Source organism: Myxocyprinus asiaticus, chromosome 43 (genome assembly GCF_019703515.2).
Source record: "Myxocyprinus asiaticus isolate MX2 ecotype Aquarium Trade chromosome 43, UBuf_Myxa_2, whole genome shotgun sequence".
Taxonomy (NCBI): Eukaryota; Metazoa; Chordata; class Actinopteri; order Cypriniformes; family Catostomidae; genus Myxocyprinus; species Myxocyprinus asiaticus.
In genome coordinates, this window is record NC_059386.1 from 30,200,851 (window position 1) to 30,489,208 (window position 288,358).

General features: G+C 37.6%; 12 protein-coding genes and 3 pseudogenes across 18 annotated transcripts in view; 11 read left to right on the forward strand and 4 right to left on the reverse strand.

Annotated features, from left to right (window-relative positions):
- The first annotated feature begins 9,821 nt into the window (after window positions 1-9,821).
- On the forward strand, window positions 9,822-10,856 carry LOC127433441 (trace amine-associated receptor 13c-like). The gene has a single exon (XM_051685352.1). It carries the CDS (start codon window positions 9,846-9,848, stop codon window positions 10,854-10,856), a length of 1,011 nt encoding a protein of 336 aa, XP_051541312.1. The 5' UTR covers window positions 9,822-9,845.
- Window positions 10,857-15,615: 4,759 nt separating this feature from the next.
- On the forward strand, window positions 15,616-16,662 carry LOC127433429 (trace amine-associated receptor 13c-like). The gene has a single exon (XM_051685339.1). It carries the CDS (start codon window positions 15,616-15,618, stop codon window positions 16,660-16,662), a length of 1,047 nt encoding a protein of 348 aa, XP_051541299.1.
- Window positions 16,663-19,321: 2,659 nt separating this feature from the next.
- LOC127433430 (trace amine-associated receptor 13c-like) lies at window positions 19,322-20,368 on the forward strand. Its single transcript, XM_051685340.1, has one exon. It carries the CDS (start codon window positions 19,322-19,324, stop codon window positions 20,366-20,368), a length of 1,047 nt encoding a protein of 348 aa, XP_051541300.1.
- A 15,205-nt stretch (window positions 20,369-35,573) lies between these two features.
- On the forward strand, window positions 35,574-36,635 carry LOC127433578 (trace amine-associated receptor 13c-like). Its single transcript, XM_051685616.1, has one exon. The coding sequence runs from the start codon at window positions 35,574-35,576 to the stop codon at window positions 36,633-36,635; it is 1,062 nt and encodes a 353-aa protein (XP_051541576.1).
- Window positions 36,636-42,436: 5,801 nt separating this feature from the next.
- LOC127433579 (trace amine-associated receptor 9-like) lies at window positions 42,437-48,109 on the forward strand (annotated as a pseudogene).
- Window positions 48,110-56,863: 8,754 nt separating this feature from the next.
- LOC127433431 (trace amine-associated receptor 13c-like) lies at window positions 56,864-57,897 on the forward strand (annotated as a pseudogene).
- Window positions 57,898-85,973: 28,076 nt separating this feature from the next.
- Window positions 85,974-88,696, reverse strand: LOC127433437 (proliferating cell nuclear antigen-like). The gene is made up of 6 exons (XM_051685347.1): window positions 88,265-88,696; window positions 87,520-87,617; window positions 87,217-87,284; window positions 86,840-87,034; window positions 86,608-86,731; window positions 85,974-86,492 (listed from the first exon to the last, which is right to left on the reverse strand). The coding sequence occupies exons 1-6, from the start codon at window positions 88,483-88,485 to the stop codon at window positions 86,416-86,418; spliced, it is 783 nt and encodes a 260-aa protein (XP_051541307.1). The 5' UTR covers window positions 88,486-88,696; the 3' UTR covers window positions 85,974-86,415.
- Window positions 88,697-91,728: 3,032 nt separating this feature from the next.
- Window positions 91,729-97,777, forward strand: LOC127433414 (zinc-binding protein A33-like). 2 transcript variants are annotated; one of them, XM_051685310.1, is made up of 6 exons: window positions 91,729-92,681; window positions 92,798-92,893; window positions 94,678-94,911; window positions 95,414-95,436; window positions 95,531-95,649; window positions 96,731-97,777. In XM_051685310.1, exons 1-6 carry the CDS (start codon window positions 92,154-92,156, stop codon window positions 97,273-97,275), a joined length of 1,545 nt encoding a protein of 514 aa, XP_051541270.1. In that variant the 5' UTR covers window positions 91,729-92,153; the 3' UTR covers window positions 97,276-97,777. The 2 variants fall into 2 exon arrangements, with proteins under 2 accessions (XP_051541270.1, XP_051541271.1); XM_051685311.1 differs by having other exon boundaries at window positions 91,732-92,681; window positions 95,534-95,649.
- Window positions 97,778-99,605: 1,828 nt separating this feature from the next.
- Window positions 99,606-146,755, reverse strand: LOC127433580 (bone morphogenetic protein 1-like; annotated as a pseudogene).
- Window positions 146,756-152,924: 6,169 nt separating this feature from the next.
- On the reverse strand, window positions 152,925-164,218 carry LOC127433420 (neuropeptide FF receptor 1-like). Its single transcript, XM_051685326.1, has 4 exons — window positions 164,080-164,218; window positions 163,148-163,440; window positions 159,734-159,833; window positions 152,925-157,964 (listed from the first exon to the last, which is right to left on the reverse strand). Exons 1-4 carry the CDS (start codon window positions 164,109-164,111, stop codon window positions 157,154-157,156), a joined length of 1,236 nt encoding a protein of 411 aa, XP_051541286.1. The 5' UTR covers window positions 164,112-164,218; the 3' UTR covers window positions 152,925-157,153.
- Window positions 164,219-164,873: 655 nt separating this feature from the next.
- On the forward strand, window positions 164,874-195,126 carry LOC127433409 (anthrax toxin receptor 1-like). Of its 2 annotated transcripts, none has more exons than XM_051685301.1 (18): window positions 164,874-165,433; window positions 172,544-172,615; window positions 173,027-173,098; window positions 173,436-173,517; window positions 173,615-173,648; window positions 174,481-174,560; window positions 175,045-175,113; window positions 175,281-175,361; window positions 175,537-175,597; window positions 176,710-176,808; window positions 179,892-179,961; window positions 180,809-181,022; window positions 183,323-183,418; window positions 183,889-183,933; window positions 187,751-187,843; window positions 187,932-188,099; window positions 188,995-189,075; window positions 190,932-195,126. In XM_051685301.1, exons 1-18 carry the CDS (start codon window positions 165,279-165,281, stop codon window positions 191,352-191,354), a joined length of 1,995 nt encoding a protein of 664 aa, XP_051541261.1. In that variant the 5' UTR covers window positions 164,874-165,278; the 3' UTR covers window positions 191,355-195,126. The 2 variants fall into 2 exon arrangements, with proteins under 2 accessions (XP_051541261.1, XP_051541262.1); XM_051685302.1 differs by having other exon boundaries at window positions 180,809-180,887.
- Window positions 195,127-200,946: 5,820 nt separating this feature from the next.
- On the reverse strand, window positions 200,947-237,590 carry LOC127433406 (AP2-associated protein kinase 1-like). Of its 4 annotated transcripts, XM_051685288.1 has the most exons (22): window positions 236,584-237,590; window positions 232,300-232,418; window positions 230,911-231,019; window positions 227,851-227,993; window positions 227,453-227,574; window positions 226,531-226,612; window positions 225,637-225,769; window positions 224,850-224,953; window positions 224,611-224,696; window positions 223,927-224,093; window positions 223,154-223,236; window positions 221,984-222,286; window positions 218,758-218,933; window positions 218,342-218,559; window positions 218,138-218,218; window positions 217,015-217,074; window positions 215,428-215,532; window positions 214,871-214,972; window positions 214,519-214,629; window positions 213,933-214,037; window positions 202,573-203,177; window positions 200,947-202,441 (listed from the first exon to the last, which is right to left on the reverse strand). In XM_051685288.1, exons 1-22 carry the CDS (start codon window positions 236,747-236,749, stop codon window positions 202,283-202,285), a joined length of 3,339 nt encoding a protein of 1,112 aa, XP_051541248.1. In that variant the 5' UTR covers window positions 236,750-237,590; the 3' UTR covers window positions 200,947-202,282. The 4 variants fall into 4 exon arrangements, with proteins under 4 accessions (XP_051541248.1, XP_051541250.1, XP_051541249.1 ...); XM_051685290.1 differs by lacking the exon at window positions 221,984-222,286; XM_051685289.1 differs by lacking the exon at window positions 215,428-215,532.
- A 4,382-nt stretch (window positions 237,591-241,972) lies between these two features.
- On the forward strand, window positions 241,973-255,752 carry LOC127433435 (annexin A4-like). Its single transcript, XM_051685344.1, has 13 exons — window positions 241,973-242,137; window positions 245,214-245,274; window positions 245,731-245,818; window positions 248,101-248,195; window positions 249,842-249,955; window positions 250,203-250,293; window positions 251,544-251,623; window positions 251,773-251,829; window positions 252,956-253,049; window positions 253,657-253,752; window positions 254,277-254,335; window positions 254,448-254,570; window positions 255,452-255,752. The coding sequence occupies exons 2-13, from the start codon at window positions 245,266-245,268 to the stop codon at window positions 255,509-255,511; spliced, it is 966 nt and encodes a 321-aa protein (XP_051541304.1). The 5' UTR covers window positions 241,973-242,137; window positions 245,214-245,265; the 3' UTR covers window positions 255,512-255,752.
- A 7,867-nt stretch (window positions 255,753-263,619) lies between these two features.
- LOC127433419 (beta-2 adrenergic receptor-like) lies at window positions 263,620-272,061 on the forward strand. The gene is made up of 3 exons (XM_051685325.1): window positions 263,620-263,758; window positions 266,282-267,644; window positions 268,898-272,061. Exon 2 carries the CDS (start codon window positions 266,392-266,394, stop codon window positions 267,640-267,642), a length of 1,251 nt encoding a protein of 416 aa, XP_051541285.1. The 5' UTR covers window positions 263,620-263,758; window positions 266,282-266,391; the 3' UTR covers window positions 267,643-267,644; window positions 268,898-272,061.
- Window positions 272,062-285,711: 13,650 nt separating this feature from the next.
- LOC127433425 (prolactin-releasing peptide receptor-like) overlaps window positions 285,712-288,358 on the forward strand; it is a 6,767-nt gene continuing 4,120 nt past the window's right edge. Inside the window, exon 1 of one of the 2 annotated variants that reach the window (XM_051685333.1) lies at window positions 285,712-285,866. The gene's annotated coding sequence lies outside the window, so the exon portion shown is untranslated. Of the gene's footprint in view, window positions 285,867-287,220 lie in introns of those variants that run through there. The other variant, XM_051685332.1, reaches the window with a different exon arrangement.

Genomic DNA, 288,358 nt, shown 5'->3' on the forward strand with positions numbered 1-288,358 from the left:
TGTCGATGTAGTGACACTAGGGGTCACTCTTGGGTGCCCCAAACACCTCTGCTTTTTTGAAAAAAGGCCAATGAATTGGCGAGTGGAATTTGCATGCCACATACGAGTATAAAAGGAGCTGGTATGCAACCATTCATTCAGGTTTTGTGCTGAGGAGCCGAGACCAGGTCCCGGCCATTTCAGCGGGTAGTTCAGCGTTGTGGCAAGAGGGACACAATGTCTCATTCCCTCCATCAGGGAACGGAGGTTACGAAAGTAACCAGGACATTCCCTATCTGTCACTCACTCGACGTTGTGTCGATGTAGTGACACTAGGGGTCCCTATACAAAACGCCACAACTAGCTTAACTGTGTTACGTGAACTAGTGGTGTATGATGGGCAGACTGCTGTGTGCCTCGTAGCCAGCGCACCAGGCCATCGCGTAACCTCCCCCAATGCTCTTATGGGCGTCGAACAGTCCATCAGGAACAAGTCGACTGCCCAACTACAGTGACAGGCTAGCCCAGCTGAGGCCTCTTTTCCCTCTCTTTTCTCCCCAAAAAGAGTGGAATTTGTTAACCGACTGGGAGCCATAAGTGTCTGCGTCGGGGGGGTGTCCATCCCAAGGGGAAGACACCATGGAGACCACACCCCGCCAAAAAAGAGGGGAGGGGGTATTTTGAGTGGAATACATCACATGGTCTTACGGAGTCTTGTCGGAAGTATGTCATTTGGAGAGGTCCCATGGTTGGTCCTACCCGAAGGGGGAGGAGTTTCTACAGACCATGGCAACTAGGAGCAGAGGGGCCTCTGCCCAAGGAAGATGTAGTTTGCCGTCAGGGAAACAATTTTGCAGAAGATATCACATGGGGTCGCCTTCGGGGAACCAGCACATGTGGAGCACCTACCTCAGTAGAGGGGCTCATTAGCGCACGTACTGGGTCGGTCAGCGAGTTTCTCTGCAAACTCAGCTGCCAGAGGGCTAAGGAGGAAAGTCATCCAGGGATCACAGTCTGTGAACACGACTGGGAGTCAAGAGTTCACGTCTTCACCTCAAGGGAAAGATGCTATGTGCAAGCAGTACACCTGGCCAGTTGTCCCAGAACTTAAATCAAATCAAAATCAAATCACTTTATTGTCACACAGCCATATACACAAGTGCAATGGTGTGTGAAATTCTTGGGTGCAGTTCCGATCAACATAGCAGTCGTGACAGTGATGAGACATATACCAATTTACAATAGCATCAAATTAACAACACAATTTAAACATCTGTTATACATAATTACACTCAACTTAAAACATCAAATTAACACAACACAATTTAAACATCTGTTATACATAATTACACAACTTAAAACATCAAATTAACACAACACAATTTAAACATCTGTTATACACAATTACACTCAACAATATACAAATAATAACATACACTGTACAGTATACAATATGCTGTTTTTGTTTTTTGTTTTGTTTTTTACTATATAGATACTATATAGATACACATTATTCAATAAAAATTAAAATATATATGAAAAAAGTATATATATAGAATGTACAGTATTGTACTGTATTGACATTCAGGCTGTCGGTTGATAGTCAGTTGTTAAGAGAGACATAATATAATGACAGTAATATAATTTATGACAGTCCGGTGTGAGATAAAAGAGTAATAAAGTGCAGGGCTGATGTATTTTGATCGTGGGAGATCAAGAGTTCAGAAGTCTGATTGCTTGGGGGAAGAAGCTATCATGGAGTCGGCTGGTGCGGGTCCTGATGCTGCGATACCGCCTACCTGATGGTAGCAGTGAGAACAGCCCATGGCTCGGGTGGCTGGAGTCTCTGATGATCCTCCGAGCTTTTTTCACACACCGCCTTGTATATATTTCCTGGAGGGAGGGAAGCTCACCTCCGATGATGTGTTTGGCAGTTCGCACCACCCTTTGCAGTGCTTTGCGGTTGTGGGCAGTGCTATTGCCGTACCAGGCGGAGATACAGCCAGTCAGGATGCTCTCCACAGTGCAGGTGTAGAACCGTGTGAGGATGTGGCGGTTCATTCCAAACTTCCTCAGCCGTCTCAGGAAGAAAAGGCGCTGATGAGCCTTCTTCACAACGACTTCAGTGTGGACGGACCATGTGAGTTCCTCAGTGATGTGGACACCCAGGAACTTGAAGCTGCTGACTCTCTCCACTGGTGCTCCATTGATGGTGATTGGACTGTGTTCTCTGTCTTTTCTCCTGAAGTCCACCACAAGCTCCTTTGTCTTACTGACGTTGAGGGAGAGGTTGTGCTCCTGACACCAGTGTGTCAGAGTGTGCACCTCCTCTCTGTAGGCTGTTTCATCATTGTCAGTGATCAGACCTACCACCGTCGTGTCATCAGCAAACTTAATGATGGCATTGGAGTTATGTGTTGCCACACAGTCATGTGTGTACAGGGAATACAGTAGTGGGCTGAGAACACAGCCCTGTGGGGCTCCAGTGTTGAGGGTCAGTGATGAGGAGATGTTGCTGCCTATTCTAACCACCTGGCGTCTGCTTGACAGGAAGTCCAGGATCCAGCTGCACAGCGAGCTGTTTAAGCCCAGAGCCCGGAGTTTCTCATCTAGCTTGGAGGGCACTATGGTGTTGAATGCTGAGCTGTTACCTGCTCGTACCTGCCAATACACGGGATGAGACCGGCTCAACCCAGAGATTGTAGAATCTCACAAAGGTGTTGGGTGTTGCCCAGATGTCTGCCAAAGAGGCACCACTGGCCAGGGCCCAGGAGGCCACAACACTCCTGGTGGAGTGGGCTCGTAACCCCGCAGGGGGTGGCATGTCCAGAGCCTGATATGCCATCGTGATGGTGTCGATGACCCAGTGGGTGATCCTCTGTTTGGAGAGAGCGCTTCCTTTCCGCTGACCACCAAAGCAAACAAAGAGCTGCTCGGAACTTCTAAGGCTCTGCGTGCAATCCAAATAGATGCGTAAAGCTCGCACCGGACACAGCAACGCCAAGGCTGGGTCTGCCTCCTCCTGGGGCAGCGCTTGCAGGTTCACCACCTGAACCCTAAAAGGAGTAGTGGGAACCTTGGGCACATAGCCCAGTCAGGGTCTAAGGATCACGTGAGACTAACCTGGACCGAACTCCAGGCATGATTCGCTGACAGAGAATGCCTGCAGGTCCCCTACCCTTTTGATGGAAGTGAGCACAGTCAGGCGGCAGTCTTTAAAGAGAGTGCCTTAAGCTCAGCTGACTCCAAGGGCTCAAAGGGAGCTCCCTGTAGACCCCGAAGGACTACGGAGAAGTCCCATGAGGGGACGAGGCACGGTCTGGAGGAATTCAACCTCCTAGCACCTCTCAGGAACCTGATGATCAAGTCGTGCTTCCCCGAATACTTACCATATACTGCATCGTATCTAACAGAAAATACAGAAATGGCTTCTACCACAACAATTCTATTCTGGCTTGTTTATGTTAACTCTGGTCTAAATCCTCTATCTATGCTTTATTTTACCCCTGTTTTAAAATGTCAGTTAAACACATCCTAATTCTTAAAATATTTCAACCAGCATCTTCTCTGTTGGACTTTTTTACAGATTGTAATTCTTGATTCTTGTGTGGAAGGGGAATCTTGTGTTGATTCATTTTGTTGATTTTTCTTTCAACTAATGAGGCAAAAACAATTTAATACTATACAACTGACAATGTACTGTAACACATGTCAAATGTGAGACAACATTAATCTGTTTAACTGTTTAGCAATTGTGTTGCTAAATTAATTGTTATTTGCTCCACTGTGTTTGTATTTAACAAAGTGTTTTTGTAATTGAGATCCATTTTAACATATTGATGCTGTAAAGACTGTATACTGTTTCCTGTTGAGGTCAATGACCTCAGACAAGCCTGATATTAAACATCACAGCTGCCTTGATTTAAATTGCCACTGCAAACAGAGAAATATCTTATTAAATGTACAATTAATAAGCATTTCTACAACTTGTTCATAAATACAACATTTGTCATATTCCAGACAATTCAAGCTAAAACCTAATGCTCGGGAAATGCTTTTTTAATCATTATGAGATGTTTCAAATCTAGATCCAATACTGCAAAGGCATTTAATTATTATTTGCTCCACTGTGTTTGTATTTAACAAAGTCCCCAAGGATGTCACTCGAAGCAATAAAGATAAAGAGACGTATGATAACAGAAGTTTTATACTCTAACTGAATTTTCAGAATTTTGCATTTAATCTGTTTCTTGGTGTTCATTTTCTTGACTAACTTTGAGTTCTTAAATTTTTATGTTTGAAATTAATTATGGGTAGAAAAACGCTTATTCTGTGTCTTCTCTTTATAACACCATGGTCAGGTTTGATGACAAGCATAATGACATAAACTGCAAAACTGACACTTCAAATTAATTTTGAAATGCTAAACTTATAATAGACAAATAATAGTTTGTTAATCTCTAAATATACAGTATATTCAAATTCATGTATGTGATAAAATATAAAATAAAAAAATATAAAACAAGCTATCAGATTACACAGTAGGTGATTACAGCTATCTACTGGCTGTTACTGGCATGATATGTTTTTCAAGACATATTATTTATATTTTGTTCACCAGCTGGCAGCAATCTGCCTCCAATTTATGTCACATTCTCATATTTTCTTCATGTTTCAATTTACGGAAGTGTAGGTTTGGATTTGTGTTTAATTTATTATTTGTATATGCAAATTAATGGTAAAATTGAGAATTTTACATGTAAATAAGATCAAAATAGCATAAAATCCCAAAAGAAATTCATAATAGTATTGTTCTTACTTCAGGGAAGAAAAAATGGTATCATTATCATCATTAAAAAAAGGGGTTACACATCTAAACCCTCTGGTTAAAATTGACTGCATATACCAAAGGAAGGTGCCATTTTTTAATATCATAGGAGGGTTAACTACTGTATCTAAAACAAAATCAAATGAGCTTTACACCATATCCTAACCAAATGTGCCACCACTACATGCAATTAAAGGTGTCCTTTCCATGTTGATTAGGAGGCAATTCATGGAGTAACTTTGCTCTGTGAATGTGTGTGATTTCTTTTGTATTCCTTCGGGGATAGCCGAAGAAAGTGAATGTCCATTAGCAGCTTCATTAAGAAAAAGATTTACGTTCAATAAACAGACTGTTCCACCTGACTGTCTGATTTCTATTTTTGTTTTTTGTTTTTGTCATTTAAGTTTAGGAGGAGATCTCCACCATGTCCCATCCAGTGTGACCAGACAGATGGCTAGCGGAGTCATAAATTGAAAGAAATGAAAACTAGACATTTATAAACTATTGTACAGCTTTTTGATGCAATTTTAATTCTTAATACTACCACCGAACTGCAAACTCAGGAATGCAGGATATCATACCTAGGCTACCTTTGGAAACTGACTAGATGAAGTCATCTCAATACACAGTATTTTACGAAAACATTGGATTCACACTGGCTTTTATGAATTTGGGGGATAAAAAAAAAAAAAAAAAAGCAGGGGTGGGAATGAATGGTTGGTGTAAGCATCTCAGTCCCCCTGAAAATCAGATTATTGATTACTCCGTGTTTGCAGCATTAAGTAATTTTAGGTTAACTCTGAATCCTCCCCTTACTAAATGTTAAAAAAAAAAAAAAAAACTTTTCAGCATGGACTGCTACCCTGCAATCAGCTGTCACACATGTACGCTCATTTTCTTTCTCTCATCAATTGCTCTCCGTTCACAGCATGCAACCAAATACCAACTAACAGATACCAAATACCGGTACCTAAATACCTATAACTACTCACAAATAGATGCGATTGTATTTCAAAAATAGTAAGTCAATTAATTTCAACATTCAAACTTATGACCTCTTACACTTAAGGCAAAAAATGTCTCTATGCCACAAAATCTCATGTTACCCCTCGTAGGTTGTTCAGTCTTTGTCGACACTTTGGCTGTTTGTGGTCATTTTTGACCGGAAACAGTACAGGTGTAATTTTATTTATTTTTTTAAATGAATTACAAAATGTCTTCTTCCCTGAAATAATAATACAAATAAAATAAAAAATAAAAAAATAAAAAATTATACACTTATTATTATCTTTTGGGATTTTTTAATATTTAGATATTATTTTCCTGTACATTTCTCAATTACATCATTCATTTTCATATGCAAATTCACAAATTTATGTTAACTTCACTTCAGTAAAAACCTATCCTTCTATAAGTTGAAACAAAGAAAATATGAGTGTCATGTATTGGGGCAGATTGCTGACATCTGGTGAAAAAAAAGAACAATTACAAGACTTGAAAATCATGTCAAAACAATAATAACCAGTAGAAGGCAGCAGAATGTGGTCTGACTGCTTGATTTAGATTCGATTATCACATTTGGATATATATTTAGACCAATTTTTCAACTATTACTTTTCAAATTTTCGATTTTTTTTTTATGTCTGTTTTTGCAATAATGTGACATTACTGTATGTTTAATGTAAAACCTGACCATGGTGATACAAAGAGAGGACATAATAAGCATTTTGTTACCAATAATTTATTTTCAACAACTCAATAACTAAAAATTCTTTGTTTCCATAACATAAATATGCAGTGTTTTGTCTAGCATATGTATATTGGGGTTAGACTAAGACTTTGCTTTTTGTTCTGTGTGTGTATGTGTGTGTGTGTGTGTGTGTGTGCATGCGTGCGTGCGCACATTCTGTGTTCTGCGGGTGTTATTCTCACCCATTCATTTGTGTGTGCATGTGTGTGTTCTGCATTTTGACTGATTTATTGATTTTATTTAACAAATTTTAAAAATTTGCTCTGTGTTATAGTCTCACCAGTTCATTTATGTGTGTCTGTGTATGTAAGTGTGTGTGAGATTTTTTTGATTTTATTTAAAAAATTGCTCTGTATTAGGGTCACTTACACTCATTTCTTATGGTCAATTTTGACCGTGAACAGCAAAGGTGTATTCTTTTTATTTATGACCACTTAGACTCATCGAATCAAATCCAATTTATTTTTGTATGTTCAGATTGCAAGTCTACGGAAAGTCACATTCTTGTACAACTCAGATTAAGGAACCTATTTTTATAAAAAAAAAAAAAAAGAATAAAAAAACCTAGGAAGGTTAAACTAGAAGTTGAGCCCCCACTAAACTTCAAATCCTATGGTCACCCCCTGCAAAAAGAACATTAGTAATTGTTTTTTTTATTTTATTTTGTATTCCACGAAAGAAAGAAAGAAAGAAAAAGTCATAAATAAATTAATATTGGCTGTGAGGTTTGGGGCAATTGTAACACTAGTTCTAAATTCTAAAGAAATGTGTAACTAAATGGAAAGATTGAACTGTTTTAATATGTAATTAATATTATTTCTTTAAGTTTCTTGTTGAAGACTGTTCTTGACTCAATTGCTAATTAAAATATTGTAGTAAAATTATTTAACCAATTTCAAAAGATTACAGTGTAGCACATATCACTACCACTGTTACTTCAAATACACATTGTTATTAACAGCTAAAAGAATGAATACCATATAAAGGCAAAAACTATTCCGTAATAAGTATTAAAGCATTTTTTTTTTTTTTACTAGTTCCACATTTATTTGTTTCTTATAAAAGATAGCAGTCAAATTTACAGATATTCTGTGCAAGTTTCAATTGCCCCGGATTCCCAATATTTGTTTGGCCAAATAAAATTAATATATATATATATATATATATATATATATATATATATATATATATATATATATATATAGTTTTAGGCACTTGTGAAAAACTTTCAAAGAGAGGAATTCTTAAAAAAAATAATGACTTAAATAGCTTTCATTGATCAGTTAACGTCATGCAAATTCCAGTAAACAGAAAAAGAGCTAAATCAATATTTGGTGTGACAACTTTTGCCTTCAAAACAGCACCAATTCTCCTACTTACACCTGGACACAGTTTTTCTTGGTTGTTGGCAGATAGGATGTTCCAAGCTTCTTGGAGAATTCACCACAGTTCTTTTATTTATTTAGGCTGTCTCTTCGTGTAATTCCAGACTGACCCGATGTTCAGTGGGGTGCTCTGTGAGGGCCATGCCATCTGTTGCAGGGCTCCCTGTTCTTCTATTCTATTCTATTCTATTTGCAAAAGGAAAGTTTATGAGTATAAAATGTATATTTCCTATTGACACACTAAAGTAGCAGATATAAATAACCATCTGAAGACAAATGTTTTTGTGAAACATCTTATGTGCCCAAGACTTTTGCACAGTACTGTATATATATATATATATATATATATATATATATATATATATACAGTTGTGATCAAAAGTTTGCATACCCTGGCAGAAATTGTGAAATTTTGGCATTGATTTTGAAAATTTGACTGACCATGTAAAAAAGCTGTCTTTTATTAAAGGGTAGTGATCATATGAACCATTTATTATCACATAGTTGTTTGGCTCCTTTTTAAATCATAATGATAACAGAAATCACCCAAATAGCCCTGATCAAAAGTTTACATACCCTTGAATGTTTGGCCTTGTTACAGACACACAAGGTGACACACACAGGTTTAAATGGCAATTAAAGGTTAATTTCCCACACCTGTGGCTTTTTAAATTGCAGTTAGTGTCTGTGTATAAATAGTCAATGAGTGTGTTAGCTCTCACGTGGATGCACTGAGCAGGCTAGATACTGAGCCATGGGGAGCAGAAAAGAACTGTCAAAAGACCTGATTAAAAAGGTAATGGACTTTATAAAGATGGAAAAGCATATAAAAGATATCCAAAGCCTTGAAAATGCCAGTCAGTACTGTTCAATCACTTATTAAGAAGTGGAAAATTCAGGGATCTCTTGATACCAAGCCAAGGTCAGGTAGATCAAGAAAGATTTCATCCACAACTGCCAGAAGAATTGTTCGGGATACAAAGAAAAACCCACAGGTATCCTCAGGAGAAATACAGGCTGCTGAAATATGACAATACTTGAACAAAAATGAGCTGCATGGTCGAGTTGCCAGAAAGAAGCCTTTACTGCGCCAATTCCACAAATAAGCTCGGTTACAATATGCCCGACAACACCTTGACACGCCTCACAGCTTCTGGCAAACTGTAATTTGGAGTGACGAGACCAAAATAGAGCTTTATGGTCACAACCATAAGCATTATGTTTGGAGAGGCAAGTTGACCCTCCAGTGGTTACAGCAGAAAAAGGTGAAGGTTCTGGAGTGGCTATCACAGTCTCCTGACCTTAATATCATCGAGCCACTCTGGGGAGATCTCAAACGTGCGGTTCATGCAAGTCGACCAAAGACTTTGCATGACCTGGAGGCATTTTGCCAAGACAAATGGGAAGCTATAACACCTGCAAGAATTTGGGGCCTCATAGACAACTATTACAAAAGACTGCACGCTGTCATTGATGCTAAAGGGGGCAATACACAGTATTAATAACTAAGGGTATGCAGACTTTTGAACAGGGGTCATTTCATTTTTTTCTTTGTTGCCATGTTTTGTTTTATGATTGTGCCATTCTGTTATAACCTACAGTTGAATATGAATCCCATAAGAAATAAAATAAATGTGTTTTGCCTGCTCACTTATTTTTTCTTTAAAAATGGTACATATATTACCAATTCTCCATGGGTATGCAAACTTTTGAGAACAACTGTATTCATATATATATATATATATATATATATATATATATATATATATATATATATATATATATATTGCAGCATGTTGCATCAGAAAGGGCGGTAGATGGGTTGGCAAGCCTGACTGAGACACTGTATAAATAAAACCACAGGAAAGAGTAGAACAAACACCTAAAAGGAAGAGACTTATTCATGGCCTATGAGACAGAGGATCACAAGACTCAGTACTGCTTTCCTGCCATTAACTCATCATGTATCAAGGGAAGGCGCTCTAGATATGAATACAATTTCATGTACTTGTTTTTTTCAGTGCTGTCAGCATGTACTGTGTTTCTGAACCTGCTAGTGATCATCTCCATCTCTCACTTCAAAAACCTCCACACTCCAACCAACCTGCTCATTCTTTCTCTGGCTGTGGCCGACCTGCTTATTGGACTTATTGTCATGCCTATAGAGGCGATCAACCTGACTGAGACATGCTGGTACTTTGGAGACATTTTCTGTAGACTGTTTTTATTGATCTTGGGACTGCTCCTTTCAGCATCTCTCAGTAATTTAGTTTTAATTGCTGTTGATCGTTATGTGGCTGTGTGTCACCCTTTACTGTACCCACAGAAAATAACAACAGCTAAAATTTTAGCGAGTATCTGTATCTGCTGGTTTTGCTCTTCAGTTTACAATACTGCTTTTGCAGGCAGCATGAGATATTCTGATTCACACAGAACAGATGTGTGTTATGGAGAGTGCATATTTATGATTACTTTTGCTTGGAAAGTTTCTGATCTGTTGATTTGCTTGCTGTTCCCGTGCACTGTGATAATAACATTATATTTGAGGATATTCTATGTTGCACACAAGCAGGTCAAAATCATAAACTCTCTAGTGAAGAGTCGAAAATGTATAACGGAAGGCTCTGTGAGGAGGAAATCTGAAAGCAAGGCTACTCTAACATTAGGAATCATTGTGACAGTTTATCTGCTTTGTTATATTCCATACTTTATTTTGTCTCTAATAGAATATATAGAAATGACATCAGCCACAACCATTATATTATGGCTTTTTTATATTAATTCAGGTCTGAATCCTCTTATCTATGCTTTTTTTTATCCCTGGTTTAAAAAGTCAGTTAAACACATCCTAACTCTTAAAATATTTCAACCAGCATCTTCTCTGGTGAACCTTTTTACAGTTTATCATTCATGATTTGCCTTTTTCCAACAAAAAAGACATTAAAACTATTTTATGTCATCTGCATTTCTCATGTAATTTATTACTGCTGATATAACCACATATGAGAGACAACATCTTTCTATGAAATTGTTGCTATGAAACTGGCATCTTTTATTGTAATTCATTTTCATTTTTAACATAGAACTTATTCAGACTAGTACGGTATTTAATATTTGTTGGGAATAAAAACAAGGCTGTGAGGTACAGACTTGCAGTCCCTTCTCTTCAGTGGCATACACTGTATAAAGGTCCTTCATCTAATTTTCACAATTTGTGTTTTCTTCACATTTCTGTCGACTGAAATTTTGGAAAGATGTATTTTAAATTTTACACCAGCTGAACTATCAACAACAAAACTAAACAATGGTGCAACCCTTTAAAGAGACTGTATGTCTATCTCACACAGCCTCAATTTAATTCCTGTCAAAATATGGTACTATCAAAGGACTATTGATGCTTTGTTGTCTGTCTACCGATTCCCGTTGATGTCAGTTACATCAGAAAATCTGATATTAAACATCACAGCTGATTTAAATATCTGCCACAGAGAAATATCTAAATTATATTATAATCTTAAAAAAAAATAAATAAATAAATAAAAAAAAAAGTACAAATTTATAGTAAGTAAGAAGCATTTCTGATAAATTTGATACAAAATTTCAGGCACAATGTGAAGCGAAACATTCAAAACAATTAATAATTTCCCCAGCATTATTACTTAAGTTTTATGACATTCATTAAAACTAGACCCGCAACAACAAGGGTGCTTAATTAATATTTACTCCACTCTGTTCATTTATGTTTTTGAACTTAAAGCATGCCTTCAAGGATGTCAGACTTAGTAATAAATAGAAAGAGTAGTTTCTTAAAAAAAAAAAAAGTTGTTTTAAACATTTTTTTAACTAATTAATAAATTACTCTGTGACTTCAAAACATGGATGTGATTCATAAATACAACCAAATTATTTATTAAACCTTTTTCATGATTGCATTCATGTGCTGGCAGAACAGATTATTTAGTTTTCAGATTCCAATTTCTCTGCAAGAGTTTCAGGAATTCCCAGAGATGATAAGAAAAATAATGCACATCGTTTCAAAGCACCTTTACAGATAATCATATGCAGTATCTGTAATGTCTTAAATGTCTTTTACCATTTCATTAAAAAATCTCATTGAAATAATGCCTTAATGTTTTTTGTCTTTAGGCCCCCAGTTAGCAAGCCAAAGGCGACAACATAACGTTGTTCACAAGCTTCATGGGTTTTGCTTTCATTTGAACATGCCAAGGTGCTTGCCATGTGAGATGCTGCGTGAACATGGTCCTCTCATGAACGCGCATTGGAGGGCGACCAGAAGAAAACAATATTAGTGAAAAGGACTTAAATATTGATCTTTTTCTCACCCCAAGTGATCATATCTCTTTATAGGACATTAATTTAACTACAGGAGTCATATGGATTACTTTTACTATGACTGTCTGTGCTTTTTGGAGCTTTATTATATTATATTTTGAAGAACATACGAAAAAAAAGCTGTCAATATGCATCTCTGTTTAAAAGTTTGCAAACAGTCTGAAGTTCGAAAAATGGCAAACACACTAGGGGTTGCACGACTACTGATATTTAATAGTCGACTAGTCGAGCCCATTAGTCAAGTCAAATTCAACTAGTAGCAGGGCTGGATTGGTAATATGGCATACCGGGCATTTTCCCGGTGGGCCGATGCACTTTGGGGCCAATCAGGGGTGGACTGGCCATCGGGAGAACCGGGCCAGCCACGAAACGGGCCGAATGAAATAAGCTGAAATGAGCTGCGGCTTTATGCAGAAGGGGCCACAAAACGGCGCCGCGATATGCCAAAGGGGGCAGCGATATGCAGAAAAGGACAGCGAATTATCTGGCCCTCCATCAAATTTTTATAAAATCACAGTCTGAGCATCTGAGCTTTGCACAGCGATGAATTTAACAATAATCGGTGGCACACAACGGCATTCTACATTGAGTTTAACAGCTCCCAGTGGCGTGTGCAACAGCATTCTGCTGTCTGAAGAGCATAGATTCGGACCATAGTGCGCTTGTTTACATTTTTCTGGCCATCCTTCAGTGACACTGCTTACCAAAACATGAACCAGTACAGGTGAGAATATTTGATTGTGTCTTATTCAATCAAATGTATTTATGCAAATTGTTAATTGCAGTATGTTGTCAAATCATCAAATTAAATGGTCAAATCAATAAACTTAAAAATATCACAGCAGTTGTTACAAGTTGTCAACTCATATGCACAATCATTTTCAACAAAAGGGAAATCGATTATGAAAAGCGAACTGTAAGGCTGGCACCGGAATATCTACACCCAAAAGGCTCTGTGAGAACCAACGTCATAAAACTCTCACACAGATGAGCATCCCCACCTAAGACAACACTCCCTACTTTTTAAGGACCATAAAACGTAAATCTCTCATTTGCCCTCTCTCTCACCTCAGGTCACTTTAAGGACACCAAAAACTAAGTTATGACTTATCCTGTACTGTAATGTAAAAGGTTTTCTGATCATACATGTTTGGTATCATTCAAGAGGTCTCAGTGCAACTGGTAAAATGGTCTCATTCCCTTTCAGCAAAGTCAAATCACAAGTAAGATTTAAGAACTTAGTAAAATACTGTATTCTATCAGGGGCACGACCCCTCCCAGATCTCTCACAGAGACCAGATGCTGTATGCAGATTAGGTGCATTATTTGTAAACATCAAATGACCTACTCAATCAAGTTTCAAAGGTCCACTTACAACTCCCTAAATTGTAAACCAAATCCTAAATAACATCAAACATACACATCTGAAATAACAATAGAATCGTTTGGTACTTAAGGAAGGATGGCAGAGGAGCTCTTGGAATCTGTAAGCAGATCTCCCATGCTGTACCGCTGCATGTAGTTTATATTTGTCAGGAATCTGTAAGCCAGATCTCCCATGCTTATCGCTGCGTGTCACTTTCTATTGCCAGGTATGATATTTTGACTCGTCTTTTATTTTTAGAAATGTTTGTTTATTCTGATCATGTGTGAAATTGGCTTTGATTGATTTTGTAACTTATGTTTTATATCCTACCTGGCAAATAAATTGTTATTATTTGATTTATTCTGAATTTCTCTGAAATAATTTGTGACTGGTAGATTGTGTTAAGATACTGTTTGTTACCGCAAGTATGAGACCAGGATAAGACCATTACTGAAGCTTAATGATAGGAGAATCCATGTAAGACTTCAGTCACTTCTTATCGTCCGTCATAGCAAGTTGTGTGTACATGTCTAAGCGATGGTATACTCTGATTATGAGAGAAGCCAAATCAGATGATATTTAGATTACCCTACAACCTCTGACTATGAACTGAACTGGCTCGCTTGTGACGTGAGATCCTCGTAAATGAAATAACGGCCGGCGAGAGACTCTAAGCGACATTCAAGTATTGATCGAAAGGACAAATGAAAATGAAGATGATTCAGAGTAATCAATAACTTAAAAAGATCAAATTAAAAGAATGATCAGAAATTAATTAGAGCTTAAGTATAAATTAGAGGTCAATTTAAAATTGGAGTCAGATAAAATTAATAACAGAATCAATTTGTAAAGTGTAAATTAACAATAATTGCTTTACTTCATCGCTCAGAAAAGACAGAACAACGCAGAGACCTTCAAAGGGCAATTTATTGAAATTCCACTCTGGAACAGATAGAAAATTATCCCTTTTTACAGAATCTTCAAAGAAAATGCACAGAAAAGTAGGGTGAAGGGTCGCTGCAAGCTCTCAGTCCCCCTAAAAATTGGATTATTCGATCACTCTTCTTGTTTGCAGCAGTAAGCTATTTTAGTTTATTTAACTCTGAATCCTCCCTGCTCATCTTCTTTCTCTCATCCAAAAGTTATCCGTTCCAGTGAAATCACAATATGCAACCACATACCAACTGACAGATACTAAATACCGGTACTTAAAATACCTATAAATACACACAAATAAATGCAATTATATATAAAATCAAATAAATTAACTTATGACCTTATCACAATTAAAGCAAGAAATTTCGCTAAGTCACATCATCTCATGTTAAACTAGTTGAGCCCCCACTAAACCTCAAATCCTACAATGGCCCCTGCAACAAGTATATTTTTATTCTTTTGTGTTTCACGGAAGAAAGAGTCACACACAATTTAATCTTGGCTGTAAGGATGGGGGAAACTGTAACACTGGTTCTAAATTTTTAAAAATTGTGTGTGACTGATTGGAAAGATTGAACTGTTTCAATATGTAATGAATATTATTTCATTCAAGTTTCTAGTTGAAGACTAATTTTGACTCATTTGCTAATCAAAACATTAGTGATTAATGACTTAACCTAAAGATAACAATGTACATATCACCTACACTATTGCTTTAATATGCATTGTCACTGACAGCTAAAAGAATGAATACCATATAAAGGCAAAAACTATTCAGAAAAAGTATTAAAGCAAAAAAAAAAAAAAAAAAAAAAAAAAAAAAATCCCACATTTATTTGTTTCTTATACCAAAAGATAGCAGTGCGATTTACAGACATTATGTGCAAGTTTAATTGTCCCCCGGTTTCCCAATAGTTGTTTGGCCAAATAACAAAATAAAAATGTATTATATGTTGCAGCATATTGCATCAGAAAGGGCGGTAGATGGGCTGGTGAACCTGACTGAGACACTGTATAAATGAAAGCACAGAAAAAAGAGCAGAACAAACTCCAAAGAGGAGGAGATTTATTCATGGCCTATGAGACAGAGGATCAGACTCAATACTGCTTTCCCGCCATAAACTCATCGTGTATCAAGAGAAGACGTTCTAGATATGAATATGATTTCATGTACTTGTTTTTTTCATTGCTCTCAGCATGCACTGTGTTTCTGAACCTGCTGGTGATCATCTCCATCTCTCACTTCAAGAAGCTCCACACTCCAACCAACCTGCTCATCCTCTCTCTGGCTGTGGCCGACCTGCTTATTGGACTTATTGTCGTGCCCATAGAGGCCATCAGGCTGATTGAGACCTGTTGGTACTTTGGAGACACTTACTGTGGACTGTTTCAAATTACTCTTGCACTGCTTCTCTCAACATCTCTTAGCACTTTAACTTTCATTGCTGCTGATCGTTATATGGCTGTGTGTCACCCTTTACTGTACCCACAGAAAATAACCACAACTAAAACTGTAATGATAATCTGTCTCTGCTGGTTTTGCTCTTCAGTTTACAACACTGCCCTTGTAAGCACTAATAGAGGTTTCAACATTATAAACAGAACAGATAAGTGTTATGGAGAGTGCACCTTTATGATTAATTTTATCTGGAGAGTTACTGACATGTTGCTGTCTTTTCTGTTACCTTGTACTCTGATCATAACTTTATATTTGAGGATATTCTATGTTGCACACAAGCAAGTCAAAATCATTAACTCTCAACTGAAGGGTGGAAAATGTGTGAAGGAAGGCTCTGTGAGGAGGAAATCTGAAAGCAAGGCTACTCTAACATTAGGAATCATTGTGACAGTTTATCTGCTTTGTTATATTCCATTCTTTATTTTGTCTCTATTAGGAAATACAGAAATGGCATCAACCTCAACCATTATATTATGGATTTTGTATGTTAACTCAGGTCTGAATCCTCTTATCTATGCTTTATTTTACCCCTGGTTTAAAATGTCAGTGAAACACATCCTTACTCTTAAAATATTTCAACCAGCATCTTCTCTGGTGTATGTTTAGCACTGATAAACTACAAAGACATTAAAACTATTTTATATCGGTTGCATTTCTCATGTAATATACTACTGCTGATATGACACATGCCAAAGGTGAGAGACAACATTTTTCTATGAAACTGACTGTATGAAATGTGCATTTTTTATTTAAATTCATATCTATTTTAAACAATTTAAATAGACCTTATTTAGACTAGCACCATATTTAATTTTTGACGGGAAAGAAAACAAGGTTGTGAGGAGCAGACTTACAGTTTCTTCGATGGCATGCACTGTATGATGTTCCTATATCTTATTTTCACAACTCGTGTTTTCTGGAGTTTTCTGTCTACTGAAATCCTTTGGAAAGATGTATTTTCAATTTTTCATCAGCTTAACTATCAACAACAAAACTAAACAACAATAGCCTTCAACAATTTTAAGAGACTAAACGTCTATCTCTCACAGCCTCGAATTCAGGCTGTCAATTACCTCAGAAAACCTGATATTAAACATCACAGCTGCCCTGATTTAAATATAGTTACCACAGATATCTCTGAGAGTTAGTAAAACTAGAATCTAATCTAATAAATTTTTTTTTTGTTTGTTTTTTTTTTTTTTTTTTTTTTTTTAATAAACAAGAAGTATTTCTAAAATGTATTTATACATGTAATGCAAAATTTCAGGCACAATATGAAGTGAGATATTCAAAACAATTAAAACTAAAATGATAATTCTGGGGAAAATATTATGACATTTATTAAAACTAGACCCGCAACTGCAAAGGCACTTCCACTGTGTTCATTTAAGTTAATGAACTTAAAGCCCTCAAATATGTCGCTCTAAGTAATAAAGAGAAAGATTAGGCCTACAGAGAAGTTTTCTCAAACAAATTGTTTTAATCACATTGTTTAAAATAATAAATTACTTCATGACTTTAAAACATAGATTCATAAACACAGAGATGAATAAAAAAAAAATTATACTTGACAGTAATAAAGAATGTAATCAAATCATTTTTATTTGCATAACACTTTTCACAATACACATTGTTTCAAATCACCTTTATGGAAAAAACCTATTGCATTTTCTGTAATATCACAAAACTTGTGCAGTTTCTGTCACTTTTTGGGGAGAGCTAAGGACCCAAAGGCAGAGTAAAAACAAATAAATAAATAATAATAATAATAAAAACAAAACTTTATTAATAAATAAACACAAAATCCCACGAGGGGGAAAAGTAACCAAAACAACCCCGAAGGGGACTAAGGGGAAACCAGACTGGGGCAGAGGGAAACAGGGCCAACCGGACAGGAATCAGGTGGGGATCAGGATTGACAGAAGCACTAGAAGACATACAGGACTGACTAGAGCACAAGACAAACTGGTACTGGACAGCAAACACGAGGAGACTGAAATAGGGAGAGGAATCAAGCGGATTAATAAAGGGAAGGTGTTACTAATGAATAGTAATGACTCCTTGTTTGCAATAACGAGCAAACAAGGAGGTAGGGTGTGACGTAAGGCCGAGAAGCAAGTGGCGATACAGAAACAATAACAAAGCCACGTGTTCTCGCAAGAAGGCAAAAATATGATTGGCATGAGCGCACGTCGCCAAAACAATGAGGCGATATACACTCAATCCAATCGACAAACAAGACGAGAGAAGACACTTGTGTGAGAGTTCGACCACACACACACTCGACACCTTACTGAAGTGATCGAACCTCAGCACAAACATGAAGACAACTGGCGACCTCGGCGTGCAAAGCGAGCGCAAGGCATGTCCACGGACGCGAGAGTCAGACACAAAGACCGACATAGATTATCGACGCGAGTGCATGCAGCCATGATGTCACAAGCACGATGCACCTACGTCAATAACAGACAGACAAGGAGTATGAATGTCTGGGTCCCAACACAGACCGGAACCAAACTAGACAGGAAGTCAGGACCCAGACACCATACTCCAGACATGAAACACAACAGACAGAAGAGCGCACCGCCGGGAATAAAACAGGAACCAAGCGCTCACACAATGACAGACATGGTCACATCATCTCATGTTAAACTAGTTGAGCCCCCACTAAACCTCAAATCCTACAATGGCCCCTGCAACAAGTATATTTTTATTCTTTTGTGTTTCACGGAAGAAAGAGTCACACACAATTTAATCTTGGCTGTAAGGATGGGGGAAACTGTAACACTGGTTCTAAATTTTTAAAAATTGTGTGTGACTGATTGGAAAGATTGAACTGTTTCAATATGTAATGAATATTATTTCATTCAAGTTTCTAGTTGAAGACTAATTTTGACTCATTTGCTAATCAAAACATTAGTGATTAATGACTTAACCTAAAGATAACAATGTACATATCACCTACACTATTGCTTTAATATGCATTGTCACTGACAGCTAAAAGAATGAATACCATATAAAGGCAAAAACTATTCAGAAAAAGTATTAAAGCAAAAAAAAAAAAAAAAAAATCCCACATTTATTTGTTTCTTATACCAAAAGATAGCAGTGCGATTTACAGACATTATGTGCAAGTTTAATTGTCCCCCGGTTTCCCAATAGTTGTTTGGCCAAATAACAAAATAAAAATGTATTATATGTTGCAGCTTGTTGCATCAGAAAGGGCGGTAGATGGGCTGGTGAACCTGACTGAGACACTGTATAAATGAAAGCACAGAAAAAAGAGCAGAACAAACTCCAAAGAGGAGGAGATTTATTCATGGCCTATGAGACAGAGGATCAGACTCAATACTGCTTTCCCGCCATAAACTCATCGTGTATCAAGAGAAGACGTTCTAGATATGAATATGATTTCATGTACTTGTTTTTTTCATTGCTCTCAGCATGTACTGTGTTTCTGAACCTGCTGGTGATCATCTCCATCTCTCACTTCAAGAAGCTCCACACTCCAACCAACCTGCTCATCCTCTCTCTGGCTGTGGCCGACCTGCTTATTGGACTTATTGTCGTGCCTATAGAGGCGATCAGGCTGATTGAGACCTGTTGGTACTTTGGAGACACTTACTGTGGACTGTTTCAAATTACTCTTGCACTGCTTCTCTCAACATCTCTTAGCACTTTAACTTTCATTGCTGCTGATCGTTATATGGCTGTGTGTCACCCTTTACTGTACCCACAGAAAATAACCACAACTAAAACTGTAATGATAATCTGTCTCTGCTGGTTTTGCTCTTCAGTTTACAACACTGCCCTTGTAAGCACTAATAGAGGTTTCAACATTATAAACAGAACAGATAAGTGTTATGGAGAGTGCACCTTTATGATTAATTTTATCTGGAGAGTTACTGACATGTTGCTGTCTTTTCTGTTACCTTGTACTCTGATCATAACTTTATATTTGAGGATATTCTATGTTGCACACAAGCAAGTCAAAATCATTAACTCTCAACTGAAGGGTGGAAAATGTGTGAAGGAAGGCTCTGTGAGGAGGAAATCTGAAAGCAAGGCTACTCTAACATTAGGAATCATTGTGACAGTTTATCTGCTTTGTTATATTCCATTCTTTATTTTGTCTCTATTAGGAAATACAGAAATGGCATCAACCTCAACCATTATATTATGGATTTTGTATGTTAACTCAGGTCTGAATCCTCTTATCTATGCTTTATTTTACCCCTGGTTTAAAATGTCAGTGAAACACATCCTTACTCTTAAAATATTTCAACCAGCATCTTCTCTGGTGTATGTTTAGCACTGATAAACTACAAAGACATTAAAACTATTTTATATCGGTTGCATTTCTCATGTAATATACTACTGCTGATATGACACATGCCAAAGGTGAGAGACAACATTTTTCTATGAAACTGACTGTATGAAATGTGCATTTTTTATTTAAATTCATATCTATTTTAAACAATTTAAATAGACCTTATTTAGACTAGCACCATATTTAATTTTTGACGGGAAAGAAAACAAGGTTGTGAGGAGCAGACTTACAGTTTCTTCGATGGCATGCACTGTATGATGTTCCTATATCTTATTTTCACAACTCGTGTTTTCTGGAGTTTTCTGTCTACTGAAATTCTTTGGAAAGATGTATTTTCAATTTTTCATCAGCTGAACTATCAACAACAAAACTAAACAACAATAGCCTTCAACAATTTTAAGAGACTAAACGTCTATCTCTCACAGCCTCGAATTCAGGCTGTCAATTACCTCAGAAAACCTGATATTAAACATCACAGCTGCCCTGATTTAAATATAGTTACCACAGATATCTCTCTGAGAGTTAGTAAAACTAGAATCTAATCTAATAAATTTTTTTTTTGTTTGTTTTTTTTTTTTTTTTTTTTTTTTTTTTTTTTTTTAATAAACAAGAAGTATTTCTAAAATGTATTTATACATGTAATGCAAAATTTCAGGCAAAAATATGAAGTGAGACATTCAAAACAATTAAAACTAAAATGATAATTCTGGGGAAAATATTATGACATTTATTAAAACTAGACCCGCAACTGCAAAGGCACTTCCACTGTGTTCATTTAAGTTAATGAACTTAAAGCCCTCAAATATGTCGCTCTAATTAATAAAGAGAAAGATTAGGCCTACAGAGAAGTTTTCTCAAACAAGTTGTTTTAATCACATTGTTTAAAATAATAAATTACTTCATGACTTTAAAACATAGATTCATAAACACAGAGATGATATAAAAAAAAATTATACTTGACAGTAATAAAGAATGTAATCAAATCATTTTTATTTGCATAACACTTTTCACAATACACATTGTTTCAAATCACCTTTACGGAAAAAACCTATTGCATTTTCTGTAATATCACAAAACTTGTGCAGTTTCTGTCACTTTTTGGGGAGAGCTAAGGACCCAAAGGCAGAGTAAAAACAAATAAATAAATAATAATAATAATAAAAACAAAACTTTATTAATAAATAAACACAAAATCCCACGAGGGGGAAAAGTAACCAAAACAACCCCGAAGGGGACTAAGGGGAAACCAGACTGGGGCAGAGGGAAACAGGGCCAACCGGACAGGAATCAGGTGGGGATCAGGATTGACAGAAGCACTAGAAGACATACAGGACTGACTAGAGCACAAGACAAACTGGTACTGGACAGCAAACACGAGGAGACTGAAATAGGGAGAGGAATCAAGCGGATTAATAAAGGGAAGGTGTTACTAATGAATAGTAATGACTCCTTGTTTGCAATAACGAGCAAACAAGGAGGTAGGGTGTGATGTAAGGCCGAGAAGCAAGTGGCGATACAGAAACAATAACAAAGCCACGTGTTCTCGCAAGAAGGCAAAAATATGATTGGCATGAGCGCACGTCGCCAAAACAATGAGGCGATATACACTCAATCCAATCGACAAACAAGACGAGAGAAGACACTTGTGTGAGAGTTCGACCACACACACACCCGACACCTTACTGAAGTGATCGAACCTCAGCACAAACATGAAGACAACTGGCGACCTCGGCGCGCAAAGCGAGCGCAAGGCGTGTCCACGGACGCGAGAGTCAGACACAAAGACCGACATAGATTATCGACGCGAGTGCATGCAGCCATGATGTCACAAGCGCGATGCACCTACGTCAATAACAGACAGACAAGGAGTATGAATGTCTGGGTCCCAACACAGACCGGAACCAAACTAGACAGGAAGTCAGGACCCAGACACCATACTCCAGACATGAAACACAACAGACAGAAGAGCGCACGGCCGGGAATAAAACAGGAACCAAGCGCTCACACAATGACAGATATGGGCGGATAATGTCACAGCCCTGTCAGACCAAATACCAGACTGACAGAGAGATGGGACCGTGACAATTTCATTAAAAACCTTAGTGAAATAATACCTTAATTTTTTGTCTTTAGGACACCAAAGACAACAAATGAAAACTCCTTAACATGCTATTTATAAAGAAACTGATATATATATATATATATATATATACACACACACACACACACACACACACACAACAGTTAGTTCCGGCCCTCGAATCTGATTGGACGAGAGACATTCCATGAGCACTGATGGTCTGACACCATCAGCACTCAGACGCTTCACTGTGTGTATCACTGTGCTTGTGTTCATGCAATTCTAAACTAAAGTGTAAGAGCAGTGCAGATGTGTTAAAAGCTACTGTTTGTCTTTTTTTACATGTATTTATTTTTTTGACATTATATATGTTAGCCAACAGGTGGTGGCAAAAGATCATTTTTATGTGTAATATGAGCCAGTTAGGTGACCTGAAGTGAATCTGTGTCAGTCAGTGTTTACATACAGCACTCTGTGATCGCTTGTATTACCACTACACTACTAAAGCTAGGAAATAGCTTTAAACGGCTTAAACGAACAACTTCAGCATTACAGCTCATCACAGCTGGGAGACCCAACAGACTGATTAATTACTCAAACTGAAGGCGCTTACCTGTTATTGGACTTTCCACATTGGAGTGGACACACTGTTTAAAATGGCAGAGAACATTGCAGTTTCTATAGTGAAAGACTCTTGCGCACCGGCTACCGTGAAATAGGGAGGAATACCCCCGCTTGGATGGCTATTTTTCCACTGAGAAAGCTGATCTTCAGAAAGCTGAGAGCCACACACTCCATCTCTCTCTCTCTCTCTCTCTCTCTCTCTCACTCAAACACACACACACACACACACACACACACATCCATCCATCCTTGTTTATCCAATAACTTGTTAGAAACAGCACAAGCCGTGATACTATTTCTGAAGTGAAATTTTTGAATTACTAAGGAAGGCTTGGACGCATCATTTGGTTTGAACCAGCAACAGCAGATTCTGATCCGTGCAATAAAGTAGTTCCATGCACAAATGCGTTTTTATGACCTTACTCGGTTTTTTCTAATTTTTTTACATTTACTTGTTCATTGAACTGTTGTATATAAGCAATATCACACTCGCAATTGTGTTATATGGTCCTAAATCAGCACTGCTGTGATTACCTACTGCGGCTGAATCACAGCAGTGCTGATGTAGGGCCATATCGCACTTTTGCTCGTGTTATATTGCTTAAATATATATTATCCTTTTGTGTTCCACAAAAAAAGAGGTTTGACAGAGTTTTCATTTGTGTGAACTAATCCTTTACTCCTTATTGGTGAAACCCTAAATCAGAAATAAACTCGAGTGATGGCACTTAGGCCCTTAAGACAGGATAGGATACTACTTTATTCATCCCCAGGGGGAAATTTAAGTGTTAAAGCAGAGAAACAAATACAAGATGGAGAGTAACAATATAATACAATTCATATACAATTAAGAAATATAAGAGAAGACAAATAGAAATAGATAAGCTATATTGTAGATATAAACAAAAGTACAAAAGATGTTTTGCAAACATGGGCAGGTGCTTGTGCAAGTACTCACTGTGACAATTATTATTAATTTTTACCAATACGTTTTACATTTTTTCCCTGTATTTCAAAATGACAGGACATTTAAAATTGTATTAAAATTACAAGTATAAACTGTTTATCGAAATGTGTCACGTGATTTAACAAAAATATTCTGAATAAATGGAATACATTAAATATCTGTTTTTTTTAACAGCTTTTAAATGACAATTTTAAAAACTAATCGTGAAAATAAAGTAATCTGGATTGACAAAGTAGCATAATTTTATCTAATTTTACAAAAAATTGCTTTTATTATGGCAATATATCACTGTCAAATGCATAAAAATGCTGTTAATAATATATTAAAAAATGTATAATTGCAAGAAAATATATGACTAAAGAAAGAAATATTTTGTCATTTTGCATAACATAACCACTACTTTACATACATAAACTGAAAAAACAAAGGTATTGACTATATTATGAGACAATTAAAAACTACATTTGATCAGATTTTGACTCACTTTATCACTACATTTGTATTAATTTAAATATTTTATTGTTAAATAAGTGCATTTCATGTTATAAAAACCTGTGTAAAACCATAGAGTTAAATAAAAAAAGTTAATAACTGTGTTTTACACTTCCTTACATTTATATGACATGTAAATCAAGCATAAATTACCCATCACTACATTCCCCTGTCACTATCATTCCAAAATACAACGTATGATGCCAATTAAAAAGGATCTGGCCTGAATGAACAAAATGAACTTACTGCGTACTGAAAGAATAAATTAAACTTTTTATGTGATGTGCAAAGCAAGTACATTAAAAACGTTAAAATATTGAGCTGGAACAGACACCTTTATTGTCGTGCATATTAATTTGGACATAATGGCTACTTATTTATTGAACCATATGTGGGGAAAAAATCGGTTTGCATGTATTTAAGGTTTACATGCATGTATAGCTTCTAATTAGAAGAGTTTTATTTTGGAGAAGGAATGTACTTCTGTTCAAACACATGCTTGTGATTGGATGCGGTCTCTGAGCACGCACTTTTCCTTCATCAAGATGTTCCCTGCTGTCCCAGTGGATTCGAAAGTCATTTCAATTTCAGTTATAACTTCTGTTATAATTTTTGTAATACGGGAACTACACAAATATTAAATTTAGACATACAGCAAGTTGCTGGTTTAGGTAACTGAAGTAACCTCTTAGTTTAACTTCAGTTTGATGATGATATTTTAGGATATGCAGAATACAAAACAAACAGCAACAGTTATCTAAAGAGTGTTTTGTCCGTGTACAGGATATTACAGTGTGGATGTATTCTGTTGTTCGCATGGTACAAGTTTCCGAAGTAAGTGTGTGTGTGTTTGTGTGTGTGGGCAGGTTTAAGTGGTTTAAGAGGACTTTTTTTTTTAGGTTACAAACTGGTAATTACAAGGGTATTATGCTATAAATGTGCTTTATGAGGACATTTCTAGTGTCCCCATAATTCAAATCGCTTATAAAAATATATATATATATATATATATATATATATATATATATATATATATATATATATATATATATAATTTTTTTTAAAAAAACCATACTAAACCATGTTTTATTGAAAATGTAAAAATTCAGAAAGTTTTTTTGTGAGGGTTTAGGTTTAGGGGTAGGGTTAGGGGATAGAATCTATAGTTCGTACAGTATAAAAATCATTATGTCTGTGGAGAGTCCTCATAATGATAGCTGCACCAACATGTGTGTGTGTGTGTGTGTTTACTGTAAAATAGCCATATTTCTTTATTTGATCTAAACGGCAACATTGGAAATAATTGGTTTTCCCCATTTTTATGACTTTGATATTGTCTGACCGCCAAGCAAGTTGAAGAGAAATAAAAATGTCCAGGCAAAACTGTTGTGTAAATGCACAAGTTTGATGTAGGTGTCTTTCAATCCATTGTGAATGTAACTAGCTTTTCTTATCTCTCTGTTTCAGGTGTTTGCTGAGTAACGCTTTACAAACCAGAATCTACCAAACACACGTATGCAGAAACTGATCCGCACAGTCTTCACTGATGACTTTATATCTTGTCAGAAGGCATTGGAGTCAGTAAAGACTTATGATGAACTTGCTGAGATTCCCTTGATTCATTACTTAAAGGTATTATGGTCTTAGTTGTATAATATTGTTCTGTGGCTCAACAGACCTTGATTTTACACAGAATAATTTGAGCCTGTCCCAAACTTACAGGGATAGTTCACTCAAAAATCCCAGAAGTGTATGACTTTTTTGTCCTGTACACAAGATTTTTAAAAGAATATCTCAGCTTTGTCGGTCCATACAATGCAAGTGAAAGGATACCAAAAGTTTAAAACTCCAAAAAGCCCATAAAGGCAGCATAAAAGTAATCCATAAGACTCCAGTGGTTAAATCCATGTCTTCAGAAGTGATATGATGGGTGTGGGTGAGAAACAGATCAATATTTAAGTCCTTTTTTTAACTATCACTTCAGAAGATATATATTTAACCACTGGAGTTGTATAGATTAGTTCACCCAAAAATGAAAATTCTCTCATCATTTGCTCACCCTCATGCCATCACAGATGTGTATGACTTTTTTTTAATGAACACAAATGAAGATTTTTAAAAGAATATTTAAGCTCTGTTGGTCCATTCAATTCAAGTGAATGATAGTTGATAAAAATAATCAATTCGACTCGAGTGGTTTAATCAATGTCTTCTGAGGTGATCCAGTTGGTTTTGGTAAGAACAGACCAAAATAAAAGCACCTTTTCACTGTACATCTTGCCTTTGCAATCTCTAAGCACAATCATGATTTCAAGCTCGATTACACTTCCTGGTGCTTAATGCATTTGTACAGCGCTAGAAGGTGCTATAGGAAGTGAAATCGAGCTTGAAATCATGATCGCCAAGGAGATTTATAGTGAAAAATTCATTATATTTTTGTCTTTTCTCACCTACAATAAAACCAACTGGATCACTTCAAAGGATATAGATTTAACTACTGGAGTCATATGGATTACTTTTATATGCCTTTATGTGCTTTTTGGAGCTTAGGTTTTGGTCCCCATTCGTCCTGTTCTCTTCGTTCTTGCGATGGTGGTTCGGGTTGATCTTCCGATGTATCACTATCGGACTCGGGTTCAAATTGGTAAGGTAAAACGGACATTTTTTCAGACGGAGCTGAAACTAGGATATGGTAGTGGGCGTTTCCTTTCCGACATGCGCTGAAAGCGGTAGACCAATCACAACAGACTGGGACATCTGACCAATAAGAGCAGAGTAGGCTCTCTGAAAGGAGGAGTTTAGAATTAATCCTTTAGAATGGATCATTGAACGAGTCCTGTTTGACACTGGGAAAAAAAGGTAATGCTGCAATTTAAATTATGAGCAAATTAAAGTGTTTTTTGACCTTGGATGCATGTAAATCTATTGTACGAGACCTTTAAAACAAAATTAGGCACGTTAAAAAACAATAATAGGTGCTCTTTAAGAGTACAGTACTCTCAAGTTCACTTGACATTTTACCATGTTTAAATCCCATCCACAAAATTCTGCAGATTTTCCCAAAAAATCTGCTTGGAAAAAGACAAAAATGTCTACAGATTACGTCTGGGCCTTAGCTTTCCTATCTTTAGACTATTGTGAAGGTTACAAAAGCTATGAATTTGAGTTGGGGAATGAAGGCTTTTAGATAATTCACAATGTTTAGGCTGAATAACACATTAAACATGTTCAACATTTAAAACTAGATTAAAAATTTACTTTCAGGATCAACATAGTGTCCACAGAAGTGAAACCACTTCGTGCACTTCCTGTGCTGCTGAGAGAAGACGCCTCAAGATTCTTCAAAACATGCGGGGTAAATTAATTTATTCATGCATTTCTAAATCATTTAACCATTTTTGAAACTTAAAGGAATACCTCATCCAAAAATGGAAATTCTTTCATTATTTACTTACCCTCATGCCATCCCAGATGTGTATGACTTTCATCTGCAGATCACAAACAAATATTTATGAGAGTATTTCAGCTCTGTAAGGCCATACAATGCAAGTGAATGGGTGCCAAAACTTTGAAGCTCCAAAAAGTAGTTAAAAACAACATAAAAGTAATCCATACGACTCCAGTTGTTAAACTCATGTATTCTGAATTGTTATAATTAGTATGGGTGAGAAATCTTTCAATATTTAAGTCCTTTATTACTATAAATCTCCACTTTCACGTTTACATCTGAAAGCCTGTTTAGTTTCACTTTCATATCTGAAAGTGAAAGTGGAGATTTGTAATAAAAAATAATCAGAATCAGAATCAGAATGAGCTTCATTGTCAAGTATGCTTACACATACAAGGAATCTGTCTTGGTGACAGGAGCTTCCAGTACACAACAATACAAAACAGCAACAAGACTTTAAAAAAATCATATATATTATATATATATAATACACACACACACACACACACACACACACACACATATACATACATCCACACACATATACTATATATATACATATATACAGTTGTGCTAAAAAGTTTGCATACCCTTGGAGAATTGGTAATATATGTACCATTTTTAAAGAAAACATGAGTGAGCAGGCAAAACACATTTCTTTTATTTCTTATGGGATTCATATTCAACTGTAGGTTATAACAGAATGGCACAATCATAAAACAAAACATGGCAACAAAGAAAATATAGTTGTCTATGAGTCCCCAAATTCTTGCAGGTGGTATAGCTGCCCATTCGTCTTGGCAAAATGCCTCCAGGTCATGCAAAGTCTTTGGTCATCTTGCATGAACCGCACGTTTGAGATCTCCCCAGAGTGTCTCGATGATATTAAGGTCAGGAGACTGTGATGGCCACTCCAGAACCTTCAATTTTTTCTGCTGTAACCACTGGAGGGTCAACTTGGCCTTGTGCTTAGGGTCATTGTCATGCTGGAAAGTCCAAGAGCATCCCATGCGCAGCTTTCGTGCAGAAGAATGCAAATTGTCTGCCAGTATTTTCTGATAACATGCTGCATTCATCTTGCCATCAATTTTCATAAGATTCCCCATGCCTTTAGAGCTCACACACCCCCAAAACATAAGTGAGCCACCACTATGCTTCACAGTGGGGATGGTATTCTTTTCACTATAGGCCTTGTTGACCCCTCTCCAAACATAGCGCTTATGGTTGTGACCATAAAGCTTAATTTTGGTCTCGTCACTCCAAATTACAGTGTGCCAGAAGCTGTGAAGTGTGTCAAGGTGTTGTCAGGAATATTGTAACCGGGCTTATTTGTGCTTTGGCGTGGTAAAGGCTTCTTTCTGGCAACTCGACCATGCAGCTCATTTTTGTTCAAGTATTGTCGTATTGTGGTCCTTGAAACAACCACACTGTCTTTTTCCAGAGGTTACCTGTGGGTTTTTCTTTGTATCCTGAAAATTTTTTCTGGCAGTTGTGGCTGAAATCTTTCTTGGTCTACCTGACCTTGGCTTGGCATCAAGAGATCCCCAAATTTCCACTTCTTAATAAGTGATTGAACAGTACTGACTGGCATTTTCAAGGCTTTGGATATCTTTTTATATCTTTTTCCATCTTTATAAAGTTCCATTACCTTGTTAATCAGGTCTTTTGACAGTTCTTTTCTGCTCCCCATGGCTCAGTATCTAGCCTGTTCAGTGCATCCACATGAGAGCTAACAAACTCATTGACTATTTATACACAGGCACCAATTTCAATTTAAAAAGCCACAGGTGTGGGAAATTAAACTTTAATTGCCATTTAAACCTGTGTGTGTCACCTTGTGTGTCTGTAACAAGGCCAAATGTTCAAGGGTATGTAAACTTTTGATCAGGGCCATTTGGGTGCTTTCTGTTATCATTATGATTTAAAATAGAGCCAAACAACTATGTGATGATAAATAGCTTCATATGATCACTATCCTTAAATAAAAGACTGTTTTTTTTGTTTTGTTTTTTCATGATCAGTCATATTTTCAAAAATCAATGCCAAAATTTCACAATTTCTGCCAGGGTATGCAAACTTTTGAGCACAACTGTATATATATACACATACATACATACATACACACTTACATACATACACACATGCACATACATAGTGCAAATCTAAATACAAATCGGTTACATACAATGCAAGGTAATGTAATGGCAGAAGAGGTTGGATGTGTTGGATAATATAAAAAGACTAAGCTGCATTAATTTTTGCTCAATGGGGCAGTTTTAACTGTTCATGAGATGGATAGCCTGAGAGAAAAAAACTGTTCCTGTGCCTGACGGTTCTGGTGCTCAGTGCTCTGAAGCATCGGCCAGAAGTCAACAGTTCAAAAAGGTAGTGGGCAGGGTGAGTGGGGTCCAGAGTGATTTTTCCAGCCTTTTTCCTCACTCTGAAAGTGTATAGTTCTTGAAGAGAGGGCAGGGGGCAACCAATAATCTTCTCAGCAGTCCGAACTATCCTTTGTAGTCTTCTGATATCCGATTTTATAGCTGAACCAAACCAGACAGATATTGAAGTGCAGAGGACAGACTCAGTGACTGCTGAGTAGAACTGTATCAGCAGCACCTCTGGCAGGTTGAACTTCCTCAACTGGTGAAGGAAGTACAACCTCTGCTGGGCCTTTTTCACAATGGAGTCAATGTGGGTCTCCCACTTCAGGTCCTGTGAGATGGTAGTGTCCAGGAACCTGAATGACTCCACTGCTGCCACAGTGCTGTTTAGAATGGTGAGGGGGTACAGTGTTGGGGTGTTCCTCCTAAAGTCCACAATCATCTCCACCGTTTTGAGCGTGTTCAGCTCAAGGTAGTTTTGACTACACCAGACAGCCAGCTGTTTAACCTCCCTTCTGTATGCAGACTCATCATCATCTCAGATGAGGCCGATGACAGTGGTGTCGTCTGCAAACTTCAGGAGCTTGACAGAGGGGTCCTTGGCGATGCAGTCGTTGGTGTAGAGGGAGAAGAGTAGTGGGGAGAGTACACATCCCTGGGAGGCACCAGTGCTGATTGTACAGGTGCTGGATGTGAATTTCCCCTGTCTCACAAGCTGCTACCTGTCTGTCAGAAAGCTGGTAATCCACTGACAGATAGACATGGGAATAGAGAGTTGGTGTAATTTAGTCCGGAGAATAGCTGGGATGATGGTGTTGAAAGCCGAACTGAAGTCCACAAAAAGGATCCTTGCATATGCCCCTGGTCTGTCCAGATGTTGCAGGATATGATGCAATCCCATGTTGACTGCATCATCCACAGATCTGTTTGCTCGATAAGCAAATTGAAGGGGATCTAGAAAGGGTCCAGTGATGTCCTTCAGGTGGGTCAACACCAGTCTCTCAAATGCTTCATGACCACAGACATCAGGGCGACAGGTCTGTAGTCATTAAGTCCTGTGATTTTTGGTTTCTTTGAGCTGGGGATGATAGTGGAGCATTTGAAGCAACATGGGACTTCACACTGCTCCAGTGATCTATTGAAGATCTGTGTGAAGATGGGGGCCAGCTGGTTAGCACAGGATCTAAGACATGCAGGTGAATTGCCATTTGGTCCCTGTGCTTTCCTTATCCGTTGTTTTCGAAAGACACAGCACACATCATCTTCACAGATCTAAAGTGCAGGTTGAGTAGCAGGAGGGGGGAGGAGGGGGGTTGCAGGAGGTGTTGGTGTTTGTGTGAAGTGAAGGTCTGAGCGGGTGTGGGGTGTGAAATTGGGCCTTTCAAATCTACAGTAGAACACATTCAGGTCATCAGCCAGTTGTTGGTCCACCACAGGGTTGGGGGTAGGAGTCCTGTAATTCGTAAATTGTTTCATGCCACTTCACACTGATGCAGGGTCGTTAGCTGAAAACTTATTTTTCAGTTTCTCAAAGTATCTTCTTTTAGCCACTCTGATTTCCTTATTCAGTGTGTTCCTGGCCTGATTGTACAAGACTTTATCCCCACCCCTGTAAGCATCCTCTTTGGCCTGACGAAGCTGCCTGAGTTCTGCTGTAAACCATGGTTTGTCATTGTTAAATGTTAAATAAGTCCAAGTAGGGATGCACATATCCTCACAGAAACTGATATATGATGTAACAGTATCTGTGAGCTCATCCAGATTGGTGTCTGCAGCCTCAAAAACACTCCAATCAGTGCAGTCAAAGCAGGCTTGTAGTTCCAGCTCTGCTTCATTGGTCCATCCCTCTACAGTCCTTACTACAGGCTTAGCAGATTTTAGTTTCTGTCTGTAGTTTGGAAGAAGATGAACCAGACAGTGATCAGAGAGTCCCAAAGCTGCTCGAGGGACAGATCGATATGCATCCTTTAATGTAGTGTAGCAGTGATCAGTATATTTCTGTCTCTGGTCGGGCATGTAATGTCTGTTTGTATTTGGGCAGTTCACGTGTGAGGTTTGCTTTGTTAAAATCCCCAAGAATAATAATAATTGAGTCCGGGTATTGTTGTTCCGTGTCTGTGATCTGATGTTGCAGCGCATTCAAACACGCGTTTAGCACGATGTAAACACTCACCAGAATAAACGAGGAAAACTCCCGCGGTGAGTAGTAAAGGCTTACAGTTAATAAAGAGCTCTTCCAAATTAGGACAGCACATCTTCTTTAATGTTGTTACATCTGTACACCAACTTTCATTGATGTAATAATAATTTATATAATTATATAATTTATAATTTAATTATATTTATTTATCACACATTATACATTTGCACATATACAGTGAAATTCTTTTTTTTCACATATCCCAGCTAAGCTGGGGTCAGAGTGCAGGGTCAGCCATGATACAGCACCCCTGGAGCAGATAGGGTCAAGGGCCTTGCTCAAGGGCCCAACAGTGGCATCTTGGCAGTGCTGGGGCTTGAACCCCTGACCTCCTGATCAGTAACCCAGAGCCTTAACCACTGAGCCACCACTGCCCCACAAAATGTAAAAGCATGTTCCACCACATCCTGCGATCCGCTCTGAACAGCTGAAAGCCCGGCAGATGTAACGTGCTGTCCGGAATGGCTTCACTCAGCCAGGTTTCTGTGAAGCACAAGGCAGCAGTGGTTGAAAAGTCTTTGTTTGTGCGGGTGAGGAGATGTAGTTCATCCATTTTGTTAGGAAGAGAGGGGAGATTCGCTAGATGAATGCTCGGCAGTGCTGTTCGAAAGCTGCGCCGAAGGAGCTTGACCAGCGTGCCTGCTCGTCTCCCTCGCCTGCGTCTCCCGAATAACATAGCCGCACCTCCAACCAAAATGTCCAGCAAAATGTCTGAATATTCAAAAACCGGGAAAAGATTGACTGGTACATGCTGTCGAATGTTCAGCAGTTCGTCTCTGGTAAAACTGACTGGAAAAAGATTACTAAACACAGGACAAACAAACAAAAACAACAAAACAAAAGGAGTGCTACACACGAGGCGGCCATCCGTGGCGCCATCATAATGTATACTCATAAAAGGACTTAAATATTGATCTGTTGATCTGCTTGTTGTATCTGAAGATATGAATGTAACCACTAGAGTCTTATGGATTACTTTTATTCTGCTTTTTGTGCTTTTTGGAGCTTCAAAGTTCTGGTCACCATTCACTTGCATTGTATGGACCTACAGAGCTGAAATATTCTTCTAAAAATCTTTGTTTGTGTTCGGCTAAATAAATAAGTCATACACATCTGGGATGGCATGAGGGTGAGTAAATGATGAGAGAATTTTCATTTGGGGGTAACTATCCTTTTAAAGAAGATGATTTGTAAAAAAATAGTTTTTGTCTTCCATGGAAGAAATAAAGTTATACAGGTCTGGAACATGTGAGTAAATAATGACAGTTTTTGTGTGAACTATTCTTTTATGTAGGTGTGTATTTTGAAACAGATTTTAATAAATTGTTCTTTAATTATGCCACTTTATTCTATTTCTGCATTTCAGGGCTGAAGATTCAGAAGAGCCAAATGTTGGATATTCACCAGCTGCCCAGTTAACAGTGGTCAGAGAACTCACAGATGCTGCAATTCACTACAATCTGGTCAGAAATTGAATTGTTCTTGAAAGTGAAGTCACCACCCACCTGCCCAAGCTTTTCATATTTCTTTTTACATTTGGACTGATTTATGCTTTGGATCTGAGTTACCCAAAAGAGTTTTAAAGATAGGTGGCTTTATAAGGTTTTAACGTTGAAGGATGTGGAACACTAATGCAGCTGCAGATAATTTATCCTGTCGCAGTCAAATGTGTTTGTTTTTTTTCTTCAGTGTTGTGCCTCATGTTTTGTCAATAATTGTCCCTTGTTTTTTTATATTAAATATGTTTACTACATGCAGTTTGCTTTTTTTATGTTTAAGCTGCAAAATGTTCACACTTAGGTTAAGGAAACATACGGGTTTACAGTGTTTTTAAACCCTCCAAAAATCGGCCCATTTTCTTCCATAGTAAGTGCCTCACTTAAAGAAAAGGAAGGACGAGTCAAAATAATTTTGTGGTAATCAACACTGACACAAAAGTTTTTGATTGAGCTTAACTTGTATAGAACCTGTATTCCCTTAAGCTTTGAATGTGGTATGTACAACAGAATTCAGAACTTGTTTCCAATAAATGGATTAGTTTCATTCCATTTGCTGCCTCTGTAGTCTTGTTTGACAGTCACTGAAGAATGAGAAAATAGAATTTACATTTATAACTAGCATTATACCTAGTTCTTGTAACTTGACCTAATTGACTTTGTCTAACGTGATATAAACATGTAGGCTAAACAAGACAAGGCATAAATATAGGAGAACATAACCGATTCAAGTTAAATGAAAACCATTCATTCATAATAAATGAACACCATTCAAGTTAAACGAACACCATTCATTCAAGTTAAACCAACACCATTCATTCATGTTAAACTAACACCATACATTCATGTTAAACTAACACCATTCATTCAAGTTAAATGAACAACATTCATTCAAGTTAGTTTTACATGGACCATTTTATTGGGTTTAAATTGATTCTGTTTTGTTAAGAGAACTTGTTTCAATCACGTGGAACCACTGTCCATGATTGAATCATGTTCAGCCAAAGTGCTATTTGTTTGAGTGTGGTTCTAAATTCAGAAACATAGTGTGACTGAATGGAAAGATTGAACTGTTTCAATATGTAATGAATATTATTTCATTCAAGTTTCTAGTTGAAGACTAATCTTGACTCATTTGCTACGCAAAATATTAGTGATTAATGATTTAACCTAAAGATAACAATGTACATATCACTTACACTGTTGCTTTAATATGCATTGTCACTGACAGCTAAAAGAATGAATACCATATAAAGACAAAAACTATTCAGAAAAAGTATTAAAGCAAAAAAAAAAAAAAAAAAATCCCACATTTATTTGTTTCTTATACCAAAAGATAGCAGTGCGATTTACAGACATTATGTGCAATTTTAATTGTCCCCCGGTTTCCCAATAGTTGTTTGGCCAAATAACAAAATAAAAATGTATTATATGTTGCAGCATATTGCATCAGAAAGGGCGGTAGATGGGTTGGTGAACCTGACTGAGACACTGTATAAATGAAAGCACAGGAAAAACAGCAGAACAAACTCCAAAGAGGAAAAGACTTATTCATGGCCTATGAGACAGAGGATCAGACTCAATACTGCTTTCCCGCCATAAACTCATCATGTATCAAGAGAAGACATTCTAGATATGAATATGATTTCATGTACTTGTTTTTTTCAGTGCTGTCAGCATGTACTGTGTTTCTGAACCTGCTGGTGATCATCTCCATCTCTCACTTCAAGAAGCTCCACACTCCAACCAACCTGCTCATCCTCTCTCTGGCTGTGGCCGACCTGCTTATTGGACTTATTGTCGTGCCCATAGAGGCCATCAGGCTGATTGAGACCTGTTGGTACTTTGGAGACACTTACTGTGGACTGTTTCAAATTACTCTTGCACTGCTTCTCTCAACATCTCTTAGCACTTTAACTTTCATTGCTGCTGATCGTTATATGGCTGTGTGTCACCCTTTACTGTACCCACAGAAAATAACCACAACTAAAACTATAATGATAATCTGTCTCTGCTGGTTTTGCTCTTCAGTTTATAACACTGCCCTTGTAAGCACTAATAGAGGTTTCAACATTATAAACAGAACAGATAAGTGTTATGGAAAGTGCACCATTATGATTAATTTTATCTGGAGAGTTATTGACATGTTGCTGTCTTTTCTGTTACCTTGTACTCTGATCATAACTTTATATTTGAGGATATTCTATGTTGCATACAAGCAAGTCAAAATCATTAACTCTCAACTGAAGGGTGGAAAATGTATAAAGGAAGGCTCTGTGAGGAGGAAATCTGAAAGCAAGGCTACTCTAACATTAGGAATCATTGTGACAGTTTATCTGCTTTGTTATATTCCATACTTTATTTTGTCTCCGTCAGAAAATACAGAAATGGCATCAACCTCAACCACTCTATTATGGCTTGTATATGTTAACTCAGGTCTGAATCCTCTTATCTATGCTTTATTTTACCCCTGGTTTAAAATGTCAGTGAAACACATCCTTACTCTTAAAATATTTCAACCAGCATCTTCTCTGGTGGATGTTTTTACAGTTTATCATTGATAAACTACAAATACTTTAAAACGATTTTATATCAGTTGCATTTCTCATGTAATATACTACTGCTGATATGACACATGCCAAAGGTGAGAGACAAAATTTTTCTATGAAACTGACTGTATGAAATGCACATTTTTTTTATTTGAATTCATATCTATTTTAAATAATGTAAACAGACCATATTTAGACTAGCACCATATTTAATTTCTGACGGGAAAGAAAACAAGGTTGTGAGGAGCAGACTTACAGTTTCTTCGATGGCATGCACTGTATGATGTTCCTATATCTTATTTTCACAACTCGTGTTTTCTGGAGTTTTCTGTCTACTGAAATTCTTTGGAAAGATGCATTTTCAATTTTTCATCAGCTGAACTATCAACAACAAAACTAAACAACAGTAGCCTACAACACTTTTAAGAGACTGAATGTCTATCTCTCACAGCCTCGATTTAATTCCTGTCAAAATATGGCACTACTCAAGATCTATTGATGCTTTGTTGTCTGTCTACTGATTCCCACTGATGTCAATTACCTCAGAAAAGCCTGACATTAAACATCACAGCTCCCCTGATTTAAATATAGTTACCACAGAGACATTTTTGAGAGTTAGTAAATCTAGAATCTAAAAAAAAAAAAAAAAAAAACATTTAAACAACAAGCATTTATAAAATGTATTTATACGTGTAATACAAAATTTCAGGCACAATATGAAGTGAGACAATCAAAACAATTAAAACTAAAATGATAATGCTGTGGAAAATATTATGACATTTATTAAAACTAGACCCGCAACTGCAAAGGCGCTTAATTCATATTTGCTCCACTGTGTTAATTGATGTTAATGAACTTAAAGCAAGCCTTCAAGGATGCCGCTCTAAGTAATAAAAAGAAAGATTAGGCCTACAGAGAAGTTTTCTCAAACAAGTTGTTTTAATCACATTGTTTAAAATAATTAATAAATTACTTCATGATTTTAAAACATAGATTCATAAACACAGAAATTAATACTTGACAATAATAAAGAAGTCATTTTTATTTGCATAATGCTTTTCACAATACACACTGTTTCAAATCACCTTTACAGAAAATCCTACTGCATTGTCTGTAATGTCTTAAATGTCTTGTGCAGTTTCATTAAAAACCTCAGAGAAAGAATGCCTTAATGTTTTTGTCTTTAGGACACCAATGATGATGAATGAAAACTCTTTAACATGCTATGTATAAAAAAGTACATTTACTGAAACATTGTTTTTTTTTTTTTTTGTACAAATTGTCAGTAGATCAATTTCAAGATTCAAACTTGCAACCTCTCACACTTAAGGCAAGAAGGATTTCTGTGAACTGTCAAAGCTCTGACTGAGCCCCAAATAAACCTGAAATCCTAGAAAACTCCTACCAGTAATTTTTTTAAATATATATTTTATCCATTTGTGTTCCACAAAAAAAGGGGTTTGACAGAATTTTCATTTGTGTGAACTAATCCTTTACTCCTTATTGGTGAAACCCTAAATCAGAAATAAACTCGAGTGATGGCACTTAGGCCCTTAAGACAGGATAGGATACTACTTTATTCATCCCCGGGGGGAAATTTAAGTGTTAAAGCAGAGAACCAAATATAAGATGGAGAGTAACAATATGATACAATTAATACAACACAATACTATATAATTAAGATATATAGGAGAAGACAAACAGAAATAGGTAAGATATATCGTAGAGATTAATTATTAGAAAATGTAAACATGTACAAAAGATGCTTTGCAAACATGGGCAGGTGCTTGTGCAAGTACTGTATTTTTACAAAATGGAAGGAGCTTGTATAAAATATGCACACATACACCAAAAGGCAGATGATTACAACAGGTTCATGTAATTCTACAACAACTAATAATAACAATAGAAATAATATGTACAATAATCTGCACAATGATAGTGTGAGAAGAGTGCATTAATGAATGAAAATGTTGAATAACTGAAGGACAATAATTTATATACACATGAGCTTATATTTAGTATAATGCAGAGTGAGAAAAATGTGCAAATACTACACTCTAAAAAAAGATGGTTCTTTAAACGTTATTTACTGACATTAATAGTTTTATTTAGAACCATGCTTCCTTGCAGAATCCTTTTGTACTGAAATGGTTCTTTGCGTTGGGCATTAGGGTTCTTTATTCATGTCCTTTTGTTTTTGTTTTTTTAATATGTAACTGTCTATAAATTCTTTCAAAGCAATGATTGTTTGACACATGGCACTGGAGTCCTGGCAGCTCAACTGACCAATTTCACAGACTGTCAACACAATCCATAGCTAAACTTCATATATATTATTTTAAATGTTGCCAAAACATTTTTCAAACATGAGTGGTTTAACAGGAATATGATCAGGGACAACAAATCCAAATGGCTCAGTTTAGTGAGAGTGAGGGTTTGCTTATTTCTCTTTCGCTTCACTCGCTGTTTTTGAAAGTGAAACCGCAGCACGAGTTCAAAACACTTCCCCCAAGCTATCAGTCCATATGTGTTTATTCAATGAACTTGAGCTTTTCTCTACTCCACACCATCCTCTGTAACTTTAAAGGCATATCACATTATAACAACATAATATATATATATATATATATATATATATATATATATATATATATATATATATATACACACAGTTGTGCTCAAAAGTTTGCATACCCTTGGAGAATTGGTAATATATGTACCATTTTTAAAGAAAACATGAGTGAGCAGGCAAAACACATTTATTTTATTTCTTATGGGATTCATATTCAACTGTAGGTTATAACAGAATCATAAAACAAAACATGGCAAAAATTAAAAACATGAAATGACCCCTGTTCAAAAGTCTGCACACCCTTAGTTCTTAATACTGTGTATTGCCCCCTTTTGTAATAGTTGTCTATGAGGCCCAAAATTCTTGCAGGTGGTATAGCTGCCCATTCGTCTTGGCAAAATGCCTCCAGGTCATGCAAAGTCTTTGCTCATCTTGCATGAACCGCACATTTGAGATCTCCCCAGAGTGGCTCGATGATATTAAGGTCAGGAGACTGTGATGGCCACTCCAGAACCTTCACCTTTTTCTGCTGTAACCACTGGAGGGTCAACTTGGCCTTGTGCTTAGGGTCATTGTCATGCTGGGAAGTCCAAGAGCATCCCATGCGCACCTTTCATGCAGAAGAATGCAAACTGTCTGCCAGTATTTTCTGATAACATGCTGCATTCAACTTGCCATCAATTTTCACAAGATTCTCCATGCCTTTAGAGCTCACACACCCCCAAAACATCAGTGAGCCACCACCATCCTTCACAGTGGGGATGGTATTCTTTTCACTATAGGCCTTGTTGACCCCTCTCCAAACATAGCACTTATGGTCGTGACCATAAAGCTCTATTTTGGTCTCATCACTCCAAATTACAGTGTGCCAGAAGCTGTGAGGCATGTCAAGGTGTTGTCGGGCATAGTAACTGGGCTTTTTTGTGGCATTGGCGCAGTAAAGGCTTCTTTCTGGCAACTCGACCATGCAGCTCATTTTTGTTCAAGTATCATCGTATTGTGCTGTATTTCTCCTGAGGTTACCTGTGGGTTTTTCTTTGTATCCCAAACAATTCTTCTGGCAGTTGTGGCTGAAATCTTTCTTGGTCTACCTGACCTTGGCTTGGTATCAAGAGATCCCCGAATGTTCCACTTCTTAATAAGTGATTGAACAGTACTGACTGGCATTTTCAAGGCTTTGGATATCTTTTTATATCCTTTTCCATCTTTATAAAGTTCTATTACCTTGTTACGCAGGTCTTTTGACAGTTCTTTTCTGCTCCCCATGGCTCAGTATCTAGCCTGCTCAGTGCATCCACGTGAGAGCTAACAAACTCATTGACTATTTATACACAGACACTAATTGCAATTTAAAAAGCCACAGGTGTGGGAAATTAACCTTTAATTGCCATTTAAACATGCGTGTGCCACCTTGTGTGTCTGTAACAAGGCCAAACATTCAAGGGTATGTAAACTTTTGATCAGGGCCATTTGGGTAATTTCTGTTATCATTATGATTTAAAAAGGAGCCAAACAATTATGTGATAATAAATGGCTTCATATGATCCCTATCCTTAAATAAAAGACAGTTGTTTTTTTTTTTTTTGTATGATCAGTCATATTTTCAAAATCAATGCCAAAATTTCACAATTTCTGCCAGGGTATGCAAACTTTTGAGCACAACTGTATATATATATATATATATATATATATATATATATATATATATATATATATATATATATGTTCAATTGAACCACCCTATAATAGTCTATCACTACCAACAAGCCGGGTCAATTACTGTATAACACAGATTAACACCATTAATTAAATGTGTTGTTGTTTTGTTTTTTTGTTTGTTTGTTTTTTTCAGTAGGGCTAACAAATAAAATTATGAATGTTCACAATGGTTTTTATTTTTTTATTTTTTTATTTTGATTAAGATTATTAAATAACTGATATCTATGAAGCAACAGTTTTCATTTATTGAAAAAGGCTGACATTCTAGCATTCTACCAATTCATGAGCTAACTAAGCTATAACTGTAATGCTGCCATTAATTTTGCATTGTTAGATCACCTTCTACACATCAAAATGTAAAAAACAAACAAACAAACAAAAAAACAATACAAGTAATAATATTAACAGTAATCATCATAACTCACTTTCTTCACACAAAACAATGGTGCCAAAAGTGTCCCATTGTACCTCCTGGCAGTGATTTTGCAAAAGAGTCATAAGTGTGAGAATTTACAGTTTTATCATCAAATTAATAGTAGGCCTAAGGGTCATTCTGGTTGGACACCTACTGTATATTAACATCATGTTACAGTATTTTTCTGCCAAAAAATGGTTACTACAATATTACTATAGTAAAACTACCTTTATATTCATTTTATGTATTTTTCTAAGTAGTTTTAAAGAAAATATTAAGAGACGGAGACAGGAAACAGAATGGGAATAATTATGCGTTTTTGGAAGTTGCAGTTGTTTGAATATGCTGCCGAATGATGTTCGCTCATAATGTTGGTGTGTATATATACGTATATATACGTATATATATATATATATATATATATATATATATATATATATATATATATATATACATACATACAGATTATAATCCTCTCTAATGAAATGAGAATGAATAAAATGCAAACAAATAATCCTCTAATGGGTGCCCTTGTGAACGCTGAATTTTGCAGGAAAGTGTTTTTCCTGTGTCTCCACTGCAATGTCCAACTAGCAAATCAATGTTGTGGTGGTGAACCTGCATTTGTTCTTCTTCTATTTTCTGGTGGTTGGCAAAACAAGCTTAACATGCATTACTGCCACAAACTGAATGGTTGTGACATTGGGAGAAAAAGCTATGAGGTGCTCAGCTCTGGCCTTTTGAAATTCTTTGGTTATAGTGCCGTATTGTAGCAAAAATGATTTAACCCATTTCAAAAGATTACAATGTAGGACATATAATTTGCACTGTTGCTTTAAATACACATGACAGCTTAAAGAATGAGTACCATATAAATGCAAAAACAATTCAGTTATAAGAAAGCAATTTGTTTTTATTTTTATTTTTTATTTTTTACTAGTTCCAAATATATTTGTTTCTTATACCAAAAGAAAGCAGGCAGATTTACAGACATTCTGAGCAAGGTTCAATGGCCCCCTTTCCCAATAGTTGTTTGGCCAAATAACAATATACTGGCGAGCCTGACTGAGACAATGTATAAATGAAAGCACAGGAAAAGAGCAGAACAAACTCCTAAAAGGAGGTGACTTATTCATGGCCTATGAGACAGAGGATCATGAGACTCAATACTGCTTTACTGCCATTAACTCATCATGTATCAAGGGGAGGCACTCTAGATATAGATACAATTTCATGTACTTGTTGTTTTCATTGCTGTCAACATGTACTGTGTTTCTTAATCTTCTGGTGATCGTCTCCATCTCTCACTTCAAGAAGCTCCACACTCCAACCAACCTGCTCTTTCTCTCTCTGGCTGTGGCTGACCTGCTTGTTGGACTTACTGTGATACCCATAGAGGGAATCAAACTGATTGAGACATGCTGGTACTTTGTAGACACTTTCTGTAGATTGTTTTTATTGATCTTGGGGCTGCTCGTTTTAACATCTCTTAGTAATTTTGTTTTAATTGCTATTGATTGTTATGTGGATGTGTGTCACCCATTACTGTACCCACAAAAGAACAACGAAAACTACGGTATGCCTTTGTCTTTGCTGGTTTTGCTGTTCAATTTACAATACTGTTCTTATGACCAGCAGTGGAAGTCTTGGCTCATCCATAACTTTATATTTGAGGATATTCTATGTTGCACAGCGACAAGTCAAAATCATAAACTCTCTGGTGAAGGCTGGAAAAGGTAGAAGGACCGAGGCGGGGAGCCATGGTTGCCATGGTCATGTTCTCGAAGTGAGGACATGACCCGTCCACGAACACTGCCTCCGCGTGGGCACTGCCCAAGCACGTGAGACAGCGATTGTGGCCGTCGGAAGCGGAGAGGTAACGACCACAACCAGGAATTAAACACAGAAGTAAAGGCATCTTTAAAAAGACACTCTCTGTCAGTGCCACTTTTTTAGTAGGAAAATATACTCTTTTATTGGAAGAATATACTCTCTTAGACTGCTGAAGCGCCCAGAGGCGTTCTCTGCACTGAACCGGTGTACGAGGGGGAGAAACCGCTGTAATGCGCCGTAAATCCAACAGCTTTCTATCAGAGATGAATGGAACGGCAGAGGGATTCAGCTCACTGAACACAACTGCTCCGCTCCGAAGAAAAAAATCTGAATGAGTGGTTGGAGCCAGCTCCTTTTATACCCATGTTCAGGGGAGTGGCAAATTCCACTCACCAATTCCCATTGGCCTTTTCTCAAAGATCTGAGGTGTTTGGGGCTCCCAAGTGTGACCTCTAGTGTCACTACATCGACACAACGTCGAGTGAGTGACAGATAGGGAACACCTAGTTTTGGCCTATGTGCCACCTTAAAACTTCAATATAAACACCCACTGTTATGATTGGTTAACATCGTGCAGCACCTCGAAATCAGCCATATTTGAAACCCAATCAGAAGAGACAACCCCACAATATTATAAAACTACATTTTAGGGTTTACACATAACGCACATCCAACACATTGCATCCGAATATATTAAACTGTTCATCTCAAGCACAACAATTAACACTCATGCCAACAGTCATGATATTTGAAATATTCATGAATTAAACTGTTTACTTACCATTTTCCAAGAGTTTGTAACTTCCCCATCCTTCAATAAAAGATGCTTTGCAAAGCTTGAATCGTATTATGACTGATTCACAAGCAATCCACACTGATATGAGCCGAAAAAACATGCAATCTAGGTTGAAATACGATGCAGACACATCCACATGATGCACACACATAGTCCAAAGCATGGTGTGAACTAGATGCACACATACAGCATCAAATCGCCAGAAACGTATCAAACATTCAAAGACGTCAATCTAGTGGATGTTTTCATACACCAGCAATTAAAAATAGTGCAGGTGGGTGAAAGAATGCATCCATGACTCTTCCATGTGCTCAAAACAACAAGAGGCACATTCGAATGAAATCGAATAGCTTCTCCTTTTCAGAGTTGTAACTTGACACTGTGTCTTTTAAAAGTGACCCAAGATATGTATCAAGCAGTCAAATATGTCTGTTTAGTGCATGAATATATACAAAAATAATATAATAATAATATACTATTCAGGAATAGTGAGGCCACAGTAGGCCTATTTGTCCTGCTCTCTCTCTCTCTCTCTCTCTCTCACTGAGTATGAACTGAGTGCCAGTGGGCAGGGCCAAGGGTGCGATGATTTTAAGTAGGCGTTAATTACTATAGTATATGTGTCATCTTTATCAAAGTACATTTGAGCCATTCAGTCTCCACACCCACTGGTGAGTTTCAGAAATGTAGGATGTAGGGATGCAATTTCCACCAGCATTAACTGATTATTAACCTGTTAAACAATAAGCAAACAGACCATGACCAAACAGGCATGACAAAGTTCTATACTGGCTGTAACAAAACAGGCTAACATAACTGTGCATATTTAGCAGTAGTTATTACAACAACATTTGAATGAACAACTGTACATTTCTTTCATACATTTCGTAATAAACAAATACGGAATGGATTGCTTGCATGCCCAATTTACCTACGATGCGAAAACCTTTGGCAGTTTAACAATGGAAGAATAAAAATATAGCCTAACCACAAATTGTGCTGCTAGTCAATCCTAATCATTTTTGTTTAGAAGAATCAACATATATATATACAGTACATGGTCAGGGGTCAGTATGATAGTAGCCGGCTGACAGCACTGACAGGTACTGACATCTCGCAGCGCATCGCATCGCATCGCCCCTTCCGTTCCCTTGAAACATAAGTGAAATGCAGGGCTGTAAACATATGCTTTTAGTTGTAGAGGTTTGTTTTTTATATGGTACAGCATTGTCCTCATGCTACTACTAAACTTTCCTGTTTTACAATTTGCAAAGGAACACGTCATCTTCATGGATGAAATGGTCCCACAGCTCATGCTTCATTCCTTGTCATTCAGACTGAGAGGAAGACAGTTGTTTATGTATTAACAGCGCCCTCATGTGTACATAACATACCCTACATGTTAAACCCATCAAATTAGCTCTGTTGCTTCTTTAATTAACCTCTCAGTTACTTTTTAACCGATAATATTAGTTGAACAAACTGTAAATGCTGGTTAATGGGTTAACGGCTTACATCCAGGTAGGACGGCAGGGGAAGAGTCATTTATATTCATGAGGAAAGGGCTAAGAAACTATTACCCAACCCCAAAACTAACCCTAACAAATCAGGAAGAACTTTCCTCATTAACATAAATTAGTCTTCCCTTGCCATCCTATGTTTCAGAAATGTACTGTAATTTATCCTACCTGCCCAGTAGGTGGCGATATGTACGAAGAATATGAATTGCAAAGAAACAGAAGAAGAATGTGAAAGTGGAAATTGATAGTAAAGAAAGATTTAAATATTGATCTGTTTCTCAACCACACCTATCATATATCTTCAGAAGGGTTAGGGATAGGAGTCTTATGGATTTCTTTTTGCTGCCTTTATGTGCTTTTGGAGCTTCAAAGTTTTGGTCACTTTTCACTTGCATTGTATGGAGAAACAGAGATGAGAAATTGTTCTAAAAATCTTAGTTTGAGTTAAGCAGAAGAAAGAAAGTCATACACATCTGCAATGGCATGATGGTGAGTAAATGATGAGAATTTTCATTTTTGGGTGAATTATTCCTTTAAGAAGGCATCCCACTAGCCAACTCAAAACAACTGAATAAAAGGCGCAATTCATGTTGTAACATCTCTTAAATAAAGTACTGGATATATTCATGCACAGTTTTAAGAAAATATATATTTTGTAATAAAATATCAATAAACACTGTTAAATCCAGACTTTCTTATTTTACGAGTCTTTCGTAAAAGGGAACTCTAGAAAAATGCTTGGTTATGCAATCATCATCAGTATCAATCAGCGTTATATGGCCTTGCTTTTGCTAAGGATAAAGTTTTAATCAAATCCCCGGAAAAGGGCTTGAAAGTTATTCTGGATTAAAATCACTGAGCAATTTCGGATATTATATTCTGACCACCTGCAATGTTGTTGAAGCAGGCACAAGCAACAATTAAATGCTTAGAGTACTTAATGTCTTGAGTTTTTAAATTAAGTCAATGTCAATCCTTTCCGTGCAAACACTTCTCCTTTATGTGTAAATTAGGAGCCATTATAGATTGGGCCTTTAAAAAAAATGCTATTTGCCTGGTGCAATTAACATTTGTTCTATTTGTTCATCAAATAATGATCAAATTATGGAGAAGAGCATTATAACCAGCCATATATCCAGATGTGTGGTGTAGACTAGTGCACTTTCAGCATGTTAAAGAGATGATTCAGGTCTGGATGACAATAGTAGTGTGATGCTGTACAGTCCTTGCAGAGTGAGCCAGGGTGCTGACCGCATCCTCTGAAAAATAATGCTCAGAACCATCCCGCAAGGTTGGAATTGCAGCATGCAAGTTGCGTTCAGCACAGATTTTGTGGGCAAGTTTGTGCCATTGCCTGATCTACATAATTTATTTAGCGAATCAGGTGCTAAACCTGACAGGACAAAACAGTCAGGACAGGCAAACAAACAGCGCATTCACCAGGTGCAAAGCATTCCCCCACAGTTTCCATGCAGTGTGGCCAAAAAACAAAATAAATAAAAATTGATTGAACCAATATGTTGCATCAGAGTGGGTGGCACATGGGTTGGCGAGCCTGACTCACACTTTGTATAAATTAAAGTACAAGAAGGAGAGCAGAACAAACTCCTAACTGGAGGAGAGTTACTCATGGCATATGACACAGAGGATCATGAGACTCAATACTGCTTTCCTGCCATTAACTCATCATGTATCAAGGCAAGGCGCTCTAGATATGAATATGATTTCATGTACATTTCTTTTTCATTCCTGTCAGCATGGACTGTGTTTCTGAACCTGCTGGTGATCATCTCCATCTCTCATTTCAAGAAGCTTCACACTCCAACCAACCTGCTCATTCTCTCTCTGGCTGTGGCCGACCTGCTTATTGGACTTATTGTCATGCCTATTGAAGCTATCAAGCTGATTGAGACGTGTTGGTACTTTGGAGACACTTTCTGCAGGTTGTTTTTAATCATCTTGGGGCTGCTCCTTACAGCATCTCTTAGTAATTTAGTTTTAATTGCTGTTGATCGTTATGTGGCTGTGTGTCACCCTTTACTGTATCCACAGAAAATAACCACAGCTAGAACATTAATTACTGTCTGTCTTTGCTGGATATGCTCCTCAGCTTATAACTTTGCAATTGTAATAATTATCTCACACAGAACAGACATGTGTTATGGCGAATGTATTGTAATGCTTAGTTTTGAAGGGAGAGTTGCTGATTTATTTTTTTCCTTCCTGTTTCCTTGTATCCTGATCATAATTTTACATTTGAGGATATTTTATGTTGCACAACGACAAGTGAGAGTTATTAACTCTCTGATGAAGGGTGGAAAATGTGTAACAGAAGGATCTTTGAGGAGGAAATCTGAGTACAAGGCTGCACTGACTTTAGGAATCATTGTGGCAATTCATTTGCTTTGCTGGATTCCATACTATATCTTGACTCTAACAGACAACACAGTGATCCCACTCAACACAGCATATTTTCTAATATGGGTCTTGTATGTTAATTCATGTCTGAATCCGATTATTTATGCTTTATTTTACTCCTGGTTTAGAAAGTCAGTTAAAAACATCTTAACTCTTAAAATATTTCTGCCAGCATCCTCTCGAGTCAAATTTTTTACAGATCACCATTAATGTTTTTTTTTAGCACAATTGTATTTCAAATTTGTAAAGTCCAAAATCTGAGCAATTATTTATTAAAATGCACCATTGCATATGCTGCCATTTAGATTGTATTATAGATTTAATTCATAATAGATAATACACAATAAACCTATTTGGTCATTTACAGAAAATTAACTTTCATAGAATATGTTAATAAATGAGTAGAACTCATTTTGAGTTGAGTTTGCTGTGTAACTGTCATATTTCAGCCAAAAGGAGACACTATTATCAAGCACAAACCACACAACCCTGACAGTGAAACCCCAGATACGACTTTTAAGCAACATTGTGACAAAAACAAATTATTGTCTCAAAAAAGATGTTATTGTGGTAATTAATAATTACAGGAAACGTGTGATACATATGTGTGAACATGAACTTGAGTCACATACACTACCAGTATAACTACAGTGTAAGACAGTGGCAAAGCCCAATTACTCTCAGAATGCGTTGTAGTTGCCTTTAACTTATAATGTAGTCATGTTTTAACACCAGAGATGAAAACGTCTTTATGTCATTACTAATTCAAAATAACATTTTATTTTATCAATCATCTCCATTCTGTTTATCCCCAATTGCTGAGGTCATGCAGGTCTGTTTAACTCATTACAATTGTGGTCACAATAAAAGTATGTCATTCCGTCATCATAAGAAGTTGTGGCCACAAGTAAAGGAGGACGCACTTGATGGATGATTATATTACCTTGACAAAATGATCTTGCTGCTTTAAAATCTCCCATCTACAACAAGTTAAGGACATGGTCACATGGGAGGCCAATTATTTCAATTAGGTAAAGGTGCATTTTCACCCCTGCAGTAAGTAAAAAAGACATACTGGGAGAGCTTTCTGATCAGAGCATGTATTCACAGACCTGTATTCAGAGATGCTGAACATGCTTGTCCAAAGAGGAACTTACTGTAAGTAGGTGATAAAGTAAATTTTCATGCATCTAACATACAAATGCAAACTTCACACTTGAATTTGTATTCCTGTAGCTACAAGGATAAAGGTATCAATAAATTATGTGACTTGTTTACAGTATATGTGCTTGTGAATTGAGCAAAACAAAGAATGTCATACAAGTAACCGCAATTTTAGGAGACCAAACATTTATCTATGGAAATATCAAATCAATTCATGGCCATTTTAATTGTTTAAGTAATTTAATAATTTGTCTTCAAGTTACATTGTTTACATTTCAATTTTGATACCTGAGATGAGCTGACTACAAACCTCAGATCAGCTTACACTGACTACCTCACATTTCCTTATCAACAGCAGAGGTAACCTCACAAGATATTACATCATGAATTACAGAAGCAGGTTCTTGTTCTAGGGTACTTCAACACAGCCAAGAGTTGAATTTAAACAGATTTGAACAAATTTAAAACCCTTCAATTCTTGATTTTACAGTTCCACTTTCTGGGCTACAATAATACTTCCAGGCCTAGGTTTCTACCTCAATCTAAAATTTAATAAAGCTTCAAAATAAATGGTGGAACCAAAAAAATAATTAAATCAATACAATAAATAAATTTTATCCTCTCTGGAGCTTGCAACTTGTAATTTTATTTCATCATTTTGATCACATTTTAGCTTTTTAAAAATGCACAAATTCCATGTATTCCATCAGTAAATATGATGTCTTAATATATGATGAATTGCAGATATCAAATTGCATATATACAGTGAAGTCAGAAGTTTACATACACCAAATATATTTAAACTCAGTTTTTCACAATTCCTGACATTTAATCGTAGAAAACATTCCCTGTCTTAGGTCAGTTGGGATCTCTACTTTATTTTAAGAATGTGAAATGTCAATAATAGTAGAAAGAATGATTTATTTCAGCTTGTATTTCTTTCATCACATTCCCAGTGGGTCAGAAGTTTACATACACTTTGTTAGTATTTGGTAGCATTGCCTTTAGATTTTTTAACTTAGGTTAAACATTTTGGGTAGCCTTCACACAAACTTCTCACAATAAGTTGTTGAATTTTGGCCCATTCCTCCAGACAGAACTGGTGTAACTGTGTTAGATTTGTAGGCCTCCTTGCTCGCACACGCTTTTTCAGTTCTGCCCACATATATTCTATCAGGCGGAGGTCAGGGCTTTGTGATGGCCACTCCAATACCTTGACTTTGTTGTCTTTAAGCCATTTTGCCACAACTTTGGAGGTATGCTTGGGGTCATTGTCCATTTGGAAGACCCATTTACGACCGAGTTTTAACTTCCTGGTTGATGTCTTGAGATGTTGCTTCAATATATCTGTAGAGCCGAGGAGGGCGGGGCCGGGCTGGAATGAGACACACCCGGTCCCCAATCAGCCTGATGGGGCGCGCGAGGGATAAAGGCGGCCGGGGACGACAGTTCGAGAGAGAGAGAGAATTGCAGGCAGCTGTACTGTGTGTTTTTGGTTGTGTGTTTTGTTTAAATTGTTTATTAAATTATTATTTATATTATTAAGCCGGTTCTCGCCGCCTCCTTCCCACTGAACCCCCTTACACTATCCACATAATTTTCCTTCCTCATAATGCCATCTATTTTGTGAAGTGCACCATTCCATCCTGCAGCAAAGCACCCTCACAACATGATGCTGCAGTCCCATGCTTCACGGTTGGGATGGTGTTCTTCGGCTTGCAAGCCTCACCCTTCTTCCTCCAAATATAACAATGGTCATTATGGCCAAAAAGTTACATTTTTGTTTAATTAGACCAGAGTACAATTCTCCAAAAAGTAAGATCTTTGTCCCCATGTGCACTTACAAACTCTAGTCTGGATTTTTTATGGTAGTTCTGGAGCAGTGGCTTATTCCTTGCTGAGCAGCCTTTCAGGTTATGTCGATATAGGACTCATTTTACTGTGGAAATAGATACTTGTCTACCTGTTTCCTCCAGCATCTTCACAAGGTCCTTTGCTGTTGTTCTGGGATTGATTTGCACTTTTTGCACTAAACTATGTTCATCTCTAGGAGACAGAATACATCTCCTTCCTGAGCGGTATGATGGCTGTGTAGTCCCATGGTGTTTATACTTGGTACTATTGTTTGTACAGATGAACGTAGTACCTTCAGGCATTTGGAAATTGCTCCCAAGGATGAACCAGACATGTGGTTGATTTCTTTTGATTTTCCCATGATGTCAAGTAAAGAGTTTGAAGGTAGGCCATAAAATACATCCACAGGTACACCTCTAATTGACTCCAATTAGCCTATCAGAAACTAATTGGCTAATTGTTTAAAGCCTTGACATAATTTTCTGGAATTTTCCAAGCTGCTTAAAGGCACAGTTAACTTAGTGTATGTAAACTTCTGACCCACTGGAATTGTGATATAGTTGATTAAAAGTGAAACAATCTGTTTGTAAACAATTGTTGGAAAAATTACTGATGTCATGCACAAAGTAGATGTCCTAAACGACTTGCCAAAACTATAGTTTGCTAATATGAAATCTGTGGAGTGGTTAAAAAATGAGTTTTAATGACTTCAATCTAAGTGTATGTAAACTTCTGACTTCAACTGTACATTGCAGGTGGGATCTTCCCATCTCAAACTTGGGACAACTTGAAACCTGCTCCTGTGCTTGTCTTGGCCTCCCCTTTCAATGGTGAAAATATGAAAAAGATCAGAGAAAGTCAAACATTTTTTACCAAAAAAACTCCAACTTTCTTCTATCTTCTTGATATTCAAAATGTGAAAAGGGGAGGCCAAGATAAGCACAGGTGTACAGGTTTCAGCTCTCTAAATGGTCCCAGTGTAGAGATATGGAGATCCCATCTGTGATGTATACCATTCAAAAATATACATGGTTCATGGACAGTCGATTTTTGAGGTTTTGAAGGGTGCACGTTGAAGAGGAAGTCTGTCATGTGTATTCTGTTGATTCATGTCTTTTATTTTGAAATTCTAGTTCCTGTTTCATGTCATGTTTTCCTGTTTCCCTTGTCATGTGATTTCTGTTTTCCCTCCATGTTCATGTGTCATGTTTTCATTGGTTTATTGTTTAATTAGCTTGTTATGAGTTCTGTTTGTTCATTGGTTTATGTTCTCCCATGTCTTGTATTTAAGCCCTCATGTTTGCATTGTCTAGTTGTCTAGTACTGAATGTGAATGTGTTGGATGTGAATGTTGTTTTGTAGCCAAGCCAAGTTCATGTTTTTGTTAAATCACGTTTATAGTTAGGGTTTTGGATTCACTTTTGTAAATAAACTGCACTTGGGTTCTCATCTTCATCATCGTCTTCATCATTGCCGCAGCCAACAACGTTACAAAGTCATAGTTATTTTTAGTCAATAATTTGATTCTGTACCTTATAAAAATGATGTCCACAAATCAAATATTCAGAAACCATTGTATACATTGCATGTGGGAACATCCCATTTCCAATGTATTTAATGGGTGTTAAATATATAGTTGATGGACATTTGACTTATATATCTTTTATTAGTCTTGACATTAAACTTGACTGATTAAACCATATGTACAGCACTCAGCATACTCAGTAGAGCCAATTTATCTAAGAACTCATAAGACTGTATAATTAGCATAAAATGACTGTACACAGACCATGTATTTGGTGGCCATTAAATACATTGCAGGTGGGATCTTCCTGTATGACTTAGCAAAAACACAGGAAGATCCCACATGCAATATATTTAATGACAAATACTAGGTTTATGGACATTTCAATTGAAAGTATTTAATCATTATTTATAATAAATATTATTGATTGAACCACCTGTTTTGCACACAGGGCATACAAATAAGAATATATTCGTGACTTTTAATTCCTAATAATGTCTAATTGGTGTAAAAAATTACTCTTCATAAAGCATGTATTTGGTGGCCATTAAATACATAGCAAGAACACAGAAAATCCCACCTGCAAAGTCATACAGGAACATCCCACATGCAATGTATTTAATGGCCACCAAATACTAGGTTTATGGACATTTAATTTAAATGAATTTAATTATCATTTACAATAAATATTATTGATTGAACCACCTGTTTTGCACAAAGGGCATACAAATAAGCATATATACATGACTTTTAGGTCTAATTGGTGTAAAAAAAGGACTGTACACAGACCATGTGTTTGGCGGCCATTAAATACATTGCAGGTGGGATCTTCCTGTATGACTGAGCTTTTGAGCAAAAATTGCCTCTCTTATCTTATATATATATATATATATGGAACTTTTTGAATGTAACCACTTTAAGGTACTTATAAAACACAATAGAACCCATTTATGTAACTTACAACTCATTAATGTCCAATTTGCATAAAAAATGAAGTGCCCTTCTGCAATTATTTACATGTAATATTATTCATGAAACACACTGAATAGCCCTCAAGGCATCCAGTTTAATACATTTATCTACCTTACAAGTCAAAACAGTGAATAATATGCTTAAAAAAAATGATTTTCCATGGATTGTCTATTGTCCAAGGACCTCGGACCTGCAGAATCCTCTATATTAGACGTCCAACTTTCCCATTAAACCAATGTCTTTTTCGTAATGGGTTTTTGGACACTGTCCCTAAATGGGCAAATTTTGTGTCAAAAAAAGGTCAAAGGGTCATGGAACTCTGGACATGGTCTGAGGACACCCCGACAAGATGAATACGTCGATTTTGGGACATTTGGAGTTTTTGGAACACTGTCCACCAAACCAGTATAAAAATGAATGGTATACATTGCATGTGTGATCAACCCCGGCATCACACCTAGAGGTCCTAGAGACCCCAAATTTGACAGGGTGGAACCCCGAGGGGCCCTAAACAAGACTATTCTGCTGATGTTTCAGTCGACGGTTAAAAAATCAATTTAAAGGGCACTCGGCAGGCACCCGCCATGTGCTCTGAGGCAAAGTAGAGAATTTCACGTGGCACGAAGGTCTAAAAAAGCACTCAAGATGATCTTGTGGGATGCCTTTTTGAATGTAACCACTTTAAGTAGAGTAGAACCCATTTGTGTAACTTACAACTCATTAATATTTAAATCTGCATAAAAAATATGTATAAGTATATGTATGTATGTATATCTAAAAATGTATTTAGAGCCCATTAACATTTAATTACATTGCAGAAGGGCATGACCTCAGGGCATCCAGTTTAATACATTAATCCACCTTACAGGTAAAAAAAAATGAATAATATGCTTAAAAAACTGATTGTCCATGGACCATGTATTTGGCGGCCATTAAATACATTGCAGGTGGACACTTCCTGTGTGACAGACTGAAAATACCCTTAAATGTGGTGCAAACCCCTAGGGGCTTTGAATGCTCACTCATTGAGCCCCCGTGAACAACATATTGAAATTGTATTTCAGTCAGTGCTGGGCAAGTACTTCAGGAAAAAACAAACAGGAAAAATATTCTAGAAAAATATCTGTCACTTTTCACTCTCAAGTCGGCCAATCTAGCACCAAATTAGAGTCATTTGGACCTATCTGTGTGGTGTCCATAAACAGTACAGAAACGAATGGTATAAATTGTACGTGGATGTAGGCCTGGCATCACGTCTGTAGGTCTGACAGAACCCAAATTTCACATGGAGACACGTCGAGTGCCCCTCAACAACAGATTAAGGGGACTAAGGCCTAGGACGCAGAAAAGTATTTTTCATTATTTTCAAAAGATCTTTCTGCCTGTGAAAGGAATCAATGAGACAGCCTGCCCTGTAGGCCCGTTTACAGCAGTACATTCATCAGAGGCTTTAATACTTAGCAAACACCCAGGGCCTCTAAATTCTAGGATGTGATTTGGGGGCCCCTGTCAGTCAAGAATCTCGAATTCAAGGTCCTGCGATCTTTTGACCCCTCTTTTCTAGATGTCCCACTTGCCATTTAAACAATTGTAATTTTCGTAATGGGTTTTTGGACACCATACTTAAAGGGGCAAATTTTGTGTCAAAAGAGGTCAAAGGGTCACGGAACTCTGGACACTGTTTGTGGACGCCCTGACGATACGCATATGTCGATTTAGGGACATTTGGATCTTTCTGAGCACCGTCCACTAAGCACGTATTTAAAATGAATAGAATACATTGTAGGAGGGATTTTTCTAGAAAGGTCCCATAGGCCCCAAACTTCACACGCTGGTAGCCATAAGTCCCCTAAAGGTCATATCTAGATTGCAAGTCTCTAGAACAAAATAAATTATATATATATATATATATATATATATATATATATATATATTTGGCCATTTATGCAAGAATCTCTCACACAGCCCTGTTCAAATCATGCCCAAACAGAGCCTCTTGAATGATCAGAGTCAACTAGGGTTAGGGGTGGGAAATTCACTCTGGAAAGTTCTAGAGCCCCCAAATTTGGGGTCTCGATCGGGGGCCCCCAGGACTACCGGGATTTAGAATTTCAAGAGACTGAAACCTTTTGACCCCTCTTTTCTAGATGTCCCACTTGCCATTTAAACCAATGCAATTTTCATAATGGGTTTGTGGACACCGTCCCTAGAGGGGCAAATTTTGTGTCAGAAACTCAGGACACTGTCTGAGCATGCCCTGACGATACGCATATGTTGATTTCTGGACATTTGGACCTTCCTGAGCACAGTCCACGAAGCCAGTATATAAAATGAATGGAATACATTGTAGGTGGGATTTTTCTAGAAAGGTCCCACGGTCCCCAAATGTCACACTATGGTAGTCTGAGGTCCCCAAAAACATCATATTAAGAGGACAAGGCTCTAGAATGAAAGAAACTCTTTAAGAGTTTTTTTTTTAACTGCTCACACACAGCTCTCTTGCTCTCAGAGTCAGAAGGAGTCTTGGGCCTGAGCAGAGTCAATTGAGGGGAAGCATATATTCTAGAGCTGTAAAAAAAAAACCATTCAGAAGTGTTCTAGAGCATTCATATTTGGGGCCCTGTTCGGGGTCCCTTTGTACTACCTGAAACTTGAATTTCAAGTAGGTCTATCTTTAAAGGTTTATAAGTTTTTGTTAAAATACAAATCATCATCTATGGAAAAAAAATTATAGGAGTTTTACTTCTGGAACCTGACTCTGCACTCTTTTAAAAAAATCGTCATGGCACACATTCGTTTGTTATTTTTTAGTTATATTTTATATAATATTTGTAATTCATAAGTTTGGGTTTAAAAACTATTCTACGGTGATTCGTTAACAAAAGTAACAACACTAAGCAGAGCTGAATGTAGTCTTTTGGTATATGTGCTCAGATAATATTAGTAAACAGTGGAAATTCATTTGTGTTTATTTTGAGAAAATTTTGTAACAAGACTTTTGTAAACTTTGTATGTTTCAGTTTTACAAAAAAGTAAAAAAGAAGAGGAAAGAGCATAACAGTAAAAACCCTCAACTTTACTACTGCATCTGACCTTTTCTGACTCCTGTTAGCTATCTGTCAACTTTGCGTAGATGAAACACATCTGGGACAGAATAAAAATAAATTAATAAACTATGATTGACTTGTCAGAGCAGCGGTTCAGTAGGTCCTGTAGTGTGTTTCTCACAAAATATAAAGAGATGTTGTTCTCAATGGGACCCGTGTTTGAATCTGGACTGGGTTATGACCCAATCCCATTTTTTCTATCCCTCGACTTTGCTGCCATTACACTCCACTTTCCCATCTAATAAAAAGCAAAACAACAATCAAACAACATTGATTGAATCACTATATTGCATCAGAGTGGGAGGTAGATGGGTTGGCCAGCCTGCCTCAGACACTGTATAAATGAAAAGACAAGAAGGAGAGCAGATCAAACTCCTAACAGGTGGAGACTAACTCATGGCCTATGAGACAGAGGATAACGAGAATCTGCTTGAATACTGCTTTCCAGTCATTAGCTCATCGTGTATCAAGGGAACACGATTTAGATATGAATACGATTTCATGTACATGTTTTTTTCACTGATGTCAGCTTGTATTGTTTTTCTTAACCTGCTGGTGATCATCTCCATCTCTCACTTCAAGAAGCTCCACACTCCAACCAACCCGCTTATTACCTGCTTATTGGACTCATGCCCATAGAGGCTATCAAACTGACTGAAACATGTTGGTACTTTGGAGACACTTTCTGTAGACTGTTTATATTAATAATGGGCCTGCTCCTTACAGCATCTCTTAATAATTTAGTTTTCATTGCTGCTGATCGTTATGTGGCTGTGTGTCACCCTTTACATTATTCACAGAAAATAACCACAACTTGAACCTTAATTATTGTCTGTCTTTGCTGGTTTTGCTCATCAGCTTATAATTTTGCAGTTGTTATAAGTATCTCACACAGAACAGATATGTATTATGGTGAATGTATTGTGCTGCTTCATTTTGAATGGAGAGTTACTGATTTAATCTTTTCCTTCCTGCTTCCTAGTACCCTGATCAGAACTTTATATTTGAGGATATTTTATGTTGCACAACAAGTGAGAGATATTAACTATCTGATTAAGGGTGGAAAATGTGAAATGGAATGTTCTGTAAGGAGGAAATCTGAGAACAAGTCTGCACTGACTTTAGGTATCATTGTGGCAATGTATCTGCTTTGCTGGATTCCATACTATATCTTGACTTTAACAGACAACACAGTGATCCCACCCAACACAGCAGATTTTCTCATTTGGGTCTTGTACGTTATCTCGTGTCTGAATCCTCTTATCTATACTTGGTTTTACTCCTGGTTTAGAAAGTCAGTTAAACACAGTTTAAGTCTTAAAATATTTCAGCCAACATCCTCTCTGGTCAATATTTTTACTGAATTTTATTCATGAGTTCTTAGCATACTTTGTTGCAGTTTTCAAGGTGTTAAATCCCAAACTCAAAGCACAATTATTTATAAAATGCATCACTGCACATATTGCAATTTAGATTTTAGATTGGATTTACAATAGACAATACATGATAAACCTATGTCACATATACATTCATTCATTTGGCAGACACTTTTATCCAATGCGACTTACAAGAGAGGAAAATAAAATGTGAATCATTTTAAGGAGACAGTGGTATGAAAAGTGCCATACTACAAAGTTTCATTAATATCACAATAGTATTCAAAACAGATTAAAAGTACAACAAGAATTTTTTTTTTTTTTTTAAATGACTGGTTAAGTGCTCATGGAAAAGATGTGTTTTTAGTCATTTTTTGAAGACAGAGAGTGAGTCAGCTTCACGGATGGAGTTGGGAAGGTCATTCCACAATCGTGATATGATGAAGCTGAAAGTCCGGGAAAGTGTTTTGGTGCCTCTTTGTGTTGGTTCAACAAGGCGACATTCCTTAGCCGACCGCAGGCTTCTAGTGGGCGCATAGCTCTGCATAAATGATTTTAGTGCAGACCCAGTGACTGTTCTGTATGCCAGCATCAGAGCCTTGAATTTGATGCGTGCATCAACTGGCAGCCAGTGAAGAGAGACAAAGGAGTGGTGTAACATGCGCTCTCTTTGGTTCATTAAAGACCAGACGTGCTGCTGCATTCTAGATCATTTGCAGGGGTCTAATTGCACATGCAGGGAGGCCTGCAATGAGAGCGTTACAGTAGTCCAGTCTAGTTATGACAAGTGACTGGACAAGCAGTTGTGTGGCATGTTCAGAGATGAAGGGTCTTATCTTGTTGATATGGTAGAGTGTAAATCTACATGATCTTGCGGTCTTTGAGATGTGGTCTGTGAAATTTAGTCTGTTGTCAATGGTTACCCCTAGATTTCTGACTGTTTTGGAAGGCGTTACTGTAGTTGCACCCAGCTGCACAGTGATGTGTTCAACAGCAGAGTTGGCTGGAAAGACAAGGAGTTCAGTCTTGGCTGGGTTGAGTTGCAGGTGGTGTTCCTTCATCCAAGCTGAGATGTCTGCCAGACAGGCTGAAATTCGATCAGTCACTGTGGTGTCATTGGGCTGGAAAGACAAGTACAGTTGCGTGTCATCAGCGTAGCAGTGGTAAGAGAAACCATGTGCCTGAATGATGGGTCCCAGTGATGTTGTGTATATAGAGAAGAGAAGTGGCCCAAGCACTGATCCCTGAGGTACCCCAGTAAGGAGCTGATGTGGCTTGGATACCTCACCTTTCCAGGCTACCTTGAAGGACCTACCTGAAAGATAGGAATTAAACCAGTCAACCACAATTCCTGTGATGCCCAGCGAGGAGAGAGTAAGATCTGATGGTTGACTGTGTCAAAGTCTGCAGAAAGGTCCAGCAGAATCAGGACGGATGATCTCGATTCAGCTTTCGCCTGCCTCAGCGACAGACAGCAGGGCAGTCTCGATGGAGTGTCCACTTTTGAAGCCTGACTGATTGTCATCCAGCAGCTTGTTCTGTGAGAGATGGGCAGAGATTTGATTGAAAACTGCCCTTTCAAGTGTTTTTGATGAATGGGATGAGAGAGACTGGTCTGTAGTGTTCTATTTGTGTGGGATTAAGTGCGGGTTTCTTCAGCAGCGGGCTTACTCAAGCCTGCTTAAATGTAGTGGGAAAAGTGCCTGTAAGTAGAGATGTGTTAATTATGTATGTGAGTGCAGGTAGGATGGACGGAGAGATGGCCTGGAGAAGGTGAGAAGGAATGGGGTCAAGGGAACAGGTGGTAGGGTGGTTGGAGAGGAGGAGTTTAGAGACCTCAGTGTCAGTCAGAGGAGAGAATATAGAGACAGAAGAGTTGCATACAGGGGACAGTGTTTGACAGGGTGTGGTGCCAAGAATGTCTTGCTGATGGTTGTAACCTTATTAGTAAAAAATGTGGCGAAGACATCTGCTGTCAGTGATGTATCAGGTGGTGGAGGGGGAGGGCAGAGAAGTGTGTTGAATGTTCTAAACAAGCTGCAAGTGTCTGTGGTGCTGTTGATCTTGTTCTGGTAATAGGAGGTTTTTGCAGATTTAACGTTATCTGAAAAAGTTGCAAGCAGAGACTGATATTTACCTAGATCTGCTAGATCTTTAGATTTCCACCATCTCCACTCAGCTGCCCTGAGGTCAGTCCGATGTTCATGAAGGACATCAGACAGCCAGGGGCTGGGTGGTGTAGTACATGCTGGCCTAGAGGAGATAGGACAGATGTTGTCTAGACAGGTTGTTAAAGTAGAGCTTAGTGTGTCTGTGGCAGTGTTTACATCAAGCATGGTAAATACATTTAGTGTGGGAAGAGATGTAGAAACAGCAGTGGAAAGACATGAGGGTGAAAGAGAATGGAGGTTACGGCGAAAGGAAACCAAAGGTGGAGTCTGTTTTAATGTAGATAGGAGAGTCATGTTGAATTGAACAAAGTAGTTATCAGAGACATGTAGAGGAGTAACTAAAATATTTTAGTTGGTACAGTTACGTGTAAAAGTGAGGTCCAGCTTGTTGCCTGATTTGTGAGTTGCTGTGGTGTGTAGTCTTTCCAAGTCAAATGAGGCCAGAAGAGTATTCAGTTCTGTGGCCTGGGGCTTGTCTTGGTGTATGTTGAAATCACCAAGAACCACAAGTAGCCTACCATCCTCTGGCAAGGAGGACAGCAGGACATCCAACTCCTCAAGAAAGTTTGTTAGCTGACCTGGAGGGCGATAGATGACAACATGTATTTTTGTGGGTTGCATTGTAGTAATAGCAAGGAATTCAAAACTACTATTGTTACATAGTGAAGAGGGCAGTGAAAAAGTCCAATTGTTATGAATGAGCAAACCTCTTCCCCCACCCCTACCGGTGTGTCGAGAGGTGCATGAGGAGAAGTTGTTGGAGTGAGCAGCAGGTGTTCCTGTATCCTCTGGACGTATCCATGTTTCTGTCAGTGCCAGGATGTGGAGGGTGGATTGTGTGGCAATGTCTGGAATGAAGTCAGCTTTGTTCACAGCTGACTGGCAGTTCCAGAGTTCCACTGAGAAAGAGAATGGAGCAGGTGCTGATGTGCAAAGTGGTTGCAGGTTGTGTGGGTTGCATTTGGTCTTGCATCGATATCGTGTATACAGTCTGTAACCGATAACAGGGATGTGCTTGAAGGCATGTGTTATTCGTAAAGTAGAAAATAAGACAAGAGATAAAATTAAAAGATACTTAAGTGCTATGGTGAGTGGCACCTTGTCGGTGTCCTTGCTCGTTGGACTCACTTAGGTAGACTCACTAGTCTTTACACAAGTAGGTCTTCACACAAGGCTACTGACACTCAAGAAAGGCTGGTAAGACCAGGGAGGATCAGGTGGACAGTCAGGAGACAAGGGCTGACCAGGCGAGGCAGCAGGTGACCACTGGGATCCAGGCAGATTGCCATGAAAACCTGGCAGGGTCCAGGCAACAGGGAACACAGAGAGCTCAGTGGTTAGAGCAGCTGGGGACTCAGTGGTCAGGGCAACTGGGGCCTCAGAAAGCAAAGTCAAAGCACAAGGGAGCTTGGAGACCAAGGCACTAGGGAGCTCAGGGGTCAAGGTACTAGGGGGTTCAAAAGTTAAGGCACTAAAGGCAGCTGGGTACTCAGTGGTCAGGGCAGCTGGGGACTCAGAAAACAAAGACAAAGCACAATGGAGCTCGGAGACCAAGGCACTAAGGAGAGCTCGGAGACTCGGGGTGGAGCTGCTGGAGACTGAGGGGGCGGTGCCTCCAGCACCGGCTCGTGGTCCACGGCAGGCATGGACACTGGCTCGTGGTCCGAGGCAGGCGTGGTCAGCTGGACCACCAAGGATGAGACCACCGAGGATGAGACCAGTGAATCTGGGACCACTGCGACTTCCGTTATGGGAATCTCTGAGCAGAGAGCATTGAGAGCCGCATGGGGATTGGAGCAGTACCCCACTGTGGAGGGGGAGGAGCTTATCAGTAGGGCATAATCTATGTACTGTTCCAAAGTACAGTTAAAGCTGCCTCCTGGCAGCCACAACTTGATGGGCTCATTGATGCCAAAACAGAAGATGTCCTTCAGCTCTCTGTCTCCCCAATATAGCATGTTGGTTAGCATGCAAAACAATTCCACAATGGAATTAGTTCCCTGCCGAAGAGACACAAGTTCTACAGCTGCTAGATCCATGGTGGGTCTTGAAAGAATGCCAAGGAAAGAGAGGTGGGTCTAATCACAGCATTCAATAAAACTCAAAATAATCCCAAAATGTCAAAAAAAATACAGGAAACTCAAGAAGCCAGAACACAACAAACACTGCAACCTGAAAGGATAAGAACTGACAAAGACAGAGAGAACACAAGGGTAATATAAACACACAGACTAACAAGGTAAACAAGAAACACCTGGGGAACAATCAGAGAGGAACAAGGAACAGAGACAACACCAAGAACTAAATCATGATTTCAAAATAATAGTCCATACAAAACTAAATTCCAGAAGATATGTTACACTTTTAAGCACATTGAGACATTTTTTTATAATCTTTTTTTTAACAGACATACAGTACGTTTTAAACACACAGAGCCCCAGCAATTCACACCTTACTATTTCCATTAACTTGACGGGGGGAGGGAGCTGTTTAGATCATTTCTTTGAGCTGAAAAGGTGCTGCTGGGGAGTTGACACTGTTTCCAAAAGATTGTAGAAGATTTGCATGTTTAGATTTTTATCCAGATCTTTGGATCAGGACAAACCTGGAAATTAACACAAATTAAAACTTGAAATAAATGTACACACTATCTATTAAGACCAGATTGTCCCACGTCTCTTGTCAGTGACTCCGTATTTCATTGCAGTAGCAGGGACTCTCATGTTGCCAGGCAAGACCAAACATGCTCAATTAGAGTAGCAACATAAAATTGAAAAAAAAAAAAAAAAAAAAAATATATATATATATATATAAAAGAAGTAATAAAACACAATTTGATATAACAAGAGTTGAAAACATACTGATGAACAGCTGCAATTACCTAAGTAATTTTATTCAAAAAAAGAATGAAGATGCAGTTGACTTATGCAGGGGCTAAAGAGAGTGTGCTTTTATATTTTAAATGGTTATTAAATGCTGCCAAGAGATGCCACAGAACAAGTGTAATACCTGATATAATGAGGGCTGAAATGCCTCTGCATGCCTGGGAGCGCCCGCGCTCAAAACCGTTTTGGCGGATAGTGAGGACACACTTTAAAGACCAGCTGTGTGCTAAACACTTCTCAAAGTCAAGAGCTATGTTCGAAGAATTGTGTGTCAAGGTCTGACCTTTCGTTGGGCCAGTCACATCAAGCCATTGCATACTCATAACACGTGCATGAATGGTCAAAACAAGTCATCGTTTTGCGAATAAACTGTTTCCATCACCTTAATGCACATTTTAACTAATGCGAAGCGAAACTCTATAAAATCCACCTCCTCCTAGCGCATGAAATTGTAATAGAATTGTGAAAGTTTATTTGCATATCAAGCATTTCTATTCAGGATTTTTTATACGCAATTTTAAAATGCACATAAAAACTGTTGGATGGAAACCCAGCTAGAGCCAGTCACAGCACAAAATGGCTTTTTGTGAATCTATTGGATGTATTTTACTTTCCATGTATCCAAACAGACAAACAAACAAGATAAGAAAAGCGAGTTTTGGACCTGTGACCTGTTGCACGAGAGCCAAACGTACAGCCACCAGGCTAACATTCCATAACTTGAGCTTTTCTCTCCTCCACACCATGCTTTGTAACTTTAAAGTCATCTCACAAATAAAAACAAAAATAATGAGCACATACTGCATATGTTTCACTATGCTTATGAGCAGTGTTTCAATTGAACCACCATATTTTAGTCCAGGGGTCAGCAACCTAACAGTTTGAGTGAAACATTTGTGCAAAACCCACATGTGAAAAATCTTGCATGTGAATTTTCACAGAGCATTTTGTGAAAGTGCTTTAATGAAAGAAAACCTGTCCTTTTATACAAAATGAGTTAACACATTTAATGTCACAAATTTGCTTATTTGATTACTGATCACGAAATTGTGTGGAATCTTAAATATTTTTGTCACACATTTTTCAAAATCACACAGAGGGGTAGTTACTAACAGGCAAGCCACAGCAAGAGAGTAGCAGGCTATTTTATTTATATTAAGTTTTTCACATCTGCATTCCAGTCAACATCTTTATTTATGCTACGTTCCATTTGTTTTGGAAGTCGGAGCTCGGGACTCAGATCGACGTCATATCCGTTAAAAAAAACAAGAAATCCGAGTTGGATGCGTTCCTTTTACACACAACACGACAAGTCGGAAAAAAAGATGGACACCTCCAGGAAAGTATGTTGCACTAGCTCTTTTGGAGTACAGAGAGCTACAAAATAAGTATGCCCTTCACCTAAGAGACCTCGAGGAAGATGACAGAAAGCAGAAAAGGTAAGTTAATGTTTCCGCACATTTGATTGTATCAAAACATGTTAACCACGTTTTAATCGAACCAGCGGTGTAAACAAAGGGCAATGCCCTATGGAAGTACAAACGTATATTTGCAATATAAATTTGCCAAACTGTGTTATGTGTAAACGGTTTTACGGTTTGTAACGTTAGGCAGTGTTGTTGTAGCAACACTGACCATTGTTCTTGTAGCAGCAGCGACCATTGTTGTTGTTAGCAGCAGCGACCTAGCCAATTTTAGCTGTACCAGTATATAAACAACACATTACGCGGTAATTCACGCATCACAGGATCGTAGCAACATGCCTATAGGCAATGGTAATACAGTATTGTGTACACGACTTACTAAATTGGACACAAAAAAGACAAAAGTGCTAAAAAAAAACTTTAAACCCACAGCATACTACAGTCCATGCTCTTCGTAGCCATCTTGCTTTCTGAACTCGGGGTCCTCGGAGTTCGTCCGACTTTCCGAGTAGGAATTCCGACATCGGGGGGCATTCCATTTGTCAGTTCCGGTCTCGGAACTCGGAAAATAACTCGGAGCTCCGACTTCCAAGACAAATGGAAAGCAGCAAAAATCCTTCCTCATGATCACGCAGCGTGTTTTGATCAGCTGAATGGGAGTGTGATGAGACTCACGCTGTGTGTGCATGCAATTCGCGCATCACAAGCCGATCAACCATTTAGTCCTTTTCGGTGAACTGCACCTGCAAAATCCTAAAACTTTATTTCCAGGTTTACTTTATATTTTGAATAGACTCCACACAAATGTGGGATTATGTTTTCTCTTTTAACATTTTAATTACATTTTGAATGTGACCATGGTTTAAGGGCGGTGTACCTGTATGCTGGGTTGGAAAGCTCAAGGATTAATAGTCGTGTTTTCCTTATTACATAACGTGTTGTTCTGAAAGCAAATAAACAAAAACAAATGAAACACTGAATGTAGGCAGTCAACCACGCAGCCTGACCAAAGCAAAACGGGCACGATTAACCGAAAGTGAAGCACTGCCAGCTCGTAATGTGTGAATGACTTGCTCACGATGCACGAGTCTGTTGGGTATACTGCAGTCTCATCACATTTTAACTTTTTGTTTAGAGTCCCATTCAGCTCATAAAAACACGATGATCATGAGGAAGGATTACATCATGATGTAGATTGGAATGCAGGTGCGGAATTTCATATGAATAAAATAGTCTACTCCTCTCTCACCTTTGCAGGGGTGCCAGTGATTACCCATAGGTTGCCGACCCCTGTTTTAGTCTATAACTTCCGACTAGCCAGGTCAATTATATATCACTTTCGTCACACTAAACAATGGTGCCAAAAGGGCCCCTTTGTGCCTCCTGGTGGTGATTTTGTGAACGAGTCTCACGTGTGAGAATAAAACAATTTACCACCACCTTAATCCCTGTGATAGTAAGGGTCTTTCTGGTTGGATACCTACTGTAATATGTAAAACATGCAATACTCTTTGGATACTTTGTTGGTTTTATGTTGTTTATGTTAATAAATATGCCAAAAAAATAATTAAAAAAAATCCAATACTCTGAGTAGCAGGCTAGCAGCTGTCAAATCTTTGTGTTTCTCAATGCTTTGAGCATCATATGTGTTTTACCAATCCAGTGGTTTTCAAATTTATTTGGTCAGATATTGGTTTGTTGCCTAAGGGCAACAATGTGCTAAGAGGGTACTGAAACACCAAGTTTTTATTTTTTATTTTTTATAGTACATATGATAAGTGGAATAAGGAAAACAAGCAATATATGCATTAGAAAAACTTGTATTTTGACAAACATCAACCACTAATGGTTCCAACCAATCAAATAAACAAACTACTACTAATTACAACTAACACCTCATGTATAAATGTTTCTCACATTTCATATAAACCAACATCCAAATGAATGTGTGTGTGTTGCATAGGCCTTCAGCAATGTATGACTTGATGGTATACAGCGTCATATGTTTCTTCTTTCTCATGCCAGTGCCTTCACAATCTCTTCGATAGAGGAGCCAGGTGATATGGTCCTAATTATGCATCCAAGCACATCTCTACACTTTAGCATGATATTGCCTGAACAAAAGTGTTCTTACTGCACAATGTTGCCCTGAGGCAACAAACCAAAAAACACACTTTTAGTTAAACAAATCAAACATACTTCTTTACATACTCATGCACGTGCATATATATATATATTTCAATTTAAACATGTTAAAAATTGATATCTATTTTACCAATCGGTGGTACTGTGTCCCATGCGGCTTTTCTTCCTGAAAGGACTGCTCCACCCCCAGACAAAAGGCCACACACACTTCAGCCCTTCATCTCATTGAACACAGATATGTCAGGTGATATTATATATTTTCTTTTTATAAAAAAATAAAAAATTAAAGGGGCAGTGTGAGGTCCAGAAAGGTAGTTTGTTGCCTGAGGGGAACAACATGCCATAGAGGGTTAAAATATTTGAGCCAACATCATCTCTGATGGACATTTTTACAGATTACCATTAAAGTTTCTGTTGATTTAATTTGCCATTGATTTACAAAAGCATTGACACAACATACTCTGCCGTCTTCTGTTCTTATAAGCTCTATGAACTCTATGACTGGCCTGATGTTTCATTTCACTGTTTCTAATTTTTATGTGGATTTTGCTTTAAAAAATAAAAAAATAAAAAAGTGGCAAATCAGCACTTCATTACTGTCTCACATGTCAAACATTAATGTAAAAGGTGCAATATTTTATTTCAACCACAAGACAGAAAATAAAAGTAAAAAGAAAACAAATAAGTGGAATGCCTGAAAAATACATTTGAATAAAATTTTAAAATATATACTAGTTCTAGAAATTCAGTGCAGCTTGTCTATAATAAAATTTACACTACATGTATATTGATAATGAGAAAGCAAGGAAGAGGGGAGTCTTAGTGCAGTGTTCCCCAAACCTTTTTTGCCATAAGTACCCCCACAGCACCATCAGTAAGGCTCAAGTACCTCTAACTTTATCGACACAAAACCAAAGATGTGTACCAAACGCTAAATATAATTTAAATCAACATTATCTATGATATTGTAGTATCCCTGATGTACAAAATGAAAAGATGAAGTTACTGGTTAAGATGTTTATTCATCAACAACAAAAACAAAACCAGGCAAAATGAGATGTGAAATGCACAATTAGAACAGAAAAATGCTGTTAATTATACAGGGTATTTACTTGGTACATTGCAAAATATTTATTGAAAAACAATTATTTGATCATTAGTTTTTCATAATTTTTGTCATTTTGGTAGGCAAGATTATATATATATACACTGTATATAGGTATGTATATATTGTTAGTCATACATGTTTATTGTTTACTTGCACAATTCCTACTATTTACTAGTATTTACACTGATATAAAAAGCAAGTGAAAATGGTACTCTTTTTAAGAAAACCGGCAGTTCAGTGTTTTGTTTTGGTTAGGGATGTATCAACACCACTTGTTCTTTCCTATTTCGATTCGATACCTAAACTCTCATTATCAGCTGATACCAATACCGATCCAGATCCGATTCCTGTGTTGTTGGTTTTCTGAATCAGTTTAGAATATCTAAACCTCACTGTGAGGAACTGATCGGGTGTACTCTTTTATATGACAAGAAACAAACCTCTAACTACACATTTTTTTAATATAAAAAAAGTTAACTTTTAATTAGTCTACTGGATAATGCAGCAACAAAATTAACAGTAATTTCAGTGAAAGTCTATAGTAGAAAAGAAGCCTATTCTCCTTGCATATTTATATATTACTCTTTTAAACTTGTATCTGGGCTTAAAAGGATTCAGATCTATTTTTTGTTCACTTTAGTTGTAATAGGATATAATTCCACTTTTCTGGAACCCAGTCAACTTAAATATTGTCATAATTTGAAAACAAAAATAATAATAATAATAATAATAATAATAATAGGTTTATTATTTCTTGGCAGGTAAAATGAAAATAAAGTAGGCCTCCATATTCAATACAAAATACTTAAATAGAAAATATAGTTATTTGGGGGAGTGGTGGACTCAAATTACAGTTTGGCCAAATGAATTTAGATTTAGTGATTACAGGGTTACTCACCATCAATAAATGTACAAATCATGCTCAGTAATTCTGGTTAGACACACTGGGCTTGTCAGAGTTTTAACAAAACCATCATTCCACCTCTGCTCTTTGCTGAGTCCTATTGCCCTCAGCCTCTGACCTTTCTCCATGGCTGTCTTACATAACAGCACACATGTGTAATGTAACAAATACTGTATCTACCTGTATGAACAGGCACAACTGGGAAAACTTTAATTTTAATGATCACATGTCACCACACTTACTCATCATTATTAATTTCAGTTGCCAAAGACTATAAAGAATATTTATATATTACAGTAGGGACATTTAGGTTTAGTTATTTTTTACTAAAGTAACTTCATTCACTTAGACATGGGATACATCATATGCCATTGCCTGAACCTTGGACTTAGGATAGACCTCACTGAAATTACCGGCTGGTTGAACTGCGATGCACCTCACTGATCTCTGCCTGCATCACCTTGGTCTAATGATGGACTACACTCTTATAATGGAATACATAGACTATCAATTAATTGCCAACAAAACCTATTATCAGCCAACTAACAAAGGACAGTGCATCTATGTGAACTTCTGCCGTTAATCTAGGATGAACTTCAAAGACATTAGTCATTAATCTTACAGTTCTTACAAAATCTTTATTTAAACACTGACCCTTAACACTTACTTAGTTTAATAATTTTAAACCATGACTTGCACTATACTTAAGTAATATTGGCATTATATTCATGCTGTTAGCCAGAGGGGAACTGGCCCCCACAGTGAGCCTGGTTTCTCCCAAGTTTATTTTTCTCCATTAACCAACATCTTATGGAGTTTTGTGTTCCTTGACACAGTCGCCTTCGGCTTGCTCCCTGGGTTTCTAAATACAATTATTATTTAATTACTTATTCTTAAACACAATTCACAATCATATTTTATCAAACTACACAATGATGACTCTAAGACATTATAGATATTACAGTTTCATTTTCTGTTAGTGCATGATTTTCTGTGAAGCTGCTTTGAAACGATGTGTGTTATTAAAGGCACTATACAAATAAAAATGACTTGACTTGATTAGACCAAAGATTATATATGAAATAACACTAACTTGACAAAAATGTTTTCTGTCAACTTCTGTCCTCCATCAGCAAAAGTATTTCTTTTTTATTAGTTATGCTGTCCTAGCAGGTTGGACCTGACCAGACCAGCTTTTGTCACTGAAAATTTCGCTTAAAATTAGTACACACTAAAATCTAATCCAAAAATGTTTTTTATTTAGATCCGTTTCCACTATGATTTAGTCTGAAGTTGTTCTAAATGATGTTAGTCATTTAAGGCCTTTAAGGTGTGTTCACACTTGTAGTTCCGTTCTCTTGGTCCGGTCCAAAAAAAGAAAATGATACATTTAGTCCCGGTTCGATTAGCATTCACACTGGCATTTTTAACACAGAACCTAAAGATACAAAACAAAAGGCATAAGGATAAGGTCATAACCTGATTGGACAGCAAAAGGTAACATGAATAAAAAAAAAATTAAATACTTTTACAGCATTTATTAATGTTGCTTAATTACAATTTCTACATATACTAATAAATGTTTAACATTAAAAGTAGTGGATGTCAACAATGATAAGTGATCATTTATCTTCTGGAAACAGATTAAAAGTATTCTGATGAGGGTTCAAATATTTGAGATTCAAAATGTATTTTGCTGATATTCTAAACCATTGATAAAACATTGCATAAATAAGCGGATTCATGCAGGAATTCATGCATACCATCCAATACATGATATTAATTGCAAGAGAGTCACCTGTATCTTGCCCAAGAATAAGAGCAGCTTTATAGTATGTCTTCAACAAAGAAGATAAACTATTACTACAACCCCTAAGGTTCTTCAGATCAGCCACAATCAGATCAGCCACTGCCACAGAGAAGATCAGCACACTGGTAGGAGTGTGTAGCTGCTTGAAATGAGAGATGGAGATGATCACCAGCAAGTTCAGAAACACGGTGAACATGGATACTGCAGAAATGAGAATGTACACAATAAATGTACTCCACTCCAGGCTTGGTATTTCTGGTACATGACAAACTGTTGTTTGGAAAGCAGTATTGTATTGTTTTATTGTACACGTCGGTCACTCCCCAGTTAGACATTTCCACAATCGATCGATCTTGAATAGCAGACTCTGTGTGTAGGAGCCATTTTACTGATATATTTCAATTGTAATGTTTTTGCTGTCCACTGGGTGGAATTGTAGATAAATAGAGCACTTGGGTAATGATAATCACATGTGTTGGTACACATGGAAGCATACAGATGGGACCTTGAACGTGCAATGTGCACCATACAATATAATTATGTTCGAGTCTACTATGTCTGCAACATGTTGACGGTATGTGTACATGTTATGTTTCATCGACATGTTGGAATATGGAAATAAGGAAATTGAACTGAGATGATGTTTTTTTCCCTTATAATAAAGAAAGACATTGTTTTAAAGTTATACTCTGGATGCATGGACTCTTTTAGCATGCGTTAAATACGTGCTCACTGATGTTACCAAGCCACCTCTGGCTTTATTGGGAAGTCAATACACTGTGCTTCATCAGATAACTATTTTGAATCTGTGCAAGGATGCCTTTCAGTTTGGTCTCCTGGTGCTTGTCACTGACATGACTCAGTTTATACTTACAGAAAGCACAGTAACCACCCCATTCAACATGCAGTTTGATTATTCAGCTTTAAATCCACCCATTAGTTAAATATTAATGGTACGTCTCTCTCAAACTGGCGTCTCCGGCTCCCCTTTATCTCACTCTCCCGCTGATCAGCTGATTCGGTGCCGGCCGTGCACCCTCACGGCCCGGCCACGCCCTTCTCCTCGTCACACTCCTCCCCCACCCGATTCAGGCCAGGGTGCCACCGGTCTGACTTACTCCCCCCCCCCCCATCCTTGGAGGGAGATGCTGCCTTTCCAGCCATTCTGTCAGCCGGTGGTCCACCCCACCTCCTGGGAACCTGGGGGAGCGATGAGGGGAGGCGTGGGGAGAGGGAAAGGGCGAACCACTCCTCTGCCCTCTGGTGGACATCAGCTCGCTCCTCCCCGGGCAGATGTCAGCGAGCCCATCCGACCCCTGGCGGACAGAACCGCTCCTCCCCTTCTCAGCGAATGGCAGCGGTTCCTCTGGCTCTCGGCGGCCGGCAGCGACCCCTCTGTCCCCAGGCAGATGGCCACGGCTGCTCCTTCCGACGGACAACAGTGGCGAGGATTCCACGACAGTGCATCCCTCTTCCTTCCCGGATTTCGGTACCATTGTAACAGTTAAAGAATGGGCAAGGAGTAGGTGGGAACTGGCTGAACAGTCAACATAAAGTTTAATGTAAAACTTAACTTAAAACAACATAAAACTTAAGATGAACACACATGCAGTGCGGCCACGTGCATCTCTCTCGAACTGGCCCCTCCGGCTCCCCTTTATCTCGTTCTCCCGCTGATCAGCTGATTCAGCGCCGGCAGTGCACCATCACGGCCCTGCCACACCCTCCTCCTCATCACAATAATATTAATAATAGTTATGGATAAATGACCCTAATGTTAATTAAAACTTCCTTAACAATACAAAAATACTTATTCAGAATATTAACAACTTTTAGTGTTAATCATATTACTGCCTAAACTGTGTGAAATGTTTTTTGTTGTTGTTTTTGCCTTGTTTCATTCAATTGGCATGAGGGAGTCTATAGCAGTTTTGTTTTATAAGCTCCTCATTCCAAATCTGGAGAAATGCTGTCATCTCCTCCTCAGTTTCATTGCATTACATTAGTTTTATATGTTAACTTAATAGCCAAAATATTTTTTAAATACGTGAATGAGAAAAAAAGTGAACCTGAAATGTGTTTCAGTCATAATGCACATTATGCAGTGTAGAGATCAGGCATTTACTGATACGTAATTATTTAAAAATCTCATTACTCAAATATTGCTCCTTAATGGAAAAGTTCATTTCTGACCCTGCCGTGAATCCATTTGGAGGTGTTCGACCGGCCACTTTGTGATATCCTTTTATTGCTGTCAATGACAGGCGCATGTGTAGACAATGAGCACAGACAAGTAGCGGCACACAGAAAATGGAAAGTATACTTTGGCCTTAAGATAACTCGGATTGCAGCAACAAGAATTATCTGGCCAGCAAACATGAAGCTCATTAGTTGTACTCTCCAAATAAGGGGAGGGGGGGGGGGGGGGCAAACAAATCATTTGTTAAATACTGAGAAAGTTTTTTTTTTATAGACATTACATTTACTAGTTGCAGCCAAAAATGTCTGAAACTACTGCCTTGTGTGGCTGTTTATGCATTTATTTAAAAAAAAAAAAAAAAAAAGAAAAAACAAATGTTATCACAGTACTTTACTGACCATAGAAACACTATATGTGTCAATGCAAAATGTAGTGATCTTTCTCCATATTTTATTACACTTTTGTTTGTTTTATTCAAAGTTTGGAGAAGTTTTAAGTGTTTTGGGGTAATGTTGAGTGACCCACTCCCAAGGGAAATGGATGTAACAGCTCTGGTTGCATCAGCATAAGTCTGTTTATCTAACACCTTTGATTGTTAGGCTTTAAAAGCAAGTTTAATGAGACATCACTACCAATACCAAAGGTCTTCAAGTGCTAATAGACTCTCTGGAGAGTTATAAATTGTGTTAGATAAATAACATGGTGAAGTGAAAGTGTTGATTGGTCACAAAAGAGTTTAACACAAAATTACATCATTTGTAAACCACAGATGACACTGGAGACTAAATTGAACTTTGACTCTTTTTCTCTCTCTTTTTTTTCTTCAAACACATACCTCCATGTTGAATTAGTTTGTTCAGTTGATTCAAGCTGTACTTTTACTTTGTGATGATGAAATCTTGTATGTTTATTTGACCTATTTTACTTAAGCTAAGCGCACACTACATGACTTATTGTCCGCACCCTGTGACAAGCAGTCTTTTGATTTGTCGCATTGATGTGCACCAGTGGTGTATTCGGGGCCATACACACGTATGCTTTTTTCCCAGGGTTGTTTGCGTATAACGACTGCCAAGGATCAATATTTGCATATACCCTCAGTATACCCACTTGTTTTTCTGCTTCAGAAGTCCATAATCTACTGTCGTGTTAGTTTCCCTTTAACTGTATTGGTTGCTGTATTGTGAAACTGGAGATTCTTTGTTGTAATTGGTGCATTATCACTTGAATTCTACCATTTCCCGCCCCTGACAAACGCTGTTACTGGCACTGCCATCATCGACTGAGGGAATTTATGACAGTGAATGGAGAGAGAGTCACCCTCACGCTGAAGCAGTATCAGGTCAAATTAATTAACGAAATATGCCAAACATCCTGTAAAATAAGGAATCGTCCTGTAATTAAGGGAAAAAAATTGCATTCCATATGAAATCCATACACGATGCCATCTGCCCCATATTTTAGCGTCACACGCCCAAACTGCTGAGAATGTTTCACAAATCGAAAGAAATGGACCTGAAACACACACACCTTTCGCATGAGTTGTGTGAGATATTGAATGTTGCTTTACACGGACGCTACACTTGACAGAAACAGCTGGAGTAAAGATCAATGACAGTCAGTGGACGTCTTCTGTCGTGTTTTCTGTCAGAAGCAAGATCATTTTGTGAAAATCATATAGCATTCGAGTGCATGTTAATTGTTTCCCACAACTGGGATTTTAAAACACCAGTAAACCTATTCATGACATGCCATTACATTTTATTGCAAATGTCAGAGCTCGTTCTGGAAGAGAGAGAGAGGTAAGAAAAACTGCATTACTGCATTAATTCAAAATAAATGTACAGTAGTACAGGTTTAGTTAAAACACTTAACATGATTTTCTTACATTTCCCTTATGATAAACACTATTTACTGCCAAAACAACGACACTAATCCAATGAGAAATACACTTTATTCACGTTAAGACTTTTCTCTCCCTTACTCTCTTGTTCCTGATCATTGTATTAAAGCATTTTTCATTTTAAGTTTAGTAGGGGACGTTCACACTGAACACGTTGTTGCATCCGTCTGCACTGTTTTTCAATGTTAAGCAGCATCTTGTGCAGGAACGCCTGTAAAAATGTATCATTCCTACAATTCTTTGACATTTAAGTCCCCATTACAAGCGTGTGTCTGTGTGGTATTTATATTGTTTAATTTCACCCGATTACAATTTTGATAGGCTTGTTAAAAAGAATAAAGACTTTTTATAATGTTACACACTTCTGTGGGCTTAAAACTTACATTTTAAATAATGAAATAATTTTCTATTGTACTGTGTCACTTCCTCATGTCCCAAAAACTGCACATCAAACATCTTTGACAAAAATAAATGCTAAATCATTGGATTTCTGTTTTTTCCCCCACATACAGTTAAGAGTTTAGTGTTACATTCTCTCTCTAACATGTATTCATTTGTGGTAAATGTGTAATTTTAACACTGATAGTGGAGGTTTTTCGTATGTCCCTTGATTTATTGCACACCCTTTTATGTCATGATACTATGACCTTTCATTGAAGATATATGTTAGGAAATGACATCACACACACTGGAGGTGGACATCAGCCATTCTGCAAAATTACTTTGAGTTATTTGAAGTTTATAACTCTATTGTTTTATTTATGTTTCCTTTAATTGTGCTATTAGTCATATGTGGTCAAGCATAACATGTCCATCCTATTATGGGAAGATATATGGGAAATTAATATTATTTAAAAATGATTCAATATACAGTATTTGTTAACAGAAATAAAATCATAAGTTTACAAATATGTTTCCAAGATATCAATCACAGACCATGTTGTGGCTCATTTATCCACTGAATGTCCACCCTGTTATTCTCCACACTGATGCTGCCCATTTAACTGGATGGACATCTGAATTTAGTAATTTAGCTTGACCAGTATGACTAATTTAATCTTTAATATGTCCCTGAAATGATTAAATATGAAGAAACTTTAAAAGTATGTTTTATTTTTCAAAGGTTTCAAAGCCGGAATGTCACCGAATTGTAGGAATGACCCATTTACGATATTTACAGAGTTGCAGTTCCCTTTTTTTTTTTTTTTTTTTTTGGTAGGACTACACCACTGGTGTGCACACTACACGACTGATCGCAGACTGGGTGTATAAACTACACAACCAACCGTCCCCAACTGAGGCCCTGTGTACACCTGATATTAAAGATGTGTTTTGGGTGATCCAATCAAAAGTGTACAAGCCAGACACATCACCGTTACACCTGGTCATCTATTTTGACCACTTGTGTTCGGATTTCAAGGGGAAAGTCTATGATTTTATGAGGACATACATCAATCATTACATCTGTGTATTACTGAATGATAAAAAAGTGCAAAAATTAAAATGTAAAGTGCATGAACATGCATTTGCTTTTAAAATTTTCAGATCGTACGATTATTTCACTTTATATCTGCACCTAACCGGCAAAGTTTAAACTCTTGTTTTATTAGGCAGCGCGCTGCTGCTGTGGCACTACGAGCCCAATGTCTGAATGTGTTTGAAGTGGACAAATCTCAAAACAGTTTGGACCCTGTTAAGGCAGTTTTAATGCCGTATCACATGGGACGTGGCAAGCGGTGGAATCGCCGTGCAGCTGCCGTTTTCTCGAAGAGGAAGCCTTTTGTGCAGTCGAGGCGGATCTTGCGTCGTGGTTTCAGGGACAGATGTTGCCATTGTTACAATCAACAAGGGCACATTTGTTTTTCATTTTACAAATTATATTTGCCCTGGCAACACTCTATTGAATAAACTAAAAGGCAACTGGCCAAAACAGATTTTAAACTAAGCTAAATTTGTTTCTTTAACTGTTTATATAGTTCATATAGTAGTTAAATCAAATAGGTAATTTGTCAGTTAATCAGTAAATAAATCATAATCAGTTGTTAAACTTGTGATTATTATTGACTTGTGTCTGTCTAACCTGCCTGAACCTGATGCATATTTTCACTATGCACATCATTCAACCACGCACAATAATTTATTATTTGTTGTTATTTATAATTTCATGGGAATTAAGTAAATATTGTGTACGGTTTATGACTAGCATAATGTCACACACGGTTAACTATGACATTTTGCACATATTTTTACCTGGCAAACCAACTCGTGCACTCCCAATCTCCCACACTCTGGATTTTTTATTTATATCTCAGTGTGAGATTTTTGACGTGTCATACAACTCAGGAAATTCCATTACATTTAAAACGATGTTCTCCATGTTTTCAGCACTCTGATATGAGCTCAGTGAAATGTTCTATGATTGGTTGTTAATAATCTGTTCGATGAATGGTTAAAGCCAACGTGACTGCGACTGCTGCTCACAAAAAGGGCCGCCCGAGATTTGCAGCTTTCCGCGTGCCTCTCGTTGAAAATGAACTAGATACTCGCGCTTTCCCTATGCATTTTCAATGAGAGAGAGGCAGCAGGCGGCAAAACTGATACGGCAGTCGAAGCGGCGCCGCTTTCCAAGCTCGTTCACGAGAAACCTGCCGCTTGCAAGATAAAAATATTTTCTTTCCGTGGCTGCTGCTTGTCACTGACCAATCAAAGCTGAATTTATTCACAACCCATCAAACAAAACATTTTTATGTATGCTTTTATGTAGTCAAAAACAACAGGGAGACGAATATCCTCACTGTTGCTGAATTTCCTCCTGACAAATAATGTTTCTTTAAGTGTTTATAGAGACATAAATAGAGAAACAGTCTCATGAGCTGTGAGTGGACGAGTCGTGTACCAGGTAAAAATAGACTACAGAAACATGTAAAGCTTATGTTTGGAAAATAGACGACTGTGCAATGTATACAAATGGGCCATGGAACATACAGTGCATCCGGGAAGTATTCACAGTGCTTCACTTTTTCTACATTTTGTTATGTTACAGCCTTATTCCAAAATGGATTAAATTCATTATTTTCCTCAAAATTCTACAAATAATACCCCATAATGACAACGTGAAAGAAGTTTGTTTGAAATCTTTGCAAATTTATTAAAAATAAAAAACGAAAAAAAAAATCACATGTACATATACACTATATTGCCAAAAGTATTCACTCATCTGCCTTTAGACGCATATGAACTTAAGTGACATCCCATTCTTAATCCATAGAGTTTAATATGACGTCGGCCCACCCTTTGCAGCTATAACAGCTTCAACTCTTCTGGGAAGGCTTTCCACAAGGTTTAGGAGTGTGTTTATGGGAATTTTTGACCATTCTTCCAGAAGCGCATTTGTGAGGTCAGACACTGATGTTGGACGAGAAGGTCTGGCTCGCAGTCTTCGCTCTAATTCATCCCAAAGGTGCTCTATCGGGTTGAGGTCAGGACTCTGTGCAGGCCAGTCAAGTTCTTCCACACCAAACTCGCTCATCCATGTCTTTATGGACCTTGCTTTGTGCACTGGTGCGCAGTCATGTTGGAACAGGAAGGGGCCATCCCTAAACTGTTCCCACAAAGTTGGGAGCATGGAATTGTCCAAAATCTCTTGGTATGCTGAAGCATTCAGAGTTCCTTTCACTGGAACTAAGGGGCCAAGCCCAGCTCCTGAAAAACAACCCCACACCATAATCCCCCTCCACCAAACTTCACAGTTGGCACAATGCAGTCAGACAAGTACCGTTCTCCTGGCAACCGCCAAACCCAGACTCATCCATCAGATTGCCAGATGGAGAAGCGTGATTCGTCACTCCAGAGAACGCGTCTCCACTGCTCTAGAGTCCAGTGGCGGCGTGCTTTACACCACTGCATCCGACGCTTTGCATTGCACTTGGTGATGTATGGCTTGGATGCAGCTGCTCGGCCAAGGAAACCCATTCCATGAAGCTCTCTACGCACTGTTCTTGAGCTAATCTGAAGGCCACTTTGGAGGTCTGTAGCGATTGACTCTGCAGAAAGTTGGCAACCTCTGCGCACTATGCGCCTCAGCATCCGCTGACCCCGCTCTGTCATTTTACGTGGCCTACCACTTTGTGGCTGAGTTGCTGTCATTCCCAATCGCTTCCACTTTGTTATAATACCACTGACAGTTGACTGTGGAATATTTAGTAGCGAGGAAATTTCATGACTGGACTTGTTGCACAGGTGGCATCCTATCACAGTACCACGCTGGAATTCACTGAGCTCCTGAGAGCGACCCATTCTTTCACAAATGTTTGTAGAACATAGGTGCTTCATTTTATACACCTGTGGCCATGGAAGTGATTGGAACACCTGAATTCAATTATTTGGATGGGTGAGCGAATACTTTTGGCAATATAGTGTATATATATATAAAACTCCTTTAAAACAGCATAGGCTACATTTACTTTAGCAGCTATACTGCAGAAGAAAAAACTGTTATCTGAGAATGTTAATATAATATTAAAAATACAAATATTTTAAATATCTAAAAATCCTTTAAAAAAGATGCATTCACCTGAGAAGCAGCATATAAGATATTTAGACTTTTAGAGAATAGATCTTGAATATGAGTATATTTTGTCTTTACTGCACTCGCAGAAGTATAACCAAGTGAAAAAATACACTTATATACAAATACACTTATATTTAAGATGCATTCTCTTAAAGCAAGTCCAGATATCTTATATGTTGGTTCTCAAGTAACTGTATCTTGTTTTAAGGATGTTTAGACTATTTTAAATGGAAAACAAGACAAAAACACTTGATAACAATAGGATTTCTTGCAGTGAATTTCTTTACTGAATTAAACTTCAAAAAAATATATTATTATTAATTAATTATTATTTAATTCAGTGAATGTCATTTAGAGATATTTTTAAAAGATGATTTTGTCCTCTTTATTCTTAATAGGCACGTTTAATACCTTTTATGTCAGGGCACAAGCTGAATAATCGGTTAAGAGCTAATTATTAATTGTTGCAATAATCGCAGAATAGTCGAATAATCCTTATAATAATTAGATTAATAGATTATCAAAATAATCATTAGTTACAGCCCTAGTGTGTTAAACCACTTTCTCTTAATCCCTTAAAGGGCATAAGGAAATCTGCATTCTTGTTTACATGACGTTTTAGAACGCTGCTTTCAGAAAACATCCTGGAATAAAGTGCATGTAACCATGATCACTTATAGCAGCACATAAAACCACGCGCTGTCAGATGCACCTCCGCAAGATGCCGCCCTGGGCAACTGCACATGTCATCCATGCCTAAATCCGCTACTTATATATATATATATAAACTCAGCAAAAAAATAACTGTATTTTAAAGATAATTCTGTAAAAGTCCAAATAACTTTACAGATCTTTATTGTAAAGGGTTTAAACAATGTTTTCCATTCTTGTTCAATGAACAATAAACAATTAATGAACATGAACATGTGGAACGGTCGTTAAGACACTAACAGCTTACAGACGGTAGGCAATTAAGGTCACAGTTATAAAAACTTAGGACACTAAAGAGACCTTTCTACTGACTCTGAAAAACACCAAAAGAAAGATGCCCAGGGTCCCTGCACTGTTAAAAATTTTCCCGTAAAAAAACAGTAAAGAACTTGCAGCAGGGTTGCCAGCAAGTTACTGTAAAATTAACAGTATCTTGCTGTAGCTGAAATTTACAGTTTGCTACTGTTTTTGCAAATACAGCAATAAGCTGTTATTTTACTATCTTTACAGTAAAATACTGACAAAAGGATTAGCAGTTAATTACTGTTTATTTGCACTTTTTCACAACAGGTATATTTGCAGGATTTTACTGTAAACTACAGTAAAAATACACTACATGCTACTGTATAAGCTATTGAGTAATGGACTGCTAGCAAAAAGGACTACAATGTGTTTACTTTTTTCTAAACCTTGTGATTTAATAAATTATTCCTTAGTCTTGCAATAAAAAAATACCATGTTTTAATAGTGTATAAATGTAGCCTTTGAAATAGTGACTTAAACTTTTGAGACAAATAATACAGCTTCAAAATGTCTTTTCAAAACGTCTCTCTTTATTTGCCAAACCCCATTCTTGCAAAACATCTGTACAAAATTATAAGGCAATTGGTAAAACAAAGCCCAAAGCTGATTTGGGTAAATAAACTTACATTTCAGCCATATAAATAAAAAATACATATAACAAATTATAACAAATCTCTGTCTGTCCAAACACTGAACTCTGGACACAAACACTCAATAAATAACTGAGAAAGTGGCTGAATGAATGACTAAAACAGTGTGTGTGAGTGTCTGAGAAAGTGTTTGTGTGAGTTTGTGTGTGTGTGAGTGTCTGAGAAAGTGTTTGTGTGAGTTTGTGTGTCTGTGAGTGTCTGAGAAAGTGTTAATGTGAGTTTGTGTGTGTGTGTGTGTGTGAGTGAGTGTCTGAGAAAGTGTTTGTATGAGTTTGTGTGTGTGTGAGTGTCTGAGAAAGTGTTTATGTGAGTTTGTGTGTGTGTGTGTGTGTGACTGAGAAAGTGTTTATGTGAGTTTGTGTGTGTGAGAGAGAGTGTTTGTGTGAGTTTGTGTGTGTTGAGTGTTTGTGTGCGTGTGTGTGAGAGTGTTTGTGTGTGTGTGTGTGTGTGTGAGAGAGAGAGTGCTTGTGTGAGTTTGTGTGTGTTGAGTGTGTGTGAGAGAGTGTTTGTGTGAGTTGAGTGTGTGAGAGAGTGTTTGTGTGAGTTTGTGTGTGTGTGAGAGAGAGAGAGTGTTTATGTGAGTTTGTGTGTGTTGAGTGTGTGTGTGTGAGATAGTGTTCGTATTTGAGTGTTTGTGTGAGTTTGAGTGAGTGTGTGTGTGTGTGTGTGAATGACTGGGTTAACTGACTTATATAAAGTCCCACTCAAAGTCCATTAGTTTCTTTAGTAGAGTGGAGACACGAGGGTTGACTGATGTCATCTTTTTCTGGGCGACTTTCCCCATACGCTTTGACAGGACTTTACCTCATCCAGCCTTGGTGCCTCTCTCAGGATTTATCCCGATGAAACAGCTGAAAAACAAATGTGTGTATTCATAATTAGTGTCAGGAGAGCTTTCTTAAAGGAATAGATCACCCAAATATAAAAATGCAATCATCATTTACTCACCTTAATGCCATGCCAGATGTGTATGATTTTCTATTATCATCAGAACACAAACGAAGATGTCATTTCAGCACGCTACAGAGACAACAATGGAACATTATTTAAATAAAATTTGCAACATTGTTTGAAGGCTGCACTTCGCAGAATATAAAGAAGTTACGTTTTTATGAATCTCACCCTGTAATATGGAAGATCCGTTTCAGAAATCCAGCTGCACTCGGTGTCACAGTTACAGTTGGTTTCCCACTGAAACAAGTGTTTAAAAAGTTAGATACAATTCCAGTATCACCAATGTTTTCAGATTAAAAGAGAAGGAATATCATGCATCCCTGCATAAAATGTAACACTATCAGCTGTACAACTGCGTTTCCCAAAAGCGTTGTATACTTCGACTTCGTCGTAAGTAGATTGTAGAAAGTATTGTCACCAATGGTTTCTACAACCTATTTAAGCTTACAATGCTTTTGCGATTTGCAGCCCAGATCTGAACGTTAAAGTTGTTAACGTTATCTGACCACACTGACCGCTTGAGTGAGGTGTTTCTGCACTGTTTTGTGTGTCAACTCAGACTCCAATCTCAAATCTGACATGCAAATTAACAAATTAACCCAAATCCAGTGCATTATTCAATCTGACAACAAATCACTTAAAGAAAACAATTTTAGTAAAAGAAACAAAGATCTTGAGCTTAAAGACAGAAATATAACATTACAAACAGCTTATTTAGTTAATATTGGGATCTGATGGCAGGTAGGCTACCAAAATCATTATCACAGCACAATATGAGTTGAACATAAATGTAATGTTTTATGGCTATGCTAAAAAGCAAAGCAAAAGGGTACTCACCTATTAATTCAGAAGATGAAGATGGGTGAAAAAAAATCACCCCTTAAACACGTGTGGGCTCACTGTAGTCTTGTGTTCCCAAAATGCAATGCAAAAAATACTGTAAAGTACTGTTTTCTTTCCTTTGAGCAATCAATACTGTAAAATACCGTAATATTACATCTAAGTCATTTAACCAACCAACATTAACTGTAATGTACTGCATTTAAAAATAACAGGATTATACTGTTGATATTTTTAAGTAAATTAACAGCAATTTTTAAGAGTGTGCTCATCTGCGTGGACGTGCATTAGGCATGCTGCATGGAGGCATGAGGACTGCAGATGTGACCAGGGCAATAAATTGCAATGTCCGTACTGTGAGACGCCTAAGACAGCGCTACAGAGAGACAGGAAGGACAGCTGATCCTCCTCGGAGTGACAGACCACGTGTAACAACACCTGTACAGGATCGGTACATCTGAATATTACACCTGCGGGACAGGTACAGGATGGCAACAACAACTGCCCAAGTTACACCAGGAATGCACAATCCCTCCATCAGTGCTCAGACTGTCCGCATTAGGCTGAGAGAGGCTGGACTGAGGGCTTGTAGGCCTGTTGTAAGGCAGGTCCTTACCAGACATCACCGGCAACAACGTCGCCTATGGGCCAGACAGGACTGGCAAAAAATGCTCTTCACTGACGAGTCGTGGTTTTGTCTCACCAGGGGTGATGGTCGGACTTGCATTTATCATCGAAGGAATGAGCATTACACCAAGGCCTGTACTCTGGAGTGGGATCGATTTGGAGGTGGAGGGTCCGTCATGGTCTGGGGTGGTGTGTCATAGCATCATCGGACTGAGCTTGTTGTCTTTGCAGGCAATCTCAATGCTGTGCGTTACAGGGAAGTAATACCTCCCTAATGTGGTACCCTTCCTGCAGGCTCATCCTGACATGACCCTCCAGCATGACAATGCCACCAGCCATACTGCTCATTCTGTGTGTGATTTCCTGCAAGACAGGAATGTCAGTGTTCTGCCATGGCCAGCGAAGAGCCCGGATCTCAATCCCATTGAGCACATCTGGGACCTGCTGGATCGGAGGGTGAGGGCTAGGGCCATTCCCTCCACAAATGTCCAGGAACTTGCAAGTGCATTGGTGGAAGAGTGGAGTAACGTCTCACAGCAAGAACTGGCAAATCTGGTGCAGTCCATGAGGAGGAGATGCACTGCAGTATTTAATGCAGCTGGTGGTCACACCAAATACTGATTGTTACTTTTGATTTTTCTGTGTAAATTTAAATCCAATTTTACAACTTATTTGCCATGACGATGTAATGTCAACAAACCCTAAAAAGACTGTAAAAATTACAATTTAAACAGTTTTACAGCTCAAATAATACACGTTTTAACAGAAGAATTAATGTAAGGCTTTTGTAAAATTATAACATACCTTTAGTGTAAAAAAAATTACTAACCCTTTCTGTGTTAAAGTTATATCCAATTTTAGCTGTGCAAATGGCGTATGCCCCAATTAAACTTCCAAAAGGTCCGGTCTTGACATTTCCTTCCCATGCAGCAAAGGTCTGGACAATAATAACTTACACAGTGTCAGGAGTCAGTAGTCCTATAAGCCATGGCTATAATACAAAAAATACAAAATAAAAATGCAATTTTGGAATAGTTATACATTTCCAAGTTGGCAGCAATAGTACCTTGTAAATAAAAGAAGAAAAAAAATTGCTAAACAGTCAAAATAGTCTCTTCATAACTGGGAAAGAATTAGGACATTGGGGTCCCAGAGACAGAGAAAGTAGTGGCGTATGGGGGATCTTCTACCAAAAAAATTAAATATTTCAGTTCATCAAATGAGTGCCCTTTGATATGATTATTAGGATACAGGCGTAACTGTTTATTTTGAAACTGAGTGATAGCAAGCCAGTGTTTTCAAAATATATACACTCACTGAGCACTTTATTAGAAACACCTATACACCTGCTTCTTAATGCAATTATCTAATCAGCCAATCATGTGCAGTGCAATGCATAAAATCATGCAAATATGGGTCAGGAGCTTCAGTTAATGTTCACATTAACCATTAGAATGGGGGAAAAATGTGATCTCAGTGAATTCGACTGTGGCATGCTTGTTGGTGCCAGACAGGCTGGTTTGAGTATTTCTATAACTATTGATCTCCTGGGATTTTCACACACAACAGTTTCTAGAGTTTTCATGATACAAAAAACATCCAGTGAGCAGCAGTTCTGCGGACAGAAATGCCTTGTTGATGAGAGAGGTCAACAGAGAATGGCCAGACATGTTCGAGGAGACAGAACGGCTCGATACAAAAAGTTCGATAACCACTCTGTACAATTGTAGTGAGCAAATAGCATCTCAGAATGTCGAACATTGAGACGGATCAGCTACAACAAAAGACCACGTCCGGCACATTATTAGGACCATAATGTTCCTAATAAAGTGCTTAGTGAGTGTATGTATAAAATCAACTATTCACATGAGATGAAGACTCCCTTTTAGTCACTGTAAATTTATTTTAGTTTTTCTGCATGGACAGCATCTGTCTGTATTTCTGTCTTTTTCTTCCATTTAGGAGGGGGTATGGCACAGTGATTCATGTCACTTCATGTCAAAAATGTTGGAGACCACATGCTGTACAGCATTTAATGACTATTTCAATGGCTTTGCAATGTAAGCACAATATGGTAGGCCCCTACCATACATATTTTTATAGGCATAAAATGCAACAGTCAAATTTTACACGATATGTAACAAGGGTCCCAGCTCTGGCTCTCTACTCACGAAGGGGTCCTTGGCTTGAAAACCCTTGGTCTTCAACCGTGATTGACTGCTTAGTAGACAACTTACTAACTCTCAAGATTGGGATCTGACATGCAAATGGACATCAACTGTTGCAACACCTTTGCAATTTTTAAAAACATTCATCCATAAAGCACAAATGACTATGGACCATACCAACCAGTGGCAAGAAAAGAAACGCTGTTAGGCTTCAATAAAAAGAAATGAGAAGCCATTGAAAATAGACAGCGAGTTTAATATAATTAAGATCCATCAACATCTAGGCCGCTAACCCTCACGCAATTGATTCCTTTTTCATACTATTTGCTTGTTTCACTGCTTATTCAATTTCTGTTGCATGCTTTCAGTAACAGAGAAGGCATTTTGCCTTATATTAAGTATAGCTACACAGCAAAAAATTGTGTAGTTCCTGTATGAATTTTACAAGTTGCAGCTATCAATTATATAAGGTCTTGTTAAACTTTTGCAAAAGGTACAAGTAAAAACAAGGTCTGAAGTACTTGCAGGCTTTCTGCACCCTCCAGTGGTAAAACGGAATGACAATCTTTAAAATGTTACATGGGCAAGTTCCTAATGTCTAAATTATCAAAAAGAATAAGTACATCACAGGAGAAAAAATCTTTTTAGGGTATTTTCAATATCCATCGTTAAATACCTTGTGATGAGAAAAACACAGCACATCATCATTACAAAAAGTTTTATTAATTGTTGACTGGATGAACAATGTCCAATTAGCATATTTACAGAAAATTATCTACACGTTGGAATGAGCAGTTGGGCAAGAAAAAAAAATGAATAAATGGCATCAATAGGGGAGCAGGAGCACAAAGATGGAGAGAAAATTAGAATGACCAAAAGGGGAGTCTGTACATGCTGCCAAGGGCACCATAGATTCACCCCACAGCGTCTGGTAAAGCTAAGACCAAACTACCATCATTAAGTGTACCCATATATTTGCCAACCTTATGGCATGGCTTAGATGATCATGGAAATGTGAATCCATTGATGAGGCAACCACAGCAGACATGGAGATGTAAACTGCATTTTCCCCAAAACATCAATCCAAACAATTTTTAATATGCAGAATTAAATCCAGCTGATGGAATTCAGCCCTCTGCTTGTATTTAAGACGACTCTTCATCAATCTTGGGTGCCAGATAGTATTTGACGTGTCCCATATCTGCAATCTTGTACTCAACCACTGTTGGAATAAATAAAAAAAAAGTGTCTGATTATTTTTCGATTGTTCCAATTTAAAGACAAGATTTCTAACAAATGAATCATTATTAGAACACGAGTGTGTCAAACATCCATACCAAGTGGAATGTCTGCAGACATGCTAAGTGTGACTGTCTTGGACAGGGGAGTGGCCTTGGTGAAGAAGTTCAGGTAGTTCAATGCAAAAATGAGTTGTACTGGCTCATTCATCTCAATTGTCACCTGTGAGGAAAACAGCAGTGCTCATTAAATAAACTCATGTAAACCAAACTAAAATGAACAGAAGTCAGACATGTGTCTGTCATATATAACCCAAAGAATGAATGTTACCGCTTCATCCTCTTTGTCAACATTGCTGGTCTGAGAGAGCTTAATGTTGCCTGTGCCCAGCTCTCCACTGGCAGAGAACTTCACTCCATCCTTGGCACAGGAGATCATGACAGCGTCGCCAATCTGTGACAGGTCTCTGCAGATTCGGGCAAATTCACCAGAAGGCATCTTAACCACACAGCTGTATTCCTGCTCCTGAAGAGGGAAGGAAAGTATAGAATGTGATTAATGGACACACTGAGGAAGGATTTTAGATTAAATAACAAAAGACTCTTTTCTAGAGACATTTTCAGAGTGCACACCTTCTCTTATCAATGGAACAAAACAAATAAACAAAATCTCATTAGAATTCAGTTTGTACAAAGTAATCATCTCACTGGAATTCCAAGCTGCTCCACATCCAGGTCCATCAGTTTCATCTCATAGTCTGAAACTTTCTCCTGATCTGAAAAGACAATAGAACACATGCACAAAAGTCAGACATATGATTGCCACAGGAATATCTGTATAATTGTAACAGAGTTGGCTCAAGTACTTAATCTATTATTTGTATCAATAGTGTGCTGCATCCAAGCTATTCAGCCTACATGTCAAATTTTGCAATTAAGTTATTAATAGCTTCATGTCAAATGTAAGACAAAATATGAACATTATAAAGGATAGATAAGCTTTAAACTCACTGAGTGTTTCAAAGACGAGGGCAAGAGTGTCTGCATTGTCTTCTGCTCTGAGTGTGATTATATCTTCATTTCCAGCACACTTTAGAATCTTTGACATGCTAAAATAATAAAAAAATAAAACTTCATTAGCATGGAAACCCAGGCTTATATTCAGAGATCTTTTTTTGTTTATTTAAAAAAGCATTAAGAACATTAAACAAGCATGAACAACAACAGACTGAACTTTGTTAAATATATATATATATATATATATATCACAATTTGCCTTATAATACGCTTTATGGATTAATTAAACCGATGTTTGCTCAACATCTAGATGTTTTATATAACAGAACTTTAAGTCTGGTGTATTTTTATTTTAGACAAAGTCTTTCTTTGTCTTTTTCTAAAGCCATATTGTCATCAACTCTGTTCTCTTTCCCGCCAACCACCTTCAGCGCGCGTACATGACGTCACAATCAGCAGTGAGGGAAGGGTGCAGGAAACATTCTGCGCGCCAAATACCTCCAAAGATAAATGTGAACAGTGACTATTTAGGATATATTAAAGCTATATATTTCAACAATACTTTTAAATGGCAGTATTGTTGAAATATGTGCTTTATTCGTCTTAATCTTACAAATGGCGCGGTCCTGTTTCTCGTGCAGTTGGCGGGCATGCACAGACATGTTCAACTTTCACTCTCTACGCAGTTGCAAGAGACAATAACAAAGAATAAATGAGCTAATATCGTTTACATTTGTACCTGCTCAAGTTGACGCCCATGGCGAGGTTTCTGTCGCAGCGGTAAGAGTCGAAGCCATCACTCCGGAGTGTGAGCTGTACCAGAGACACATGAGATGAGTCCATGCTCTGCAGAGAGATGCCCGATGAGCTGACATCCCAGCAGGCTTCGGTGATTAGGTCTTTCAGAGCCTCCAGAACCTTCTTAAGGATTGAGCCTTGAACGAGACGTGCCTCAAACATTGTTCTTCAAATAGTGGTAAATTTAATTCCTGTTACGAATCAACTGCGGCCTTGTTTTGTGCTTTTCTTCGCCCGCAGAGATGCAGTCAGACTGCAAATAGTTCTCTTTTTATAAATTCAAAAAGATTCTAAAAGAAGGACAAGTGCGTCTGTTTCACCGGCTGCAAAAGCTCTGAATGTCACTTCGCGCGCTTTCGCTGGGACTTTGATGAACTGACCAACTCTGGCATACGTCATTTCCTCTCTTGCTTGACTCCTCCTAAAAACATTTTGGTGCACTGCAGCCGTTGGCCACAAGAGGGGGATGTTTTTTGAGCGTGTGGTGTGGTATGAGAAGTAGCAAAGTTTATTACATCAAAAAATATACAAAGTTGGTATAATCGACCAGAAAAAAAAAACCTTACATAAACCTTTCCCCCTACATTAGGATTTTAGAAATTTGGAAAAATTAGCAACGGGACACTGTGCGTTTTGATTATTTGATTTCACTAATATATGGCTTGAATATTTGGTTGGACCTGAAACGCCCCTTTCTTCTGATTGGTCAACCTGCACCGTCGTCATGTTGTGAGACAGAATGAAGGTTCTCTGCTGTTTAATTGTTCAGATGAATTTGTCTAATTTAATATGACATTCTTTACCATTTATTCTCCATAACTCGCCACGTTTATTGCAGCTGAGATATCTCTCTCATCAAGTAGTCAGACACAGTGCATACACACAACCATAAAATGTTCACTGAATGCAGACGGGGTTTCGTCTTCATGCGATTCAGCATTAGGACAATCATGTGGAGCAATTGATAAGAGGGACACACACACACACACATTATTAAGATGGTTATTAAGATGAATCTCTCGCTCTGTATGCCAAATGTCTTCTCACAGTTATCCTTCTTCGTGCCATACAACTTGTTTTATTAATTTATAAGTGGTACCATGCAGTGCAGCTGATCAGTTGGGCACTGGAGAATCGGCTGGCATTCACAGTTAGGGTGACCAGACATCACTTTAAAACTGGGGAACGCATCGCATACCGCGTAATGCATTTTATTTTCACATTCCAAAGGTTATAGTAACTTCCCATTGGATAAACTGACCTGTAGTAAGTCAGTCTATCTACTGGGAACTTTCTACAATGTTTGAAATGTGAAAATAATGTTTTTGTTAATTTTAGTGATTTTTGTTTTTCATAATATAAGTGAATACTGTACATTCACATGCACAGGCATCACTCTGGCGATCTACTAAAACCTGTGAAATGTTTTTATGATAGAACATGCAAGTCAATAGTCAAATAAATGACTGCTCTGACGCCAGTGACATTTTAGTTGTGGGTGGAGTTTTCAGACGGTTCCTTATGCAAATATCCAAAGAATATCGAACTTTTCTAACTTTACCCCGCAGTTAAACATAAGCCTATGTCTTTACAATTTAGGCATATGCATCAGTAGTCTTTTGAATGTATGGTTTTCGTCATCTCATTTAAAACCATGCCTTTTCACACCGGAACACAAAGTCAGCAGGTTTATGTGTAGGGCTGTCTGATAAATCTGGCTACTTGATGAGAGAGATAGCTCAGCTGCAATAAACATGGCGAGTTTTGGAGAATAAATGGTAAAGAATGTAATATTAATGGAGACAAATTCATCTGAACAATGAAACAGCAGATAACTTTTATTCTGTCTCACAGCATTGAGGAAGACAACAGTGCAGGTTGACCAATCAATATATATATATATATTGTACCTAAAAAAAGTCTATAATTTTATGAGCAGAGTGTCTAATTGAGGCATTTCAGGCTGTTTTGGGGGAAGTTGACAACATTGATTTTTTTTTTTTAATAAGTATTCCAGAGTCATGTAACAAATATATGTTTAAGGGAAAGTGTATGTTCTGGGTGTTTGATGTTCTGAGATGATCACCATTTCTTCTTAATATGTGTTCTTAAAAGCTGCATGTCTTATAATTATACAAGAATTAGAAAAATGTTTAAAATAGTTTTAGATGGAGTATACCATGTCTCTGCAGGACAATCCTTCTCATGTCAACAACCCTTTTGCAGTTTTCTGCATATCTAACTGGAAGCACTGCACATCGTGATCTCAAACTGTGTGTGTACAGTATAAGCATTCTTTTCTAGCATGTTCTGACAGATACAGAGCATGGCATGAAGTACCAACACTGATGTCTGTGGAATGGATTTAAATGCTGACACATGAACTAAGAATTGGGGTTGCACAGCGCCTCATGCTGTTAATTGACAGCATGTGGACTTATCAGACTTCTAACTGTGAGATAGCAGTGTGGTTCACTCAAACCGTGGAATTGCAGGCGGAATTCTCAACCGCAGGGTTCACTATCTGGCAGCCAATGCAGGCTCTTTGAGTTTCCACTTTGGCCCAAAGACTCCTGTCCCACCCAGTCGAAGTGGGTGGAATTTCCCAATGCTAGTAAACAACTGTGAAAGAGTCTTTGACTTAAAAGCCCCTATTGTGACTGCCAAGTTTCCTGTAAAGATTTAGATACCACCACTGTAGACTTGACCTAAAACCCATTTCTGAGCTCTTCTGATTACTTTTGTGTTTCTTAAGAAACACTCCACAAATATCTCTCTTTATTCAAACATGCATTTGGCCCATTCTTCTCTGTATTAGATAACAGACATGATCCATCTTTATTTCTGGGAACTTGTAAGAGGTGCAGGATATATGGAATTTAACTTTAACAATACTGAACAGACAGGAAGGAAGCGTAGGCCGAGCAGTCCTGGAGAAGAAGGGAGGGAGTTAAACTCCAGCTGTTTATGCAGAACTGCCAATCACTGGATGTTTTTTGTTTTTGGCACCATTCGGAGTAAATTCTAGAGACTGTTGCATGTGAAAATCCCAGGAGATCAGTAGGTACAGAAATACTCAAACCAGCCCGTCTGGCACCAACAATCATGCCACGGTTTAAATCTTTGAGATCAAATTTTTTCCCATTTTGATGGTTGATGTGAACATTAACTGAAGCTTCTGACCAGTATCTGCATGATTTTATGCATTGCACTGCTGCCACACGATTGGCTGATTAGATAACCGCACGAATAAGTAGGTGTACAGGTGTACCTCAGAAAGTGCTTAGTGAGTGTAGTTTCATTAAGGTCCTGGATGGATGGATGGATGGAAAATTCGATATATAAATCGAGACAGATCGATAGATAGATAGAATGCAACAATTGAAGACACAATAATGCTTATAAAAACGGGGAACACATTAGCTATTCAGGCTGATGTGGTATGTGGAACATGTATGAATAAATAATTGAAAAAATAAAATTTAGTGGGTGGAAGTTGTGATACACAAATGTAGATCAGGCTTTCTCTTAAAATAAACAATCCATGTCTAGGTTCTTGGTTTCCTGACTGTAGGTCTGACGTCAAGTAGAGAGAGAGAACAGAGGGCAGTGCAACTCTAGCCAACTTTCTGAAGGATCAAACCAGAGACATGAGCCACCCCCTCAGTTCCCCCTATCCTTTCTCACAGTTAACAGGAAAGACAGGGCCAGAGCTTGGAGAGAACGAGGAGGAAAGAAACTGAAAGAAGATCAAAGGAAAGAGAACCAGCATATGAAGATCAAAGTGCATCTCAAACTGTGGCAGACCAGCATTGCACAAAATAGACTAGATGTCCAACAATCTTCCCACACAGGACAAAATGGAAAAGCAAAAACTAAGGGCTAAAATCAGTCCTCGGGTGTCCAATAGCTCCACAGTGCGTCTTAGTAGGGACCTCACCTGCTCCATCTGCCTAGACCTGTTCAAGTGCCCAGTTTCCTTGCCCTGCGATCACACTTTCTGCGAGACCTGCATTTCAAGTTACTGGACTGGCCCTCGCGGCAAAGGGCAGGGTGGATCTGGTTCCTGTCCTCAATGCCGGAAAGTGTTTCCTGGCCAGAACTATCGACCCAACCGCATCGTGGCCAACATTGTGGAGAGCTATTGCCAAGGTATAGAGGAAAGTGAAGGTCGGTTGGCCGATGGAGGATTAACAGCTGACAAAGTGCCTTCTAAACCGCTCTGCACCCGGCACAGAGAAGAGTTGAAGCTGTATTGTGAAGAAGACCAGGAACTGGTGTGTCTGGTGTGTGGGATTTCTCAGGACCACAGGGCTCACACGCTGGTGTATGTGCAAGATGCACAACAGAGATATCGGGTAAGAGTAAAACTCTGAGTGAGTGAGAAAGAGGTACTTTTTAACTACAGCTTGCCCAGTTCAGCAGTAACTGTTGTCTATATGACAAGAAAGGTAACTCCTTCCATGTTTAACAGGCTTCTCTTAGCACATCTGCACATGCCCTTCAAATTGAACTCAACACTGCTTTGCAGTGTGAAAGAGAGACTGAAGAAGAGGTGAAAAAACTGAAGGTAAGAAAAAACTAGCTGCTGTGAAATCTCATGTTAGGGCTAGAATTCCTGCCTTGACATTCCACTGTTGAAGAACTCACTTAAAAAAAAAAAAGTTCTGCAAATAATACACAGTGGAATTCAGTTTTATTTCCCAGTCATCTCAGTTCTTTAGTCTTTCCAGTAAGAAGTAAAGAGAAGGGTTAGGAACCTACAACCTTTTTGTTTATCAGCCCAGATCAGTCAACTTGAAATTGACTCTTTTAATACATGTTCCAGGTCTTATTGTGCATGATTCATCAGATTCATTGTACTCCATAGATAAATATGTTGCTAAAAAAATATGTAATTTGTAAAAAATATTTTTGTAATTTTTCATCAAAATGTAAGTGTCAAAAGTGTTAAATGCAACTTGCTCTGACTCTAAAACAAAATTTTTTTTGACTTACATCATCTAGACCACTCGGTCAAAACCAACACGGTGTCATGACAAGTCGTAATAATAGTACAAGATGGGGAAATTGTAAGAAATCATAAGGGTCGGCTCATACAGTAACGTATGATTTGTTCTCCCATAGAGAAAAATAAATAAACCAATTAACAATGTTAATAAGATTTTTCCTAAATTTAACTCCAAACCTAACCATTATTTGAAATGGAAAATAACTTGTGTACCATGGAAAAAGAAAACAGTGGGGTTTTGAAAGAGATGAGGGAAGTGAATTACAGGTTACTGACAAAAATCATGCATTTTTCCTTTTTTTAAATAAAGTGTCTAGCTATAATATTATGCCTGTATTGTATCAATTTAAAATTCAGTTTGTTGATTGGTTGTTCTCTATAGGAAAAAAGTTGCATGAGTCAAGTCTTACATTATATTACAATTTCACCATCTCGTACCAATTAGTAGTTGTCACGAGACTCAGTTGGTCAAAATAGCCCAATAGCTATTCAGGCATTTATTTAGCAAACTGGCATTTAGGATTGGCTGAATGAATCAAGTCTTAAATTAATGGAATAGTTCACCCAAAAATTTTAATTCTATCTTATAATTTACTCACCCTCATCCCAGATGTGTATGACTTTCTTTCTTCTGCTGAAAACAAATGAGGATTTTTAGAATACTATCTCAGCTCTGTAGGTCCTTACAATGCAAGTAAATGGTGACCAAAATTTTGAAGCTACAAAAGGACATAAAAAGCAGCATAAAAGTAATCCATAAGACTTCAGTGGTTAAATCTATATCTTCAGAAGCGATATGACAGGTGTGGGTGTGAAACAGATCAATATTTAAGTCCTTTTCTATGATCAGTCTTCACTTTCACATTCTTCTTTTGTTTATGGCGATTCGCATTCTTTGTGCATATTACCACCTACTGAGCAGGGAGGAGAATTTATAATAAAAAAGGACTTAAATGATGATCTGTTTCTCACCCACACCTATCATATCGCTTCTGAAGATATAGATTCAACCACTGGAGTCGTGTGGATTACGTTTATGCTGCCTTTATGTGCTTTTTGGAGCTTACATTTTTTTGTACCCATTCACTTGCATTGTAAGGACCTACAGAGCTGACATATTCTTATAAACATCTTCATTTGTTTTCAGCAGAAGAAAGAAATTTATATATTCTGGGATGGTATGTGCGTGAATAAATGATGAGAATTTTCATTTTTGGATGAATATTTCCTTTAATTGAATATCCTCTTTCGCTCTTAAATGTGTTTGCGAATGGAATTTCAGGCTGACTTTAACCTCTAATTCAGATTAACACCTCTATCTTTTTAACTACTTTCAAACCCAGGACCATACGGCAGATCTAAAGCAAAGAATCGAGGCACAGTTCAGCGAGCTCCATCAGTTCCTGTACCAGGAGGAGAAACTCCTGCAGGTCAAGCTGAAAACGGAAGAACGGCGTGAGCTGATAAGACTGGACGAGCACAAGGCCCTGCTCAGTGTGGAGATCTCCCGCCTGCGAAGAGCTTTGAATGACATAGAGGACAAACTCACCGAACAGGACCCATACACATTGCTCAGGGTGAGTGTATAGTCACACACATACTAGCAGGGATGTGACAAGTGCAAGCAGTTATGCTTTTAATGGACATGCACACTGACAGCTTTTCAATGAGAGTTGGCTGTTTGAGGTGACATGAGCAAAAGAGACTGTTGGCAATACGACAAGTTGAGCAGAGTTTATGCAAATGCTCGGCAAATTCTACCAAGACTCAAGTCTTTCTCTTGGATTTCTACAAGCATTAGCTGAACTCATAGCCTATCAGATATTTTCACTGATCTTAATACTTTCGATACGGAGCTAACTGGTAACAGAAGCTCAACACAGGATGCAATATAATGATCTCAGCACTGCCATAGGAAGATAATGCCTTTTAGTGCAGCACAAGGGGATTTTCCACAGTCGAGGATGCAGAAGGGAGGTGTAGCCTAGTTTCAAACACTGATGTCATGCGGAAAACTTCTCCCCCTGCCTCCCAAACTGTGCCAAATTCATTAATCTCCTTTTTCCTGTCTTTTTGCAGAGTATAAAGAGCCTGCTGCAAAGGTGAGAGAACTCTATGGTTCTGTTACATTTATAATTTTTTCTTCCAGAGGAACGGCTCGAATGTTGTTTGTGTCTGGGCTTTTGTTGTTTCAAGCAGGCAGCCACCGAAGTTCGAGAAGCCGGCACTGACGCCGCCCAGTCTGTGTGAGGGCCGATTTGCCGGGCCCCTACAGTACAGAGTGTGGAAGTCACTTAAAGGAAGCGTCTATCCAGGTTTGAGAATTTTTTTTTTTTTTCAGAGCACAACATATAGTCTATATAACTGTAATTCTAAATAAGAATTAAATATAGCACTAATAAAATAATAATTCAGAATTAGAAATTTTAAAGGAATATTACGGGTTCAATACAAAATAAGATCAACAGACAGATTTGTGGCATAATGCTGATTACCATAAAAAAATAATTTAAACTTGTCTGTCGCGGTTTCAGTGAGACACTTACAATGGAAGTGAATGGGGCCAATCTTTGGAGGGTTTAAACATAGAAATGTGAAACTTATCATTTTAAAAGCACTTACATTAATTCTTCTGTTAAAACCTGTTTATTATTTGAGCTGTCAAGTTGTTTAACTCGTAATTTTTACAGTCGTTTTAGGATTTTAGTGTTTACAGCATTACATCAAGTCAACGAAGATGTAAAATTGGATATAACTTTACACAGAAAACGTTACACTAAAATCATGTTAACATGCATAATGTTTACATCTTGTGGCTGCATTTTTTTAAATGGTAAGTATTTTAAAGGTTACGGATTGGCCCCATTCACTTCCATTGTAAGTGCCTCACTGCAACCCATATTTATTTTTTTTTTTTTTTTTTAAGAAAATGAGGGACTGGAGATTGAGCTTAACTTCTATTGAACTCAGGAGTATCCTTTAAAAAATATTTTAGAATGTATTCTTTGATCTTAATAAGTCTTTATAGTATTGTTTACTTAGGCACCATTTCTGGCATACTATTTGCTTTGCGAGTCCTGAATTGCTCAAGGGCAGATAAGACTGAATTATGAACTGTGGCAAGAAATGTATATTCTGCTTAATTCTGCCCACAGCCAGAAATTGATATTCAGGTTTTATGCCAGAAAAGAGTGGAAAACTGTATCACATACTATAACTATATCTGGGGAATGTAATTTATTATTATCACATCCCAATTTGCACAATCTTGTCCTATTCAGGCCATATTCGTATATTTATTGCCCATTATGAGCTGTATTACTGGATTTTTCATGGGTATTCTGATCATTTATAGCATACTAAACTCTACTAAATTATAAACTGTTCCCTGTCTAGTTCCCTCAGCCATAACGTTCAACTCCAAAACGGCCAACCCCTGGTTGAGTCTTACATCCTCACTCACCTGTGTGCGCTACCAGACCTTCAACAGCGCAGTGCAGGACAACCCACAGCGCTTCAACGCCGCCCTGTCTCTGCTGGGCAGTCAGGGGTTCACTAAAGGCCGTCATTACTGGGAAGTGGAGGTGTACAGCAGCACCGTTTGGACGGTGGGAGTCGCCCGTGAATCGGTCACGAGGAAAGGTGTCATCAATACTATGCCAGTCAACGGCTTCTGGACACTCTCGCTGTCGTATGGAGTTCAGTACATGGCGGGGACATCTCCTCCGACATTAATGTCTTTGGAAGAGCCACTGGCGAGGATCGGTGTGTATCTAGACTACAAAAGAGGTCTGGTGTCATTCTACAATGCTGAAAGCATGACACACCTCTATACCTTTAAGGACACCTTCACTGAAACCCTCTACCCTTATTTCAACCTGGGCTTTCTGGACAAAGTGCATGAAAATGAGCCTCTTAAAGTGTTCCTACCTAAAATCTAATTTCACTCAATAAAGAAAATGCTGTCATTATTTACTCACCCTCATGTTGTTCCAAACCCATAAGACTTTCTTCTGTAAAACGCAAAAGGCAGAATGTTAGCCTCAGTCACCATTCGTTTTCTTTCAATGAAGAAAAGATGCAATCAAAGTAAACTATGACTAGTATGGAGCAACATATGTGTGCGTAAACAATGACAGAATTTTCATGTTTTGGGGAACTATCCAATTATATTAAGGTTTAATATTCATTTTTAATAATAATTATATAGACTAGGCTGGACCTGGGCATCATATTTTAATTTACACCTTCAGGTATTTGTTTAACAGTGCAATATCATATGTTGCTATACCAGTGTTACAGTGGGTTAGTGAAGGCACATGGAACATGAAACCAAAACTACAAAAATGGTTAGAAACCATGGCAACCTTAAGACACTTTTCCACTTAAATCTACTGTAAGCTAATCTTTTTACTATCACAAATAAAATATTACTGAAATAGATATGAGAAATTGCACTTGTCTCTGTGACAATAGGCTCTAGTCGTAGGAACGGATCACGATTTTTTAGCCAATAAGCAAAAAGTATTTGATCGCGACTCGCGTGTTGTAGCCAATCAGAAAACAAGGCGGATGGGTTTTATTTTTGACAAGTCTTGTTGAGATGAGAACTTGCTAAACAGCTAAAGAAAAGGACACAGTCTTGTGCCTGTGAAAATATATTATACATACGTAAACAAAAAAGCAATAGACACTTTACAGCCACATAATGATAAGCGCTCTAGAATCATCTCTAACGTTTTTGTTATATATATATATATATATATATATATATATATATATATATATATATATATATATATATATTGCTGTCTTTTAAAAAGTTCTCAAAATATTTCCTGGCTCATATACAAGATAAACGCAGTTACCAGCATTGACCACAAGAAGACGCAAGTGCACTTTTGATGAGTTCATTAGGCCCACATGGAGTTTCATCCACTCGAATGAATTAGTTTTCTGGGAACAAATTAAGAGGTGTTTTCTAGGAGACAGTACATAGGAATAATTAAAAACAATTAGAGCATTGTTAAATCTATTGTTTGCCACCCAAACAAGTTTATAAATCAAAGGACGCTGTGGAGTTCACACAGTGACTTGGACCTTTATGTACAAATGGATAAATCACTTAGTCACTTAGGAAATTACTCAGAACAATAAAGCACTCTGATACGACCGTATTTTGCCCTTTGGAAACTCAAGTCGTATGACAATGAAGGTTATAACTTTGGATATAAAAGACTGCAATTATAGGGTGAATTACTCAGAGTGTGACCTACAAATTTAGGTAAACCATACACAAATTTACAGAGAGTGAAAATAGAAATCCTCTCAGTGTAGGAACAACCAGCCTTATGATATATATATATATATATATATATATATATATATATATATATATATATATATATATATATATATATCGATGTATATATATATATATATATATAGCTGATACGTGTATATATATATATATATATATATATATACACAGTATATCTATCTATCTATCTATCTATTTATATATATATATATATATATATATATATATATATATATATATATATATATATATACACCGATCAGCCACAACATTAAAACCACCTGCCTAATATTGTGTAGGTCCCCTTCGTGCCACCAAAACAGCGCCAACTCACATCTCAGAATAGCATCTGAAATTGTATACTTCTCACCACAATTGTACATACGGCAGATTTATGCGTATTGTACATACAGCAGATAAAAGAGCGGTTATCTGAGTTACCGTAGACTTTGTCAGTTCAAACCAGTCTGGCCATTCTCTGTTGACCTCTCTCATCAACAAGGCATTTCTGTCTGCAGAACTGCCACTCACTGGATGCTTTTTTGTTTTGGCACCATTTGGAGTAAATTCTGGAGTTACAGAAATACTCGAACCAGCCCATCTGGCTTCGACAATCATGCCACGGTCAAAATCACTGAGATCACATTTTTTGTGAAAAATGATGGTTGATGTGAACATTAACTGAAGTTCCTGACCCGTATCTGCAAGATTTTATGCACTGCACTGCTGCCACACGATTGGCTGATTAGATGATCGCATGGATGATTGTTGGTTCCAGATGGACTGGTTTGAGTATTTCTGTAACTGCTGATCTCCTGGGATTTTCACACACAACTGTCTCTAGAATTTACTCCGAATGGTGCCAAAAACAAAAAACATCCAGTGAGTGGCAGTTCTGCGGACAGAAATGCCTTGTTGATGAGAAAGGTCAACAGAGAATGGCCAGACTGGTTCGAACTGACAAAAGTCTATGGTAATTCAGATAACCGCTCTGTACAATTGTGGTTCGAACTGACAAAGTCTATGGTACTCAGATAACCGCTCTGTATAATTGTGGTGAGAAGAATAGCATCTCAGAATGCTATTCTGAGATGCGGGTTGGTGGTGTTTTGGCGGCACGAGGGGGACCTACACAATATTAGGCAGGTGGTTTTAATGTTGTGGCTTATCGGTGTATATATAAAAAGGATTGTTACGAACCTGCATTCCTATACCTAATACAACATCCCAGTCGTGCTAAACATGACACCTTTTCACCTAGATATTGTTAGTATCACTGTGCATAGAATAAAGGAATAGTTCACCCCAAAATTTATTTGCCCTCATGCCATCCCAGATATGACTTTCTTTCTTCTGTAGAAAACAAACAAGATTTTTAGAAGAATATATCAGTTATGTATGTCCATATAATGAAAGTGAATGGGTGCCAGAACGTTGGAGTTCCATAAATCATATAAAGGCAGCCTAAAAGTACTCCTTAAGACTCTAGTGGTTAAATCCATGTCTTCAGAAGATATGTGATAGATGTGGGTGAGAAACAGATTAATATTTAAGTCCTTTTTTACTATAAATCTCCACTTTCACTTTCATTTTCACATTCTTCTTTTGTTTTTGGCGATTCACATTCTTTGTGCATATCACCACCTACTGGGCAGGGAGTAGAATTTATAGTAAAAAAGGACTTCAATATTTATCTGTTTCTCACCCACACCTGGAGTCATATGAATTGCTTTTATGCTGCCTTTATATGCTTTTTGGACCTTCAAAGTTCTGGCCATCATTCACTTGAAGTGTTTGGACCTACACAGCTGATAAATTCTTCTAAAAATCTTATTTTGTGTTCAGAAAAAGAAAAAGTCACACAACTAGGTTGGCATGAAGGTGAACAGAGGAAGAAGGACACAATACTAAAAATAAACCTAAAATCTTGGGTAAATAATAAACATATCAATATGGTCACAGTGTGCTCTAACAAAGTGCAATTTAACATTTTCTCTTCAGGGATTGTCCTTTGGCTAACTGCAGAATGCAAATCCCTGCTGAAGAAAAACTGCTTAAACCAGTCTTTTGGATGTCTGGTCTTAGCTGGTTTAAGATGGTCTCCCAGCCAGCTATAAAGTGCCCAAAATCCCTCTAAAATCAGCAAGCAGTCTGGCCGACGAGCTAAGACCAGGAAACCAGATAAGGCTGGATTTAGATGGGGTTTTTTCCAGCAGGGATAAAAGTTCAAAATTAAGTGTTGATTTATAAATAAAGGTTCTTCTCAATGATCTTAGACCTCTTGTTAAAAGAGAAATATAAATTAGAGCCACCTCAAATAATGTTTATTAGTTCATTAAAAGTTTTGTTTTTAATTTAAATGAACGTTTGTGTAAAATTAAACAAATCTAGCAGTCTGAATAATCATGTACAACTCTCATGTAAGAAACATTGCTAGAATTTATTTTTACAAGAGATGATCATTGACATTATCACCGAATGATATTCTGTACATTACTAAATCAGTTTCCACCAATTTAGATGCGAGAATTGTGATTGATGTATTCCATTATTTTTTTAATATTTTTTTATATAAAATAGTATTTAGATGCTAGCCTTGGGGGAATGGAAGAGGTGTCTGGAAAGCAAGCACAAATCAGGAATATTTTTAATCCAAATCGTAAATTTTTCTTAACTTGCAGTCAACAAGGCCAGTCTGATGTTCCATTTCCAAAAGTTTTCAATAGATGATTTGAAGATTGATGAGGCGATGTAATGCCATTTCCCTGCATCGGTGTTGTCCTCCACACTTTTAGTTGAAAGGATACAGTAAGGGTTTGGCACCACTAAAACTTCCTCTTTGTAGGCTGGAAGGAGGGAACGAGGGGCCCCAGGTGGCATTACTAACACAGATGCATGAGAAGAATTGAATCTCCCTGGTTATGCTCTTCTGAGCTCTTCTGCCATAAAGAACTCATTTACTAGTGTGAAGGGTGTCCTGGAACTTAGTGCTCATGTACCAAACATAAAAACCTTTCTTGTTGATAGTGTCGTCCGAGTGAAATTTTAGGACAATGGCATCGCCAGCTGAGTAGATCACCTGGTGGCTATAAAGGATATGCAAGAACAAAATTATTAATACGTATGAATTATTTTCATCTATAGTGTATTAGCTATCATCAAAACTTTATGGGAAGAATCCAAACTTTGTTTGTATATCTCTACACCCCTTTGGAAAAAACATACACATTCCTAAAGATAATGATTGCAAATGCTGTTATGCTCGTTTTGAAAAAAATCTCGAGTTCTGACTTTACCCCAGAGCCACAGTAGCGGCAGTAGGTGCTTTGACATCAGCTCCATCAAACAGCTCCACGTAATCATGTCCATAGTCAGCTTCCTCTTCGATCTCAAAGGTGTGGAAGATGAGCTCCATCCCATAGCCCTTCTCCGCTAAGATCACCCATTGGGTGTCTAACACTCCAGGATAGTTGTTGTTACCAAACTGAGCATGTGAATAGAGATCCTTGGTCTTTATCTCCACCTTCAGACTACCACCACATTCTAAGACAAACATGTAAGCCAAAAATTGGGATTAACTGAAATAAAATGAACAAAGAACCTCTGATCCATTCAGACACTATAATGAATAAAGTACCTGCTGAATGAGATACCTTAAAACCCAACTTCTGTACCGAGTTATCCGAGAAGAAATGCAGGAACATACTATTGCTGCTAGAAATAACTGGGGATGGCTTTTTGCCTCCACAAAAGTGACCAAAACTGGGCGCTCTGCCATTTTTGCCATCAAATATCTCCAAGTGGTCATAGGCGCACTCCTGATGGGCCTCCATGTCAATTTCATCTAAAACCTATGGGAGAGAATAGAATCTGTATTTAATGCTACATTGCCATAAAAGGCCATCATGTTAAGTTACAGGAACAGTCTCTCCTAAAAGAACCTTTGGTTAAAGGGATAAAAAATTAAATTAATTTCCTAAAAATGACAATTCTGTCAACATTTACTCTCCCTCATTGTACTCAATATCTGTATGACATTCTATCTTTCATGGAACACAAAAGGCAAAATGTTGGCATTACAAGAATAGCTCAAAGATTGCACCTTGATTTGTACCAACAACCTTTTGGTTACCAGCCTACAGGTATATCTGGTACATAGATCCCACTAGGCTTCCTTTAAATTACGGGAAAGTTATGTTGGCGTGAATTATGTAATTACCAGTTTAATGTGGTGGCCTGGTGTGGTGGACAGAGTCCAGGTGCAGGCCTTCTTGCTGGGGTATTTATCAGGCCAGTTTGGACTTGTGATAAAACCAGAGACACTGGTAATGACTTGGTCACAGCCCACTGAAAGCACAAAACCAGTCCAAGATGTAAATTAATCCAGATTGTTGCATAAGATTGTCTAGACAAAGAGACATGCCTCAAACATTGTGTTTTTTTAAGTTTTATAAAATTACATAGAGGCTGCATCATTTGTCTTATTTTCATAGTGTTGAATATATTTTATTCACAAAAACGACACTGGATAGCCTATTTTTCATTATACTGGTCATGTCCAGTATTATTAAAAAAAAAAAAAGAAAGAAAATTATCTTAAGAGGTGATTCTGTGACTTTAAAGTCTAGAAACTAAGCAAGTGCTTTTTGTGGTCAGGGTAGTCAATAATAAGGGCTAATTTAGTTTGAATTGTATTTTTCAAGACACATTAATTTAAATATTCAAAACAGCAATCGGGAATGGCACTTTGCATAAAAGCATTCTCCTTTGTATCTGAGTGAATACTTCAATATGGCGAACAATACAGCCTTGAAGTATTTTTTGTTACAAAAACCAATTAATACCATGTCAGCCAAATAAAAAAAGATTTACCAAATGATTTCCCAAATTTCTAAGCAGTTTATTTCACACATCACTGATTTTGCCTTGAGTTCTTGAAGGAGCAACATTCTCTAAAGAGAATGGTTGGTAGTGTGGTGAAAAGCCGAACCTTCTTTGCAGTTGTGTTTATTGCTGTGCAACACAAAGCCACTGCGACATTGACAGCTGTAGCTTCCAAACTTGTTAACAAACTCATGTTGGCAGCCTCCATTCTCCCTCGAATACTCATCCATGTCTGCCAGAGAAAAAGAGGAATTTCAGTAATCTCTACTCTTTTGATTCACAAAATAAGCTACATTGCAAACAGAAGATTGAACTAGATAGGTACCTTTTTTGAAGAAAATTTGAGTGGTGCTTGCTGTGACAAAAACTGGCAGCTCAATGTCCCACCAAGGGCCTCAATACACTGCCCCAAGTCAAAAGAGCCCACCCCAATGTTTCTATGATTTTCTGATTCTGAGATATGGTCCATGATATGGCCCACCCCCATATCTCTATGATATTCTGCAGCCTTTGTATTGTAGGAGCCTCAATACACACCCTGAGTCAAAAGAGGCAACCCCCATGTCTCTACAATGTTCTGGTTCCGAGAAATGGTGTTCTGGGTGGTTGCTAGAGTGTTACTAATCTTGCCTTAAAGGAATAGTTCAACCGAAAATGACCACCAAATTCTCTCATTATTCACTTACCCTGATGCCATTCCAGATGTTTATGACTTTGACTTTCTTCAGCAGAACACAAATGAAGATTTTTAGAAGAAGATAGAGCTTTGTCAGGTCCTTATAATAGAAGTACACAGGTGCCAGCACTTTGACGGTCCAAATGTCATATTTAGGCAGCATAAAAGCAATCCATGCGACTCCAGTCGATCAATGAATGTCTTCTGAAGCGAATCGATAGGTTTATGTAAGAAACAAGTCAATAATTAAAATGTTTTCATCTTTAAATCGGCGCTTCCATCCAGGGCTCTTTTGTTTGAAATGGCCGAAGTCTCACGTGATGGACGTTCTTCTGTTGTAAATAAGCACCGCTTCCGAATTCGCGCGTGAACTCGCCGAAGTGCTTATGTCACCCTTCGCGTCAGCTGCTGGCAGGAAGTGCTTTTTAAAAGTTAATAACATTTTAATTATCCATTTCTTTTTTACACCAACGTATCGATTTGCTTCAGAAGACATTCATTGATCGACTGGAGTCATGTGGATTACTTTATTGCTGCCTAAATATGACTTTTGGACCATCAAAGTGCTGGCACCCGTGTACTCCTATAATAAGGACCTGACAGAACTCTATCATCTTCCAAAAGGATTAATTTGTGTTCTACTGAAGAAAGACAGTCATACACATCTGGGATGGCATCAGGGTAAGTGAATAATGAGAGAATATTTATTTTTGGGTGAACTATCCCTTTAATGTCCCAAGTGAAAAATGGGCCACACCCATGTTTCAACATTTTCTGTTCCGGAGAAATGAGCCCTCCGGTCCCCTTTCACTGTTAAGTCTATCGGCTTTTTTTTCCGGGCGTACATTTTATGCCTGATTGGTCTAGGTACTGTTTACATGGAAAAACTCCATCCAAAGGAATGTCTGTCATGCACAGCAAGAAATTCATCCGCCTAGAAAATTAGTCCCACCATTAAAACTTTATTGCTAAAAATAAAAAATTTTGAACAGAGGAATTAATATAAGTGCTTTAACAAAAATATGAGCTGCAGATTTTGTTTTCAAACCCTCCTGAATGCCTTGCCCTATAAACTTCCATTGTAAGCAAATTACAGTAAGCTTGATTTTAACCAGGAAAATCCCTTAAACAGATTGTGTCAGAAACTTCAGTTCATCTTGTATCCCAGCTTTTTAAAATTACTCTGTTTTCCTGTTCATTAACTGAATAAGTAATTTTTATTTGCATAGCACTTTTCATAACACACATCAAAGCAGCTCTTGGTAAGTTACGAATAACGCTTTGGTAAATTACAGAGCTTAACTGCAGGTCACCGAAATGCTCACCAGAAAAGAATTGAGCTTTGAAGCCTCTCTTGGACACGGAGTTGTCTGATTTGAAGTCAAGGCACATGATGTTCTGCTGCGATGTAATCGCTTCAGGTTTCTCTGTATCACAGAACTTCCCGTGAAGCTTTGAGTCAGTGGACAGACCACTACGCACCTCAACATAATCATATTTACAAACCTGAGAACAGGGGTAACAATGAAGAAATAATGTTGAATAGATTTCCAATTATTGTGCAACTCAAAGCAATGTTGTTGAGAGAGAAATAATTTACTCTTGATTATAGGGCCATTGTCCATTTTTTTATTAACTATACTTTTTTTAAAGGGGTCATGTCATGAGGAATCCAATTTTCCTTGATATTTTGACATATAAGAGGTCATTCTACTATAAAAACATACTGTAAATTCCAGAACTCAAAACTTAATACCCAATGCAATAAAAGCATTTATTGAAACCAAGCTGCCAAAACGCCCCATTCTCTACTTCCGCGAATTCCCTACGTCACTTGGTGTACTCATTAATTCAAGACGGCCTCTACAGCATCAACATCAACACCTATTTTAAAATCATCAGCCACTGGTGCTCAATTGGCTCGTAAACAGAGACAGAGAGAAGGGCAAAAGGCCTACTGTCTGTGGCCTAACTACTCCTGAACACGAAAGGGGACTCATCTGGACTATTTTGAATAAATTTGTATACAAACATGTAGTATACAGACGTCTTTGACTGTTGTCATCTCTCTGGCATGCTTTTAAAAGATGCTGTGTCAAGTTTCAACTCTGAAGAGAAGATGTGTTTCATCAGCTGCTGTGGCACCTGTTGTTTTGTAGCTTAAACTGCTCAACAAACTTGTTCGCCTATCAGCACTATTTTTAATTGTTGGTGTATGTAAACACGCACTAGATGGACGTCTTTGACCGTTTTGATTTGTTTCCAGCGATGTGTACCCCAGTGCAGCATGATAAACTGGATGTTGTCATTGAAGGATATGGGGCAGTTAAAAACACTATTGGACCCGATCAAAAATGTAAGTAAACAGTTCCATTCATTAATATTTCAAATGTTATGATTGTTTATGATGCTGTACACCGGGCAAGTCTGTTGACACGACACCACGCAACAGCTTGAGGCTGTCTACACCGGACGCGTCAACACAAGCTTTCTGAAACGTTTCTTTGTGTTGTTGGCAGTAGCAGCGCCAGCGCAAAATGTAATGGGACACCTGTTTGTTTACTGTTGGAGTGATGTGCCGCAACGGACGTTTCCATGGTAGACAGCATCATTGATTATAACGTCCAGTGTAGACAGGGTGTGAGTGTTAACAGTTGTGCTTGAGATGAATATATAGTGTCATATATTCAGATGCAATATGTTGGATGTGCGTTATGTGTAAACCATAAAAATGTAAATTTCTAATGTTTTGGTGCTTGTTTATTCTCTTCCGATTGAGGTTCAAAAATGGCTGAATTTGAGGGGCTGCACGCTGTTAGCCAGTCATAACAAAGGGCGTTTACACTGAAGTTTAAAGGAGGAGCTGAGGCAAAAATAGAGTTTTTCAGAAAAATTTTCAGAGACAGGGAGGATAATGATCATACATTACAAAATTATGACTGTTTTGGTGAAAAACGTTACTATCATTATCAGTGGACCTCAGTGGAAGATAATGAAACTATAAAAAAAAGAGCATTTCATGACCCCTTTAAAGCACAGCCATTATAACACATTTGGCTTTCCTTTTAAAGGACATGTGATGGTAAATGAGATTTCATAAAAGATGTAATCAGTAAGCCATTTTCTATATGAAAAGCGATACTGCCACAGTATTGAGTTATAATTACCTTGGACATGTCTGTTATAAGGGCTGTGTTAAAGAAGAAATTTGACATTTACATAGCCATCTCCTTTCACAACATACTGTACAAAGATAGTAACCTTAGTTCCAGCCGGACAATAGAAAATGTTTTGCAATCTAAATGAGAACAATTATTGAGAGGAACATGAATAATGACATACTATGCATTAACAAAACACACATCAAAGTCATACAATTACAGACATTCCCCATAAAACATAAATAAATCACAGGAATGAGGTAGTCAGAATTCAAGTTAAAACTATTAGGAGACAAAGTAGCGAATGACTGACACAGATTAATGACGTACAAATGCAAATATAATAATAACCGTCAGTAAGTCACAAAAATGGATGAATGTCAAAATCCAAGTTAAGGCCCTTAGAAGAAAATATTAAGTGTGGAAATATAACAGGCCTCTCTTGTTAGTAAACTTTTATTAACATCACCCCCTTTTTTAGGTAATTTGACATGCTCAATACCAATGTATCAATACCAATGAGTTGAAAGATCATGTTTTTTTTAAATTATTATTATTAAAGTAAATTGCCACAGGATTTTTTTAATCATTTGTACATATACTACTACAATGTTCTGCAATCCTTGTTTTTAAAGCACGTTGTGTTTTTCCAATATAGGCTAGTCTATAAGGACATTTAATCATATAAACAACATTCTTAGTAGTATAAGTATGACACCCCCGATTTTAAATTCTTTAAAAAGAATTTCAAATCTCCTAACAGCATTCCGTATCCAGTTGTCATTATAACCTCCCTCTCTAAATCTCTTTGTTAGGTCAGTGCTTTGTTGTGTGTACGATTCATTAAAACTGCAAATACGGCATTTCCAATTAAATTGACTAATAGGTAAACTAAGTTTCAAAGGGGTAAGATGATATCTTTGTCCATATAAGATTGTATTACAATCAGTCGTCTTCTGTATAGATTTGTAATTATCTTTTCACCAGCCCTAATGATCAAAATGTCAAGAAAGTTAATTTGGGACGAGTCATAAATCAAAGATGTTCATTACTTGCATTGAGAAAACGCTGAAACTCTAGCAATTCATTTTTAGTGCCGGACCACAACATAAGGATGTCCTCGATGTTCCTACGCCAGAGTTGGATGTGTGAAAAGAAATGATTCTGAGAGCAAGTAAAAATGTTGTAATTCAAAAAGACCCACATACAAATAAGCATATGCCATTGTGCTTTCCATGCCCATCAAAAAAAAAAAAATCTTTGTACCTGAAAAGAAATGTATTAGCACCAAATTGGTTAATGTTTTGATGCAGCCAATACTTTTTTTTAATTCTTTTTAATTTTTTTTTATCCTGATGTATATATTGTTTTTAATAAAATAAAAAAAAACATCAATAGCTTCTGTGCCACCCTCATGTGGTATGTTGGTATAAAGTGACTCAACATCAAAGGTGACAAATATAATTTCATCATATAATTCAATGGTTTTTAAAAACTTAATCATTTCAATTGAATCCTTTCCAAATGAGAGCAATATATACACAACAGGTTTTAAAAAATGATCAATACATGTAATGAACATCTTCGATTTACTGTTAATTATGATTCTTCCTAAATTAACTTTCTTGACATTTTGATCATTAGGCCGACTGATTATAATACAATCTCACATGGACATGGACATTACAAGTTATCATCCTACCCCTTGAATCGTAGTTTACCTACTAGTCAATTTAATCAGATATGCTGGATTTGTAGCTTTAATGAATCGTACACACAACAAAGCGCTGACCTAACAAAAAGATTTAGAGACAAAGCTATGGGAAATGTCTGTAATTTTATGAATTTGATGTGTATTTTGTTAATGTTTGTCTGTTATTGTTAATTTTCCTCTCATTAATTGTTCTCATTAGAATGATGTGAATGGTTTTGAGTTGTGAGAAAAATATTCAGTGGTCTATTGCCCATTGATGTGTGCCTGAAAAATAATTAGAGTTTGATCAAAATGTTGCTGTTGTTTTTAATCAATAAAAAAAGAATAGTATAACAGTGTGCGGTGTTTCTCTTCACTTATATTGTAATGCTTTATGCTTTAATCTGGTTGCCTCGGTCTCAAAGGTGTCGAACAGCAGTGTGATGCGGTACTGCGTAAGGGCCATGAGCTGCCAAACGCAGTTCTTGTTGGGGGGGTATTCCTGCGGCCATCTTGGACTTGTGAATGAGCCATTGAGTTTGCTGATGAATCCACCACAGGCAGCTGCTGGTGTCAGAAGGAAGAGCCATTATTATGTTGAAACAGCAAAGATGTTTTTGGTATACACACTTGGGTTAGGGTTAAATTCCTTTAATCTCATTTTTTTAGGAGACCAACTATTTCTAAAAGTAATCTCTATTTAGATCTATCTATCTATCTATCTATCTATCTATGTCTGTCTGTCTGTCTGCCCTTCTATTCGTCTGTCCATCCATTCATCCATCCTTCCGTCCATCTGCTTGTCTGTCTATCTGTCTGTCTGTATGTCCGTCCGTCCTTCTATTCGTTCGTCCATCCATTTATCAATTCATCTGTCCATATCTATCTATCTATCTATCTATCTATCTATCTATACTGGCGGCCAAAAGTTTGGAATAATGTACAGATTTTGCTGTTTCGGAAGGAAATTGGTATTTTAATTGACCAAAGGGGCATTCAACTGATCACAAAGTATAGTCAGGACATTACTGATATAAAAAACAGCACCATCACTATTTGAAAAAAGTCATTTTTGATCAAATCTAGAAAGGCCCCATTTCCAGCAGCCATCACTCCAACACCTTATCCTTGAATAATCATGCTAAATTGATAATTTGGTACTAGAAAATCACTTGCCATTATATCAAAGCTATTTGGTTCATTAAATTAAGCTTAACATTGTCTTTGTGTTTGTTTTTGAGTTGCCACCGTATGCAATAAACTGGCATGTCTTAAGGTCAATATTAGGTCAAAAATGGCAAAAAAAGGAAAAAAAAGAAACAGCTTTCTCTAGAAACTCGTCAGTCAATCATTGTTTTAAGGAATGAAGGCTATACAATGCTTGACATTACCAAAAAACTGAAGATTTCATACAACGGTGTACACTACAGTCTTCAAAGAAAAAGGACAACTGGCTCTAACAAGGACAGAAAGAGATGTGGATGGCCCAGATACAACTAAACAAGAGGATAAGTACATCAGAGTCTCTAGTTTGAGAAATAGACGCCTCACTTGTCCTCAGCTGACAGCTTCATAGAATTCTACCTGCTCAACACCAGTTTCATGTACAACAGTAAAGAGAAGGCTCAGGGGTGCAGGCCTTATGAGAAGAACTGCAAAGAAAAAGCCACTTTTGAAACAGAAAAACAAAAAGAAAAGAGTGTTATGGATCTTTACCCCATTGAGCATTTGTGGGATCAGCTTGACTCAATGGTGCGTGAGAAGTGCCCGACAAGACAGCCACATCTATGGCAAGTGCTACAGGAAATGTGGGGTGAAATGTCACCTGAGTATCTGGACAAACTGACAGATAGAATGCCAAGGATCTGCAAAGCTGTCATTGCTGCACATGGAGGATTTTTTGATGAGAATTCTTTGAAGTAGTTTAAGAAGTTCTGAATATTTTTTTCAAATTGTAATAGTCATTTTTCAAGTTATTAATGTCCTGACTATACATTGTGATCAGTTGAATGCCACTTTGGTGAATAAAAGTACCAATTTCTTTCCAAAAGAGCAAAATCTGTACATTATTCCAAAGTTTTGGCCACCAGTCTGTCTGTCTGTATGTCTGTCTATCTATCTATCTCTCTGTATGTCTGTCTTACCATCCGTCCTTTTATTCGTCTGTCCATCCATCCATCCGTCCTTCTGTCCATCCTTCTATTCGTTCATCCATGCATTAATTCATCCGTCCGCCTATATATCTGTCTGTCTGTCTGTTCGTCCATGCATCCATGCATCCATGTATCTATCTATCTATCTATCTATCTATCTATCTATCTATCTATCTATCTGTCCGTCCGTCCGTCCGTCCGTTGATTGATCCATATGTCCACCTACCTGTCCATCCATTCATCCATCTGTCTTTCTGATTATCCATTCATCCATCCATCCATATGTCCAAAGAACTCCACAAAAAGAACCACTCAGATCTCCCTTGTAACTACTTAGAACAACTCAGCAACCGCCGAGCAATGCCCTCGCAACTACTCAGCATACCCTAGCAACCACCAAGAATACCCTACTAACCACCTAGCAACCATTCTAAACACCTTTCCTGCAACATAGCAAAACCCATATGACTTTCTTTCTTCTGCGGAACAAAACAAGAGATATTTGGCAGAATGACAGCCTCAGTCATCATTCACTTTCACTGAATAAAAAAAAGTTTTACTTCTCAAGAGTTTCACAGAAGAAATGAAGTCATACGGGTTTGGAACAACATGAGGATTAGTAAATGATGATAAAGTTTTCATTTTGTGGTGAACTATGCCTTTACTCTTCTATATTGTAGCTCTGTAGGAGTAATGTACCCTTCAAACTTAAAAGCTTTTAAAGGATTTGCCAGCCCAACAGTTTGTCTTGACAGCTTTCCTTTTCTAGCTGTGTGACTACCATACTACATTCATTTCCTTTGTAGATGCTTTGTTAGCAAAGTGACTTACATGGGTGACCCTGAATGTAGAATATGCCTATCTTGACTAGTAAAACAAGCATCAGCTTGAAAGCTTCATAGCCAATGAATGTGCAAAAAGAACTTCCATTCCTACTCTCAGTGAATGTTTTCCTTTTATATTACCCTGCTTTCTGTAACAATGATTTTTGTTCCATTGTACCATCGCCAGAAACAACAAAGCTGGTCTCAGAACTAGAGGGAATCAAAACAAGTGTGTTATGTACATACTTTGAATTATGTCACCTATTCATCAATGAATAGTGTTATGTAAACACATTAAGGCCTTTGAGATGCGAATATCCTAAGCAATCAAAAAATGCTGCCTTTTCTTAAACACAAGAAAAAAGCTAAAAGTTTGCTTGGCTTAATGAATGCAAAAGCAGCACTTTTATCACTCCATATTCCAAGGAGCAGTAGGGGTTTTCTTTAGTTTTTTGCTGTTATCTTTGTAATTTAAAACTCTTTACAGTGCTCTGAATAGAGGGAGGAAAGATCCCTTCATCTGATTGCTGTGTACATTTCCTGTTTTTCACACAAGAGAGTGAATCATTGTTTGCAAGATCATTAGTTCTCCTATGATTATAGTAAGTGCTCCAGTATAGCAGCCTGGGTCATGAACTCTCCAGAAATCTTTCTTGGGTGAGGCTTCTGCTTTTAACAACAACAACAGTTTGACAACATCCTACATCCAAAATAATTACTTTAAATGTGCACTCAGTAACTTTCTTCTTTTTGTCATCTTGAACTTAAACTGACACCTAGCGGCTTGGTTGCAGCATAATTTTAAATCAATGGTTTTCATTTTCAGATGCCATTGTTGAAATGTAGTATTCACATTCAGCCGTGATTATTGTAATCAGTGACTGATAGTGTCAAATAACAGGACGGTTACTGAGATTAAGCGAGTAATATTCGGCTGGTCATGTGATTCTAACATGATCGCCCCATGTGCTGACCCTCTCCATGTAGAATAAAACAGCTTTTATAAGGTTACTGATATGACTGGAGTCTTTATTTTAATGTGAGTGGTCATGATTTCCTACATAAATTGCAAAATTACATGTTATGTCTTTAGGAGTTAAACTTTTTTAAATGAGAAAAACATTACTTACTGCACCTTTAATAAAGGAGATTGCTTTTCTGTCTCTATGATATTCTGTTCCCTAGACAGGGCTTGAATCCCTCCTATAATGTAATACATGTCTATTATTGCTAATTGCTTTGAAAATGTATTTTACACCTCACCTCCAAGCCAAGCTGCACAAGTCTGTACACTCTAAATTTGTCTCAAACACTCTGTTGAGCCAGTTCTAACAGTATGTAAAGTATATCTGAAATGTGGCTTATTTTAAAACACATTTACTTAATGTTTGCTAGAGTGTATGTACTAATTGGTACCATTGAGTTCTCTGCGAAGAAGTGTGGTCATATCACTTTAGCCAAACATACTCTAATTTGCCAGTACAATTACATTAACAATGACTGCAATCAAATATGTCTAACTGATACAATGTTAAGTGAGTCAGCAATCAAAGTAACAACCATCAAATCCTGATTGGAAAGCTGTGGATGAAATAGCAATTCTAAACCCCTTTTAACTAGAATATATTTAGGTTTTCCACTTCGTTGCCCCTGATTGGTTACTTGTAGACTCTTGGGGATCTTTTGGCTATATTGATTTAAAGGCAACACAATTTAGGATTGATTTCCCAGTCAGTTCCTTTAAGAACTACAAAGGCCTGAAAAAAGAGGCAGATCAGGATCCGACATACTGTTTTAGACATTAAGCTGTATAAATGCTACCGGATACCACAGTTTGTCCTTCCTAAAGCAGTATTTTATCATACAGCTTTAGATGTCTGCTTAAAGGAATAGTTCACCCAAAAATGGAAATTTGCTGATAATTTACTCACCATCAGGCCATCCAAGATGAATCTGAGTTTCTTTCTTCATCAAAACAGAATTTAAGACTTTTAGGATTTCATTTCAGGCCTCCTCCTTTAAACATTGCAAGTGAATGTCCTCCATTTTTTAATGGTCCAAAATGCATATTTAGGGTGCATCAAAATAATGTTCAAATGTTCAAATGTACAAATGTTCGCTTCCGTACATCTCTGTGCGCTCATGAAAGGGATGACATAAGCTCGTTGGTAAGGTCATGTGTCACATGGAGGAGGAGGCAGGAAGCGCGTCATTGTTTACAATAGAAACTTGCACAGAGCACAGACCAAGCACCGTTCACAAACCAAAACAGTCCAAAACAATTTTAAAACAATATAAAATAAAATAAAAAACAATTTCCAAATTATAATAAAAAAAAACAATGTAAACAATGACGCGCTTCCTGACTCCTCCTCCACGTGATGCGTGACCTTACCAGCGAGCTTACGTCATCCCTCTCATGAGCGCGCGTCACGGAGATGTACGGAAGCGAACATTTGTAGTTAAAAAGTATATAAGTATTGTTTTGTTTCTCAAAATAATAAATAGTTTGCGTTCAGAAGAACGTTATTCGTCGATTGGAGTCGTGTGGATTATTTTGATGCACCTTAAATATGCATTTTGGACCATCAAAAAATGGAGGACATTCACTTGCATTGTTTAAAGGAGGAGGCCTGAAATGAAATCCTAAAAATCTTAAATTCTGTTTTGATGAAGAAAGAAACTCAGATACATCTTGGATGGCCTGAGGGTGAGTAAATTATCAGCAAATTTTCATTTTTGGGTGAACTATTCCTTTAAATGTGAGGTTAGAAGATTTGCATTTTCTGAAGAAAATTTGAATGGTGCTTGCCTGTGCTAAACTTGCCACTACAATGCAAGGATGTCATTGGTTGGTTGCCATGCATTGCTATGTGATTTTTACCTGAGAGATATTAATGGTGCATTCATGTCATGTCAGAATTACCATCGTTCTGAGATTCAGACTTGAAAAAAGCATTCATGTCTTCATAGAACTGTAAACTTGGAATTCTATGAAAGCTCGAAATTGACAGTCACGACGTACATGTAAAAAATGGCAGTGGCCTCAACAGTTAGAGGTAATGAACACATATTTCTACTTGATATGACATTTTATTGTTACCTGGAGTGCTGTCTTTGTTCTTTAACATTTTGTGAGAACATTTAGAGGTGAATCAATGAATTCATTAAGTGATACATACAGTATATTGCTTTTATCAACAATGGCGTTGTTCCGAGGTCCGAGGAGGAGAACAGCTCTGAGTAGAATCTCCAAGTTGTAAGCTTTAAGTACAGTAATTCTGACACGATGTGAACGCAGCATTGGTGTATTGCTGTGCGGCTGCTAGGATGTTCTAGGTGGTCACAATAAGTGGTTGCTGACAGGTCCAAGTAAAAAAAAACCCACCCCCAAGTCTCTATGATATTCTGGTCCCTTCTTAAAGGTTAGACTATGGAATTTTTTCACCAGCTTTATCATCCACAAGGCAGAAATTGTATTTCCATGAACAGGTATTCATATCACCTGCACAGCTATGGCGGTCTGGGGCGAGCTCAAAGCCCGGATCACAGGCACGGTGGTAGCTGCCCAGGGTGTTGACGCAATGTTGCTCACAGTGAATGATATCAGGCCTGGAGCATTCATCAGTCTCTGGTGAGGATTAGAAAGGATATCAAGGTCAAAAGGTCAAGGTCATCACTCTATTGGACAATGAAAATTGGAAGGATGGCACACAAAATGGGAAAATGTCAATTAAACTGTCTAGCATTGTAAAGTCATTGTTAGATTCCTGTTAAAAATAATTTTCTTAAGTATTTTGGTCTTGTTTGTCCTTGAGCTTTAGGAGGATGCTATATAAATGAAACATATTATTTTACAATTAAATAAATCTACGCAAAATAAATTAAGCAACTTGTGATAAGACTTGTTTTCAAGGAATGTATGCTGAATTTATAAATTTTAAAGAAAGATACATTTACTTGAGAAGCAAAGTTGCATAAGATACTAAGACTTGTTTACAGAGAATATATCTTGTATAAGTTTATTTTTTTTAACCCATTGGCAATCTGTTTAACCATAATCTTTACTACATTTTGTTAGAAAAAACTATTTGGCAATTATTATTATATATAAATATATATATATATATATATATATATATATATATATATATATATATATATATATATATATATATATTAATGTAATTCATTATTCTATTCTATTAAAACAAGTCATGAAATTGTATGCAATTTTGCTTTTCTAGTAAATTAATCTTGTTTTAAGGATTTTTTTTGTTGTTGTTGTTGTTTTTACTGGAAAACAAGACAAAAACGCTGATACATTTTTTTTACAAGGTGCAATCAGTAATTTTTTGTATATGTCATCTTGTACTTACACTGACACCTAGTGGCCTGGATGCAGAATCTTTCAAACGCAATAGTTTTTAGTTAATGATGCCAGTGTAGAAATTCACTGTTAACAGTTAGCCATGATTAATTTAATGAGTGAAAGTGTCCAATAACAGGGCAGTTACTGAGATTAAGTGAGTACTATTAGGCTGGTCATGTGATTCTAACATGGAAGCCCTCATAAGTGGACCTTCTCCATGTAAAATAAGGTTTTTATGTGACTGGAGTCTTCATCGCATGTGAGTGGACATGATTTTATACTTATGTTTAAAAATTATGATTCATTGCTTGAGTAAAACTTTTTTAATGAGGAAAAAAATACTGAATGCACTTTTAAGTAAATGTTTGATAGTTAATAACAAGTGTCGCCTTTAAAGAAATTGGCTGTAAACCCAGCTTTGTTCACAGATCCATCAGATACAAACTTCATCAACAGCTGGTTAGAGCTACTAGAAGCGGCCCAGGAGAGGACTGCTTTCAGAATCGCCGTCTCGCACTTCCAAGTAGTCATAACTACAGCTGTCATGTTTCTCAATCTGAGGGTGAAGGCAAGGGAGATCGCAATAAAAACAATACCCACGACATCCCTCACTGTCAACACAGTCAATACAAGAATATTTTAAACTATCAGTGCTCATGTACATTAACAAGCTCCGTCCCAGAATTGCGATGCCATGACAAGTCAGAGTAAATAACATAAAATATGTAACATACAAAAATCTCATTACACAGCTTTCTTGAATACTTGATTCTGATTGGTCAATCATCGCATTCTGTAGTAAAATATTTTTGTTTAATGACTGCCAAATGGTATTATTGACCGCAGTTCCAGGCAACCAATTTTCTACATAGCTGACATAAAGCTGATGTAACTTTTTCAGTGTTAAAATACTTTCTTCTATCCCAGGTTAATACGCAGAGACAACTATAAGCCATTCATAGGTTAGTTTTCTCGAAAATTATAAACACTGTGTTTCTGTTGAGCTATGAAAATTCCTGTGTTTGTTTTAAGTGACCCGCTTAGACCAGCCCCAACAACTTTCCTCAACCAGTGGTGTGAGTTGGGTGCGGGACTATCTTACTGTTTGAACAACAGCAGATGAGGGGCGTATTCAGAAAGCTGTTTTGAAAGCATTGTTTATTTTTGCAATTCCGTTCGGCTGCACTAGTGTCACAGAAATTACATACTTCAGCTTTAATGTCTCTCATACAAATTGCATGTCATTAGCAAGAACCAGGCAATTACATTTTTTGCAGGGAAGGTAAATCTGAAATTAATTAAATCAGAATATTATTATTAAAATCACATATTTGTGGAAAATTTCAGTTGGCTTTGAGGTCCGAGTTTTTATTCGTCCAAAAGTAATAAGTTCAGGTTATCTCACAAAAGATTAAAGTGAAACAAAATGGAATGTACTGCACAGCATAAATATGTCCAAATAAAACTTTGAAATATCTCTCAAAGATCCAATGCCACAAACTTCACAAACTTTGGATGTGACTCATAATAGCAACCATGAAATTGTGACTTAAAGGAATATTCCAGTTTCGATACAAGTTAAGCTCAATCGAGGGTTTAAAGGCAGAAATGTGAAGCTTATAATTTTATAAAAGCACTTACATTAATTCTTCTGTTGAAACACATATTATTTGAACTGTAAAGTTGTTTAAATCGTATTTTTTACAGTCGTTTTAGGATTTGTTGACACTACATCGTCATGGTAACGAAGTTGTAAAATTGGATATAACTTTACACAGAAAAGGTTAGCAATTGATTTTATCACACTAAAACCTGTCTCTCAGGATCGAAATGCAGAGTGAAAATAAACAGGGAATTTATTAATACAAAATAAATCAAAAACAAACCAAAACTCCCATAAGGGGAAAAACAAACAAACAAACAAACAAACATAAACTATCCCAAAGGGGAAAAACACTAAATAAATAATCCAGGCAGGGGAAACAGGGTACAGGACCGACCGGACTGGGCTATGGGAATCAGGGTAGGAGGAACAGACTGACAGGACCGACATGAGAAAACCAACAAGATGAACTGGCACTGGACAGCAAACACAAGAGAGAGACACGCGGCGATACAGAAACAAAACAAAGCCACGTGCTCTCGCAAGACAAAACACCCGAATGGCATGAGCACACATCGTCAAGACAATAAGGCATTATACGGCCATGCCAACCGACAAACAAGACCAGAGAAGCGTAGCAACGTCAAACAAAGCGATGCCACGCATTCTCACACTAATCGAAACCTGAGCGTACATCGCGAGGTAAAGGTCACGCGATGCACACAACAGGCGACAAAAACAAGACAGGACACCTGCGCGACAGCACAACGTGAAGACAGCTCGCGTTCCAGGCATGCAGCGAAACGCGAGCGTCACACGAGGCGCACCCGTGTTCGTGAGAGACAGACATAAACTATTGACGCAAGTGCATGCTACCAAGATGACATAAGCACGATGCACCCACATCAACAACAGATAGACATGGAACATGAGTGTCCGGATCCCGACATAGACCGAAACAGAACCAGACAGAAGTCAGAACCCAGATACCACACTCCGGACATGAAACAAGACAGACCGAAGAGCGCATGGCAGAGAATACAACCGAAACAACGCGCTCACACAAAGACAGACAACGAAACACAAGACAGACATGGGACAATATGCCACAGTCCTGTCAGACAAAAACCCAGACTGACAGAGTGACAGGACCATGACAAAAATCATGTTAACATGCATATTGTTTACGTGTTGTGGCTATACTTTTGAAAAAGTGAATATTTTAATGTTAAAAAATTGGCCCCCATCCACTCCCATTGTAAGTGCTTTTTTTAAAGAAAAGGAGGGACGAGTCGAAATAAATTTTTATGGTAATCAACATTATGCCACAAATGCTGTCGATTGAGCTTAACTTGTTTTGAATGTAGGAATATTCCTTTAAGGGGCAGTCTCACCAGACTTTGAGCATGCCAAATCTTTGGGACAGCACAACAGACCAGGATTTGATGACAGCCGCGAGGCCTTCTGGTTATTATAACTAATAATAAATAACAAATAACAAATAATATCACATTCAAATGTTAAAATACATACGTCTACTCACTTTCCTGTGACAATGAAAACATGCAGCTTTGAAATAGGTATTCTTTGAATTAAGCCAATTCCATGTTTCGATCTTCTATTGGTAATATGTACATCACCTAGACGTCTGTTTGATGTGTATGTTTACATCTTGAAGAGGTATTTTTTACGTAGTTTGCTCATCTGCAATACGTCTATAAAACGTTTCCTCTCGGATGTCAATAAGACATTCAGCAGATGTCTTAGAGACGTTTCTGATTATGAATGTGTGTAAATCTGATCTTTTTAAGATGTTTAGCAGATGTTAACTAGATTGTGATGCTTTCCACATAAAAAGATCTTAAATAGACATCTCGGAGACGTACATGTGCTATTTGTGTCTTCTCGTCATCAAGATAAGCGTGTCAGAGTTACCAAACTTTTGTACATAGCAGAATGCATTTCTAGACTCCCGGATACGGATGCGTTTGAATGGGAGTGAATGGAGCGCGAAGTTTAGTGTGACCCCGCCTTTAGTTTCCAGGCAGACTGATAAAAACCTGCACACCACACTCCTGGAAATATATATATATATATATATATATATATATATATATATATATATATATATATATATATTATACAGAAGCCAGCCAATTAGATCTGAGCTTGTGTTTTTATGGCACTCTTTCCATTTTTGAGTGCAATATGCATTAGACAGTCTGTGGGCGATTAGTGGGTGTGCTGACTGAGGCTGAGGTTAGATATAGAATAACACGTCTAACAGATCAGAAAACTAGGATTTATTAACTATGTACTGTACATCACCTCAAATGACTGGCAGCTGATGCCCACATGGAACCCTTGCTGCACCCTTATCTTCCAAATGCACAGTATTGCATTATATTGGGCCAATAGTCGTCAGGGTAATTGGGTGACTCAATTTGTCCACTGTCTCTTCTCACTTCACCTCCGCAAATAGCTGAAAATGTCAACAGAACAATAACACAACAAATTAACAGTATATCTGCTCTAATCTGCTCTCAGCTCAACAGAAACAAATTCACATGGAGCAGTTGTTTTTATTCAGAGTTCATGAACTTTTGAAGCTAGTAAATATAGACTGTAGTAAGAACAATCCAAATCAGATATGAAATACATTACCAAATGTGTTAGCTATGAAAATATGATAATTTAGATTTAAAATCACCATATTTGCTTTGTTCTCCAGTAAAATATCTAAACATCCTTAAAACAAAATAAATGTACTAGAGAAGCAGCATTATGTAAGATAATATTTGTCTGAGAACATATCTTGAATTAGTTTTGTTTTTCTTTCTCCATTGGCAACTAGTTTTTTTCTTTTTTTAAGAATAAACCTCACTAAAATTAGTTGGATTTATGATTAAAATAAGGTGAAAAGAACATTAATTTAAAAACTTTTTTATTTTTTACAGTGCAAATAACTTCATAGAAGCACACAGTGCAAAACAAAATGTTTTCTTACACAGTATTTTTGTCTTTCTTTCCAGTAAAAATATGTAAACATTCTTAAAACAAGGCACATTTACATGAGAAGCAAAATGATGTAAAATTTTTAAGTCTTATTTTCAGAGAACAGACTTAGTGCGGTTTATGCTTAAAACAAGAAAAAACTATTTGTCAATCGGGTAAAAAAATAAAAATTAGGGAGTTTTAGATAAGTATTTTTATTTTTTATTTTTACTCCATTGGCAAATAGTTTTTTTTCTTTTTTTAAAGAATAAATCTCACTAAAATTAGTTGGATTTATGATTAAAACAAGGCGGAAAAAACAATTAAAAAAAAAAAAAATTGTCAGTGGGGTAAAAAATAAGCTTGTTTTCTCTTTGAATTGAGGTTATTTTTCACACCTCACTCAACCTCACAACATTTTGAATGGAACAAGTGAACTTTACATTGAATGTTATCCAATAACTAGGAAGAAATATATATATATATATATATATATATACACACACACACACACACACTGTCGGCCAAAAGTTTGGAATAATGTACAGATTTTGCTCTTAGAAAGAAATTGGTACTTTTATTCACCAAAGTAGCATTCAACTGATCACAATTTATTCTAGACATTAATAATGTGAAAAATTACTATTACAATTTGAAAAAAATGTTAATCTACGTCAAACCTGCTTCATCAAAAATCCTCCACGTGCAGCAATGACAGCTTTGCAGGTCCTTGGCATTCTAGCTGTCAATTTGTCCAGATTCTCCTGTGACATTTCACCCCACACTTCCTGTAGCAATTGCCATAGATGTGTGCTGTTTTTTACAACATGATTTTAAGTCTTCTATTCGGATTAGCAAATGGTGTTTTTCTTTTTTAAGCATATATCTTACAAAAACATTTTTGATTTCACTGACAAAACAAGACTTAATATTGTTTGTCCTTTTATAGTAAGTTTATCTTTTTTTTTACCAGGAAACAAGACACAATTACTGAGTACAATTTCTTTTAATTTAATTTTTTTTTTTTTTATCACAATTGGTGGATCTGTACCTTCATAGACAGCGGAAAAACCTTTTCCCACCCAATTATTGCTGCTACGGAATTCAATCTACAGTCGACTGTCAGTAGACATGATGGCCTCAGGAATCTGGTCTCCACAAAAATGGCCTAAAGCAAACATATGCCAATAACAGTGCTGGGAAGATTACTTCTGAAATGTAACTGGTTACTGATTACAAATTACACAATTTAAAATGTTATCTATTATGTAATATTTTAGATTACACATTTAGGTAATATAATCTAATTACTTTTGTATTACCCATTGCATATTGTGATGAAAAACGAATGTATTAAGTATAAACATTCCTTTCATTAAACATGAGTAAACCTAAAATCAAAATGAAGCTTACAATTTGTCAGTTGCCCGAGTAAAAAAAAAAAAATGTGCAAAACATTATTTTACTCAAGATAAAAGACAATTAGAAGATGCTTGGCCGTGTCTTTTTTTTTTCTTTTTTTTTCTGAAGCATAGGCCGATGTGCATTTGCATGGTACAAAAGAACAAAAGTTGCATGTGACTGACACCTCTGAATTGTTTTTTTAGCAACATGTGTTTTTACAGAAGAGTGTCCCACCGCCCCCACCCCATAATTAGTCAATTACATACTATTTATTATTTAATATTTATACATATTTATTTATTATTACATGATGGGATCAAAATATATTCAGTTATTTTCTATTACATATGGCTTGCATTTTCTTCCTACCAATAATTCTAATGCCAAGAGAGGTTATAATTTATAAAACAAAACTGACATTAATAGAAGAAAAAGCTGCGGGTAAAATCTAAAATGCAAATTATCAAGATCTTTATAAAAGTGAGAATCTTTCAATGGTGCATTTCTCCAGTATCCATCACGGATCTCCATGTGGTCGTACCAGCACAAGTGACTGTTGTACAAATACATTGAGGTAAAATTAAGAATGATCTAACAAGGAAAGACAAAGAGACACACAGACAATTTCTCAATAAAGAAGAAGACTATGTCTCAGAAAGACATTTGACAGTATGAATGCTTTTGCAAAGCTAATTGAAAGCAAGTATTATTTCCTCCTGAAATTAATGCAGGCAGAAAGAAATATATATCACTCTTATTATATGAAAGCCATTCTGAGAAAAGGTGCCATTAGTGTCCCCATGATTTACTACTGATATAATTAACAGAATACTGAACTCAGTCACATTATTTCCTAGATTTGATGTGTGTTTCATGTGTAATGCAAAAGAAATTCCAAAATAAAACATACATTTTATTTTCAAATGTTTGTTTTTGTATACAAGCCAATTTACTTGTCCCCATTTATCACCATTGTATCTTAATTAGTTACATAGAATAAAAAATGACTTATTCTGCCATGGTTACCTTTACTCTGACTGCTCTGTCTAAAACACAACATCATTTTTACTGCAACAGGTGCAATGAAACATCCATAATGCAGCTCACACAGGCCATCGCTTCATATGTGAAGTTCTTCTACCTTCTCCCCAGGCGTGACCGAAATACTCCATATACAGTGAAGATATGCGGTGTATCCGTTTGGGAACCCAGGGGAAGAGAAGTTTCCAGTGCTGTACTGGAGGCTCTCACCACATCCTGTACACCAAAACCACATCAAGAAACTCACAGATGCTTGACCTGGACACTCAATCTTCTTAATGGAAAACAGTAGCAGTTTTACAGATGGTAGGGTCAATTTTGAGGACTGAGCTTTATTTTGAAGTGTTGTGTATCATTCCAGATAAGATTAAAGGGATTAAAGGAGATGACAGCAAAAACATTGCTCCACTTTACATGGAAAATGTATCCGACATCTCAGTTAAAAATACATCTGTCCAGAACACTTGAAACTTTAACATTGCTTTAGAAAGGAAGTGCAGAAGAGGAAATCTAAAAAGCTGGGTGCATCTCCAAATTAATGGTTGTGCCAAGACAGAACAATCTGCTATGAAACAGACATGCCTGGGACATGAAGGGCCACTTACTTGGACACTTGTATAATTTCCTTGCTTGAGTGATGTCATACTTTGGCAGCATGGTATCAAGATAGATGCCCCTATTTTGTAGACACAAAAGTCCTCAAATGAATCTTGAGTAAACTCTTAGAAGCCTTTTACAAGATCTAAGATACAGCAGTAAGGAGAATGCAACTGAAATTGCACTAATTTCACAGAGTACAGAGAGTAACACAGAGAGTAAACAAGCAGTATATTTTGTTAAATTGATAAGGGACCCAAAGTCTGACAATGGTTTTAATTTCTAATAAGACCACATACACTAGCTCCAAAATGAATTTGGACACTTAAAATTGTATGAATTTTTATTGCATTAGTTGAAAAATCAAACCAAGTGGGATTTATTTTAAAGAGAAAACATTTAAAAAATAGATGGTTGTTTGGTTTTATACAGAAAAAAAAAGAAAAAAAAAGATATAGGAATACTTTTCAAAATAAAAACTAAAACTTTACTTTTAACAAGGACCCAAGGCATGGAAGCCCATTTCCACCACATGAAAAAAAAAAAATGGTGCTTTGGTAAGTTATAATTATGAGATAAAAAGACAAAATTATTAGATACTAAGTTATAATAAGGTGATAAAAAGGTAAATTATTAGATTCAAAGTCATATTTATGATATAAGAAGTCATAAATATGAAATAAAGTCAAAATGATGAGATAAGGTCAAAACTTTGAAATTAAAAGTCATAATTATGAGATATTAAGACATATTTATGACATTAAAAGTCAATTATAAGATGCAACCAATTATAAGACAAAAAAGTAATAACTGAGATACAAAGTCCTAATTAAGACAGAAAAAGTCATAAGTATTAGAATGTCAGATTTTTTAGATAAAAAATTTAATTAGAAGATACTAAGTCATAATTACGAGATAAAAGGTCATAATAATTTGATTCAAAGTCATATTTATGACATAAATAAAAATTATGAGATAGTAAATTATAATTATGAGACATTAAGTAATATTTATTACATTAAAATTACATTAAATTATCTCTGAGATAAAGTCATAATTATTAGAATGAAAGTCAAAATTTTGAGATAAAAGTCATGGCTGACTAGATTCCATCCTGCTCATCCTTGTGGCTGAACAGGCCCCTCAAAGCAGCTGGCTGCATCGCGGTACTCAAGCCACTAACAACAGGTTAGTCTGCAGACTGTGAGAAAGCCAAGTCCTTCTCTGCTCCATCAGCTCAACACACGCCTTACAGCCAAGGGACTAACACATGCAATGACGTTCCTGTCAATTATAATTGATAAAATAATAATAAAAGTGCAGAAATGAATTAGAGAGCTGCATACCTGCATGTATCCATGTATATTTTAATTTGTGTTTATATTTTGTTTAAGGGTGAATAGTGGTTGATGATCTGTTGCAATTATTTTGTATTTATTTTCTTCTCCAAGAAGTCAACATGTATTGCGTGTAATCAAAGGAAAATTAGTGTAAATGGGTGGCTGTAAAAATCAGATTTAAGTGGTATTTACCAGATATTGTGTCCAGTTTGTTCCACATGTTACATGGTATACAATTACCTAAAAAATTATCATGTAGCAATCGCATTAAACATTTATGAGTCCAAACCTGGAAAAGGTGTTTCTGGCATCATGCATGATGCTGTCAAAGTCATAAATCTCGCCGAGGGAATCCACATCATCTGGTTCCATCTTTATAAAATTGTACTCCTGTCCTGTAAAATGCAACAGACAAACAAATAAGTCCCACCACACTGGCTAGTTAAACCAGCTGAGCACCAGCTCGGCCAGGCAAGAACAACCATCTAAACCAGCTTAAGCTAGTTTAAGCTGTTTTTTCAGCAGGGTATTCAAATTGTGAAAGTTAAAATACCAGTGAATACTAACTATAAACACATACAGGAAATGCATTTTACAGGAAGGTATTCTGCTGTTTAACAGAGGCTCAGGTGTGTGTTCAACTGTACCAGGCTGGATGTTTTCTCAAAATTTATCCACATGCTCGTCCCGGTCAGGTCGCGTATGCTCATGCCAGAAGCCAATGACGTGTCCAAGTTCATGCACCACAATGCCAAACTTGTCACAGTTCTTGCCAATGGAGATGGCCTGGGGACCTCCACCCCTCTTCCTGACAAAAGAACAGCACCTTCAAAAGAACAAAAAAAGGGTGATAAAACACTTTTAGACCTCTTTAGTACACATACTTGGTAAACAAAGGGTGAAATGGATGATTGATTTGCATTTTTATTTTTACACAGTTCTCTGTTCCAGAAAAAAAAAAAAAAAAAACATCAAACAATGTTATGTCTGGTTAAATTTAAGTAAAAGTCAAAATGATTGGTTTCACTTCTTAAATTTGAGCTATTTTATGTGTACAAAAAAATTCATTAATCATCTATCATATTAAAGATATAAATAAAAGTGTTAATGATGATAAACAAAGAAATTCACAAAGCAGTTAAAAATGTTTTAGATACCAATCGAATAACAAAATATTAGTGTGACAATCATAAATGTAATCTGTCTTGAGGTGGCTTGGGGCTGCTAATAAACTGCTGTCTGGCTCAACAGCTTGCAGCCACAGAACTCTTCTTTAGGCTTCTGCATGTATCGTTTGGCGGCATTTAAAAATGTAGTTCAGTTATTATTTGATAATAAGTGCATAAAAAAAATAATACAACAGCTTTTTGTCATGTTTTTCAATGTTAAAATAGTCGAATCTATCAGATATTTCTCCCTGTGTTACTCATAAGAATGAATGAGTAACTATGGTAACAGGGCTTTACTTTGCCGACTGTATCTATGGCATGAGGTTTAGGTGGAACTATGTGTTGGAGAGTGTTTGAAAAACCTACTTTGGAAAAAAAAATATATATATTTTCTGCAATTCTCTTTGGTGCTGCTAGTGGTGCATAAATTACACTTTATCTTTAAAGACCACATGAAATCTAAATTGGACTTTTGTGGATTTTAGTCCATTTTTATAAATGGCTTTGAAGCCATAACAATGCAGTTTGTTGACATGGCAGAAATAGTAAGAGTAATATGGAAGTATACTATACCAAACTCAGCCTCAATTTTCAGAGTTGAAACATTGCTGGCACCAACTTTTGACATCAAGTAGAAAAGAAGGGGGGGGGGGGGGGGGGATCCCAGATATTCTCAAATGACCTGGAAGAATGGCTTCATCACAGAAAAGCAGTGTGATGGTTGATACTGTATGGAGGAAGTAGTTTTATCCTTCAGCCATCCAATCAGATTCAACTTGCAATTTATCAAAGTTCGACAAGGCTGCGCTCAATTAACTGGAGACACACAAAAAGACTGGATTGAGCAAACTCTAAGGTCAATCAAACTTTGAGGTAACTCTCTGCCTCTGCAGGAAAAATAAAGCTTTGTGCTGATGGAGTCCAAAACGAGGATGTTTTTGTCAAAGGGAGCACATGGCTTACTGTTTTGGGAACTGTGGTGTAGTGACGTGACTGTCAGACCTTTGGTTCACATGAAAACCAGAACTTTGTCCTTCACTTTATGTGCAGCCACACACACTAACAGTCAATCATTCAGTCCTGACTTAAAACATTCCTAGTAGAAAGTTTAACTTCTATATACACTCACTGGGCACTTTATTAGGAACACTATACTAATACTGTGTACCTCCCTTATATAATGACTTCACTTGGTATGGATTCTACACGATTTGGGAAACATTCCTTTGAGATTCTAGTCCATGTTGACATGATTGCATCATGCAAGTTCTGCAGATTTGTCAGCTGCACATTCACAAGGCAGTTTGGGTCCATGGATTCATACTGTTGGCGCCAAATTCTGACCCTGCCATCTGTGTGCCTCAGCAGAAATTGAGATTCAACAGACCACTCTTCCAGTCTTCAACTGTCCAGTTTTGGCGAGCCTGTGCCTACTGCATTCTCAGTTTTCTGTTTGTTGGCTGAACTGAAGTGGAACCAGACGTGGTCTTCTGCTGTTATAATCCATCCGCCTCAAGGTTCAACATATTGTGCATTCTAAGATGCTATTCTGCTCACTACAATTGTACAGAGTGGTTATCTGAGTTACCGTAGCCTTTCTGTAAGCTCAAACTAGTCTGCCCATTCTCTGTTGACCTCTCTAATCAACAAGGTGTTTCCTTCAATGAACTGCTGCTCACTGGATGTTTTTTTTTATTATTTATTTTTTTGGCACCATTCTGGGTAAACTCTAGAGACTGCTGTGTGTGAAAATCCCAGGAGATCAGCAGTTACAAAAATACTCAAACTAGCCTGTCCGGTACCAACAATCATGCCATGGTCAAAATAATTGGGATCACATTTTTCCCCATTCTGATGTTGATGTGAACATTAACTGAAGGTCATGACCTATATCTGAATGATTTTATGCTTTGCACTGCTCCAACACGTTGGCTGATTAAATAATCACATTAATAAATAGGTGTTCAGGTGTACATAATAAAGTGCTCAGTGAGTCTATATTTAGATCTGAACATAGATATATAATACTAAAAAAGAGGAGCATCAACAAGAAACAGTCAGACACAAACTACTGTCAAACTGTGACACTACCTGCCACAAGACAGTTTTACTCTAATATAAAACTTTGATGTGCAGTTGGTGTGCATAGAAAGTCAAAAGAAAAAATGTTTTGTTGAAAAGACGCTTTTGAATACTTGCAGGGAGCTGTGGTTTGTGTGCCATATGAGACTGAGCAGGAAACTGGAATAATCCATTTCTGTATTTAAACAGTTCACAACAGTAATCTCTCCATAGGGACCAGCACATGAACGGACCCACATGGCCGGATGGTAAAGACGATGTAGCTGTACTCTGTGCTTCTTTCCATGAAGGTGATGCAGGTGTGCTTCTCCCAGTGTCGCGTGGCTTGCTTGAAAATGGCTCTCTGGCTGCCTAAATGGGTTTGGTTTCAATCATTAAAAGCCTGAGGCCTTCTACGTACCACTTTCAGTTAGAGAGTGCCAGCTCACTAATAAACAATTGAAGAGGATCTGGAGACTTTAACAGACTGCAGCTGTTTGCTTGGAGTATTGCAGTATTAAGCTTGGAGGTGGACTTTAATTTAGTTTTCTTGCACAAGGTTAAATAAAAATAAAACTAAAAATCTGACAATATCAAATATATTGACAATTGACAATACCAAATATAATGTCCAAGCAATATACAGAACATAATGCTGAAGACAATATATACAGATGGCTATGGAAGCAAATTTTCAATAAATATGTAGTAGGTATGTAGAGTAGGGGTCGAGAGGTTGTTTTGAATGGAACAAGTGAACTTTACATTGAATGTTATCCAATACAGTATATATATATATATATATATATATATATTACACACACACTGGCAGCCAAAAGTTTGGAATAATGTACAGATTTTGCTCTTATGGAAAGAAATTTTTACTTTTATTCACCAAAGTGGCATTCAACTGATCACAATGTATAGTCAGGACATTAATAACGTGCAAAATTACTATTACAATTTGAATTTTTTTTTTTCAGAACTTCTTAAACTTCTTCAAAGCGTTCTCATAAAAAAATCCTTCACATGCAGCAATGACAGTTTTGCAGATCCTTGGCATTCTAGCTGTCAATTTGTCCAGATTCTCCGGTGACATTTCACCCCACGCTTCCTGTAGCACTTGTCATAGATGTGGCTGTCTTGTGGGGCACTTCTCACGCACCTTACAGTCTAGCTGATCCCACAAAAGCTCAATGGGTTTAAGATCCATAACACTCTTTTCCAGTTATCTGTTGTCCAATGTCTGTGTTTCTTTGCCCACTCTAACTTATTCTTTTTGTATTTCTGTTTCAAAAGTGGCTTTTTCTTTGCAATTCTTCCCATAAGGCCTGCACACCTGAGTCTTCTCATTACTGTTGTACATGAAACTGCTGTTGAGCAGGTAGAATTCAATGAAGCTGTCAGCTGAGGACATATGAGGTGTCTATTTCTCAAACTGGAGACTTTGATGTACTTATCCTCTTGTTTAGTTGTATCTGGGCCTTCCACATCTCTTTCTGTCCTTGTTAGAGCCAGTTGTCCTTTGTCTTTGAAGACTGTAGCATACACCTTTGTATAAAATCTTCAGTTTTTTGGCAATTACAAGCATTGTATAGCCTTCATTCCTCAAAACAATGATTGATTGACAAGTTTCTAGAGAAAGCTGTTTCTTTTCTTTATCATTTTTGACCTAATATTGACTTTAAGACATGCCAGTCTATTGCATAATGTGGCAACTCAAAAACAAACACAAAGACAATGTTAAGCTTCATTTAACTAACCAAATAGCTTTCAGCAGTGTTTGATAAAATGGCAAGTGATTTTCTAGTACCAAATTATCAATTTAGTATGATTACTCAAGGATAAGGTGTTGGAGTGATGGCTGCTGGAAATGGGGCCTGTCTGGATTTGATCAAAAATGACTAATTTCAAATAGTGATGATGCTGTTTATTTTTGGTTTTTTTACATCAGTAATGTCCTGACTATACTTTGTGATCAGCTGAATGCCACTTTGGTGAATTAAAGTACCAATTTCCTTCGGAAACAGCAGAATTTGTACATTATTCCAAACTGTTGGCCGCCAGTGTATATATATATATATATATATATATATACAGTTGAAGTCAGAAGTTTACATACACCTTAGCCAAATACATTTAAACTCAGTTTTTTACAATTCCTGACATTTAATCATAGAAAACAATCCCTGTTTTAGGTCAATTAGGATCACTACTTTATTTTAAGAATGTGAAATATCGGAATAATAGTAGAGAGAATTATTTATTTCAGCTCATATTTCTTTCATCACATTCCCAGTGGATCAGTAGTTTACATACACTTTGTTAGTATTTGGTAGCATTGCCTTTAAATTGTTTAACTTGGGTCAAACATTTTGGGTAGCCTTCCGCAAGCTTCTCACAATAAGTTGCTGGAATTTTGGCCCATTCCTCCTGACAGAACTGGTGTAACTGACTCAGGTTTATAGGCCTCCTTGCTCGCACTTGCTTTTTCAGTTCTGCCCACAAATTTCCTATCGAATTGAGGTCAGGGCTTTGTGATGGCCACTCCAGTACCTTGACTTTGTTGTCCTTAAGCCATTTTGCCAAACTTAGGAGGTATGCTTGGGGTCATTGTCCATTTGGAAGACCCATTTGTGACCGAGCTTTAACTTCCTGGTTGATGTCCTGAGATGTTGCTTCAATATATCCACATTATTTTCCTTCCTCATTATGCCATCTATTTTGTGAAGTGCACTAGTCCCTCCTGCAGCAAAGCACCCCCACAACATGATGCTGCCACCCCTATGCTTCACAGTTGGGATGGTGTTCTTCGGCTTGCAAGCCTCACCCTTTTTCCTCCAAATATAACGATGGTCATTATGGCCAAACATTTCAATTTTTGTTTCATTAGACCAGAGGACATTTCTCCAAAATGTAAGATCTTTGTCCCCATGTGCACTTGCTGTAGTCTGGCTTTTTTATGGTGGTTTTGGAGCAGTGGCTTCTTCCTTGCTGAGCAGCCTTTCAGGTTATGTCGATATAGGACTTGTTTTTCTGAGGTCTTGGCTGATTTCTTTTTATTTTCCCATGATGTCAAGCAAAGAGGCACTGAGTTTGAAGGCAGGCCTTAAAATACATCCACAAATACACTTCCAATTCAGTACACCTCCTATCAGAAGCTAATTGGCTAATTGTCTAAAGGCTTGACATCCTTTTCTGGAATTTTCCAAGCTACTTAAAGGCACAGTTAACTTCCTGACCCACTGGAATTGTGATATAGTCGATTAAAAGTGAAACAATCTGTCAGTAAACAATTGTTGGAAAAATTACTTGTGTCTTGCACAAAGTAGATGTCCTAAATTACTTGCCAAAACTATCGTTTGTTAATATTAAATCTGTGGAGTGGTTAAAAAATGAGTTTGAATGACTTCATCCTAAGTGTATTGTAACTTCTGACTTCAACTGTAAATATATACACTGCCGTTCACAAGTTTGGGGTCACTTACTCATTCTTTATTATTATTTTTTTCCCCATTTTAGAATAATTGTAAAGTCATTAAACTATGGAATAATAGAAATGGAACTATCTGAATTATGTTGTGACTAAAAGAAAATCCCAAATAAATAAAAACTATGTTATAGTTTATCATCTTCAAAGTAGCCACCCTTTGCCTAGAATTTGCAGACATGTACTCTTGACATTTTCTCAACCAACTTCTTGAGGTATCACCCTGGGATGTTTTTTAAACAGTATTGAAGGAGTTCCCATCAATACTAGGCACTTATTAGCTGCTTTTCTTTATTATTCATTCCAAGTCATCCATTTAAAAAAATAAATATGTTTTTTTTGAATGAAATAAATTCCTATATTGGCACAACTATATTTTTGTCTACAAAACTAATTTCAAACATTTAAGCACACACCTTCAGATCAAAAGGTTTTTAAGATCGATGAGAAATATTTCAGTCAAGTGACCCCAAACTTTTGAACGGCAGTGTATATATATATATATATATATATATATATATATATATATATATATATATATATATATATATATATATATATATATGTAGTTGAAGTCAGAAGTTTACATACACTTAGGTTGAAGTCATTAAAACTCATTTTTTAACCACTCCACAGATTTAATATTAGCAAACTATAGTTTTGGAAAGTTATTTTATATATATATATATATATATATATATATATATATATATATATATATATATATATATACTTTTTAATATATATGCAGGGTTGAGGAGTAACGGAATACATGTAACGGGATTACGTAGAAAATATAAGTAACTGTATTCCACTACAGTTACAGTTTAAATCATTGGTAATTAGAATACAGTTACGTTCAAAAAGTATTTTGATTACTGAAGAGATTACTTTGCATTTTATTTTCATTTGTTTCATTTAATATTTAATCCTTTCAGATGGAAAACATTTATACGTATAAATGATGCGATCCAAAGTGCATTTGAACAGCGGTGAAACACTTTCTTATGATGTGTTACATTCATATGAGCAGACAGAGAAGTAAGTTTGAAGTAAGTTTGGAGCAGAAGAAATAGAAATAAACCTTGTGTAAATTGTAAGTTTTACGCTAAGCTAAAATGCTATTTCAAGACATTTTACAAGCACGTTACCAGGCACGATAATATTTTTTTATCAAGGAAATTCACGTTGGATCATAATTTCTTTTTTCTAGTAAGACCTTTGATATTAGGGCAAAAATCTTATTCTTGACCATTTTTGTATTGTTTTCCTGTAAAAATCCTTAAAACAAGATCAATTTGATTAATCTTGTTTTAGAAACAACACTACATAAAATATTTAGGTTTTTCAGAGAATGTATTTTTAACATGTGTATTTTGTCTTACTGAACTGGCAGAGTTTTTATAGTCAAAATGAGTAAAAAAATCTACCAGTGCTGAAGAGAAGTATTTAAAATACGTTACTGTATTTTATTATTCAATGTGCAATCTTTTCGAAGAACCTGTTAGCTGGCTTTTAACAGACACTTTTCATTTAAATGGACTTACAGCTTACTAATTGTATGGACGCATAGGCGGAGCGTGAGTAAGGCTGGGCAAGGCTTAGCCTTCCACTGACCATGAACATGCTGTTTGTATTAATGCTTATTGGGTATTGATATACGGAAATCCCTTTTGCCGCTCCAGGACAACACTGCTCGTAGCTGCACCATTTAACTGTCTAGGATCAGTTTCCCCACCATGGACATGCTGTTCGTATTTATGCTTATTAGGTATTGATCGGAAATCCCTTTTGCCGCTCCAGGACAACACTTCTCGTAGCTGCACCAGTTAACTGTCCTAGGATCAGTTTCCCCACCTCATATACAAACTTTAATTACTAGCAGAAAGGGAAAGCTGACTCTAGATCAGTGGCCATGGCCAAATTCATCAGCATGCATGTAAATTATGTAGGTTAGTACAGGAAGTAAGTCTGGAATTACTAACGACTCGTTTCAGGTGTTCAGAATCTGTTCTTTCTTTTGGGAGTCAATAACTCCATTTGTTGTGCACTTTGATTTTGGAAACTTTGCAGATTTTTACACTCACAAACAGCTATATAACACACTACATGAAAGGTAATATTTGAAAAACCATAAAAGGTGCTCTTTTAGGTTTATTCAATGTACAATATTTTCGAAGAACCTGTTAGCTGGCTTTTAACAGACACTTTTCATTTAAATGGACTTACAGCTTACTAATTGCATGAACGCATACGCGGAGCATGAGTAAGGCTGGGCAAGGCTTAGCCTTCCACTGACCATGGACATGCTGTTCGTATTAATGCTTATTAGGTATTGATCGGAAATCCCTTTTGCCACTCCAGGTCAACACTTCTCGTAGCTGCACCAGTTAACTGTCCTAGGATCAGTTTCCCCACCTCATATACAAACTTTAATTACTAGCAGAAAGGGAAAGCTGACTCAAGATCAGTGGCCACGGCCAAATTCATCAGTGTGCATGGAGAATGTCTTTATTTCTGAAAGAATTTAACATTTTAAAACAAATCTAAAATAATGTAGTACAATTCTTACATGAATACATATTTATTAGATAATGATAGCATTGAAACGAGTGTATCCGCATTTGTAACATTCCTTTTCAATTGCATCCATTCACATCAGAGCCGTAACTACCATAGACATTGAGCGGGACATGTCCCCCCCAATATTCATAACAGAGGTCACGTGATGCTATGCAAGGTTCGGACATGTGAACGGCGAGGTCTGTGCACTTTGCTAGTTTTAACACTATTAATGTCATAAACCAGTGAGATTCGATACACTCTGTTCCATAACTGTTTTAGGAGGACAATATGTCAAAGAATTCAAAATCCTTGGGCTCTGGAGACATTAAAAGACACTTACGTGCTCAAGCTGATACCCCTGATGCCCCGAGCCTGGGAGTCGATTTGGTCAGAGAAATTAGGGAAATTCGGCGAGAAATGTTGAACATGTCGGCAATGCTGTCGAAGGTCATTGCTGACTTGGAGGATCTTGCTGTAATACATTGATTGATCACTGCCATGGACACGAAGTTCTCTGAGGTGGTTACAAGAGTGGGGGATGTCGAGAAACGGATAGATTATCTGGAGTCTTCGGAGAGGGAATTAGCTGCTAATCTGCTATCGAACAAGGTGGATTTGGAGCGTGTCTGAGAGAAGTTGGAGGACTTTGAAAACCGTAGCCGGCAGAATAATGTCCGAATCGTCTGAATTCCTGAAGCCAAAGAGGGTCAGGATATGGTGACATTCCTGGAAGAGCTCTGCTTGACATAACAGGCCATAAGCTTGAAATCGAGTAAGCTCACAGGGTTCCGGCTCGGCGATCCGCTGAGGGAGACAGGCCCTGATCAATTCTGGCCAAATTTCTGAGATCATCCGATAAAGATCTGGTGTTACGTGAGGCGAGGAGTAAAGGAAGGCTTTTTTGGAAGAACCACAGCATTTTCTTGTTCCCAGACTTTGCGAATTTGACAAGAGAGAAACATGATCGATTCAAGGAATGCAAGAAACTCTTATATCAACAGAAGGTCACTTTTGCACTGGTGTTCCTGGCCAAATTGAGAATAGATGCTGAGGATGGCCGTAAAACATTCACATGTCCCCAGCAAGCGATGTCCTTCATAAAGTCAGTGGAGTGAGTAAGTTATTTTGTGGTACTCACGTTGTAGCTGAATGGACTGACTCACTGAACATTCACTTGACTGTCCGAGGAAACTGAGCGCCTTTTTTGTATCATTTTGTGCTGGTTCCGCCTAGTGGCTAGAGTTTGTTTTGTGGAGTAACACTCCTTCAGGACTGTTTTGTGGATGAATCTGCACATTCTTTGTGCATATGCCTCCTAATGGCAGGAGTTTGTTTTGTATTTCTTGCAAGACACTGGAGTGATTAGGTCATTGGTTGCACTCATGTACCAGCCGAATGGGCCGGCTCACTGAACATTCATTTGACTGTCCGAGGAAACTGAGCGCCTTTTTTTTCTCTCTCTCTTTTTGTGCTGGTTCCGCCAAGCGGCTGGAGTTTGTTTTGTGGAATAACACACCTTCTGGACAGTTATATGGATGAATCTACACGTTTATTCCACCTATTGGCAGGAGTTTGTTTTATAGATTATCTTTTGTTGTCTAACTCTGTCTAACAACATTTTTATAGAAACACCAGACTTGAGCAATCCGACGGCAAAGTTGTCACAGGGGATCTCGTAGGCGTACATGGACTGTTTGAGTTTAGAAGGATGGATGCCAGTTGGCACTGTCATGCGCAGGGTTAATGCGCATGTTTTTCTTTTTTCTGTTTGTTTGGTTCTGGAGGAAGTTTGGGGTTTGATTGTTGCACTAGTGTTGGAATGTGGTCTTTATAATTTTGCTTTTGACACACAATCTATTTTTGCTCATATGTCAAAATGTCAAGTGTTAATATGAGCGGACTGTCTCTCTCCACGTGGAATGTGAATGGGTTGTGGCACCCCATAAAAAGAAGGAAGGTTATTTCTCTTCTTAAGCATAAGAAATCTGATTTAGTGTTTCTTTCCCCACAGGAAGCTGAAAAATTTGGGAAGATATGGGGTGGACATGTTTTCTTTAGTTCTGGCTCAAGTAAGACCAGGGGAGTCATTACACTGATAAGTAAGCATCTGCAATTCAAATGTCTCAAACAGATTATTAGGAAATTAGGAAGAATCATTATTGTTTTAGCAGAAATTCAGGGGCAAAGTCTTAATTTGGCTAATATTTACGCACCTAACGTTGATGATCAGGGCTTTTTTATAGATCTTGAAGGGATGTTGCAAGCTGCTGGAACCCCTCATGATATAATATTGCGAGAAGACTTTTATCTTTTGATGGACTCAGTCCTTGATCATATGAAGCAAAAGTGTGCAAGCCCCCTAGAGCAACACTGATGCTTCACAGGATGTGTAACAATCTTGCTCTTACAGATATTTGGAGACTTTTGAACCCATCTGGTAGGGACTATAATTTTTTTTTCATCAGTCCATAAGATTTATTCTAGAATAGATTTTTTTTTATATCTATTTATATCATCTGTTGATGATTGCTCAATTGGAAACATTTTAGACTCATATCACGCCCTGGTGAGTTTAGAGGTGTTGCCGCATATGGAGAAAAGGAAATCATATAGTTGCCGCTTTAATGTATCCCTTTTGCAAAATCCTGAATTCCAACATATGTTAAAGGCTGAAATCAATGTTTATATGGAGACTAACTGGTCCTCAGTATCCTCTGTGGGCATGGCTTGGGAGGCACTTAAGGTGGTTCTTAGGGGCCTGATCATACAGTATGCCTCATTCACCAAAAAATCCAAAGCACGAGAACTCATGGAGTTGGAAGGGAATATTAAAAGTGCCGAGGCAGAGCTGAAGTGCTGAATGTCGTCTGATGGCCTCAGAGAATTGACCTGATTGAAATACAGATATAATACTATTTTGTCACAGAAGGTGGAGTTTTGGCTATTCAGGGCAAGACAGTCATACTTTAAGTCGGGGGACAAGGCAGGAAAACCGCTGGCTAGATTTATAAAACAGAGAGAGCCTTTTTCTACCATTCCCTCAGTGAAATCTGCTGGTGGTGAAATATTTACCTCAGCCATTGATAATAATAATGCTTTTAAAGAATTCTATCTTGATCTCTATAGTTCCACGTCTTCGTCTACTGATGAGGATTTTAGAAACTTTCTGGAACTAATAGAACGTCCTAAACTGATGGCTGAGCAAAAAAATTGTCTTGATTCTGAGATAAGCTTGGAGGAGCTTGGCAAGGTAATTAAGGCCTTGCCTACAAGCAAGGCTCCGGGGCCAGATTGCTTTGCCACTGAGTTTTTTAGATCTTATGCCACAGAATTGGTTCCACTTTTGCTAGAAGTTTATACGGAATCTTTAAAGAATGGAAAACTTCTGCCAACCATGATGCAAGCCAGGATCAGTCTGATTCTTAAGAAGGACAAAGATCCAAGCAAGTGTAAGCATCCAATTTCTCTGATCCAGCTAGACGTTAAGACATTGTCCAAAATTTTGGCTAACCAATTAAGTTATGACATCTCTTATACATATAGATCATGTGGGGTTTATTCAGGGCCGTATCTCTTCTAATAACATTAGGCGTTACATCTATATCATGTGGTCAGTGGCGAATGATCAGACTCCGGTCACTGCCATCTCACTTGACGCCAAAAAGGCGTTTGATATGGTAGAATGTTATTATCTTTTTAAGATTTTGGAAATATACGGATTCGGGAATACTTTTATTGGATGGATTAAGTTACTTTATAGACACCCGGTAGCAGCGGTACAAACAAATGGATTAATTTCAGATTATTTTACTCTGAATAGAGGCACCCGGCAGGGTTGCCCTCTTTCCCCATTATTGTTTTGTCTTGCCCTGGAACCATTAGCAGCCGCTATAAGAAAGGAGGATGATTTCCAGGGGTGGTGGCGGGAGGTGTGGCGCATAAGCTTTTGCTTTACGCAGATGATATTTTATTATTCATCTCCAACCCTACTAGATCTATGCCTTGCCTCCACAGAATTAATTAATTCCTTTTCTAAGTTCTCAGGATACAGAGTTAATTGGTCTAAATCTGAAGCTTTGGCTCTGACAGCATACTGCCCAGTAATGGCTTTTCAGCCAGGCGACTTCCAGTGGCCCAAACAGGGCATTAAGTATTTGGGTATTTTATTCTCAGCAAATTTGAGTGATTTAGTTAGAGTTAATTTCCCTTTAAGGGAAATATTTAATTAAATTATTTAATATATTAATTAAATATTTAATTAAGCCCCTTTAATTAAAAAAAATTTGAGCGATGTGGGCAGGTGAGCTTCATTACCTTTTATCTACAATTGGGAAGGTTAAAGTTATTAAAATGAATTGTATTCCAAAATTCAACTACCTGCTACAGTTTCTCCTTATAGATGTCCCCCTCTTATTTAAAGAAATTTGATAGCATAGCGAAGTCCTTCATTTGGAATGGTAAACGTCCCAGATTACATTTCAGTAAGCTGCATAGGCCGATTGACAAAGGTGGGCTAGACCTACCCAAGATTATTATGCATTCGGTCTCAGACATTTGGTTTATTGGTCGCTTCAACCTGAGAGAGCCCCTTCCTGGTTCTGTATTGAACAGGAAGTCCTTGCCCCTATTTCGCCATTGCAAAGCCTTTCTATCAAACTATTCTGAGAATTTAAGTTACACCGGGTTATCTCACATTTGCAATTGGCATGGACAAAAGTGTCAAGAATGTTTAATTCAGACATTTATTTAAATGTTGCCTCAAGCATATGGCTGAACATTATGTATTAATAAATTCCCTTTCTGCTGGTCAGAGTGTGAGGGAGGTTAATACACTCGGTGACCAATATGAGAGTGGAGTGTTGAGATCCTTTGAAAGTTCAACATTTTGGGATTCCCAGATCTCAGTTCTTTAGGTATTTACAGCTGCACCACCTGCTCAGTACTATTTCTGGGAGTAGCATACATCCCCCTTAAGCGGCAGATACTCTGGGAGTGGTGATTACTGCTTTTGGAAAAGGTCATGAGGCATCAGTGTATTACTCTCCGCTAATTCAGAGTCTGGGGGACAGAGCTTTATTTTCTATCAAGAGATTATGGGAGAAGGATTTAAACTTGGTATTGGAGGAAGGAGTGTGGGCTAGGATTCTAAAAAACATCAAGTCTGTATCTAGAGATGCAAGGGTGTGCCTTATGCAATTCAAGATTTTGCATAGATTCTATTGGACCCCCTCTAGATTGTATAGGCTTGGTCTTAAAGACACACCCACCTGCTGGCGATGCCAGTCAGAAGATGGAGACACAACCCATGTTTTTTAAGATCCAAGAATTTTGGTTGAATGTTCAGAGTATTATGTGTGACGTATTATGCACTCAAATTTCATTTTGCCCAGACTCTGTATTTTAGGTGATGGGGCGGTCATCAATATAGAGGATAAACACATAAAAAATTGGGTCCTGACCAGTGTTATGATCGGTAGACAGATTGTTTTAAGAGGATGGAAGTCGGCTGGAGCACCCTCGTTTCGGGAGTGGTGCGCGGAGATGGGGAGGGTGGTGGCTTTATTTTTATTTAGGAGGTATCATGTAGAAGGCTGGGGATATGGGATTCGTTTGATGGGAAATTGTGGCAGTTATTTGGCGTTTTTGTGGGGCTCTCGGGGAGGGGCAGTGGAGAGAGAAGCATAGTTTTAAATGTGTGTGATTATTATATTTTTTTTGGGGGGGGGAGGGGGGGGGTTGTGAGTGTATACTTATATGTGACCACAGGGATGTTTGTTGAGGCTTAGGGTGGGGGTGGGGTTGGGGGTTGGGGTTTGGGGAGGGGGAGGGGTAATAGTGGGGGTTAAATGTTGATTCTGTGTATATATATTTTGATTTTCTTTGTTATATGTATGAATCAATAAAAAAATGTAATCAGAAAAAATAATAGTGTTCCACTGATATGGGTTTTTCCATAGTTGATTATTAGATTATTACATTTGGTCCGCCCAATCCTGAATATGTGGTTACATCCTTGATTCACATTTAAATCAATAAGAAAATCAATAAATTCATCATCTTTCCTTGAGCATGTGAAGAAGACTCTCTCCACTGGATTTCATCTTAACTTCCAAAACTTTAATTCAACTGCATGATATATAGGTGTGGGACCACTTTTAATGGCGTATGTAGGTCCAAACGGTTCCAGTTTTTTATTTTTTATTTTGCTGCATTAGCAAAGAGTGCTTACTACCTATTATTTAATTTGCTGTTATGCCAATAAAACAAATCGTGCATATTTGCTTGTTGTATAATTGTTGATTAACTGAAGGTCCTGACCCGTATCTGAATGATTTTATGATTTGCACTGCTCCTATACGATTGGCTGATTAGATAATCGCATGGATGATTGTTAGTGCCTCAGAATACTATTCTGAGATGTGGGTTGGCGCTGTTTTGGCGGCACGAGGGGGACCTTCACAGTATTAGGCAGGTGGTTTTAATGTTGTGGCTGATTGTTGTACATATCAGAAATGTAGTTGAGAATATTTTGTAACCATCACAGAACACACTGGAGGCATTGTAGCCACATTAAGCCAGTAAAATCTGGCTAAAGTAGATGTAGTGTTCCACGTTGCTGCATCACAGATATCAGAGAGCTGCACACCACACAGGGCTGCCCAGGAAGAGGCAACTGCACATACTGAATGGTATTTCAGTGATAATCAGTGAGTCCGCTATCTGATTGTAACAACCGGGAAGATATATGGCTCTCAGAGAGGGGAGATGGACATCCGCACATTTCCAAAGCCTGTGTGCCAATTTTAGCAGGCTCTGAAATCTTGTGCCTCCTTGGTGGTTGATGTAAAAAAAAACACTGTGGTATTGTCTGTTCATACCAGGACATGTTTGGCCTTTAGCTGATGGTGAAAATGTTGCAGCACTAGCCACACTGCCTTCATTTCAAGGATGTTGATGTACTGAGACGTGCTCTGCCACACACCCCTCACTTTCTGGTGCCTCCACACAGCTCCCTAGCCCCACAGAGATGCATCTCCTTAAAGGAAGGATCTGTGGTGGCTCAGTGGTTAAGGCTCTGGGTTACTGATTAGAAAGTCAGGGGTTCAAGATGCCACTGTAGGGCCCTTGAGCAAGGCCCTTGACCCTATCTGCTCTAGGGGCACTGTATCATGGTTGACCCTGCACTCTGACCCCAGCTTAGCTGGGATATGTGAAAAAAAAAAGAGTTTCACTGTATATTTATAATGTGTGATAAATAAAATTATTAATTATAGGACTCCCAAGGGCACACCCCTGAGGAGAAAATCTTTGCGGGGACCTGTGCTTTAAGGTGTGAGCACATGCTATGGTCACTGTCACCAAAACATGTTTTTGGGTCATGGCTGATAGGCGTTGTGAATTTAGCCAGCATTGAAATGGTCTGAGACGCAGCATTCCCAGCCGCACCACTGGTGTTGCTGCAACCAACATCCCTGCTAGATGCAGGAAATCTGCATATGGTAGGTGCCTGCCCATTTGAAACTTGGCCACTTTCTTTAAAATTGCCTAAATTGAGATCTGATTTCCATCAAATCAGCTTGCATGGCACACGAGTCGAGCCTCATGTCAATGAACTGAACAGTCTGAGCAGGAATTAGACAGCTCTTCTTGTAATTTATCTTCAGACCTAATGCCTCTATGTGCAATAGCAACGACTTTGTCTGCTCTCGCACCTGGTGCTGAGACTGGTCGCACAGTAGCCAGTCATCGAGATAAGGAAGTATACGCATACCTTGGCGCTGTAAAGGCTCTAGCGCAACTACACATTTGGTAAAAGTTCTGGGTGCCAGGGCTAACCCAAAAGGAATAACTCTGAATTGGTATGTCACTCCGTTGACATGAAAACAAAGGAACTTCCTGTGATGTGCCACAATTGGAATGTGGTAGTATGCGTCCTTCAGTTCTATAGTAACGAACCAATCATTTCTGTTCACTGCATGTATAACGTCTGCTATACGTAGCATGAGAAATGGTAGACGCTTCAGAAAGACGCTGAGGTCTTTTAAATCCAGAATAGGACGAATCCCCCCATCCTTTTTTGGAACCAGGAAGTACCTGGAGAAAAATCAGTTTAACTGGTCTGGGCCATGCATTTCTATATTTTTGTAGCAGCGACTCTATTTCTGCTCCCAGTGCAATCAGATGCTTCGGATTCCGCACCATGTAGGGCGAACCCCGGTAGTTGGAGGTGGTCGGCGGCAAAACTGCAATTTGTATCCTGTTGACAGGGTGTTTAACAGTCATGTGTCTAATGTTATTGCCTCCCAGCACTCCAAATGCTGAGGAAGGAAACAGCCCACCGCCGAACGTGTACCCTCAGGTATGACGCTGAAGAGCCCCAGCACTGGTAGTAGGCTGCACCCTAGATGAAAAACTGTGCCTTGACAAAGCATTAAATCGTGAGGCTGCTCTGGACTGGTGCGGTGGTGCCAACACCTCCTGCATTCTGCCCTGCACAAAGCCAGTACTATGTTGTTGATGATGAGGATAAGGGCCTCTGTGGGAATACTGCGCTGGACGCCTGAAGGTAGTTTGCCACCTTAAATGCTTCAAACGCATTTCAGACGCAATGAGACGTCTGTCTAATACTTCCTGAGCCTGTGCACCAAACACCTTCCCCTTGTTGTGCAAAATGTTCTTACCAGATTCTGGCAATGGAGTCTGGGCTAGCCACACCTGCTTTCTCAGCTGTGTCAGAAGACCCAGAGACCTACCACATTCTGATGCAGCTGCTCCAACTGCTTGGAGTGAAGCTTGTAATATTTTGGCACATTCTGAATCATCCGATGAAGGTAGTGAAGCATTGAGTGCCAACTGTAACTATGCCAATGTATTAGAGATGCATCTGACATTTGCTACAGCACTGTAAGTCTTACGCACAAGTGTATCAGTCCGTTTATATTCTGGCTGTGGACAGCGTGGCTCAGAACGCAGCGCTTCATCAGCCTGCACAGCAGGTGATGCCACTACAGTTTCTACTGGTGGCACTGAATCCAACCCAACTGACCCTGCATCTGCCATACTAGACAGCATGCGCATTACCTTATCAGGCCGCATGGTCAACGCACTCTTGAAACCAAATGATAATTCTTTAATGAAGTCACCACACTGTGGGACAACTAAATCATTAACATAACCAGAAGCATGGCAAAACAGGTTAGGAGCCTGATTAGTTTCAATAGGTGGAGCATCAAGGTTGAGTCTTGCCAAAGCCACTTTTAATTTAGCACACAAAGAATTCGCTGCTGATATTGGCTCACCATTGCAATCTGAACTCTGTGCACTGCTTGAACGCAATGATACTGGGCTTACAACTCTCTCCATCATGACAGGTTGTTCATCAAAAAAGCAGTCTGATGAAGACACCGAAACCACATCAAAATCTTTTTCCATGCAAGGAGCAACTGTAGTAGGTTCTGTTAAATGCTGACCTTCATTATGCTGCTTCATAGAAGCCAACAGCACCTGAATCTGGCCCATATCTTCAGCTAGCTGATCCACCCTGTTCCAATGCAGAGGGGGTTTTCGCCTTTTTTTTCTTAGGAGGCAGATGGACTCAGGCAGTGGTAGCTCAGTGGTTAAGGCTCTGGGTTACTGATCAGAAGGTCAGGGGTTCAAGCCCCAGCACCACCAAGATGCCACTGTTGGGCCCTTGAGCAAGGCCCTTGACCCTATCTGCTCCAGGGGTGCTGTATCATGGCTGACCCTGCACTCTGACCCCAGCCTAGCTGGGATATGTGAAAAAGAAGAATTTCACTGTATATGTATAATGTGTGATGAATAAAGAAAATTATAATTATAAATTAGACTTGCCACCCTTTTAACTCCACGTTCTGAAGAGGTTGCACTCATGGTGGGTAATAGATAAACTGATTCAGCATTCCTACGTGCAAGGGCTTCACGAATTGCTAATGGCATAAAACTACAGCTAGGACAAGGATCTGAAAGGGTCTGCTTAAGGTGCTCAGGTCCCAAACAAGATAGACAATGACCGTGGCCGTCATCTAATTCCATAGGTGAGTCACACAGCATGCAGCTTGCCGTTGAACAGAGAAATTGAAAAAAAATAATAATAATTTCAACGCTGCAAATCAAAATAGCTAATCAGCTTAATCACTATATCTCTACAAATGAGCGTCCCAAGTTATTTAAAGATCAAGCTGTGTAACTTCACCCTCGGGAACGTTTTCTGCAAAGACGAGAATTGGAAAGAGAACGGATATGACGTAATGACATGCCTTTATAGGCTGTCTGCCTGAGCGTCATGGTCACAGGGGTGACGACTTTGATATTTATAATCGGCAAAGTTACGAGCACCAGGGAAAGACTCCACTAGATAAGTTAGGATACCACTCTGGCAGTCCGGAATGAAGGAAGTAGAACCATTATTTTTGCAATTCTGTTTGGTGACGCTAGTAGTGCAGAAATGATACATTTCAACTCTAACATTTCACCTTCACCTTATTCTCCATCTAAATTATTTCCTGTCTGGGAGCTTCTGCAGAAGGAATGCTGAAAATGAAATGCCTTTAGATTTCTAATCTGTTGTTATGTGTTGTATTGTGCCATTGTATCTCTACAACATCAGACGCTACGGCATTATCAACATCAATGGTAGCAGCAACCTAGCAGCTGTTCCTCTTCCAAATATTGTTGTCCATTTCAGTGCTTTTCTTCCTTGTCATCAAATAAATTGTCAATTTAATGGTGGTTGGGCCAAACCAAATTCCTTATTAGATAGATGTGTTTTAATGGCTTGAATTTCACCACTTACTGTGAGGGTAATGAATCATTTTCAGAGGACAGGGGACGGTCCAAGTTAGAAACAAACTGAATAATATCTTACACCACTATGACTTATTTAAATTTTAATTCAGATTAAAATTCCCAAATAAAAATTTTTAAAGCTTTTGTGCATTAAAGTCAAGTTAACCGTGCAGGTGGAAATCTACATACGCTTGGCCAGTATTGACTCAGCAGTAACTTGGCCTTTAAAGGAATAGTTTACACAGAAATTACAATTCTGTAATCATTTACTCACCCTCCAAGTCTTTTGAAACCCTTATGACTTTGTTTTGAAAGAGTTATTTATAACAGAATGTTCAAATGGTGGCCACAGCCATCAAGCAAGATTTGGCTGCAAGTATGGCTGCAGAAAACTTGAAATACAGTATAGTCCATAAGTCATTTGGACTATTTTATCCTGATTTTGTGTGCTTTTGGAGCTTGACAGACCCTGGTCTTTATTCATGTATAAAAGAGAGCAACTTGGAAATTAATTTGCAAAATAATGCTACATTTCCACCCAAGCAATAATGAAAATAGCATTTATGGAAATTCAGTTATAAGACGCTGACAAAAATTTATCGAAATAAATCGGTCATTTTTAAAGGGCATTTCAGGCTGTGTATTTGATAGTTTTACACTCTGTGCCTAAGAATGCTGGTTTTTGGAGAGTTGTAACAGAGGGAGATGGCAAAATCACCAGGAAATTATTCACATGTGCCAGATTGCATGCTGTCATGCGATACATAGTGTAAACAAAATAAAATAAAACAATACAACACATATACAAAGCACACACAAACAAATGGGACAAAATAAAACACCACAATATAAAAGACCAAAAACTTTAAGTAAAACATAAATTTAACCAAAATAAGATCAAAACAAAAAAACAACATAAAAAAACACATCTTAACAAAACTACAAAACATTAAACAAAACATAAAACAGCTACTTAACCAAAACAAAATACAAAACAAACATTAAACAAAACAACTCAAATTTAACAAAACATCTAAACAAAACAACACAACTTTAAACAAACATAAAACAAAAGCTGGAATTCTAAAGTTTTTAATAAAATTATTCAAATTATTACTATATATTATATTACCAGCTTTGCATGGGTCCATGTAGTCAACTGCATCAATTTCTGCTGGAATTGTGTAATAGATTGTATCCACTTGCAGTTCAATCGTTATAAAAAGTCGAAGACTGATCACAAGTGAACATGTCCTCAAGGGATTCATGATGGGAATGAGTACAGATGTGAAGCTGGCCCCGGCGGATGGAGAGCTGAGGGCTGCGGTGGGATTTTGGAAGGACGTGGGGAAAATGAGAACTCCCGGGAAGGCAGGTTTAGAGAAGAGGCTTTGCTATCTTCAAAGTCTTTATTGTAAACCAGTGATTCGCTAGCACATCCGGGCCCCGGGCCAGCATCAAGCTTGCAAACATCACAGATTAGAGGTCAGTGCACTCGATGCACTCTGAGCCCCGTGTGTGTGTGTGTGTGTGTATACAGGTTTTGCTATACTTGTGAGGACCAAGTATTGAGAATCAACCTGTTCTGTGAGGACATTTCTGGTTGTGAGGACCTTTTGGGTGGTCCTCACAAGGGAAATGGCATATTAAATGATGTTTTTTTGAAAATGTAAAAATGCAAAAAGGTTTCTGTGAGGGTTAGGTTCAGGGGTAGGGTTAGGGTTAGGGGATAGAATTTATACTTTGTACAGTATAAAAATCATTATGTCTATGGAGGGTCCTCACAAGTATAGCAAAACAAACGTGTGTGTGTGTGTGTGTGTGTGTGTGTGTGTGTGTGTGTGTGTGTTAGCCTGCTTCAAAGCAGCACGAACGTGAATTTGAAAAAGCCTCCAAATTCATGATCTTGAAAAAAGACTTAGCATAAAATTTCGATGTTATCGAAAAATTTGGCTGTTAATTTTAAATATTTGAAAATATTTTGTGTGAATTAACCTAAAAAAAAATCAGGTTGTGAAATTCAAGTTTTTATTATTCAAGTGGTGGATTTCAGGATGTGAAATTCAGGTCTCAATATTCAGGTTGTTGAATACGGGATGAGAAATTCAAGTGGCAAAATTCGAGGATGACATCTGTGAATGCAAGGAAGAGCAAACGAACATTGATGTAATGCATCTCTCTCTTGGACATTCGCAAAGTGATGGAAACAGCTCAAAAGTAATTTTAAATGTATATATCATTGCTGTTTGAAGAAAAACACATATCTCCAAAAAACTAATTTTTCAAGGGCATGGAAAAACTCTTTTTCTCATAAACAATCTTACAAGTTAAACAGACAGCCTGATTAAACATCTTTTTATTGGTCAATTCAATGCACAATTCAAACAGTAGGTGCATTCCGTCTATGGTAAAAAGTCAAAATTGCCAAAAGTTGGACAGTAACAATATATATCGCAGTGTGTGTGTGTATATACACTATATTGCCAAAAGTATTCGCTCATCTGCCTTTAGACGCATATGAACTTAAGTGACATCCCATTCTTAATCCATAGGGTTTAATATGACGTCGGCCCACCCTTTGCAGCTATAACAGCTTCAACTCTTCTGGGAAGGCTTTCCACAAGGTTTAGGAGTGTGTTTATGGGAATTTTTGACCATTCTTCCTGAAGCGCATTTGTGAGGTCAGACACTGATGTTGGACGAGAAGGCCTGGCTCGCAGTCTTCGCTCTAATTCATCCCAAAGGTGCTCTATCGAGTTGAGGTCAGGACTCTGTGCAGGCCAGTCAAGTTCTTCCACACCAAACTCGCTCATCCATGTCTTTATGGACCTTGCTTTGTGCATTGGTGTGCAGTCATGTTGGAACAGGAAGGGGCCATCCCCAAACTGTTCCCACAAAGTTGGGAGCATGGAATTGTCCAAAATCTCTTGGTATGCTGAAGCATTCAGAGTTCCTTTCACTGGAACTAAGGGGCCAAGCCCAGCTCCTGAAAAACAACCCCACACCATAATCCCCCCTCCACCAAACTTCACAGTTGGCACAATGCAGTCAGACAAGTACAGTTGTCCTGGCAACCGCCAAACCCAGACTCGTCCATCAGATTGCCAGATGGAGAAGCGTGATTCGTCACTCCAGAGAACGCATCTCCACTGCTCTAGAGTCCAGTGGCGGCGTGCTTTACACCACTGCATCCGACGTTTTGCATTGCACTTGGTGATGTATGGCTTGGATGCAGCTGCTCGGCCATGGAAACCCATTCCATGAAGCTCTCTATGCACTGTTCTTGAGCTAATCTGAAGGCCACATGAACTTTGGAGGTCTGTAGCGATTGACTCTGCAGAAAGTTGGCGACCTCTGCGCACTATGCGCCTCAGCATCCGCTGACCCCGCTCTGTCATTTTACGTGGCCTGTCATTGCTGTCATTCCCAATCGCTTCCACTTTGTTATAATACCACTGACAGTTGACTGTGGAATATTTAGTAGCGAGGAAATTTCATGACTGGACTTGTTGCACAGGTGGCATCCTATCACAGTACCACGCTGGAATTCACTGAGCTCCTGAGAGCCGCCCATTCTTTCACAAATGTTTGTAGAAGCAGTCTGCATGCCTAGGTGCTTCATTTTATACACCTGTGGCCATGGAAGAGATTGGAACACCTGAATTCAATTATTTGGATGGGTGAGCGAATACTTTTGGCAATATAGTGTATATATATATATGGCCAAAAGTTTGGAATAATGTACAGATTTTGCTGTTTCGGAAGGAAATTGGTACTTTAATTCAACAAAGTGGCATTCAACTGATCAAAAAGTATAGTCAGGACATTACTGATGTAAAAAAAACAAAAAAAAACAGCACCATCACTATTTGAAAAAAGTCATTTTTGATCAAATCTAGACAGGACCCATTTCCAGCAGCCATCAATCATGCTAAATTGATAATTTGGTACTAGAAAATCACTTGCCATTATTTCAAACACAGTTGAAAGCTATTTGGTTTGTTAAATGAAGCTTAACATTGTGTTTGTTTTTGTGTTTGTGGCATGTCTTAAGGTCAATATTAGGTCAAAAATGGCAAAAAAGAAACAGGTCTCTCTAGAAACTCGTCAGTCAATCATAGTTTTGAGGAATGAAGGCTATACAATGCTTGCAATTGCCAAAAAACTGAAGATTTCATACAAAGGTGTACACTAGAGTCTTCAAAGACAAAGGACAACTGGCTCTAACAAGGACAGAAAGAGATGTGGAAGGCCAGATGTACAACTAAATAAGAGGATAAGTACATCAGAGTCTCTAGTTTGAGAAATAGACGCCTCACATGTCCTCAGCTGACAGCTTCATTGAATTCTACCCGCTCAACACCAGTTTCATGTACAACAGTAAAGAGAAGATTCAGGGGTGCAGGCCTTATGAGAAGAATTGCAAAGAAAAAGCCACTTTTGAAACAGAAAACAAAAAGAAAAGGTTAGAGTGTGCAAAGAAACAAACATTGGACAACAGATAATTAGAAAAGAGTGTTATGGATCTTAACCCCATTGAGCTTTTGTGAGATCAGCTAGACTGTAAGGTGCGTGAGAAGTGCCCGACAAGATAGCCACATCTATGGCAAGTGCTACAGGAAGTGTGGGGTGAAATATCACCTGAGTATCTGGACAAACTGACAGCTAGAATGTCAAGGATCTGCAAAGCTGTCATTGCTGCATGTGGAGGATTTTTTGATGAGAACTCTTTGAATTATTTTAAGTTCTGAATATTTATTTTCAAATTGTAATTGTCATTTTTCATGTTATTAATGTCCTGACTATACATTGTGATCAGTTGAATGCAACTTTGGTGAATAAAAGTACCAATTTCTTTCCATAAAAGTAAAATCTGTACATTATTCCAAACTTTTGGCTGCCAGTGTATGAGAAGGTGTTTTTCTATTAAGCTATTTGCACTGCAAAACATTTTTTGTTTTTGTTTTGTTTTAATCATAAATCTATCAACATTTTGTGAGGTGAGAAAAATAAACTCAATTCAAAGGGAAAACAAGTTTATTTTATTACCCCATTGACAAAAGAGTTTTTTTATTATTATTATAGTTTTTGCCACCTTGTTTTAATCATAAATGCAACTAATTTTAGTGAGGTTTATTCTTAAAAAAAAAGAAAAAAAACTATTTGACAATGGGGTAAAAAAAAAAAAAAAAAAAAAAAGAAATCCCCAGATCCCCAGCATGGTCATACAGTGATATCACATGAAACAGGTCAATATGCTCATACATTACCGTGAATTATTTTTATTTTTTTGGTATATGTACAAATTGAGTGTCTTATAAAGGAAATTAATATAATAAAAATTGATTAATTATAGCTACAGGAAATTTAAAAAATACTTTATAGGCCTTTGTATTATTATTATTTTGCATGTGTGTGTGTGTGTGTGTGTGATTGTTAATACTTAAAATGTGAGAAACAAAAAGACTGACATTTAAGGTTAAATGACTCGCGTAATGATCACTTTTCTATTTTGATCTTTCACACATGCATACTCTAACGGAATACTGCTGTCTGATTTTAGTAAGGGCTACAATGCAAATCCACATATTACAGAAAACTTCGGTAAAGTACACAACTGATTTTAGTAAGGGGTACAATGCAAACCCACATATTACAGAACACTTCGGTAAAGTACACAACTGATTTTAGTAAGGGGTACAATGCAAATCCACATATTACAGAACACTTCGGTAAAGTACAGTTGTGCTCAGAAGTTTGCATACCCTGGCAGAAATTGTGAAATTTTGGTATTGATTTTGAAAATATGACTGATCATGCAAAAAAACTGTCTTTTATTTAAGGATAGTGATCATATGAAGCCATTTATTATCACATAGTTGTTTGACTCCTTTTTAAAATCATAATGATAACAGAAATCACCCAAATGGCCCTGATCAAAAGTTTACATACCCTTGAATGTATGGCCTTGTTACAGACACACAAGGTGACACACACAGGTCTAAATGGCAATTAAAGGTTAATTTCCCACACCTGTGACTTTTAAAATTGCAATTAGTATCTGTGTATAAATAGTCAATGAGTTTGTTAGCTCTCACGTGGATGCACTGAGCAGGCTAGATACTGAGCCATGGGGAGCAGGAAAGAACTGTCAAAAGACCTGCATTACAAGGTAATGGAACTTTATAAAGATGGAAAAGCGTGTAAAAGATATCCAAAGCCTTGAAAATGCCAGTCAGTACTGTTCAATCACTTATTAAGAAGTGGAAAATTCGGGGATCTCTTGACACCAAGCCAAGGTCAGGTAGACCAAGAAAGATTTCAGCCACAACTGCCAGAAGAATTGTTTGGGATACAAAGAAAAACCCACAGGTAACCTCAGGAGAAATACAGGCTGCTCTGGAAAAAGACGGTGTGGTTGTTTCAAGGAGCACAATACGATGATACTTGAACAAAAATTAGCTGCATGGTCGAGTTGCCAGAAAGAAGCCTTTACTGCACCAATGCCACAAAAAAGCCCGGTTACAATATGCCCGACAACACCTTGACACACCTCACAGCTTCTGGCACACTGTAATTTGGAGTGACGAGACCAAAATAGAGCTTTATGGTCACAACCATAAGCACTATGTTTGGAGAGGGGTCAACAAGGCCTACAGTGAAAAGAATACCATACCCACTGTGAAGCATGGTGGTGGCTCACTGATGTTTTGGGGGTTTGAGCTCTAAAGGCACAGGGAATCATGTGAAAATTGATGGCAAGATGAATGCAGCATGTTATCAGAAAATACTGGCAGACAATTTGCATTCTTCTGCACGAAAGCTGCACATGGGATGCTCTTGGACATTCCAGCACGACAATGGCCCTAAGCACAAGGCCAAGTTGACCCTCCAGTGGTTACAGCAGAAAAAGGTGAAGGTTCTGGAGTGGCCATCACAGTCTCCTGACTTTAATATCATCGAGCCATTCTGGGAAGATTTCAAACGTGCGGTTCATGCAAGACGACCAAAGACTTTGCATTACCTGGAGGCATTTTGCCAAGACGAATGGGCAGCTATACCACCTGCAAGAATTTGGGGCCTCATAGACCACTATTACAAAAGACTGCACATTGTCATTGATGCTAAAGGGGGCAATACACAGTATTAAGAACTAAGGGTATGCAGACTTTTGAAAAGGGGTAATTTCATTTTTTTCTTTGTTGCCATGTTTTGTTTTATGATTGTGCCATTCTGTTATAACCTACAGTTGAATATGAATCCCATAAGAAATAAAAGAAATGTTTTGCCTGCTCACTCATGTTTTCTTTAAAAATGGTACATATATTACCAATTCTCCAAGGGTATGCAAACTTTTGAGCACAACTGTACATAGATGGAGCCCAGATTTGTATTATCATGAAGGCAACGTGGTCTGCTTGAATATAAACATAACAAATAAGACACTGACAAATCATCAGTAGTCTACAAATGTAATACATATCAGAATCATCTTTATTGCCAAGTATATTTACACATACAAGGAATTTGTCTTGGTGACAGGAGCTTCCAGTGTACAACAATACCAAAACAATACAAAAACAGCAGCAAGACATAGATAATAATAATTAAAAAAAAATAATTATACACATACATACATACACACATACACATACGTAGTGCAAATGCTAATACAAATCTGTTATCTGTTATGTACAGTGCAAATACAATCTGTTATGTACATTGCAAGTGTTTTATTTCAGAGGAATGAAATGGCAGAAGAGGTTGGATGTGTTGGATAAATATAAAAAAAGATTAGACTATTCAGAATTTGATGAAAATATTAAAAAGCGAGATGGCATGCTAACTCAAGCAATCCAGATTGGTAATGTAAACAATTGGCAGTGTTGGGAGGGTTACTTTTGAAATGTATTCCACTACAGATTACAGAATATATGCTGTAAAATGTCCTTTGTAACATATTCCGTTAGATTGCTCAAGGTCAGTAACGTATTCTAAATACTTTGGATTACTTCTTCAGCATTGGTAGATTTTTTCACTTGTTTTGACTATAAAAACTCTGCCAGTACAGTAAGACAAAATACACATGTTAAAAATACATTCTCTGAAAAACCTAAATATTTTATGCAGTGTTGTTTTAAGGATTTTTTTATATTTTTACAGGAAAACAATACAAAAATGGTCAAGAATACGATTTTTGCCCTAATATCAAATGTCTTACTAGAAAAAAAGAAATTATGATCCAACGTGAATTTTTTTTATAAAAAAATATGATCGTGCCTGGTAACGTGCATGTAAAATGGCTAGAAATAGCATTTTATCTTAGCGTAAAGCCGACAATTTACACAAGGTTTATTTCTATTCCTTCTGCTCCAAACTTACTTCAAACTTACTTCTTTGTCTGCTCGTATGAATGTAACACATCATAAGAAAGTGTTTCACCGCTGTTCAAATGCACTTTGGATCGCATCATTTATATGTATAAATGTTTTCCATTTGAAAGGATTAAATATTAAATGAAACAAATGACAATAAAATGCAAAGTAATCTCTTCAGTAATCAAAATACTTTTTGAATGTAACTGTATTCTAATTACAATGATTTAAATTGTAACTGTAGTGGAATACAGTTACTTATATTTTGTATTTTAAATACGTATTCTCGTTACATGTATTCCGTTACTCCCCAACCCTGCTTATATATATATATATATATATATATAATAGTTCAGATATTGGGCTACTAATACAAAGGTTTTATGTTCAATCTCAGGTAGGGTGATCAAGGAATAGGATATATAATTATCTTGTTTTATAACAACTTTGCGCAGCGCTATTGACACTCCCGTCTACAAGAGCGCTCTCATCATTGGTGATCTCGTAGCCTATGGCGTCATTTTTATATCACCAAAACTTGAATTTGAAAAAGCCTCCAAATTCATGATCTTGAAAAAAAGTCTAAAAAAAAGTGTGACTGAGTGTAATTTGATGTTATTGAAAAATGTTGCTGTTAATTTTGAATATTTGTAAACATTTTGTGTGAATTCACCTAAAAAAATTCAGGTTGTGAAATTCAGGTCTCAATATTCAGGTTGTTGAATATGGTAGGGATGGGCGGATCAATCCTAAAGTAGCCTATCGATACATCCAATACTGATGTTGTATCAAAAATATAAATTCTAAAAAATAAAAATAAAAATGTAACTAGGGATATTATTATTTGGTTACCATGAACAATAATCATAAGCTTCTAAGTGAAATAAAAAGGATTAGGCTATATTAGCAAATACTTGTGCAGGATGGGACTATTACTTCTTCCGCTCATCTTAACATGCAGCTGAAAGACACAAGCAGAAAGCGCTTGTTCCGTCACAAGGCTCGTTCAAACAAGAGGGATCAGTGTCTTGTAGAGTGGTCTAGGGCATACCCAGGCATATGCCGTATGCCCACCTATCTTTCTTAGGGTTTGCGTATGCCCACCTGAAATACATATATACAATTCACTCAATGGTGCTGTGGCAGACTGGTTATCAATGGTTAGCAGATTGAAAAAGTTCCTGGTCAAAAGACTACTCGTTGTTCTGGCGGCCATACGTATAATCGCTTATTTCAGGTGGGCATACGCAAACCCTAAGAAAGACATATATACACTACCAGTCAAAAGTTTAGGGTCACTTACTCATTCTTTATTATTATTATTTTTCACATTTAAGGATAACAGTAGTCACAAAACTGACAAAAAAATAAAATAAAAAAATAATCCAAAATAAATCAAAACTGTGTTATATTTTAGCATCTTCAAAGTAGTCACCCTTTGCATAGAATTTGCAGACATGTACTCTTGATATTTTCTCAACCAACTTCTTGAGGTATCACCCTGTGATGTTTTTTAAACAGTATTGAAGGAGTTCCCATCAATACTGGGCACTTATTAGCTGCTTTTCTATATTATTCTGTTCAAGCCATCCATTTCAAAAACTTTTTTTTTTTAAATAAAATTTAGTTTTGTAATGAAATAAATTAATATGTTGGCACAATTGTATTTTTGTCTACAAAACTCATTTCAAACATTTAAGCATACGCCTTCAGATCAAAAGATTTTTAAGATCATGTGAAACATTTCAGTCAAGTGACCCCAAACTTTTTAACGGCAATGTGTTTGTGTGTGTGTGTGTACACACACACACACACACACACACACACACACATATATACTATAAAAAAATTAAGTTACCCCTCATTGAAACACCTACTGGATATTTAAACATGTAAACATACATAACATTTTTTGAACATTCAGTTACTGTCAATGTTACTCCTGAATTATGAATCCATGAACATATACTGTATACTGGAATGCATTATTCAAGTAAACATAACAGCAAATATATAACTTTTGAAGTTTTCAAAGGAAATTAAATTTTTTTAAAGTTTAAAGGAGGGCACAGGTAACAAGGCTGGCTTGGCGCCGATTAGAATTCATATTACAACAACAGCTTGGTGTTACCACGCATAAAAAACAACAAGACATCATATGAGGAATAACGTAATAACGACAATAAAAATATTTTCTGTTGTCTTTTTTCTTTCAGCATTACATGTCACTCAAATCTAGAGGAATGGGCACAAAATGGGCACAAAATACATACCACATATCCACACAAACACAGATGTGCATGTTTGTTTTCCTTCTGTTTTCTTTTGGCTTCTTAACACTTTACACATTTACAAGCTGAAAAAAAAATAAAAATACTCTAAAACAGATTAAAAACAGATCTAAAAAAAAAAACTCATTTTGAAATGTAAAACATTATACACTGTATACAGATCATTCCTGGCAAAACATCTAAATGAGAATTGAATTATTTTTTAATTATTCATCAGATTCATTAATGTCATGAAGCAACATCCTGAAGCAAAATCACTTAAGACACTGTTCTTCATTCTGCTATGGGTGTCTGTCATTAGGGTCTTTGAGTAACACTTCAGATGGACCCTTTAGGCTTGTACACAGAAAAAAAAAGAAAAAAAAAACACCTCTTAAAATGTCACTCTACACACCAGTGGAGTTGATTTGCATGAACAGTTTTAGGCTGTGTGAATTTAATATAATACTCCATGGCTGCAATGTCCCAAAGTGTATTTAAATTAGTAAAAATTGTGCCCAGTGGTAAAACCCCCAAATGAGACCATCCACATTTGACTAAAACACAATTTGGTTGAGAGAGTAACCAAATTAGGAAACAAGCGCATTTTCTTGATCCACACTGCAACAATACTCCAAACAATACTCCTGTGTTATTGTAACCAATGGGTCAATATTTGGCTGTTTAGCTTCAGCAGTTAGCGCCTCACTACACCATTATGAGTGCCAAAACAGTGTATCCTGATGAACAGTGACCCTTTTTGAGCACTCTTAACAGCGTGAAATGGACTAACAGTTTTCAATGTCCACTACAAGAAGTTCAATTGTAGAATTATCAATAACATTTTAAATGACATTTACAGCTCAGATGAAAACTTGTTTCCAGAACTGAGTGCCCATGACGCAAAGATGGCAGCATTCAGGTCTTGTATTTCCAGTGCTGCATGTGCCAGCCAAGCAACTGCCATTGAGATAAATGGTAACACAAACAGATAGACTTCTCCAAATATAGTGGAAATCCTTTACTCCATCCAGGCTCCAAGCACTCTATGGGAAGCTGTAATTCTATTCATATCCTCAAGGAGAATTCCATGAATACCACGACCTGTTCCTCGAGGCATTACAGCAAAACAGCGCTCTTTCCGCCTGCTGGTCACACCTCTGTTCTCGTCGGACACCTTGTTAGGGGGCGGGAGCACAAAATGTGTGTGACACATCTCGGACACAACAGAGTTGCAGGAACTGCAGGCCATAGCTGCCTGGAAGCCCCTGCGGAAGTTCTCATTAAAGAAGCCGTAGATGATTGGATTAACACCACTGTTGAAGAAAGCCAGCCAGTGTGCGACTGGAAAAAGATAGCTGCTCAAGAAATCAATTTGTTGCCTGTCCAGATCCTGATAGTCAGTAAGAAGCATCAACGTCCAGAGTGGGAGCCAAGATACCATGAAGAGAACGGCGACCATAATAAGCATCTTGATGACCTTCATCCTTCTTCTGGAATGAAGCCGGTTCTCACGCAGGTTGTTGGAGAGTTTGGAGGCAATGCACCCATACATGATGCTTATGAGACCCAACGGGGCCAGGTACACGTGGATGAAGATGACGGTGGTGTAGACTCGCCGCATGTCTGCTCTGGGCCAATCCTCAAAACACACAAACAGTGGGTAGAGCTGGTTTTCTTGGACCATGTAGATGTTCTCCAGGTGTATGACCTTCAGTGTTGCAGCTGAAGGGAAGATGATTGCAAATGCGAGAATCCAAATAAAGACGATGGCGAAGAACGCAGTGACTGGCCTCAGACGATGACGGAATGGGTAAACAATGCCAGTAAACCTGTGTAAAGAGACAAGTTTAGTACTGAAAATCTCAGTTCAAATCACAAGTCCTAGAAAGATTCAGAAATTGATATTATTAACACTTTTAATAATTTTACACAACTTTGATTGAAGAAGGTATGTAACATCAAATAAAAAAAAGAGTTAAGTCAAAAGTAACCTGAAATTAATCTGATAAAATGATAAACATGTAATCCAAGAGATTAAATGACCAATTAAAGTTTTTTTTCCAAGTAATTTGTAATCAGTACCACATTACAATTCAGAAGTAATCTACCCAGCACTGTATATAAATATACAGATATAATATACTGTCTATATTAGTGGCGGCCCGTCAGAAGAGGCAAGGGAGGCTGAGCCTCCTCAAAATTGTTTTCAAAATGATTGTAACAAGAAAAGTGATCAAATTAACAGTTGTTTTAATCAATTTACCTACTAACATACACAACTCAGATGCCTTTAATGGAAAAATATGTATCTTTATATTTTTCTTTCATGATGCATAGTCGAGGTGAGTTTTAATCACTGTATGAATCGGTATGAAAGGGATAGTTCACCCAAAAAGTTATTTTCTTTACTCTAAATCTCCACTTTCACTTTTACATGAAAGTGAAAGTCAAAGAGGAGATTTAGAGTAAAAAAAGGCCTTAAATATTTATCTGTTTCTCACCCACACCTATTATATCGCTTCTGAAGATATGGATTTAACCACTGGAGTCTTATGGATTATATTTTTTTACTTTTGTTTTTATTTTTATGGATTTTCATTATTGGGTGAACTATCTTTTTAATGCCAGAGGATGCTGATGGCATAAAGCCTCCTCTCATTAGTAAACTGACCAATCAAAATTGATTTTCATATCACACAGCGTCATCTGAAATAAAATTTTGCCTTCTTCCGCATTCATTACCAATCATTATCAGAAGTAACCATTTTAACCAATCAGCATTCAGCATCACGTTAATGCATCATCAAGCCTGCGTGTGGTTAAAGCGACAGGTGAAGAGAAACTTTACAAATTTGCCAAAATATCGATGAAATAAAAATTGTTGGGAGGATCTAAAAACACGTGAAAGTCTGAAAGACGATCATATATAAATTCGACTCAGTGAAGCAGTGGAGGATGAAGTTCCTCTACACACTGTATTAGGTGAGTACTGTAGATGTTACAGTATTAGGAATGGGGCCCTCCATTCATTTATAATTGTTTACATTGATTGTAGTCTGTAAATGGTACTGATTTGTTCCACTCCTTTATGGTATTGACAAAGGTCAGGTTGGTGATCTGAAATTATAACACCAGTAATTATTTTGAGTATTTTAAAATATCAGGGGGAGAAGATAATCTAGAACAGAGCATTACCAGCAACAAAACCTATAATTCAACATAATATTTGAAGTCACTGCAATCTTTTATCACTTTGATCTTTCGATACCGATTACAATTTTTGCCTCCCCCTCATCATGAAATGCTCTTTGAGGGTGGCTATTTTCCATAATTATGAACATCAGCACCAGCATCTTTTTGTATTTCATTAGAGCACTTATTGCATTAAATTTTATGCTGAGATTCTCCATTTCCTCCATGAGATCCTGCTTTTTAACACACAAAAGACCCTAGACCTTCTCATGACGATAATATATAATGAGGTTGTTGTGTTTTGCATGGTCTATACATTTACTTCACCACACTGCTGTGAAATACAAAAATATAATGTGTCATTTCTTTATGGAAATGTTAAACTAGTATAATTTCTGGTCATTACCTGTCTACTGCTATGGCAACCAGGGTGAAGACGGAGGCAGACACTGACATGCCCTGGACCAGGTTACTCATTGTGCACGTGATCTGGCTAAATGGCCAACCTGTGATAATTTAAAGAGGAGGGGTTAAATTATGCATAAAACTGAATTTAAAAAAAGGCTATGTACAAAAAGCATTTCCATTTGTTTTGCATTTCATAAAGATGAGAAAAGAGAAACTTTTGGTGATAGGAGAAACAAGTGCACACAACATTACAGTGAGACACAGGATATAAAACAAGGTAAGAGTATAAATAGACATACTAATAATAGGACATATAACAGAATGGCGTATGTACATGTGCAAGTGGTAATGTATGTGCAAGGTAGGGGTATGTACAGTTATTGAATTAAATATGTGAATTTACATATGTACATGAGATATGTATTTACATTAATGCACTATGGGGGAGTCCAAAGGCAGTTTAATTGTTCATGAGGAAAATGGCCTGAGGGTAAAAACTGTTCTTGTGCCTGGTGCCAGCCAGAGGGCAACAGTTCAAAGAGGGAGTAGGCAGGGTGTGTGGGGTTCAGAGTGATTCTACCTGCACGTTTCCTCAATCTGGAGATGTACAGGTCTTGGAGGTTGGGCAGGGGGCACCAATAATCCTCTCAGCAGTCCTGACTCTCCTTTGTAGTTTCCTTCTGTCTGATTTGATGGCTGAACCAAACCAGACAGTTATAGATGTACACAGCACAGACTCAATGGCGGCCGAGTAGAACGGTGTCAGGTTGAACTCCCTCAGCTGGCGAAGAAAGTACAACATCTGCTGAGCCTTCTACACAATGGAGTCTATGTGGGTGTCCCACTTCAGGTCCTGAGAGATTGTAGAGCCCTGGAACCTGAATGACTCTACTGCTGCCACAGTGCTGTTCAGGATGGTGAGGGGGGGGGTTTGGGAGTGCAGGGGGATTTCTCCTGAAGTCCAATATCATCTCCACTGTTTTGAGCGTGTTCAGCTCAAGGTTGTTGTGACTGCACCAGACAGCCAGCTGATCAACCTCCCGTCTGTATGCAGACTCGTCACCGTCGCGGATGAGGCCGATGACTGTGGTGTCGTCTAAAAACTTCAGGAGCTTGACAGTGGGGTCTTATGCAATGCAGTCATTCATGTACAGGGAGAAGAGCAGTGGAGAGAGAATGCATCCCTGAGGAGCACCAGTGCTCACAGTGAGTTTCCCCAGTCTCACTAGCTGCTGCCTATCTGTCAGAAAGCTGGTGATCCATCGACAGATTGGGGTGGGCATGGAGAGCTGGGTCAGTTTGGTTGAGAGAAGATCAGGCATGATGGTATTGAAGGCTTAATTGCACTCCACAAATAGGATCCTTGCATAAGTCCCAGGTCTGTCGAGGTTTTGCAGGATATAATGCAGCCTGAAGCTGAAACTGAAGGGGGTCCAGCAGGGGTCCATTTATGTCCTTCATGTAGGCCAAACCAGTCTCTCAAATGACTTCATTACCACAGACTTGAGAGCGACAGGTCTGTAGTCATTAAATCCTGTGATTTTGGGTTTTTTGGGGACCGGAATTATGGTGGAGCGTTTGGGGGAACTTCACATTGCTCCAATGATCTATTGAAGATATGTGTGACGATGGGGGCCAGTTGGTCAGCGTAGACTTTCAGACAGGCAGGTGAAACACCATCTGGGCCTGAAGCTTTCCTAGTCTTTTGTTTCAGAAAGACCCGGCACACATCCTCCTCACAGTTCAGAAGTGCAGATTGAGTAGCAGTACACCGCGTAGAACATGTGTCAGAAATATAACGCCCCTTACCATAACCGAGTTTCAGCTCCCGAGGCTTCGTGAGCAGCTCTGTAAAACTATTGTAACTATGGTAACAGTGGCATCGGTTTTTGCAATACCAGCTCTAGCCCGAGTCTGATAATGAATGAAATAATGAAAGTTTGGAAGAACAAGCTGATCAACCTGAATCACCTTCGCAAGGACTTGAGCAGGACGTTTCACAGTGGTAAGTTTTAATTTTGTAGCTTTCTTACAAGTACAGTATTCATGATAGTAAGAATGACAAACAATCTGCATAATTCTACACAATTGTAGGTAAAAGTGGGCCCGCAGCTGATTAGCAAAACTATTTAAACACAATAACGTTAGCTAGCAGGTTAGCAGAGGCCTACAGCTGTGCACTGGGTGTATACCGTAGCTACAACGCAAAACTCTGTATTTGAACTCTCGGTAACAGATAAATCCACAAATAATCAAGCATACTTACAGGTTGTGATCCTGAAGTGCCAGATTGTCCCAACAAATTCTTGAAAATCCGGCATTGGTTGTACTGCTAAATAATTAAAATACATTTTAACCACTGATTCTTCAATTCGTCTGCCTTTGGAAGTCCAAACAAAGAGGTTTTGCTTTCTCAGTAAAGAAAACAGCATCTTCCCGACATGGCGACAACACTAACCCAACCCATCCTGGCCTCGGCTATAACTATGTTTGTTTGAGGGCGGGCCAAAGCAGCCCTTAGGCGGGCATTATGCAAATGTGTTACATAGTGATGTAGATACTTTACGGAAGAAATGGCTGGACTACAAACATCCCGTTTCTTGTAGTTCTTGAGCAGTATTGTCTGTGGGAGAGAATAACTCCCGTTTGTGTGGACTTTGTAACTTTGCAGACCTTTTACATGCACAAAGAGCTATGTTACACACTAAAGGAAAGGTAAAATCCCAAAAAGCATAATAGGGCCTCTTTAAAATCTCCCATAATAATAATAAGTGAGTCCGGGTGTTGTTGCTCCGTGTCTATGATGTGATCAGCCAGCTGTTGCAACGCTGCGTTCACGCACGCTTGTGGCGGGATATAAACACTCACCAGGATGAACGAGGAAAACTCCCATGGCAAGTAGAAAGGCTTAAAGTTGATGAAGAGCACTTCTAAATTAGGACAGCACATCTTCTTCAATGCCGTTACATCTGTACACCAACTTTCATTGATATAAAAGCATATTGATCATTATGAAGATAATAAATATTCATGAATATGATGACAAAGATGAAGCTGATTATAGACTTAATTATGATGATGATGATTATATTGATAAATGTGATGATGTTATTGATGGTTATGAAGATAATGATGAAGATGATACTGATATTTATGAAGATGACTGCGATAAAGACAAAGATGATGATGGTGATATTGTTGAATATGATGATGTTTATGATGATACTGATGAATATGATGACAATTTGGTGATTATGATGATGATGATGATGATGATATGACAACAACAATAAGGATGAATATGGATATCGATGAATCTAAAGATTTTGAACATTGTCAATATGATGCTGATGACTGACGGTGATAAAGATGATATTGATGATTATGAAGACAATGATGATGACCCACTGACCTGAGATGAGGCTGTCAATCAGTGTGATAGGCACACAGAACACTCCCACCAACAGGTCACTGATGGCCAGGTTGAGTATGAAGAGATTAGTAACTGAACGCATGTTGCGGTTCCTGATGACCACCAAGCAGACGAGTCCATTGCCCACGATGCACAGCAGCAGCACCAGCAGGTAGGACAGAATGTAGCTGACCGCCATCCCTGCTGAGTGGATGTAATACGGCAAGAGCGTGCAGTTGTCCAGAGTGACATTCACAGCAGAGTGGTTCAGAGTCATTTTGTCCATTTTAGATCTTGGAATGAGAGAAGACTGTGAATGCTGGGTAAATATTCATATTGAATCTTCAAATGACACTCCAAAAGGGGGGTAAATACTGAAGCATCTCCTTTCTGCTAGATAAAATGTTTTTTTTAATGATGATTAGATATCCGAGTGGTTGAATGCTTATAAAAGAAAACAATTTCCACTACACTCTGATAAATAATTTACTTCGTTTGTTTGATCTGATTGTCCTTGACAGGAAAAATCACTTATTGTTCAGTCCAACAGGAATCAGTTAAATAAAGTTTGACATGGCAGATGTCAATTCAAATGTGTTTGATTTATTTAGTGCTAGTAGGCTGGCAATTCTTATCGTCGATTTAAAAAGTATTATAAAGCAACAATAAAATTCCATTTCTCTGACTTTTTTTAATTTGACCTGCATAAGAATCTGTGTTGAGAATTAATCCTATAAAAACTAAAGACGAATTGTTGCAGCTTGACCAGCACCGCATGTGTAGGAACGGCATCACATAATGCGTTTATTATTATTATTATTATTATTATTATTATTATTTTAAAAGCTGCACAAAAAATGTAATAAACACGATTAGAAAAGTCAAGAACATGACAAGACTAAATCATTCAGAAAGAGAGAGGGAATGCTCACCTGTTGCTGCGGAGACATACAATAAGCTTCATGTGCTTTTAACCCACTCTTATGATGCGCGCAGGCTGTGTTGATAGATCTCCGGTTGCGCTGCGTAGAGATCAGTGCGCGACGGTTACTTACTCTTCACAGTTAGCACACAGATCCCACTAGTGCGGTGCGCGTGTTGCAAAGCGATGTCTATGGTGCGTGACGTCACCGTCACCAAGTTTGCAATCATGTGATCTCTGTGTAGGCTACATCGGTGCATTTATTTACAGGGTACCTTATTAATGAAAACCTAAGGGGTCGTTTACCTAACACGTCCTTGTTCTATAAAAAATAAATAAAAACTGACGGCTGCGCTATGAATGCATGTGTCTCGAGACGCAGCTGAAGTTCTTTTTATTCTGACACGACGTCTAAAAACAGGGCTCTCCGCCGCAAAACTATGAAAACAACAGAGACACGTGGTAAATATCAGTCCGTTCGTCCGTCCGTCTGTCTATCTATCTATCATAATTATTTTTACTGCAAGTAAAGTGCAAGAAAAACAAACCGTTGCAATTTGTCATTTTACCACACTGTGGCAGCAGAGGAAAAAAAAAAACCTGAAAGAAAGCCCTACAAAAAAAAAAAAAAATTATTGAAGAGGGGGAAAGAGTGGGTGAGAGACCAAGAGGCAGAGAAAAAACAGAGTAAGTCAGTGTTAAAGTGTTTTGAGCGTTTTTCCAAAAGTACCCATGTCACTCCCCCTTGCTTTTTAAGATAAGCCCCCTTTTGCACAGAAAGTCAGACATCAGCGGCCTAAATAAACAGACCTTCAGAAGATTTCAAACTAACACAGGTGGCTGTTAACAGTTCTTAAGGGCTAGCACATCTAGAAGCCTGACATACATACAGTATGAGGCAAAGGCACAGCTGTATTAGTGTTATCTGAGCGTGATTCTTTTGAAAAGGAGTGCTTGGACTCCTCGTGGTTCAGGCCGGTCTAACTGGAGCTCCTCAGGTTCTGGGATCTGACTGCAGCTCTTGGACTCTGCCACAAATATGCCTTCCCATTCTCTGAGACCAGACCTGTTCCAACCTGGATGGATTTGAGAGTTAGGAGGCTGCAGAAGAAATCATCTCCACCAAAGTTGGATGTCTTGCTTTAAGACTTGGTTTAGAAGTTCCATTGACTTGCATAAGGTTGCAACTGCATCTGCCAAACTGGAAAAATGTCCATCGGCTGGCATGGTAGTGCCACGCTACTGAAAGTGTTGTGTGTGGTGCTGTTCCTGAGGGTCGCCGGCAGTGCTGGACAGAGCTATGAGCGCTGGGAGGCTGGTTCCTCGTGCTATGGAGGGTTTGACCTGTACTTTGTGCTGGACAAGTGAGTCATCTCATTTCCATCAGCTTTGCGAGTGTCTTTAGCTATTATAATGGCACCTAAGAATGATGGTGGCTTGAAAAAGTGGCAGCTTTAGGACTGCTGTGTTATTTGAGTTTCCGGTTAGTGGACTAAAGGTCAGGTCATCAATCATAGTTATTTAGTCTCCAAAGAGACTCATCATCCAGTAATCTAAGCTATCTAAATGCATCATTTCAATCCTCCATGCTCTTGTTGTTGCAAATCATGAGTGAAAAATGAGGTTTCAAATGTTGTCTTATATACAGTAGATTGGCTGGCAGGTCCATCAGTAATCTGAAGGTCTTTGAAATGTATCATTTACCGAGCACTTACATGCTATATGGCAAAGATCAAAAAGCCATTCTTCAAAATCCCACAGACTGAATTTCAACTCGGTTCCTTTGGCTTTGCATCTGCCCTTGCATCGCCATGGCAATTTGAAGGAAAGCATGAGCACATAAAGATAAGGTCAGACTCATTATTGCATCTGCCACATATAGAGTACATAAATATTTAGACTAGTTTAATACATATATATATATATATATATATAAAAAAAATAAATAAAAAAAACATAAACACCTAAACAGACCTGCACTGATTAAAATGTATTTTATTGCATGTTTTATTAGTTATTAGGATGCATATGGAACCATTTACCATAAAAATAGTAACTATGATGACAACTCGCCTCCACAAAGAGCTTGGTGAAAGACAAAAAGGATAAAAGGTACAAGAATCTCGACCTGCACTTGTGCATGATGCAAAATGATCTTTAAAAGGTCTTCTAAGGGTCTTAGAAGTCTTTGAAACAGATGCTATAAAAAGATCAATGAAACAGTGATGGTTGTGAGATATTTTGGGTATAAAAGGATAAAACTGCTATTCTTTTTACTTTGTCTCACTCTGCTCATTGTTTGGATGGTTTTTATATTCACTATTTTCAGTTGTAGAATAAATACCGCAGTATGAGTTCATTTTTAGGTCCCTTTCTTCAAAAGAAACCCCCAGGAGATTTGATGTGGATGTCATAAGGGCAAGGTAACGGTATCAAAATGAATTGTTCAGGAGTGTTTTGGTCTCTGCATGTGTTGAACCTTTTCACCAGCAGGGCCATTTGTTCCAAAACCTAAGAGCTCTCTGGCCACAAGAGGCTCATATCTGAACACACATTATGTGGGGAAGAGAAAGAAAGGGAGGGAGAGAGTGAGAATGCAACATGCCATTGTTTGGTCCTGCCGTTTCATTCTTTATGTGATTTGCATTTAAAAGCAAAGGTAAACTTGGGGGAAAGCATGCAGCGGGACATGAATTTAGAGTGCATTGGCCAAATGTAAAATGCATGCAACTCTTTGGATTTGTTTTTTGGCGGTGGAATAAAACAATGTTTTCATTGTGCAGTACAGCTGCCTGGATTATGGAAAATTGTTTTGAATGATAGTCATTAGTTCTTGAATTCTAGTTCAAGAATTGGCTCACGATGCATGCTTCATATTCCTGCTGAAAGCATTATGCTGCAGTGTACAGGCACTGTTATGATATGAAGCTGTGAGGTCACTATGCTATCAAAAATCTACCCTTTTCAGCTGTAATACTTCTCGAAATATCACTCAGCTAACATCTTATTGTTCTGGTGACCTAGAAAGATATGAATTTCCTAATATCTCCTTATAATCTTTATACACATATTTTATATACAATGATAACCATTTCAAACAGTATCATTCTACAAAGTTGACCTCATCCTCACGTTGCATGTTCAATTTAGTGAGTGTTTTTCAGTTAGCATCTTGGAAATCAAAAGAGTTATTTTGCATTTTTAATACAATTTTGTGTAAAAATCTAGTATTTTGGCAGTATACGCAAAAGACGAGTCAAGAAAAGATAAAAATATTGGCTAATATTACTTGTGGTTCTTTCACTGAATTGGACGAATTGTGTACAGTATGCATACTGCAACTTGTAGGCATTGATTTAATTTCCTGCGAAACTCTTCAAGAAACTTGTGAAACTTGCAAAAAATTAAGCTCTCCGGTCCGTTCTGTTCGCAGCAGAGTTGGAGTCTTGGTCTTGTGGTCTTGGTCTTGAGATATCTCGAGAGACCACATAAAAATGGCCTTGGTCTGGGTCTGAGTTTATGGCCTCAGACAAGACCACAGTCAATTTCCAACATATTAAAGGCGATTTCCTCAACCCCAGGTTGGCGAGGTAACTTCACCATTACAGAAAATTCACAAGAAATCCATAGTTCTGGACAGCTACTAAACCACTGCACAGAGAGGCTCAGGGTTTTAAACAAATGCTGCAATAAATTCAGCAATTGTTTTTCTTCAGTTCATTAAAATGGAGTGCCAAGGTTTTGAGTTACATTTTGGTGTTGATCTGGGACTTGAGATGATTAGTCTTGGTCTGGATCCAGGTCTTAGGAGGTCTGGATCTTGATCTTGACTTCAACTGTGGTTCAACTCATCAGGGTTGGGGAGTAACGGAATACATGTAACGGGAATACATATTTAAAATATAAAATATAAGTAACTGAATCCCACTACCGTTACAATTTAAATCATTGGTAATTAGAATACAGTTACATTCAAAAAGTATTTTGATTACTGAAGAGATTACTTTGCATTTTATTGTCATTTGTTTCATTTAATATTTAGTCCTTTCAGATGGAAAACATTTATACATATAAATGATGCGATCCAAAGTGCATTTGAACAGCAGTGAAACACTTTCTTATGATGTGTTACATTCATACGAGCAGACAGAGAAGTAAGTTTGAAGTAAGTTTGAAGCAGAAGAAATAGAAATAAACCTTGTGTAAATTGTCAGCTTTACGCTAAGCTAAATGCTATTTCTAGCCATTTTACATGCACGTTACCAGGCACGATCATATTTCTTTATCAAGAAAATTCACGTTGGATCATAATTTCTTTTTTCTAGTAAGACCTTTGATATTAGGGCAAAAATCGTATTCTTGAGGATCATTTTTGTATTGTTTTCCTGTAAAAATATCAAAAAATCCTTAAAACAAGATTGATTTGATTGATCTTATTTTAGAAACAACACTGCATAAGATATTTATGTTTTTCAGAGAATGTATTTTTAACATGTGTATTTTGTCTTACTGTACTGGCAGAGTTTTTATAGTCAAAACAAGTGAAAAAAATCTACCAGTGCTGAAGAAGTAATCCAAAGTATTTAGAATACGTTACTGACCTTGAGTAATCTAACGGAATATGTTACAAATGACATTTTACAGCATGTATTCTGTAGTCTGTAGTGGAATACATGACAAAAGTAACCCTCCCAACCCTGAACTCATTCATCTGTTCAACCCAGTCTTATGACAAGTCGTAATAGTATTAGATGGTGGAGTCGTAAGAAATCGCACATATTTACTCACATAGAGAAAATAAATGAACTAATAAACTATGTTATTAAGACCTTAACCAAACCTGAGCATGATTTTAATATGAAAATCACTGTTGTGTACCATGGAAGAAAGAGAAACATCAGGGTTTTGAACGAGACAATTGAAACATGTTACTGACATTCATCAGTCATTTGTATTGCACGAATAAATATGTAATGAGTAACCAAATTCACAGAAGAGAAGTTCACAAATGTTTTACTTTCTTAAAATAAAGTGTTGGAGAGGAGGCTGGCTAAAATTTGATGCCTATATTGTATCGATTTGAAATTTTGTCTGTGCCATAGAATATCCAAATTCTAAAAAAGTGTGCATCAACATCTATTGAATTTGTCTGAATTGGCAGCACTGGTGTTGGTGGGGGGTGGATATGCACAGAGGAAAGTTTATACTGGCTTTGGACGGGTGCAACGTCCCTTACGTAAGCCTAACATTCTTTTGGAATTTGTCTTCACCGCAGTGGCCCAGCCAGATGAGCTATTACACAAGCTTAGCCATTAAAGAAGCCCACTAAACAAAGAGCCAACAACAAGCTGCTTAAATATCATTTACTGTGTCAGAAACTTTCTTAAATGGCTTTTTAAGCCTGCTGTGGCAGGGAATTGTTGCCATGCTTCAAAAACCAGACAAATCTCTAATACTTAACTAGGCTGTTAAGAGTGTGTAATTTTACAGTGAAAAAAAAACATCACAACATATAAGCAGTCTAGATCCTTCTGTGGATTCAATCCAAGGTTATTATAGTTGACTGAAACTGAAACTGAAATGAAATTCCAAAAAATAACCTAGATTACTCTAAATTAAAACTAAAACTAATTTTTTCCAAAGAACTAAAACTAAACTGAAGCTGTCATGCATTGCTACAAAACTAACTAAAACGACATAGAAATTATCATAAAATATTTTCAGTTTTCATCTTTAAAGGTGCATCCAGTAATTTTTTCCACATTAAAAAAGTTTAACTCCTAAAGACATTTTAATAATTTTGTAATATATGTAGGAAATCATGACACCTCACATTAAAATAAAGACTCCAGTCATATCAGTAAGTTTTATTTGCACATGGGGGCTGCCATGTTAGAATCACATGACCAGCCGAATACTACTCCCTTAATCTCAGTAACCGTCTTCTTATCTGACACTTTCTCTCATTGATTAAAATAATCATGGCTGAGTGGGAATACTACATTTCTACAATGGCATCTGAAACTGTAAACTATTGATTTTAAATGATGCTGCTTCCACACCACTAGGTGTCAGTGTAAGTAACGTTTCCATCTGTTGCATCTCAAACATGCCATCTACTGGCCATGAGCTTCGTGTGTGCGTGCCCACATTCGGTTATGTGCTCAATGTTTCAAGATAAATGGATTCATTTTTTAATCACATCATCCATTGCTGTTCAAAAAATAAGGGGATACATACACCTACCGACCACTTTATTAGGAACACCTGTACACCTGCTTATTCATGCAATTATCTAATCAGCAAATCATGTGGCAGCAGTGAATGCATAAAATTACGCAGATACGGGTCAGGAGCTTCAATTAATATTGACATCAACCATCAGTAATTTTGACCGTGACATGATTGTTGGTGCCAGATGGGCTTAAGTATATCTGTAACTGCTGATCTTCTGGGATTTTCATGCACAACAGTCTCTAGAGTTGCCAAAAACAAAAAACTTCCAGTGAGCAGCAATTCTGTGGACGGAAACGTCTTGTTAATGAGAGAGGTCAACGGAAAATGGCCAGGGCTGCATTTCTCAAAAGCATCATAAGTAGATTGTAGAAACCATTGGCGCCAATGGTATGATCAACTTAAGCTTGCAATGCTTTTGGGAACCGCAGCCCAGACTGGTTTGAGCTGACTGAAAGGCTACAGTAACTCAGATAACCACTCTGTACAATTGTTGTGAGCAGAATAGCATATCAGAATGCACAACACGTCGAACATTGAGGCGGATGGGCTACAACAGCAGAGGACCACATTGGGCAATTTATTAGGAGGATAGTGTATCTCCACATTTGTAAGTCCTTCTTGGTTGTTTTTACCATGTTGTACGCCAGCCTAGCTATACACTATGTAGACCTATGTGTAATCTAGACTGGATAGGGAATAGTTTAATTTAAAGAACATTACACAAAGCTGTCCCCTGCAAAGTCATTTACTCATCTGTGTTAACTGAAATAGAAATAAAAACTAAAATGTTTTTAATAGACTGAAATAAAAACTAAAACTAAAACTAACAAAAACAGTTGGTAAAGTAACTGAAACTAAACTAAATAATGATTTGAAATTGAAAACGAAATAAAAATTAAAACTAAATTAAAAACCCAAAACTACAATAACCTTGATTCAAACCATAATGTGAACTTACCAAGGTTTTTTTTTTCTAGTTTCTTTCCATATAGTGTCTGCATGTTACTGTGGCAGCTGATGTAACGTCTCAGACAACAATCATAAAAGTCGCACATTTGGCTGTTAGTGCATTGATGTAGATCTTATTTCCCCCGAGATGTCACATAGAAATCAGAGGTGTTGTGATGCATTCTACTTCAGTCAGTATGGTGCAAGCTGTTTTTAAAAAGACAGGTGGAGACTGTATTCATCAAAATAACTGTTGAACTTAAAACCTGAAAACATAATCCATCCTAAATGTTATTCTTAATTCCCAAACTTCTTAATTTTACATGTTGAAGTTGAACTTCTTTCACAGTTTAGATTTTACAAGCTTAAAGTATTTGGACACTTAAACAACACCTAAAAATGTCTAAAGGTCAAACCAAGTGGCGTTTATTTCAAAGAGAGATAGTAAAAGTATTACCTTTCTTTCACAAAAAGCAGTTTAGTAGGTTATAAATGATAAAACATAGATGTACTGTTCAACATTAATGCTTCCTTCACGTGCTATCGGAATTATCTTAAATACGAGTTTCCCACTCGGAAATTGCACATGAATGACCACTCAAGTGGTCATTACGACTGGGAAACTCTGAGATAGTTTTGATACTTGAGTTTCTGAGTTGGGAGGAGATGTAAACTTTCAACATAGTGGAGGAGAGTACAGTTTCTGCTGTGAGCGACAGCTAATACAGCTAATTGCTAGTAATTGCCGTTTCAGTGTTATTTATTTTTGTTTATCAGCAAACATTTGATGCATGTTGTACATTTTTCCACTGTGAAAATAGCTTGTATTTGACCAAAATGTAATTCCATTATCATTGGCAAGCTGAGTAATATGTAATAAAGTGTCAAAATAAAAGTTCTTCAAGAAATTTGTATGTCTGAACCTGGCGTTGTTTCCTTTTCTTTCCAACAACAAAGCACTTGAACGTGTGACATACTCGTAATGACCACTTTAGAAGTGGAAAGTAGGAAAATTCCGATAGCACATGAAGGCACAAAAAACATATTTGGACACTTTCTGGTTGTTTTACCTTGGGGCCATTTGCTGAAAGAAAAATGTGGTTGTTAAAAAAAAAGAAAAGGTCTAGCATCATTTGTTTCTGTTTGCCACTTGTTGGAAATGTTGTCTTAAAGAAAACAAATATAGATGATTTTGCATTTATCTTTTTATGCAGTCTTTACACTGATTGTTTGGCTGGGTCAAATCTATATAATCTTTGACTGAATTCATAACCTCTCTTCATTCTCAGGTCTGGAAGTGTACAACACCACTGGAATGAGATCTACTACTTTGTCGATCACCTCGCACACAAGTTCATCAGGTAATCTTCTCAAAATCTGAGATTACTTTGTAGTTCTTATCACTTTAGATCACTACTTTAAAATATACTGTCATCACTATGTGATACTAAAAGATGAAAAGGCATGTAACCCACAGTTTTAGGAAGCTGGTTTGTTGTATGTGAAAGTATAAATCAATTAAAAGTGTAATCATCAAGCCGAGAAGTGAAATAACTTTTACTTTGGCACGACATTTTCAGTTGGTGCAGTCAAAAATGTATCAAAAATGTATGATTAAAAGGCTGCACAGCATGGAATCATGACAGCACTATGCGTTTAACAGGAATGGAAATCCTAGTAGACCTAATGAATGTCACCGAGGTGGAGCCATTTGCAGCACATCAGTCTATGAATAAAAACAGAAAATCTTACCTGTTACTCTTTCTCTCCAGCCCCCAACTCCGCATGTCTTTCATAGTGTTTTCAACGGAGGGGAGGATCCTAATGAAACTGACGGAAGACAGGCAAGATTTAATTGCACATGCTGTGATTTAATATACACAACATCTTTGTTTGAAAAATTAGAGCTTTTAAAAAGAAAAACTTTCCATTTGCTCTCTATTTAATCTCATTTCCATCTAGGAGGGAAAAAAAATTATATTAAAGAGATCGCATTTGTGATTATTCTAGACATTTTATCTATAAGCATTAAAGATCAATACTCCACAAGGTACTGTATGCTGAAAGATCCATATTTAATAAGTAAAATATCCAGAATATTCTACTCTGCACAATCTTTCTTAGGCCACACATTTTAATATAGGAAACTGGTGTTCAATGATGTGTAATGTGTATGATCAGGGACCAGATCCATGCTGGGCTGGAGGAACTTCGGCGAGTGCTACCAGGTGGAGACACCTTTATGCATAAAGGTTTTCAGAGGGTAAGAAGTCATTTTTGCCTTAGCTTTAAATGCTTCCTGTAGTCCATTGTGACCAAATGCAATGTTCATTTCAACAAATATTGATGTGGTTTTCCAGGCAAGTGAGCAGATCTACTATGGAACAGGAGATGGTAAGTGGTTGAGAAGTCAAATGAATCAAATACTTCTGGTGATACTGAGATGATAGTGAGAAAACACAATTCAGAACTTTACCAGATTAATTTTAAAGAAACAGTTCACCAAAAAATTTAAATTCTCTCATCACTTACTCACCCTCATGCCATCCCAGATGTGTATGACTTTCTTCTGCTGAACACAAATTAATGATGAAATAAGAATATTTCAGCTCTGTAGGCCCATACAATGCAAGTGGTTCGACTCCAGTGGTTAAATCTATGTCTTCAGAAACAATATAATACATGCGGGTGAGAAACAGATCAATATTTAAGTCCTTTTTTACTATCAGTCTCCACTTCTTCTTTTGTTTTTGGCAATTTTCAGTCTTCATGCATATTGCCACCTACTGAGCAGGAAGGAGAATTTATAGTATAAAAGGACTTAAACATTGATCTGTTTGTCACCCACACCTATGATGTCGCTTCCGAAGATATGTCTTTAACCACTGAAGTCTTATGGATTACTCTTACGCTGCCTTTATGTGCATTTTGGAGCTTCACAATTTTGGTACCAATTGTTTGCATTGTGAGGACCTACAGAGCTGACATATTCTTCTAAAAATCATTGTGTTCAGCAGAAGAAAATCATACATATCTGAGATGGCATGAGGTTGAGTAAATGATGAGAGAATTAGCATTTTTGGGTGAACTATCCCTTTAAGAATTTTTGGCCACAAGGATGATCACGTTTATTCTTAGACTGCTGTGTTTTCACATTGAAATGATTGTTGGAGGTATTAGACTCTGTGGACTTGCGACTTGCATACTTGCTCTCTTTCTGTGTTAGGATACCGCACAGCAAGTGTCATCATCGCTCTGACAGATGGAGAATTGCGTGAGAATGAATTTGACTTGGCAGCCAGAGAGGTGAGATCTTATACATTAGATCCTGTGACTGAACTGAGAGATTTTCCAGATTTCCCAAAAACAATTTTTAGCCCAGACGATCTGACTTCACCTGCAAAGACAGCAGATATTTATGCTGAAAATAACTAGAAGGGACATGTTGTTTTTATATCAAATGAGGCAAGAAAGTGTCAGCTTTTCACCATGATCTTTGAGAAAAATAGCCAACTTTGCAACCAAGGTGCTACCTTAATCTTATCAAACTCACAAATTTCAAATAGGTCCATATCAAAAAGGGATTTTTGTTTTCTCACCCTCATTTCTAGTAACCTTTTAAAACAGAAAAAATACAAGCCGTCCTGCAGTGAGTTGGCATTCTTAACCCTCTTTGTCTCTGTCTGCCTGTCTCTCTTATTATCTAGATGTGTATTTGCATAGTCTGATATTTAACATAATAAGCTAATATATGCAACTTTGTCATTTATATGATGTGTTTAAATGGCAGGCTGGCCGCTCACGTCAGCTGGGAGCTTCAGTCTACTGTGTAGGAGTGAAGGACTTCAATGAAACCCAGGTGAGGTGATACCTGCCCAGGGGTCAAAATGATTCACCCCCTTAATACCATCATGTCACCACAATCAGCTGTTTGTGGGCAATGACATCTTAATCTTTTCTATAAATCGAAAGACAAAATAGAAGCATTTTTTTGGTGATTTTTGATGATTTCTCATTCTGTCACAGTTGGCGACAATAGCCGACAGTAAAGACCATGTCTTTCCGGTGAATGATGGCTTCGAAGCGCTACAAGGAGTCATTGATTCGGTGAGTGGATGGAACAAAATTGGACTCTGTGACAGTCACTCTCACACCTTATATTGATGATGTGCTATTGTTATATTACGAAAACAATACTTCCAGACACTGATGGGTTTCTCTACCAGTAAGGAAAATTGATGAAGTCATCTATCAAATATAAACGTGACTTTCTTTGCCTCAGATTCTGAAGAGATCCTGTATAGAGATCCTCGCGGTGGAGCCCTCAAGCATTTGTGCAGGAGGTAAACTATCATCAGCTAAGAAGCTGAGAGGCCATTTTTCTTGTTTGTTCTTTATGAAGTGCATCATGGTAGTTGTTTTCAAAGTCTCAGGGGCTGTTCACACAGGACGCAAAAACAGAGAGACACAGCGTAGTGGAATAAAATAGAATGAAAATGTTTCAATATGCACTTTTGAAAGTTGAACTTTAAGACTGAAAATGCATACAGTAGCTTACAGTGAGAGGCACCGAAAAAGCAGCTTCTTTGGCTGGTAAAAACAAATCAGTTCTGGATTTTTTGCTTTAATTGAAGTGTTTTCTGAAAATCTATTGAATATTTCTCTTAATTTTCCCTATAGAAATTAATAGGTAACCTGGTAACTGGAATGTGTTCCCCTCACATCCATGCTAAACCAGCCTAAGCTGATTTGCTGGTCTTATCTGATCTGGTTTGCTATTTTTAGAGAACTTTGGGGCTTTCAGCTGGCCAGGCTGGGAGACCAGCTAGACCAACTTAAACCAGTTTTAAGCTGTTTTATTTGCCTTTTATTATTACATTATTCATTTTCAGTTCTCTTTGAAAAAACTCTGCAAATTAGCAATGAACCACTGCACTAAGTCATGCATAGGGTTGCCAAGTTTTCAGCAGGCGTGATCATTGATAATTTTGAGTACATGGCAAGTTTTGCTGTCAGACCACAGGGCTGGGGGGGTGTTCCCCTTTTGAGCTTTTCACCGCTTAACAGTAGGCGTCCCGTACAGGAAGTGAGTAAAGTGGGAGTGGGGGTTCCCCTGAGTGTTTCATCATCCGACTAGTTGGCAGTGGCCGGGTCCCCCTGAGCATTCCACGGGAGCACGACCCCATCCAGCAGCTCTTTTAAGAATAGCTGCCAATACTGACATACATTTCACATTGTTGCCAGTACCGGTGCGTACCGGCTCACTTTGAGCACTGCGAACGGGTTGTCTTCATTTTGGCCAAAATACAGGATGCCCCGGGTAATACGAGACAGTTTGCAACAGTAACGTACATTAGTGCACAAAACACACTCAATCATATATCTTTAAGCAGAAAGAGTTCTTTTGTTAGAAGCCAAACCATTATTACTTCAGTAATCTCTCCTTCTGTCTCAGAATCCTTTGAAGTGGTGGTTAGAGGGAACGGATTCCTTCACGCTCGTGACGTGAACAGAATCCTCTGCAGCTTCCGCATCAACAACACCCTCACCGTGAGTAAGTGAAAACAGCACAGACCAATTCCTCTTCCTTTCATTACCAGCTGTGTGCTGCTGAGTGATTCATGGGCAAAACCCTGTTAGCACAAGCTGCTAACAATGAAAATTGTTACATTATATTAGCAACAAAGTTGTTAGATTGTTGAAATATTTATTGTTGCTAACATGATTAGGTTGACTGCAGTGAAAATCGATATCTATTTCAGGCTCATTATTACTGGACCAACACATACTCACCAGTGGATGTACATTAAAGGTGCAGTCAGTAATTTTTTCCTCCTTAAAAAAGTTTAACTCCTAAGAAATAAATTGTAATTTTGAAACATAAGTATAACATCATGAAACCCACATGCAGTGAAGACTCCAGTCATGTCAGTAACCTTATAAAAGCTGTTTTATTCTACATGGAGAGGGTCCCTCTCATGGGGGCTTCCATGTTTGAATCACATGACCAGTCAAATACTACTGGCTTAATCTTAGTAACCACCCTGTTGTTGGAAACTTTCACTCATGGATTAAATTAAACACGGCATACTGTGAATAGTGAATTTTTACAATGGCATCTGTAACAGAAAACTATTGAATTTGAATGATGCTGCATCCACACCGCTAGGTGTCACTGTATGTCCAAAATGACAAAAACAACAAATTTACCGAGTGCACCATTAAAGACTCCTCAGCATTGTCTCTGAGCATGTGACAGTATTGTTTTTGTAATACTGAAGAAGCCAATTAAATCCAAATTTCAGTATGGCTGTTGTGTTTTTTAAAATGGGATGCTAGCATGCCACTTGAGAAAGGTGGCCGCAGCATTTGTAAATCACAAGACTCGGCTTTAGCGCAAACCACATGTGCACAAACACACATTCACAGTCCATAAACTAACACACCATGGAAAGAATTACCAAGAATTTTTATTCTAACAAGTATAGATGTTATTGATTTGAATTTTGTTTGTGTATGTCTCAGTTTGATTTTTAATGTGGTTAAACTAATGTCATGCAGCTATTCAAAGGTTTTTATTTGCACCTTCAACCATCTTTTTCACATATGGGTTAACATTTTCAATTCTGTTTGGTTATACCACTAAATTATACTCCCCATCATACGATTCCAGAATAACTATTAGAATGGGTAAATAATAAAATGGTTCGACGCACAGAGCTGGAATGCTGAATTTATCTTGGAAGCAGCTGGGGAGAAATTGGTCTTCTGTGGTGTTCATACACGTCCTAAGGATTTCTGAGCTTGCATCTTTCCTTTGCTCTCAGCTGCTGTTTTACTTAGAGAATATCAGATGGCATTAGGGAATGCAGGGCCCTTCTCACCAGTGTGTGTGTGTGTGTGTGTGTGTGTGTGTGTGTGTGTGAGTTTTAGCCAGAGTAAATAGGTTTTGGAGTTGAACATTTTCCACTTAAGTCTTTTTCATGTGGAAAAATGACAAGAGAAATGAAAAATCTTGCCCTTCAGTTTCAGTCTGAATCTGAATGGCAAGGATATGCAATAAAGATTTGGTTTAACGGACATTTGTGTTGCATTTCCAGGTTTCTGTGCATGCTATCAAATGACTGAAATGTGCTGACTGATGGTACTTTTTTAATCGGAATATAATCATTATGGATTACAACCGTCTTTCACAGAGATCTCATCTGTTTTCTTATAAAATGAATGTTGATTCAGTGTAGGGGGCATGGGTAGCTCAGCGAGTATTGACACTGACTACCACCCCTGGAGTCGCGAGTTCGAATCCAGGGTGTGCTGAGTGACTCCAGCCAGGTCTCCTAAGCAACCAAATTGGCCCGGTTGCTAGGGATGGTAGAGTCACATGGGGTAACCTCCTCGTGGTCGCAATTAGGGGTTCTCGCTCTCAATGGGGTGCGTGGTAAGTTGTGTGTGGATCGCAGAGAGTAGCATGAGCCTCCACGTGCTGTGAGTCTCCGCGGTGTCATGCACAGCGAGCCACGTGATAAGATACATGGACTGACTGTCTCAGAAGCGGAGGCAACTGAGACTTTTTCTCCACCACCCGGACCTACTAAGTAGTGGGAATTGGACATTCCAAATTGGGAGAAAAGGGGATAAAATTATTTTAAAAAAAATTAATAAATGTTTTTTGTTGATTCAGTGAAAGATGCAAGTATAGATTATTATTATGGTGGCTTGAAAAAGCAAACATACTGTTATTGTAATGACAAGGTTTAGGGTTTTTCCAAAATTATCAAAGCTACATCCAGCAAACTTGGCATGGACATTCAGACTATTCTGACTTGGGTTGCTATGACTTTTCTAACTCATCGGAATTACAGTTTTCGCACAGCAGATGATCAAATCTCTGAAAAATCCCATAGACTTGCATTGACGGAATGTTCAAACTGGCCAAGACAATTCAAAACTGTTAAAATGTAAACAAACCTACACAAGACTACAAAGCTTGTTGACTGTTTGTCTTCCCATAATGTCTGTATAACCATCAAAATTAAAACTTTTAAAACTAGTTTAAACTTGTTAAGCCAACATCAAAATTTGTGTTGACAAACTTTCTATCTATTTTATCTTTTCACTGCTTCATGAACTGACAGTCTCATTGACATTCTTCATGGAAACCAAAGTTTGAATAGTCTTGGCCTGTTTGAACATTCCATCAGTGTAAGTCTATGGGAGTTTTCCCGAGTTTTGATCATCCACTTTGTGAAAACCATAATTCCGATCAGTTAGAAAAGACATAGCAACCCAAGTCAGAAGACGTGGAAGTCCTGTGTCGTGTTTGGCTGAAGTAGATTGAAATCTCTTGGAAGACAATTACAATTGGAAGTTTTGTTCTTGGTTTAGGGATTTTGGAAAAACCCTCATCAGCTTATTGTTTTTCAAGCCAACGAAATAATGGTAATACAGTGGAAACTATGGTTACCTTGGTAAATGTTTCTATAGGTGGTTCATATTGTCAGATTATAGGTTGAGCTACTGTGAAATTATCCACAAACACATAATAAATTATACTAAATCACTAATATCAAGTCTGAATGAGGTATCCATCGACATCACATCAAAAGTTGCTTCTTTTCTGTGTTTTGCCATTCTCAGTGAAGAGGCCACTGGTCGTTGAGGACACCTACCTGCTCTGCCCAGCTCCTGTACTGCAGGAGGAGGGAACGTAAGTGTTGGTGGAAACTTTGTCTCCAAAAGAAGCAAATAAAGCCTGAATGGAAAGAGAAACACACAAGCCAAGAATCAAATTAACATTCAGGACAGAAATACACCCATCTATGGCACCTTTAAAGGAATAGTTAAAAAAAAAACATTTTTATTTAATCATTTATTCACCTTCACGTCGCTCCAAATCTATATGACTTTTCTGTGGAACACTAAAGGATACATTTTGAAGAATGTACTGGTCCCTCTTTTTCACAAAATGAAAATGAACAAGAGCAATGACAAAAAAGTACCATATGACTCATGCTCTATATTCCAAGTCTTCTGAAGCTATATGCTAGATTTGTGTGATTAAGAGACCAAAAAGTCCTTATTGACTGAAAATGTTTCCCTCTGACACAGCTCTCATATCAAATATGGTGCCATTGACGTTAATGTCAAAAACATGTCATTTTTGAAGTCTGTATGACTTTTGTTGTCAATTTTAGAGCTTCAACTGAGGGGAAGATTATCAGTTAATAATGACTAAAATGTTGATCTGTTTGTCACTCAAAGCTATCATCTGGCTTCAGAAGACTTGAGTCCTATGGACTACTTTTTTGCTGCTTTTATGGTTCTTTTTCAACATTTTGGACCTCAGCCCCATTTGCTTTCATTATATAAAAATGAGTGTCCAGTACATTCTCAAACATGGAAGAAACATGTTGTCATACAGATTTGGAGCAACATGAGAGTAAGTAATTGAATTAAAAAATATATATATTTTGGGGTGAATTATCCCAGTCAGTCTTTTTGAGAATTAAAAAAAAAAAAAAATCTATTGGTCTCTTTGTCTCTATTGCCCATAGGTCTGCCTCTCTCCATGTCAGTATGAACAACGGCCTGAGTTTTATCTCCAGTTCTGTGACCATCACGACTGTCAGCTGTGTGAGTACAGTAACCCTGAAGGGCAGCAGTGCCAAGCCCACTACCACTGTTACACTGGGCAGAGCCACTCCCAGTACCACTACACTGGGCAGTACCTCTAGTTCAGCACCATCTTCAGTCTGCCCTCTGAACACAGTCAGTATATTCTGTCCTACTTGACCTCTCTGAAAACTAACGTTCCTCTGGTGGGGTGCCATTCCAAGAGCAAACTTGTAGATCGCAGCCGTTTTGCTGTGAGGCAGCCCATTACAGATGCAAAAAGTATGCTAATTGATTGAAGATGGTTGTTGAGATGTGAGAGTAGCAAGGAAAGTGTGTCATTATTCCCATATGGGTGAATCTCACGAAAACATTGTAGGTCACATTTCACTCCAATTTTAAAAGAAAAATATAAGAAATTATTTTTTACATAAAAATGTTTAAAAAATAGGACAATTAAGAATGTATGTATTGTTATATTTTTTTACCTGACTATTAAGCACCCCCACCCAAAAATCTCTTTCGCCTAAATAATTTAATATAGAAAAAAATCTCATTCTTATTACTTTCATGCAAATATAAATAAAAATAAAATAGTAAATCTGATAAAATACAATGAATATAAATGTTTATCATGTAAAATAATATATAAATATAAATAGTAATGGTAATATATTGTCTACAAGTTAAGTCTATTTTTTATAAACAAAATGAAATAAATTATAACCACTAAGAATGTCTGTATTGTGATATTATTTACCTAATAATTAAGCACCCCCACACCACAATTTATGTAATTGAACTTTAATGCAAAAAAAAAAAAAAAAAAACATAATATATATCTCATTCTCATTACTGTAAGGCAAAAATAAAGTAAAATAATAAATAAAATAAAAAAAATAACAGAGTGACTATTTGCACTAGGTGTAAATGGTGGCTCAGTGGGTAGCATTGTCGCCTCATATCTAGAAGGTCCCCAATTCGAGTCCTGGATCACCCAGGGCCTTTCTGTGTGGAGTTTGCATGTTCTCCCCATGTTCTCGTGGGTTTCCTCCGGTCTTCGGTTTCTTCCACAGTCCAAAAACATGAAGGTGAGTTCACTCATCAAGTGAATTGGAAACTCTAAATCGCCCATAGGTGTGAGTGAGAGTGTGAATGTGAATGTGAATGTGTATGTATGTGTTTGCCCTGTTATAGACTGGCCACCTGTCCAGGTAACAGACCGAGACAGCCCTTCAGCCCGAGACTGCTGGGATAGGCTCCAGCACTTCCCACGACCCTGCATAGGACAAGGATGGATAGTCTGGTGGAAAAACAGAAATTGAAGACCAGCTGCACCCACTAGTGTTGCTGCAGTGGCATGGGGTGTAACAATGGAGTGGAAATGCATTTTTTCATGCAGACGACCTGGGTTCTAATCTGCCTTTTGTCCCACTTTTTCCCATCCTGTTTCCTGTCTCCACTCTTAATATTTCCTTTAATACTACTTTAAATATAAAGGTTGATTTTCTCGCAGGGATTTGGTCACGGCAAATGTCAGGGAGTTGAGAGAATGATTGATCTGGGTAATATTAACAATGTTTTACTATATTAATATTGTAGTAACCATGTTTTTTAGCAGAAGCCATAGTTTTAATGCAATTTACCATGGTGTTACTGCAGCAATATAGTGTTAATATACTAACCATGTTTAATTTTTTGGTAACTATGATTTTACTTCAAAACACCAGAGTGATACTATGGTTACTGTAGTAAAATCATGATTCATATTTGTAAGGGAATGTGAGGGTTAGGTATAGGGGCTGGTGTAGGGTGTCTGTGGGACTCTTAATAAACACAATAAACATGCTGCAGTGATGCCCCAATACTGTTTGTTAGTATTTCTTTAGGGGTGCAGACAGCATCTAACACTATTTCCACTTAGTGCAATGGAAATGCTTTTTGTTGCTATTACACTTAGCCGCTGGCAAAAAATAAAATAGCAAATATATGTATAGTATAATATAATATATAAAAAAATAAATATAATAGTAATATATTATATATAGGTGGAGTCTTAATTTTTTCAATATTCAGTGGTGGCTCTGTGGTGCTATTGAGACATGTTACTCGAACTAGGCTTCATTTTCTTAATGCAAAATATAATTTATTTTGTTCTTTTGATTTTGGGTGAAATGTGACCTGCACATTTATGAGATTAAAAAGATACACTAAAACCAAGAACCCTTTTTGAAGGAGTTCCTGGCATAGTCATTCAAAATCGAGATTAAGTGTTTAGGAAGCTCTTTGGAGCCATTCTTACCAAGAATCTTTCCCTAAACCACAGTACACTGCTAAATGCTTCAGTGGAACCCCATCCAGAAGGGTTCAAGTGTGGCATCAGGATGATTGTTCAGTGTTTATGTTCTTTGGAGCATAAACCTCCCCTGCATCTGTGTCTCTGATCTGTCCTTCAGACTGACGGAACATTCTTGGCCATCGCGCTGCTGATCCTGCTGCTGCTGATCGCCATGGCGATTCTCTGGTGGTTTTGGCCCCTCTGTTGCACTGTGGTAAGTCTCGAACTGCAGCCCCTCACATGTCCTTTTCCTTTTAGAAGTCACCCAAACTAGAGACCAATGAAAACCCAGCTTAAATATGTTTAAGTCAGCCTAAAGTTTTCAGCTGGTCTCCCAGCTTGCCAAGCTGGTCTGTTTTTACTCTTTTAGAGGGTTTTTGGGCACTGGTCAGCTGGTCAAGCTGGGAGACCAGCAGCTAGACCAGCTGAAGACCAGCAAACCACATTTGGATGGTTTAAGCTGTTTGTTTTGGGTTAGGGTTAGGTTTTTGTTTTCAGCAGATGGTTTTCATTAATGTCTTTTCTGAAATGCAAATTGCAGCTTGATATTCTGAGCCATAAGATAAAGGGTAGAATTGATAAAATGTCATTTTTGTATTACTTTGTAATTTCCATTCCTTCTTAGATGATGCCTACCACATAAAGGACTGTATAAACAATTTCTTCTCACTCTCATCACAACAGATCGTCCATGAGCCGCCACCACCACCAGTGATGGAAGACAGTTCGGTAAGAGATGCTCTGTTTAGTCTTTCTTCCATGATTCCCGAGTCCTGAACCATGCAAAGATCACATAGCGTTGTCCGCACTTGGAGTCCAATCAGAAAACTCTAAATAGAAAACAAATCTTGTCCGTTGTTCTTCTCAGAAACCAAAATAACAGGGTTTAAATTACATTAAGGCTTCATAATGTTAGTCTATCTAGTAACATCAAAGTAATATTTCATCGAAACTTACAATACTTTAATCATTTTATCACCCTCATGTCATTCAAAATCCAATTGATTTTCTTTCTTCTGTGGAATAAAAAGGGAGTCATCTAGAATTTTTTTTTTTTTATTTAAATAAAATTGAATAGTAACTGGCACTAAGTGGCATCCAAATATGGAATCTAGTGAATAACAAATTAAATTTAATGTAGACTTTCATTGCTATACTGTCTCGTTAGGAGCCACAGTTTGTTTGTTCCTGTCATGAAACCTTTTTCTAAAAAAAAATGAGGATTTTGCTCATGATTCCTTAAAGAAGACGCCAACTGAAATTTGTTCCAAACATCTGCTCAGCGAAGTTTTTACAGATGTGGCCACTGAGGCCAAAATGATAATGACAAAAGACAGAGTGTCAGAATGCGATTACGTGGTTTAAGGTCGTGAATTTTAACTGAAAATCTGTCCAGTAATGTTGACGAATTGGAACGATTTTCTCCTTTTTTGACTAAGATAAATATAAACATTTGGAGACAAAATAAATAGAACAGATTCACTTTCAAGGAATAGTTGTGCTTTTTCTTCAAATTTATGAATTTGGAAAACTATTTAATTGTCCATAGTATTTCAACCTGGACATGTTTTAGCTCTTCCTAAATCCAAATCTCTGATTGCCTGATCCTTCAAAACAGGAAATTCCAGAAGCTTCAAGCAGGTCTTGCAGGGTCTGAGGTAACAGTCTGCAGTGGAAGTGCAAACTGATCCATGAATATTGGCCCCAGCACTTATTATTCCGACATTTATATCACCTTTTACCTCAGGACTGGTCTGTTCTCAATTAAGAAAACTTGAGTACAAACAAATATGGAAGTCTTGCATGGATCGTCAAAACTGACACAAACCAACCATACTGGTTTGAAGGAATAACTGTGTCATACACGCAAGGATAATCATTGATTATAATCACATCGTCAAGTGTATCTGCGGAAGGTAATAACACAAAAAAAATCTGTCTAAATCTAAATCTAGTCTATGGGTTCTTTTAGCATCTGATCTCAAATGTTGCAGTCAGACTGTGGGGAACATATGGAAAACCGATTTTGTCTTATTTCTTATGAGCTATATAAACCAGATCTATGTAATCCATGACTGGGAGGTGTAAAATGACATTATTTCCTGCCTGTGCTAGAAAGGATCATCGTTAGGTTGCTTTGAACCCACAAATGATTTCAGAGCATGGGCATAAATATTTAGGCTACTGATTTTTCATGAAGCATAATTAAATAAAAAACAGGAAATGTTACACCCCCCTAAAGCGACAGATACTCTAGAAGTGGTGATTACTGCTTTTGGAAAAGGTCATGAGGCATCAGTGTATTACTCCCTGCTAATTCAGAGTCTGGGGGAAGGAGCTAAAACTTCTCTCAAGAGATTATGGGAGAAAGGTTTAAACTTGGTATTGGAGGAGGGAGAGTGGGCTAGGATTCTAAAAAAAACATCAAGTCTGCATGTAGAGACGCAAGGGTGCGCCTCATGCAATTCAAGATTTTACATCGATTCTGTTGGACCCCCTCTAGACTGTATAGGCTGTATTGTATAGGCGATGCCAATCAGAGGATGGAGACATAACCTATGTCTTTTGGGGGTGTGTTAAGATCCAGGAGTTTTGGCTGAAGGTTCAGAGTTTTGTGTGTGATGTACTGGGCACTCGGGTTTCATTTTCCCCCAGACTCTATATTTTGGGCGATGGGGTGGTCATCGATGTTGAGAATAGACACATAAAGAGTTGGGTCCTAACCAGTGTCATGATCGCCAGACAGATACTTTTAAGGGGATGGAGGTCGTCTGGAGAACCCTCATTTCAGGAGTGGTGCATGGAGATGGGGAGGGTGGCGGCCTTTGAAAAAGGGTAATTTAGAAGACTGAGGAAATTGAACTTGTGTGGTAGGAAATGGGGCAGTTACCTAGCGTTTCTGGATGTGTGATTATTATTTTTTATTTTTTATTTTTTGTGTGTGTGTGTGTGTGTATATGTTCATTTATAATTGGCCCTTAAACACTTCAAATGATCTCGTTAATACCTACTACAGTACTAAGAGGCTTTAATTTGTAATCTTTTATCAGCATGTAATAATTTGCTCTGCGTCTGCAATAGAGTTGGGAAATGTGAGCCAGTTCAATAAAAAATAAAAAAAAAGGAAAAAAACAAGAAATTCTGGAACCGTATTATTTTCATGACTTTCTGTCCTGTTAACGGTTCCCGAACGTGCCCAATCAGGTATAGAGCGCAACAGTACCTGCCCGCTTATTCAACCGTAACAATAATTTACCGTAAAAAGTACAAGTATTTTTTACTGTTAATTATATAGGAAAATCATACTTTTTACTTCAAAAAAAATGTAATTTTTACAACATTTTACCATAAACTACATGTATTGTCTTTTTAAATATATAAACAATTTTTACCATGTATTTAAGGGTAACTACCCATTAACCAATTAAAGTTTTTTTTTTCTGTAGCATTTTTACAAGCTTTTACCGTTAAAATTACTAAACATTTTTACAGTGTTCATAAAAGCCATGAATCAGATCTGAGGAAAATCCCAACATCACAAACTTTGTTTTGAGGTAAAATACTATTTGAAAATCTGACAAAAAGACAAAAGGTACAAGACTGTGTACTTTACTGCCTTTCATGAGGCCACAAACTACAATCCCATGAAGCATTGCAAATGATGTCATTGAATATACAATGATGGGAATATATAAAAATATTGATTTTAGGTTGTTAATTATAAGTATAGAAACAATATATTTTACGTTTATTACTAAATATTTCAATATGTACAAATATATAAGAAGAGACACCATCTCGATTACGTCTTTCACATTGTGTCATGGGAGTGGGTGGTTGCTCCGAGGCACGTTTCGTGGGCTATGTTGGCCACAGTTCTCTGATTGGTGAAGCTTGGATAATGTAGTTGTTTAGCATGAATTCCGCTATCAAACATGATTTTTAAACAATGAGGTTGAAATAATGCAGATGAATGGCTTCAATGGAAGCATATACCATCAATGAACAATCTTGTCACTCACAGTAGGTCTGTCTTTAAAGGCTTATAAGTTATCGTTGAAAATCAGTTAGTCTATGGAAAAAATGAATGCGATTTTTACTTCCGGAACCAGACTGTTGCGCTCTATTGCTGCAGCCCGGAGATCTCCAAAAGGGGGCACAAACTCGAAAAGAGGGTGGGGTAACTCCAGAAGGAGGTTGGGCCAACTTAAAAAGAGGGCGACACTTCTCAACAGAGCTCCTGCAGCAATATCCTTATTAACGTACTCAGAATCGGTTATTCCATCCCGTTTCTGCAACATCTTTCTTTTTCAGTTTGTCACCAAGCCCTCTTAGTTTTCAAGCCTTTTCCTCCAAACACCTGTCATATAGAGACCACTTTTCACAATCCAATACATTTTTGATGGATAAAAGTCTTGCCCTGCCCTTTTTTTTTTTTTCTTAATGAATATCCTGTTTCAATTAGAAATGCGTCCCATTATGGAAGTAAAATGTGAATATCATTTCATGTTGACATTAATTGATCTTTTTCTCTCTCGCTCTAAAGGATGAAGAAGATGGCTACCCAAAGAAGAAGTGGCCGACAGTGGACGCCTCGTATTACGGTGGGAGAGGAGTTGGCGGCATTAAAAGGATGGAGGTGATTGAAGGTGTTCGGGAAAGAGAAGAATAGCTTCCATTCACTCCAGTCCACTTCAATCATATGTCTGTGTTTTCCACTACTCCAGGTGCGCTGGGGAGATAAGGGGTCCACTGAGGAAGGAGCCAAACTAGAGAAGGCGAAGAATGCTCGGGTGAAGATGCCAGAGCAAGAGTTTGAGTTTCCGCCCACATGGACCCTAAACAACGGCATGAGGAAGCCCATCTCGCCTCAGAAGTGGTACTCACCAATCAAGGTAGATCTCAGGCTTCTTAACTTGCTTAACCAGCAAAATGTCCTTGGCCAACCACCTTTTGCTGCTGAACTGCATGGCAGGGCTGGTCGATCAACAACACCAGCAGCAAACCAGCATTAATCAGTCTGGACCAGATTGGAAATTCATGCTGGTCTAAGCTGGCCAGGGAAGGCAATATAAAAAGTATTGAATTAACAAAAAGAAACCTAGAAACTTTTATTACCCTCCATATCCCAGTTTCCTCAAAACATGTTACATAACAGATATGGATGACCCAATACTTACTGTTTTGTCATATGGTGGACAATGTCCACAGTGATGTGGTCAGTATATAGAAGAACTTTCTCAATCTTCCAATAACAGAAAAAGTGGGACTGTTTTGGTGACCTCGGCCAGTCAGAGAAGTGGCTAATACATTGTTTCATAATGTGCCTGTAAGCTGGAAGGGGAGGGTTAATTTAAACCAGACATTGAACTGAGCTGACCTAAGGGAGATGAGCTTCGCAGAGCTGGTCCATTTCCCAACAAAGCAAACTTCTCTTCCACCTTCTTTTCTCGGGAGTATTTCAGGTGACTGTCCACTCTGAGATGCAGAAAAATCAGTCAGATATATAGACTGTGAAATAAGAAGAGGTGACAATTTTGATGAAGCATCTGTGTATAGTCTGTTTGACCCAAATTCTACAAGAAATATATTTAGTCAAACATTCAAGCCAAAAACCTTTCATGAAATGAAGCTAGGGCTTATCCAGACCAGTGGGTGGCAAATGTAACTTGCTAATAATTGTTTCCTATGGGTCAAAAAGTTATCTCCCTTGGAGGGCACTTGGTTTCCAATTTATTTTGATTTTTTTGGTGCAGCCTTTAACAGCCCTTGTGTGTTTGGATTATTCAGGGTAAATTGGATGCCCTGTGGGTGTGGATAAGGAGAGGATATGACCGTGTATCCGTGATGAGGCCTCAACCTGGAGAAAAGGTGAGGAATAGTTAGTGTCACACTAAACACAAATTATGCATAACGTAACAATTGATTCCAAGTTTATGCGCACTTACAAAGTAGTTCGTTCTGGTCCTGGATGCTGATTGGTCAGAGCAGCATTCCAGTTGTGCTAAAATACACAATGTATTAATGGTTAAGAGGCAAAACACCTGTATATTTAGTAGAAGGATATTTATGTGGTATTAAAGCAATATGGCTTTTACGAATATACATATTTTTTGCTTAAATCCTGAATAATCTTTATTTTATTTTTTTTACTTAGAAAACCACTATATAAAATAGGATTGAATACATCTGTTACCATTTCCACATGGTATTATAAAGTAATGCATAAAAAGCATGCATCTGGGTTCTTTCAGAATCTGTTCTTATTAATGTTGTTAGGAACACATGAAAAACACTTTGAGGTAGATTGAAGATGAAAGCAGGCCAGCTGTTAGCAGTTAGGCCAGTCAGAAACAGAGGCAGAAAAGAAGGTACTTGGGACCCTGGCTCTGGTTCAGACAAATGGGACCCGTCTGCTAATATTGCTCCAACCTAAAGGAATGCTCAGTAGTCTGCTGAAAGCATTAAGCACAGACTTTAACTACTTTTCCCTTTCCCTCAGAAGAATGCAAACAGGGGTGTTTGGGGGTGTCTGATCTGCTGTGGTAAATAAAAGAAGAAAGTTGGACAGATTTCTGATGGCCTTTTAAAACAAAAGCAATGGGACTGGTTTGGATCTTCACAGGCAAACAAAAGCTTCTGTGGAATATATAAAGCAAAATTAAAATGCTCTGAATCCATTACAAAGGCTTCTGTGGAACATATAACAGAGAACGGTGAAATGAACCCATCTGAACCCAACATCTCATGAATAGGACTATGGAAAAAACAGATTTTAAACAAGTAGACACTCTTCAAATAAAATAGTTTGATGTACTTTGTATAAATACTGTTCAGAAACCCTTGGATTCTGATGTGAAAGACCCTCTCTTTAAAATCTTAAATAGAGGAGCTATGACGACATAATAATAATAAACCAGCATACAGCAAAGCTGAGACGGCAAATAATGGCGCTGCCGTCAAAGTGCACAACAGCAAAAATGGACCATTTAATCCTAAGCGTCAGAAGGAGGGTGGAAAATGATGAGTAAAATGATAAAAAATGGTAACACTATACAATAAGGTTCTATTTGCTAACATTAGTAAATGCATTAAGTATGATGAACTAACACTTAAATAATTTTTTATTTATCTTGGTTAATGTTAATTTAATAAAATGTAATTGTTCATTGTTCATGTTATTTCATAATGCATTAACTTACTTTTAATTGCTAAAATGTATCAGTGTATGTGTTTTGTTTTTTATAGCATTTTATTTGATTTTACATTAAACAGCAAAGACCAAACCAGATACATGAAGATAAAGCATAATGCATACAAAAATATGCCAGAAAGATACACCGGATGTAGAAGAAAAATTACATTTAAAAAAAGTATATGTTGGAATTAAAGCTGAAGTGTGTAATTTCTGTGCTATTACTGTCTCCAAACAGAATTGCAAAAATAAACATTATTTTCAAACAGCTTTTTCATACACTCCCCCTGTCTTCCGTTGATCTGACAAATGTATAGTCCTGGAGAAAGTATTTTAATAATGAATGTTACACAATTCAGCTTTAATATTAACCGCAATTAATAAGTCCTGTAAAAGTATTGTTCACTATTAGTTCATGACACTAATGATATGACCCCTTTAATAATTACATTTTTTATTTCTATGCTTTACAAAATTTTATCCTATAGTAAATTTTACAAATGGATGTTTACATTCTTTTTTTGCTCTCTAGGGTCGCTGTATGAAATTCGCTCGTGTGAAATCCTGTCCGCCCCCTCGATACCCGCTCTACAACAACCCTTCAAGCCACATCTACAGCCTCCCCCATAGCAGATGCCCCCCTGTACCTCAAGGCACATTGCCGCCCACCCCGAACTGCTCCCCCCACTCCCCAACCTCCACCCTGCCTCCTTTACCATCAACCCCGCCTCCAGACTCCATTACCCCTCCACCTTACACCCCACCTCCAACCAGGGCTCTGCCTCCAACCTGTCTGAGCATCAGTGTGACTCTACCTGCTACACTGCCCACACCCCCACCACCAACATCACCCAGCACCTTGCATCCACCCCCTCATGCTGCTCCACCCGGGCGAGCCCCACCCCCATCTCGCCCGCCACCACGCCCAGGCCTTGAAGTTCCTGATTTTGTCTAAAGAGGAATCACAGTCGTTCAGCCAGGAATTAGAAGATATGAACTTCTCTGCAGCAAGAAGGATTCAGACCTGATTTGATAAACAAAAATTGCACAAAAACTGTTATGCTGGGGCACAAACAAAAATTAAGAGGGCTAAAATGTATTTAGTCATTTGGAATGTTCAGAAATTTGTATACTTTAAATTGCCTGATCCAACTTGTGTGTGACAAAGGATGAAGCAAGCATTATACCCCACTTTTTGTGAGATAATCATTTTTAATTAAAATTACACACTAGCGAACATAATGACTGTTTTCAAACAGGTTTCCCAAACACTCCTGTTTTGATTGAGCCAATGTTGCTGTGTTTAGCTCGTCGTGATACTCGAACAAGCAATATTTTGAGAGCACAAGTGTTTAGCGGTAAGCTTTAATCTTACTATTAACCAACTTGGCGAATGTTGTCACATAATTAATATTCATTAGCAAAGCTGATACGTTTTGTATTGTGTACCACCACTTTTTGATATTTCGCCCCACTGTGTACAAATGTACAAAAAGCTTTGACAAATCCGGTTCTGTGTAACTGATACTACACTAGCTATGCATTTTCCAGCCATTATTAAGAAGCAGCATTTTTATTATTAATAACGACAATAGCTGCTTCTGGGAATTAACATATGGCAGTGTGGTACATTATCATGCATTAAAAGATAGCCATATGCTAATGCCTACTGGCATCTTGAATGTCTATAAATGTAATGTAATGTCTGTATGTACTGGGATCTAAGAAGGATTCTGTAAATAGCCAGCATTGTGTCTTAATAAAATGCATAATTTTTTTAGGTTTGCGGATACATTTGAAGCCGCATTTAAAGAGAAGCAGTAGTAAACAGATCCTATTTTACTTGAGAGATAAGGGTCAGTTTTTAACGCACGCTTTTTAGCCATTTGAACAGGTCAGGATAACATCTGAGTGAAAAAACATTCAGTTGACTGCCAGAATGTAATGTTCAGAATAAGGGAACATTCAGAATTGCAAAGATACAATTGCAAAGGAAACTGTATTTACCTGAAAAATTAATGCAGTCTTTTTGCACACATTTAAATAGTTATCTTCCAAAACCCTGTGAGTGCTCATACTGGCTACATAGGCAGTTGCCTTCAAAGGCATTGTGATGAGCATAAATTCTGCATGCCACACAAATAGTGCCTTTTTACTGATATATGAAAGTCAAATACTCATAAAAATACATAGTATAAATTAATATTGGGTAAAAAAAAGCAATTAAACCAATTCAATTTATTTTTTCATCTAAGACTTTTGCGATGCGTTTCGGCATCCTCTACTCTGCGAAGGATAAATGAAATGCTGCCTTGAAATTTGGCCAAAACAAAGTATCTCACCCAGGGCTGTAGCAAGGAATTCTGGGCCCCCTGACCGTCTATTGCTCTGGGCCCCTTTTGTTGTGTGGCCCCTCTGGACCTGTGGGCTCCTAGAATTTTTCCACCTTTCACCCCATTAGCTACGGCCCTGACCTCACCGTACGTTTTCACTGGTGCGGAAAAACTCTGCTCAAAGCCACTCTCAACGCTAGGGAGCTGCTGCTTTGGGGTATGTTACAGCGAATGTGGGCTGTCTTCGCAATCGCATACTTCCCATACTACTTTTACTGCTTCTGCCAGATCAGTCTGTGGCAGAAATAGTAAGAGCAGTATATAGTATGCCATTTCACACTCAGCCCATGACTGTTTTCAGTTCACGGTCAATATAATCCTCATAAAATGCGTGATTACAGTCAGAAAGATGCAAACTTTATTTCCAAATGCCCAACGTATAAAAACTGTGTTGATTTATTGTGCTTTTTCATCCAGCCACAGTATTGTAACAATGAATGTGTGCAATCATCATTTGAAGTCCGTTTGTGATTAAAGCACTGAATTCAGCAGAAACTGCAGCATTTTCTTCATATGTTGAAGTGCTTATGACTGATGTCACTGCTTTCATCTCACAGTGATTGGCTCCCACCCAGACTTTTTCATTCCTCATTTGCATAAAGCAAAGGAATTTCAACACTTTTGACACTCTCGACCACCCTCAACGCTTTCTCCGCACCGCTGTCAATCCCACAATCCACCTTGAGAGTGTAGCGCTTAACTTCCATAGGAATGCATTGAAGATGCTTGCTGCCCACTGTTTGCAACAGCCATTGTTTCAGAAGCATACATATGATCCCTTGAAATACTGTCTATGTAGGCAAACACAGATTTGTAACAACATATTTCACACCTGGGGCCCTATTTTAAGTCAGTGGGCATGACCATGAAGTTTTGGTGTTATTGTGCAAGCATGCTAAGTCTAGGCGCAAATGGGTTTGGTGAAATTACGTGCACAATGCGCTAATGGGCTGGGTCAAGTGCAATTTGATTCTGAGGTTCTTCTCCGGTTATTCCACCGTCTGCGCCCTATTATATAGTCCATTCCCTCATGCAACAGCGATATAAACAAAGACAACACATTTATAAGAAGTTGGTAGTGTAAATGGACTCTATGCAATTAATTAGAAGAATAGGAATATGGAATTTTGTGCATTAACTGTGTCCTTGTTGAATGTCAGGCATTTTTCTTTGACAGTGACACGCTCCTTTTATACGCATGGAAAATATGGTTCTCGTCAGGAATTGTAGGCTCCATAAAATGTTATTAAATTATTATTTGTATTTTTATTTTTTCAATTTTGGCATGCCCAATTCCCAATGCTCTCTAGGTCCTCATGGTGGTGTAGTGACTTGCCTCAATCCGGGTGGCAGAGGATGAATCTCAGTTGCCTCCTCATCTGAGACAGTCAATCTGCGCATCTTATCACGTGGTTTGTTGAGCGCTTTACCGCAGAGACCTAGCGCGTGTGGAGGCTTCACTCTATTCTCCGTGGCATCCACACACAACTCACCACGTGCCCCACCGAGAGTGAGAACCACATTATAGCGACCACGAGGAGGTTAACCCAACGTGACTTTACCCACCCTAGCAACCGGGCCAATTGGTTGCTTAGGAAGCCTGACTGAATTCACTCAGCACACACTGGATTCGAACTTGTGACTCCATGTGTGGTAGTCATCGTTTTTACTTGCTGAGCTACCCAGGCCCCCGATTTTGATTTTTAACATTTTTATTAATTTTTTTTAAACACGAAAAAATTCTTTTCAGAGTTTGGACATGAACTTTATTACTATCTGCTGGTGGAATCTCCAAACTGCAAATGCAGGAACTGACTTTAGACGTTGCGCTGAGATAAGACCTGCTTTTTAAATGTCTTAGCTCAATGACCTATTTCTCAGTAAAATGGCAAATTGCGCTTTGCGCCACTTCACAAACATAGAATACAACCACAGTTTGCGTGCATACACCCAAAGATAGCGCAAACACTCCCTCCCATGCCCACTGGCACGAAAATTGCGCTCAGATTTAGTGCTCTCACAATCGTTTGAAAAAGAATGCAGACCTTATCTGTACGTATGGATGCTTTCTAAAACAGCTGAACTAAAAATAATGTATAATTACAGATCAATAACAGAGTAAAACTTCATAAATTTATAATTTTGTATTTAAATGTTTGTTTGTTTTTCTTAGCGATGTGCTTAAAGGTATGGCAGTGCTACGATTTTGGCAGTTTGAACAATTATATGTTTCAAGAACTTTTTGTATTTTTGTGCTTAAGCTTTCAACAGTTTCATTTGTTAAAGATGTTCAATGTGTGTCTGGCTTTTCTTTTAACGAAGAGCATGTTTTTACTCACTTTAATTAAATGTTGCAATTTTTATTTCTGTCTCATACATTTGGTCATGTACATCAGCACAATTGATATAACTTAATCATGAACAGATTTTTGCTCATCAAATTATAGTCAAGAGTTTGAGTAACCAGTATTTATTGAACAGTTTTTGAAGAGTATTACACTTATGACTTAGGCAAAGTGGGAAAAAAAACTTGAAGCCATCCATACCTTTAATAGTGAAAGGAAATCAACTTGTTCCTTGGGTCACATGCCTTTAATTTCAAATTAAATCTAATTCACAGAACTGGTGCCAAACCTCCTTATGAACAACGATGAGAAGACCAACTCATCTGGTGTAGTGATGAGCGGAACACTTCAGGATTACTCATTTGCATTTGAATGAAACACAAGTGATTAGTATTTCCTTTCAAAGCGCCTCGCATGGGGCCAACCACTTAAAGAGTTTTGTGGCATTTTTTGCATGTATGTTAGCTTTGAAGCCATCTATACTGCAAATTCTAAAAGTTGACAACATTTACTATTAGTAGATGTATATATGCATTTAAAATATACCTTCTTTCTCTTCCTTGAAGTTTAATGACTCATATTGCAGATATTTGCCCAATCAGATTCTCTTTAGAATAAAAATGTAGCACATGGCTGTGACGTGACTAAACCCTAATGGCTGTTTGTTTTAATGCAGTTATTTTATGGCAGTTAACGTTAATTTAATAAAGGTTGCTGCAATAATAGCAAATAATGATAGATTTGAAAAAAGAAGCATTACCATTGAGAACTTGACCTTTAAGCCTCCGCTTACCAGTCAAAAAGCTTCCTCAAAAGTGAGCGGTGGTGGGGTTTTAAGAGCCAAGTAGTCCTCCAAAATCAAATGTAAGCTCGCAATCAGGTCTGGCACGCCCACTTTTCACAATCTAATCAATTCCCAGTGGATAAACACAGTCATTTAAACACAGTTAACATTAATAGTAAAGGTTACAGCAATCAGAGTAAATAACAATACATTTAACAGAGAAATACATACCCGATGTCTTTCATTCACTATTCTTTTTCATTAAAAAATATTGCTGCCTTTAAGTGCACCTGTGAAGCTCCTACATTGTTATTACAACTATGGGTGAAATACATTTAATGCAATTAATTAAATACATTTAATGTGTTTAATATATTTAATAAATTGTAATATTAAAACATTTAATAATGCCCATAAAATAAAAACAGAAAAGATCAGATACCATTAAAATTGTATTGTTTATACGACTACACTTCACACTTTTCAGTCCTCCTGCTGTAGCCTACTTCCCTAAAGTCAAGATCAAATTTTTACGACAAACTCTCCTTGGGCTGACGTTTTGTGTATTTTCACATTATATTTAGTGTGGATAATAGGTGAATAGAGACTTCTCTCCTCACTTGTGTTCTTCATTGTATTTTCTGACTTTTTTGCCATTGAAACACAAGTGCCAGCTTTACAGGTAACACACAGAGGTTGTGCTACATATATTTGACAGACTGAGTTGTACAATTTCCATCATGGTCTATTTTATCTGTCATATTTGTAAATATCCCTGCTTGTCACACATACAAATCAGAAACAAAATATGGAAGCAGCCTATCAGAAATACACTACAATATAATGGATGGCAAAAGCTGTTTTTTTCTGTATGCCAGTGCATAAGTGAATACACCTGCATCAATTTACACCAGTTTTATGATTTATTAATGCATGGTTTCTAAAATATTTTGTATTAATTTGCATTAAACAATGTAGGGTGAGTCATTAGCTCTAAATTAGTTGACTATGAACTGTCATATGTAACGAATTAATATTTAAATAGAGCTGTTTAGGTTGTAGTCCAAAAACTCAGAAAAACGAGCATTTTCCAGCCATGAGTTCAGGAATTTCCTATGGGTTTTGGAAGTTTTAAAAAAACAAGTAAAATAATGTCTTAAATTACTTGAAGACATTACCACATGTTGTTCTGCATAAATTACACACAGTCATACCTCAGATGATAATTCTGAAGCTACTGTGTTTTTTAAAATTGCATGTTGCTAATCATGCGCATGGGAACTACATGCTTTATGAAATAGACGACTGTTGTAGCCTTTAGTTAGTGACAGGTTTGCAACATGCATTTTAAAAGACACAAGGGCTTCAAAGTCCATGATTGAGGTATGACTATGTAATTTATGTTCTAGAACAAAACATGAAAGTCTCTTCAAATAAGTTTCACCACAGATCTTATTTTACTCATATTTCCTAGCGAATTAACCTTTTGGGCAAATTGACGTCATGGCTGAACAGCTCTATAAAGAAATAAAAAAGTAAATAATTTTGCTAAATCACTGCTTACCATCATCTTTCATGTAGGCATGCCACTTTCAACGTCACAAGTTGGCAACTCGCTTGGTCATTCATGTGTCCGTAATTCATCATTACAATATTTCCAATTCCAAGGTTGCAGAAGTCACATTATGGAAGTTAAATGGCTTGCAAATGGTGTTTCATGTTGACTTAAAAAGAAAGAGACTTGTTCTCCCAGTGTTTATAAGAGTTACGTTAAATACACAAAAGTTGCATACTCTAATATTTAGTTGGATGGCCTTAACTTTGATTACGGCACTCATTCTTTGTGGCATTGTTTCGACAACCTTATGCAACGTCACAACATTTATTTCCATCCAGAGATGCATTAATTTTTGGCTGAGATCTTGCATTGATGACAGGAGAGTCAAACCACTACGTAAAGTCTTCTCCAGCACATCCCAAAGACTTTCAATGAGGTTAAGGTCAGGACTCTGTGGTGGCCAGTTCATGTGTAAAAATGATTCCTCGTGCTCCCTGAACCACTCTTTCACAATTTGAGCATGATGAATCTTGGCATTGTCATCCTGGAATATGCCCGTGCCGTCAGGGAAGAAAAAATCCATTGATGGGATAACCTGGTCATTCAGTACATTCAGGCAGTCAGCTGACTTCATTTTTTTGCCACCTTAATGTTGTTGTGCCTCGACCTGACCAATTGAAGCAACCCCAGATCATAACACTGCCTCCAGTGGTTTGTACAGTGGGCACTATGCATGATGGGTGCATCGCTTCATGTGCTTCCCTTCTTATCCTGACGCACCCATTGCTTTGAAATAAAGTAAATCTGGACTTATCGGACCACATAACCTTTTTCCATTGCTCCACAGTCCAATTGTTATGCTACCTATCAAATTGAAGTTGTTTTTTCCCGATTAGCCTCACAAACAAGTGGCATTCTTGTGACCACACAGCTGTTTAGTCCCAATCCTGTAAGTTCTCTTCGCATTGTGTGTGTGAAAATACTCTTACTTTCACTATTAAACATAGCCGTGAGTTCTACTGTTTATTTTTTTATGATGTGACCAGTCAAGATCATTCAAGATTTTTTCTGACAACATTTATTTTGCAAAGCTGACGGGTCACCACTATCCTTCCAGGTTTTAATCATGTGTTCGCCCGTTCTTCACTCAATTCCAGTGATTTCAGCAATCTCCTTAGTTGTTTTCTTTGCCCCCTCTGAAACACAGTAACATCTTTTGCACAACCACGGGATATGTCTTCCGACATGGTTGTTTAAGAAATGAGAACAACACACTGCATCAATTAGGGTTAAAATAATTGTTGCCAGCTGAAACATATCACTGCAATAATGATCCAATCATAGGCTCATAAGTATCTGCTTAAATCCTAACAGTTACTTTTTTTTTTTTTTTTTTGGCCAGGCAATGTTATTCAATAGGAAAATTGGAGACTTGCATCGGCATGCATCAGCATCAGCAAGCACTTAACTATATTTAAAAGGCCCAACTTACTCGATTTACAAAAGATATGCTGAAAACTTACTCTTACATGATAAATACTCTAATGAAAACATTTCATGCAACGTGGCAGTGGTTTTAGGCTCTATTAATACCCTTTATCACAGTCAAAAAGGCTTTGTGGCCTTTATGTATAATGATACTTTCAGAGGCAGACAAAGCCACAGCCTTGCGGCTAATGACATCAGTAACACATGATCTCAAGAGCCAAGGGCTGTAAATAAAACAAACTCTCAGACTAAAGTGTAGTAGACTGACCTGTCAAAATGACTTTATGGTTGAAGTCTTAATCTCATTGTAACTGAGTATTGGTAGCGCACACTATCACAATGTATAAGACCAGCTTTCCTTGTTTATTTCTAACCGAAACCATTCTGAGAGGTTTGTAAAACATATCCATCAGAATATAAATGAATAAATACATTCTGAAAATAAAGATGTTTTCATTTAAATTAAGGTTGCTAACAGAGAGACAAACTCTTACAAAGAAAAAAGAATAAATAAATAAAAAAAACATTATTTATTAGTGGTGTTTGCGAAGGCAAGCACTGCTATTATTTTGCTCATAGGGTTAGAGGTTGTTTTGAAAACTGTAAGTATTAAACTTTGGCCATGGACCACAAATTTTCTTAAAAAAAACAAACAAAAACAAAACATTAATGGTGGTAGTATTTTTGCATATTGTATTACCACTGCTATAATAAATCACTTTGACCTCTTACAATTTGCTTATTGACCATGACAAATAGAGCTACTAAAAGCTGGATCTTAAAGAAATATTACGTGTTCAGTCGACAGCATTTGTAGCTTAATATTAATTACCACATAAAATGTTTTAATTTGTCCCTTCTTTTCTTTATTTAAAAAAATAAGAGTAACAGCTAGGCACTTACAATGTAAGTGAATGGGGCCAGTCCGTAAACTTTAAAATAGCACTGTTTCAAATGTATAGCCACAAGGCGTAAACAATATGCCCATTTACATGATTTTAGTGGGACAAAATGTCTCACTGACCTTTTCGGTGTATAGTTATATCCAATTTTACAATTTCGTTGCCATGGCGACGTACCGCTGTAAACTCCGTAATCCCGCCAAAGCGATGATTTGAACTATTTTACAGCTCGAACAATACACAAGTTTTACAAGAATAATGAAAGTGCTTTTATAAAATTATAAACTTAACATTTCTGCCTTTAAACCCTCCAAAAATTGGCTCCAAGTGCCTCACTGTTACCCTGATTTATTTTAAGGTCGGTCGAGTAGAAATACATCTTTGTGGTAATCAACATTATGCAACAAATGCTGCTGACTGAGCTTGACTTGTATTGAACCCAGAATATTCCTTTAAATTCAGATGCAGAATGGAAATGTCATTCTGTGCTTGTATTAAGCCAAATGTGCAGACATTTACAAGGCCTATTGGTCTCAAAGTAACTGGGAAACTATTAAAAATATTACGTCACATCAGATGACTAGTCCTGTACATATTTAAACAGCATATATGTGTAAAGCTCAAAAACATAAGCCAAGGTCAAGTTTCAGATTTTTTTTTTTTGTGAAATCCTTACATCAAGCTCATGGAAATGTTATGCATCTTAGTCTGTTTCCTTGAAATAAAAGAAAATGTAAGCATCTCAGCATATTAAAAAAGCTATTTCACTAATGAAATACAGTGCATGACTTCTCACCTAATAACTGAATCTGTACAGAGACTCAGAGGGATTTATTACTGTAATCCATGTTTTACATACAAAATCTGGTACCATTGTATTTGCAGAAGAGGAGACACTAATACATTTACATAAATCAGAGAATACATGATAATTCTACCTTGGAATGTATTAGAGTAGGTATCTTAAATGTATCTAGCATTAACAGTAGTTTTCTTTGCTTTTAGATGTTTCATATGCATATAATAAACCAATCTGTGGGCAGCACACGCTGTGGTTCTGTCAGAATCCACTTTAAAGAACTTCAAAATATATTTTTATTGAACTTCACAAGTCTGAACAATGGGTCACCTAAGAATGCATATTTTATTTTTATTTATTTTTTTAAACACAAGAACCTTTTAAGTTACACTTGTGACACAATACTTTTAATAGTTACTTGGTATGAATATGTTTTATATGTTTAAAGCATATTTTTCACAATAATAGCACATATACCTTACTTTCAAGTTAAAGGACTGTATACAATAAATCAACTGTGGATCTTATATATTGTTGATATTATCTAACTAAATTTGCCTGTTTTTAAATGGAATTTGACAACCCAATGTTGATGTGGAACAGTAAAACTTCACAGGAATTCTCATCACGATAAATATGAAATTAAGAAAGACCAACCAAAGACACAATAACAGAAAAGATTTATCAGTATGGAATATACAATGAATATACAGTAGATTCGTAACAGAAATAAGAGGGCTAGAGATTGTGAAAGTGCTCCACCTTGTAATGGTGTTGATGTGAGCCGTGGTTAGACTTTCCAGTTTTCAAGTCTTGTTTCGGAACGTTTACAGAACCTTGGGTTTAAGAGAAGCAAAAAATGTTGGGTTCAAGAAAAACTTGATTCTCCAGCCATTTTTATCCAACCTACATAAGGCCTCATAATAATCCAAAACTTTAACTTTAAATCCCAAAATCCAAAGACTCTGATATAAAAGTAGTTAGTATTTCAAAAAGCCTTGCTTTTCATGAGCTTCAAATCTTTGAATGGTCTGCATTAACTCGTTGTTCCCTTAGACAAAACCACTACTTTGCAAATGTGTAAACAGACTGTAACAAACAAAAATAAATACATCTGTTTGCCTCCATTTTCACATTTTACACTTAATGTCCTTGTAATACTGGACTCAATATACACAGTAAAAATTAAAGATACTCGAGGCACCATTTAGGGTTCTTCAGCTGCCACACTAGCAGAACCCTCTGGAGATCTTCAAGACACACTTTAAAAGGAGCCTTAAATATCCCAATTATTTATTCAAGGAATTTCAAGATATATTTCAGGAGCCTTGAAGCATTTCCTTATGATGGAGTTACTGAAGGAACTGTTGATAGCATTTATAATTCTTGCAGTAATAAGAGTTTTTCAAAGAACTAAAAGGGTGTCTGGAGGATCTCCAGAGGGTTCCGCTGCTGAGGAACCCCAAATGGTGCCTTGAGCATCAGTGTAAGTAATAATTTACTACATACAATATAAAAACCTAGTATAAACCGTTATAATAGTGTCAAAAAAAAGATGTGTATACATGTGGATTACAGACCTACTATATCGTAATCAAGTGATAAAATAGCACTCTACACCTGTGGTGGCTTGATGCAGATAGAGGCAAAATATTTAGATGAAGTGGAGCTAAAGTGCTGCGGAGATGCCAAGTCCAGATGGGCTGTCTTGAGGCAGTCTGGGAGAGAAGAGTCTCGCCGACTATGCCAGTTTTGCTTCCACCACAGATACAACTAGCACAAGGGGCAGCAGAAGAGGCATATGTTGAGAAACCGAAAGTTTTCAAATATTAAGGCTTTCCCAAGGGGCCCCGTGGTTGGAACGGGGCCGCCAGGAAGGGGTCCATTATAGCTCGAACACCTACCGTCCAGGAGTGAAGAGGTCCTACAGGGACGGAGCTCACAGCTGCCTGCTGGCCCACACTGGAGACCACACGGTGGGCAGCGATAGGCTGTTGGGGCATTGGAGCCTCAGCGCAATGTGGAAAGCGAATTTGACTGTGCACAGGTGAATTGGGCAGGAGGGGATCTTTGCCATTGGAGTACATCATTAAATGGTTGGGAACTTGCGTAGAAGGCTGTGGATGTTGAAATTCTGGTGGGCCAAAAAGCTCTTTCCTCTTGCTGAAGGGTGCCTGAAGGAAGACGTCAGGCTGTGGGTGGGCTTGATGAAGTTGAGGAAAGGGGGCGCTTGTGAAGATGTCCCTACCATCTTGCTGACATCCAGGGAATGGGGCGTTTGAGAAGATATCTGGGGAGGAGGATGAGTTCTCTTCACCTGCTGCTTCCAAGTGTTTGAGAGTAGTAGAGCTGAGAAGTTTGGAGTCCAGCAGAATCAGATTTGAGCCACTGCATGCATGCAGATCTTCATCCTCCACAGAGATTTTCCAGTTTTCGGCAGAGGCTTCTGAGATTTGGATTGTGTTGGCTCCTGGTGCAGAATCATAGCCGTTCACACTAGGAATAATATCTGCAAAAGAGAATGAGGAGACGAAATCTTAAAAGGGGAAAACAGGACTTTCCTCACTCTCTTGAAATGAAAGAGTTTGATGTAGGCCCAACTATGAATATAATCTCTAACTATCTTAATAGAAAGCCCCCTCCCTTGACTAAACAGACAAGAAATCAAGGTTATTTACATATAGAAGTCTTAATGATACAGCAGAAAATCAGCCTGGTCATTCTACAAATGTGTTGAATAAGGTCCCTTTAAAGAAAGACAATGTTATTTGAGGCCAGTAGGTGAACTGCAGCCTACAGAACCCCAAATTAGGTTGTTGTGTGCTTTAAAGCTTTAAGTCATTAATGGATTCAATTATTTAAGAGCTCCTTTAAAGTCAATATAATTTTATGTAGCAAAACTCATAAAATCACCAAATATACAACCCAAGTTAAAATACCTACACACCTCTTGGCAATTTTGGTTGCACCAGAGTGTAAAGCATTTAAAGCATATATTTGAAAGGGAATGGCGGTTTACGAGACTGGCCAGTGTGGGTGACTGAAAAATAAGTGTAATAAAGGGTGCATAATTAAAGTTTATACTTAAAACTAGCATTTAACATAAAAGGGTATGGGAATGATTTGGGTCTGGATTCACTGAAGGCATGCCATATTACTTCAGTGTTACAAAGGCAGCACTTCAGCAACAAGTATAGCAGCAAAACAAATACATATGTTTTTGATGCAGAGACCAGAAATTGGGCCCTTCCAGGTACCATTTGAAGCTCATAGGTGTGGATCAGAGAAGTCACCCAACCACGGGGCCCCCGGGATGTGCTTAAAGGATGTTTTTAGGATGTACCCTAAAACCATGGTCACACTAGACTTCCATTCATACACATGCAATACAGGAGACCAGAAAAGCAAGCTCATGTGAAGACATTTGGTCTACAAATCTGGTGAATTCTGACCTGCAAATGTGCATAGTCAGAAGACATTTGACCAACAGAGTGCAAGAGTGCCTGCCCACTTTTTCAGCTGTCTTGGTACCTTAAGTATTTTTCCCATTAATTTCTTCCACAGGGATTTCATAAAGTACTTTAATAGAGTTCTAAGCCAGGAACCAAACTTTTGGTTTGTATACCATTTCTGACCGGATCGAGTACAGGTCCGATGAGCCCTATCCAAATCCAATTTTGTGATATTCATGGTTGTTACTGTCAAGCTCCAAAAATGACAACAACAAAAACAAAACAAAACAATAAAAGCACCATTAAAGTAGTGCATTTGATTCGTACAATTTATTCGAAGTCTCTTGAAGACAAATGATAGCTTTGTGAATTGCAAAAGGCTGCGTTGAATAAGTAAATATATAGTATGCATACACAGTACGTTTCAGTGAATGCGCACTGCTGACAAGCACACGGGGCCCATCATGACGCGCTGTTTTCAGCTCTCAGAGTGGTGCACAATATATTGGTGGTCCAAAAATCTACTTCTATCTCAAGATATACTGTAGATGCTCAATAGTTATAATGTATGCATTGAGAACAGCACCAGAGGAGCAATTCACCAGATTTTGAATAAGAATCATATTAAATTACTGTGAACAACGCTACATACACATAATCAGGAGGACTTCCCAGAGTGTATTCACCTTATGCGCCAGAGAAACTAGTGCGCAGCCATCTTGTACAATTTGTCTCGGAACGTCTGGTCTAGCAGTTACTATATAAATATCTATGATGTTGATGTCAAAGTAAAATTAGCAAGTGAAGTGGATTTACAGGATATAGAGTTGTCAAAATTTATCAAGAGTATTTTAAAGTGTTCGGGGGGTGTCATAACTGGAAGCAGAGCGGGGAGATTTTAAAACAAGAGTGCTTCATTCATAAAAACACAAGATCTTACCTTCACACTGTGGACGGACTGATATACTTCTGTGCTCATAAGACTCCAAGAGACAACACAAAGTCATTACATATATCTTTGTATGACACCTCTGACCATCTTCTCGTTTCATTCACCCATCGTGTTATAGTTAAGGTAAGCAGATATTTTGAGTGTTAAAGCGGGACGGGGGAAGGGGTGTAACTATATTTATATACACACACATATACACATGAAAGTGTGTTTATTACAGTTAAAGGTTGGGCAAGGTGGCGGGAACTGGCTGAACAGTCAACGTAAAGTTTAATGGTAAAACTCAACATAAAACAAACAAACAAAAACACACATACAGCACGTTCGCGTGCATCTCGCTCTCGAACTGGCGTCTCTGGCTCCCTTTTATCTCGCTCTCCTGCTGATCAGCTGATTCAGCGCCGGCCATGCAGCCTCACAGCCCAGCCACGCCCTCCTCCTCGTCACACTGCTCCCCTGCCCGATTCAGACCAGGGGGCCACCGGACTGACTTACTCCCCTCCCCCATCTCTGGAGGGGAGACGCTGCCCTTCCAGCCGTTCTGTCAGCCGGTGGTCCACCCCGCCTCCTGGGAACCTGGGGGGAGAGACGAGGGGAGGCGTGGGGAGAGGAAAAGGGTGAGCAGGTGACACAAGAGAGAGAGAGAGAGAGAGAGAGAGAGAGAGAGAAAAGCTTGCTCGCCGGTTCCCGGACATGCTGTTGCCCGGTCCTCAACCGCCCCCCCGCCATCTGGCGGATGACAGCTCGCTCCTCCCCTGGTGGACGGCAGCGAGCCCTCTGACCCCTGGCAGACAGAACCGCTCCTCCCCTTCTCGACGGACGGCAGCGGTTCCTCCGGCTCTTGGCAGCCGGCAGCGACCCCTCCATCCCCAGGCAGACAGCCGCGGTTGCTCCCCTGGCGGATGGCAGCAGCGAGGACTCCGCGACAGCACATACCTCCTCCCTTCCGGGTTTCGGCACCACTGTAATAGTTAAAGGTTGGGCAAGGAGGTCGCGGGAACCGGCTGAACAGTCAACGTAAAGTTTAATGGTAAAACTCAACATAAACAAACACACACATGCAGCGCAGCCGCGTGCGTCTCCCTCTCTATCGAACTGACGTCTCTGGCTCTCCTTTATCTCGCTCTCCCGCTGATCAGCTGATTCACCCTCCTTGCCCTCCTCCTTGTCACACTATTTTATTTTATATTCCATTTACAACAATTTTAATCACATTTAAGCCTCTTAAAAATGTAGGGTGATAAATTAATTTTAAAAAGTATAATTGTAATTGTAAAAAGGTTATGAACTTGCATGTGTAATAATGAGCTGTCAATGTTGGAAATTTAATGTCAACAATACATTAACATAAATTATTATCAAGATGTAACCTAAAAAAAATAAGCAGAATTACACAACAATTAAACGCTTGTTTCATGAAAAAGTGCAGTGTGTCATAGCTGTCCGAATGTGATCTGCCAGATCCAATTTACCTCCTTGGGTGTTAACATTAAAATGACAGAAAAAAAAATACCTCACTAGTTTTTTCACAGAGTAAAGGGGTGCTGTAGACTAACACCAACTCTTGGTGAAAAATACTTTATGCTCCCACACGTAATTCATTTTGATTGACTCTTCTCAGTAGCTTCAATACAAACAGGAAGTTAAATGACAAAATGCGAAAGAGCGGAGTGCGGAAAAGTGGCGGGGCTGAAGGTGAATAAGTACTATTGTATAATAAAATATTAGCATTATTATTATTACATGTTTCCAATTACAACATTATTTAAGTTGACTCTGTCCTAAAAAATAACAATTGTGTGAATTAAAAGTGAAAGAAAAAAAAAGATCTGTATCCTTTTAAGTCCAGTTACAAATTGAAAAAAAGAGAGATCTGGCTTCTTTTGTACTGAAGACTTTCACTGGAATTAATGTTCATTTTGCTGCTGCATTATTCAGTAGACTAGCTAAAGATTTTCTTAATAGGCTAAGCATTTATATTGAAATTATTTGTGGTTAAAGGTTTGTGTTTCTTTTCATAAAAGAGTACCCCCAATTCGTTCCTCACATTGAGGAACAAATATTCTAAAATGTCAGGATCGCCAACTTGACTGCGTCATTCACAGTGTGTCATTGGAGCGGGCGGTCTCTACAGAGCTCGTTTGGCGCTTTTTGTTGGCTTTTTGTGCAGAGCTCTGAAGCGTCGGCCAGAAGGCAACAGTTCAAAAAGGTAGTGGGCAGGGTGAGTGGGGTCCAGAGTGATTTTTCCAGCCTTTTTCCTCACTCTGGAAGTGTATAGTTCTTGAAGGGGGGGCAGGGGGCAACCAATAATCCTCTCAGCAGTCCGAACTGTCCTTTGTAGTCTTCTGATGTCTGATTTCGTAACTGAACCAAACCAGAAAGTTATTGAAGTGTATCAGCCTGGAATCCACTTCCTGTCTTCTAAATGCTTCTTTAAGCTTTCAAATCTATCTTGATTTTATTTATCCAGACTCAAAAATAAAGCACTGTGTGTTGGATTGTGCAATTTCCCTTGCCTTTCCATATAATGAAATACCACAGTTTCCAATCTGTAAACACATTTAGGTCTTAGAAGAGACTGGCCAATAAGATTGACTTTTTCCCCCTCACATACTAAAAACATTTAGCCTGGGCTCAATAAGTGACCCACATCTTGCATTATTTGTGAACTTTGGGTCAATAAAGATTTCCAAACTAGATAAAAATAAGACTGGCAAGTGCACCAGTGGAAAAAGGAAGAACTGAGAGAAAATGAGACAGACACAATGACCACAACATGGATGTTCTTACCTGGAGGCAGTTGTATCAGCCAGAACAGAATTTTAACATGATTAGTACAAGAGAAGTGTGTTAAAACCAAAAACTTACGATATATGATTAGACTTTTATGCCCATGACTTTTGACTGCTGTCTCAGTGGAGGCATGGACATCTCCAATGTAAATTAGTGAAGCTGACAAATACTCTTAGCTTTATGGCAAAAAGTTTCAATGTGCAAGATGTATTTTGAGAGAAAAGTTCGTAATAATTTATAAGTAATATTTTTTTTATTTTTATGATCATTAAATGTATCTCATCTTTGGCTAACATCTATTATAGAGGCTTCTTTGTTGATAAGAGGTAGATGACAAACATTTCTTTCCTAAGGTCACAAATATTGTTCAACTGTGGTTCGCATCGAGAGTGTGACGTTTTTGAACAGACAAATAATAACCACTGCAACAATTCACATTCACATGTTTATTTAACACACCTTTCTTTGTTAATTGGTTTTGTATTTTCACAAAAATAGAAGGTGCACATGAACCCATCACTGTTGTAACACTGGGCTGAGGGGAGTTTGCTACAGAGACCAATGAGGTTCCAAATCTGGGGATAAACATGGTCATAAATATTCTTCTTCTCTGAACAAAAAGCACATAAAAGGAATCTTTGATTTTGCACAACAACACGAGTCAAACGATACCCACAGGGCAAAGACCTCTACTGAAATCTACAAGATGAAGCATTAGTATTGCATAGGTTAACATGAGAGTCTGCAGAGAGACAAGGATAAAGAACTATTTCATATTCATCACTGCTGACAACAAACATCAGTAATGGAACCCCAGCAGCATCTCTTTTCCTCCGTTTGTGGATCGCTGTCATGCAGTGCAATTCTAAAGTTGATGCCAACTTAAAGCGGCCAGTAAAAATATCCCAATTTTTCATTGCAACATGAGTGTGAAGTTCCTATTTTTTAGTTTGTAATTTTTTTAAATTTTTATTATTACCGCAATGTAGGGGTGGGCGGTATGACCGAAATCTTATGTCACACTATGATAAATTTTATATCACAGTAACAGCATACAATACAGTTTTATCAATATTCCAGTTAATTAAATACTATACAAATGAAAGGAAATTCATCTAATTATTTTCTGGAACTTGGACGCAAATAAAAGAGCACTTATGACAAATGAATGATTTTGCAAAACAGGTCAAATTTGAAGCGGTTCAATTACAAGTCGTTCAATTCAAAGTAGTAAAATAGTTTACACCTGTGATGGCGCATCAATTAAATTATCTATTAAAGCATCAAGTTGCAAGGTTAATCAGCAGCCTAAATAAATAAGCACTTCTTTGTGTTGTGCCAAACACAGCACTGACCCCGCTTACATGCACTTAAGAAAATGGCTTTTCAGGATTTGCAGAAAGCGACCTCCTGAAACGTCGTGTGTGCAAATGCCGTTTCCCTCACACTGTTTAATGGATTAGGAGAAAGCAGTTTAACACACCTAGGTTTCGGTCGGATAATGCGGCTAATGTTGCCATGTGAACGCATAAGAAGCGTTCTTATAGGTTTTTAAAGAAGTGCACCAGGGGTACCCTGTAGTATGACGAGAGAGGAAAACCCCACTACTGCAGCACAGTGGCGCTGCAGGTCGCAATGTAAATTCAAGGAAACAAACACAGTAGCAACTGTGGGACATCTGGAAATAAATCAAAGCAACAGAAAACAAAGTGCCATCATCCATCATGTTTGTTATTTAAACCAGCATTGTGGGGAAAATACATTGCTGTGGAGAAAGCTGCTTACTGACCGAGCCGCATGTATACAGGAAACAAGATCTATGGCAACGGTATGGCAAAATCTCTACCAATTTACACATTTCTACTGTGACACCGCCCAGCCCTACTGCAGTTGCTCTTATGGATCTTCAAGTGAACAAACAGCCACTGTCACAGCCAATTTTCTCTTCAATGCCTAATAACTCTCAGTGAATGAAAGAAGACCGGTGCTTAAAACAGAGGTGCCTGCAGCAAGTCCAGCTGTCTGACCCATGCTGATAAACCATGTTAAAGACACAATGACCTCACCACTTTCGACAACTAAGACTAGCTATTTATTTACCTTACGTCCACACATACATACATACACACACACACACACACACACACACATACGTACAGTACTGATATGAAGATTGGCCACAGACATGTCTTAACTTCATATTCATAAACACTGCCATGCTTTGATATGCATCTGATACACAAGAAATGTGCGAGAAAGCATGGCTTGGTTGATCCCTTGAAGAGCGTTGGCGTAGTCAGGAGGATGAATGGATACGTACAGCGTTAAGGATTCAAGATTGTAGAGCATTTTCACCTCTAGACTAAAACCAGCTGACAATAAATGTCTGCGGAAAAAGGCAACAAAAACAAATCCAGTCAATTTGTTTGCAATCAGCACAAATGACGTCAAACTGGGCTGTGCAAATGCACTTCACAGGGTGGTTTATAGATTGTCCTCTTTTCTCATTTGTGTCTGTTCGTCGATGATGATCTGGCCATTAGAAGATGAAACTGACAATTTACATTCGCAAACACAGCTCAACACACAGAACAAAGAGATAAAGTTTCCTCTTAAATAGGTTTCATATGACTCATATACACATATCTGCATTTTTATATGGATACTCGTTTCAAACATTCATTCTCTAACACTCTATTCATTTTCATATAGAATCTTAACTGTATATGAAATATTTCTTTTACATTTTTCTCATAATGGATACTACGGTCTAGGAACAGGGATTTAAGAGGGAATTGTTGGACATTTTGAACAGATGCTTTGTACACAGGAGGAACAAATCACTCTTTAGGGCTGGAGAGTCTGATACTGCAGATATACAACAATTTACATTGCTTGGAACCAACGTACAACATCGATAGTGGTATTTACAAAGAAATAACAGAATATGATAATAAGCCGTGGAAAGAGTGAACAAGTGTTGATGATGGTAATGAGGAAATTCTAGTTATTGTTCTCTGACTTTGCACAGATTTTGTAGCACTTGAAATTATTATTATTTTAATTTTAAAAAATTTAAAGACTTTACATCCCTTTATGAGTAAATCTTACATAAACATGTCCAGGTCACATTTATCCAAAAATCAATAGAAAACAAATACAAAATTATTTCCTTTGGATAAAGGAATTGAAGGCAATTTTTTTGATCAATAAATTTTTTGCATTGTAACATTATTCCATTATTCCAGACATTTTTCTCTCAAGTTTGTGGGTAAATTACCATTTATGGTGATTATTTTGATATATGAAGTTATTTTATCTCTTGATTGTAATCATAATGGTCTAAAAAAATAGGCTTCATTTTATATAGGCAATGTATAATATCTTATGTCTTTCTTTTGATTTTGGGGTGAAATATGTTTCCGGACATGTTCTTGACAGATTTAGTGAGATTCACCCTCATATCTGTTCGTACCCTGCAGTCAGTCCAGAATGAAAATAAATTCTTGCTTGCCTACCTGCCAATCAGTAAATATCCACCCAAAATGTATCCTCTCTGTAAACATTTGGTTCACTTTGTACTTTAATCTCTGTTTGCAAGGAACCAACTGCATGAGTCTTAAAAAAAAAAAAAACATTTAGTTTAATCTGGAGACGAGTTTCCTTAGTGCTACTGAAGAGACAGCTAAGATTGTATGCAAAGCCAATCTGGACTAAAGAGAACAAAGAAGATCTGGCAAATATCTGCTTTTTAAGGGTTGCACTCTTGACTTGGCAGGGAAATGTGTGACACTCATGTATGTGTCCACAAGAAGTACAGGTATGAAATGCACGAATGCCAGAAAACCGGATTTGAGCCTGTCGAATCAACACACCAGACTCGAAGCAAAAAGTGAAACGAAAATTTATCAGGAAAGTAAATGGCATGGGGAGAAATGCTGAATACATCAAATCAAATGAGCGATGATGATGATGGAAAGAACCGATGTACATTAGTGGCAAGAAAAGAACATAAAACCTATGATGTGATAGAGGAAACTCAAGTGATGGGATGAAGAAGAATGATGAAATCAAAGAGGAGGGAGGACTTCATAAGTGATTAAAGAAAGAAATGGACCATTGCAGGATAGGACAATGGATAGCAGGAGAGATTTGTGGTTAAAGGCAGAAGACTACAGCGGTTGGTGTCATCTTCAGCAGAGCAGAAATATAGGCAAGGTCTAGAGATCGATGAGCTGGTCCACCAGCATCAGGGAGCAGGCCAGGTTGGGCAGGCTGGACTCAGAGCTGCCACTGTTACTGCGAGAGTGACCTCCTGAAAGAGGCCAGATGGATAGGGAGCACAGGAGCAGAGGAAAGGGGAGGAGAACCGTGTTGAGGTAAGGAAAAGCCGAGGAAGGGGGAGCAGAATAGGAGAGAAAGAGAGAGACACAAGGGTAAGTTAAGCTTCACGAAAAATCGAGAGATCACTCCAATTATCACGAGAGATCGTAAGTAGGGTTGGGGAAAAAAAACAACTGGAACTGACAGATTTTCATGATATTTGGTTCTGTTAATGTTTCTTAAAAATCTGCATTACAAGGCCACATCAACACCAATAGGTTTCCTTATGTCATCGTTTTCTAAAGCATGTGGTACTAGAGAGTGTTTTTCGAAGTCTCCTCTTTCGGTGGAGGAAATGCCGTTTCCAGTGTGTATGAGAGGCTTAAACATTGCAAAATCAATGAGCTTTGAACCAACAACGTAAAAGTGTGGACGTGGCCTAAATCTACAAAAAAAAAAAAAAAAACTCTTTTTTTTTTTTCTGCACCGCTGTGTTGCTATTGAATCTACAAATGCCATGGCTAAAGAAATTATGCTTTATCTTAGTTGTGAGCTTGCAGTCTGCATTGAATGTGTTCAGAGTAGGGCTGCACAATTAATCGTATTTAAACAGCGATAACGGTTTCTGCCTCTCACGGTTAATTGAGCATAACCATCTGCAATATTAATGAGCAAGCAAACAGAAATTACCAGCTAGGTAAAGTTGCAATTTGCTGCATCTACGGATGACAGACTAAATTACAAGCTCTTTCAAAGTCTATTTTTTACGCAACTGACCCTTCACGCTCTCTTCAGATGTTTTCCACTGACCAATCACCGTTTCACTTACGAGCACACTCTGAATATGTAGCCGTAGATGTTTGCGAGTATCGTATGTCTCATATGTCAGCTGCTCTTATAGGTAGTGTGTTACATATAATCAAAACACACACGAGGTTAATGATACAGTGTTTTACCGCTCTCAGAGCGGTTCTGTGCTTGATACACATGAAATGAATTTCATCTTGTGCTCTATGTGCATTCTGTACAGAACAGATGTGCTCTAAATTCATGTGCATCACTAGCATGCACTGACCGCATTTTTTTAAGCACTCCAGATTTACTTCAGTTGCACATTTGCGTAATTACAAATATGTTTGGCCATTACAAGTTTATAAAAAAATCAAAAGTAACCTCATGGCACTGTGGTTTCATGGATAATACAAAGACAATAATTAGACAACACATCTTCCTATTGCGATGTCTTCACTGGTTGCACGCAACAACATACATACAGCGTGACCAGTGTAGTCTGATTCGCAAAAAGAGTCAGTTTGTTACAATGAATTGGTCAAAAAGACAAAGTTTCAAGCAATATGTATTATGAAAAGTGCTATACAAATAGGGACTGATTGTACATTTAACAAGGTGTAGTTAAGATACACATTCACAGCAGAGTTCTGTTGTGATAAATGGCACTTCAACTAAAAAATAAACTTGTTTTGAATCATAATCTTTAGTATAAAGTTGGGACCAATAGCTTCCTCAAAAATACTACAAAAATTGCTAATGGAATCGTCAAGTAACCTGTGATTCTGTTAAGTGGAATAGGAACCAGTTAAATTGTTTATGATTGTCTTCCCTTGTCTTAAGTGAGCAAGAAGACTCATCTGCCCCAAATAAAACATCACAATTATTATAGAGAAGGTGAGAAGCAAATTTCTTTCTCATTCCCTGAAAAAGAATTTGGTTCTGCAAAGCTTACCTTGGGAGTTTTTGGAGACCAGTACTGGAATGGGGTCAAATTCATCTTCATTGGCTGCCTCAGAGCCTGGAGCCTCAAAGCCTGAGATCAAACAGGAGTCTGCAGCTGAACATCGATAGTTGGTGCAAATGAGGGTTTAGGAGTAGAAGATTTAAGAGGGTGGGTGACAGGGAGAGACACAGGTGGGTGATAAAAATTCAGCACTGTTAGCTTGATGTCAACCCTGAAACACTTACATTGAAGTTCTTGGCCAACACTTTCTAACCAAAGCAAAACAGTGTAATGAAAGTGCATATCAAGTATTAATGACAAATACTTTTCATCACAAATATTATTTCTAGGCCTTAGGCACATTAGATGTTTCACAAAAACATTTCATTTTTTGAAACATCCTCAGTATACAACATTTTTCTCAACTGCCTTAAACGTTGGCACAGTACTGTATGTTAAATAAAATGGCAGCAGAATGTTGACAACTAACCAGTAATGGCTGATATTAAAATCTTGCAGTATAAATGACTTCACTGCCAACAGGATTAAACATGCTCTAAATAAAAAGCTTGTGTGAGAGAATGTTTGGTTGTACCTGGTATGTTCTGGGAGGTGCCTCCCGAAACAGGCACAAAGTCATCCAGGCAGGTGGCACAGCCAGAGGGGAGAGAACTGCCCAGCAGGGACTCCTCTCCAATCAAAGGGCCTGTAGCACAACAGGAAGAGAAACATTAAGAACAAAAATTATTGAGAACAAGAGCACAAGATGCAGGTTATATAAAAATGGCTCAAAATTCTATAGAGCACCTTTGCACAACTTACAAGTATAATATTTTGCATTTAAAAATAAGATTTAAGCACACTCACAAATTAAACATTCAGTCATCGCTGTGGCAATGTTGTGTGATCTAAAGCTCTGCTGTCTCAATTTGATGCTAATGTTTTACCTGCCAGCGTTTTAGATGTCTGCTCCATCTCCACAGGGTACAGCTGAGACTGCGGGGGCTCCAAGCCAGGTATCAGAGAGTCCAAACACATTTCAGTTTTAGCTGGGAGTACAAAAAGATTAGAAAGAAATTACATGCCACCACGTAACTGATTTGCCACAAAGCGTCATATGGGTTCTCATCCTTTTTGCCCATTTTTTTTCATGACTTTTCCAGTTGTTTGTGATTTCCGGAAACCATTTATTTATTTTTTTAATAATTTGGATTCAGACCGATTTGTGAACCATTTCAACCAATTAACTTAAAAGAACCTATTCAAAAGAAGGATTTGCTAATAAATCAGACATCATTATGGCTAGTGTTAAGTTCTACTGAACTCAAGCTCCAACTAAGGGCAACATTTAGGTGAAAATATTTTAGTGTATCTAGAAAAAATTTATATACACTATAGACATGGTTTATAGGTTTTCCATGACCATATGTCATGTGTCTGTATGAGAGAATAGGTTCTTTAAAAAGAGCAAGCATACAGTGAGACAGCCAGTGAGAGAAGTTACCATTAGTGTTGTCATCCATGGAGCTGCCAAAGGGGTCGGCCATGGACAGCAGATCAGGCAGCATTAGAGAGGTGTCTGGAGACTTCAGGCCCTCTATCAGCTTTTCTATAAGTTAGTCAGCGAAAGCAGCCAGAGTTAGCCAAAAAAATATATATATAAAAAATAAAATATATATATATATATATATATATATATATATATATATATATATATATATATATATATAGATATAGATATAGATGCATAAAAAGTAAATTAGATAGGACAATGAAGGGTTTCAAAGCAATGTTAGTGATTGGAAAATGAGAATAGGATTAGTAACACAGAAAATCTGCTGAAGAATTATCAATGAGTCTTTAAATTATACATTGCACTACAAAGCAGGCAAACAATGCAAGTGTTCAAAATCAATGCAGATATTATAAACACCACCATGGAAAATCATGTGTATTGAGTTAAAGGATGATTCAATACGATAGATAATGAGTCTTTTATTGAGTAAAACTGAGCCCTTGATAGGGAGCCTAGACAAAGCACCTTTTCCACCAACAGGGTGCTGGCGCCAAAAATCTTGAACTGTTCCGCACGTTTACAAAGCAGGAAAGACTGTTCAAAGCTGGGAAAAAATCAGCGTCGCACTGGTCCCACTGTTGGTTTCGAATGAAGAACCACTAACATCAGAGGCCGGGACAATGTCTGCCTCAAATAAAGTTGTTTATTTTTTTGCACAAAACTAGACTGCTTCAATTATAAACAACAAAGTTGGCAACACTAGCAGATGCAGCAATGCAACGCGCGTTCAGTTGTGCTAGGTAAAAATAATGATTTTCCAATTAATCGCAATCTTAATTTGAACAATCCCAATATCGACTTTGCAGTTGAACTGCATAGTTAGGGCCCTGTTGTTAAAGTTTAAAACTAATATTTTTGTAAAGTACCAAGTTAGATGGTTCCCTGTATACTTTAAATCATTAGTTGAGAGAGAATTTCTTTCTTCTATAAGCAAAATGGACATTATAACTGAAATATCTCCAAATGCATCGGAACCAAATTGTGATCTTGTAAAATCGGAATCCAATCAAATCGGGAAATCTGTATCAATATCCAGCCCTAGCATTCAGTTGCTGGACATCCCGTTTCTATGTACAGTATTGTCATGTTGCAAAGTAGCTCCATGCAGCCCCTATATTTTCCCAGTCAGTCTAAAAATATATATTTTATTTACAAATAGCATTATTGTGAAATGATTGCTATAACTTTTATTCATTATAACTTCTGACTGCCAGATCAAAAGCAGCACGGAATGGCATAAAGACACTGTATCTTCTCAGAAATAGGAGTAAGAGCTGTAAACAAAGAATGAGATGCACTATACTTGTTTGTGGGCAGGTTTTGTTGTAAAATGGCCAGTTACATCATTTGTCTTTCAAGTCGGTTCTCCCCTGGTCGAGAACCAGCAGCATTTTGTTAGAAAAGTGGTAACATAGGACTCAAAGCACAAAGTTTTGCAGGTGTTTGATGTCAGCTGAGTGAACATAGGGTTGTATGTGGGTTGAAGCTTCCATGGATGATGGACCTCTGCATTACCTGGCACAGCTAGCAAACCAGCAGCCGATTCCAAACCCAGAATGTCAGAAGGTCTTTCAGCTGTACGAGAGCAGAGAAACAGAAGAAAGCCTCAGAACATCAAATTATGAAGTAGTCGAGAAGTGCTGGAAGTCAATGGAAGTCAATAATGTTGGGCCTGAGTATAACTAGACTAAACAGGCACACTCTGAAAGGCAGCTCAGCAGGGATGCTGAGGTAATTAAAGGAAGGAAGTTGGTGAAGGACTCATCGTTCTGGAGTGTTTCATTTTAAAAAGAGCCTCCTGCCGTGTCTGGTAAGCAATTAAATTACCTCAGAAGTTCTGAGCATTCACAGACATACAGTGAGGGAAGACAGGAACAAAACCAAAATCAAACCAGGGACAGACATGCACACATATAGGTAATCAATGGCCAAATATAGACAAAAGAGGTAGCCAAGATGACACATCTGGGCATGAAAAATGAAGGCAGTGAAGCTTCATATACAAAAGCACTTAAAGTAGGAGTCGGATTTTCAAATTAAGCTAGTCTCTTCCTCTGCATAAAACTCTGGTTTACATTAAGCTAGGCAACATAGAATATCCAAAATATTCAACTATCAGCAGATGATCATAATTTAAACTAAGTTTGAAATTAAGCATATAAAGCTAAACGAAAGTCTTATTCAGTAGGTATCACAAAAGAGTGAGGGAAGGTTACCACTGCGATTGAGCTTCTCTCATAGTGCTCAAACACGTAATGGACGTGACGATTTTCGCTGAAGAAATCTAATGCCTTAAGAACACTTGGAATTATGCTGCACAAGTTGCATGGGCTACTTTTATGATACATTTGGGTCCTTTTTAAGCTTTCATGTGAGGCACTATCCACTGCTATTCCACTGAAATGACAGAGGGCTCTCTTTATTCAAACATGACCATTTGTGTTCCACATAAGACAGAAAGTCTCTCTTTAGGGTTTGATATGACGAAGTAAATTATGGCAGATTTTTCATGTTTAGGTAAACTATTCCTTTAAACAAACGTTCAATATGTGACATAACTTATACTATCAGCAGTCCATTCACTTATTAAATATTTGCAAGGGTGGAACCCCAGAAAAAGGGATGGAGATTCACCTACCAACAGACTGAGGAGCAGGTTCTGCAGCCTCCAGCCCAGGAATAAGACTCTCAGTGGTGGCAATAAGAGGTTCTACAAGCTCTGTCAGACAGTAAAAAAACATAAAATACTTTTTGCAACTTTATCTCAAAAACACAACATGCATTTGTCAAAGTCTGTGAGCAAGCAGACAGTGCCCTTATAAACAGTGAACAGCGAGGTTACCGTCAGTTAGCTTGGTGAAGTCTTTGTTGAGTAGGTCCTCAGCCGTAAGTTTGGAGAAATTATCGTCGCCAAAGGGATTCCAGGGGGGTTGGTCTGGTGGGCTGGCCAGGCCAGCAGCTAAAGCAGGTGCCTGGGGGGCAGAGCCACCCTGCTGGGCAGGCTGGTACACACTCTGTTGAGAGGACTGTGGGGAGTTTGATGGGGTGGTACTAGCTGACCTATTTTTGAAAAAATAAAAAAAATAAAAATAATAAAATAATAATAATAATAAATGTATCGAGCTAAATGTATTGAAATAAATTAGTTAAATGTAGGCTAAAAGTCAGCAGTACTTTTTCTTGTTTATGCAGCCTGTACAATGGCAAAGTCATATTGAGATTTTACAGAATTCTATATTTATGCAATAGATTTCTCACTTGGACTTGTTAAGGCTGGCCTCTGCTGTGGCTGCCAGCAGCTGCTGAGTGGACTGACTGACCGGCACTCCGAAAATAGCACTTTGGGTGACATCACTCTGGATGCGTCTATGCCCCGCCTTCTGGGCCATCTTTGGGGAAGAGGGAGGAGTCTGGGACAGGCCAGGGGCTGCAGACTGTAAAGTTGGAGAAGACAAAAAGATGTAAAGCAAGAAAAAGAGCTCATAAAATACAGAGGAATGGACAGAGAATTACATGCAATTAAAATTTAAATGCAGAGAAATACCATGAATTAAAAAAAAAAAAAAAATTACAATTAAAAACAAAAGGTGATAAACTATGAAATGTCGGTGAACAGTTATAAGAGATAGAGATTTAAAAAACAATTATAAATACCAACAACATTTTTTTCTATAGCAACTTAGGTTTTGATTAGACAGGCAGCAAAATCAGATTTTTTAGGCTATCTGACTAAAATTGTAAGTTGTGTGTGCACATCCAAAAGAATTAGGGGCATATGCATGGTCAAAATAAGTCGCAATTTATGATGTGACCTAAGTGGTCGAAACGTTGCCTATTAACCTGTATTGGAGCTTATTTTGCAGTGTGCCATTCATATTTTTTCAATATTACTCAGTTCAATTTAGTTGTTTGTCATCTGAACAGCAAAAAACTATTTTGACAAACCTTGGGGCTGTGCCCAAGGGCATAGCCAGGAAATTACTTTTGGGTGGGCCTCAATAAAAAAAATTTTTTTTTCCTTAATAACAGAAAGTTGGCGCATTCAAACTGTTCTTTCACACTTTCAGAAATCAGAATTTATGCATTTTATTAAACTATTTTGTTAACAAATATTTGAATTCAAAGAATAATCTGTAATTTTCTGGGTGATCCTGGGTCTAATTTGGGTGGGCTCAGGCCCACCCTTGGCTACGCCACTGCCTGTGTCATGAAACTAGTTCAGTTGGCTAGCCTGGTAAGTTTTTGCTTGCTTCACGTCAATCCTGGGTTTTAGATACCGTGAAAGTGGGTCGGCCTTTACCGGTTTTCATCGCCATAGTAACTTACACTCCACGGCTAACCTGCTCCATAGCAGGTTAACAGATACTGAACCAATCAGCTGTGAGTAAAGTGACATCTCTGATGCAATGAAGTCACTCTCCCGTGTCAAAACAAACCTGCACTTAGAAATCCACAAAATTGACTCTTCATGATAAATTATTTATCTGAGAACCTAAATACTGATTATCGGCAGATGGAGTCTTTTATTTGATTTAAATACACTATAACTGTTTTTTTATTAACCTATTCTAGCCATTAAATATCTATGAAAATATAAACGCATCATATTAGGCTAGCTATAAAACAGCTAGTAAGATGGGTTATTATAACAGCTTTTCAATTTTAAAATATTAAAAGCTTAATCACTCCACAAGATGGCTGGAGAAAGGGATGAATGGCACCCAAACTATGATATGAACATACAGTATTTCACTTGAAGTTCAATATAAACGGTACACAAAATTTAACGGCTTTAAAAATATTACAAAAACTTTTTCCAATCATTGCATTTAGTATTCAGAGTGCTCAATTTTTCAATTATTCAATATTAGCCTAAATTAATTTTAATAGTATTAAACGATAATAAGCTTTCAATTTAAATGAATTTAAAAGTTAAGTTTTAAAATGTATAAGTCTGTGTGTTCATGGTGATCTCTTGTGCAGTGTAAATGCAATTCATTTTTCAGCAGATAGGTAAATCTTGCTGACTTTCTCAGAAGTGATTTGCGTTCTCACTCGCGCTTTGGCTGTATCTCGTTTGGAGGGCGCATTTGTCGGCCGCATACGTCATCGAAGTGGTCTCGTTTCAGAAAAGCGAGTAGGACACTTCGAATGCAGCCTTCTTTCACGGGAATTCGGAGGATGCATGAGGTGTATCCTTCGTGGGCACTCATAACCCACAATTCTTTGCTTAAAAAAAAAAATGACGCCAATTTGCCCGTAAATATGATGTTCAAACGCAAGTAATGTTAATTCCCAAGTTGAAGTACCTCAGTAGATTGGTGCAGAGTATATAATATGTATAATTATATTAATATATAATTAAAATAAAGTATTAGACTAAAAGTACACCTGTAAAATCTATTTTTTTTCTCTTTACATCATTATAACTCTCCTAAATTTTACCTCATACATTCCCTTCTAAAGGGACTTTGTTCCCTTCTCACTCGAAGCGCTCGTGCTTGTTAAAGAGTGGCGTACTGTCATAGCAACCATGTTACGTTCCGTTTCTCCTATGAAGGCCATCTCGTTTAAACGAGACTGGTTTAAAGGAGGGCGCTCGGTATACTGCAGCCTTCAAAGGACGCGTCCTACCTAGCACGCAGCCTTCGAAACAAGACACCTCTCTCTTTCTCACGCGATTGCCCGTTCGCTGCAAACGTCTCTCATTTATGTGCAGGCCAGCGTGAACTAATCTTAAACCCAGAATCAAAGCCTGAGTTGACAGAGAAATTTCATGAGGAGCATCATGGTGCCAAATAAACCTTTGAACGCAACATATGCATGAATGTGTCAAATACAGTAATGCCTTTGACACTTTCATTGTCTCAGGCATCTCATGAGTTCAGCATAACGGCGAGATGTCATAATAGACATGAGCACAGGCAAATTTCCAATTTTCAGTCCTCTCTTTGAACAATGACAGCTACTTGCAATGCTCTTTGCATTGTGCTTACAATTAAATCATAACTATGACAGCTGATGCAGACATAAATATTTACTACACTGTCTGAAAAAACGCATCCGACTTCACTTTGAAAAATGACAGCTAAAGTCAGTCCTAAAGAATGACTTTGAAAAACAAATTGGGTGCAATGTGAACAAAGCCTTAAACCCCGAACATTTTGAATATATTTAGAGTGAAACAAAATCAAAAGCATCAAATTGCAGTTATTTAAAGAGAAACATTGCCTGTCACAGCCTTCAGACAATTTTCAGAGCAAAAAAAAAAAAACAAAAGTGCAAGTGTTTGCCAAAGCAAATTTTAACTAACACTAATCCAAAATAAACAAAAATGAAACCAAGGGTGGATGCAAAAAATGCCAGAAACAATGGAGGATGAGCACCACAGCCTCTGTATGAGGTGCATCATTAGTGAGCAGGAGACTGTCAGCTCTTTGAAACAAAAGGGATAAAGCAGCATGCATAGGGTGGAAATGATTACCCTCTCCTCCGCCTTCTCTTGGCAGAGCTGAGATTGAAGGGCGGGCTGCTGGACAGTGGGGGGTACCGCTGCAGGCTCCACCAGTGCTGGAGGCAGGGCACCAGCCGACTGACCAGACACTGGCTGTTGCTGAGGGGCCACTGATGCCTGCTTACGACGGGCGCTCCGTGCGGGTGCGGTGGGCGGAGCAGGGCTAGATGGGGGCGGGGTTGCTACAGCTTTCTGAGGGGTGGGGCTAGTAGCTGCAGCTGGAACGGCTCCTCCTCCTGCAGCCGCATCTGGGACTGGGATTGGCTGCACAGGCTGTCACACAGACAGGCACCAGACAACTATACTATAAAACTGCAAAACGTGACCTTCACACACTATATTATTACTTAAGATTCTTTAAAGGTGAAGTGTGTAATTTCTGCACTGGTAGGGATGCTCAAACAAACAGAGCAATCTTTTGATAGCGCGAATCAACGCACAAATAGTTTACTTATAGCTGTCCCTGCATATCAAACTGGGGTATAAGGAAGTATTTGAACATAAAATAAACACTTCAGCTTTAAGATTCTTTGGTATACTAATGAATGTTTCTAACATTTGTCCTACAGACCGAAATAGATATTGAAATGGAATCCAAAATGTTGAAATGACATCAAGACAAAACGTTGCTTAAAACTGACCCACTTTTCGTTCTACCCAGAGACTTCACCGGACTTTAATTAGGAACTTATACATTAATACGTTTTGAAGAATCTCAAACAATACATAGAAAACAAAAACAGACATGCAGCAGGCTTGTCATTTCAGTTTACTTATTTAATAATAAAACATTCTTTCATGGAATTAAAAAAAAGTTTAATTTACAACAGCATCACTTAGGCTACATACACACTAATACATTTTTGTTTGAAAAGGCTTCGAAAACGAATCAAAACGGATTAGTGTGGTCGTGGCCTTAGTTAACATTCTGCTGCCTCTCAGTTCAGTTTAACCTTCATTCTTGTCATTTGTAATAATGAGATTTGGAAAGCTGTGAAATTAGATTTTCACAACTTCCAAAACAAAACACTTCAAAAACACAGGAGAGTCATGAATAAACTGAACGGATGGGTTTGACTGAAGTGCTGAATGTACTCATTAGGGCAGTGAGACAGAGACAGACAGAGCTGACAGACGTACCGTTTTCTGCTGAGGAGCTGGAGACACCTGGGCTTTCTGAGACTGAAGAGTTGCAGCTGGCTGAGCCAAATTCAAACTGACAGCTGAGAGAGAGACAGAGGTGTGGGGTTAGAATATATGACCACCTTAAATTACCCACAAAATACACAGTATTAACAGTAACAAAAAGCAGAAGTTTCTTATGTAAAGTGTCAAACTATGGAAAGGTTATATTATAAAATTAAAATATAATATGTAGTAAATATATGTTTAATGGATACAATATTGTGTGTGTGTATATACACACACACACACACACTGTATATCCACATTTATATATAAATGTATATTAATAGTAATATATAAAATATCTTTACACATTTAAAACGTATTAAAAAAAATAAATCTATATTTACAATTTAGAATGTTGCATTGTTTTAAAGACAGCATGAAATAATTCATCAGTGCTCATTATTCTAAAGAAATCCAAAATGTGTTTTCATCATCTGTCATCAAAATGTAATTATTTGCTCTGCCTCTGAAACGTCATTTCTGCTGACATACCAAGGCCGTGCATGATATCACAGACTTTACACAACTTCTTTCAAGCCAATCAAATCCCAATGAATAAAATTACATTCTGTGCTATATATTATTTCCTGCAGAATATTCTGATTTACTCAGAAATATTTCTTTAATACAAATTACAGAAATGAAATAAGTTTTGATGGTGTTTTATGTTCTCTTTAAGCTTCACAATGAAGAGCAGCCCTTGTGAGGTGTCATGTTGGTACCTATAGGCTGGGCTACCCCAGCTGGCAAGTTGGCTCTCTTGCGTGGGGTGAGGGCAGCAGGCTGGATGGGCAGGATGCTCCCTAGTGCCTGAGGCTGGGATTGTGCTGCTTTGGGCCGTTGCCGTGGAGTGATGGAAGTTTCAGTGGTAGGAATGGGGTCTGTGAGTCTACAGAACAAAAACAGTCAGTCAAATATACAAGGTAAACCTGAACTGTCAAGAAATGCGGACATTTTTCACCACAAAATCACACATAAAGAAAAAAAAATTAGTAACTTAAAAATAGGTTTAATAATATTTCCCTCCAAATTTACCATAATGTATTGCAAAAAATGTATATATTTACATTTCGTATAATTTATACTGATTTTAATTGTATAAAATCATCGTGTCAGGACAGGATTTTCATTACTGTATTACAATAATAAGAATTAGATATTTTTTGCATAATAGTTGTGAAATGTGCTTGTCATTCAAACAATGACAATGCAAAAAATCTGGTCCTAAAAATGACTTTTTCTAACATTTTTGGGTTTTTATTTTAATTAAAAAAATAAATAATTTGCAGGACATTTTGAGAATGAATTGGAGAATTTCAATCAACTGATCCATTCAAAAGCATAATGAGACACACTGTACATAGTTTTAGAGTAAATGAGAGAAGTATACAGTCTCTGTACAGTACCTCGCCTTGGTCTGTGTTTGGCTCTTCTTTGCGGCTGCTTCACTCGCTCGAATTGGCTCAGGAAGTTTAGCAGGAATGGGAGAATTCTGGAGAGCATAATTCAAATTAATCTTGTTTTTAAGATTTCAGGCATGAGTCACAAAAACACCCAGTCCACCAAATAATCCCTTGATTCCAGAGATAGAAGCATTGACCCAAAAAAACAACAACCTTGGATGAGAGCAGGGAAAAAGACTAACCTTGACGTTTTGGACAGGGCAGTCCCGCCGGGCCAGTTTGAAAGCAAAGTAGGACACCTGATAAATGTCAGGCCTCTTATCAGGGTCCGGTTCCAGCATGTACCCTGACAAATCACCACCACAGAGAGAGACAGAGACAGAGAGAGAGACACGGGGGCAGATAGAAAGATTGAGTGTCACCACGTGAAAGGGAGGGAAAAAAAGAAAAGGCGAAGAATTTAGAACATTCGTGTTTTTCGAAAAGTTCACCCAAAAATGAAAACTCTATCATTTATTCACCCTCATGTTGTTCCAAACCAGACTCTCTTTCCTGTGAAACACATAAGATATTTTTGAAGAACATTCTGTCAGTTTATTAAATATAATGAAAGTAAATGGAGACTGGGTATGTCAAGCTCCACAATGACAAAAAGCACCATTAAAGTAGTCCATACGACTTCGATGCTATATTCAAAGTGTTCTGAAGCCATACAATATCTTTGTGTGAGGAACAGACAGAAATTTAAGTCGCTCATCAATGATCATCTTTCTAATTTACTTTCATTGTATGGAAAAGATCAGCCTGGGTAGTCATCAAAAATTCACCTTTTGTTTTCCACAGAAGACAGAAAGTCATACTGGTTTGAAACATCATGAGTGTGAGGAAATAATGACAGAATTTTCTTTTTTTGGGGTGAACATCCCTTTAAAGTGAAAACCACAGCCATACTGATCAGTAGTGAGACGTGAGGTGCGGAGAAGACAGACACCTCATGCCAGAGCCAGGCAGAGAGCAACTAATGCTTACGAATAAGACGGTGCATATCCTGGGAGTAGCGGGAATTGTCTGGAATGGTGAAACTGCCATCACAGATGGCCACCTGACTCTCACCGAAGGGCAATGTGAAGAAACAGAGTTTATAGAGCAGACAGCCCAGGGCCTGTAAGAAAGAAAAAATCCATTCATATGATGATCAACCTGGGCTCTTAATACAATATAACAACCTTATAATGTTAACATAATTTTAGTCCAAGTTTCTCGCACCAAAAACAGTCTTTATTTTTATTTGTATTTAATTTTTTTTTATTTTTCCCCATTTTCTCCCAATTTGGAATGCCCAATTCCCAATGTGCTTTTAAATCCTCGTGGTCGCGTAGTGATACGCCTCAGTCCGGGTGGCGGAGGATGAATCCCAGTTGCCTCCGCGTCTGAGACCGTCAACCCGTGCATCTTATCACGTGGCTTGAGCGCGTTGCCACGGAGACATAGCGTGTGTGGAGGCTTCACACCATCCACCGCGGCAACCACGCTCTACTCAGCACGCGCCCCACCGAAAACGAACCACATTATAATGATCACGAGGAGGTTTCCCCATGTGACTCTACCCTCCCTAGCAACCGGGCCAATTTGGTTGCTTAGCAGACCTGGCTGGTAGACAGCGTCTTACACCACTGAGCTACCCAGGCCAAAACAGTCTTGATTAAGTTGTTCTTTAACACAAGGTGTTTTTTCTACTGTAACTTTAAGACTTCGTGTAAATGACCTCTGTTACTTAAGCCTGTCCCTGAACTGTCCTATCTGTCTTTTCTGTACACCTATACACATGTACAACTGCCAAAATTATCAAGCATTTTTCTTAGCATCATAGTTCATCAATCTGACCCAGTAGTAATTAGAAAGTTTATATCCTTAGTATCTTACCCAGACATCAGCTTTGGTGGTGATGATTTTTCCATTGTATAGGTTCACCATTTCTGGAGCACGATAGGACAGGGTGGTATACCTAAACAAAACATAGCATCATATTCACCACTTTCTTTTACTGAAGGGATATACCTGTGATAATATAGCTGTTGTTTTTTTTAAATGCTCTTAAATGTCCTACATAGACCTATATCGGAAGCAGATAGCAAAGGTTTCATTTATTCCAATTCAAACAACATACTCTTTTTCTATGTCAGGATTCAAATGTGCTAGACAGTTGTCCGTTTTTTTTATTATTATTATTTTTTATAATTACCATGTTTCGATTACCAATTGTGCTTGTAAAATTCTAGACTGGAGCTTTAGAAGGAATGCTGTGTTTAACTCATATTGTTCCAAACCTGTATGACTTTCTATTGTATGTCTTCAGAAGACTTGAAATACAACACACAAGTCACATGGACTACTTCTATGCCACTTTTGGACACTATTAACTGCTATTGTATGGAAATTGCCATTTTGGGTTGCGCAAAAGAAAATGATACGGGTTTGGATCAACATAAGTGAGGGACTATTGACAATTTAAATATTTGAGTAAACCGTTCCTTTAAGGCAAAACAGTGTACATTTATAGGACCATTATATCAGTTATTGGCAATAATATTAAATAATTTTTGGCAATTGGTTTCAGCCATAATCTCTATATCAGTGCATTGCTAGCTGAAGATTGATAAAGCGAGGCTGTTATTTTTTTTAAACAAGCGGGACATTGGCAATACAGATTGAAGAATACTGTCAAAAAAAAATATATATATATATATATATATATATATATATATATATATATATATATATATATATATATATATATATATATATATATATATTTGACAGAAACAGGCTAAGTGGAGAGAGTTACTTTTTAATTTCATCCTCCACCACTGTGACTCCTTCACTCTGTGGGTTTTGGAACTTCATAGTGGCGCTGCCAAAATCACACAGAACATAGTGTCCTCGATCATGTAAGAGGATGTTCTCCACCTGTGAAGAGAGAACAAAGCACCCATCTATACTTAAACACTCCAAACAAACCAGTTGACACACAATACACATCAGAGCAACACAACATTTAAAATAAATGTAACTGAGACAAAAGAATTCAGAGTTATCTTAGCTCTGTACATAAGTGGTTATTATGGATGTTATTTGTGACTCATTCAATCAGGTTCTTTGGTGCGAAAAGTGGAAAAGTGCTGATCAAAGAAAAAAGGGGCAGAGAGAGTAAGAGAGAGAGAGAGAAGCGTAAAGAGAAAGAACCTTGAGGTCTCGGTGGATTATGGGAGTTTTGTACTGGTGCAGACGTGCAACAGCCTCACACGTGTCACAGAAAATCTGAAGTACTTCCTGTTCGCTGAAGCCCGTCTGTAAATGCTGATTCATCAGGTTCACCACTTGACCACCTGCGCAAATGGACGCACACTCACATGATCAAAACAAACTACCCCATTAAGGAAATTATGAACAAACCTTGACAGAAAAAAATGACTGTATCCCATTCTGGTCATTACACAAAGACCCATTCATACAGCTAGATACTACGGAGTTTGGATCGGACATTTCATTTACATTTAAACACTCGCTGTGTAGTTGACGTTGAAAGGGGCATCTCTTCATTGTATAACGTCCTGTAAAGCTGAAAACAACTTACTTTTACAACTTACGCGACCTCTCCTGGACATAAATGGAGCTCACAAGTGCCCATATGCCCTTCAACACTTTCCGCTTTGGCCACTGGGGGCAGTGTTTAAAAATTTCGGTCAGTTTTGACGAATGAAAAGTCGGTCTACTCTTTCTGATTTCACTGTGAGATCAGCCTGCAATCAATGCATCCAATCGGCCAAGCTTTTGTGAAGACTTGAAAGAACAAGGATTTTTGTAGAACTGAATTTACTGTATAAATCATCTATATGGGACTCTACAAAATGCTAAAGATAAAATACAGCAAAACATTGGCACCAATAAGATGCACCCCAGAGCAATAATAATTTTAATGATTTTATGTAGTTAAGATATGAAGACGGAGATAGGGGAAAACTGATGTTTTAAAATGTGCATAATCTGTAAATTGAATCAGTCTTTCAGATAGGTGGCATTATAATTTGACATTCCTGCTTTAGTTTGAGGAGAGAAAAGCCTTCTCAAAAGTCCACCAAGACTGCCTGAGGACATCCTGCTGGCAAAGAGGGCCTGAAATCTGTCTATAGAGCACCCCCATGTGGAGGATTTCCATAAATACAGCTGTTGACGACTGGAGACAGTGAAACAAAAATTCTATGAGCGGATAAGCAAGGCTTTTACAGAATCATGATCAAAGATCAAAATGTAGATTAAAAAAATCAAGATAAATACATACATATATATATATATATATATATATACAGTGCATCCGGAAAGTATTCACAGCGCTTCACTTTTTCCACATTTTATGTTACAGCCTTACCCAAAATGGATTAAATTCATTATTTTCCTCACAATTCTACAAATAATACCCCATAATGACAACGTGAAAGAAGTTTGTTTGAAATCTTTGCGAATTTATTAAAAATAAAAAAACTAAAAAAAATCACATGTACATAAGTATTCACAGCCTTTGCCATGACACTCAAAATTGAGCTCAGGTGCATCCTGTTTCCACTGATCATCCTTGAGATGTTTCTACAACTTGATTGGAGTCCACCTGTGATAAATTCAGTTGATTGGACATGATTTGGAAAGGCACACACCTGTCTATATAAGGTCCCACAGTTAACAGTGCATGTCAGAGCACAAACCAAGCCATGAAGTCCAAGGAATTGTCTGTAGACCTCTGAGACAGGATTGTATCGAGGCACAGATCTGGGGAAGGGTACAGAAAAATTTCTGCAGCATTGAAGGTCCCAGTGAGCACAGTGGCCTCCATCATCCGTAAATGGAAGAAGTTTGGAACCACCAGGACTCTTCCTAAGAGCTGGCCGCCCGGCCAAACTGAGCGATCGGGGGAGAAGGGCCTTAGTCAGGGAGGTGACCAAGAACCCGATGGTCACTCTGACAGAGCTCCAGCATTTCTCTGTGGAGAGAGGAGAACCTTCCAGAAGAACAACCATCTCTGCAGCACTCCACCAATCAGGCCTGTATGGTAGAGTGGCCAGACGGAAGCCACTCCTCAGTAAAAGGCACATGACAGCCTGCCTGGAGTTTGCCAAAAGGCACCTGAAGGACTCCCAGACCATGAGAAACAAAGATTGAACTCTTTGGCCTGAATGGCAAGTGTCAAATCTGGAGGAAACCAGGCACCGCTCATCACCTGGCCAATACCATCCCTACAGTGAAGCATGGTGGTGGCAGCATCATGCTGTGGGGATGTTTTTCAGTGGCAGGAACTGGGAGACTAGTCAGGATCGAGGGGAAAGATGAATGCAGCAATGTACAGAGACATCCTTGATGAAAACCTGCTCCAGAGCGCTCTGGACCTCAGAATTTTGAAGAAAATAATGAATTTAATCAATTTTGGAATAAGGCTGTAACATAACAAAATGTGGAAAAAGTGAAGCGCTGTGAATACTTTCCAGATGCACTGTATATATATATATATGTTTTACTTTATATGCAATATTGTAAAATTTGTAATAATATTGAAAATAAATATTATATTTTACATCAGATTTAGTAGCATATGCTGTTGTCTACACAAAATTCAATATAAAGATTTGAAGAAATATATATTGTAATTTTTGGGTCAATGATGTGACGTTCATTTTTTATGTCTGGATAAAAAGAATAAACATTCTTTTCATACAGACAATTAATTGAACCATTAATTCTGTCTAATTCAGCTCTGCTATGGTAAAAAAAAAAAATTCAACTTCTGATTTCTAATTAATTTTGATCTTTTTGTGGGGCCTACCTACAGTTAAGTCAGGGTGGTTAAAGGCTAAATTAAGTAGTAAAGAAGTTTTATTTTAACATTATATAATATATTTATACTTGAAAAACTTTAATCTGCCAAAACAACTGTCAGAGTGGTCCGACAGTTTTTCAGTCACGTGAAAAACAAAACAGGAAAACAAAACATAAAATAGGAAATTATTTTGCAGAAAAGGCCTCTATAGACCCTCATGACTGTGTCAAGGTCACAAAGTGTCTATAAATATCACTTACCCTTTGATTTTAATATAGGCTTGATTTATCTGCAACCCTATTCGTGATTAGAGGACCACTGAATTCATTTTGCCATCTGAAATTTCAGCCATCCAGGTGGTAAACTACACTATAACACCCAAAAAAACAAAACAATGGGCTGCTTTGCACAAGGCCATCACTGAGCTGAAAGGTGGTTACCTCTGCAGAAGTCCATGAGAATAAACACCTCCCATACGTCTCCACCCCCTACAGCCGTGATGCTGGAGTCCAGGAAACCAACAATGTTCTTATGACCAGAGAGATCCCGCTGTAGAATCCACAAAGGAAAGAGAAAAGAAAGTGTATGAGTGACAGAATCAGAGTAAATGAGCTAAAACTGGCTAATACTGTAGGGAGTCCCCATAGTAACTTTTCTGAAGTGTAACAAAAAGCATGCAAATCATAGATTTTAGTTTCTTTGTTTAGGTTTAATCTGGATATGAATACATCCTATAGAATTATGATACCTACATCAAGGTATTTTCAACGTGTATGACCCTGCCCAAACATAGCCAACTATGAATTCATATGTTATATTTAAAAATGAAAATTCTGACATAATTTACATAAACCTGTATAACTTTTACTTTTTTCTGTGGAACACAAAAGATGTTAGGCAGAATATTAGGGACTGATACCCTCAGTCACCTGAACTTAACTTTGTATAGAGAAAAAAAAAAAAGATCAAATTAAACTGAAACGGAGTCATTCTGCCTAACATCTCTTTATGTCATATGGGTTTTTGAATAGAGATCTGCAACCTGGCCCACGCCCAACTGGACCAGACAAACTGTCGAGTTTCAGGCCGGCTTTGGGTCAGTTTTTCCAAATATGACTTGGGTTTATAATTAATGAAAAAATAAATAGGCCTACGTAACTTGTTTCTCACACATGCAGATACGCAAGTATGGACAAGTTAGGGGCTGTTCACACCGAACGTGTTTAGCAATTTTTTTTCATGTACTATAAACACGCTGGATGGAAATAGCTTTTTTTCAGTGTTGTTTTAGACACAGCTTCAAGTTAAAAACAACTTTTTTAAAAATGCATCTTGAGACACCAGCATTCTGTTTCATCCGTTGTGCTGCGTCTAGCTTTTTTTAGCACAGGTGTCACAAAGATTCTACGTTCAGAAGTTCAGGTTGCACAGAAGAATTAATGTGACTGTTACATTGTTACAAATGATTCTAGATTGTTCTTCATTCAGCATAGTTTCTGTGCTTGATAAACATTATCAATGTTTTTTCCCCCTTTTGCTCTGATGTGCTTATTGACCGCCGTGTCTTGTTAAATCTGTGTTTACTGTTAATATACTATCGTTGCATACGATACTTACATAAAATACAGCCTACAGCAACGAATTTACTTGGGGTCACAACGACTCGGGTAAATGATTATAGAACATTCCTTTTTGGGTGAAAATTCCTTTTAATTTACATTTAAATGACCATGATTCATTGCGTAAGCTCAGAAGCCATCCCAGCATTCCTCAATGCATAGCTGGCATGCCGCTGACTCCGTCCCTTGTGACCGAGAGTGTGTGCTCACCATGATCTGGATCTCACGCTTGCAAACCTGCAAGTCATATTCGTTGTTGACATACATCCTTTTAAGGGCGCAGCGCACCCCCTGATTAGTCCGCACCAGGAACACGATTGCAAAACCGCCTGCGAAGGCAAACAAAGACATAATGCTTAGATGTTATTGTTGATAATCTCAAGGGCTCAGAGAGCATGATGATCTTGGCGGATTTACACCACAACATTGCCCCCAAGTGGAAATCAGTAGATTTTTTTAAAAGTAGAAATCAAGTTCAGTTTAAGGTTGAAGGAATTGTAATCTTAATGTTAGTCTCAGTCACCATTACAAAGCCATATTACTTTCTTCTGTAGAACTCAAAAGTTTAAAAAAATGTTTAACAGAATGTTCCAGTCACCATTCACTTTCATTGTATCCCCCCCATGCAATAACAGTGAACTGAGACTAACATTCTGTTAAACATCTTTTGAGTTCTATAGAAGAAAGTAATATGGCTTTGGAACACCATGAGTGTGAGTAAATGATGACAGAATTTCCATTGTGGAGTGAACTAAGAAAATATTTTAAACATTTTATATTATTCCTTATTTGTCATATTAAAAAAAAATATCATTCCTTCACCTTTTCAAAAGTCCACTATTACATATTTCATGATCTACATCATGTCATTTTTACAGTGAAATAGGGCTGAGTATTGATAGAGATTTCCTGATTCAATTGCAATTCACGAGCTCTGGATTCGATTGCATCTCGAAGCGATCTTCATATGGGTACATTTCTGTTACAGTGTTACATACGAAAGAAATTCTCTCTCAGCTAATGCTCTTAATTATAAAAGAACCTTCTAGGTAACCCTTCTAGGTACAATTCGAAAATATGAATTATACCGATTATATTTGATCATTGGTTTTTCATCAAATTGGTCACATTTTAGCTTTTGAACAATGTTCAAATTCAGTCTATTCCATCATTTTCATTTTTTTTAATGGTTTTTAATCAACAACTGCTTGTAAAGAACAGAAAGAGTATTAAAAGAGACATTATTCAATGACACATGGATCTGTGGATCTCATCTTTGGACACACAGAAAGAGTTAAACCAAACTTTTACTCTCAACACGCATTCTCCACTATACTACTCGATTACTGATGAGAGAAATCTGAACATTTACAGGCCAGTGGCTAATCATAGACATTTTTAGTTGCATAGAGCGAGATTTGGTTGCACATACAAGTGATTTACTTGCATTATAGAGGGTTGCCACATAAAGAATCTATATTGAGATTGTTCAAACGAAGATACAGTAAAACATGACATAAAAAGATGATCAATCCCAAAAATCCTAGTACAACCAAGTAAATGAATCTCAAACCACCCATTTGCATAAGCAGTGGGAATTGAGAATGCACTGGAATATACATTTTGGCCGATATGATAGCTGTTAATTAATAGAAATAATTACTGACAACCAATATGACACTAATCCGTATTGAGTTTCCTGACATCATTGTTTTCCAAAGTATGCGATATTAAAGAGCATTTTCAAAAGTCTCTTTTTAAAATGGAAAAAATAAGACCTGTATTATCTGCTTCTAACCAGACTGATAAGACAGATGCTGATAATAAAAATAAATAAATAAATTTAAAAAACATTGGCCGATACTGATATGGTCACTGATATATGTCGACCTTCAATTACCTCCAACCTGAGAATTGTTATAACTAGGCTGGGTTTTAAATAGGGCTGCAACTAACGATTATTCTGATAATCGACTAATCTAACGATTATTAGAACGATTATTCGACTATTTGGTCGATTATTGCAACGATTAATCGTTAGTTCTTAACCGACTATTCAGCTTGTGCCCTGAATTAAAAGGTTGCATTAAATGCGCTTACTAACAATAAAGAGGACAAAATCATCTTTTAGAAATACCTCTAAATTATATTTACTGAATTAAAGGGAAAAAATACTTTTTATTAAGTTTAATTCAGTAAAACATTCACTGCAAAAAAAAAAAAAAAATGGTTATCAAGTGTTTTGTCTTGCTTTCCATTTACAAATATCTAAAAATCCTTAAAACAAGATACATTTACTTGAGAAACAACATATAAGATATTTAGACTTGCTTTTAGAGAATGTATCTTAAATATAAGTGTATTTTGTATATAAGTGTATTTTTTTCACTTGGTTATACTTCTGCCATTGCAGTAAAGACAAAATATACTTATATTCAAGATCTATTCTCTAAAAGCAAGTCTAAACATCTTATATGCTGCTTCTCAGGTGAATGTATCTTGTTTTAAAGTTTTTTAGATATTTTAAAATATTCTCAGATTAAAAAAATTCTTCTGCAGTATAGCTGCTAACGTAAATGTACGTTGTTTTAAAGGAGTTTTAGATATTTATATAAAAAAATAAAAAAAACCACATAAAAAACGTATTTTGTTGCAGTGTTTAATGTTGCGTCGCAAGCCATCATGTTCTAATCTAACTGCAGCAAGTATGCACGAGGGATGAGCGTCTCTGTGAGAGATTGTGCATCAGACAGGTGCAGTTTCAATCTCCCCCCCTTAGATCGGGTCATTCCATGCAGCGCTGCCCGCACATAGAAGTGCCAGTTTCAGAGTTTGTACTTATTTACGTGACCTGCTTCCTTATAATTTGAACTTTAATACAGGATGCATTAAAGCTATAACACTGGGGTGTTTCCTTTAAAGTAGCTCGACATGAAAGTTTTGCTTAAGCAGAACAGCAGCTTCGGCTCCGCTTTATTTCACTAGAGTGCTTCTGTATTTATCGATTTTGTACATACTCATACTTTGGAAGCTACATCACCGTAAGCTATTTGGAAATTTTGGAGTGCGTCTAGACTATGAGCTGTGTCTTCTTCCTCTCCTCAATCAGGCGCAGGCTGCGGTGCTCCTCTCGTGCATCATCAGTAGAGTTTGATGTGATCTCATGTTACATTAAGTGAGATAAAAACGACAATTCGACAACGTAATTCGACTAATCGTTTCAGCCCTAGTTTTAAAATGCCCTTGATAAAGATGATTCACTAAGGAAACCGATGATCAGGTATTACAAGTAAACTTTTTTTTTTTCCCCTGACAATTATGATTTTTGTCATAATTGTTTAGTCCTAGTCCATACGGTTGTGTCTAGCCATACGTCAAAACCCCTATGTGTTTCCACTGCCTCAAATATGCTGTGTTGGCATAATGCAGAAAAGGGTGTTATTCATCAAAGCAGGCACAGGGGGAAGCTGGTGGGGGAAAGTAGGCCGCAGATAGGCCCATTTCTTTCAGGATACCATAAATCTAGGCCCATTATTGTGCCTTTTTGTATTAAGAAAAGCATTTAGACAGTCAATGAACAACTGGTGTAATCTCAGGACCCATCGATGAGATTATATCTCTGCAATGCAGACATTAATATGGTGGAGCTGATGTATATAAACAGAACAGAGGAGGCTGAGTTGCAAAAGAAGTGTTAGGTAACAGCAGGCCTAAAATATGACTCGCTTAGTTATTTTAATCAGAGAACAAAATCGAATTAAACCAATTAAAAAAGCTGTTTCAACAACGTAAATCTGACAACACAGTCGTTGACAAACAGTGCTTTTTATTTTTTTTTTGCTGATTGCTTGTGCTCTTAATAGACCATAAATAATGATGCATTTGTGTTATCATTTATGTCCATAGCAAATATGATGCGGGACAAGCTATGCACCAGATTTTAATACTTCGGATTAGGGGTTCTCTTCAAAACCACTAATATGAGCACTAATAATAGTGATAGTGATGCTGGCCTTGGCAAGTCCCATTAAAAAGAGCAGTACACCCTCCCATGCTCAAATTAAAGCCATTTAAAAGTTGGAGAAATGTAATCAAAGCAATCTGTCAAAGTTGGCTATTTAATGAGAGCTACAGATGAGCAGGGATTTCCAGCCAGAGGATTTAGGCCACTAAATAAAGCTGCCAGCTGAAGAGAGCTGTCAGAGTCCTAAACACAGTTCACTGTCCCATACCTGTCTGCTGACTGCTGGATTGCATTATCTGTAAGACTGAAAGTGACAGTTATGTAAATGATTTCATTGCTCCAATCCTGTATCTTGTTTGGAATCTAGTCGAATTGTATTTCCAAGTTGTTGACCATGGGGCAGTGTAGCCTAGTGGTTCAAGATCTAAAAGGTTGTCGGTTCAAGCCGTACAAGGTGTGATCCATGAACTTACATTGTTACTCTCCGAGTATAACGCTGAGGACAAATAAAAAAAATGAGCTTCACCCACCTTCTGCCAGAGTTTCTTCTACGGTGACCTGGTGTCTTCCTACAGTGAACGCACGTCCGATGAAATTCCCACCGACACCACTGATGGATCCAGAACCTCCAACTCCCCCTCCAGAACCGGGTCCAGAGCCCACCAGCTCCCTCCGGGAGTCAAAGAACTTCTTCATGATGTATCTCAGATCTCACTTACTGTTTATCTGACTCTCAGATCAAATAAATCAATGAAAAGCTGTAGTGGGTTTTTCTGGTGCCAGAGGTTTTGATCAGCTGTGACTGTCAAACATGGACTGACAGCCCAAAGATTGTGCTATGACAGCTATTATGAACCGTTTATCCAGGAAACAATATCAATAAATATTCATATCAATTAAAACATCACCAAACATCTACATAAACAGCATATAACTGTTACTCAACTGGCCTGATATGGTTTATTCAGGTGTCTAGTGTTTATATAAAAGCACGCATGTCCTTATCACGATATTAACATGAAAATCCAGCTCAAATCAAATGTAAACATTCAAGTCCAGCAGTAAATTTAGTCTTCAAACGTGAAGTAAACAGAAATGATTGTTGAGATGGAGGAAAGTCAAAGCATCCATCATCAGCCAGCTGTGCAGTTCATTTAAACCTCTGATAAATCACCCACTTTTCACAGAAAAACAGATGACATGCGGATATTAATCAGACTAACGGCTGTTTTTATACGCTAAACGCCCATACTCACATATATTAGTCACTTATTTGGTGAAAAAATAATTATTTATAATCAACACACAGGCAGCTAAGCGCTAACACTAGCATTCTTGCTAAAACCGCACAGGCGCGTGAAAGGTTTCATCCGCGCGCTGCTGTCAGAGGCCTGCCGGTGAACGGTGAACGGATGCGGTTTGATTTAAGCGGAGAGAATCAAATTCAGGCAAAAATGAACGTGTTATTCATGGCGAGTCCCGTCTGCGGCTTCTGATGCTGCAGATGCGCCAGCTAACCGGAAAACACGCCGGAAGAGAGAAAACAGACACCAGTGCCATAGAAATTACAATAAAAGTCTCTTTAATGACATGAATTCAATTCATAGATTTATAAATGTTCTTTTATTTTTTTGCCATGTCATATTTTCTCTTTCATTTCTTTATTCACCTTATTTTTTTCTGAATTGTCTTTTTTCTGAACCAAAAGTAGTCCATCTAATCCGATTATAACTTACATATCATGACAGACAGACATAGATCGTTTTGCTAAACATGTTTGGCTGTTCAGTGAAAATGAAGCAATATTTATTGGTAAACGTTGATAAACAACGTTTATTGTTTGCATATAAGCAGATTCAAGCATACAGCATATGAGCCACAGTGGCGTGTGGTAGACCACTGAAATGTTACAAAGACAATAAATATACAGCCTATATAAACACCACCAGTCAAAAGTTTCGACACACCTACTTATTCTTTACTATTGGACACATTTTTGAATAGTAAAATCATCAAAACTGAAATAAGACAAATAAAAGTTGGCAAACCTAGTACCATGGTACCACCACAATACCTTTTTTGTAAAAGTTGCAAGATAAATCAATGAAAGGTAAATATTTACAAACAGGTACATAATTAACAGACAGACAGACAGACAGATAGATATGACAGACAGACAGATATGACAGATCGATAGACAGATAGATAGACAGACAGATAGATGACAGATAGACAGACAGACAGATAGACAGATATGACAGATCGATAGACAGATAGATAGATAGACAGACAGATAGATGACAGATAGACAGACAGACAGATAGACAGATATGACAGATCGATAGACAGATAGATAGATAGACAGACAGACAGATAGATATGACAGACAGACAGATAGACAGATATGACAGATCGATAGACAGATAGATAGATAGACAGATAGATGACAGATAGATAGACAGATAGACAGAAAGACAGACAAACAGATAGATATGACAGTCAGACAGACAGATAGAAAAAATTCAATGAAGCTGTCAGCTGAGGACATGTGAGGTGTCTATTTCTCAAACTAGAGACTCTGATGTACTTATCCTCTTGTTTAGTTGTACATCTGGCCTTCCACATCTCTTTCTGTCCTTGTTAGATCCAGTTGTCCTTTGTCTTTGAAGACAGTAGCGTACACCTTTGTATGAAATCTTCAGTTTTTTGGCAGTTTCAAGCATTGTATAGCCTTCATTCCTCAAAACAATGATTGTTTGATGAGTTTTTAGAGAAAGCTGTTTCTTTTTTTTACCATTTTTGACTTAATATTGAACTTAAGACATGCCAGTCTATTGCATACTGTGGCAACTCAAAAACAAACACAAAGACAATGTTAAGCTTCATTTAACGAACCAAATAGCTTTCAACTGTGTTTGATATTATGGCAAGTGATTTTCTAGTACCAAATTAGCAATTTAGCATGATTACTCAAGGATAAGGTGTTGGAGTGATGGCTGCTGGAAATGGGGCCTGTCTAGATTTGATCAAAAATGACTTTTTTCAAATAGTGATGGTGCTGTTTTTTACATCAGTAATGTCCTGACTATACTTTGTGATCAGCTGAATGCCCCTTTGGTGAATTAAAGTACCAATTTCCTTCCGAAACAGCAAAATCTGTACATTATTCCAAACTTTTGGCTGCCAGCGTATGTAACACACCATGAGAGTTGCATAATTTAGAGGAAAACTGAATGACAATCCTATCTTTTCTAAAGAAATGTGAAGTAAACATATGAGAATCCATAAAATTGTCTCTAAATGCACACATATTTGGACTACACCCCGGCGATACATCTTAAATGCAGTTATATTTAATGCGTTATAGCTTTAATAAAGTTCAAATAATACGGAAGCAGATCATGTAAATAACTACAAACTCCGAAACTGGCATTTTTCTGTGAAGTCAGTGCCTCTTCTAGGAGTTGCGCGAATGTCCCGATCTAAGGGGTAGAGATTGAAACTGCACCTGGCAGTCTACTGCAACCTTTAGAATGAAAAAATACTTTTAAATAACAGTGTTTGTTATGTTAGAATATGCAAGTCCATTGAATGAATTCCACAGTTTGTGGCATTTGTAGATGGCCCCTTAGATGAACATAGTTCATCTAGTGCATAAGGGACTGTCTTAATCTAAAGCATATCTAATAGCAGCCTTCTACAACCTTTACAATATGAAAATAATATCTCGGTAAAATTTCATTAATTTTGTTTCTAAAATAATAAAACACTGTACTCATAATTGGACATGCTGGCTTCAAATGTAGAAAGTGAGCCATCATGCCGGCAGTCTACTGCAACCTTTAGAATGAAAAAATACTTTTAAATAACAGTGTTTGCTATGTTAGAATATGCAAGTCCATTGAATGCATGCTTGGATTTAGCAGTTTGTGGAATTTGTAGATGGCCCCTTAGATGAACATCGCACCTAAAACTATCTTTTCCAGCTCGCTGTTTTTGCTCTTTGTGTTATAAAGTGTCCCATTACTGGTTTACTGAGTGACAAACCACTCACGATTTACAGTGAGCATTTGGAATTAATTTTGAAATAATCGGGCAAGTGGGCAGAGAACCAATCCTGAGTAAAGGAGGTATGGGTCATCTGATATTATTAAAGAGATCTGCCTTCTGTACCTACCCTTTCTGTTTCGACTGAATTGCCGTTATGTTTTCTGATTTGTTGTGTTTCTGAATTGTTATTTTGTCTTTGGGTTTGCCATTGTGTTTTTAGATTTGTTGTATTGTTTTGCACTTCACGGCCACCGTAGTAACTCGTTTTGATTGTGCATGTCAGATGTGTACTCCTTATGTAACTTAAGGAATTACCCTAACTGTAAAATGTATATCATAAAACATATAGTGAAATATTAAATCTGGAGATAACGCCTTTCTAACGATGTATAGTTTGTTGCGATTAAACAAGTATTGTATAGAATAACGTGAAGTGAATGTAAACAATACCATTGGCTATCTTTTCGTGAGAAGGGATAATTTAGTAAACATTACAGATTCTGTACCAGTCAGCACTGTCATGTTTCTTCTCGTAACCACCTCCTTTTTATTTTTTGCTCTTCTGACTCCCAGACTGGTACATCGGAAGTCCTCTTCATGATTCCTGGCTGCATCCCGCTCTTACTTGAATTAGAAGTTAAATGGATGGGGGGCCCTCTAGGGGGATTTTCGACCATGGCATTCTAGTCTGATAAGCATTGCCAATCATTGATTTCAAGTGTCATTGCAGTGAACTACTGTTATTTAGAGGTCTGCAAGGGCTTTAAAATGAAACCCGACCCGTACCCGAGACCCTACCCGGCCCGAACAATACCGTCAGATTATAAGCCTGAACCCGAAATCGCTCACTATCTTTATAATTTCTTCTAGCAAGTACTGTTGCAATAGGCTATATTTTATGTAAGCACATTCATAACAGTATTGAAACAGTAAACTTACACAGTTTTAACAAGGCACAGCAGCCCCTCAGTACACTAGAGCAGAACGGAAAAAAGCATTGACTTACCGTTTATGCACTGAAACTTTGGTTGGTGCAGAACAATCTGGAATAATATGAAACAATGCAACTGTCTCCTCTTTACAGCCTGAACTTGTTCAGAACGTTGAATCTTTGTGACAACTGCACTAAAAAACAATGTAGACACAGTGCAAAGAATGAAACAGAGCGCAGAAGTCTTAACATGCGTTTTTTAACTTGACACGGTGTTTAAAAAGTGATGGTCCTGCGTGAGACGCTGAAGAGCGAGACACGGCGCAACAGTCAAAGACATTCATCCAGCATGTGTTTGCATAGGAAAATGGGAAAACAGAACAGACGCGCACAAATACATGTTTGGTGTGACGGCCCCTAACTCATCCGTTCACTTGTGTCTGTGAGTGAGAGCGCATGCGCGAAACAAGTTCGGTAGGCTGTTTTTTTCTTTCTTTAATTACAAACCCGAACCCCCACTTGAAAAACTGACCCGAATCTGGCATGAAACCCATTGGGTTCTCGGGTCCCATCGGGCCCGGGTCGGGTTGCAGACCTCTACTGTTATTGTCGCACGCGGGGGGCCCCCCAGCTTGGGGCCCCAGGCAATTGCCTGGCTTGCCTTTGCTGTAGGTCTGTCTCTGCGTGTACTATCTGGGTATACACACTTATAGCCTATGCCTTTAAACAAAGTTTACAACAAAAGCTAAGGAAAGAAACTTTTTAATTGATTATAAATATAGCTGAGACAACAGATAGACTTCAATAGCACTGGAGTCCCAAAGTAAGCAGATGGTAAACGATCATATCTGAGGAAATATCAGTCTGTGTCAACAGTTGACTTTTTCCACCACACTGTTCCAAGGGTTATTGTTCAATAACCAATTTCTGAGAGTAAATAGAGGAGGGGCCGTAAATGAGGAACTGTAACACGATTCAGTCCACACAGGATAACACCCACTAAAGTTGGCAACAAAAGTCTGTTACATTCCCACAGACCAACGCATCCATTCAATTTCATCGGGTGTTGTCTTTCTCTCTGCATCCATCTAGCGGTTTAGAAGGTAAGATATTAAACTTAGACAGCGTTTATTATAGGACAGAAACTTTCATTTTCACTTTCTTTGCTCCTCCATCCGCTCCATAACAAAATCATGTATATGCATTTTTACCCATTAAACAGACGACGTGACTAGCGTTAACATGACGTCATGTAAGTTTAAAGTGAGCGCGGATTGTAACTTGTTTGTAAAATGTAACAATTTGTTCGCAGTGTTCGCTCAGCGTTATGAGACAGAATGAACTCTCATATTCTGTCACGTGACTTTTCTCAACATGATCCCTCTGATATGTAGGCTATGTGGCTTTCATTATAAAACAATGATGATATTGCTGCTTTGCATGGCAAATTAATTTAGACCACATTTGTTTTGCAAATATAAAAGGTAAATTACTCATTGCATTTGAAATATGCTGGACAGGAGGATTCCTAATGGTACAGCACTGGCCTGCATCATCTCTGCATATTCTTGATGCTCAGAGATCTCAAGGTCACAAACTGCTCAGATTTGCAGTCTGTGATCAGAAGACAGAGATTTCAATATGAATTAGGAAATGATTCCTAATTTGAGCTATGCTATCACCATTCATTTAAATAGCTCTATACTCTTACTATTTGTCTCTGTTATTTTCTGTTGTTTTTATGTCTCTTAAGGTAATTTAGGAGAAACATCAGAGACAAAGTTAATACTTAAATCATACTGTAACTGAGCACTCAATTTGGTCTTCTGATCTCTGAAAGAGAAACAGAGATTTTCTTCCAGGTAGCCTTCTCACAGTTTGTGGGTTACATGTGGAAACTGTGGAAAATAGTCATAAATATCTAATAGTACAATAGTACAAAAACTAAAGAAGTGTAGGGGAGAGCGGGGCACAAACTAACACTTTTTGGTTTTCTTAAGTTTGCGTAAATGTGCTTAGGGTTCGATGTATTTTTCTTTTTTCACATTCATTTCGTACGTGTATGTTACACATATGTGGTCTTGTTTCGTGAATACAGCGTATACTTTTTTCGCAATCTAATTCGTAAAAAAGAAAGTGAAATGTTACAACGTGCCCCATAACAGGTGAGAGGCACATTGTAACAAGACCATGTAACAGCTTAAAATCCCTTCTAACAGCTGTTCTAGAGATCAGCTGTTAGAAGGCATCTGTTAGAGTATCAGATCTAATTAAAACGCCTAGAAGATAAACTACATTTTCATGTCAATAAAAGCCATTTATTAACTTTGTCATATGTAATATAGGAATAATTTTGACACTTGACAATAAATACACAACAAAGCCACAGCATTGACTGAAATAATGCATGGATTGATAACAAAACACACACACACACACACACACACAACACACGCGCGCATCAAGGGTAATTATGTAAATTAGTTTTTGTAATTGGGGCACATTGTAACGCAGTGTTACAACGTGCCCCCACAACTGGGATTTAAACCTGGCTGGTCACTTCTGCTGGCTATCTGAGAATTAAAAGACTATGTAAGATGCTAGCTAAAAGATTGGAGATTAAAATGATACCAAGTTTGCCTCATTTTATATAAACAGTAAAAACAGAAATGAAAATGTACTTTCATGTGAATTTTAACTTTTGCTACTTTAAAATGAACTTTTGGGATATCTTCCAAAGTTTTTTGAATTTTTCAACAAGTAAACAAATGAAGTTTTGTCATACCAGCATGTGTGGAAACTTTTAAACCACGTGTGTTACAACTAGCCTCGCGTTAGTTTGTGCCCCGTGCTCCCCTATGTACTGTATGTTCAACAGTATGAAATATAGTCAATTCAGACAAAGTCAAATACAGTGTCAACGACTCCCTTTAAAGGAATATCCCGAGTTCAATACAAGTTCAGCTCAATCAACAGCATTTGTGGCATAATATTGTTTATCACAAAAATTTATTTCAACATCCTTTTCTTTAAAAAAAGCAAAAATCTGGGTTACAGTGAGGTACTTACAATGGAAGTGAATGGAGAATATCTGTAAACATTAAAATACTCACTATTTAAAAAGTATAACCACAAGATGTGAACAATATGTGTGTTTAAAGTTATATCCAATTTTACTACGCTGCTATGATGATGTAATGCCATAATTTAAACAACTTTACAGCTCCAACAATACAGAATTATAACAAAAGAATTCATGCAAGTGCTTTTATAAAATTATAAGCTTCACATTTCTGCCTTTAAACCCTCCAAAAATTGGCCCCATTCACTTCCATTATAAGTGCCTCACTGTAACCTCAATATCTGCTTTTTTTTAAAGAGAAGGAGGGACGAGTCAAAATTATTTTTGTGGTAATCAACATTATGCCACAAATGCTGTTAATTCATTTTAACTTGTATCGAACCTGGAATATTCCTTTAAATGTAGAACATATGTTGTGTGCGCATAAATTATTAAGAGACCTTTAAATTATGCTCCGTGTATTCACAGCCCCCCTGTTAGTGTATAATACAATGAAGTGAAAATTGAGAGACTGTCAGATGTGTCTGCATCTTAAATGGTGTCAATTTTGAGGAGCAGGAAGAGGTAGTTAGCAGATTGTTTCAAAAGGAAAGCTGATACTGAGCAGAAGGCTGTTAATTACTGCCCTCTTCTGCTTAATGAGCTGAATAGTGAAGTAACCTTTTTTCTAGTGGCATTCAGAGGCTTTATTTATTTAACAGTGTCATCCCCCTTTTATTGGGTTAAAGCGCTCTCTTATTACAGATACTAACAAAACTAGTCTGTTTTTTTTTTCTATTAAAGAGAAAAGAGGAAAAGATAATGACTATTGACTTTCTGTTTCTCTGTTAGGCAGTTTGAAAAGCATTTCAAAAGCATCAGAAATAAACAGAGAACACTTTGTATTGATATTATTTTCCTTTTTTTTTTCAAAAAGGACAAATAATAAAAAAGTGATCTTGTTAGGGCACGTTTAGATTACATAAATTGATTAAAAAAAATAATAATAATCTTGGATGCCCAAGGGCTAAATATACAGTATGTAGGCTATATATATAATATATGTTTTATATTTTTTAATTAAAAAAAAATTTTTTATTTTATTTTTTTGCCTCTAGAATTCTCACCTCTTCATCTCCAGATTTCTCCAGAAACCATTTCGATTTCACAATGGCAGCGGTAAGATAATTATTTTCAATGTAAAGAGAAACAGACATCTAATTGTACATTTTACAAAAATCCCTTGTGTGGTCAGTTATGAATATCATTACCCTCACTTTAATATGGACTATTTGCATGAGTGCATCTGAAACAATGAAATGTTATGCAAACGTCTTGCAAATACAAAGGCAATTTATTGTATTGTATTAATATAACAGACCTTTGCAATCAAATGAAGGTTGATTTCACTTTGTCATCCCCCTTTTTTGCTTTTTCATGGTTCTTTAGAGATACATGTGAGTGCTGAAGTAAAATGAATACCTATGTTTTAGAACAAGTCACACACTCTGACACAATCTGAGCTCACAAATATGCAAACTTTCAAATAACACTAACTTTAAATTTATAGGTGTAGGTTTACACTGAGGGTTTACAGTGTGTATAGAGTGCTGTTTTCTGTTTGTTTTGCTGTAGTTGGGTAACCGTGGAACTGTGACTGAGGCATCAGGCTTCAAACCAGAGGAAGATGCCCAGAAACTGCATAGCGCTATGAAAGGAGCAGGTGAGTGATCAGAAAAAGCAAAATGGAAAGATTAGTTTTTGTCTTTTATTTTGTTTTTACCTAATGGCCTTACCCTTAAACTTCACATACGTGGTAAGTATTCAGCCAGAGCCAGCCAGGGCTCAGGTTGGGGGGCCTGGGTAGCTCAGTGGTAAAGACGCTGGCTTCCACCCCTGGAGTTTGCTAGTTCGAATCCCAGGGTGTGCTGAGTGTCTCCAGCCAGGTCTCCTAAGCAACCAAATTGGCCCAGTTGCTAGGGAGGGTAGAGTCACATGGGGTAACCTCCTCGTGAACGCTATAATGTTGTTTGTTCTCAGTGGGCGCGTGGTGAGTTGAGCGTGGATGCCGCGGTGGATGCTATGTCTCCATGGCAATGCGCTCAACAAGCCACGTGATAAGACGTGGAGGCAGCTGGGATTCGTCCTCCGCCACCCGGAATGAGGCGAATCACTACGCAACCACGAGGACTTAAAAGCACATTGGGAATTGGGCATTCCAAATTGGGAGACAAAGGGGTGAGAAAACAAAAAAAACAGGGCTCATTTAAAAAATGCCACTTTAAGTGAGAAAAATGCCCCAGATATTTAAAACGTGGGGTTAAAAATTTCCCTGTTGTCATTTTTTTGAAAACATAAATGGGAGGCACAAAAGTTGAAGACATAAATGGGAGGCACACTGTGTGTTTTTATAAGTTTAGCATAAATATGCCCCTGAAATTCATTACAGGTGGCAAATATTTCCCCTTATTTCCTGACAATGATTTCAGCCCCTTTGAAAAACTGAGAATCATCATCTTTCCAATAATGAGTGGTTGCCATTTAAATGACTTAGCCTTTGTTTCCCTATGTAAGCTTCTTGCTATTTTCACCAGAGAACTAAATCGCATCTTCATTTCCAGTTAAACGGCAACCTGTCAACTACACTTACACCTGCGGCCTATTTGGGCTTTGGTCCAAAACAGTAGAGATCAATTCTCTGGCATTTTTCCTTTAATGAATGAAAGTCATGGCAAGATGTCGAGAATGCAGCCTAGTGAGATTTAGCAATTTCTAGTGTAATGAACTTCAGCTTATTTCAGTGTGAGGCTCATTATAAGAACACGTATCACTCACAAACTGATGCTATGAAACACAGGCCTGTCTGTAGGGGAGCAAATAAGTGAGTCAAATCCATGTGATTTTAAACTATATTTATGAAGTTGTCATTCCAAAAGTGGCATATGCATGTATATGCAATGCAAAGAATGAAACAATCTCTTGCTGTTTTGCAATCAATCATGTGAAGCATGTGATAAGGCCTGGGGCTTTAAAGGTATAGTTCACCCAAAAATTACAATTCTGTCATCATTTACTGTATTCACCCTCATGTAGTTCCAAACTAGTGCTGGGCGATATATCGAATACACACAATATAATCACGATAATTTTGCTGACGATCTAAAATTAGGCAATATCGTGAATATCACGATCATTTTAATGTGCTTTTTATTTGCCCATTATGTTTCATAAAGAGCATCAGTAGACTAATTTCACGATTTGTAAAAAATGGCTGTATGGTCATATTTGATTATTTAACTGCAAAAGGCTGCGATTAAAGACAGATAAACATATCTGTGTGCGCTTAAGAATAAACGGATGATGTGCTGTTATGTGCACGCATGGGGCTCGTGTTTTTAGCGCGTTTAGAGTAGTTCACATGCAGTGTGAAAGAAAAGTACTTGCAGGTTCAAGCATTCAAGCTGTTCCAAACATTAGTAATGGCTACAAGTTACTATACAAATCTACACATGATGCACAGTATAACAGAAAAGGAGTAAATGACAGCGTTTCACCAGATACGGAACATTAAAAACTACACACAGCACTTTCACTGTCAAAAATAAAAGCTCCAGGTGAAGGTGAAATAAATAGGACAGGAATGTATTACTTCTATATAAAACATGGTCCCTCTGATGAAAAAAAAAATCACTTTTAAACCATTTCAGAGCAAATACATAATTATCAAGATATACTAAATCGAATATCGTCAATAGGCTGAAAAATATCAAGAAATCATTTTTGTAGCAATATCATCCAGCCCTATTCCAAACTCTTATGATATTCTTTCTTGTCTGGAACACAAAAGGAGATGTTTGGCAGAATGTCTGCCTAGTCAACGCTCTATTTGATTGTATTGAAAACCTTTTTTTGCAAAGGTTTGGAACAACACGAGGGAGTATATGATAACATAATCCAAATGTTTGGGTGAACTAGTCCTTTAACTGAAATGTAATTATTTTTCAGGCACCAACGAGGCAACCATCATCGAGATCCTTGCTCATCGCACTATTGCTCAAAGGCAGAAAATCAAAGAGGCTTTCAAACAGAGTGTGGGAAAGGTAACTTACCAATATTTTATCTCACTAAAATATCAACGGTTTTGAGCCTTTATCAAATGACACTTTCATCTGTTGGAAACTAAGGAAGCTCGTCTCCGCGTTCTTATCTTTGCAGAAGGTACTAATGGCAGGAACAATATGAGAAACATCTAGGTTTTATTTACATGAAATATTTGGTTCGCAAGGTGATTAGATAACTCTGTTGACTAGTTTTAATGGTTCTGTAGCTGGTATGAAGATGTGAACAATGCAGAGGTTGTATCGCAGATAACAGACGCTGTTGACCGGCTTTAATCATTAACATTTCATGTAAATATACACAATGAGTCCATGTTTCTCGCAGGAGATGTCCCTGCTTTATGACTGTTTTCATAACGGAGGATGAGTAAAAGGACTGCTGCTCTTTGTTTTGGCTTATATCTCACAGCCAGCATTGATTTATTGTACTAGCAAGTGACTGCCCTCTGTTAATGTGTAAACCCTCTTTATACAGTGACATAGTAACCGTAAAGTAATCATGTTAATAAAACTGTCATTTAAAGTCATGGTCAGGTCTTGCTTGCATTGGTGGAAAGTTTTAGCGATATTTAAATTGTAAAAATGAATTCATGATGCATGAAGGAATATACAGTATCTAAGAAGAAATATTCTGATTCTAAGCTTAATGTCTGGGTTTGGGTGTGGCTGTGTTTGGAAATAGCATACTGCAGAAATAATAAGAATGTATGGTGGTATGTTTATCAGTATGCATTGAACCTGGATAACCTATGCTTTATGGCAGGGCTTTATAATTAAGGCAGAATTCTGGGCCCTAAATATAAATACTAAACATTGGTCTGGGCCTCTTTCATTTTACTATTTGAAATTTGTTGTGGGCCCTCAGAATCGCTACCACCTTTTACCCCATTAGATACGGCCCTGCTTTATGGCATGTCATTTTGATGCCCATATATTTTACGGTTCAATACCGTTTATATTATTAAATTATATAAACTTAATATACTGATCTTCTGGAACTATAAAAGTCTACTTTTCACTTTTAAATGTATTGTTAATCACCGCAGTAACTACAAAAGGCCATATAATGACTTAAAATTAATCAAGAGTGGCCCTTCCAGGAGCAATAATTAATACACATGTAGAGACAGTGACAGTGTTACCCACACAAACACAAAACACCATCAGGGTAACACGTGTGACACTAAAATAATGCAATAAACATTAATTAAACTACATAAAATATAACACAGAACACCCCAATGTACATAACTGATATTCCAAATAATGAGAAACATAACTGTTACCATAAAATATAATGAATTGTGATGTGTCACGCAGAGACTTCTGGGAATGATTCATTAGTGTTTTTCACTGTAATTTTAACAATAGATTACCGTAAAAGTATATGTATTTCCTTGTTAAACATCATTTATTTTTTACCATTAATTATACGATAAAATCAGCAAATATTTTTATATCTAACAAACAAACATGTATTGTCTTGTTAAATATATTATAATTTTTAATCATTTTTGGTGTAGGCAGTATACAGTTATTCAGTAAATAGTAAACTAGTATTCCATTTTGAATAGACTAAGATGTTTTCCATGTGGTAAATAACACCATTATTTTAAACATCCTTGCAGGAATTGGTTGATAGCTTGAAGTCAGAGCTTACTGGAAACTTTGAGAAGATTGTGATTGGTTTGATGATGCCAGCTCCGGTGTATGATGCATATGAACTGAGGAACGCCATCAAGGTAAGGAACTGCAACACTCTTTTGACAGACCAAAAAAAAAAAAGAAAAAAAAGAAAAGCTGAGTATGTAAGTCTGTGACTGAAAATATGCAGTGCTCAACTTTCAAAAATGACAACCATTAAATTTAAGGGTGAAGTGTGTAATTTATGCACCGCCAAACAGAAACTGCAAAAATAGTGACTGTTTTCAAACATGTTTCAAACACTGCTGGAGCGATTCTTCATTTTCTTTTCTTTCCTGCCTTCAGGGTGCAGGAACAGAGGAGGCATGTCTTATTGACATCCTGGCCTCCAGAAGCAATGCTGAGATAAAGGAAATCGTCGCTACTTACAAGAAAGGTACGTGCTACACTGTAAAAAATCATTTTCTTAATCAGTATGTTTGTCTTGTATTTCAGTAACATCCTTAAAACAAGATACATTTACTTGACAAGCAAAATTCCAAAAGATATATTCTCTTGTGTTTAGAGAAGATATTTTGAATCAAGTTTATTTTTCTTAACCCATTGCCAGTGGATTATTTTCTTGTTATAAGCATAAATAAATAAAAATACATAAAATTACGGTTTTTGCCTAAAACAAGGAGGTAAAAGTTCCAATAAAAAAAAGACTTAAAAGCCAGTTGCATGTAAAATAATTCAGCTTTTACTGGTTATTACTGGATTATTCATTTTTTGTGGGTGCACATAAGTTTACACATATTTCTCAAAAGCACTATTCATGTATTTTTGGTATAAAACTTTTCATTGAGGGCCTAATTACTAAGTGCACCTTTAATTCAAGATATATTTTTATATACACTCATTGAGCACTTCATTAGGAACTCTATGATTCTAATAAAGGGCCCGATGTGGTCTTCTGCTCTTGTAGCCCATCTGCCACAAGGTTTGACATGTTGTGCATTCTGAGATGCTATTCTGCTCACTACAACTGTACAGAGTGGTTAACCGAGTTATCATAGCCTTTTTGTCTGCTCGAACCAGTCGGGCCATTCTCTGTTGACCTCTCTCATCAACAAGGCGTTTCCGTCCACAGAACTGCCACTCACTGGATGTTTTTTGGTTTGACATCATTCGGAGTAAATTCTAGAGACTGTTGTGTGTAAAAATCCCAGGAGATCAGCAGTTATAGAAATACTCAAACCAGCCCGTCTGGCACCAACAATCATCCATGGTCGAAATCACTGAGATCACATTTTTTCCCCATTCTGATGGTTGATGTGAACATTAACTGAAGCTCCTGACCCATATCTGCATGATTTTATGCATTGCACTGCTGCCACAGGATTGGCTGATTAGATAATTGCATGAACAAGTAGGGGTACAAGTGTTCCTTATAAAGTGCTCAGTGAGTGTATATCTAATATAGCTTCTCAAGTCTTGTAAAGGGTTGATATTTTTACAGGAAAACGACAAAAATACAGATAATGATATTTTTTGCAGTGTGTAGGAGCATTGTCATACATCTTAACAATTGTTATAGATTAAACTGAAGATATCACATAATTTTTTACATAGTGCAACATTGTTTGCACAATTGATCTCTCCCTAATGTTTTTGTACTGTATTCTTGTGCTGATAACATCACAGAATACGGCAAAAGTCTTGAGGATGACGTCTGCAGTGACACTTCTGGAATGTTCCAGAGGGTCTTGGTCTCTTTACTCACGGTAAAAAAATAAATAAATAAATGAAGCCTTCTCTGGTTGACATTTTTGTTTGCCATGCAAACCTTTGCTGCCCACAGTGTCTGGGCAGGTGTGATCTACCTATAGTCGGCAAAGCAAATGCTATACATTTATTTCTGCTTTGATTATAGGCTGGGCGTGATGAGAGCACCAAGGTAGATGAGGCTCAGGCTGTCAAGGATGCAAAGGTGAGGAGTCAAGGATTAAATGTTAAAAGAATATTCGGGGTTCAGTACAAGTTTAGCTCAGTCAATAGCCTTTGTCGCATAATGTTGATTACCACAAAAATGTATGTTTTACTCGAACTTCCTTTTCTTTTAAAAAAAGCAAAAATCTGGGTTATATTGAAGCACTTACTGTACAATGGAAGTGAATGGGGCCAACCTGTAAATGTTAAAATACTCACTGTTTCAAAAGTATAGCCACAAGATATAAACAGTATGCATGTTAACATGATTTTATTGTGATAAATTCAAACTAACCTTTTGTGTGTAAAGTTATTTCCAATTTTACAGCCTTGTTGCCATGACGATGTAACCCCTAAACCAAGGGTTAAACCGAATATTTATACAACTTCACGGCTCAAATAATACGTGTTCCAACAGAAGAATTAATGTAAGTGCATTTATTAATGCATTTAAAAATTAATGTAAGTGCATTTAAACCTGCTACAAATTGGCCCCATTCACTTCCATTATAAGTGCCTCAATGTAACCCCTATTTTTGCTTTTTTTTTTTTTTTTTTTTTTAAGAAAAGGAGGGACGAGTCGAAATAATATTTTGTGTAATCAACATTATGTTACAAATGCTTTTGATTTAGCTTGCATTGAAGCCGTAATATTCCTTTAAGCAACAGTTTATTTTCATAACACTGTAATCACATCTTGCAATATCATATTAATTACTACATGGAATGTTTGCATTTTTTAAAAATGTATATGTCACACTGCAGGACTATTTCAGTGAACTGTAAAAAGCCAAAAGGTAATTAAAAATGTAGATGTCAATCATTAACAAAATCCATATATAATGGTCAGTGTATATTCACTATATGTAACTGCAGTTATTCAACAGTATATACAGTATAGTCAATACACGTAATAGCAATATTGTAGTAGATCCAGTATACAGTATGTATTTGCAATTTTTCATTATGTGAAGTTCAGTATATTTTGTATTTATGACAGTTGCTGCTTTATACTCTATGGGTTACGGCCTTAGACACACAGCAGTCATGCTGTTGTTCATCAGTCATTAACAGTATATAAAAGGAAATGGCTTAGTTTAAGTTCTCCATTGTTTCTCATCCAATAGGAAATCTATGAGGCAGGCGAGGCTCACTGGGGAACAGACGAGGTCAAGTTCCTCACCGTGCTGTGTGTGAGGAACAGGAATCACTTAATCCGAGGTATCTGCGATCACATCATGACCCAACTGCAATAGTAGGCCACATCATAACAGCAATCCTCTCTTGCAGTTATGTGTCACTGCATCAGCACATGTGATATTTCTTATGCAAGAATAGAGAGCAGCTCAGGGGAGAAATGACCATGAAATAGTACAGTTGATTCATTATCTCCACCTTGTGGCGACCAGATGTAAATAGTTTTACCAAAGGGAGTGGCTGTGTAATAGCATACTACCATACTACTTTCTATTTTAGCCAGGTAGCATGCTATTCTGAACATAGCACTTGATGTATTTTACTCCCAAGATATTTTTACCACAAAAAAAAAAAAAAAACTTTGTAAAATAAAACATTTTGTTTGTGAAAATGATAGATGTGCACCACTCACTGAATTAAACATGCAAAAGGTCATGTGGCAACAGGTTTACTGTTTGAAATTTAGTGTTCCTGTTGCATATTCTATATTAATGTTTCACATACTACTTAAAAAAAATTAATAAACAGAAATAAAAAATAATGGCCGTGTACAGTATATACCACACAGTATGGAATAAGCAGTGTGCTAGCATTCAATTCTAGCCATTCTCACTCACATTTCTTTTTGCAGTGTTTCAAGAGTATCAGAAAATTGCTGGTCGGAGCATTGAAGACAGCATTAAAAGAGAGATGTCTGGCTGTTTGGAGGATGTTTTTCTGGCAATAGGTAAGTTGTGAGCATTGCAGTCATTTAATCAATTTACTAATTAAAGGTGCTGTAAGCGATTTTAGCCGTTCTATAATTTTCCCAAGCTGAGCCATTGGATTACCCACGCCCCATTTTTTTCCAAAACCCTGCACTCCAAAGATACCAAATGAGCTTTATTGAGACCGACACGAGCAGAAATGGTTGTCAAAAACAAGAGCAGAAAAATAGTACCCTCAGCTGACAACTGTTATGTACAACATGGCATAAAAATGGCAGTAAGTCTCAATAATTCGCTGCAACTACAAGACTCTGAGAACGTGTAAAATGACTGACAGGCTGAAAGCGTCATTGTCCGTGGCCTAGACAAGAGTCTAGAGCTGTCACAGAGACCGGTGAGATATCTCTGGACACTTATTTTTATTCATATCTTTCAGGGTATAGTAACATTTTTTGCATACATTTCCATGAAAAAAAATCGCTTACAGCAACTTTAAGTTTTTATTGAGCTATTCACATATTTAACACGTCTCTTTGCTTTGCAGTGCAGTGCATTAAAAACAAACCAGCATTTTTTGCTGAAAGACTTTACAAGTCAATGAAGGTAAAAGAAAACACCACTTGGACTAATTATTGGCTATATGAGGGATCTGACCAGTACAAAAGTAATATTATGTATGTACTTGTTTGTGTACATTGTCTGTCGACCCTTGCAGGGTTTAGGCACCACAGATAGCGTGCTGATCAGGATCATGGTGGCTCGTGCCGAGATCGACATGGTCGACATCAAGGCTGAGTTCCTTAAGATGTATGGAAAAACCCTTCACTCCTTTATAAAGGTGGGACACAGCCATATATCAAAGGAAATTAGTCCTTTATTGAAATGTAATTCTTTTATGAAAATATATACAGCAGTTTTGTATTTTTATTTGTAATAATTTTTATTCAATAATTATATATATATATATATATATATATATATTGAATAGAAATTTATTAAAAATAAAATACAAATATATATTTTTATTACATTAAATTATATATATCATTTTTGAATTAAAATACATTAAAAATAAAATACAAAAATATATTTTTATTACATTATTAAATTATATTGTAATAAAAATATATTTTTGTATTTTATTTTTAATACATTTTATTTAATTATCTAAAGAAAATAATTATTTATTTAATATTGAAAGTTACATTTTGTGAAATGGCTTGATGAGAACAGTTTCCTGTGTTAACGTATTTTCTATTACAACAGGAAGTTGGCCCTTTTTTAGTAATCAATAGCCTTTAGTTTATGTCACAGCCTTGAGCCATGATTTACTACTTCCAATTGCTAGCCGATGGCAGGTGATATTAGGTGGAGAGTTTTTCTCATTCTAGAGAGCATTTTATTGGACAAAAATACAGGATATGCCCGTGAGTGCATGATGAGTCATCAATATTTGGTTTGTTTTCCAGAAAAAGCAAGATTCCACATTTTAAATCTGCTAAAAGTATATTTTAAGTGATTACGCTAGCATATAGATAACCTTAAAACTAACAGACATGGACTTAAAGCAACAAAACTCATGGTGACTTTAGCAACATATTAGTAAAGTTAAAGTTCAAAGTTTTATTTGTCACAAACACAATTATACACAACAGTACAAAGGCAGTGAAATGTGTTGTCTTAAACCCATCATGAAACCCTGTTCTCTTTCGTTTGTAGGGTGACACGTCGGGTGATTACCGTAAGATTCTGCTTGAGTTGTGCGGAGGTGAAAAGTAGCTGTGCCATGAGGGGCCACCACATCTGTCTTATTCATTAGTTTAAAAACACTTTCTGTCTCACACGTTGGCCTATACAGCATTTCAAACACATTCCTTCTTTGTAATACTAATTAAAACCAAACAGTGATGTTTTGAATAGGATTTGTGATTTTGTTTTTGTTTTTTGTTAGTTGCCTTAGATGGGCACATCTTAGGGTTTGTCAAATAAATAACAGTCTATATTGACTGTATTGACCTTTTGTTGTCTTGCTGGATATTTTTTTAATCTTTGCACACTCATTGAGTCCATTTCTTTAATTACTTAGAATACAATTTGTTTAATGGTACAACAGTGTTTACTTGGTTCAATTATAGTAATTGCTCATGGTCATTTGCACAGGCATGTCAGATCTACTGTAGTCTTTATTTTGTTCGATTAGAGGTTTGCTTCAAAGTGCAACATGTTAGACGAGTGAACGCCTTCTGTGAGAAATGAAAATGACAGACAAAAAGTAGTTTATTGACACTTTTACCACTAAGTGGCACCATGCACATACTTTTGGGCCCTTGGGCGTCAGTCACAAAGGTATACAAGTGGAGTTGTCAATGGATTTTTTGTTGGTGAGAAAGTTTTCTTTCCTTGTAGTTTCTGTCTTGCATGAAGCAGAGACTTACGAAAGCACTGCTGCATTTTCCATGAATCAGGCACAAAATATGACTTTAAACTCTTTAAAAAAAAAAAAAAAAAGAGTTTCTTTTTCAACAAAGGGTCAAAGTAGGAGCTGAACCTTCAGAAAGTGTTGTCCGTCCAATTTATATGTTTGTTTTGTATCTTGCATGGTTTGCAATTTGTGCAACTTTATCAAAATATGGGACTGTCTGAATACAGTAAAAAATAAAAGATTTGTGCGATGTCATTATTTTCTAGTTGTAATCACTAAATAAACATACCTTTAACTATTTTGTAAGTTAAAATAACTGAAATATTTAACAAATAAATAAAATCAATTAATAGTAATAAAATGTTAAAGGGATAGTTTACCCAAAAATTAAAATTCTCTTATAATTTACTCACTTTCATGCCCTCCAAGTTTTTTATAATTTCTTTCTTCTGCTGAACACAAACAAAGATTTTCAGAAGAATATCTCAGCTCTGTAGGTCCATAGATCTTATTTACAGAAGCGCTATCTTTGATTTTTAGTGGGAATGACAACAAGGCTGTGAGGGATAGATGTACAGACTCTTCTATAGGTTGTACTGCAGTTTAAAGTGTTTTTGGATTGTTCTGCGGGGGGGGGGGATTTTCTCCCCAATTTGGCATGCCCACTTCCCAATTCACTCTAGGTCCTTGTGGTGGCGTAGTGACTTGCCTCAATCCGGGTGGCAGAGGATGAATCTCAGTTGCCTCCGCCTCTGTGACCGTCAATTCACGCATCTTATCACTATGTTACCGCAGAGACATAGTGCATGTGGAGGCTTCACGCTATTCTCCGCGGCATCCATGCACAACTCACCATGCGACCCACCGAGAGCGAGAACCACACATTATAGCGACCACGAGGAGGTTAACCCAACGTGACTCTACCAACCCTAGCAGCTGGGCCACTTGGTTGCTTAGGAAGCCTGACTGAAGTCACTCAGCATGCCCTGGATTCGAACTTGCAACTCCAGTTGTGGTAGTCAGCGTCTTTACCTGCTGAGCTACCCAGGCCCCCCATTCTGAATGTTCTTGAAAATATGTTTTTTCAATGTTTTGTCTGCAGAACGATCCAAAACATTGAAAAAACATCTTTTCAAGAACATTCATTAGACAAAAACCTCCAGACTACACGAGTTGTGGAAAATCAGATGTGATCTAGGAGCTTTTTACAGCTTTATACTGTGCGTGCCATTGAAGAGTCTATCCCTCAACAGCCTCATTGTCATTCCCATTAAAAATCAAAGATGGTGCTTCTGTGAATAAGGTTTATACAGCAAGTGGATGGTTATCAGGCCTTTTTCACTGTACATCTTGCCATTGCAGTCTCTAGGCACAATCATGATTTCAAGCTCGATTACACTTGTCACATGCGCAGAGCAATAGATGGCGCTATGGGAAAACTTCGTTGGAGACTGCTGTCAAGATCAGAATCAGCTTTATTGCCAAATATGCTTACACATACAAGGAATTTGTCTTGGTGACAGGAGCTTCCAGCGTACAACAATACAAAAACAGCAGCAAGACATAGATAATAATAAAAAATAGTTATACACATGTGTACATACACATACACATATTCACATACGTAGTGCAATCTAATACAAATATGTTATCTGTTATGTACAGTGCAAATACAAATCTGTTATGTACAGTGCAAATGTTTTTTTTGTTTTTTGTTTTCAGAGGAATGAAATGGCAGAAGAGGTTGGATGTGTTGGATAAATATAAAAAAAGACTAAACTGTGTATTGCACATAGTTATTGCTCAATGGGGCAATTTAACTGTTCATGAGATGGATAGCCTGAGGGAAAAAACTGTTCCTGTGCCTGACGGTTCTGGTGCTCAGAGCTCTGAAGCATCGGCCAGATGGCAACAGTTCAAAAAGGTAATGGGCAGGGTGAGTGGGGTCCAGAGTGATTTTTCCAGCTTTTTTCCTCACTCTGGAAGTGTATAGTTCTTGAAGGGGGGCAGGGGGCAACCAATAATCCTCTCAGCAGTCCAAACTGTCCTTTGTAGTCTTCTGATGTCTGATTTCGTAGCTGAACCAAACCAGACAGTTACTGAAGTGCAGAGGACAAATTCAATGACCGTTGAGCAGAACTGTATCAGCAGCGCCTGTGGCAGGTTGAACTTCCTCAGCTAGCGAAGGAAGTACGACCTTTGCTGGGCCTTTTTCACAATGGAGTCAATGTGTATCTCCCACTTCAGGTCCTGTGAGACAGTAGTGCCCAGGAACCTGAATGACTCCACTGCTGCCACAGTGCTGTTTAGAATGGTGAAGGGGGAAAGTGTTGGGGTGTGCGACTGCATCGCCAAGGACCCCTCTGTCAACCTCCCTTCTGTATGCAGACTCGGATGAGGCCGATGACAGTGGTGTCGTCTGCAAACTTCAGGAGCTTGACAGAGGGGTCCTTGGTGATGCAGTCGTTGGTGTAGAGGGAGAAGAGTAGTGGGGAGAGCACACATCCCTGGGGGGCACCCCTATCTGGAGTATAGCTGGGAAGATGGTTCTTTGGGACAGGAATAATGATTGAGCGTTTGAAGCAGCATGGGACTTCACACTGCTCCAGTGATCTATTGAAGATCTGTGTGAAGATGGGGGCCAGCTGGTTAGCACAGGATCGAAAACATGCTGGTGAGACACCATCTGGGCCTGAAGCTTTCCTGGTCTTTTGTTTCCGAAAGATGCGGCTCACATCATCTTCACAGATCTTAAGTGCAGGTTGAGTAGCAGGAGGGGGGAGGAGGAGGGTTGCAGGAGGTGTCGGTGTGAAGTGAAGGTCAGAGTGGGTGTGGCGTGTGAGACTGGGCCTTTCAAATCTGCAGTAGAACACATTCAGGTCGTCAGCCAGTTGTTGGTCCACCACAGGGTTGGGGGTAGGAGTCCTGTAATTTGTGAGTTGTTTCATGCCACTCCACACTGATGCAGGGTCATTAGCTGCAACAGCTGAAAGCCCGGCAGATGTAACATGCTGTCCGGAATGGCTTCACTCAGCCAAGGCAGCAGAGGTTGAAAAGTCCTTGTTTGTGCGGGTGAGGAGATGTAGTTCGTCCGTTTTGTTAGGAAGAGAGCGGAGATTCGCAAGATGAATGCTCGGCAGCGTTGTTCGAAAGCCCCGCCAATGGAGTTTGACCAGCGCACCGGTTCATCTTCCTTGCCTGCGTTTCCTGAACAACACAGCTGTGCCTCCAACTAAAATGTCTAGCAAAACATTTGAATATTCAAAAACCGGGAAAAGACTTTCTGGTATAAGCTGTCGAATGTTCAGCAGTTTGTCTCTGGTAAAACTGACTGGAAAAAGATGACTAACACAGGACAAACAAACAAAAACAACAAAACAATAGAAGCCCTCCATACCGAGGGCGCCATCATGATGTTATAAGATGTACAGTGAAAAAATAGCTATATTTTGGTCTGTTCTCACCCAAAACCAACTGGATCGCTTTTGGAACTGAGTTGAGATTTTTTTATCTAACCGTGTTTATATTAATTTTAAGAGTTAGATTTGTGTTTTATAGTAAATTGTCTAGGCCTGCATAATTGTGTTGTTCATTTTCAAAGATTTATAGTACACAGATGGACTGACATGGGCAGCAATGTTGAACTCTTGTTTATATAAATCAAGGGCTTTTATTGTTGCTTGTTAAAACTAATGCATTAGAAGGCAATCCACCAACAAATTTGTCAGAGAGCAATTCTTTAAATGATGGTAGCATACTGTAGTTTATCTAGAATAAAGTGGGGTTGTAAAAAATCTCATCTTTGTGGTATTACATGAACAGCTAATTAGCAGTAGTTTTGAGTATGTACTAAGTTGTTTGCTGCCAACAGAGTCTTCATTTGTATTCTGCCTGAGTGTCTTACAGCATTCTGAGAACGCTGGAATGAATGTTACACACCAACTACGATAGAAAGTGCTCGGTGTTCCTGACTATCCTCACTACAGTCAGTTTTTATCTCAGATTTAATAGCTTAGGTTTGCCTTAAAGGAATAGTGCCTTAAAGGGATAGATTTTCCCATAACCTGGTCCTATTAAACAGTCTGCCAATATAGATTGGGCCGGTTACATATGCACCCAGTCTCTGAGCTCCATGCCACACCCAAGCTTCACTGTTGAGATGTAACAGTTGTAAACTGAACATTATGAAAAATTGTGAAACAGCACACACACACACACACACACACATATATATACAGTATAAATCAAGGGCGCAGCAGTCATTTTAAAATGGGGGGGGGGGGCACAGCTGTCAGTAGGTGGCTTGCACAGACCCAACACTTACAATGCAGTATTAATATATTACACTAATATATAAAAGTATGATATAATATTATATTTATATATATGTATTATTTACTTGTAATATTTGTAGTATTTGCAAAATTAGTTGCAAAAAGAAAGGGCATCTTGTGGAGCACTTGCTTCTGTTTCACACATGACAATAAAAGACTGAGCACAAGCTGGTTCTGAATAAATTATTTAACCAATTACAATAATGACAATTGTGCATGTGCACAATATAATTTTTTACTCTGTGCTTGTGCATTGTGGGATTTAAATGTATCCAATTGGCTCGAGTGTTTTGACTACGTTCACCAAAATTAATTCAGATCCATTTAATGATTCCGTAACCATTTCTGGTAATGCCAGAAGGTGGTTACAAATGAGTGTCTTGTGTGAAATGAGTTAGTCACTGAATCAACGATCAAAAGAAAATTGTAATCCTTTAAAATTTGTATGTCAACTGACCTACATAGAGATTTAGTAGAGGTTTTATGCATTATAAGAACAAAGCAAATCTATAATTCCCTACAGATTGTGAGCTGCTGAGCATGACTTTTATCAAAAGACAACAATATTCTTGTAGTAATTATGAGTTTGAATTATGTCCATACATTTTCATGTAAGTGTGTCTACATATCTATTCACTTCATTAAAATGCATAAGTGTTCTAAGAACACAGCAGATCTATCTTATATCTTACTGTTTGTCGACTGCACACCAACATGGAAGTAAAAAACAGGAGCGGATATTAAAAATAGCTTTACATATTTAACACAGATCTAGTAATCTGCTTAAATTGTCAAAAACAACCGATCAAACTAATATCTCACAAACATAATGTAAAAAGCATAACTTAATGAAGACTCATGCACTGATATAAACTCCACTTACAATGTGTGCTTAAAAGAAGGATTGTCCTTTGTTTTGTTGTTTTTTCTGCAGTGCATTTCACGTAATGCTGCCAATCAAGAACGATATGCCGATAAATAACTATTGTTTGGGTGTTCCTCATCTCTATTTTATTAATTTAGATCAACATCAATGCAGATAAAAAACAAAGATAAATGAGATTGTTGAAAGCAACTTTGTAGAAATGAACAGAGCCGTGTTGATTAGACTGTCTGACTAACGGCCTATTACGTAAGGGTTGTTTCACTCATGAAACTCACCTGTGATTGGCTGGATTGTCACTCAATCAGCCCAAAGTAACAAAATGCAAAGAATACTGTGGACAAATCCACCATTTGGATTCGGTATGGGTTTAGCTTGGAAAGGTGCATGGGACAAAAATCAACTTTTTAAAGAGTCCGGGGGACTGCTACGCCCTTGGTATATATGCTGTATATAAACTCAGCAAAAGACGAAATGTCCCTTTTTCAGGACATTGTATTTTAAAGATAGTTTTGTAAAAATCCAAATAACTTTACAGATCTTTATTGTAAAGGGTTTAAACAATGTTTTCCATGCTTGTTCAATGAACCATAAACAATTAATGAACATGCACTTGTGGAACGGTCATTAAGACACTAACAGCTTACAGACGGTAGGCAATTAAAGTCACACTATAAAAACTTAGGACATTACAGAGACCTTTCTACTGACCCTGAAAAACACCAAAAGAAAGATGCCCAGGGTCCCTGCTCATCTGCATGAACGTGCCTTAGGCATGCTGCATGGAGGCATGAGGACTGCAGATGTGGCCAGGGCAATAAATTGCAATGTCCGTACTGTGAGACGCCGAAGACAGCGCTACAGGGAGACAGGAAGGACAGCTGATCGTCCTCACAGTGGCAGACCACGTGTAACAACACCTGCACAGGATCAGTACATCCGAATATCACACCTGCGGGACAGGTACAAGATGGCAACAACAACTGCCTGAGTTACACCAGGAATGCACAATCCCTCCATCAGTGATCAGACTTTCCGCAATAGGCTGAGAGAGGCTGGACTGAGGGCTTGTAGGCCTGTTGTAAAGCAGGTCCTTACTAGACATCACCGGCAACAACGTCGCCTATGGGCACAAACCCACCTTCACTGGACCAGACAGGACTGGCAAAAAGTGCTCTTCACGGACGAGTTGCGGATTTGTCTCACCAGGGGTGATGTCGGACTCGTTTGTGTTTGAAGGAATGAGCGTTACACCGAGGCCTTTACTCTGGAGCGGGATCGATTTGGAGGTGGAGGGTCCGTCATGGTCTGGAGTGGTGTGTCACAGTATCATCGGACTGAGCTTGTTGTCACTGCAGGCAATCTCAACGCTGTGCTTTACAGGGAAGACATCCTCCTCCCTCATGTGGTACCCTTCCTGCAGGCTCATCCTGACATGACCCTCCAGCATGACAATGCCACCAGCCATACTGCTCATTCTGTGCATGATTTCCTGCAAGACAGGAATGTCCTGAGTGACTCCAGCCAGGTCCCCTAAGCAACCAAATTGGCCCGGTTGCTAGGGAGAGTAGAGTCACATGGGGTAACCTCCTCATGGTCGCTATAATGTGGTTCGTTCTCGGTGGGGCACGTGGTGAGTTGAGCGTAGTTGCCGCGGTGGATGGCGTGAAGCCTCCACATGCGCTATGTCTCTGCGGCAACGTGCACAACAAGCCATGTGATAAGATGCTCGGGTTGACGATCTCAGACACGAAGGCAACTGAGATTGACCCGGACTGAGGTGAATCACCACGCGACCACGAGGACTTAAAAGCACATTGGGAATTGGGCATTCCAAATTGGGAGAAAAAGGGGAAATATCCCAAAAAAATTTCAGTGTTCTGCCATGGCCAGCGAAGAGCCCGGATCTCAATCTCATTGAGCACGTCTGGGACCTGTTGGATCGGAGGGTGAGGCCTAGGGCCATTCCCCCCAGAAATGTCCGGGAACTTGCAGGTGCCTTGGTGGAAGAGTGGGATAACAATCTGGCAAATCTGGTGCAGTCCATGAGGAGGAGTCATAAAAATGACGACATACAATAGCGCAAAACACCATGCAGTTACAGCAGTTTTAAAATAAAGACAAGATGTTCCGCCAGTTCACTGAAACCACATAAGCTGACATGGGTAGAAAAGAGGTGCTCGCCGCAGACCACATTTTGTCTGCATCCTTTTGAACACTCTGTTCACAAAGATATTTACAAGCGTGGGAAGGTGCAACGAATTGTTGCACAGACGTGTCAGAAGCATTTGTGCATGACACAGGAAGATAAAGAACTTCTTATCAAAACAAAAACGAGCATAAATTATTCTGGATGATTTGGGACATAAGAGGAAGTAACTTTCTGGGTAAGCTTGCCAAAACTAATTTATTGCATCATAAAGGCATGAATGACATATTTTATGAGCAAGCAGCAGTAGCATTGTTTTTGTGAAGTTATATTGCTTATGACTTATTAAGACTTATGACATTGAAACAACCCTGATAGAATATGCACTGGGTTCAATACAAGTTAAACTCATCTGACAGCATTTGTGGCATAATGTTGATTACTACAAATATAATTTTGACTCATCCCTCCTTTTCTTTAAAAAAAGCAAAAATCGAGGTCACAGTGAGGCACTTATAATGGAAGTGAATGGGGCCCATTTGTTGGAGGGTTTAAAGGCAGAAATGTGAAGCTTATCTTTATATTAAAGCCCTTACATTAATTCTTCTGTTAAAACTCGTGTATAATTTGAGCTAAGTTTTTACAATCTTAATTTTTACAGTAATTTTAGGGTTTTAGGGTTTGTTGACATTACATCGTCATAGCAACAAAGTTGTGAATTTGGATAGGACTATAATTTTACACAGAAAAGGTTAGGAAGTGATTTTATCACACTAAAATCATGTTAACATGAATATTGTTATGACTTGTGGCTATACTTTTAAAATAGTGAGTATTTTAATGTTTACGGATTGGCCCCATTCACTTCCATTGTTAGTGCCTCACTGTAACCCAGACTTTTTTTTATTTTATTTTTTTAAGAAAAGTAATCAATATTATTCCACAAATGCTGTCGATTGAGATTATTTGTATTGAACCCAGAATATTCCTTTAAGTATGCCTTTACTAAGTTAGGATCAAGGGCTCTATTTTCGTGAGTGAGCAAAGTGCAGTGCTACGCGCAACAACCATGCATATCCAATTTTTGTGAGATCGCTAATTCAGTTCCTGCATTTGCAGTTTGGAGATTTTACCAGCAGATGGTAATGAAGTTAATGTTCAAATTCTGAAAGTACAGAAAATCAAATAATGTCCTTGACGATCGCTGTTGAAGCTGTTAGTTGAATCAAAAAATTATGAGATTTGTGTTACGTTTTCTAGCGGTCATGGTTTATTTTTTCAATTATTATTATAATTTTTATTGTTTTTGTAAGTCACTGCAAAAAGGGCCGGTGGTGGAAGAAGTAAATTTTTTGGGGGATTTGGTATGATTTTTTTTTACCACTTCGTTATTTTGATTATATTTTTGTTTTGTTTGAAGTGTAATTTGAATTCAGAAATATTTTGGCTTAATTTTTTTCGTGTTTCAATAAATGAATTAAATTTTTCAAAATCAGTGTTGATCGGTAGAAGTGAAGTGCATGCTGATTCAGTCACTGTTAATACTAGCCATGATTTGCATGCCAGCAGATGAAAATGATTAATAATACTTACAATCTCTGCAATTTATTGGAGCCTACATCCATATCCTGATCCACATTTTCCATGTGTATAAAAGGAACGTGTCCCATTTAACAAGGACGCACAAAATAATGTAAATCCATATTTTTATTCTTCCAATTCATTGCATACAGTCCATTTACACTACCAACTTCTTATGAATGTACTATCTTTGCTTATATTGCTGGTGTTTGACAGAGAATGGACTGTATAAAAGGTCGGAGACGGTGCCAGAGAAGAACCTCCATTGACCAAACCCACTTGCGCTTACACTAAGTGCACACTTGCACAAAAATACCAATACTTCATGGGTATGCCCATTGACTTTGCCCTTACGAGTTGAGGCATTGCGCTGTGCTTAGCGCTTGCACGCTTAAAATAGGGCCCCAAGTGTTTGATCCTTAAGTGTTTTACATCAGTAATATCACAAGTGACACAAAGAGACATTCAACATTTCTCATAGCTGTGCACTACCTTTGGACACACTTTAACTACTATTATATACTATCAAATACTATGTAAAACTATTAAATAACACAAATGATTTATGCAGTGACCAAACATTTTTTGTCAAAACGTTCTTATATTTATGCTTTTTCAAATAGCCACCAATTGCCTAGATTACAGCTCTGCACACTCTGGGCATTCTCTCAACCAACTTCATGAGGTTTCCACATTACTGAAGGAGTTCCAGTGTATTCTGGACACTTGTGACACTTGTTGGTTGCTTTTTATTCCACTATCCAGTCCAACCCCTCACCCAATTTTTAAATTAAACTTGTTTGTAGGAATAATTATTATTTTGTCTACAAAACCAACTTCAAGCATTTAAGCACAAGCCATTAGATCGAAAGGTTTCTAAGATCACGCAAGACTGATAGTGTAAGTCTTTATTGAATATCAACAAGCTTGTTCTCCTACCCAACAAATGCTCCTCCTACTGCATGAAGACAATTAAAGTCTTGCCCAGCTAGTAGACTTACAGTCCTACAGACCTGCAGTCTGCAAGTTTTTATGTAGTGATAACTCATATTTGTAAAGCCTATGTCAACTTTACATTGGAAACGATTGAGTCACATATACCTCCTTGTTGAAGGTGGAAATCATCCATGTTCGACCTTTGTTCTTTGATGTGAAGTCAACTGAGAACTCTCTCTTACAGGTACTATTACTCCAATTAAGACATTTATCCAGCATGCAAAAGACATAAGGACACTGTGAATTCTCCATTTGCAGCTTAGGTTGGACCAAGCCAGGATCATTCTACTGAGGATGTACACCAACAGCACCAGCCTAATGTCCAGTGCAAAGCCACTGCTTGTTCTTTCTCTCGCAATGGTCATCTTCTTCACGGTAATGGGAAACCTGCTTGTCATCCTGGCTATTGCTCGCACTCCTCAGCTCCACTCCACCACCAACATCTTTATCACCTCTCTGGCCTGTGCAGATCTCATCATGGGCTGTGTGGTCCAGCCCTTGGGCATCAGCATGGTGGTGACCGGAATATGGCTACTGAGTAAGACTCTTTGTGATCTGTGGACATCTGTAGATGTGCTCTGCGTCACAGCCAGTATCGAGACACTGTGCGCCATTGCCGTGGAACGTTACATCGCAGTGACAAGGCCCCTGAAGCACCAGGTTCTCCTGGGCAAGCGTAGAGCCAGATACATTGTAAGCATGGTGTGGATGGTGTCGTCCCTGGTTTCCTTTGTGCCAATCATGAATCATCATTCTCGCGAAACTGAAGATGTTGATGCAGAAGCATGTTACTCTGACCCAAATTGCTGTGACTTCATTACCAGCAAGACCTACGCCATCTTCTCCTCTGTGGTGTCCTTCTATGTCCCCTTGGTTATCATGGTCTTTGTGTATGGGAAGGTATTTGCCATTGCGACCAGACAGCTGAGACTCATCGATAGAGAAAAATTGCGTTTTCTGAGTAAAAGTGAAAAAGACTCTGAAACACAACATACAATTGGTCAGTCTTGTGAAAGTCCACTTCCAGAGGCTGAAACGGTTCAGAGTTATAGGCGTAGACCATTGAGGCATGTTCTCAAGGAACACAAGGCGCTCAAGACGCTGGGAATTATTATGGGTATCTTCATTCTTTGTTGGTTACCCTTCTTCATCTTCAATATCATCAAGGTCTTCAAGCGTGAGGTTCCCCCACAGAATGTGTTCCTTCTATTGAATTGGCTTGGCTATGCTAATTCAGGCCTGAACCCAGTCATCTACTGCCACAGCCCAGAGTATCGTACTGCCTTCCAGAATCTTCTAGGCTTGAAAAAACTCAAGCAACTGAATCACAGTGCCTTATACAAACACCTACAGACGCTTGTCATGTGCATCCAAAGCAATGGTTCTGTAAGAATGGATTGCTCAAGTCATGAAGTCCCAACAGTGGTGCAGGCTACAAACATGAGTTCTAACACATGTACAGTTTTCAAAGAGAAAGAGTATTTAGAAACTCAGCCTCACAATGGCTCAACTGTGACACAGATCAGTGTTGCAGAGACAGTTTAAAGGTAAGAGCAAAAACTAAATTGTCCATTTTGGTCTTGAAAGCCTGTATTATTAGCAAGGAAAGAATTATATTACAACTGCTCATACTAAAGGCCAACGTATATTCGGTTTCTAAATGCTGGTATGTAAAAAAACAAAGTATACAAAAAACAATGTATTTAGGGCTAGGGATTACAACAAACCCTTAACCATACATATTAAAGATTTGTGCTACAGACATGAGTAATATCTCAAATCATGTGGGTTGTTGACGAAATGTGTGCCATTACATTTGATTAGACTTACGATTTTTGCTTTTCATGATTTTTCTATAAAATAGGTGAGAAAAACAAATCCCATAAACTTGCATTGAAGGAAGGACCCAAGGCTAGAATATTATAGATACTTGGCATGTGCTCTTTTGACTTGGTCACCTAGCTACCACCCAGAATGTCCTAGCAACCACAAACAATTTATTTTAATTTCCTTTAAATCACCAAAGCAAACCTCCAATTTAAAACAATGTCTCACAATAAAATGTATATCTGAGAAGGCCATTTAAGAGAGATTCTCATGCTTACCAATTCCATATGGGTGATAAATGTGGTCCGTTTTTGCATTTCACTTTTGAACACTCTGAAGCATTCATTTCCTCTTGTGTGCATGAATGGCATGCACACAATTTAAAAAAGTAGCAAATGTCTTTGACTCAAGCAAATGAGATCAGAGTAGTTGTGGTCACATTGAATTCAGGTTTATAAAAACAAGAAACCAAAAAATAAAGAAAGAAGAAAAGTTGAGAAAACAAAAAGATGGAAACGTCTCCAGAATATGCTTGCCTTATCAAGCACCACTAATAATCATTAACATAAATGTAAATGGGGTGAAAAAAATAACATGAGCAGAACAAAACAATCTTTTGGCATACAGATTTTGATTGGCCTGGTTCAGAATTATGGTTCAATTTGTGGATGCTTTAATCAATAACATGCCTCTTATGCCAGAGGGGATTAGATGTCTTTCTAATGTGCGTGCATCAAGTAATGATGCTGACTGCAGAGAGTATTTTGAGACACTGCAGATACAAACACATCTAAGAAAAGTTATCTCGTAAATCTCTCTTATTCTGAAGACGTGCTTTGGTAAAAAAATAAAAATAAATTGTGTGTAAACAACACATTGTAGTACAAAGACATGTACAATGGTATACATAATCACTGTGTGTTCTTTCCCAGTTCAAATGCCTAATGAGAGTATAATTATTTTCCACCCACAGGGTCAGTGATGACAGAAAACAGCATCTGTGGTTTTCAAAGGGACTTGCCCTAGCATTAATGCCTATCAAAGGAGTCAAGTGGACCCTGACTTCATTACATTCAGAACGTGTGCAGGGGCAAAAACATGAAGCCAATAAGAAAATCTTTAAAGCAACAGAACAGAAAACTGATATAAAGAATAAACAGTGACGGTAAAGATTGTTACGCAGGAACTGTGCCATCTCAACTTCGAACAAAATGACAAGGACCTAAAAAGACCTATCTTCTCTTCCCCTTCAAACCATCAAAATAAAATCTTTTGTGTAGGCCTGGCTGCAACATACTACATTTTTTTTATGTACTACATTTCATATAATGAGGAATCGAGATACAAGAGTTCATTATACTTGGACAACTTTGAAAAATGTAACTGTTACAATTCAAAACTGGCTCCCCATTGAAAAAAAAAAAAAAAAAAAAAAAAAAGATTATTTATTCAGACTAAGCTGCAAAAACATCTCATTCTGTACTTTACCAACTTTGGACAGATAAAGAGATTTGAACACATGAATGCCCACATTTGTCATCATTAATCACATCATTAATGCATTTTCGGTATTCAGAAACTTCGGGCGCCCAGTCATGGTGAGGTAATACGTAGAAAGTACAATAGATACTTTTATTCCTAAAACCAGATGAATTCATGATAATGGTGTGTTTACATCACATCAGAATTACCAGAATTACAAGATTCTGACTTGTAAAACAGCGTTGACATCTTCGTAGAACTCATGAAGTTATGTAAAAAGAACCAAAACCAGTGGCCTCAACAATTAAAGGGGCCATGACATGCCTTTTTTATTATTTTTTATATGTTCTTTGAGGTTCACTTATAATATTAGTAAAGTTTTTGCACAAAAAAACAGTCAAATATTAGTAAAACATGATCATTTCCCACCCTCATTCTGACCCTCTGTCAGAAAAGCTTGGTTTTGGTGCTGCTTCTCTTAAGAAAAGACAATAAACTTTATTATTGGCTCTCTGCTCTTGACTGACCTGCTCTCTCCTTGCCATCTACTGCCGACCGCTATTGGGCAGGCTACGGAAGTGATAAGGTAAAGTAGGCATTGATGTGTTGTTGTGTAGATGGTCAGATGCAAATGTCTACCTTTTTTAGCAGAGAGGAGAAAGTTTTGAGTTCTGAAACGTACAGAATGTTTTTATTTGATCTAACACGGTTATTTGAGATAACCGTGATTATTGTTCACTTCAAAATCCAATCATTTTAATGCCCAAATAAGGAAATTTTAAGCAAATATATAAATTCCATGAACTGCGCATTTATGTGTCATTCAGTTGAACTCCAAGCGTCACTGAGCAGATTTCAACCAGAGCCTGGAAGAGCGAGTGAAGCACTTCTCAAGCACTCTGATGTGAGTGCCATCAGCAGAGGCTCGTGCCAAACTCTTATGTAAATATAAACAAACAAATATAAAGTTTGAGAGTGAACGCAAAGAGCTCCAGCTTCACTTTAAACAACTGTGTAATGGCAAATGTTCCTGGTCACAGACGTGTTCATATACGCAGTGTTAATGTCACGCAGTGACACAGAGGAGGAGACACACACTTTATTTCTGTGGAGTGATAAAATGATTAAACAAATTCTCAAAGGTTTTGCTTCATGAGAAATAAGGGCTCGTGGGTTTAATCAAAGAGCATTAAAATAACGTGTGAAAGTGAAGAAATTAGGACAGAAGTATTTTACTCTTCAAAATATACTGTGATATAATATAATATAATAAAAAAATACGTAAAAATTTATATTTTATTTAAAAAACATAATATAAAATATGTGGGTTCCAAAAAATAACAGTGTAAATGTAAAATTGACCAAAAAGAGACATATTTTAAATATTTTGAAATATTTTGATATTGAAAGCATTATTTTCATGTCATTCATACATTTTTAAAGCTTTAAAAGGAAATAATATATCCCTATTTTATTATTTGATTTATATATTTAAAGTTAAATATGTAAAATTGACTTTCTAAGGTGTTTGAAGCACACATGCACCTTAAGAAATATGACAATTTATATGACAATTAATCGTGAAAGCCCTAAAACAGACAATTAATCATCATAATCGCAATTATTTGTTTGACAATTAATCATCAGCCAGATTTCATAATCGTGACAGACCTATTGTAGTCATAGAAACAATTTCTCAGTCCGAGGACTTAATTACGGTAATTCAAACGTGACGTGAATGTACCATTAGAATGAAATGTGTGACAACCATACGCTGTTCTGGCTGTGTGTAGCACCTGCCACACTGCAAAAACAAATAACCATCTTCTATCATTTATGCAAAGTCAATTTTTGAACACTGAAATGCATTTTTGAGTGTAAGGCAAAACATTTGCCAAAATCGCTATATCTATCAAAATATCGTGATATATGTGTATTTTTTGTCCATATTGCACAGCCCTAAATCTAATGCATTTGCAAAGATTTCGCAAAGAGACTGTTGAATGGTTAACTTTAAAAAAAAATATTGGACCAAACAGTGAATCAACAGTTCATGAGTAAGCACTGTATCTCATTTCACCTGTAAAGAGATTGTTTACATTGGAGTCTTAAAGGCATAGCAGCATAAAAATAATTTAATTCTGCCGCTCAGATAAAGGGTGGGAAATGGTCATAAAATCCCCACTAACATCATAAGTGGATGTAAATAATTTTACCTTGGCTTGACACAATTCCAAGTGCTTCGCGGAGATTAAACCTGCACATTCTGGAGTGGATCAGCTTGGAGTGGAATGCACGAAACAGACATTTATTGGCAGTCTTGTACCACACATCAGAGCTTTGTTTACCTTTCAACACTTAAACAACAAGCAAAGAGAGCACAATGTTAATTCTTTTGCATGGTAAACATGCAAATAAGGTCATGAAATCATGTCATGTCATGTCATGAGTGTTTGGGTTTGGATATTGGTGTTTGGATCATATTTAATTCACTGGTCTATCTCTAGTGTTGCAAATTTCTATTGATCTTTCGATCACAGCACTATGAGTTGGCTTTACCTCTCTTCTTTGATCTTGACAGTTATGAGTAAAAGTTTGACAGAAAATTAATTTAATAAATTATTGCATGTACTGCACAAAATATTTATATATAAAAAAAGCATGTCATACAAGCAAACCTGTCTGGAGTGTGGAGTTCTTTTCATAGAGCACTTTGTCAAATTGCAGGGCTATGTGGAAAAATGGATTCAAGGATGGATTTGAGGAACAAAACAAACACAAAACAGTGTTAAACTGTGTAGACTGTATCTTCATATTCATTCAGTTAATGCAACTTTTTATCAAGTCAAATGAGTCTGTTTAATTGGTCTTCATTCAATGCGAGTTTCATTTTCATGTGCACGTAGAGACAACCACATGGTCAAATTCTGTAATACTGTTCAAATGATGAAAGAACTGCAATTAACTGCAATCTCACAAAAGGTCAGAACTGCATCAAAATTCTGGCCTTTTAAAAGGGGTTGTTTTGCCTCATGTGTTCTTCAGTCTGAAATGTGCATACTAAGGATAGGTCTGTTCATTTCAAAATGAGATCCAAAAATTTGCCAATTTGGAAGCTTGATTTCAATACTGTCAATCATAATGAGAACGTAGTTTAAATGAAGAAATGTTTTTTTTTTGAGTGTGTGTGTATTCATTTCTAGCTTTCGCAGGAGGTTCACACAAAGGAGGCTAATATCCTAATACTACTTATTCTGAACAAAACATCTGATGAAGGAGAACATGATGTGATATGTTTAATGTTCAAAATAGCATTCTAAACATATGATTTCTGCAGCATGTGTACTGTTCACAATATGCAAATTTTCTGTATGAACACTTTCTGTATGTGGCCATGTGTCCGTGTAGAGTACTACTGTTTGAAATGTTTATCGCTGCAAAATGTGTACAATGTCACATGATATTTCTAAACAAATTGTTGGCAGTATACAGTGTATACTACACAGTATACATAAAGTAGTATGCAAGTATTCTATTAAGAACTTAACTAATTTCTCTGTACACCCCCTTTTTCAGCTCAAAATAAAATAGTTTCAGTTCATGAGAAAAGGAATTGGAAAATCTCAGGTATAGGTATAGTTCAATAAAGTGTACTTTTTCACATATTAAAAAAGAAAAAAGTGGTCAGTGTACATTGCACACTATGCAATATGCTGGAATACTCATACAAAATATGAATAGCATTTTACAATAAGATTCCATTCATAAACATTAGATAATGCATTAGGTATCATGGAATAACTAAGAATAATATATTTTTACAGCATTTAGTAATCTTTGTTAATGTTGGTTAATTAAAATACAATTGTTCATTGTTAGTTAATTTTAGTTCATAGTGCATTAACTAATGTTAACTTTTGATTTTAAAAATGTATTACTATATGTTGAAAATAACATTAACTAAGATTAATAAATGCTGTAAAAGTAGCCTTTTGTTCATGTTAACTAATGTTGGTAACTAATGTAAAAACTAAAATAAAAAAAGGAACATAATTGTAAAGTGTTACCATAATATGTCATACTAGACGTCGACCGATAGTGGATTTTGCCGTTACCGATAACAAAGGTGGTGAAAAAGGCCAATAACAGATTCATCGGACAATAGTTTTAAAAACTGATTTATAGAATGTTGCACAGAAACACTTGCTTAGCCATTCCATACTATGACCAAAAGTCCAAAATTAATAAAATCCCAGATGCAGTGTATTGTGCAACCAAAACCCCAGTAAAAACCAGAAAAAAAAATAAGATTTGGAACATAACACATGACTATGAACAAGCCTGAAATACACTCGTTTCAGGACTCTTATTTTGAAATGACAGAAACTTGGTTCTGTTACAGTACTGTATATTTAACTATTTAACAAATTAAGCTTTTTATAGCATATACACTGATCAGCCACCACATTAAATCCACCTGCCTAATATTGTGTAGGTCCCAATCGTGCCGCCAAAACAGCAGCAACCTGCATCTCAGAATAGCATTCAGAGATGCTATTCTCCTCACCACAACTGTACAGAGTGGTTATCTGAGTTACCGTAGACTTTGTCAGTTCAACCAGTCTGTCCATTCTCTGTTGACCTCTCTCATCAACAAGGCATTTCCATCCGCAGAACTGCCGCTCACTGGATGATTTTTGTTTTTGGCACCATTCGGAGTAAATTCTAGAGACTGTTGTGTGTGAAAATCCAGTTACAGAAATACTCAAACCAGTCTGTCTGGCACCAACAAACATTCATGCGATCATCTAACCGGGCAATTGTGTAGCAGCAGTGCAGTGCATATAATCATGCAGATATGGGTAAGGAGCTTCAGTTAATGTTCACATCAACCATCAGAATGGGAAAAAAAAATTCTGGTGGGGCAGTGTCACACGTTATATTCCTTTTTTCCTTTTATTGGTTTAATTTTTATTGAATGCTTGTAATATAAATAACAACATATAACAAATAATAAAACAATACATATATGCTATATACAAAAAAATTGCAATATTACAAGTATGAGGGATGACATGAAGCAGAGAGAAGAGGGAAAAAATGGAAAGCCTAACCCAATATAATTCCACTATTCATAATGGAATCATATTTCTGTGTGTTATCAAGAATTGCAAAAGTGGGGGAAAAAATGTCAAGTATAAATAGCCTTAATGTTAGCTATACACTTCCTGATTTAATTTGGGTCGTGCCCATGCATAATGTTTACATCCCTAAAATCTCAAATGTATTGGATTATATATGCACTTAAATAAGACAGGCAAAAATATACTATTAGCATTAATCATGAGCTAGCATATGCTACTCCTCAAGCTTCATAAGAGAGTGCTTGACATTACTGCCATTTAAATAGGCCAAGAGTTGAATCACAAGAAAATATAAACAGCATAATAGATAGCACCAGATTTCGAACCCTGCTAGGCCCGAATATGATATTATAAGCTTGGACCAGCAACTGAAATGGCACCCAAAAAAAAAAATGAGTGAGGTCTGAAAATTTCAGTGAACACACTTTTGCTAACCTTATTATCAGTGTTAAAGGAATAACTACTTTTGGATATAAATTGCTAGGAATAAACAATGCTACTAACATAACTAAATTTTTCTGAAGTGGGACAATAGCTCAGCTTTCAAAATAATGATGTTTTTAAAATAACACGCTATGGGGGTCGCAGACGTGTGAGCGGCGAGCTCTATGCACTTTTGTGTCATAAACCAGTGAGATTCGATACAGCCTGTTCCATAACTGTTCTATGACGACAATATGTAAAAGAATTCAAAATCCTTGGGCTCTGGAGACATTAAAAGACACTTACATGCTCAAGCTGAAGCCCCTGAGCAGCAGGTCTCAGACCAGGGACTCAATTTGGCCAGTGAGGTGAAAGAGATTCAGTGTCAACTGTCGAATATGTCGGTAATGTTAATGAAGGTCGTTGCTGTCGTTGCTGTCTGTTCTGGCTCGGTGATCCGCTGAGGGAGACAGGCCCTGATCAATTCTGGCCAAATTTCTGAGATCAACCGATAAAGATCTTGTGTTATGTGGGAAGTAAAGGACAGGCTTTCTCAGAAGAACCACAAAATTTTCTTGTTCCCAGACTTTGCGAATTCGACGAGAGAAACGTGATTGGTTCAAGGAATGCAAGAAACTCTTACATCAACGGAAGGTCATTTTGCACTGATGTTCCCGGCCAAATTGAGAAAAGATGCAAAGGATGGCCGCTCCCAACAAGCATTGTCCTTTATAAAGTCAATGGAATGAGTAAGTCTTTATGTGGTGCTCACGTTGCAGCCAAGTGGGCCTGACTCACTGAACATTCACTTGACCGTCTGAGGAAACTGGGCGCCTTTTTTGTTTCTTTTTGTGCTGATTCCGCCTAGCAGCTGGAGTTTGTTTTGTGTAGTAACACTTCTTCGGGACAGTGTTGTGGATGAATCTGCACGTTCTTTGTGCTTATGCCTCCTACTGGCTGGAGTTTGTTTTGTGGAGTATTTTTTGCAGGACACTGGAGTGATTAGGTCATCTGCTGCACTCATGTAACAGCCAGCTCACTGAACATTCGTTTGACTGCCTGAGGAAACTGAACGGCTTTTATTTTTTGTGTGTGTGCTGGTTCCGCTAGAGGCTGAAGCTTGTTTCGTGGAGGAACACACCTTCAGGTCTGTAATGTGGATGAATCTACATGTTCTCTGTGTTTATTCTGCCTTTTGGCTGGAGTTTGTTTTATAGATTTTCTTCTGTTATGTAATTCTGTCTCACAAAATTTGTATAGAAACACCGGACTTGAGCAATCGGATGGCAAATTTGTCACAGGGGCTCTCGTTGGCTTTGAGTTGGGGGACAAGGCAGGGAAGCTTTTGGCTAGATATGTAAAGCAGAGAGAGTCTTTTTCTACCATTTTTCTGCAGTGAAATCTGCTGGTGGTGAAATATTTACCTCGGCCATTGATATTAATAATGCTTTTAAAGAATTCTATCTTGATCTCTATAGTTCCACGTCTTCGTCTTCTGACGAAGATATAAGAAACTTTGTGGAACCATTAGATCTCCCTAAACTGACGACTGAGCAAAAAAATTCTCTTGATTCTGAGATAATCTTGGAGGAGCTTGGAGAGGTAATTAAGGCATTGCCAACAGGCAAGGCTCCGGGGCCAGATGGCTTTGCCGTGGAATTTTTTAGATCTTACGTTACAGAACTGCTCCACTTTTGCTAGAAGTTTATACGGAATCATTAAAGAATGGAAAGCTTCCGCCAACCATGACAAACACATTCTTAAAACGGAGAAAGATCCAAGCGAGTGTAAGAGTTACCGTCCAATTTCCCTGATCCAGCTAGATGTAAAAATATTGTCAAAAATGTTGGCTAACCAATTAAGTAAAGTTATGACATCTCTTATACATATAGATCAGGTGGGGTTTATTCGGGGCCGCAGCTCATTAAGTGTTTCATCAATATTATGTGGTCAGTGGCGAATGATCAGACTCCGGTCATGCCCATCTCACTTGACACCGAAAAGGCGTTTGATATGGTAGAAGGGGATTATCTTTTTAAGATTTTGGAAATATACGGGTTCGGGAATACTTTTATTGGTTGGATTAAGTTACTTTATAGACACCCAGAAGCGGCGGTGCAAACAGATGGATTAATTTCAGATTATTTTACTCTTGACAGGGGCACGCAGCAGGGTTGCCCTCTTTCCCCATTATTTTTCTGTCTTGCCCTGGAACCATTAGCAGCCATGATAAGAAAGGAGGATGATTTTCCAGGGGTGATGGCGGGAAGTGTGGTGTATAAGCTTTTGCTTTACACACATGATATTTTATTATTCGTCTCTGACCCCACTAGATCTATACCTTGCCTCCACAGAATTGCCCGCAGAATTGTTCGGGGGAGGGGTTTAATGTATATAATTGCTTCCGTATTTTATGTTGTGGATGGAATCAATAAAAACTGTTAATAACACAAAAAAAAAAAAAAAAAAATCATTACATAAATATTGAGAAAAGCAAAAAAAATATATATATATATTTTTTTTTTTTTTTCCACGCTACATCACTGTTTGTTAAAAAACATAGCGTTACTTTTTTACATTTTTTTTTAATTTTGTCACATAACTCAGCACAGGCGCCGATCCCGTGGGTGCTGGGGCGCTCGAGCACCCACGGGATGGCCGAGCACTCACGGAAAAGCACAAGATATTCCTATTTCCTATAGAGAAAATTCATGGGGAATTAAAATATTTTTTTATATATATTTCAAAAAATATATCTAATAAATATTTCTCAGCCTTGACCCAAACCAGAAAGCTCTATTATTAATTAACGACATAAAAACGTTTGATTTGAAGCAAATAATTTTCAAAAATCGGAAAAAGCGATTGGTAATTGGGAACTTCAATGATTGGTGGATCTCACTTATTAGAGACTGCGGTTCTGGTGGGAGATCTAGACCTAGAAGAATTATTTGTTAGATTTTACGAGACACAACTGCATATTGAACTCTTGAATAATGAATTCATCAAGCGCACCGCCGCATGGAGATTTGTAATTCAGCAGGCTGAGCATGCACAATCTTATATTCCTTCTTTTTACTAAGGATAAAAATGTTTAATGGGCATTTGTTGCATGCGTGGAAGTCTTTGTGCACGAACCGTGCACAAATTACACTGCTTTGTTCACACTGCAGGAAAATCCGATTTTTTTCAAATACTATTTTTTTAGACTGACTGATCAAACTGCAGGTTATACTATGTGGACAGATTTTATTTGTTTTCTGTTCAGTCTGCAGTCGCTTTTGATTGCATGTCCACATTAGTTGACATAGTAATGATGCAAACTTGCATATGGTCACCATATGTGAGAGTTCATGGATGTTTTTTCATGAGGGCATCCAAATATTAATACATTCTTCACAGAAAACTGCTTAAAAAATGGAAGAGGTGGCATATGCAATGTTTATTGCTGCTAATGTTTACAACTGACCCATTTTTGCCAGATGCCCCGTATTTTATCCTACGCCTAATGTCCCGTATTGAAGGCTTTGTGTCCTGTATTGAAGTAAAAAAGGGTCTGAGAGCGAGACTCTTGAAGAGGACTCACATCCTTAATTGAAGCGCTCAAAATGCTCAAGTGTCCCGTATTGCGTGAAACTTTCAACCTTATTGCGTTGTGGTGGCTTGCAGCCGTTGTGTATAACCGCACATTAGAGCATCTCTTTGGGTGAGTAAAGCCAATGTCTGTACTATTTTAAAAGTCTCAACACCTGACAAAACAACTCATCGTGCACAAAAAAAGAAGATTCATTATTTTCACACTGAAATTTCATGAGATGCAACTGGCTGTCAAACACATACTGAGCTACACATAACATATTAGATACACATAAGCTACACAAAAGCTACACATATGTATTTTCTCATACAATGATTGAGTCTAAATAGATGCACAATCTATCTCATTTCAGTAGTACACCCAAATGATAATAGTCAAATCATACTGTTCATGTTTTGTACTTGCTATAGTTTACTTCAATGTTGTTTCTTCCTCCTATAGCAGTCAAATGTACATCAAGTCAATCACTGAAACAACAGCGCCACCATGAGTAAGAAATAGCATGTATATATGTGTGTACATGTATATGGGATACTGATACAGTAATTCACAGTTGTTGCACAGAAAATCAACCTGATATAGTAGTCATTTGTATAAATATAGTACTCATTTGTCTTGTAATCAGTGTTGGGGAGTAACAGAATACATGAAACGGGATTATGTATTTAAAATACAAAAAATAAGTAACTATTCCACTACAGTTACAGTTTAAATCATTGGTATTTAGAATACAGTTACATTCAAAAAGTATTTTGATTACTGAAGAGATTACTTTGCATTTTATTGTCATTTGTTTCATTTAATATTTAGTCCTTTCAGATGGAAAACATTTATACATATAAATGATGCGATCCAAAGTGCATTTGAACAGCAGTGAAACACTTTCTTATGATGTGTTACATTCATACGAGCAGACAGAGAAGTAAGTTTGAAGTAAGTTTGGAGCAGATAAAATAGAAATAAACCTTGTGTAAATTGTCACCTTTACGCTAAGATAAAATGCCATTTCTAGCCATTTTACATGCACGTGTTACCAGGCACAATCATATATTTTATCAAGACAATTTATGTTAGATCATTATTTCTTTTTTTCTAGTAAGACCTTTGATATTAGGGCAAAAATCATATTCTTGATAATAATTTTTGTATTGTTTTCCTGTAAAAATATCTACAAATCTTTAAAACAAGATCAGTTTGATTTATCTTGTTTTAGAAACAACACTGCATAAAATATTTAGGTTTTTCAGAGAATGTATTTTTAACATGTGTATTTTGTCTTACTGTACTGGCAGAGTTTTTATAGTCAAAACAAGTGAAAAAATCTACCAGTACTGAAGAAGTAATCCAAAGTATTTAGAATACGTTACTGACCTTGAGTAATCTAACGTTACAAATTACATTTTATATAGATATATATTAAATATAGATATGAAATAATCATAAATATTTGATTTATTTAAGGGCAAGAACATTTTTAAAAATCCGACACTATTACATACCTAGTGTCTATAATCACCCCATACACTTTTGGAACTTAAGCCATTATATAAAAAAATAGTTTTTGCAATTTTGGCTTTTGTGTGTGTGTGTGTGTGTGTGTATGTTACACTATTTATAAGAGAAAGATTGAGGAATACTTAAGAAGTGTGGGTACAAATAAAAAATGGATGAGGTATAGGGGATTAGATTGATGTCCCGGGTCACTAAAGACCCGAGGTATGCGTTTAAGGGTTAATGCATCGCTGATATTTGAGACCACATCCTAGTCCTATAATGATAGCAGATCATAGGTTGGAGTGTGATCATCTATTACTCAGGCAGGGACAGTTCTCTAGTCTTTAAGATCATTCCCTCAAGCACCAGATTGTGATTTAATGAAAGGGCCTACAGTTCAAGATCATTCCATCAATATTTCACCCTCCAACTCCGACTTTAATAATCCCTAACCTTAAGACATCAGATCTAGTGAATGAAAACCGATAATACAAATCTGTTTTGTATGTGAGACACAGAGCAAGAGAGAGACAGAGAGCATTTAAGTTTAAAAACACCATTCTCAACCAGTTTTACTTCTGTTGTATGACGCAGGCTATCTCAGAGTGAAACAGGACATTAAAAAAAATAAATCTGGAAAGTGGTCTCCATGGCAGGTATTTTCTCAGGCAAAGCAAAATATTACATTTTGATCAATTTTGATTACCAATACAAACATTGTTTTCTTTGGAATAACATGCATGCACCAATTAATCGTTCACAATAAGATGAGTATTAAGAAAGTAAATAAGGTCAATTTTGATTTCATATTGACATGAATCAAGCATGAATCACATGTTGCAGAAGTCTGCATGCCCTCCATTTACGTCTTCTGTCCCTGTTCTGAACACATTAGTGGCTGAAACACAATTAACCATGAGTCACAACTTCACATAGACTGATTTTAGAACAGTTTGCCTTTCAAGAGCCCTTGCATTGAATGGAACACTGGAAAAAAAGCATCATTCTTCAATAAGGAGATTTCAGCATGTCAAAGTGTACTGCTGGTCAAAATGTATTTTCAACAAAATAGCGTCTGAAAATGTGCATGAATGCACGTACGCTCATTCACGTCCACTCCATGCTCTAATGCTCATTACTGACTGGAGGTAAAAAATTCAAGTTTTGCAAATCTTAACAAACACAAGGCTTTTCAGTGTGATGAATAGCACCCACACTGACTTTCCCAATGGAAAGATTCATATTGGAAGAAGAGAAAGGAAAATCAGCCCTTAAGCTTCTCCAGAGACAACGGCTCTGCAGAAAATAGCCAAATACTGTAGAAAATCAACATAAACTGAATGTGTTTTGTCGTTATTTCCTTGCGTGCTGAGCGCATGACATACATGCTTAATAAAAGCCATGGGGCATTCAGACAGTAGACAATAAGGACATTAATTTCATTTTATGCTTATTCAAGAATGTGATAATTTGCCATAGCAACATTCAAAAAGGTGGTTTATTGGATATCATTAAATGGATTTCAGTAATCTAGGGAGATCTTTTAGATGCATTTTGATAAGAAGCATCCAGTATAGACAGACAGACAGATAGATACACTATATTGCCAAAAGTATTCGCTCATCTGCCTTTAGATGCATATGAACTTAAGTGACATCCCATTCTTAATCCATAGGGTTTAATATGACGTCGACCCACCCTTTGCAGCTATAACAGCTTCAACTCTTCTGGGAAGGCTTTCCACAAGGTTTAGGAGTGTGTTTATGGGAATTTTTGACCATTCTTCCAGAAGCGCATTTGTGAGGTCAGACACTGATGTTGGACGAGAAGGCCTGGCTCGCAGTCTTCGCTCTAATTTATCCCAAAGGTGCTCTATCGGGTTGAGGTCAGGACTCTGTGCAGGCCAGTCAAATTCTTCCACACCAAACTCACTCATCCATGTCTTTATGGACCTTGCTTTGTGCACTGGTGCGCAGTCATGTTGGAACAGGAAGGGGCCATCCCCAAACTGTTCCCACAAAGTTGGGAGCATGGAATTGTCCAAAATCTCTTGGTATGCTGAAGCATTCAGAGTTCCTCTCACTGGAACTAAGGAGCCAAGCCCAACTTCTGAAAAACAACCCCACACCATAATCCCCCTCCACCAAACTTCACAGTTGGCACAATGCAGTCAGACAAGTACCGTTCTCCTGGCAACTGCCAAACCCAGACTCGTCCATCAGATTGCCAGATGGAGAAGCGTGATTCGTCACTCCAGAGAACGCGTCTCCACTGCTCTAGAGTCCAGTGGCGGCGTGCTTTACACCACTGCATCCGACGCTTTGCATTGCACTTGGTGATGTATGGCTTGGATGCAGCTGCTCGGCCATGGAAACCCATTCCATGAAGCTCTCTATGCACTGTTCTTGAGCTAATCTGAAGGCCACATGAACTTTGGAGGTCTGTAGCGATTGACTCTGCAGAAAGTTGGCGACCTCTGCACACTATGCGCCTCAGCATCCGCTGACCCCGCTCTGTCATTTTACGTGGCCTACCACTTCGTGGCTGAGTTGCTGTCATTCCCAATCACTTCCACTTTGTTATAATACCACTGACAGTTGACTGTGGAATATTTAGTAGCGAGGAAATTTCACAACTGGACTTGTTGCACAGGTGGCATCCTATCACAGTACCACGCTGGAATTCACTGAGCTCCTGAGAGCGGCCAATTCTTTCAAAAATGTTTGTAGAAGCAGTCTGCATGCCTAGGTGCTTCATTTTATACACCTGTGGTCATGGAAGTGATTGGAACACCTGAATTCAATTATTTGGATGGGTGAGCGAATACTTTTGGCAATATAGTGTATATAGATAGACAGACAGACAGACAGATAGATAGATAGATAGATAGATAGAGAGTATAACTTGCAAGCTATGGTCACAAAAGAGCTAAATTGATGGGTGTTGGTAATGAGGGGAGATGAAAGTGCATTTTCACAGAGATGCAATTTCTAACAAGAGAACTGACGAATAAGCCCCGGTTTGACGTATTCAAAATGATCCATCACCCTTCAACATCTCCCAAGGAATGATCTGCCAGAAAATAAAGAATAATACACAATGTTCCGTTTCTACAGGTAAGGCAAGTGCTATTACCAACCACAAAATGCATATCTGCTGCTGCCAGGCAAACAGCTGAAGGACAGCAGGACTATAATTGGCTTGAGCATTCAGAAGCCACCAAGATCAAATAAATCTAAATTAAAGGCCAAAGTCACATTTATTCAATTACAATGATAAATGGCAATTGATTTATACTGCAAAATATTTAATTTAAATGGCAGACATAATGGCAAGTTATCCGCCCCCCAGGTCCAATGACGTATTTGTTGACAATCTTTTTCACAAAGTGTCTGTATACTATGAGCTCTGTCTATCTATCTATCTATCTGTCTGTCTGTCTGTCTGTAAATAGAATAAAATGACAAATAGAAACTGCTTATGCAAATACAAGTGCTATTTAACAAGTCCACGGTCCACATATACAGTAGCATTGGGTTTAGATAGCATGACTATTATAAAAATACATCTCTCATCTACATCGCAGTCAATTAATCTTAATCCACCCAAAACAGAGACACCTCCCTGCCTGTCTTCTTCATGGTAACAGGTTGGAAAGCTGTACAAGTACTGTGTTAAAAAAAAAAATTATAAATGCAAATCATATTCATTTTGGGAACATTCTGTTAGAAGCTTTTAATTATGTGAACATAGACAAAACCTAACATCAAATTTGAATTTTTTTTCACAATCAAAAAGGGAGAGAGCTCGGTAGTGCTAAACATATCACAGTAATTGCATCAGAATAATGCATATGGGAAATGCTACAGATTAATATGTGCATATATTCTGTATTAAAAAAAAACTATGAGATGCGAATAGGAGAGAGATATTTTAATAGTCAATTTTGCACCCAAGTGCCAGAGATATGTTTCTCTAATAATGGAATAATTAAATAATGCATAGCCTAATGTAAATTGGAGACTGTGCCTCTGTAGTGAATTGAATGGATGCAGTAAATGATGTGCAATTACTTTAAGACACACTTGCAAAAATACATGCTCGTCCTTTGTGTTATTCTGGTAATGTGCAGACCAATTTTATATTTATTCATTTTGCACTAATAGCACTCGCTGGTGACGCCATGTCTCATATTATGTTTTCCACTTAAGCCGTAAGTTCTTATATGAAATGCCCATGGGCAAAAATGCACAAAATTCTATTTCTCTTAATGTCAGGTCTGTTCCTGTGTGGATCACTTTCAAGTGTTTTGTTTATGGTTTAATATCTTCAATCTCAGCATGCAGCATTGGGTCATTTAAAGCTGAAAAAGGAAATTATCATTTCTTGTTGCTTTGTCGTGACTGTTTTCTGTTCAGTTTAACACACACACAAAAAAAAGGTGTTGATCAATGTCTTACTGTGCTAAGGGCTCCAAATGACAATTCAGGTTGTACAAGACAAACCTCAACAAACTGAGGCTCAAACATTACCAATAAAAATACCTTTTAAAGACAACAAACCTCCTGAGAGTCATTGTATACTTCACATACCCGATCTATCTACCTTTTTTTTTTTTTTTTTTTGACGAAGCACCTCTGTACTTGCAACAACTCAGGGTCAGGATGAAGCTAGGCAAAAGAGCTTGGAAAAATAAACACTGTGCCACTAACTGCTGGTTTCATTTACATTTGGTGTTGTATAGGTCATTATTATGTTGCAGGTGTCTACTCGAATGGTGCTTGTTACACACTGACAGCACAATAGAGCTGATTTCTGAAATGGTCAATACCAAATAATATTTGATCTATGTACTTTCTTGACTTCAGGCCATGCAAGTAATAGAGCTCATCATTCAAAACAAGCCACTTATAGGTCAAATAAAATGTATTAAGGCTAAGTAGTTTGATCTGTTATTATGACCTTTGGGCCTCCCATGTTGCAAATTCATTGTCCAATGTTTCCCTTTGTCTTTGATGATTCTGTTTTTTGTCAAGGATCAGGAACTTAAGGGTTTTGGAGCCTGATAGAGAATGTTTTAAAGTTCCATTAAGACCTTATTATTCTACAATTCAGGGGTCTGCAACCTTAAGCACTGTTTAATAAAACCGTGTATAAATAATGAGATGTTCCCACAAGCACTGTTTTGCTCAGCGTTATAATCGCTGTTTGCTGATTTCAATACGATGAAAGTTGGTAGTGACTCACTTTAAAGCTTAAAAAAAGGACACAGATTTGTAAAGTTTTAGGTAAAAGATGCACTGTTTGTCTATTCATCCATCCATCAAGCACAGATGGTGCAGGAGAGGTTAGTGGTGGTGCTTTAACCATATTGATCACTATAGTGTTGAAGCAGACAGGACTTTCATGTGAAAGCCTTGTATATATGTAGACTGTATTTATCTGACTGCAGTCCCATACGTATCGTTACATGACGTAAGTTTATATACCGACAAATGCGTTACTGCCAGCTGAGATGTAAACAAAGTTGGGGATGCAAAACCAAGATGATGAAGAGTTTTCTGCTTGACAGCGCATTTTTTCAACGCGAAAAATGGGTCTTTAACAGGTCTTCACTGACTTGACTGGTTCAGTAGATCATCAGGTGGACTCTGGTGTGCACGAGCAAGCGGCTGACGGTGATAAAACGCTTGTTACTGCAGCACGTTCAGTCGGAGAGCAGTAACCGGGGCGCAAGCGCGTCGGAGAAAAGGTGCATTCGAGCTTTTTGATTCAGAAGCAGGAATATCTCTTTATTTGAGGTAACGTAACTGTTTTTTCTATACAAGAAAACGTTCACAAGATTTGTTGGTGTTTTTGCTAATGCTCGAAATAAGTGTAACATTTCTAAATTGTACTCCTAATGGCTGAAATACTATAGAGTGTGCACATAGTGTTTAGAGGCTTATGTTGTCACGCGTGAAGTTGTCACAAGAGCTGTAGACTATCTCAAGGTTTTGAGTCAAAAGTCAATTTACGCAAATGCTTGTTTTCTCCAGCAGTGGATTTGTATGTTGGTTTCAACGTCCTAGTTCAAAATTGTCTCTGGCATACATTATCAAAATGATTGGAGATTTAAACCGAAAGGTTAAACTTTGTTCTAAGGACAAGTGTTTTTCATTTTTCATAAACATTAGGTTGGGGAAAGTTTGCTCGTTTATACTGGGTCGTCAAATTTTTTTAGACGTTGTATTTTTTGTCAACACGCTCTCAAGGCGAAATCGTCAGGATTCGTACGACTTTTCTAAATTTGGCTAATTCGTATAATATCGCTACGACTGCACTCGTTTAAATTGTATACGACTTTCACTACAGCCAATGATGTCGCTGGACATCATTTCCATCTATTACTTGACAATTACTTTATTCTGTCACACACAACAGCTTCCTATCATGTTTACACACTCTACTGAATGGTTAAGTTTAGATAAGGGGTTTGGGTAAGGGCATAATATTAATAAGCATGTCCTTAACACTTTGTGTGCGGAACTCGCACAATTGATTGATATATATATATATATATATATATATATATATATATATATATATATATATATAGGTCTACAATTGATTTTTATACTATTAATTACAATATTTGTTTGTCAAATAAATGGGATGATTTTGATGTTTATTACATTTTCCATTTTTTGCTGTTTCATGAATTGTTCATGAAAAGCCTACTATATCTAACTATATATTTTTTTCCAAGAACAGTAACGGCTGAAATGTTCAATTGCTTTTTGTAGCCAAAACTTCAAGGTATGTGTCTATACAGAAGATTGACTTTCCAAAAAAAAAAAAAAAAAAAAAAACCTAACCTGATAAATATTGACTGGAGTAAAAATGTGACTGTGTTACCCCTATAGTAACGCACGGAGATGATAGTGTGTGTATGTGTATGTGTAGCTATAAAGAATATATCATATATAAATTACCACTCTATTAAATTTGATAAACAATGAATTCTGTAGATGAAAAAATAAAACAGTCATCATGAAAACTAATTTTATTAATCCATGCATGCATAAGATTCATCAATGAAAACACTGTTTTTTTTTTTTTTTTTTTTTTAAAAAAAAAAAAAAAAAAGTCTCACCTACATTAAGGTTACAGGTTACCAAGGATTCATTATACTGTATATAATGTTGAGTTATTTTCCCTTTTCCATTGTGTCTTTAATGGACTCTACAATGATGAAATGAAAATAACCTGTCTGATGTGTTACTGACTGATGATCAATACAAAGCAATCAAATGATCATTATGATCATACACTGTCATTATAGTTTAGGACGCTTAGGGGTTGTTACTGCCTACAGGAGGAAGTTCCATTTATCTGCACTATAAGCTGCTGTTGGCTTCAGAGGTTAATTAACACAGACAGTTGGAGAATGAATGAGTTATTTATGGTGCTGTTGAATTCAGCCAGAGTCTTCTCAATAAAGAAGATAATTATTCTGTCAAGAACTGATTCTGTTTCAGACCTTATAGATCTTTTATAGATCATCTATAGGACTTTTATTCACATGGATGTATAGTTAAGAGACCTTTCATTTTATACCACTATTAAGTGGATATACTGGAAAGATATTCCCAGAAGAATACAATAAAATTACATCCTCTATGCATGTGTAATGATTCTAAAGGTCTTTAGAGACGTCAATGAACTCTGACTATTTTTAGTCAAAAAGGAAAAGTACATTCAGATACGTATTATAGCAGCACATGATGAATGTACGTATTATTACATAAAATATTGCAGTTACTCAATTCAGTTGGTTTAAGATCAGAAATATAACTCCAAAATAAATTTCCCCCAAATAGGCATTGAGTATAAAACATATGCTTTAGTAGAGTTATGTTTGCTAGCACCTGGGAAGTGGGGAATTTATGATCTCAGCTACTTAAAATAATTACATAAAGGCCAAGTTTTCATTAATCAACCTTGCAATCTTTTTTCGGCCACATTTTGTATCAGTGTTTTTATTGATTCATTTCAGCACCTGTACTTATACATTTCAGTATGTTCTATTGAGGTGCACAATAATGAACATACAGTGCAACTTATGTAAACACATCTCAAAATGATTAATCTCCTTTTGTGTTACACAGAAGAAAGTCATATGGGTTTAATACAAAACAAGGCTGAGCTAATGATGACAGAATTTTCATTTTTGTGTGAAATATCCCCTTTAAGTTGCATAAAATTTTTTTTTTTTTTAGCATTTACTCAAAATACGTGAATGTGAGCTTGA

Coding starts and splice junctions, on each gene's coding strand:
- LOC127433409 (XM_051685301.1), top strand. CDS start 165,279: ATGTCCATCGGCTGGCATGGTAGTGCCACGCTACTGAAAGTGTTGTGT. Junction 175,114..175,280: donor AGGACTTCAATGAAACCCAG/GTGAGGTGATAC, acceptor ATTCTGTCACAG/TTGGCGACAATAGCCGACAG. Junction 175,362..175,536: donor TACAAGGAGTCATTGATTCG/GTGAGTGGATGG, acceptor TCTTTGCCTCAG/ATTCTGAAGAGATCCTGTAT.
- LOC127433419 (XM_051685325.1), top strand. CDS start 266,392: ATGTACACCAACAGCACCAGCCTAATGTCCAGTGCAAAGCCACTGCTT.
- LOC127433430 (XM_051685340.1), top strand. CDS start 19,322: ATGAAAGCACAGAAAAAAGAGCAGAACAAACTCCAAAGAGGAGGAGAT.
- LOC127433414 (XM_051685310.1), top strand. CDS start 92,154: ATGTCCAACAATCTTCCCACACAGGACAAAATGGAAAAGCAAAAACTA. Junction 92,894..94,677: donor AAGAGGTGAAAAAACTGAAG/GTAAGAAAAAAC, acceptor TTTCAAACCCAG/GACCATACGGCAGATCTAAA. Junction 95,437..95,530: donor ATAAAGAGCCTGCTGCAAAG/GTGAGAGAACTC, acceptor TGTTGTTTCAAG/CAGGCAGCCACCGAAGTTCG.
- LOC127433441 (XM_051685352.1), top strand. CDS start 9,846: ATGGCCTATGAGACAGAGGATCACAAGACTCAGTACTGCTTTCCTGCC.
- LOC127433435 (XM_051685344.1), top strand. Junction 245,819..248,100: donor TAGCGCTATGAAAGGAGCAG/GTGAGTGATCAG, acceptor ATTATTTTTCAG/GCACCAACGAGGCAACCATC. Junction 253,050..253,656: donor CAGGAATCACTTAATCCGAG/GTATCTGCGATC, acceptor TTCTTTTTGCAG/TGTTTCAAGAGTATCAGAAA.
- LOC127433578 (XM_051685616.1), top strand. CDS start 35,574: ATGAAAGCACAGGAAAAACAGCAGAACAAACTCCAAAGAGGAAAAGAC.
- LOC127433406 (XM_051685288.1), bottom strand. CDS start 236,749: ATGAAGAAGTTCTTTGACTCCCGGAGGGAGCTGGTGGGCTCTGGACCC. Junction 231,020..232,299: donor AGCGTGAGATCCAGATCATG/GTGAGCACACAC, acceptor TGGATTCTACAG/CGGGATCTCTCTGGTCATAA. Junction 223,237..223,926: donor TGGGGTAGCCCAGCCTATAG/GTACCAACATGA, acceptor TCTCTCTCTCAG/CTGTCAGTTTGAATTTGGCT.
- LOC127433420 (XM_051685326.1), bottom strand. CDS start 164,111: ATGAAGCTTATTGTATGTCTCCGCAGCAACAG. Junction 163,441..164,079: donor GTATGTCTCCGCAGCAACAG/GTGAGCATTCCC, acceptor TCTCATTCCAAG/ATCTAAAATGGACAAAATGA. Junction 157,965..159,733: donor GTTGCCATAGCAGTAGACAG/GTAATGACCAGA, acceptor CTCTTTACACAG/GTTTACTGGCATTGTTTACC.
- LOC127433429 (XM_051685339.1), top strand. CDS start 15,616: ATGAAAGCACAGAAAAAAGAGCAGAACAAACTCCAAAGAGGAGGAGAT.
- LOC127433437 (XM_051685347.1), bottom strand. CDS start 88,485: ATGTTTGAGGCACGTCTCGTTCAAGGCTCAATCCTTAAGAAGGTTCTG. Junction 87,618..88,264: donor ATGGGCGTCAACTTGAGCAG/GTACAAATGTAA, acceptor TTATTATTTTAG/CATGTCAAAGATTCTAAAGT. Junction 87,285..87,519: donor CCTCGTCTTTGAAACACTCA/GTGAGTTTAAAG, acceptor TTGTCTTTTCAG/ATCAGGAGAAAGTTTCAGAC.